A 288358-nucleotide genomic window follows, 5' to 3' on the forward strand; every position below is an offset into this window, starting at 1 on the left:
CAGCATTTGTACACCAGCTTCTCAGCATCCAATCTCCAGACCTCATGCACTTTGTTAATCATTGTCTGAAGAAGGATGAATGGACTAGGTATAAGTCTTATCAGGGTAAGGGCAGCAGTTTAGCTGCCCCTGATCATGTTGCTACCTGACTTTTACGCTCATATTTCCAATGATGGTCATTGGGCAATGGTGAGGAGTAGTGTTCCTGCCAAACATTTTGCTTTGCTGGTCAAGACCGAAGTCAATTGTGGTAATCTACTTCTGTCTGGTTTGAGGGAAAACCTTTATTAAGAAAAACTCATGAGTTAGACTTTAGATTTCATTGTAAATTGCTGTGTAGGTGTCATTGGTGTTTGTGAGCATTTATTATTTTAAATATTACTGAGACAAATGTACATCAGGCAAAATTTAGTTTACTAAAAACAAATGTATCACAAGTTGTTAAAATGGAGCAGCTTGCTCCTCCAGATGGTCCTTTACCCCTGGTCATAATAATTGCTTGTGGTGAGTCCAGAAATACTTAATCCATGATAAATTAAGTTGCTTATCTTCCATCTGTCTTTTGCTGGTTTTCTGATAATTATTTTCAATGATTATGGGGGTTACTTTATGTTATATTTCAAAGCTTGCAATGCTGATTAATTAAATGAAATGGAATTTTCTATTTTCCTCCATATAAGTATAGACTTAGAAAAAACACTGATGTAACAAAACATCCTTTCATGGTTCTTTTGTAGTCCAACAATGTTTCAAACATTCATCTGTAACACCATTTCCCAGCCAATCAGCAACAGAGGTGTACAGGTTAATTTAGGAGACTGATAATCCAGAAGTTTGAACCATTGATCTAGAGACATGAATTCAAATCCCACCAAATTAACAGGTCAATTAGCATGAAATTAAAAAACTAGTATCAAAAATGGTGATCATTGCTGCCCCACAAGGCTGCACCCTCAGCCCCCTACTCTACTCCCTATACACTCAGGACTGTGTGGCCAGATTCTGGTCTAACTCCATGTGCAAGTTTGCAGATGATACCACCGTACTGGGCTGAATCTCAAATAATGATGATTTGGAGTACAGGAAGGAAATAGAGAGCCTAGTTGCATGACAACAACTTTTCCCTCCATGTCAGAAAAACAAAAGAGCTGGTCATTGACTTCAGGAAGGGGGGAGGTGCACATATTCCTGTTTACATCAACAGTCCTGAGGTCAAGAGGGTTGAGAATTTCAAGTTCCTAGGAGTGAACATCACCAATAGCCTGTCCTGGTCCAAGCACGTAGACGCCACGGCCAAGAAAGCTCACCAGCACCTCTATTTGCTCAGGAAGCTAAAGAAATTTGGTATGCCCCTCTCACCCTGCCAATTTTTATTGATGCACCTTAACTATAATACTTAACACTGTATTAAACTGTAATACTTTATTCTGCATTCTGTTATTGTTTTTACCTTGAAGTACCTCAACGCACTGTTGTAATGAATTGATCTGTATGGATGGGACACAAGACAAATTTTTTCACTGTACCTTGGTACATGTGACAATAATAAACTAAATTACCAATTTACCAAAATTCCGTCTGATCAGTAATATCCTTTTAGGACCAAAATCTACTATCCCTACCTAGTCTGGTCTATACGTAACTCCAGTGTCATAGCAAGAGGATTTTAACTGCACTCTGAAAGCAGTTCAATGAAAGAGTAATTTCAAGAAGCACACACATTCCAGCAGGCTTCAGAGAGAAACCTTCTTGTCGTTCAATTGTTTGAAGCTTATATCTTCATTCACCACTTCTCACAGCAGTGAGTAGTTCATAACTGTAAGGAGACCGGTTGGATTGCTTGGATTTGGATGTCTGATCTGTCTAAGTGGCATACCCAAGAAATCTCCAGGTCTTATCCGGGAATTCTGGTCATATATTTTGGCAACATCAGAACAAACTCCACAGGCATAAAGGACATCTCCACTCCATGCAACATTGTAGTTGATGCAGATGCAGATCACAGAATCACAGAAAGGTTAAAGCACGGAGGATAAGACAAGACAAGACAAGACAAGACAAGACAAGATAAGATAAGATAAGATAAGATAAGATAAGATAAGATAAGATAAGATAAGATCTTTTATTAGTCACATGTACATTGAAACACACAGTGAAATGCATTTTTTGCATAGTGTTCTGGGGGGCAGCCTGCAAGTGTTGCCACGCTTCCGGCGCCAACATAGCATGCCCACAACTTCCCAACCTGTACGTCTTTGGAATGTGGGAGGAAACCGGAGCACCGGGAGGAAACCCACGCAGACACGGGGAGAACGTACAAACTCCTTACAGACAGCGGCGGGAATTGAACCCGGGTCACTGGCACTGTAAAGCGTTACGCTAATCGCTACACTACCGTGCCTGCCCACCTACACTACCGTGGAAGGCCATTTGGCTCTATCCTGCCCAATTTCCAAGCACTGCAAATTATTTCCTTTCAAGCTCTTATCCAATTCCTTTTTGAGCAACACCATTAAGTTCACTTCCACTACTCTCCTTTGGAGTGGATTCCAGACTCTAATCATTCATCGCACAAAATAGGTTTGTCTTATGTTACTTTTGCCACTCACTTTCTTGCTATGCTCTCTGGTTCTGGACCCTTGTGTTGATGAGAATGGTCTCTCCCTATCTGCTTTATCAACCTCCTCTGTCCCAAGAAGAACAACCCCGCCTTTTCCAGTCTATACAGATAACTTAATTCCTTCATCCCTGGAACCATTCTAACAAATCTCCCTGCACCTTTGATATGGCATTCACATCATGAAAGATCACCTAAAGAATGGGCAGACAGAAATCAGAATTGGACAAAATACTCCAGTTGTGGCTGAGCCAGTGTTTTATAAAGGTGCATTATGACTTCCTTGCTCTTGTGCTCTAAGCCCTGTTTATAGAACCCAGAATCCTTTATGCTGTCTTAACCACTTTCCCCGCATACCACTTTCAAATAATTGTGCAATATTATTGCATAAGTAATAATATGCAATAATTGTGTTGTGTCTTTATCAAGTTTTAACTCATTCAGTATCTCAAATATATCTTCCTTTGCCTTGACCCCAGGAGCATTTTCTTCCTTGGTAAAGGATGATGTAGAGTACTCCTTTAATATCTTGCCTTCATCAGTCAGGGCATTGAGCATAAAAGTTGAGAAATCATGTTGCAGTTGTGTGAAACTTTGGTTCGGCCACATTTGGACTATTGTGTCCTGTTCTGGTTGCCGCATTACAGCAAGGATGCGGAGGTTCTGAAAAGGGTGCAGAAGAGGTTCACCAGGATGTTGCCTGGATTAGAGAGTATTACCTATAAGGAAAGTTTGGACAAACTTGGACTGATTTCACTCCTCTGCCTCCATGACTAGATCTCCTTTCTGGTCCCTGATCAGCTCCACCTCTCCGGTCACTACTCAATTACTATCTACATGCCTACTGAAGATTTTTAGACTCTCTTTTATGTTTGCCTCCAGCCTTCTCTCACATTTGCTTTACTATTCCTCCTATTTCTATTTTACTTCCCCTCTGAACCTACTGTCATCAGCCTGGTTCTCACTTGCGTTATCCACGTGACACCTGTCACAAAATCGGAGAATTATGGGAGTCATAAAAAATTTACAGAAGGAGGCCATTCAGCCCATTGTGCCAGTGCTAGCTGAGAAAGAGCTATTCACCTAATCCCAGTATTAATCCCATAGCCATGCAGGTCATGGCTCTTCAAGTAATGCTTCATATGTGGTGTGGGCTTCTGCCTCTGCCATCTTTTCAAGTCATGAATTCCAGACAACCTGCAGAAGTTCTGGACCAGAAAGGAGATCTAGTCATGGAGACAGGGGAAACAATGAAATCAGTCCAAGTTTGTCCAAACTTTCCTTATAGGTAATACTCTCTAATCCACACAACATCCTGGTGAATCTCTTCTGCACCCTTTCCAGAGCCTCCACATTCTTGCTGTATTGCAGCAACCAGAACAGGACACAATACTCCAAATGCGGCCTAACCAAATTTTTACACAACTGTTCTTCATCTCCCCTGTCTCTCCATCTACCAATTACTTTAAATCAAAGCCCCTTCAGGTTGGTGCCTGAGGTCAGGAGAAATGCAAATGTTACACCCTTATTCATGAAAGGGCTCAGTAACTTGTCCAAGTTTAGAATCAATTTTCTCTTAGATCCCACGTGTTTTTGGATTTTGACCAGATTGCAATGTGGGACCTTGTAAAGTCCCTTGCTGAAATCCATGTGGACTACTTCAAATGCACTGCCTCATCAATACTCCACCCTATCCTCATACATCCTTCTTTTGCTGCTTTATTGCACGCTCTCACTCTTGCATTTGATCACTGGGGAGATCTGGCTTCAATTGTTTCAATTCTTTCTCCTTCATGGAAATGTACCTAGTTTGTACTTCAATTGTAAGCGAACCTTTTTCTTATCACATTGCATGTAATTCAATGATAATTTTAATTTTTAAATGTTTTAGCATCACAATCACTAAGTCACCTCTTGGCAAAGAATTGGCAGTCAGAAATCAGTAAGGCCCAGCTACTTTAAAAAAGAGATCTTTTAATCAAGTTGACATCATTGTAATTAATACTTGTGGTTAATTATAATTATTTTCACTTTAATTACTCAAAGTGCAGTTTTATAAGACAGCTCATGACTACTTGATGGTCTCTGAGATAATATCTATCTTACAGTCAAATTCTATCAGCAAATTAAATTTTAAGTTCAAATTAAATAACCCAATTCGCATTCACTGCTTTAAGCTCCTAATTTAGGGGAAAAATATGGAATCAGCCAATTACATTTATTGCTGTCTTGAAAGCAAATTTTTTGGGCAACTAACAGGATACTTAATGTTGATAGTATTTCTTGTTGCAGTTTGATGGACTCTGAGACACACAAATATCTAAACTGTACTGGACTGTTGGGAAATACTTTAAGTGAAACGCAAAAATAAAACTGCATATGCCAGAAATATGAAATAACAATGCTGGAATATTCATCAGGTCAGGCATTGTCTGCAGAGAGTGATATGTAGAATTGAATGCTGATGAACTTTCTTCAAAGCTTACATCAGAAAAACTCTGGATGTGCAAATAATTAGAACCTGATGTACTGAATTCTACTGCAAATAATTTCAAACTCATTCATAAAAGAAAGGACTTTCTCTGGCACCAGCATCATAAAAGCTGGCCCCAATGAACAGCCAATATTTCAATCTGTGAGGTTCCTTTTAAAGTAGTGGGAATACAAGTTTTAAGTTGTAAGCCATAAATGGAAGCTATTTCATCAGATAGCATGTATCCTATGAGTGAACATAATTAAATCCCAAAGGCTTTCATAATGTTTTTATTACAACATTTAGTAAATTAATTTGGTAAGGAGGTGATAGAGTTGGGTTTAATGATGTGCAAAATTCCCAGAGGGATGGTTGCAATGCAGCAGGAGGCACTGTGAGTGCTAATTATTCTGCAGTAGTATACTATGGGTTACACTGTTGTGCTGATTGCTTTGAATATTTTGTAACAACAATCTTCTACAAGGAAATGGTTCCAGTGAAAAGAATGTGACATGATGGTATCTCCATATTCAAACGATGCAATATCAAATATTTAATCTTCAAGCTCAACCTAATCATTGGAGATTGACGTCCATAATAAACTACAGTCACTGGCAACCAGTCAAACGTCATAAGTGAGGTAGATCAAAGAATCATAGATTAAATTCCTAACCTGTTGGATTAAACATCTTAGTCAGGTAGCTACTGTGTTGTTACTCTCGTCCCATGTTCTGCAAAGCCCAGGCAAAATCCCACTCCTGATTTAGTTCTCGATCAAAAGTACAACACAATATTGATGGGGTTAATTTATGGCTGTGATACCTTTCAAGATGATGTACCTGCTTATATAAATATATGTGAAGAGCAGTGATTGGGTATGATATTCAGGATGTCAGACACTAGAATAGTGACCCAACAGAAAATCGGTTTTCTCTCAAATGAAGGGAATACAACTAGAATAAAAAAGAAAGGTTAATTTATTTGCAAGAAAAATCTACTCAACTGTCATTGATTGATGATTGATTCACAAATTGCCATCTGTTCATAGTTCTATTGTATAAAGCCTCCTCATCTTTTTATGATGGCTCTTATGACAGTATTTTTCTTTCATGCAGAACTCGGTAAATAGGATACATTATAATGATTTGTACTAATCAGCTAATTATGTACTTTACATCAATTATGAGTAATATAAACAGTTTATGAAAAAGAGAAATGGCTCTGAAGTACACTGCAGGATAGTTTAAAAAAATTAAACACAAAGGGGGAGAAAGAAGCATGTTAACATACAGTATTTTGCTTGCTGAATATGGACTTGAATCTGGTTCATGCTGGTGGAATGAACACCTTGCCACCTGTTATGGTCCTCAGTGACAATGTTGCCAGCAAACCAATGTCCTCAGGGAAAATAGCCCAAAATTTAGTATTAGGTGGCATCACTGTTTTGGGTGGCATCACTAGAGAAACAAAGAACAGCACAGCACAGGAAGAGGCCCTTTGGCTCATGATGTCTGTGCCAACTATGATGCCAACTTTAACTAATCCCATCTGCCTGCACATGGTCTATATCTCTCTATCCCCTGCCTGTTCACATGCCTGTCTAAATGTCTCTTGAATGTTGCTATCATATCTGCATCCACCACCTCCCCTGGTAGCAGGTTCTGGGCACCTGCCAATCTGTGTATAAAAAAGTTTGCCTCACAAATCTCCTTTGAACTTTCCTCCTCTCCCCTGAAAGCTATACCCTCTGGTATTTGACATCTCCACCCTGGGAAAAAGATTCTGACTCTCTACCCTATCTATTCCTCTCATAATTTTATATACTTCTATCAGCCTTCGATGGTCCAGAGAATACAGTTTTGTCAAACCTTTCCTTCTTACTAATACTCTCTAATCTGGGCAACATTCCTTTGCACCCTCTCCAAAGCCTCCACATCCTTCCTGTAATGTGGCAAACAGAACTACACACAATGCTCCACTTGTGGCCTAACCAAAGTTTTATACAGTTACAACATGACCTGCCAACTTTTATATTCAGCCCCGACCAACAAATATGCCGCATGCCTTCTTTACCACCTTATCTACTTGTGATGCCACTTTCAGGGAGCTATGGACTTGGACCCCAAGATCCCTCTGTACATTAAAGTTTCTAAGGGTCCTGCCACTTACTGTACATCGCACCCCTGTCAGGATTTAATCTCCATCTGCCATTTCTCTGCCCATATTTACAACTGATCTATATCCTGCTGTATCCTTTGATAGCTTTCCTCACTATCCACATCTCCACCAATTCTTATGTCATCTTCAAACTTACTAATCAGCCTACCTTCATTCTTGTCCAACAATCTGCTGGAGAAATTCAGTGGATCGAGCAGCATCTGTGGGAGGAGAGAAATTGTTGATGTTTCGGGTTGAAACCCAGGATTAGGAATGATTTTTGTCCAAATCGTTTATGTATATCACAAACAACAGAGGTCCCAGCACTGATCCCCGTGGAACACCAATGGTCACAGACCTCCAGTCAGAAAAACACTACCCTTTGTCTTCTATGGCCAACCCAATTTTGAATCCAATCCAATCCAATTTACCAAGTCTCCATGGACCCTAGGTGCCTTAATCTTTTGGATCAGCCTGCCATGAGATTGTGTCAGTCCACAGTGGAAACCCTGAGCTTCCTGCTGTCTGCCACTTTAATTCTCCATCCCACTCCCACTCTGACCTATCAGTCTGTGCGCTTCTGCACTGTTACAATGATGCCCAACGTTGCAGCCTTCTGAACTTAATATTGAATTCTACAACTTCAGGTAACTTGATTTCCGTCTGTATCAGTTGTCCATCTGTGAAATTGGCTCAGCTTTTTTGGTAGAGAAACAAAGGACTGCAGATGCTGAAATCTAGATGAAAAATATGATGATGCTGGAGGAACTCAGCAGGCCAGGCAGCATCCGTGGAGAAAAGCAGGCAGTCAACATTTCGGGTCAGGACCCTTCTTCAGGACTGAAGATAGGAAAAGGGGAAGCACAATATATAGGAGGGAAAAACAGAGCAGTGATAGGTGGACAAAAGAGGGGAGGCAGCGTGGACACAAGGTGGTGATAGGTAGATGCAGGTAAGAGATAGTGATAGGCAGGTGCGGGGGAGGAGGGGAGAGCAGATTCACCAGGGGATGGGTCAAAGGTAAGGAGAGAATAGAGAGGATAGAAAGAAGAGTTAGGGGGTGGGTGGGGGGAGGAGAGGTGTGTGGATCACAAAGTGAGAGAATTCAATGTTCATGCCATTAGGCTGCAAGGATCCAAGATGGAAAATAAGGTGCTGTTCCTTCAGTTTGCTCTTGGAATTCTCCTGGCAGTGGATGAGGCCGAGAAGTGACATATCAGTGATAGTGTGGGAGGGGGAGTTGAAGTGACTGGCAACGGGGAGATGCAGATCGTGGTTACGGTCAGCGTGCAGGTGTTCTGTGAAACGGTCACCTAGTCTGCGTTTGGTCTCACCAACGTAGAGGAGGCCACACTTGGAGCACCGAATGCAGTAGATGATATTAAGGGAGGTGCAGGTGAATCTCTGTCTCACCTGAAAGGACTGTTTGGGTCCCTAGATGGAGGTGATAGGGGTGGTGTAGGGACAGGTGTTGCACTTATGATGGGGGTCGTGGAAAGTTCCCGGGGTGGGAGCCGGATGGGTGTGGTGGGAGGAGTGAACTAGAGAGTCATGGAGAGAGCAGTCCCTGTGAAAGGCAGAAAGGGGTGGGGAGGGGAAGATATGTTTGGTAGTGGGGTCCCATCAGAGATGGCAGAAGTGGGGGAGAATGATGTGTTGGATACGTAGGCTGGTGGGATGAAATGTGAGGACAAGGGGGACCCTATCCCCGTTGGGTCTGGGAGGGGTGGGGGTGAGAGCAGAGGTGCGGGAAGTGGCAGAGATATGGGTTTGAGCTCTCTCAACCACAGTAGGGGAGAAGCCATGGTTAGAAAAGAAGTTGGATATCTTGGATGTCCCAGAGTGGAGAGCCTCATCATGAGAGCAGATGCAGCGGAGGCGGAGAAATTGAGAAAAAGGGATCGCGTCCTGGCTGATCAGCCAAGCACATCTGGCTGCTCTGCATTTTACAGTCCCCACATTCTTTGTCTATGTTCCCACTCTCTAACTGCTCTTATTCACTCATAACCTTGTTTACAGCTTATCCCCATGGTCACCCTGGTTTTACCCAATTAGATTACCCTCCCTCCCCCACTCTCCCTGTAGCTAAACAAACTTCTTTTCTCTCCCTCTCAGTTCTGATGAAGGGCCTTTGACCTGAAATGTTTATTCTGTTTCTCTTCCCACAGATGTAGCCTGACCTGCTGACTATTTCCAGCATTTTCTGTTTTTATCTTAGGATGAAACATATGACGGTACACGATTTTGAAGAAGCACATATTCTTCAACTGAGCTATATATAATCTATCCACAGGCACTGTAGTAGAAAATGCTGGAAATATTCAGCTGATCAGGGAACACCCATTGAGAAAGAAACTGAGTTCATACTTCATGTTGATGACCTTCCAATTATTTTCATTGAAGAGCCCGAATAAAACTTAAATATCAATTGTTTCACTTGGCAACTTTCAGAATTTCTTCTCAGTGGAAACTTGTGTCTCTTTACCCCCACGTTCCCTATAAAAAACCTAAAGAGCAAATAATTTGCAGTCTTAAGTTTTTGCTTGATTCGCATTAACGTTGTTTAAAACTGAAGAGGTGAAAAATGTATCCACATAATTTTTAAAAAATCTTTGGAAACAAGCCATGTGCCATCAAGAAAATGATGAAACCTGTGATAACTGTGCAGTGACTTCCAAAACCAGCAGATGGTGTATTAGTGATTTGTTGCCAGATATTCACTCCATGATGCAGATGGAACACAACCAAGGAATGCATTAAATCTAAAAGCCCTGAAAATTGGTTGAGATTTTGAAATTCCCAAAATAATTGGATTGCCTCCATCATTACTCCTTCCTGATTGACTATTAACATTTAATACAAAAGCAAATTAAATTAATCCACATCAGTTCTTAAAATATCCCTTGGCTTTCATCTGTCATTGTTAAATCACCGATTCAGGATTCATTTGAAATATTAAATAATTGGAAAGAGTTATTATTCATATCTTTATATTTAATTAATATGTATTGTTTAGAGAGTTATGCTGATTTAAAAAAATCAAAGAAAAACATCTTGGGGAAGTTAATGAGCCTATTTTTGTGAGGCAGCTAACTAACCTTGTTATAGATTACATCAATATAGGGGCTTAATTTAAACTTCATGTGCTCCACACCCACACACTTGGGAAATCACTGCCCATATCCACATCTCTGATGATGTTAACGGCTGTCAAATTAAATTTAATATTTTTATTTGAATATCAAACGTCATTGTAGTATTTTTCTTCACAGCTTTCTCTTGCATTGCATTTGATGTTCCTTGATTTAATGCTATAAATGAGACACACACACACACACACACACACACACACACACACACACACGCACACGCACACCAACTGAAGTGGTAAGATAAAAACTTACACTGCCACTAGCACAACATGGAAAAAAGGTAACTTGCTGTCCATATCCTTGTGCACAGGTACTGAGTAAAAGAAGGTGGAAAGGAGAAACAAGGAAGGAGGGATAAGGAAGTGACAAAAGGAGGGGAGAGTGAGGATCAAAGGATGGATGCAAAAGGAGAAAGAAGGGCAAGGGGAGAAAGAGGAATGGGAAAAGAAAGTGGAGAGGAGGAAGGAGGGAAGGGGAGAGAAGAGGAAAGGAGGGGGAAAGGTGCAGAGAGGAAGAAGGTGTGGAAAAGTGAAAGGGGCAGAAGAGGGGAAGGAGAGAAGAGAGTGAGTGGCAATTAAATCGGGGTACAGTGGGAAGGAAGGAGAATGGGGTTAGACTTGGGGAGGAGGATAGAGGAAGAGGAGGGGTAGCATGGAAGGAGGAAGGGGATGGGAGAGGAGAGGGTGTGGGAGGAGTGAGGGTAGAAGGGGTGTTTGAAGGGAAAGGTGGAGGAGAGGGCAAGGGTGGGGAGGAGAAGGGGAGAGGAAGGGCAGGGGGAAGTCAGAAATGGGAGGAGTATGGGGAAATACAAGTGGGAAGGAGGAGGATGTTGGAGAAGTCAAAGGAAACACGGTAGGAGCTAGAGAGGGAGGAAGCAGGGAGGAGAGGGAGAAAGAGAGGATGGGGTGGAGGAGAGAAAGTGGCTGAGGGAAGGGGAGGTGATATGGAGGAGGGAAGGGCAGATGAGGAGAAGGATCTGGGAGGTTATGGGAGGGAGAAGGCTGAGGAGGTGAGGGGAAAGGGAGGAAGAGGGAAAAGGTCGGAGGGATGGATGGAAGAGAATAGAGGGGTGAGGGAAGGAAAAGAGGGCAAGGGAAAAGGAGAAGGGATAAATGGGAGAATGGATGAGGGAAGAGAAAGGGGAAGTGGATGGAGAGAGGAAAGGGAAGGAGAGAGAGAGGGGAGTGGGGAAAGAAAGAATGAAAAGGAAGACGGGGAAAGGGGAGAGGAGAGGGGGGAAGGGGAGAGGAGTAGGGAGTGGAAGCGGAGTAAGGAAAGAGGGGGGAGCGGGAGGGGAGAAGGGAAGGGAAAAGTGGGTAAGGGGAGAGGGGAAAAGGAAAGAAGGAAGGGGAGAGGGACTGAGGAAAGGGGAAAGGAAGGAGAGGAGAGCAGAAGGGAAAGGAAAGGGAGGAAGGCAGAGGTAGCAAGAGGGAGGAGAAAGAAGGGGGAAGGGGCGTAGGAATGTGTTTCAGTTATGAGGAGAGACTGAACAAGCTGGGTTTCTTAGAGCAGAGCTGGCTGTGGGGGAGGCCTGATACAGGTTACATCATTATGAGAGGCATAGATAAGGCAGATAATAAGAAACTTTAGCCCATGGCAGAGGTGTCAAAGACCAGTGGGCATGGAGTTAAGGTGAAGAGTGAAAAAGGTTTAGAGGAGATCTGAGGAAGAAGTTTTCACCCAGAGGATGGTTGCAATCTGGAACATACTGCCTGAGGTGGTGGTGGAAGCAGATAATCTCACATTTAAGAAGCGCGAATTGCCAACATGTAGTTAGCTATAGATCAAGTGCTGATAAATGGAATTAGTCTGGATAGGTTCTCGATGATCATCGTAAATGTGATGGGCCAAAGGACCTGCTTCTTTGCTGTAAGGGGCACGATGAACATGGATTGGAAAGGTTTAGAAGATTATGGGCCAAATGCTGGCAAATGGGACTAGCTCAGATGGGGCATCTTGGTCAGCATGAACCAGTTGGGCCGACAGGCCTGTTTCTGTGCTGTATGACTCGATGAAGATGGGGGGTAATGATGGAGGGAGGAAGGAGAAACAGAAGGAAAGTTGGTGCAAAACTATCTGGCCCACCACCATAAATCCTCTCCTTGCAGATGATGGCTACAATATGCACCATCCACTGGATGCACTGCATCAACTTGTCAAGCCTATTCAACAGCATATCCCAAAGTTGTGACCTCCACCAGCAAGAAAGTTTTGGGCAGCAGTTGAGTGGAAGTGCCACTATCTACAAGTTCTGTTTCAGGCCACACACCATCCTGTATTGCAAATATTCATCATCATCATCATCACTAAATCCAAATCATTGAATTGCTTCCTAACAGCATTGTGGTAACACTCTCAGGGCAAGAACTGCAGCTGTTGTGAAAGGGAGACGCAAGAGATTCTGCAGATGCTGGAATCTGAAGCAACACACACAAAATGTTGGAAGGACTCAGCAGGCCAGGCAGTATCTATGGAAGGAAATGAACAGTCAATGTAACGTGTCGAGACCCTTCATCAGGACTCCTGAAGGGTCCTGATCAAGGGTCTCGATGAAGGGTCTCGACCCGTAAAATTGACTGTTCACTTCCCTCCATAGATGCTGCCTGACCTGCTGAGTTCTTCCAGCATTTTGTGTGTGTTGTTGTTGTGAAAGGCAGCTCTCCCCTCCAAGGCAACTGAGGAATACAGGTTGACCTGCCAGCCACACCCTCACATGGTAAATATATTTAAAGAAAATAAAGTACTATGGGGTGATTCTTGAAGTTCGTAGAATCATTTCATGTGTAAAATCACTATTGTTCGTAAACTAAGTGAACAAACATCCCTCCTGATCATAAACCCCGCCCAACAGGTAAGGGAAAGTAGTTACCAATCATTGATTGGTCGAGACCACGTTCTTTGGCTGTCATTCGTCAACTGCTTCACCAATCACAATCATAGCTGGCTGGATTGGCAAAGCGGAATAAAAGCACCCGCTCGGGTTTCTGGGAAGTGTGGTTCCTCGTGTTAAAACCATCTATTGAAAGAAGGATTGTGGACTACAACCACCAGAACACTTTGCAAAACGCACTCTTAAAATAATATAAATATTATAGTGATTTTTTAAAAAAAAGTAATTCAATAAGTTTGTTATTTAAGATTGATTTCTCAATTGCAGATACCCTTTGTCTGAGGGTAGAACAAGCTCTGTCGAGGTGTGTTCCTTTCTTAAAAGCCCAACAGCTCGGCAATTGACACACGGAAATTTGATGTTTGATTGCTTCCTGCTTCTCGGTGCCCGAATGACATGAAATAACACTTGGCTGCCGAACGCTCAGACTGAACGGTTCGGTGTTACCGTTCCAACAACGGGCAGGCGGGTCAGACAGACACCAGCACCCCGAAAAGCGATTTTCATCTGAAACAAGTGCGAGTGAAGTGTAATCGACTCCACCGAAACCCACCTTAGCAGAATCGAAGGGACTTCAAACGCGTGTGAGGACATCCATACACCTGTAATGTTTACCCGTGGCGGACTGGCTTTGTTGAGCAGGGTCAAGGGCGAATAAAACCAGGAATCAAGATTTTGTATTCCTGCAACATTCAACGTTAACTTTTTTTTTCCAGCGGCTAAATTAAGCGGTGTTTCTTCTTTGTTCCTCGTAGTTTTTTGTTTTACTTTCAAGTGGCCTGTTATCTCTGACTGTCAGATCAGTTCCAGTGCTGCGCACCTTTCTGAGTTAGGGTGTCACGGTGCAAGGATGGTGCTTTTCAGTGGGTCTCTGAAGGTGAAAATCGGAGAGGCTGTGGATCTGAAACCGACCCGATGCGCTCTCAGACATTCAATATCCAGCAAAAATTACCAGTTGTTGGATCCGTATGTAATGGTGAAGGTTGATAATCGGAGGGTCGGACAGACGGTCACTAAACAGAAAACCAGCCGGCCCACATTTAACGAAGACTTCAGTACTCAGATCTGGAGAAGCAGCGAGATCGAGCTGACCGTTTTTCACGACACCCCCATCGGATACGATGACTTTGTGGCCAATTGCACCTTGCAGTTCGAGGAATTACTGAAAAATGGCACGAAAACCTTTGAGGGCTGGGTAAGCTGTTGTTATATGTGACATTCCCAAACTCACTTCTGACATTCACTTGAATATTGCTCTTGCGGTTCCGAAAGGCGTGCACGCAGGTTTTGTGATAGAAGTTACCGTGATTCTACAGCAATACACAAAAGTGCTGGAGGAACTCAGCAGATCAGGCAGCATCCATAGAGGGAAATAAACAGTCAACGTATGCAGATTCCAGCATATGTAGAATTTCTTGTTTCACCAGGATTCTATAGTGAGTTTTTTTTTAATGATGTTCAATCCATAACAGTGAGGTTTAAAATGCTGGAACCCATTACAGCTGTTTCAGGCCACAGTTTCGTGACCAAAGCACAGAAGCCAAAATTATCCATGACCTATCAATGATATGACTTTACCTCTTTAAGTAATATTACTGTTAAAAGGCAAGGGAGAACATCATGCCTTCTGTGTACAATTGCTGCCTATAAACATCTTTTCAAAATTAAATCTAGGCAAACAATATTGCAGCAAAAAAATGTGATAATGAAATTATTACCCAAGATGGATAGTTATGAGCATTATTACAAATTGCAGTAGTTTAATCAATAATGAATAATCTCACATCCAAGTTTCAGCAAACATTAATTTTGTGATATGGGTTGACTTGTTATAAAATTCAGAACCTACAAACCTCAGTGCCTTGCCACTGATGGTTGCTGAGGTGTATGAACCAGAAGGTTTCCACATCCTATTAATTTGCTATAGAAAAAAAAACAACCAATCTGTTTCCTATTGACCCAAATTTGGACAGCATTAATTTCTCCTCTCCTTCCTCGCTTGTGTCTGAGTGGACAGGTATCGATCACACACTAAACTTTTGAATGAAAGGAATGGCTATTTGATGAGGCTCTTGAATGATGGCCAATATTTTGGGATGCAGTGCCAGCAATGTTTGAGTTGTGCAGGTTAGATTATAGCCCTAGATTAATATGAGATTGTTTTTGCAGAAGGCTTTTGTTATTCCCTCTGGGGGTGTGCATATCACTGGCATGGTGAGCATATAATGCCACTCCTTAATAGGCCTTGAAGGCTGAGATGCTATAACTGTTGTAAGCCCTTGTGATGCCACTACTCTCGTGTTATTAGAAAGGAGTTCCAGGATTTTGGCCCAGCAGTGGTGATATATTTTGAAGTCAGGGTAGTGCTTGAATTGGAGGGAAGTTTACAAGTGGTGGTGTACCAAGTACCTTTTCTTTTACATTAATAGAAGTTACAGGTATGGGAGGTGCTGTTGAACAAAAGTAGATGAATTGCTGCAGTGCATTTTTTAGATGGTACACACTCCAACCATGGTACGCCGGTGGTGGAGGCAGTAAACATTTAGTGTGGTGAATGGGATGCTTATCAAGAGGGCTGTTTTATTCTGGATGTTCGGTGTTGTTGAAGCAGCACTCGTCCAGGCAAGTGGAAAATGTTAATCACACTCCTGACTTGTGTGTTATGGATGCCAAAGAGGTCAGTTGATGGCAGTCAACAGTGGATATTTCTGTCTACCTAGAAGCAAAGTTTTGATAGGTTGGTAATCTCAGGTGATCCTCACCTGCTGGAGAAAGATGCAATACACATGAGTCCTAATATGTGGGGATCACCAAATACAACCCAAATGCCAAGGTTTGTATGTATTTGTAAGGTCAATAGGAATATGCCAGTTCTCTTGCATCCACTCTAGTGCATTAGAGGAGTGCAATTTGTTGCCTTTCCATGATATGTTTTGGTTTTAGAATTTGAGCTAGCTATTTCACACTTGCGTCCAGAGTGGTGAGTATAAAGGATGTTCAAATGCTATTTATCTTTAGATGGAGTCCTAAATGAGTGAAATATCACAAGGGACTCTGCAGGAACATCACCAAACAAAATTTGACTCTGAATTGTCTAAAGAGCTTTCAGAGGAGGTGATCAAAAACTTGGTCAAAGAGGTAAGTTTCAGATTGACATCTCAGAGGAAGACAGAGCTAAAGAGGCAGGGACACATGTAACAAATTCCAGAGTTCAGGACTTTGTCAGCTGTAAGCAAGATGGAGCTGTTAAAATCAGGGGTATTTTAAAAAAATGGGCAAAACAGAAAGAATGTGAAAGAAACTACATAAATGCAAAGTTTCTCTCGCTGTGCTTGTCTCTTGTTTCTTTTGAACCGATGTCAATATATCAGCGGTTAATTCTTGTATCCAGAGTACAAGAACAGGATGCTGTGCAAGAGCTATACAACAATAGTTAGCCCATAGCTTATAGCATATTATTCACACTTCTTGTTACCTCATTTCAGGAAGGATATGCTTGCATGAGAGAGGTTCCAAAGGAGATTTTACAAGGATGTTACCATGGCTGGAAAATTTGTGAGAAGAGATTGCTTGAGATCGAAGACCCTTTGTAACATGAAGGGTCTTCAATCTGAAACATGAACTTTGTTTCCCTTTTCACAGTTGATGCCTGACCTGCTAAATGTTGCCAGCATTTCTATTTTTATTTCAGATTTCCAGCATTGGCTGTTTTTTTTTCTTTATTTCATGAGGTGAGATTTGTTAGGCTGGCATATTTTTTGGAAGGAGATTTGTTTGAGGCATATAACATTTTGAGGGGCCTAGTCAGGGTAAACAGGAAAAGTCTATTTCCCTTAGCAGAGAAGTCAATAACGAAGGGTGATAGATCTGTTAATTTGTACTAGTAGAAGGATTAAAGAGGTGCTAAGGAATTTCTTTTGTCTGAAGATCAACAGGGGTCAGGAACTCAGTGCCCGAAAGGGTGGTGGAGAGAGAAACACACATCAAATACAAAAGGTACCCAGCTAAACATATGATGAGTTGCATCCTAAACAGCTGTGGTTTGAGAGTTGGGAAGTTGAATTAACCCAGACATGTCCTTTCTCAGTTTGCATGGACTTCAGGAGCCAATTATTTGTGCTGCAAATTTCTGTTTCTTAATATGTTAATTTAGAAGTACTGGACCAAAATATTGGCTAAGGTCAGAATCAGCTGACTGTTGTATTTCTTACTCAGTATTGTTTTAAAAGTGACAGTTGGATCTGGGTTTCATTAGAGATCAGTAGTGTAAGTCTGAACATAAGGTGTGTGGAGAAACTCTTAATTAATTGAGGGCAGAAGTCTGTCAACCTTAAGAATTTCACTTGGAACCAGTCTGACAGCAGTTCTAAGGTTAGTAGTGATTCAGATGGACACTTCAGTGAGTTAGATGTTGGACTATTTGGGAAACACTGCTGTGGGGTGAGTACTAGGGGTGCCATACCAATGCAGCTGAGGTTCTGTCTCAGGAAGGAACAACCTTTGAGAATATTTTCCATGTAGTTAGCTTGTGCTACTTTGGATATCACTTTGGCTTAATGAATAGATAGAAACAAAGAATTTGATTTGTATAGCATCTTTCACAATTTTGGGATGTGCCAACACATCTGACAGATAGTTCAATTCCTTTTGAAGGGTAGAGATGATGTTATAAAAGGAAATACATGTGCCAATTTACTTAACAGGAAGATTCCACAAAGAGCAGTGAGATGAATGCCTCAGTGATCTGTCACAGTGATTGTCAGCTCTTGGATAAGTGTGGCCCAGGAGGACTGTTCTACTGCCCTTCAAATTCTGCCAAGGTACCTTCATATTTGTCATAGGGCAGACAGAACCTTGGTTTAACATCTCATCTGAAAGAATATGTGACTTCTTCATCACTTCACTGTACTGTTTATGATTCTGCCAACCTGAACTATATCACCAAGTAGTTACAGTGAAATTGAACCCATAATGATCTGGCACAAAAGTAAGAGCCACCACTGAACCAAGGCTAATGCCTTGACTAGTGGGACATATTTTATGATGGTGGCATACCTAGAGTACCAAGCATGGCAGGCACAGTAGCGTAGTGGTTAGAGTAACACTATTACAGTGCCAGCGACCCAGGTTCAATTCCGACCACTGTCTGTAAGGAGTTTGTACGTTCTCCCCATGTCTGCATGGGTTTCCTCCGGGTGCTCCGGTTTCCTCCCACATTCCAAAGAAATACGGGTTAGGAAGTTGTGGGCATACTATGTTGGCGCCGGAAGCATGGTGACGCTTGTGGGCTGCCCCCAGAACACTCTATGTAAAAAGATGTATTTCACTCTGTGTTTCAATGTACATGTGACTAATAAAGATATCTTATCTTATGGGCTTAAACTCTGAACTTGGCTAAGTTAGCTGATCTCAAGCAGAGCACCGCAGAGACCAACAACATGTCCTGAATGTATTTCGATTAAGAAGGATATAAGCAGCTAGAATGCCTGCAGGTGATTTCTGTCCATTAATTGCAAAGGGAAATTGTCCATTACTGCAATTCGATCAGCACAAGACAGGGTTCAACTGTGATGTTCCCTTTCCCCCCGAATTGCATTGGCCACACCCATTTGCTGTCCAAAGTGTGAGAACAACTGTTTTGACAAGGCGAGGGTAGTTGTTGAGGTGGGAAAAAAAATCGTTCAGTGTGAAAACATGACAGGAAAACCACGAGGTTGTGAGCGAGTGTGTGATATGGGCTAAAACCAAGGGCAACAACTATAAGAAAATTATTTTCAGCTGGAAAACACAAACATAATTTGCATGAACTTTTTTCAAAATAAAAGATCTATGGTACATATTTGAATCCTGTAGTTAATGTTTGTGATGTGGAATTGTCAATGGACTTTTTGATAAATCTTTGTGATTTTTATGAATTCTTGGCTTTTATCAGTTTTTGTTGTTAGAAGTAGTGATCTGTAATCAAACAGAGTTTCAAGCAGTTTCATACCATGGACTTTAAATTGGTTATTTAATGAAGTTTTGCAGCAGATGGCATGAGTCAATATAATCTAACATGGAAGTTCATTCCCTCCATGCATCTTTAATAAATTTACACAGCAAAAGTCATTTGCTATTCCAGTTTTTTATAAATGTCATTTTGCTCACCTTCTGAACCATAAGGTATGGGATTCTATCTTTGCCTTATTTAATACTTAGCCTGGATTTTTCAGTCAGGTTTTGATCCTGTGCAAAAATTTAAACACTTTGGCCCAGATTTTGTTGTTGGGATATTGAATGGCTCAAGCTGTTCATTATTCTTGCAGCTGGCCTATAGACTTTACGTGGGGTTTTCTGTAGCAGTATGCTGCCATTGGGTGTCCGGTACAGAGTAGTCGTCTTTACTGGTGATCCACAACTGATGGACAGTGGGCACATGACAATGTGACTCTTCTACCAATTGGACTGAAGCATTCTTTGTGTAGCAAGAAGAATCTAAACCAAGAAACCTTAGTCAGAATAGTCAATTCAATGTAAAATCATGATGAGAAAGTGAAATAATAAATGGAACTGAGAACATAAAAGCAGGCATAGATCATTTGGCTCTTTGTGCCCACTGTTCAATTCTATAAGTTTATGGCTGATCTTTTACCTCGGCACCACTATTCTGCACTAACCCCATATCCCTTAGTTCCATTAATATCTGAAAATATTATCAATCTCTTTTAGAGAATTCCAAAGATTCACTTCCCTTTGGGTGAAGGTCTTCTCATCTGTCCTGAAAGGCTCATCCCTTATTTTGAGACATTGACAATGCAAAAACCATCTTCCCTTATCCTGGTTGTAGATATTATCCCTCCATCTACCTTGTCAACCTCTAGAAACATATAGGAGACAGAAAGAAACTGTAAAGAATGTTTGAGGCCTCAAATAATTAAAATTGGAAGGACTAAGAGTTCACACTTAAGTAATTTTATTTAACACCAGAGAAGTTGTTTAATGGTAATTAAGACTTATTCCATTAAAAGTTCACTTACACTTGAATGGACAAGCCCTAATTTTTTCTCGACCATTAATTTGTTAGCAACCCCAGCCTTATACTCTCCATGCATTTGAGTACTGACACCCTCAGCGAGATACCACAAGAGCAAAGCTGGTGGAGGGGGGAAAAAGCTTCCACATTTAATTGTACATCCCAGAAGTTGTTGTTCAATTTATCCTTGATAATGGTGAGTGCTTACTGCCTCTTTGTTAGTCTTGCCATAAAATTTTGTAAGCTGATGCTTCACTGCAATATTAAGGGAGGTGACTTTTAATTGAGCTGTGCTTACTAGTTTGGGTTTTGAGGTTGTGCTTGAAAATACATGGTTTCTTTGCTAATATTTCTGTCATAAAACAGAAAATGACTTGTTAAATTTCTCACTCATTGCCGTTTAGCTGATCTTATTTTTCAGCTGCACACAGCAGTTCTCATTTAATTCCTTTATTTCCTTTTTTTAATGTCATAAAATAACCTAAGGTGTTTCACAATCAGTTTCAGATCCAAGGAGGTGTCCAAAAATGCAGTTCATAGAGTCATGGGATTATAGAATCCTACAGCACAGAATTAAGTTCTTTGGCCCACCATGTACGTGCTGATTGTCAAGTACCTATCTATACTAATCACATTTACTGGCACTTGGTCCATAGCCTTCTATGGCTTGGCAATTCAAGTACTACTTAAATGTGGTCAGAGTTCCTGTCTCAACCACTACTCAAGCGGTGTTCCAGATTCCAACTGCCTTCTGGGTGAAAAAATTCTTCCTCAGACCCTCTCTAAACTTCTTACTCCCTTCATTGCATGTATTTCTTTCCATCAGTAGGGAGACCACTCTTACAATATTCCACAAGCATACTCTTTAGGGGCCCCAGTAGAATTCAGCAATATAGATGCTCAGTTTGACGAATATGTGTCATTAGACAGAGCCCATGGAATCCAATAGGGATTTGGGGGTGATAGGTGAGCACTAGATTGCATTTAGCACAGTCTTAAATGAGTTGAAATTAATATAGGGTGGAGATAGAAACAAAGAGGTTCTTGGGGCAGTTGAAGATGGAGGTAATAATTTTCCATTATTGAGCGATCCAATACCAGAGGGCATGCATTTAAGGTGAGAGGGGGTAGGTTCAGGACAGATGTGAGGGGTACATTTTTTACTGAGAGAGTGATGGGTGCCTGGAATATGTTGCCTGATAGGGTGGTGGAGGCAAATTCTTTGGGGGCTTTTAAGAAGGGCTTGGATAGGCACATGAATGAGAGGAAAATTGAGGGATATGGGCATTCTGTAGGTAGGAGGGATTAGCTATGTCGGCACAACATTGTGGGCCAAAGGGCCTGTTCTGTGCTGTACTGTTCTATGTTCCATGTGACAAAAGTAAGGAGAAAGCTTTTCAGACATGCAATGAAGCAAGAGCTGGAAACTAACGGTGTCTGTGATTGAACTGGGCAGCCTCGTTGATAGACGATCTGGAGTTTGAAGCTCGGCCCAGGATTGAGGAGGACGCGATAGACTGGGGTTGCATGACATTCCAGGAAAGGAGATGCGGCTATGGCATGGAGTTTTTACTTTAGTGAAATCATGTTGCTTTGGTGCTCTAATCGAAAGAATGGAAAATTCAAGGGCTGAGTGGAGATGGGGAAATGCTGCTGTGTAATGTGATATGAATTGGGCTGAGAATGGTTGACAGAGAATAGGGCTAAGAAATGGCGGAGGCAATGAGAGAACATCTGGTTGCCTGTAACATGAAGTCACGTGGAAGAGCAAGTCCTGGGGATATAGCAAGAACCACACATAACTCCTTTTAAGAATCATACTTTGAAAAGCATTGATTATTTATTTGAAATATTGTGTTTGATTGCTTCATCATTGTCATAGGTTCACAGCAGAGAAGGAGGCCATTTGGGCCACTGTGCTCGTGTTGGCTCATAGCAGAGCAACTCCATCAGTCCCATTCTCCCTCTTATTTCTCTCTCACATGTCCACCAACTTCTACCTGATTCTCCTGCACCTACTACACTAGGGCTAATTTACAGGGCACAATTATCCTATCAGCACATCTTCAGGACAAGGGAAGAAACCGGAGCCCCTGGGGAAACCTATACTGTCAGAAGCCTAACATGCAAAATCCACACATTCAGCACCTGGGATAAGGATTAAAACCTGGAGTGTGATGCACTACAAGCTGCATCAGAACTATGATTTAAACACAATTAAGAACATTCTAGGCCTTCTTTTGACTTCCAAAATGGGTACAGATTCGAACAGAGCGAGTTTCACCAGCATGAACATTAGAAAGGCTTCGTGTGTATTAATATTCATGAAGTTTAGGTGTTTGGATCTGTCTTGAATGCAAATCCCTGGATCCACATATTGTTTTGTGGCACTAATTTGCTTGAGGCGTGTGGGTGGGTGGGTGTTGCGGGAGGATGATGCAGTCACAGTGTCTTTTTTCAGAAACTTAGCTGAGAACACTTAATCATTTGCTGCAAAAATAACATGCAAGCCCAGAACACAAACTTCTCTGTATCTTTACCAAAAATCAGTATTCCATTTGGCTGCAATGTGTACAGCGTGATAAAAGAACCTTGTTTTAACCAGTGTTCTGAATCCACTTACTTTTCAGCATATTCCTGAATTGTGATGGACCGTGATGTAATCAACAAATATTGTTCATACCTTGAAACAGTGCAATATAAATAGGCATCTATAACATCTATCTCCTTTTTAACAGATACCATGTGTCTGCTTTTGATGAGCTTACTGTGGCTGTGAGTGACCAAGCTGTGTAAACCAGGAAAACTGCAAGATCATTTCCCTGGTTAAATTTCTTGCCATCATTACTGAGGTGATTCGAGAACTTATGTTTATGTAGTTTCTTTCTCGTTTTTGACCATTACTTGCATTTCATCAGATATATTTGAGATAGCTCAATCATATGCAGCTCAGTTACAGCACAAATTTAACTCCCTAAAAATTAGTGCGTTTGGTTTGGGTGGGATATAACATTTTTAAAAATCTCCAACTTCTATTTAATGTACTTATTTTCAGTTTGAATGGAGGGTAGATAATTAAGGAGCTGACAATTTAGATATTTCAATAAGGTTGCTTGCCTCCCATTGCATCCCCATTTTTAGGTCTAACCCTGGCAGACTAGATTTCCTGTTCTGAGGAAGGCTAGTAGCTAAATAGAGATGAGAACTACCTAGTTCCTGCACATGGTTGTCATCTAACTCTCTCTTCAAAGAGGTGAAGTTAGACTGCTTCCTCCCAGCCACCAAGCGAGCTTGTTTCCTTCACCATGGTTAGAGACTGTTCTCTGCCCAACCAATCATTCCCTGGCCCTGTAAGCCATTCTTTACTCAACACCTCTCTCCCACCACCACCGCCTCCCCCCCCCCCCCCCCCCCCCCCCCCCCAATCTTGCAATCATTTTTAGAGCAACACAAACCTATCAACTTCTGAATGTGACCTGTGCTATGCAGTTCCCTGTCTAACAGAGTGACAAGCCTATTAATCTATTTCACAGTGAATCTGTTTAAACAGATACGAGCATAATGCAGAGTCAAACCCAAACTGTGTTCAAAGACCACACTAAAATATTTTTCTTCTCATCCCATCTCTAATCCTGAGATGGATTGGAAATCCCACGCCAATAAATATTGGGTCTCTGTTTATATTTCACTTGAATCCTTATGCCTAAAAATGGAATCTGTTTCGTGCATGAATTGAAATTTAATCAGAATTGTATCCTGCTTTTATTCATTTCTTGGTAAATTGAATCCATTAGGATACAGTCCTAATGCAGGCAAATGGGATTAGAGTAGATGGGCAATGTTGTGGGTTGAAGGGCCTGATCTGTGCTGTACGAGTCCATGACTCTTTTGGGGAAATTGGACTGGGCACCTGCATGCACAGTTCAACTTAATGTGCCTGTCATGTATTCTGGCATCAGAAGTGTACCTAATTGTATCATTAGTAAAGAAATAAAAGATGACCAGGTGTGGGTGGAAAAATGGACGTGATGAGTGTTGGGTCAACCATGATTTTATTACTTGGCGGAGCAGGCTCAAGGGCTGAATCACCCATTCCTATTCTTATTTCGTATGGTCTTACAGTTGTGCACCTCATGTTCTGTCCCTTGCTGGCAATAGTGGAAGTTCTCTTTTAATGACGTGATCTTTAAATATTTACCGTACAACTAAGACTGCGTGATGCTCCTTTGTTGAATTTGTATCTATTTAAAGGGACACCGTGTTGATTTTGGGAAGTTTGATGAGTCAGCTTTAGTACTGACTGCAGTCCATTCAAACTCCTTCCAAAGTCTGCGAGTGTTCTTGGCTGCTGAGGTACTCGTGGTGATTCCATGCTGCCAGCACTCCATAATTTAAGGTGCCAATATAGTGATGAGTAGCCACTGGAGATCTAATAAGTGTCAGCAGCAGATCTCTGCCATAGTTCACACTCTGCTCCTCACTGTAGTATCAGAGAGGTCACCCAGCATTGCATTCATGAAGAAGAGATTTTATCTTCTTCGATTTCAGTGAGGAACAGATGGCATCTGGGGCAGTGGGCTGTACCAGTATTGCTGGCTTTCCACTGAGACAAACAGCTGTTGACTACAATCTAATTATTAGCCAAACCTTTTCCTCAGGGGAAAGGGTTCTCTTGCTCCCAACGTTCACGTGGTAATGGATCATCAGAAGATTTTATGATGGTGTTTGCCATGTTTCCAGAAAGCACAGAAAATTCATCCTCAGGAAGATGGAATTGCTCGACATTTTCTGTGGCTATTCTTTCCTGGAGGAACAGATCCAGGGGGAAAGGGCTTCCTCCTACTTCCCTGGCTTCTGATACCCATTCACAGTCCTACCGCAGTAGCTGAGAGTCATTGTTCTTTGAAAGTGATTGGGGTGTCTGCATCTGTCTGTGGTGCCTGGACTGATGCAGACTGCAATATATGCCCAGCAGGTGTGGAGACCTCATCCTTGTGTGCTGCCTCCTGTAAAACTCAGCCATCTGAAAGCAGCAGCCGGTGCCAGAGGAAGAGCAGCTTGGAGACCCAGAACCTGAGGGACACGAGCACAGGGTGAAAGGCAGCAGGAGCCAAAGGACAAGGAAGTGAGAGAGCCCCTAGCAGAACACCACCAATCTCATCTTCCAGCAGAGCGGAGGAGAGAGGTGTTGACTGTCCAGAGTATGAGATTCCCTGATTAAGAGTCAATTTCATTGGAGCTTGCTAAATGTCCCGAATCCAAATTGACTCTCTTTACAGAGACACAAGAGACTGCAGATGCTGAAATCTGGAGCAACAAACAAACTTCTGGAGAAACTCAGCAGGTCGAGCAGCATCTGTGGGGGGAATTGTTGACATTTTGGGTCGAAATCTGAACTCTTGATGCAGGATTTTGACCTGAAAAGTCAACAGTTCCTTTCCCCAGAGATACTGCTCAACCCGCTGACTTCCTCCAACAGGTTGTTTGTGACTCTTTACACTTTGCCAGCAATCAGCTGACTGAGCCCAGATATAACACACTTAATCTTTACATGCACATTGACAGAACCACTGTTACTGATCGTAACATATGAATGAATAAATCCCTGTTCATTTACTGAAATGATTTGTTGTAAGTGCTTTCAGTTGTGAACAGCTCAACTTGATACCTGATGTATCAAATGAGGATGTGAAATTTATTGACTGGAGATTCTCACACTTGTGGGGAGAGATTGGGAGCTACCTCCTGCCAGGCTGCTAGGAATGGTAATCCTGGTCAGTCCCCTGGAGCCTAGGCTGCCATGCGCCGTGGCTTTAAGGATGGATATCTTTCTCAGCTTGGTGTTCAGCAAGTTGTCAGAATCTGTGCCCCATCGGGAACAGTGCAGGTCCTGTTTTAATGCATGATGTAAGCCACTCTAACACTGTAACATCTTTTATCTTATTTTGCGGGGAATCTAACTGGGCGTTAGCAGATGATTAGCACTCTAAAGAAAGAGTGAAATTCATATTCAAAGCATTAGTTATTCTTCATTTTGCCAGTTTACTCTAATCTTTGACTTGCAATGTTTAATAAACCCCATCTTTGCAAGTAACTGGGCTCTTGTTTATTTATATATCCTCTGGCTACATTTAGTTGCTGAATTATTGTGGCGTTCAAAATGCAGGGTTTCACTTTGTATTGCTACATCCACACAGAACAAACTAACAGTGTTATTTTTGACATGTGATTTTTCTGCCTTCTCTTTGTTGTTGATATTCTTCTGCATATGGCAATATGATTAACTGAGACAAGTTTTGTGTTTCCACTCCAACTGCTGTCATCAGTTGCTTGCTGCAAACATCAATGTGGTTACTTACTGATATGAGAAATGCGTGGGATAATATATTTAATATTAATCCGCTGCCTTTAACGATTTGGATGGATGGTGGAATATGTGTTTGATTTCCTATTGATGGCAAAGTTATTTTGCTAATCATTGAAAGCTATTTTCTCCACAACTATTGGCAGAGGAATTTAGTTCTCCCACCATCTACTTAGGGTTCAGGTGTACTGGTGCACTTCTGGATTTAATGGCAGTCTGTTTAGCTGCATGTTGAGTGGCCCCTTAGTGAAGGTGACTTGCTCATTGTCACAGACTAAAGAAGTGTTTCATTTTAAGATGATTTCAGCAGGGATTGGAACTTAGCGCCTCCACCACAGGTTTCCCAGTACTTGGGAAACTCGCCAGTGAAACGGAGGCAGGACTGATTGACACTTCATGGAGGCGTTTAAAGTTCTGACAGTCTGATTATGAATAAAGGCTCAATGCTTCCAGCTGCTTTCTGAGTTTCCTCTGGCAAATTTTTGCAGGCTCCTTGTGGTTGTAGATTGTTGTTCCAAGGGTAGGAAGATCTCAAACAGATGCAATAAAATTGGGTGATGGGGATCAGGTGGGGATATTTTCACATGGGACAGTTGCCATTCATGGAATGTGGGAGTTACAGGTGCATGACGCAGATGCACAGTGCAGATCTAAGGAAGAGGTCAGCAATTCCGAGGAAGCATAAGTTGTAAGCTCACATTGCATGAGTCTTTGCTGCTGCTTCTCCTGACAGAGAGTTTAAGCTTAAAGATGATGGTTTGAGGGTAACTAGTTGGTTATTTGGTTCAGAGATAAGAATAGAAGCGGAGGTGGGCCATTTGGTCCCTGTACCTGCTCAGCCTTTCAGTAATATCATTGATGATTTTTCTTTCACTTCAGTACCACTGCTGGTGGGGAAGTCTGGAACTAGGGGAGGAAGGGGAGAGGGAGGGGAAATAGTTTCAAGATGAGGCATGGGAATAAGCTGCCAGAGAAAGTAGTTGAGGCAGGTGCAATGACAACATTTAAAGGACACCCAAATGCGGGCAAATGAGACTAACTTAGATGGGCACCTTGGTTGGCATGGGCGTGTTGGGCTGAATGGCCTGTTTCCATGCTGGGAATGGTTGGAATGACTTCTACTGTCCCAAGCCCCAGACCTCTGCACATCAGAAGACAAAAGTAAGTGCTGGCTGTCAGATGTCAGTGGATGTCTACTTCAAACCTTTCTGTGAAGAACTTAACAAATGAGTTTTAGAAACCCACAACATGAGCTACAAGGCTACCAGGTCTGTCAGCAGGCAAGGCAGAGGCTGGTGCCTGCAGGTGTCCTCAGTACCTACCAGCAAGGGTGGCCAGATAATTGTGGTGGACTGCATCATGCAATATATTGCACAGTGGAGCAGGAAGATATTCTGGGGACTTGCCATGTACCTTGTGATAAGAGGAGGAGGAAGGTGAGTCTTGTGAATACTGGGCATCCAGCACCTGACCAACTGCCTGCATTGCTGTCCAGGTGCCAGAGGTGATTTAACAGCTTAAATGTTCAGCCAGGGACTTAGTGGATTAAATGGAACTCTCCATCTTCTTTGAGAGCCATGCTTGAAGGTCCAGCAGTGCAGGGCTATTAGCCAACATTGGGTGGTTACTTGCCACACCACTGTTGGATCTGGATTCCTCTATCCTCCCTGTGAGTGAGTGTATAAGGCAAGTCTGATAGTCACAAATGTTGTACCATACCTCGACCATTCTCTTCCTCAACCACGACCAGCTGAGCAGACCTTTTGTAGCTACAGTCGACCCTGCTGCTGGTGCCTGCATGTTCACCAGCTAATTCTCTAACTGGGAACACTGAAGTGCAAGTGCATAATGAATGTGTACCTTTCAATTCTATGCCGATGCAACCTCAGAAGAATGAGGTCTGAGGAATCCTGCATATCCACAGACTCATGCTATGCTGGAAGAGAAGGGAAAGGAATATCAACTGGTCCTGGTAAAGTTGTGACACTCAACATATTTGGGCTCCTCATAGTTCAGTTATTGGTAAAATAAATGGGTTTCAATTGTATTTTAATTCTGTCACCGAGGCAAGTTCTTAGTCTCTCCACTTTGGACAAAGACAGATGTATGACTTATTTCCATTGTCTCTTTTTAAGTGTCTCCAAGAGGTATGATTTTATTGATCCTGCTCCAGGACTCTCCCTCTCCCCTGCTATTTGCACTCTTCACAGTAACGTGAGGTGAATGAACAGACCTGTGAGAGAAAGGGAGAAAACATAATGTTTTTTTCCTGATGAGCGAGGGAATGTTGGACAGCATACAGAAAGACGTATGAGGCATTAGCAGAAGGATGCATGAGAAGATGAGGGAATTAGTTCTGAACTATGTATGTTAAGTGGGTGGCAGATAATTTTTTTTTAAATAAATCCTTCCCTGGGATGTGGGTGTTTTTGAGAAGGTGATGATGAACGACTGCCTTGAATTTTTGCAATGTGTGTAGTAAGGTGCTCCCACAGTGCTATTAGTTACAGAGTCTCAGGATATTGACCCAGTCGCAATGAAATAGTGGTAGAATATTGCCAAGTTAGGATGGTATGTGACTGGAAGGGGAACTTGAAGATGGCAGTGGTTAAATTCACCTGCTGCCTTTGCTTCTCCTAAGCTGTTTCAGATGCAGGTTTGGAAGGAATTATTGAAGAAACCTTGGCAACTTGCTGCAGGGCATCTCGTAGATGGAGAGGAGAGGTTAATTGGGAGGGAGGGGGGAGTGAATGTTTAAGATGGTGGATGGCTTGAATATCAAGTGCGTTTCTTTGTCCTAGATTAACACTGATCTTTGAGTGCATTTGGAGGTGCCTTCATCAACCCACCTCCTGAGAATCATTTTCTTTAATAATACTCTGTAGTTAGAAAGATGATTGTTTCACAGTGTCAGATATTGAGTGACCAATCAGTTACATTGTTCTGCCTACTTTCATGTGAGAAAATACAGGGATTAAAATTCTAAACCCTTGCTGATGTTCTGGATACTGAGAATTAGTGTGAGTACCTATCAGCGTGGATAAACACTGTGTCAAAAATGCGAGAATATCACTTCACTTTTTTCCACACTGCCTTTTTGTTTTGCTTTTGCAACAAAGGCAGGTCCCTGAACAGAACTTGCAGCTCGAGTGGAGTGGAATATAGGGTGACAGGTTAGCTCCAGTTACACAAGCTGCATAGTTTCACTTTCCATTGAAATCCATGGCATTGAGCAGCACGTACAACCAGTGGCTAAGTCTCTCCACATGTTAGGTTCACTGGTTCATTTCCCAAATCCCCATTGGAATCAGTGGAGTTGGGCAGGATGTGCAATCAATGGCTGAGCCATGCTGCTTATGTTACACCCACTGCATGTTCCAGTGTACAAGTCAAAATGGTTTTCAGGGTTGTCTGCTAATTGATCCCTGTAATTTGATAATTTCAGAGTTGTAGACACTTAAAAAGGAAAGCTTGCTGGGCCAGGGGCAAACCGAAAATGAGCGGGAGTGACACAGGTATTGGCAACTGAGTACATTTTTCCTTCCATGCTGTTGCCCATAAAGGCATGACTGGGACAAAACACAAGCGTAGAAACTTCAAACAGTATGAAAGATTACTTGATAGATTAGTGGGGCAGAAGGTCTTCCTTATCAGCTTCACATGATTTTTTTTAATGTCTACAGCCAGACCAGCAATTATTGACTTTCAGGAGGTCATGGTGAGCTGCTGCCTGAACTGCTACACTTTTCACTTTTCATGTTGCAGGACAGATTATTGGCCTTGAGTTGCAAAGTGACTATAAGCTTGAAGAAACAGATTTATCCTTTGGCATGTCCATTGTAATGCATTCCACAATGCTGTGAACTATGGGTTAATAATTAACTGAGGCCGCTATAAACTGATTCAGCTCTTAACTTCAGGCAAGCCAATGTTTGTAAATGGGATACAGGCAGAAAGATATTTTCTCCTTGATACACGACCTTCCACAGAAATTTACAGAGCTCCCCTTAATCTCCCGTTATTGTGTTGAATCTGTTTCTTGATTGACTTAAGAATTTTACTCTATTTAGCTGATTGCACCAGATATCAATCATTCTTCGTGTGAAGTGGTGCTTTCTGAACTATTCCTGCAGCCTTTCACTTAAAATAGTGCTCATGATTAACTTTAAGTTAGCATCCTGTAAGTGTCAGCTTGGATCAGTGGTATCCTTGCCATCTGAGTTGGAAGGTTCTGAGTTCAGGCCCGAGTTAGGACCTGTAAACAAGATGGACAAAGTGCTCAGAGCTGTCTTTAAGATGAGGTGTCAAATTATCAAGTAGGCCCCTTCAGATTCGTAGGTATAAAAGGTACCCTAGCTATGCTCACCAAAGAGGAGTTTGGTTCTTTCAATGCACCACCAATTTTTAACATTCTATAAACACCATCAAGAGCAGATTAGCTGTTCATTTACCTGATTAGCTGTCTATCTGACTGTGGCTGTGCATAAATTGGATAATGTTCACCAACATAGTAATGACCACACTTCGATAGTGATTCATTTTCTGAGATGGGAAAAGCAATGGGACATCCTGAGGACACAGAAGACTCAATATTAAATATACGTATATTCTTCCTCTGCTGCCTTTCAAGATACAAAGGTTCTTATAACTTTTCCTCATTACTGTGATACTGTAAGATAATCCCATGGCCCTTCTGTACACCATTTCAAGAGCTTGGGTTTTTCTCTTTTCTTTTCAGTTTGTTTACATGTGACACTACAAGGATCCCATTTAGTAATGTGGAAGAAAGGATAAGTTAGCCAACTCCTCAAGTCCATTTCACCATGCAACACCTCTTGCTAATCTGTAACCCAGTTCCATACTCACCATGCCTCCAAGCTGTTCTGCATACTTGGCCAGCAAAAAAAAACTATCAATCTAAAATTTAAGAGATATTGGTCCATCCCTCTTTGACTTGAATAGGTGAGACCAGGCCTTCACTTTGACCTATTTGAAGTTATGTGGCGATGGAACCCACTATATGTTGGGAATTCAGCTGACTCCGTGAAACTGAGGGAGCAGCAATAAATGTCCACATCATTTATTTAGTCATGGATGTGTGTGTTTGCCCTGCATTAATTCTGGAACTGCTTATAACATTTTGATACAATTCAGAGGGCAACTAAAAGTCAACTGGGACTGGAGTTGCATTAAAGCCAGGATTGCAGATTCCATTCTCCAGAGATATGATTGGTAAATTGGATTATTATTGTCACATGTACTGAGGTACAGTGAGAAACATTGCTTTTCATGTCATTCATATAGATAATTTCATTACAACAGAGCATTGAGCTAGTACAAGGGAAAACAATAACATAATGCAGAACAAAGTGTTGCAGTTACAGAGACAGTGCAGACAATAAGGCGCAAGGCCATAATGAGGTAGGTTGTGAGGTCAAGAGTCCTCTTATTGTACTAGGGGACCGTTCAATAGTCTTATAACAGCGGGACAGAAGCTGTCCTTGAGGCTGGTGCTACTTGCTTTCAGGCTTTTGTATCTTCTGCCCAATGGGAGGGGGGAGAAGAGAGAATGTCTGGGGTGGGTGAGGTCCTTGATAATGTTGCCTGCTTTACCGAGGCAGTGAGGAGTGTGGACAGAGTCCATGGAGGGGAGGCTGGTTTCCATGATGTGCTGAGCTGTGTCCACAACTCTCTGCAGTTTTTTGCAGTCATGAGCAGAGCAGTAGCCATACCAAGCCATGATACATCCAGATAGGATGCTTTTTATGGTGCATCAATAAAAGTTGGTGAGTGTCCAAGGGGACATGCCAAATTTCTTTAGCCTCCTGAGGAAGTAGAGGTGCTGGTGAGCTTTCTTGGCCATGGCGTCTACGTGGTTGGACTAGGACAGGCTATTGGTGATGTTCACTCCTATGAACTTGAAGCTCTCAGTCCTCTTGACTTCAGCACCATTGATGTAGACAGGTGCATGTACATCACCCCCTTTCCTGAAGTAAATGACCAGCTCTTTTGTTTTGCTGACATTGAGAAGGTTGTTGTCATGACACCATGTCACTAAGCTCTCTATCTCCTTCCTGTACTCCGACTCATCGTTATTTGAGATTCAGCCCACTATGGTGGTATCATCTGCAAACTTGGAGACTGAGTTAGAGCAGAATCTGGCCACGCAGTCATGAGTGTATAGGGAGTAGAGTAGGGGGCTGAGGACGCAGCCTTGTAGGGCACCAGTGTTGAGGATGATAATGGCGGAGGTGTTGCTGCCTATCCTTACTGTTTGTGGTTTGTTGGTCAGGAAGTTAAGGATCCAGTTGCAAAGGGAGGTGCTGAGTTCTAGGTCTCAGACTGAGTTTTCTTGGAATTATAGTGTTGAAGGCAGAGCCGTGGTTAATAAACAATAATCTAATATAGGTGTCTTTACTATCCAGATGCTCCAGAGACGAGTGTAGGGCCAGGGAGATGGTGTCTGTCATGGACTTTTTTCGGTGGAAGGAGCATTGCAGTAGGTCGAGGTTGTCTGAGAGGCTGGAGTTGATATGTGCCATGACCAGCCTTTTGAAGTACTTCATGATGGTGGATGTCATAGCCACCATTAAGGTAGTCATTAAGGCACATTACCTTATTTTTCTTAGGATAATAGTAGCCTTCTTAAAGCAGGTGGGCACCATCAAATTGAAGTAGGGAGAGGTTAAAAATGCCCTGCAAATACTCCACCAGCTGATCTGCGCAGGATCTAAGGCACAAACTGGGGTTCACTCTCCAAGTGAGTCGATTTGGTTTTTCCCAACAACCAGTAACCTCATGGTCGTATTTATAGATGGCAGATTTTTCTGTTTTTGATTTTTAAAATATTGAATTGAAAGTGTGAAAACTGCTAATAAACAAAAAGCTAAATATTGCATGCACTGGAAATTTGAAACAACTAGAAACTGCAAAAATACTGAGCAGATTAGGCAGAATCAGTGCCGAGAAAGATGAAGTCGACATTTCAGATCAACGACCTTTCATCAGTACTGGGTCATTGACCTGAAGCGTTAACACAGTTTCACTCTCTACTGATGCCAACTGATCCTGCTGAATAGCTTCATGGTGAGATTTGAATTACGTTTTTTAGATGATTAATCACACCCTCTGAATCTAGCTCAGTAAAAACCATGATACTATTGGACACAATTTCAAATCATATCAAAGTTATTTGACCTTTAGCCATAGATTAAATGAAATTAGGCGGAATGTTTTTAATGTCTTCACTGACAAGAAGACGCTTCCTGTTCCTCTCCTTTCTTCCATTTGGATATTGTAAAGTCTCTTATTTATCTCATACCATTTTACTAGATTGCCCTGAGTTGCTTTTATTGAAGCAACATTGTGAATGCTTGCTATATGCTGTGTTCTGTCAGAAGCATTCCATTTAGCCTTATTGAAATGAAATGAAAGTGAATTGTACCAGATCTTTTCCATTTTTAAAGTTATGTACCAAATATTGGTTTGTGCCAAAGGATCCCAGGTCTCATAAATGTGATCGTGGTATGGTCACTGTTGTTTCTGTATGCTGAGCAGACACAAAAAAACCCTCATGCATCCGTTTTTCCTGGTTAGGTCTGTTGGGGACTCAGTGCAGGTTTCTAGACCACTCGGGTGTTCTTGCTTCTACAAAGAGCTTTAAGCACAGGTTTTCCAAGAAGGGCTGAAGTTGTTGTTCAGCGAAGCTGAATTGCCTGCTATTTCTTGGAGTATCATTCAGATCTCTCAGTTGTGTGTCCAACACTCCCTTGAGTGTGTCTTTGTTAAGCAAAAGCAATCAAACTACCATTTTATAGTTTACATTGCAGAGTTGTAATTCATAGAAACTGTACATCTTTGAAATGATGAGAAATATTATTTAATATCAATATTAAAGATGCAAGTGCTAAATACAGAATTAATATCTGCAGTTGGAGTGAAATAAAATCAATACCAAGAAGAAATATTAAACAAGATGTATTGTATGGGATGCATTTCAAGACCTGTAAATTGTACAGATGTTCAGTGGAAATTCAGCCCATGCTCTCAATAAATGATCCTGGTGTAAGACTGGACCCCACATGTGGGTTTATTAAATAAGACGGTACAATAAGCTTCGATGTTCTGTTTTTCACTTGTGTGACTTGAGACAATAAAATCTGTTTGTGGTACAATTTTACTAACCAATAATTTTTGTGATATTTATTAGCATTTGGTCATTGAATCCTCTAGGGAAACATTTGCTCATTCTTGCACCTTTTAACAATTTTTTTCCACTTCTTGGTTTGTTTTCTGTTTCCATTCGCTAAATGTTAAACAATCTAAATGTGGTTTTATTCTGGATAATTGCCAATTGTCATTTACTATATGTGACAGCATCACGCTGGGCAGATTTGATGTTTCTTCAACTCCCTCATATATTGTTTTGTACACAAAGATTGATTTGACCAAATTTGCAATATAAAAGTATAAGCATCATTGACAGCATTCTGCAGTTTAGTCTGCCATGGAGATGTGTGGGTGGAAGAACGGTGTGGGTGCAAGTACGATTGACTTTTTTCCATTTTTAAATTTAGCGTGTACTTCTGTACAAAGCCTTCCTTTGTCTAATATGTGCTCTAATTCTGTTTGTTTTCTTAACTTTCTTTGTTTGACCTGCGTGGATTGAATGTTATGATTATTGGTGCCATTTTGAAAGTAAATAATTCCTCGACATTTTAAGTTGTGCCTGTAAACACTAAAATACAGACATGTGACAGTGAAGAGAAGCTTCACTTCTCTTGCCATACTTTTAGATGTTTGTGTTTTAGTATCTCACGCTCATGATGGTGGAACTACGTGACTAGATACAACTCACCCATGAAACCTGGGAGAGGTGAAATTAAGAACACTCAACATAGAAGCAGAAGGACATCATCTGGACCCTTGTGCTGCCGTACCATTCTGTAAGATCACAGTTTCCTCCACTAAACTCAAGACCATTGATCTCTCCCAGGCCAATAAGGAGAAAAAAATTAATTTGAGAACTGACTCTCTGTGAACCCCTCATGTGACTGAAACCTTACCAGGAAATTATGAGTACCATGTGCTCTTTGTTAATCTGCCTTCAATGCTATGTATTCTTTGTCCCAGTGAAGAAACAGTCCAGATCCTTCTAGGAGGCCTGAAGGGAGCCAGCTCCCATTATGTCAGTCAACAATTGATTTCTGTGGCTACTTACTCTCTTGGGAAAAGAATGACAATGATTTAATATCTTGTCTATTCTACTTAGACTTAATTTAAACCTGCACATACCTGGTCCTCTTCATGGAATAATGAATTAATTTCCAAATGGATGTCAGCTGTGGCTCAGTTAGTTGTAAATTCATCTCTGAATCAGAAGGCTGTGTTCATTTCCAGAGACTTGAGCACAAAAATATTGGCAGACACTCCATTGTAGTAATTGACCTGTAGAAAGTGCTGTGTTGTGGATGTATGGTATGTTGGCCTTCATTTAGTCAGGGTATTGAGTTCAAGAGCCGTCAGGTAATGTTGCAGCTCTATAAAACTCTGGTTAGACAACACTAGGAGTACTGTGTTCAGTTCTGGTTGCCTCGTTATACGAAGGATGTGGAAGCTTTAGAGAGGGTGCAGAGGAGATTTACCAGGATGCTGCCTGGATTGGAGAGCATGTCTTATGAGGATAGGTTGAGCGAGCTAGGGCTTCTCTCTTTGGAGCGAAGGAGGATGAGAGGTCTCTTGATAGAGGTGTACAAGATAAGAGGCATAGATCGAGTGAACAGTAAGAAACTTTTACCCAGGATGAAAATGGTTCACACGAGGGGGCATAATTTTAAGGTGATTGGAGGAAGGTATAGGGGGGATGCAAGAGGCAAGTTTTTTTTACACAGAGTGGTGGGTGCGTGAAACACACTGCTGACAGAAGTGGTGGAGGCAGACACACAGGGACATTTAAGAGACTCTTAGGTAGCCACATGAATGATAGAAAAATGGAGAGCTATGTGGGAGGGAAGGGTTAGACAGATCTTGGAGCAGGATAAAATGTCGGCACAACTTTGTGGGCCGAAGGGCCTGTACTGTGCTGTAATGTTCTATGAGACAGTAAACGGCTCTCTCAGGAGAAAGCAAACATTCCCATATTACTTTTCTGGGGAAAAAAAAGAGTGAGTTGTCTGTAACCTCTCCTTAATTATTAACCCTCAATCAGCACCAGTTTTTCAAAAATCAAATGTGTTACAGTTTATAGGCGTTTCTGTGTGAAATGGCTCCACATTTGTTACATTACAACAAAAATGTGATTTAGCACTTCATTGACTTTCACCTTCATAGCTTCCATAGTCAGAAATGTCCCTCAAGATGTCGCACGTATCTGTAATAGTAAGGAGTTAGTGAACATCGCAGTTCTAAACAAAGCTGCTGTCCTTTCCCCTTGGACAAACTTCTGAATTTTGACAAAGTGAATTCTGGATCAGAAGAAATCATTTGAACCAGAGTTTCACTGCTGTGGATTAACATTAGTTTTATTGCTTAGTTTTGATGAAGTAGAAGATGGACACATACAAGGTCAATCTCATAAAAGCTGCTAATTTCAGCATTAAGCAATTGAAGATCAATTTGGTTTCCCTATGAGTGAAGTGTAATAAAACCAATTCAGAATCTTGATCTTTTAGGTGTAAGTCACCCTTGCCCCCTGAGGCAACTTCCAAGTCATTCAAGAGATAAATGTTGTCTCGGAGTGGCCATCATTGGGAATTCCAGGACAACTTGGTTTTCCCAGCATAGTGCTGGACTAAGACCCTGAGTTACTCAGGCAATATTAATTGCCTCCTATTAATTCACGCAAGTCCAAAACTTATTGTTCAGGCTTCCCAGCACCCCTGCTCCTAGACCACTAGTCTGAGAGGGATTGCAAGAGTAGATATTTGAGATCCTGTTTCCTCTAAATGGGCAATCTAGAATACAGGAGCATAGATAGTCATTTAGTTTTAGGATAAGAAGAAAGTTCTTAACATATCAGACTTTGAAATTCACTACATTCAGTCGATGCTCAGTTGTTTAAGGCTAAGATCAAGGGTAGATTTTTGGACACCAAGGGAATGAGGGGGATGTGGTGATCAGGTGGGGAAGTGGACTTGTAGCACAGGATGAAACATGATTGCATTCAGTGGTGGAGCCAATGTGGATGATGGGTAGGGAGCATGCTCAACTCCTTTTTCTAAGCTCTAAGTAGATGGTTAGAACATTGGATTCTCAACACGGCGAAAGCTTGACTCCCTCGGTTGACTGTCATTTAGATACCAACAGTAGGGGTGATTTACCATTCTTACCCGAGCCACCTGCAGAGGAAATGGGAAGTGTGGTTGGGGGGCCTGTACCCACAATTCTTGGCTGAGGCTCCTTATGAGCTGATCAAAAGCATTGCTATCAAGATGGAGACAGTTATCAAAGGAAGTGGTTTATAAAAGAATGGAGGAATTTGAGACTGATCATCCCATACAGCCTAATAGAAATCTTATTATTCTTTGCATATTTTGTGTGCATGTGAACAAATACCCTTCCCAGTTACCCCCCCCCCCCCCCCTCCAAAGTTGAGGAAAGTACTGTTGCTGGATTTTTAGCTGTGATCAGGCAGGCAGTTTAAAGATTTATGAAGGTGCTGGTTATACTTGGTAAATGTGCACCTAGTGCTTTTTAAAAATAACTTTAAGCCAGTTCCTTTTGTGCATGGATGTGAATGTGGCTTCAGAACTTTTTATCATATGCAAACTGCTATCGGGTGAGCAATGGGAAAGGCACTGCTGAGAGGGTAGGGCTGGTGCTCGGGGAGAACAGAGAGCAGTGTGGTGTGTGAGAGGCGGCAGCATCAGGGTGTACAGAAAGTGAAGCAAGCAGCAGTGTCAGTCAGGAGACCCAGCATGGCTGGCAGCACCACGAAGGACTGTGCTCTCAGTGCCACTCCATCAAAGACAACTGCCAGGATCCAATCAGATGCAAGTATAATGCTTAATTCTCAAAAGCAACCAGCAGGCATGTCAAAAGCCTGAAAAAGGTGGAAATGAAATGCTGCAGAAACTATATAGCTGCTTGCAGAAATATATCATCACAATGCCCACATCTGTAAATTTCCCCTTTGCCCTTCAAACAACCAGGTAAAAACAAAATCCTAAAGCTTTCTCTCAACTTTGAGGAAGAATTAGGGGTTTACTAGCACCTGGGAATGCACAGAGAAAATTTTCATATCCAATGAAAGAAAATAACCCTGTTATTGATCTCCAGATGTCTCCAAGAGCAATTTGTCTCAAACCCCTCATAATTCTTGAGGCCTCTTGGCCTTCACTTTCACTGCTCTAATTTAGAGGCATCTGGTTTCTCTACTGGCTTGGGCCTCCTGTCTGGCGTTTCTGCTTGCTCCATGCTCTCCGTGGCCTCCTGCTGCTTCCCATATGACTGACAGCTGCAGCCACCTCCTGCTTCCCATTCTGCAGATGGTCACACCCTACCAGTATCAAGAAAGCAGAGAAATCTTGTGAACTCATGGCAACCCACCAGTTATCCTGATGTCCTCCAGGAAACAGAAAAATACAGTGTACATTTGTAAAATACGCATTTTCCAGACTTGAAATAATTAAATCCAAATCCTAATGTGTTATCTTGCACTTACATATTTGTTTATTTTATATGTATAATGCATTAAATTCTATGCACTTGTGGGTGTAGATTTTCAGGTGACAGCAAGAGTGGGAGGACAAGTTGCTAGAAGCTGCAAAGAAAAAGCGTACAGGAACTTAAATAAGAGTTGACGAAAATATTGTTTAAGCCACTGTTTCAAGATGTGGTCCAGTTTTGGAGTTCTTGCTTTAGACTGGATGTCCAAGACAAGGAATGGTTTAGTGAAATGTTATTGGGACTGATAGGCTTTAATTCTGGGAAAGAAGTAGATAAATCAGTGTCCTCTTTATTACAGCAGTGAAATGGAAAGGAAGGTCTGATTGAGACTCAGAATTGTGAAAGGTGTGAGGTTAAGGCCATCAAAAGAACAAGGGTTAGAACTATTTATTCTTTTGATGTTCAAAGTGTTGAATAGTAGTCCAAGTAGAATCCATATTCTCTTCTAAAGGGGATGTAAGAAGGGTATGAGGAAAGAACAGGGCTTGGGTCTAATTAGTTGGCAGAGACATGTTGGATCAAACATCCTATTTTGTTGCAAACTTCTATGGGACAGATCTTATGTTGCCCCAAAATCACTGGCTGCCTACCCCATCCCATGATGTTTCTGTCAGTGTTGGTCCCCAGCTCTCTTTCCTATTGGAAACCTGTCTCCCAGATCTTTGGAGTTGAGAGGTATAGCGTAGAGTCTGCCTTAGCACAAGCAGCATGCTGGGCTCACAGAATGCTTTGAAAGCAAGTGAGACTCCACCCTTCAGGCTGCCAGAGCCACCAGTGCATCAGAGACATTGAATGTTTTGTATCTTTTAACATTCACAAACATTCAGTAACATTGAGGATATGTAAAAGTTTAAAAATATTGTTTTAAAAAGATTTAAGCTTATTTTACACACAAAACTTTAAAAAAACACATTCACACACTAAAGCTCAACTCCAAATATTGAAGCAAACTTGGGTAATTGATAGAAGTAACTTGCTTTCTCCCAGCAGGCATTTTTCCACTTCCTTTAAAGGGGGCAGCTACATTTGCACCAGGTTAAAGCCAGCACAGCTTCATGGGCAAGCTTCTCATGCCAAGAGCTGGATATCTCATGGCAGATCACTGTAGGATCGATGGGGAATCCACTGGAATAGTCCAAGGGCAGCCTGAGCTAGTATTGTAGGGCAGATGCTGCTGCCTCTGGCTTGGAAGCTGAGACTTTGTGGGGACCACTTGATAAGTCCCAGTACAAGTCCTGGCATTGGGGTGGAAGAGTTGCCCCACTGTTTTCTGCGGTATATTGCACTATAGCATGCATCTCAATATGGTACAAATGTTTCTGAAGACTAACATGAATGTCGTTCCTGCGTATTTGTCATAGAAGTGAAACATCAGCCTCAAACATTTGTCCCTTGTTTTACATGAAACTTGTACGTGATAAGTTTTATTCGGGGAAATTTGTGGTAGTGATCACTTTTGGGTGAAGCCGTCCATTGGGAAATTGGCCTGGGCACAACCAGTTGTGGTCACTTTAGTGTGGATAATGTTTGCCCAGCATCAGTAATGCACCAAATGACATCATGGGTTGCGCAGCACACATTTCCATACTAGGTGGCAGAAATTGGAGTGTTTGGGATAAAGCTAAGCTGTTTATTGTTCACTCCAGAAATATGAAGGTTTGGGAGAGTAATGGCAATTAATCGGTCACATTGATGTCTTTCTAACAGCACCTGCCAACCTCAAATTTTATTAGAAATTATTATGTCATTGATTCTCCTATCACTGGTCACAACCATTCTGTTCACATCCTTCCTGGGCAACATGATGTGACCCTAGGATTAGCCCACACTTTGCAGTGGCAGGAAGTCATTTTCATCAGGGAGTTGGTGGAGCCAGGTGATTGTGTGGTGGCAGCCCACACATAAAGATGAGAGAAAATGTGGGGGAAGACGGATGTGGTGATGCAAGGGAAATGTGCAATATGCAACACAGGACGTCCTTCCCTCCTGAAATCAGTGGCAGACATTTTGCCTCAGTTCTCTGGATTAGTGAGGAGTGATGTGGGAAATGACAGGGTCGGCCCTTCTCTCAGTCCATACTAACTCGCGCTTGCAGGTGAAAATAACATGTTTAATTTGAATGATGTGAAAGTTAACTTGATGCTAAAATTGATATTAACAAGCATAACATCCTTTACATCTTTACAGTTTTAATGTTGTTCCTAAGCCCTGGCCTTCCTCAGTCTTGCTTTAAGCTAGACTAAACCTCCGCCTCCCACTCATCACCACCCCCGCCCACACACACACACACACACACACACACACACATCACCATTTATTCCAACTCTTCGTTCATGTGACAACCAGTTTTTTATCCATGCAAACACATTTCCTCCAGTAATTGGGCTCTTAATGTATACGCCAGCCTCTTATGTGGCACCTGGTCAAATTCCTTTTGGAAATCTAATAACACAACATCTACCGGCTCCCTTCTATCATCTCTCCCTGTTGTATCCTCAAAGAATTCAAGCAAATTTGTCAAACATGATTTATCTTTCATAAAACTCATGTTGACTGTGTTTGATTATATTCAGCTTTCCTCGATGATTTGTTACTTCCTCTTTGATTATTGACTCTAGCATTTTGCCAATAAAAGATGTTAAAATAACTGGCCTGTAGTTCCCTGCCTTCTGCCCTCTCTTTTTGAACAAGGGAGTCACATTGGCTGTTTTACAATCTCCTGGAACTTACCACGTTTTGAAAATTTCAGTCAATGCATCCACTATCTCTGCAACCACTTCCTTTAAAGCTCTTGGGTGCAGTCCATTCGGTCTTGGTGATTTGTCCACCTTTAGCCCTGTGAGTTTCTCTAACCCTTTATCCCTTGTGGTTGGAATTTTTTACAAGTTCCTCCCCGTTATTTAAAATTAGCCTGTCTGTTATCTTAGAGTATCCTCCATGGTGAAGACTGATGTAAAAAGATATCTGCCATTTCTTTGTTTCCCGTTATTAATTCTCCAGCCTTGTTTTTCTCAAGGTGACACACTTTCCTTTGCTGTCTTCTTCCTACTATATATCCAAAGAAACTGTTACTGATTGTTTTTGTGTACACTAAACTCATCAGGGCCTGTGGTGGTGCGCCAGACTGTCTGTCTTCCAGCCAAGCCACCAATCAGCCATCCTTCCAGTGACCAATGCCTTGGCCATCAGTTGCTCCAACGTTACCTGATCCTCTCTTCCAGCAGCCAGAGGCTAAGATTAGCAATATCAGGCTGGACTCATTGAACGACATGGACATTTGGGCTATACCTTGGAGATGGATCCTCTGTTACTTCTGATTGACACGGACCTGTCAAGGAGTTGATGATCCAGCAGATTCCATAACAGCATCTAAAAGGTCCTTGTCAATCAAGTGGAGCTGAAGGATCCAGTGGAACCACCAAGTCCTCTTGTTTTAAAAAAAGAGGGATACTTATCAAAGATTTATTTTAAAGTAAATGGGTGAAAGTAATAACACCTAAAGGTAGGTACCTACAGAGACACCAAAATTCACAGAGCTTGTAACCACATCTCCCAGAAGCAGCTGAAATCTGCTTTCTTCCAGAGTTTCATTCTACAAATGTTCACGTTCTATTAGGTGCCACCTCTGTTGGTGTGTATTGTGGGATCTGTGTAAAATTGTGGGACCTGACTGCGGGTAAAAGAAAGAGGAAAGGCAGTGGCAGCTTGTGTCCCTTGAGATGTTGAGAAACAACAGTGTGTGTGCTCCTGGACTGAATTCAGCTCAGTGAGTCAGGAAAGGCACAGCACCTCACTGCTTTTTGTTGCCGTCATTATATGAAAACACAGTTAAGTAATGTTGGTAGCTTCTACCAAAAATTGTTTGCATCATGTAAATGTGTATTGTAAAATATAAATTATTAAACAATCAAATACAATTTAAAGTTTTTATTTTCATAAGTTAGCACCGCCTAACCTGCAGTGAGGTGCTGTGCCTTTCCTGACTGCACTTCCCTTTAGGAGAGTCCTTTAAGTGCCGACTCACTTTCCAGCAGTTGCCTTGGCAGCTGGAGGCTCTGCTTGTAGCTCCCATCAGGAACCACACAGGTCCCATTTTAATATATGAATCTATGTGCAAACTGTCACAGTGCTGCTCTTAATGGATTTTGCCTATTCATTAATTTTATCAGGGCAGTGGGTATTAGTGATAAATACAGTACATGTTCAACACACCAAAACTGGAAGAAATTCAGTTACTAGGTAATTGTAATTTGATTGACAGGATAAAATTTTCCCCTGTTAATCCAATTGCTTTGGATCATTATCTCCTACTTTTTTTCTCCACACGTAGAGTGCATTATTATTTTCTCGGCTTTATATAGCCATTACTGGCAGCATCGGAAAAGAGTGGGAGTGGGGAGCAAGGCATCAATTAACTTTGAGTTACCCATGCACTTCTTTGCTATTGGTCAGGTAACAACACTGTCTCACCTCAAGGCCTTGTTGATTTTGCAGCTAATAAGCTTTCAATTAAATGCTTACTCACTGAGGAACAAAAATTGCCTCAGAAATGTAACTGTACACCCATTTCTCTGAATTTGTCCCCTTATTAACAACCTTTTGGCCTGATTATGCAGGCTCATTTTCAGTCTTTATTTTTTTTTTAGTGAAGTTTGTCAATAAAGAAAGCCATATGCTTCCCAATGAAAACTATTAATTTGGAATTTCCAGAAATTCAATGTTCCTTCTCTCGTGCAGCTACAACCTCAAGAGGTCAGGGGTAACAAATATATAGGCCCAGAAAATTGGACACATGCACTGCCCTTTTCTTTGATGCATATCTAAAATTAGAATTATTTTCCCCCCCAGAATGCAATGTGATTGTGACTATATCCAGGTGGAATCACGATACTACAGAAATTCATTCTGCTCAGGATTCACCCCTGCACACCTTTGCAGCATTATAAGTGCATCAAGTGCCAAAATGCCCCATGTATTACTATCTCTGCACTGTTGCTGGGGAAATGAATTAACGTCACTCTGTGCTGGGACTCCACTTGGTTGTCCCTTTACTAGCCTTCCTCCCCCATGTTCCAATAGCTCCCACCCTGTTCCCCAATGGGAGCCCTCATTCATTGGTCAGCCACCACTTCCACTCATTCCAAGAGCCCATATGGGCTTCTGTCATGACTCTCTCTCGGAATGTGACAGACCTGGCCCCAGTCCCAAATGCCACATTTGCTCTTGTGCCCAAGAATATAATGGCTCTTCAGTGGTGCCAGACATTCTGCCTGACGTAATGCAAGTTGCTCTGAGAGTGATCTCCCTCTCTACTGTTGGGATTTGGACATCACTGGCAGAGCCAGCATTTAATTGCCCATCCTTAGCTGATCTAGTGAGGGTGAATTTTCTTGGTCAGGAATGTATCTTAATGTTGTGGAAGTAAACTTCTTTCCGTTCACATGCTCCTCCAATGGCACACTGTGGCCAATTGCAACAGATGTAAATGTGAAGGCACTCTGCTTCTGAAAAGAAGTGCACCCATTATCTGCTGAAGTGTAGACTTTTTAATGTTGAACATGCTCTGACAAGATGTAACAGACAACCCCACCTCAGCAACGCAGCACGTTCAACAAGGCAAAAAAAAACCTCTTCTCTGAAGAAAAGCTTTTACACCTGTCAAGACATAAGCACACATGTTAAATGTTCTGATCTCCCACTCCAGGACTTGGAATGAAAACAGGTTAATAAGGAGTATTCATGAAGAATGGCCTGGTTAATGACAATATTTTGTGCATCCTCTGCAATCTCTATATTAGAGGAGGGGCCCCAATGCCAAGATGACTGCATGCTGGATATTTGTCTGGAAATTCAATAACGCAAAGTTGTTTTTGTTTCAAAATTGTGCAATTGCAAATTACTCTCTGCCAGAGTGAAATATGATAACCATTTCTGGGTTGTTTGGTGTCACTTCTGATGTTTGATTGGGTGTTTCCTGGATATACTCACTCTTATTCCCTGCCCTGATTTCCACGTCAGTCATGAACGGGTCATTGTGCTTCCCTGTGCAGTGCTTGTTTTGGAGCATTGCCAGGAGCTGAGAACACATTGACCAAGGAACAACCATCGTTGGTCGCTCCCAACAACACTGGATCAGGATCTCCTTAATGTAAGTTCTTAACTCATCCTTCTTGGCACCATCATCCACCCTGCATGCCTCTCCCCAACTTCACCACTCTAACTACCACTATCCCCTGATATTGCTTGCTTGAGACTCAAACCCTTCCAGTCCTCCACTGGCCACCATCCCTTCCCTGCCATTCCCAGGCCCTCTGATCTCTTGACCCCAGCTATTGTCACATGAGGCTCCTCTGATTTTGTTTACCTGGTCCTGTGATCCTTTGAGGTTAAGCCCCAAACTCGAGGCCCCAATCATTCTGGGGCAATAAGATTGCTCAGTATCAGAAACAAAATGTAACCAATTGTCAGATGGAGGACCATTTACAGAAGGATATGTTTTTGATATCTTGTCTGCTTCTTTGGCTTCTCTCCAGCTAGCAGAATATTTCTCAGGAAAACTTTTCTTAAATTGGCTGGTTACACACAGGCTCTCAATGAAAGCCAATGTGAACAAGTTCCAGAAATGTTTAGGAAATGTATTTCTTTAATAACATTTGCACCTCCCTAGAAGTGAGTTCACACAGCTTCTGTTTACCGAACTGCCTGTCTCCCTCCTTGCCTCAGGCCATCTGTTGCTGACATGCTCAGCCATGCCTTCTCTTCCCCTCCCTACTTCCATCATCCATAATCTTGAGCTCATCCCAAACCCTGTGGGCTGTTTTCTACTCCACACCACACCAGCCGTCACCTGGGCCTGACACCTGGTCCATCAATGCCTCTGTTTTAAACTCTCTTCCTAGTAATTGGAGATCCCTTCAGAGCCTCTATGAGCTCCTCCAATATCTAGCTCCATGGCCTCATGTGCACTCCTCCTCCATCTTGCTTTGCTCAGATATGTCTAGGTTGGAGCTCTGGGATTCTCTTGCTTAGCTGCCCTGCCTCTCAGTCTCCCTTTAAGCCCTCCCATTAACCAAGCTTTTAGATCTCTGCCTCCAGGGCCCGAAAATGACTTCACATATTGTCAGTTAAAATCTTGTTAAGCACCTGGCCGTGTTTAAAGGTACATTATAAACCCAGGGAAACAAAGGACTGCAGATGCTGGAATCTAGATGAAAAACACGATGATGCTGGAGGAACTCAGTAGGCCAGGCAGCATCCACGCAGCTGCTTCCCCTTTTCCTATCTTCAGTCCTGAGGAAGGGTCCGGACCTGAAACGTTGACTGCCTGCTTTTCTCCACGGATGCTGCCTGGCCTACTGAGTTCCTCCAGCATCACTGTGTTTTACATTATAAACACAAGCTTGTCATTTGCTGAATTGACCAGAGATCGCTGCAACTATTTTGCGGTTTTGACACAAAACCTGCAGTATAACTGGTGCACCTAATGAAAGTCATCTTAAAGGATGAGATCCATGTCTCACCATCATTCATTTCTCTGCCATCTGTTCACTGCTAGTTTATTCCACCTAGGATCCAGAGCTCACGCAGTTAGTTTAGAAAGACAAGTGTGGGCAGGTCTCAAAAACTAAAGAAAACATTATTGTGTGCTTTATTGTATGACTCAATGCTAACCTTCAGAGTAATACCAAAATATCGCAAGCGCTGAAAATCTGACATTTAAACAGAAAATGCTGCAAACACTCAGTAGTAGGTCAGGCAGCATCTGTGGAAAGAGAAACTGTGAACATAAGAAAGAGAAGCAAAGGTCAGCCAGTTTCTCCTCCAGCCTGATAAAGGGTCTCAACTTGAAATGTCGACATTTCCTCCACCCCCTCCCACAGATGTTTCTGGACCTGCTGAGTTCTTCCAACAGATTGTTGCTCCAGATTCCTGCCTTTGCAGTGTCTCCTCAAGACTGCTCTGCCACTCTGTGGGATGAAGCCTGATCCTGCACCTTGTGCACTTTTCTACTGTATCCCTTGTGTCCCTTAGTGTCTACAAATCCACTGATCTCAGTCTTGAATATACTCAGTAACTGACCGTCCTCCACACTCTGTTGTAGAGCATTCCAAACTTCCTTGAGTAGTGAAATTTCTCCTTGGCCCTCGATGGCCAACTTCATAAACTTAGACTATGCTTCCTTTTTTTTACCTCTTCCACCAGTCTCTCAGCATTTACCTTCTCAATTGTTCTCAGAATGCTTCAGTACAGTAAACAATTAAAAGAGCACTTCATATTTATGACTGACATTTTGTGGGAGCCAGAAAATGTGGGAGAAGAATAGCTTTTATGCAAATACAGAGTAGGGCGAAGAAGCAGATCAAGATAACGGTAGTAGGTGAGATTTATTTGAGGAGTGGTTTAAAGTGATCTGTTTCAATGCAAAAGGAGTTGAATGTCTTAAGACCTAGTAAATAGACATCAAAAGAGGCAGTGGTTTGTTTGCAAGGCAGAACACAAAACAATCTTGAGTCTTCAAGCTTCTGCTACAAATTATGTACTTCAGTTATTGTTACAAAGTTGTAAAACATGCACATCACCTAACCCCCACCACCAGCCCCCCCAACGTCCAAGATGAGCATAGTATGTCCATATTTAAAACAGAGAACATTTTGTGCATGCAACAAAAACACAAAATTCTGGAAATAGATTGGCCTGCATCTGTGGAGAGAGAAACTGTCCGTATTTTAGGTTAATGAACCTTCATCAGAACTCAATTACTTTGCCTATGCATATTGATACATATAAGGACAGCATAGGTGGATCCAGAGGAGGAGTAAATAGTTAAATGGTAATATACCAGAGAAGTAGGGGTGCATAAAAATGTTGAATAACATCATGGGAATGTCCATGCAAATAAATGTATGGAGTATGTGCACAACCCCCTGAATGTATATTTCTAGGTGTGTTCAGTATTCCAACCCTTGGTATACTTGTATTGTAGCTCGTTAGTGTGCAAAACAAAATATTCAGGACTAAATCAGACTTGAAAGCTTTACCTGATGTTGATTTGACTCCAGATTAAGGAGTTATTTGGACTCACTGTTATAGAGGTTTGATGGGTCTGAATTGAAGGCAATGGATACCACTTTGGGGCCCCTGCTGTGTTGGGCCTCTCCGTCCTTGGAGATTCTGATGATCATCTGAAATCAATGCGGATCACTTTAAATATGCAAAGGCACATCCATGTGTCTTTCAGGACACTTGAGAATAGTGCAGCTGGATGCACGATAGAGGCTCCTACCAGCCATTCCATTTCTACTGCAGTCTAATGAGTGGTCGTCAGGAGATCTTTTGGAGATTGATGAGGAAAGGCTTCTCCTCGCTGCCTGGTGCTAGTTCTTACTTGTCAGGACTTACTGGTGTGGTAGCAGGGCCACCTTTGATCCCTGATGTTGTTTGTATTGCCTCTATTGAAGTCACTGGTATTGGTGGTTCACCTACATTATTAAAATGAGGTTTGAAACCCAATTTCCAAAGAGCCTCAGGTCCCACTCACAGAGTCTGCATGGCCAAGATTGTGAAGCAACATCTCATATTAGGGTGTCAGGCTCAAGGTTGGTTGTTACCCTCGTAAGGAAGTTGAGAGAGAGGTGTTGAAGCCGACAGTTATAACAGGGCCCTGCTACCCTGCATCTCTCTCAACTCGGTCTTGGTTCACTCCTTTCTCAGCCTGCTGTGTCCAAGGCTATGCAGGAAATGCCGAGCCTCACAGCACACAATTAACCAACCCCCTCCTTGCTTCCCTCACCTACCTGAGTCCAATCTCCTGACCCTATCCCTCAGTCTTTGCTCCTCAACTCTGCCAAAATGCCACAGAGCTGGTGCAACCCTCATCAACAACTGCCATCCCATTGGCCTGTCCCACAAACTTCAGCCATCCTCTCCTTTATGAAAGGGCTGATTTTTGTTCCCCGCACCTTCCACTCCCGCTCACCACTTATCCTTCCTGTTAAGAGTCTCGCTCCATGTTTTTCAGCATGATCCCCACTCCTTTCCATCCCTAGCCACTGCACTGTGATCTCTAAGTGATTGTGACTGTCCTCTTCGTATAGAAGCTGATGTCAAGTCTTCAAATGATGGTGCCAAGCCTTCAAATGATGGTGCCAAGCGGCAGAATGGGGTTGAGAAATGAAAAGAGGTCGAGAATAAAACCTCTGGGTGGGGAATCTGGATGGCCAAGAGAGACACGGCGGAAGAGGAAGGGGAAGAAATGCTGAGGTTTAAGGAGGGGATTTCAGAACGTGGGTCCTAAAGATAAAGAAGTAAATAGTGTGGTGGGATGCACAAGAAGCCAATTCACAGGAACAAGGAGTATGGTGGGAGGGTTTATAGGACTGAAGCCATGGAGGGCTGAAGCCATGAACAGAAGCAAGTGGAGACAGACTGTTATGGAGGGGTAAGGCAGGCAGTGCTTGAGATTGGTTTGTCTTTTCTCTGTTTAATATCTCTGCTGTTCTTGCGTTTCCTGTGGGTGTGCTATTTTATGCATTCATTTTATTGGCTATGCAGAAATGGCATCAATAAATTCATTTTCATAAAGTTTAATTTCCCCAGAAATGTGCAGGGACAATTCACCTGAAAGACATTTTTCCAGTGCTCGGAGGATGATACTCAGTAATATTAAGGCTGTTGATTTTTGTATCTTTTTTTCAATAGAAGCCTACCAAGACATTGTATTTGAAGTCGAGGGTCCTTGATCTTAATTACCCAGTAATGTTCCATTTAAGATATTGCTCCTAATCTGACTTGCAAAGCATACTTCATTAGTAGCTGAGCTGTGACCTGTGACCAATGCTCTAATTCCAGCATGAGATCATTTAGTGGCTCCCTTGTGTATGCTTCCTCCAAATGGTGTCATTTTGGAACCTTTCTTTCCATGACAGATTTTGCACAATGCTGCACATTCTCACAACTGGTACATGGACATAAGCAGCCAAAAATCCCCTCTGCACAGCAGATTGCCTCAAATGTTTAGACTGATTGTTAATAGATTGTAGTAGAAGCTAACAAAGGGGGATACTGTTCAGGCTTTCAGAAAGAAATGGGTTTCCTGTCCTTGATGACAGAATAGATCAAAGCTCTGGGGCTAATGTGAGAAGATGAGTGAGAGCTGATCTTTTAATCTAAGACTGTTGTATTTGCAGGACTGGGTTAGTTGCAACACTTAAGCATTCTTTTCTCGGTATTTCTAGTGGTCCAATGTCAAGCCCTTTATCTTGGTTAATATCACTGTACATATTCAGGATTACAAGCAGTTCCAGCTGCACATCTGTGTGATAAAGAGGGAGTGCGAGAGTGTTGCAATGTACATCTCTTGTACTGCCGTGAAAAAGATCCCTGGTCTGCAAAAGATGTTAATCTGTAGTAATTTCTTTAAAATTGAAGGTGGCTTTATCACACTGGACAAACTAGAACAGTATGCAGTTTTTTAGACATCAAGTGCTGTTCAAAGTAATTTCTCCTGTCCAATTATCCATTTTACTGGATCCTCGCCAGAAAATCAACAATGGGAGCCAGTCATTGACACTTGGATCCTAAATGTTTTAATGATATTTGCATTCTGACATTGTAAATTCATTCCCCTTTTTGTCTTCAGTCAATGGCAGTACAACTATAGACAGCTAACTGCTGTCCAGACTGAGACCAACTAATGGCGCAAACTCCCCATCAAACCGGAGACCTCCCAGGTTCTGCAGTGCTCAGTTTCTCTTTGAAGACACAATGTGAACCACCATTGCCGAATTCAAAAATCTGGATGTGGAATCCAAGATTTGGGATCAGGCAGTCTTCTTCCTTCCCACACAATGTGAACTTTTCAGGCAGAGTCTGCAGGTGAACAACCTGTGTGAAGGTTGGGCGATGATTCAGCTATGAGGGTGCAAGTGTTAAATGCCTGCTATTGTCTTACTGTAATTATCCCTTCCCACAGCAGTAGGTTTGTGAATGGGATTTCAGCAGGGTAGGGCAGCTGTGCTTCGACAGCTGTGGTGCTCCATGCCAGCTGTGGTAGAGTCATCTGGCCTCAATCAATAGCTCTCTCAGCTCCTGAGTCTGAAGGTCAGAAGGTCCTGGGCTCCCTCTGCAGAGACTTGAGCACACAGATCTAGGCTGACCCTCCTCTGCGACACAGGATCTTTAGATGACTCTGCTTTCATTCGTCTCTCAGATTGATTTAGCACATGTTTGAAGCTGTGCTACCTCCAATGTGTTGGCTGAAATTTATCTTTCATGCCACAGTTTTTAAAACAAAAGGAGAAGACTTATCTGGTGACTATCCATTACTGTTTTATGGGAGCATGCTGTGTGCAAACTGGTTGCTATGTTACTAGTCACTGCACTTCACAAAAGGTACTTGGCTGTAAAGTGCATTGGGCCCTTCTGAGACATTTAAAAGGCATTATACGAAGGCCTTTCTGTTTCTATTAGCAGTAAGGGAGTGGGAAAGTAGACCAAAATTCTGAGTAATATCCACCCTGTGCTGCTACATGTACAAATTGATCATGCTCATAATCTTATTAATATTTTGAATATTTTCAGCTTTGGCTGCAATAAGGGACTACAAGTCTAAAAATGGTCCACATTAGAGTTATATATAGAGAATTGGTCAACATTCGGGTTACTCTGGCTCAGTAAAAAGAACTTATTTCGAGAACGTTCAGTGAGACCTGGGGTTGGAGATGGAGAACCATCTTCATTGATCCTGAGCCTGCCATTTACAATAATATTGAGCTAAAAATTGCAATGAAGGGCCCACAGTTTATCAAGCCAGCTGTTTAATTGGCTGGTGGAACTAGTTGCAGTAAGTTTTGCATTATGTTTGAAAAGTGTTTCAGCATGTGTCCCATATCTCAAAGTGCAACAACCTTCCAGTCACGACTGTTTAAAACCTTCAAGTTTCACTCACTTCACCACTAATTTATCTGCTATCATCTCTAGGGAGATGCTGTATACTGCCTGCACAAATTGATAGCAAGGAAAACATTTTTGCGCTGTCTCTGTTTTTGTAAAATCTGACAGTAAATTTCATTTTCAAAGGAGAAATCAGATTTAAATTGAGAAGCTAAAATTTTTCTCGGTTAGCAGATTTTCTCTAGTCATGGGGTGTTTTTAGACATAGTTGTAAACAAGATAAAGATAGAGAGCAATGAAAATTTAATTTTAAATTCAATGTTTTAAAGGGCTGAATCACTGTTGGACAGTGGGAGGTGTTCAAAAAGAATATAGTGTGATTCAGAGCCTGTTGGAGAAAAGAAAGACGTGGAGAACTAAAAAGATACTGGAAAGGGAAAAGCATGCACAAATTCAGACGACTAGCTCAGTTCCCAGGTGACTAGGAATGTTTCTTTCATACCATTCGGTCAACCACACACATTACTGGCATGCATTTTTATACTTGAATTCCTTGGAGTATATTTTATTAGTTTGCGCAAAGAGAGAAAGATTTCAAATCAACATTGATTCTACTTTGAAAAGCAAAAAAACTGAAAATGATGGAAATCTGAAATAAAAAGGAATGCTAGAAATATTCAGCAGGTCATTGCAGCATCTGCAGAGAGGTTTATGTTTCAGCTTGATGATCTTTCATTAAAAGGAGAAAAAGGTAAATGTCAAAGGTTTTAAATTGTAGAGAAAAAGGAGGGAAGGAGAGAACCAAGGGGTGTCTGGGATACGATGGGGACCAAGAAAGACTGAATGGTGCAAATGGCAGTGGTGTCATCAGAGGGAAGGTGGTGATGGCTGGTTACTTGCAGCCGATCTGTCTGGAGGAAGTATAAATAGAAGGGGATGAATGAAAATAAAAGGAAGGGGGAAATACTCTGGAAATGTGAGATATAAAACACTGCAATTACTTTAAGCCTGAAATGAGGGGAATTTTGGAAATACTCAGTGGGTCAGGCAAAACTGAGTTAATGTTACAAGTTGTTGATCTTTCATCAGAACTGTTAGAAAGATTGATTATCTGAAATTGTTGAATTCCGTGTTGAGTCCCAGAGCCTCAATGTGCGTTGTCAGAATATGAGAATCTGTTGCTCGAGCTTACATTGGGTTACAATGGAGGCCAAAGACAGAGGGGTCCGGATGAGAGTGGGGTGAGCTCAGCCTCACTCTTGCAGACTGAATGGAGCTGTTCAGCAAAGCTCTCACCCCTTCTGCATTTGGTTTCTTCAATGTAGAGAAAACTACTTTGTGAGCACCAAAAGCCGCCCACTAAATTGGAATCAGCCCTTCACCTGGAAAGAGTGTTTGGCTCTCTGAATGGTGCAAAATGGAGAGGTAAAAGGGCAGGAATTCGATTTCCGGGGTTGCATGAGAAGTTGTTGTGAGAGGAGGTGTGGCTGTTGGTGGTGATGGAAGAAACAACAGACCCTTTGGAATACCAGTAGGAGAGGAGAGGGGAAGATGTGTCTGGTGATGGCATCACATTCAAGTTACTGGAAACTATGGAGGGTGATCCATTCATTGTAGAAGAAACTGTCTGGGTGGAAGATGAGGACAAGGGGACCCCTGTCCTTGTTCTCAGTGGGAGGAGAGGGGGTGAGAGCAGGTGCAGGAAATGAAACAGACACAGTTGAGGGCCTTGATGAATATGGTGGAAGGAAGAAAATGGGTAATGATTAAGGAAGTTACTGCAGAAGGACTGTTGTGGATGGAGTCAACAATAGAGAAACTGGACAAATGGAATGGTGTCCTAAGAGTTCTACGCCATTGGTATTTGTTTGTGATCTCACACTTGGTTCCGTACACTGGATACCAAAAGTGGAAAAGAACAAGATTGTTCATGGAGGATAAGGGTTATACACCAGACTGCATTGTTACTTGGGAGGTGGGCTATCAATTGTGTCACATTTAGATAGCACAAACTGGCCCCAACAGATGGTGTGCAGTCCAGCAGAGAAGTTGTTTTGAAAAACAAAGCAGTGTGAAGATTTTTCCACATTATCTATAGCATTATCAATTGCATTCTGCACTGCATCTGATAAACTGAAACACAGGCTCTGACATTGAACAGTTTATGCTGAACCCAATCAGTGCCTGTAAGAAATGGGAGTTTTCATAACACGATAGAAATGGGCTGGGATGGACGACTGGAGCTCTCTCCATTAGTTCATGGGCTTTAACTTAGCTTAAGATGGCTGTATTTAAAAAAAAGTACATGGGAACACATTATATGGAGTGAGAAAATGGTACTAACAAGCCTATTTATTTTGAACTGGATTTATGCTTGTCTGTGAGCTTAGTGTTCCTATTTTTCAAAATTCAGAAATGAAACTTCTTGTTTACCACAATTACTTCTTCAAACCCAATACTTGTTTTGTGTGGTGGAGTTCAATCCACACTTGGGATTTCATGGATTACATCAGAAGTACTTCTTGGTTGTAAAATGTTTTGGGATATCTTGAGGTCATGTAGGTCACTCTTAAATACAGAATTAGCTCTTACCTTTCTCTTTAAGATGTGAAAAAAAAATCTGGTAACTAATAGCTGGGCATCTGTGAAGCTTCATGGGCTGTCAGCTGCAAGCCTAACCCTACCTAAGACACAGTCCAAATCAAACTGTCAGTTAGCAGTAGGGCTAATAATCTCAGGTGATGAAAAGAACAAACACAAAAGGGGCAATTGCCCTGCTGCTTGTGAAACAGTCAAAGAACTTGTAAATACAAAAAAAACAACTTATAACATTGTTTTAAAAAAACTGAAAATTGATTTAAAACATTAAAAGTATGGGAAATAATTCAGACACTTGCTTCCACAGGGTCAGTGACACCAGCCATCCCTGAGGGCTTAGATGCAAAAATCCCTGCAGTCTCTCTCAGTGGTGGGTCCAGGGTGATCAGTGAAACTAGGGACTGCTTATGAACCCTACAGCTTTTGGATTTACCTTAATTAAATTTTCCTGTGCCCATTCAACAGTGCACGCTATGGAACCCTGCAGCCAACTGATGTGGTCAAAGCACTGCGATTGTGAAAGGTATGGTTAGTTGTACAATTATCAGGCAGAAGTTCCCTGAACATCCCATCTATAACTTTGGGGGGCCCCAGCACAGAAGTGCAAAGGACAGGTCTGAAACATTCACAACTACCTTGAGCCATGAGTGATGAGTGGAAGAATTGGCTCCCTGCACCCTCCCCCTCCACCCTCTCCGGCTTCTCCCCCACATCCCTCCTTCCACTCACCCCAACACACCATTCATCCTGGGGGTCCCTTCATCAGGGAAGCCAATGTCCAACCAATTAAATTGCACACACTTGATATCAAGAAACTGTTAAGTACAATGAACATAGTAAAGGCCATGGGACAAGGAAACACCTTGGGCACGATGCTGAAGAACTGTGCTCCAGAACTAGTCATATATATTACACCCACCAGCTACAATTCTAGCATTTTCCCAACAGTGTGGAAAATTGCCCAGATATGTCTTGTTGTCTTTGCTATATCCAGCACTTGCATATGTTTCCTAATATCATGTGGAGTGAATTGAACTGACTGAAAAGAGTTTCAATGATTGTTGGGGAGCTTAGGAAGAAACTGTTATGGATCATCCATTTGGCATTTCTGACTGAAGACATTAGTATATGTTTCAATCTTGTCTTTGACATGCATGAGCTGGCTCAGCAGTGCAATGTTAAGAGAAGTATCTAAGTCTCGATTTAATAGCATTGGTGACAAATGGGTGCTGCAGGCTACTCTGATCCAACTACTCTGCATACTTCTAGCCAGCGATAGCCTTGCATGTGTTAACCTATTGACACAACTTGCACTACAAATGTATGTAATACATTGGTTACCATGTTGGAACCAGTTTGGCTCCATTACTTGCTAACAATGGCTGCTGCAGATCTGAATTTTGATCTTAAAGTTTAACCACCAGAAATAAACTTTGCCCATTACGCAGAGTACCCTGTTGAGAATTTCTGCTTGAGCCTGTGAGATCAAGAGAGGGGAATCGCCTACATTTTTTTATACCTGGGTTTTTCAAACCACAATTTTGATGTAAGGTTTTGATTGCACATTTTTAAAATGAAGCAATGTTACCATTGTTCATTGAGAAAAATGTGTTGTTTACTTTTAACTATTCACAATGATTGTCAAGTCAACTAATGAATGTCCATAATCTCACACAATGTGTTTTGCTAATGCTTTCCATTTCAAGATTTTTCTTTGGTCTTCATTCCTTTTCTAACTTATTTTACAAACCTTAGGGAGTACTTTCTAATATCTAATGAACCGTAAGAATGTGTGAGGATGTGCCTTCCCACTTTCCATGTGTCTATGCTTGTTGGTGAGTGGAGGTCAATATGATTCCTTTTCCATTCCTAACACATCAAGTCCAAAGAGAGCAGGAGACGGACATAGTTTCATGTTCATTTTTTATTTCAGTGACATGGCTTTTATTTACTTTTAGTTCCTTTAAATAGAATCATTAATATAGACATGGCTTAGTTGTTGCATGCATATCTCTAGAATAAACATATGATCTATACCCTATCCAATATCTTTCCTTCATAGGTATCACCCAGTGGAGGATCACTTGCTGGGTATGTTCAGGGACTGATAGATTATTAGGTGTTAAGGAAATCAAAGGATCAGGAGTTAGTGCAGGAAAGGTGCTGAGGCAAAAGATGAGTCCTGGTTCTACTGAATGGCAGAGCAGTCATGAAGGGATAACTGGCCTGTTCCCATTTCTATTTCTTACATACAGATTGCTTGAATATCATTGGTTTACTGCTGTGGTACTTGCCACCTACATTTTGAGTGCCAGGTTTTCTGTATTACAACTATGGTATTTTACAAATGTTATTTTACAACTTAGTAAAATACCATTTTTACAGGATGGGGGCATCACTAGCAAGGCAAACATTTATTGCTCATCCTTAGATGCCTTCAAGAAGATGATGGTTAGCTGCTATCTTGAGCCAGTTGGTGTGGTGTTGGGCAAGGAGTTCCAGGATTGAGAGCCAGCTATGGCGAGAGACCAGTGATGTATTTCCAAGTCAGGATGGTATGCGACGTGAAGGGAAACCTGCAGGTGGCGTTCCCATTTACCTGCTGCCCTTGTCCTTGGAGGCAGAGGCTGTGATTTGTGAGCTGCTGATGGAATAGCCTGGTGAGCTGCTGCAGTGCAGTTTGTAGATGGCACACACTGCACCTCTGGTGCAAAGAATGAATCTTGGGTAGTGGCTGGGGTGCCAATCAAGTAGGCTGCTTTATTCATGGTTACTTCATTTTATTCATATTGTTGAAGTTGAGTTATCCATGCAAGCAAAGGGAATTCTGCCGTACTCCTGATGTGCCTTGTAGATGATGGAACTGAGGAGACAGGAAGTGAGTCAATTGCCACACAGTATCCAGATTTGAACTATAAATAGCTGCAGTATTCATACAGATGCACCAGTTAAAGTTCTGGTATCTGGTAACTCCCTGAATGTTGTTGGTGTGGATCTCAGTCGTGGTAGTGTCATTTGATGTCAAGGGTAGGTGATTAGAATCTCTCTTGCTGGAGATAGCCACATGTGTGGCATGACTATTATTTCCCACTTACCACCCATGCCTGAATGTTGTCTAGGTCTTTCTGTATGCAGACACTGCTACAACTTCAGAATATGGAATTGAACATTTGCAATAATTGAATATCCCCACTCCTGACTTTGTGATGGATGGGATGTTGAGGCATTTGAAAATGGTCAACTACTTTGCAGGTTGTAAAGTCATTGGTTGCAAAGATTGTAGAAGGTGGTATATAAATGCAAGGCTTTCTTTTTTTATTAAGTGTGAGTTAATGTGCTTGTCTGTCACACACTGAAAAGAGAAAAGGCCCATGCCATATCACTTAATTTGTTAGGAGGGAGCTGTGCAACTTAGTTTTGCAGCCACATGCCAACACAATAGAATTCTAAGTTATTGAATCCTCATTAATTTGCCAGGATATTCCCATTTCGCAACTTATGGTCCTCCCAGTCTCCGTCACTGTCTGTCTCTGTCTGTCTCTTTCTGATTTTTTTTCTCTCCTGCCCCCCCCCCCCCCACTCCTTCCCTGCTCTTCATCTTTCTGCTCCTCTTTTTGCCTTTTTCCTTTTCTTCTCTCTCTCTTGCTCTCTGTCTCCATCCCCCCCCCCCACCACCCCCCCTCCCCCCCCCACCACCCCCCCTCCCCCCATCCTTACCATTTGACTTCAAGTCTGTCTAGTCTGTCTCTCTCCTATTCAAACTGGTTGGCTGCTGAGGTCAGGTGTGATCCATGCACCAACCAAGACATAGCCACAGAGGTGTTAGTACATAGTAAGGAATGTGGGGGATTAGTTGGGTGTTTCCAGTAATAATTTTAAATATCCTGGCAGGGTGGAAATTAACCAAAATTACAAAACACCTAAGGAAACATGATATCCAAAATATGTGTGATATTTAGTTTTGGATTTGGCCACAGGCTGAAGGCCCAGAAAAAAGGTCACAAGTGATCCGAGGTTTGGAGATGCCTATTCTTTTCTGAGAGTTGTTTCTATTCAGTCCAGGCCATCCCTGGGTTATGAAAGGGTTCTGCTTTTACAGTCTACTTTGTCCATAAGTCAGAAAATACACAAAACTACTCCATATGGTAACCATACCTCCACAATATTGAAATGAATGGTATTTGATGAGGACCAATTAACATGAACATTTTTTTTGTCTTCTCCTGCCTAGTTACAATAGCACAGAATCAGGATATTCCATACTCAATGGCTGATTCCAATGGGCTTGAAGTATCAATGGATGTTGCATTTTTTTAAGAGTATCATTGCACAAGTATCAACAGAAGCAATTGCTTGTCAATTTCTCTGTCAAAGTACAGAGAGTTGTCAAAGCAACTCTCTAAGTGACCTCCCAGTGAGAAATTGGCAACCTGTGTTCTTAAGAGAGAATGGTGTCTGATTACTGTGGGGAAGTTACATTTAAACAGGTTTCTTTCAATACTGGTTTTTGAATGAATTTAATAATATTTATGAGAGCTCGTTCGTATGGATAGGTGTTCCTAAGTTGGGCGTTCGTAAACCTGGGGAGTGCCTGTCCTAATTGATGGAATGAATGTTGTCTGGACTTGGGAAGCCAAATGCATGGTCTGATCATGAGCTCCTTTGGCTTGATTTGTAGCTTAAAGACAGATCTGGAGAGCATCAACGGGGTGGGACCTGTAAAGGAAGCCACATTCTAATATGGGTCTGCAGTCAGTAGGTGATCTGTTCAATGAAGAGCAACTAAAGAAAGGAGGGGGAGAAATAGGGTTGGAAGAATTTAGGTGTTAAATCACAAAACCAATAGTGTTGGAGGGCATGTGTCTGCAGGAAGATGTCAGGCGAGAACGAGGCCATTGAAACAACGATTGGAAATGGAGAAAAACAACTAGATAAAGATGATCTTGCCTTCAAACAGAAGAAGTAAGAGCAGGAAAAAAACTGCAAGAGATGGAATGAAAGCCGCAACCAAAAAGTCAGTCTGTGTTGGAGGCATTAAGAAATAACTAGTACTCTGAAACATCCAAATAAAACTCACCTGAAACTATAATATCTGACTGTCCACAGAGGGTGGAGGACTACATTTGCAAAGTGCTATTGTTTGGGCTTTCTACCTTCCCTGTAAATTATACATTTGATTAAAACTCAAATAAAAGTTATTTCCTGAAAATACAATCCACAATGCTAATCCTGTTGAACAGGCTCCAAATGCCACATTAGGATGCAACTAATCGCAAATAAAAGTTTAATATGTTTAGGGATTGGTCACTGGAATTTAAAAAAAAACAATTTACAAAATGTCTATGTTATCCAAAGAGATTAATTTATGTGGAAGATCATTTTGTATCACAGAACATAAATTGGACTCAGGATAGTTGTTAACTCATATTTTTGATACTGAGGAATCTATTTCCTGATTAAAATTTCTAATGTATTATTTTAATTGGTCAAGGGTGTGTAGCCCAAACAGACAGAGATATCTGTCAAGGATTACATCTGTGCTTCCTCAGACTAAGTCCCACCTGATATAAATAATGCATACACAGTGAAAGCATCTCATCAGCCTGTAGAAGTGTTGGGGAATGTTTCACAGAGAAACATTTTACCAGATAAAAACAATGTACACTTTCATGTATTTTATACCATGACGTATCTTTACACAATTAGATATCAGGGACTGCTAGATATCTAGACTGTCCAGAATTAGTCACCCCCAAAACAAAACTTCACATATATCAATGTTTGAGGAAACAAAAAATAATCTAATCTCAAGGGCAGTTAATACTGTTAACCAGGGGAAGAAGATCTAAAAATACTGTAATCAGCACCAAACTGCTACAGCAGGAAATGGTAGAAATGCTTTACAATAAAGGGAAGTTACCCCAAGCTGAAAACACAGTGCTCCACTGAAGGATATGCTGCAGGTATCTGTAGCTGCAAGCAAAAGCCACGAGAATGGGACTTTCGTTGAGCAGCTCACGTGCAACAGACGGTGCCAATGGTGCATGTTGCTTCCCATTCCTATGAGTTCCCAGCCTCAGCTGCATATTTTAAGATTGTAAATAGCCTTAACTAAACGGGGCCAAACTTGGAGACTGAATGACCATTGACTTGTAGTTGCTGGATGCTTCCAAGTGGCCAGTTACAGAGGAACATCCCTGTCCCTTTGCTGTGCAGGGCACTGGAATCTGTAGCAGTGTGCTGTGAAAGGATATAAAATGAAGGAAAGAACAGAAGACATGATTTCAGGTGATGAACTTCATCCCCAACATGAGCTTTGATCTATCTACTCTTAAATATCTGAGACAGAATCAGACTGCCTTCAAGCTTGGTCATATTTATTCTCAAGAGGAGCTTACGGTCACATACAGGCGCCATTCCTAAAACCTGCTATATTCACATTCACAGCATTGTCCCATTCCACTCCTTTATTGGCTGATCTGCTGCTGAAATATTCATCCATGTCTTTGTTATTCTAGACTTGACATTTTCAAAGCATTTCTGGCTGAACCTCCCATTTTCCACACTGCATTCACTTAAGCTCCACCAGATTTCAACTGATTATATTCCAACTCACACCAAGTCGACTGTGCCAGGTTAGCCCAAAGCATATTGGCTTTCAGTGACTTTGAACATTGATGCCACCCAATCATTATTTTAAAAAAATACTCCACTTTTCTGTTTTGTGCACCATAGTGAATACTTTCACATTTTTCCATATTATATTTTATCTACCATGTTATTGTCCACTCACTCAACTTCTCTATATCTCATCTTTAACATCCTTCCTCCTGCTCATGATCCCACCTAGCTTAGCAAACTTGGAAATATTAAAATCATTAGCAAACTTGGAAATTTGGCACTTGTCCCCCTCAGCCAAATCATCAATACAGATCGTGAATAGTTGAGCCTCCAGCACCAATGCCTGTGCTACCTCATTAATCACAGCCTGACAATCTAAGAAAGATCTTTTTATTCTCACTCTTTGCTTTCTGTCTGATAACCAATTTTTTATTCTGTGCCAGTATATTATTCCCAGTTCCATTGCTCTAACCTGGTTGACTAACCTCCAATGTGAGACCTTCTTGAAAGCTTCATGAAAATCCAAATACACCACATCTAGTGTTTCTCCTTATCTGTTCTGCTAGTCACATCCTCAAAGAACTCCATTAGCTTAGTCAAATATTATTTTCTATTTATAAGTCCATGCTGTGCTCAATCCTATTATTCTTTTTTCGGTATACATTTAAATTAAATTAAATTTTATTTACAGTGTGGTAACAGGCCCTTCCGGCCCAATGGGTCTGTGCCGCCCATTTTAAACCCAAGTTAACCTACCCGTACGTCTTTGCAATGTGGGAGGAAACCGGAGCACCCGGAGGAAACCCACACAGACACGGGAGAATGTACAAACTCCTTACAGACAGTGATGGGAATCGAACCCCGATCGCTGGCGCCGTAATAGCGTTGCGCTAACCGCTACGCTACCATGCCTTCCCTGTCACTGCCATTAGACTTCCCTCTTTCCTCTCTCCCTCCCTTCTTGAAAGGTGGGTCTCATTTGCTACCCTCCAATCCACAGGAACAATTCCAGGATGTTTACATCTTTAGAAAATGATAACCACTATTACTATTGTCATCTCTTTCAAAACTCTGAGCTGTAGTTCATTGAATCCTTGTCATTCATTAGTCTTTAGTCTCACTGACTTCATTACATTTTTTGATGAATATTTACTACTTTGAGTTCCTCATTCTTGCAAGACTTTTTGTTCTCTGGTATTTCTGGCAATTTTGTTGTGTCTGCTTCCACGAAGGAAGACACAAGGTAATTATTTGATTTCTCTGTCGTTTTCTTATTCCTCATTATATATTCGTCCATCCCTGCAAGAGATTCTTCCTCCTTTGCAGAGTTTTAAAATGCTCCCAATCCTCAGGCCTACTGCTATTTCTCACATCTTTATAAGCCTCTTCATTGTTTTATTCAGTGATCCTGAAGTAAAGCAACATATGTAAGGTTCTTCATTGTGTTTAACACCTAATAGCAGGTGAGACAGAACTGTTAATTCACATTCACAAGGGTTGGTTGGTTTTCCCAGTTGACTGGGCTCTCAGTTACAATACAGGTACAATGAAAAACTTGCTTGAGGCAGCATGACAGGCACGTAGATTCAGACAACAGACAGAACATGAATTGTACAAGACTGTGAAGAAAACAGACTTTTTTTTGCACTAATATCTTGTTTTGCACATAATCAGAGAAAAGTCCATGGTCCATAGTGTTCCATTGCTGAAGCAGGATAAGGGTTGTGCAGATCGATTCAAGAACCTGATGGTTGTAGGAAGGTGGCTGTTCCTGAACCTAGTGGTGTGGGACCTCGGGCTTCTCTACCTCCTGTCCGATGGTAGCAGCAAGAAGAAGGCATGATCTGGATGGTACGGACCCTTGATGATAGATGCTACCGCCTTGAGGCAGTGTCTCATGTAGATGCTTTCAAAAGTGGGGAGGGCTGTACCCGCGATGGACTGGGCTGTGTCCACTACTCTCTGCAGCTTGCGTTTCTGTGCATTTGAATTGCCGTATCAGGCTATGATGCAACCAGTCAGGATACTTTCAACAGTGCTTCTGTAGAAATTTGTTAGAGTATTTGGTGACGTGCCAAATCTCCTTAAGCTTCTAAGAAAGTAGGTTCTCAGCTGCATCACTGGGAAGAGACATGGTAGTGATCAAGTGGAAGCAGTACCGTTTCAGTGGGAGTTATAACTGAAGCAGTGAATCAGGACCTGAGATGTAACATGGACAACATTTATATTGCCTTTTTACTGCACAATTTTTTTCACTTCCAGTAAAATAAATGTGATTTCTTCTTTTAGGAATTAGGACCTTGGTTACACTTGATACGATTGCTTTCTGATCTGTTTTTAGTACCTGCTTAGCTCAGCAGCATTTATGGGGTGAATAAAAAGACAGTGAGGAACAAGCTTTAAAATGCATGGTGACTGAAGCTTTATTTTGAGTCGAAGCTGAAGTTTGCATGATTTCACGTCCAGCACAGTCTCTATGTGGATGGGAGAGAATGGCGAGTTGGGCTCTTAAAGAAATCGCTGGATACCTGCTTCACATCAAGCCCCTTTGGTGTAATCTGCTGATGCATACTGACAATGGTGCAGTATTGGTGCTTAATAGTTGAGAACAGGCAGGATGTGGACTAACCCAGCACAGCTTATGTAGGACCATTTTCAATGATGCTCTGCAGTACTAGTGCAAGAAGTAACCTTTTGTGTTTTAGTTATTTTTTCTGGAAGGTTGAAGAGAAAGTATTTCTCACACTGTTTCAGATATTTGGGGATATGCTTGAAATTGTTGTACAAAAACATTAATTAATGTGCAGGGTTGACCATAAGTCATAACCAAAACATTTAATTACGTGATGAAGGTTGGTGTGTATCAACTGTGAATCCTTCTTATTGAGTTCCTAACCTCTATTGTACCATTAAGAAAAAATGCTGGTAAAAGCCAGGGCGGTTCCCTGCAGAGAGTTCAATGCCATGTTGCCAAACATTAATGCAGACTGTTTGCAAGAAGGGATTAACATGTTAAGAGATTATGTGTATAGCAATTTATGGGGTAATTGTGTGTATCAGGAAGGTCCAATGAGGGAAAGCAAAGTTGCAAAAGAAAGGGACTGGTAGTTTTGTTTTAAATCTAAAAATCTTCCTTTCTTAAGGTATGTTAATTTTGATATCCATGTACATATTCAATCTGCATGCTTTGGGCTCCTTTTGTCAGTGTTGCTTTAAAGTTGGCCAGGTCCTTTAGCTGAGAGTTTGTTTTCTCTTTCTTGGCCTTCCTGTTGGAAAACTCTTGGCAGGCACAGCATAGTGAGCCATATTGCCTCCTAGTTTGTATTTTTCAATGAGTCTGCTTGAGATACCTAAAGTGTGATTGGGGCTGACAGTTTGATAGTTATGATATTGGTGGCCTGGGAGCCAGTGTGATATAGGTAATGTTCAGGCAGTTCTTACTCTGGAATAGGATTTAGGCAGTAGTGGCTTGGATGTATTGGTGTGTAGTAAGTGAGTTGAGTCTGTAGGTGAAAAAGGCATGAATAACTATTTCAGCAGCAGATGGGCTGAAGTCGGATGCTGATGAGGCGAAATTGGGTAATCTTTGTGATGGCAAGTGTAACGGTTCAGCAGTGCTGTTGAGGCTCTGAACAGACTAGTTTAGTCTAAACCAGTGGACAAGAAGGGGAGCATCTCAGTGGTGAAGGCACAGAGATTTGTGGTTGCATTCAAGGACAACTGCTCTAGTTGAAATGTTAATTTGGGGAAATTTGTGGTTCATCCAAGATTTCGAATGGAGAGTCTCAAATGACAATGTTAGGAATTAAAACACAAAGGCAGCCTGTTCATGTGGGACTTACTGAAGTTTAAAGAGCCAACCTGTGCAATACGTTAATGAGTTGGTAATATTAACCTTTGTAAGGAGAGCATTAGGTAAACGGAGCTTCACTCAAAGGCTGTAAAATGGCTCCACAGTTGCATTATGAATGAATAATTTGAAAGAGCTGGGAAATTTACTCCCAGTTGTTTTACTGTATCACTTTCCATTTCTTGGCATCCCCACTCAGGGTTTCTATCACCTTATTTCCTTTGTTGTCATACTTGGTTTTTGTACAGCTTCTAGCATCCATCTTAGATGCTGTGTTTGTCCATGTAGCTGTATTTTGTGTGACTGAAGGATTTGTGGCACCCTAGTTGGGTATGAATGTTAGGTATACAAAAGTAAATATTTAGGTGTTCCTGTGGTACTTTATGTCAAGCAGAGAAATGTAAATGCAGCAAAGATGAAACAGGTGAGATCGATCTCTATGCCCAAAAGTAAAAGTATTGCTTTCTGTTCATCCTGAGAATGGATCAAACATCCTGATCTTACTACATTAAAAGGTGTTACGTGAATGAGAATTGTTCTTTTTTTTAAGTATGTTCTCACAAATACGAAGATAGACTTTGGGCCATTATGGCATGATTGTTTCAAAAGTTTTCATGTTTGGCCATATTAAGAATTTATAGCAAATAAAGATTGGTGGCTGTCTTGTAAGTTTTCTCAATGACCATTTGTAAGAAAAAAAGAGTTGCAATTATAGAGCAACTTCAAAATACGAGGACAGTGCAAAACTAAAGAAGAACTTCTGAAATGTATTGACTGCTGTTGGAAATGGTTGGTCTTTCTGATGGAGTGAATATGGGGCAATGCAAACCATATGTGATAACATTTATAATGATTATCAGACACCCATCCCACCCTTTCACACAGATATGATGACAGGGTGTAGAATAACATTATTTATTTGAGGTTTAAAGTGTGACATGACTTGATATCCTTCACTATCAAAAAATACACATATCATTTTATTCCGTTTACAAAGAGCAGACATTTGGTTTGGCTTCCATGTAAGTGTAGAGTTTGTGGAGAAATGGAACGCTGGACACTGAGGTGACTCCAGTTATTTTTGCCTCCACTCTTTTCATACTTCCCCTCACTCCTTAAAGACATTGGTGCAGTTGGTGGGCACAGATTAGTCTCTGATACCTAGCCCGAATACATGCATCATGTTGTTAGTCCTTTAGACTGTGGAACTTAATGCTTAATGTGGTATTGCTAAGGAACATGAACCCCAATGTGTTTGCACTTCAGACATTCAGTGCACTCTGCTGCATGTACTGAGAGCAGCAAATTTAGCACCTATTGAGACTGAACTATGTTATTGATCACAGCCACATGTCCTTAGTACACGTCTCAGCTTTTGGGTCAGTTATTGAGTCCATTAGTGAGTCCAAATTTAATTTTTAAAATATAATGGCCAATAAAAATGCAGCTGAATGACGTTTTTCATATTATTATTATTAGTATATTATAAAAACAAGATTTGATTTTAAATTTAATAAATGCAGTGCTGAATCCAGGGACAATGATTATAGAAAATATATAATCAAAACCAGACATAAGTTTTCAGAAAAAACAAATCTTTAATTATTGCAGTTACAGTCACAAATATAATGAAGGATGAACCTTCCCTGCAATGTACATATATCCAGAGAGCCAGAGGCATAGAACATGTCAGTTTCCCACCCATTTATTAACTTGTGAGCAGTAGATATACAACTTCAATAGTTGTGTTAAAATGAATGAGAATTGTTGCTTCTGGTAAATTGGCAGTACTGGTCTTCCCTTTGTGAAATGGAACATCAGGGCTGGCATCTTCACCCCATTACAGTGATACACAGGTGGTGTTGCTGCCTCATAGTTCCAGTAACCCAAGTTCAATACTGACCCTCGGTGCTGCCTGTGTGAAGCTTGCACATTCTCCCTGTGACGTTGTGGATTTCCCCTAGGTGCTCTGGTTTTCCCTTTCATCACAAATACACGCGGGTTGATGGACTAATTTGCCACTGTAAATTACCCCGAGTGTATGTGGCTGGAAAGAAAATCAGGTTGGAGTCCATGGACATGTGTGAGAGAATGGGTTATAGGGCAATAAATGGGAGAATTGATGGATTTGATCTGAAAGCTGGCATAGACTTGATGACTTCCTTCATGTCATAAGGAAGTATGAATATGAAACCCATCAATTAATGTCAGTACATCATCTTAATGTACACGTAGAATAGATTTTCAGATCTATTCCATATACTACATTATGTTCATATTTTCTGTAAACTTGGTGAACTGGAGCATTCCTTTGAATGGTATGCATCTATCATATTTCAGTACTGCTTACTGAATATCAGCATTGTACATGAGTGAAATTACAGCTAAAACATTTTTAAAAATTATGACATAATTGGGTAAGATTGCTGAGTTAAAGAAGTGTGCTTGGGCCACTAAAAAAAACTCCACACCATAAATCAGGAATGAAGAACTGAAGAGAAACCTCAACAGTTAGTATGATAAGACTCCCTACAGAGAGTAGGGAGCCACTCCTTTCAGACTAATACTTGATAAAATCACACAATGTGCTCAGCTTCATCTGAGCCTTGTCCATTTCTCCTGAGGTTTCAAAAAGTAGATGATCTCACTGAATTTGTATTTTATTTCTAATTTTCGGTACAAGAGGTGAAAACTGTGAATAAAATCTAACAGTCATAATGAAAGAGAAGCAAGAAAAGGTTAATAAAAAGTTCAAAGAACATAATTGATGTACATTTTGAGAGTATATTAAATAACATCTGTAGTGGGCTTATTTTTAAAAAATCTTTAATTACTCTTTTATTGATCCCTAGTGTAATAAAGTGCAGAAATTGTTCTCCAATGACATCTGCCTCTGAATTGTCTCCACTTTCTGTCCCACGCCCAATAATAGTTAGTTACCAAATTAACAAGTGTACTTTGTTTCTTCCATGGGAAGCTGGACAATTTCACTGGATTAAAAATAAAAAGGAAATAAGTGGCCACACCATTTTATACGTGACAATTATATCAAATTGCTGATTTAAATTTATATCACATGCTATATTATTTTAGTAAATTGAAGAAAGGGAAAGTGCCACTAAATCACCTCATTCCTTATTAGTCAGGTTAATTTGTACCCTATTTGTACAGTTAGTAGCCAACATCAGAGAGAGATGGCATGAAACTGTTGTTATGTGAAGACTAATTATTAACAAGTTTATAAAGGGCAATTGGATGCATTCTTTTTTGCTGCTGTAGGCTGACAGTGAAGGAAATCATTGGTTTACTATCTTGTTTCATAAAAATTACAATATGAAAGGGGTTGCAGGGTACAGTCACTGCATGTAGTACAACAGTGATGTGGCATGATTCACATAGCAAATGTGGTCCAGTTTCTTTGGCTTTTGCATTTCCAACTGGAGCATATCAGCTCTTTGAGGACCAGCAGTTCAGTTCAGTCCTGTGGTCTGGATGTTGGAATCAGTTAACAGCAAAGATTGGTCTGATCAGCTGCTTTGAGTATAATATTTGACAACACTTATCATCCTGTTTGCCTGAAACAGGCAGAAAGGTCATCAGAACTCCTTTGGTCTTATCTGAACTAGCTGGGGGTTATAGCCTGAAGGATCTCTTGATCGTCTTGGTAGAGCACATTCCTCCTCCTGTTTACCTCTGGCACATGGACTTCGAGTGCAACGTTGGCATCACATGGGACCTGCTGTCTTCCATGTTATCCCATTCTTCAGTACCTTCTAGGTTAGAATAATTTCCAGAATGCTTTCCAGCACCTGTTCCAGCCACAGCAGCCGCCATCTCTTCAGCTGACGTTGTGTTGCTAACTGATCACGATATTGGCTCTGCAATTAACTCTGGTTACAGACACTGGTGAAATCATGCATTGTCATCCCCATGCCTGTGTTCAGGGCAGTACTAGCTACCACCCCACTCATTAAAGGGGGCATATAACAACATAGATGTTACAACTGAAAATCTTTTGTCCAGGATGTAAATCTTTTTTTAAAAAAAACTATCTGCATGTCATTGATACTAAAGAAGCATTTTACCATGATGTCTGATGAGTTAACTTCAATGTGTCATACTCTCGATTGTAAATGTGTATCCTGCAGTTTCAGTTCCTCAACCCCGCCTGTTCACAGTTTTTCTAAGTTTCTTTCTTTCTCTTATTCCTCGCGGGGCACTCATATTCATGCACACAGACATGGCCACAGCCTCATAGAGATACATGCATGGATGAACACACACACATGTATGCACATGCATGATGAATTTCCTCCCAAATAATGACTAACAAAGCCATAGAGTAATCCTTATAGTTGAATAGAATATGTTGGCTATAAATCCCGCTTCTGCCTTAACTGTAGCGTACATCCTTCAAAGAGCAGCCTATTTTTCTCACTCAGTTGTGCCAGTGCAAAGATACTACCCTTTGTGAATTGGACAAATGCAATGTTTACGTGAGTTAAAGTAATATTGATAGCTTACCCAAATAAATGACTTCAAATAGTGATTTGACTTGTTCCACTTTTGCACCTGAAAATAATCCATTTATTATGTCACTCAGAAAATGGACTGGAGAAGATAAAAATATCTTTGAAACATATTCAGTTTCTTATTGCTTCAGAGCAGTAGAGGAATTCCTTAGTTAATGTCATTCTCCGGTAGATGCATTTCCTTGAACACATATCAGATGGATGAGAACAGAGACTCCAAGGAGGGTGGTCCTGAGGAACATTGTGGTACCGTGGAGCTAAGGATAACTGATGAGGTAGAAGGCAGGAGACCACAAGAATAAGAAAATGATGGGAATGCAAGATTTTCCTGTTTACCCATAATAAGTTTGGCCAAAGTATTTGAGAAGCTGTAGAAGAATGACATTGAATGATACTGGCACTTTTTTTGTGTGGGTTATAGTGCCAAGGCAGACAACAAGAGAGCTGCTATGGAAACTTGCCCCTATTTCTCTTGGTTGTGGGAACATTGCATTGGTGATAGCAGAAATTAAATGAAGTTTCACACACATATATAAAATGATTTCTGCTATCACTACCTTTTATTTATATGTGTGTGTGTGTGTATATAATATGTGTGTATAATAGGATATATAACAAGTAAAATAAGGGGATGCTTTCTTTAATTCTGGGTTGTTCCTAGTGGCCTCTTTGCAGTAAACTTCTGCAGTTACATTGATTTTAGGGCTTCACCTGAGTTGAACTTTTAAAGTAAAAGCAGAAATACTCAGCAAATCACGCAGCATCTGTGGACACAAATGGAGTTAATGTTCCTGGTTGATGACATTCACCAGAACCCACTGCAAGGCCAGACTGCACTTCCTTCCATCCTACTTCCTGTATGGATTCCATTCCATTCGAATAGTTTTCTGTTTTTGTTACATCTGTTCTGATGTTGTCATCTTCCCTAACCCTACTTCCAAAATGTTTTCCTTTCTGAATGAAAAACACTATGATGCTGGAGGAACTCAGCAGGAGGGAAAAGCAAAGCTGTGATAGGTGGACAAAAGAGGGGAGGCAGGGTGGGCACAGGGTGGTGATAGGTAGATGCAGGTAAGAGATAGTGATAGGCAGGTATGGGGGAGGAGGGGAGAGCAGATCCACCAGGGGATGGATCAGAGGTAAGGAGAGAAAAAAAAGGGCCAAGGACTGACATGTCAGTGATAGTGTGGGAGGGGGAGTTGAAGTGACTGGCAACGGGGTGATGCAGATCACGGTTATGGACAGAGCGCAGGTGTTCTGTGAAAAGGTCACCTAGTCTGCGTTTGGTCTCGCCAATGTAGAGGAGGCCACACTTGGAGCACCAAATGCAGTAGATGATATTAAGGGAAGTGCAGGTGAATCTCTGTCTCACCTGAAAGGACTGTTTGGGTCCCTGGATGGAGGTGGTGTAGGGGCAGGTGTTGCACCTATGGCAGGGGCAGTGGAAGGTTCCTGGGGTGGGAGTGGAATGGGTGGAGGGGAGGGTGGGGGAGGACTGAGCATTCCCTGTGAAAGGCAGAAAGGGGTGGGGAGGGGAAGATATGCTTGGTAGTGGCCTCCTCTGCATTGGCCAGACCAAATGCAGACTTGGTGACCGTTTGATAGAACACCTGTAACTGCGACTGCATCTCCTCGTTGCCAGTCACTTCAACTCCCCCTCCCACACTATCACAGATATGTCAGTCCTCAGCCTCCTTCACTGCCAGGTGTTCTGTGAAATGGTCACCTAGTCTGCATTTGGTCTCGCCAATGCAAGGAGGCCACACTTAGAGCACCAAATGCAGTAGATGATATTAAGGGAGGTGCAGGTGAATCTCTCTCTCACCTAAAAGGACTGTTTGGGTCAGGCGGCATCTGTGGAGAAAAGCAGATGGTCAATGTTTCGGGTCAGGACCCTTCTTCAGGACTGAAGATAGGAACTCCCCTCCCACACTATCACTGATACGTCAGTCCTCAGCCTCCTCCACTGCCAGGAGAATTCCAAGTGCAAACTGGAGGAACAGCACCTCATTTTCTGTCTTGGATTCTTGCAGCCTAACAGCATGAACATTGAATTCTCCCACTTTAAGTAATCCTCACCCCCTTCCCCACAGCCCCTGCCTCCAACCATATTTCTTCTTACCTTTCCTAGCCTCTCTCTCTTTTTCCAGGCCCCCTTTTTTTCTCTCTTTACCTTTTGACCCATCCCTTGGTGGATCTGCTCTCCCCACCTCCCCTGCACCTGCCTATCACTATCTCTTACCTGTATCTACCTGTCACCACCCTGTGCCCACCCCACCTCCCTTCTTTTGCTCTGCTCTGCTTTTCCTTCCTATATATTGGGCTTCCCCCTTTCCTATCTTCAGTCCTGAATAAGGGTCCTGACCCGAAACATTGACCTTTTCTGCATGGATACTGCCTGGCTTGCTGAGTTCCTCCAGCATCATTGTGTTTTTCGTCTAGATTCCAGCATCTGCAGTTCTTTGTTTCTCAAGTTTTCCTTTCTCTTTAACCATGGTTTCTGCTCCACCATAGCTCAATGGTCTCTAACGTGGTTGTTTCATTTGCTTCCTGCTGCTTCTTCTCCCGCCTTGCACAAGGATAAGGTTCTCCTTGTCCTCTCCCTCCACCCTGCCGTGATCGTCCTTCATAATTTTCAATGAGAGACCTGATGAAACATTATAGACCTGAAACATTAACTCTGTTTCTTTCTTCACTGATGCTGCCTGACCTACAGATGCAGGGAATCTGAATTTAAAACAATAAGAAAATGCTGAGTATTTCCAGGATTTACTGTTATTATTTCAGATTCCCAGCAGCTTCAGTACTTTGCTATGTCCATTGTGTCTACTTGGCTATTGTGGAGGTGGGGTTCATGGTGTTTGATATAACTTGCGTTATTTTGCTTCATGCAAGCCCTCATATTTCATGTGTTCATTTTGGCAGGTTGATTTGGAGCCGGAGGGCAAGATTTATATCATGATAGACATGAAGGAAGTGACTTGCGAAGGTAAGACCCTGTCTCTTGCTCTACTATTCAGTAATAGAGGAAGCTCAGCACTACTTATTTTTCTTGTCAATTCACAAACCATTTGGCATGTTGTGCTATGTAAGTAGGATCATGCACTGCCATAGAAATTGTATTTTATTGGTTGACAACAGGAAAGTTGTTTAATTTACTGTCATTTAAAGGTAATGTATTTTGCAGATAATTTGAATGTCAGTAATTACCAGAAATGACATTGTACAGGGTTTGTTGGCCCATTAACCTCAGACAATCTCATGACTGTTTAAAAACATGAGATTTTCCCTGTTCAATTTTCAGACAGAATTAATTCAGAGCAGGCTCTAAATCCTTGTCTTTATTCTCTCCAAGACATTTTGGCTGAAGAAATGCTTTAAGGTGGTCATATATGTTAGGAAGAACTTGGTCAGTGTTGAACAAAATTCATAGAAGAATGTAAATTTGTATGTGTGCGTGTATACTTTAGTGGAAAGGGAAGATATTGAAGGAACTGGAATATAAGAACAAAAAGGTAATTGTAAAGTGTGGGGCTGAATTTTAGTTTGGCTACCTGGTGCAGTTTAAGGCTCCTCATTAATGAAAATGCATTTAAATGATAGTACACAAGATCAGCTTGTAAAGACGCTACGAAGGATGACAAACTTCATTTATGAGACTTGCGTTATTTTCATTGAAACAGTAAGGCTAGAAAAAGATACATTTTGGGAGACATATTGGGAAGGTCAGTTTCATTTTGTGATACTTGGTGAATGGGTTAGTGACAAGAACCATAAATTTAATTTGTTAAAGGGAGTGAAGGGAAAGGATTAAGGTTTGTTGGAGTGTGGAAAGCTTACCATAGGAAATAATTGAGGAAGAGATCATTGTATTGTTTAGTTACAAAAAGGGTAAGTATTGAAGCAAACTAAGACACAGAGAAGTATGAACAGCGACCAAGACTATGGAATTCATTTTAGATTATCTTAGCAAAGAGCATGTGAAGGCATTATCAATACAAGTAACCTCTTCCATTTGCTCTAAAATGTCATTGATCTAAAACAATGGTTTGAAGAAATTGGTTTAGAGGTAATGCAGCACTGAAATGTCTTTCTCATATTGATCTACGGAAAGTAGAAATGATCTCACAGACCTCTGTGTGATCTGAGCTCTTCATCAGCAGTGCTGATTGCATAGGATGCAGTAGAGATGCACATCAATGATTATATGTTCTCCCTAATTTTATCTGCCTTATACATTTACCAATAGAATTTTTAAGCAATGATGATAACCAGCACCACTGGTTAATAAAATCTTCATGAATCCCAAGTGGCGTAAAAGCTGCTGATGGCATTTTGAGTTCACTGCTTCTTATTTCACCAGATACAACCTCACTAATGCAACTGTAATGCTGCAGGTGCCGTGCAGATCGGAGTCAGTGAGCGCCACACAACTGTCTTTTAAACCAAGATCTTATTGACAGGCATGTCCTTAACCAGCTGAGTCAATAATGAAGTTTATTGTGCTTTGTCCTTTTTGATGCATGTTTATGTAACCAGCTGAGGCTATGATGAAGGTAATTGTGCCTTGTCAGTTATAGTTTAAGATAACTGCAGGTACTGTGATGTGGTTAATGGCGTCGACTCCTGAAAGAGAGTCAAGCAAAGAATAATCGCTGCCAAAAGTTTTGAGGATTGGATTTTCATCCCTTTTGTGGATCAGGATCTGCATCCAGGTCCCTTGGCTTTCAGTCCATGTAGTAAAGGTTTTAAGAAAACACAACATGCTTGGATCCCTGTAAATATAATGGATCTCATTGAAAAATGTAAGACCTTTCCAGTCGTTTTAGTTTACGCCAGCATTTCTTTTTAGGGAAATATTCAAAGGACTTCATTATTGGCTATTCTGTTGCTAGGTCCTCAGACTATTGCTATGTTCTGGTAAAACACAGCAGCAGTCATTAGTGAGCACACCAAGGCATAACTGATACATGGTTCTGGAAATGCAGTCACCTCAGACAATAATATTGACACCTCCTTTCCCATTTACAGCAGCCACCTGTACCACCTCCGAACTCACTGACACCAACACTTCCATGGTGTGCACCAGCAGATGTGAGCACTTGTTCTTCAGAGCAATGGTAGAGTATAGGTGCATATCTTACACACAGCAGTATCTGAAAAGGGGAGACAGATAACATTTCAGAGTTGCTTTTACTTCAGACTTCCAGAGGAAGCAATTTTTATTCCATTTTAATTGAGATTTATCACCACCACACAACAACATTTGCTATAGTTTATTGCTGTGGGTTTACATTTTCCTTTGCACAGCAAGAGCACACAGGTGTATTTTGGTAAAGATTGAGGAGCACTAAACTGAGCACATTAGTGAAGCTTGTTGCCACAACACATGGGACGTGGAACAGCACGCTAAACAGGAGTGGAACCGTTGTTGGGATCATGTGAACTGCTGGTCACAGGATAACAACAAGAGCTTGGTCATGGCTGATAGTTGCCCTGTGTGACCACCACAAGGTAACATGGCTTTGCTGTTCTTTGTTCTTTTGATGATGGTTATGATATTTTAATGATTTTTTTTCTATTAATTGGACTTAAAGCAGTTGCATTTGGATATATGGTGCACACCTATGATACCTTGTGCATAAAAATGTCCCTTCCTTTAAATGTGTCCATATGATTGATATTTATTGATTTCACTTGAAAATTCTTGACTAGGTAGCACTACCCACCCACTGTGCTGCTTTATGTTATGGTTTGAGCAGATTTGACTAACTTAAATGGTATTTGTAAAGCCAAAAAATTCAATGGCCATCTGGAGCCAGCTATTCTGAATACTTAAAAATACATTAAAAACATACCCATGGATACTCAGGACTTTGTTTTGACCAGTCCAATATAAAATACATAGTTTTAACCGCAGGTGGGCAAACTGCAAATTACTCCTTATGGACTAGGAATACTCATGAATTACAGTCAGATGAACTTGCTTAATTCTCTTCGCTCAGAGGAATGTTTTCTTCAGTTTATCAGCTTGTCCAGATGTTTAAGTAAAGTCTGCTGTATTTATGGTGAGGTATTAAATTAAAATTGCCTCATTTGGAAACCTGCCCCAGTGCTTCAGAGTGCATATATTCTTTTCTGCAGACCAGAGTGGAATTACAAATGGCATTAATTAAACATATATGATTGGCTCACATTTATTTAATGCCTTATCCAGTTACTCAGAGCTCCAACAATAACTTGCTTTAACACAATACCTTTCAAGCAAGAAAATGTCCCACGGCACTAAAGTTTGACGGCAAGACACACAAGTTGTTACTATTTTCTAACAATATACAGGAAGGCCATTTGGCCCACTGAGTCAATGAAAGCTCTTAAAGCAATTCCATCAATCCAATTCTACACGTCCCTGTAACCTATTCTCTCTCAGCCCCCTAATTTTCCTCATGTACACTGAGGGTAGTTTATAGTAACTTACTGACCAGCAATAATAAATGATCAAAAATTTGCTCGGAAAGGTAGACTTTAAAGAGTATCTTAAAGGAGGAGAATGAGAGAGGCAGCAGTAGAGAGAGCTTGAGAGTAAATTCTACTGTTTAAGATCAAGCAGCTGAAGGCAGGGCCACTTATGACACAGTGATAAGGATCACACAACAGGAATGCATCCAAGACCCCAGAATTGGAGGGGCGCAAAGATCTGGTGTAAGAGTTGGAGGCTGGAGAAGGGTATAGAGGCAGACTGAGTTGAGGCTGTGGGAGGACTTGAACAAGGACGAGGTGATTAAAATCGAGTCAATTCCAAATGGAAACCGATCTCAGTAAATTAACATGGGGTAATGTACAGTTCAGTCAAAGAAACGCAGTTGCCATTTTTTTGCTCAGTATCTCTATTAAGTATTAATGCGATGAACACAGTGTTTTATTCTTGTTTGAAGGAAGAACGTTGCTAGAACATCCGCAGTTATTACTGTTTGCCAACCATAGATTTAAAATCCTCTGGTCTAAATTTCAGAGTTTTAACAAGAAGTAGACCTACTGCTCATGAAATCATAGAATAATAGAAATCATAGCATCACAGCACAGAAGGAGGCCATTATGTCTGTGCTGGTTCTCTATTTACAGCCATTCTCTAATTCCAACCATTGTCTCATTCTCCACATTCTCTCTTCACCATAATTTCCTCTTGAAGGCCACAATTAACCTGACTCCACCGCGTCTGCAGGCAGTGCATTCCAGATTCCAATGACATACTGTGTAAGAAAGTTTTCCCTCATGTCACTCTTAATTCTTTTCTCTTTTATTTTACACCTGTGACCTCTGGTCCTCAATTTCTTCACCAATGGGAACAGCCTCCCACTTGTTATTTTATGTACCCAGACCCCTCATTATTTTACTTACTTCTGTCAGGTCTCCCGTTAAGAAAACAGTCCCAGTCTCTCCAAACTATCTTTGTAATTGTAGTCCCTCATCCCTGAATGATTCTTGTAAACCTGTTCCTGCACCCATTTTAGCATGGTGTCCTTTATTCTATATTGTCTGTCCACATTCTGCTTACCCAAATGCTTTACCACAGATTTCTCTGCATTAAACTTAATCTTCCATGTATCTTGCCCATTTCACCAACTTGTTTACCTTCCACTGCAATATGTCACTGCCTCCTTTGCAATTCACAAATCTGTCAAGTTTTATGTCGTCCATAAATTTAGAAATAGGACTTGTACCCCCCACACCTTGGTCATCAAAAAAGCAGTGGCTCCAACCCTGATCCCTGGGGAACACCACTATTCATCTTTCTCTGGTCTGGAAAACGATCATACACCATGACCCTCTGTGTTAGTTAGTTCACCATCTTCATATCCATGCTTTTAATGTCCCTTTTATGCCACGTGCTTGAGCTTTGTTTATAAGCCTGTTATGTGGCACCATTTCAAAAGCCATGAATGCCACATTAACTGCAATACCCTCATCATTTCCATCCGTTACCTCATCAAAAAAAGTCACACTAGCACAGAAGCCATTAACTTCAGCAAAGGGCAAGGTGAAAAAGCTTTCCATTTATTGGAATTGGAAATATCAGTGGTTGGTTAAGGTGTGACCAGCTAAGGTCATGACCCGTTTCTGATTGAGAAAATTTTCCACGTTGGCAGTAATGCATAGGATGAACCCTGTAATGATTTAAAATGTATTTCATGCACCAACCTTGATGTTTTGATTGTAATGCTTGTAGAAAAGTTGATGGTTCAATTTCCTGTCACAAAACCACTTCAAGAAAATAAATAGCATTTTTGCTGCATCCACTGACCACAGGCCTCAAAGGACAGCTGGAAACCAAGTGACTGCTGTAAACATTTACACATAATGGCACAAACCACTCTCTGACCCTGATAATTTAAGGCATAGCCTGCCACACTTATGCATCTGACTAATGTCCTTCTAAAATGCCATTTGAAATACAGCCTGTTCCAAATTAGTGGCCTTATTAACAATCTATTTGTTATGAAAAATTACAAAGGTTTATCATTTTAAAATTCTGGTGTGCAATAATAACACATATCAATGTTTCACACACTCAACATTTCTTTTAATCAGGCTACCATCACCTATAAAATACCAAAGGAAGGAATTCCATGAGGATGTTTTAAGTTCTCAGATACTGTTACTGCAGAAATGCATTTCTATGTCTGTAGTTTTTATAAATCCCTTGTTTGGGTAAACATTTTCTGAATGTTATTTGGGAGTGAAATTCTAAACACGAATAAAGCAAAAGGCTACAACCTCAGATAAAATGTGGTTTGTTTCAGTGGGTAGCCTGTTGCTTGTGAATCAAGAACGAGTGCAAAACTCCGGAGAATAAAGCCCACATTCTGGTTTGACACTTCAGGATTGTATTCTGGGACACTGCACCATCAGAACTGGCTCAGATGAGACATTATATTGAGGCAGTGTCCATTCTCTCAAGTGGATATAAAATTTTGCATGGCACTTTTTGAAAGAGAGTTGAGGAGTTTTCTCAATGTCAGACACATCTCTTAATCAAAACCTAAAATAAATATGACTAGATAGATGTTTGAAGCTTACTTGAAAAGTTGCAACATTTCCAACAACTTCTGAGAATCTCTGGCCTATGATGCCTCAAAGTGGAGAAGAGTGGTATTGATAACCTCGAGTCCATGCAACTGATGAACATGGAAGCCCTGTGTTAGCAGTAGAAGAAGCATCCCAACCCAAACCAACCCACCAACTAGGCTCAAGCACCTCCTGCCCCATTGTGGCAGAGTCTATGGGTTCTACATTAACATCATCTGCTGTCTCAGAACCCAAAACACCAGGGTGGCACGGTAGTGTAGTGGTTAGCATAATGCTATTACAGTGCCAGCGACCTGGGTTCAATTCCCGCCACTGCCTGTAAGGAGTTTGTATGTTCTCCCTGTGTCTGCATGGGTTTCCTCCAGGTGTTCCGGTTTCCTCCCACATTCCAAAGACGTACGGGTTAGGAAGTTGTGAGCGTGCTATGTTGGCGTCGGAAGCATGGCGACACTTGTGGGCTGCCCCCAGAACCCTCTACGCAAAAGGTGTATTTCACTGTGTGTTTCGATGTACATGTGACTAATAAAGATATCTTACCTTATCTGGAAACAAGTCATCCTTGATCCTGGGGAACTGCCTGAGAAGAAAAGAGGAAGAAAACAAATATTTATGGGACCTTGCTGCGTGCTACTTGGCTGCTATTTCCAACATCACATTAATAAGTACACATCAACTTAAGTAATCGGCTGTAAAGCACTTTGGGACAATCTGATGCAGCAGGAGCTGTATAAAAGCAATTTATTTCACCTCTTTGGTTACGTTAACATTAACAGAAAAAAAAACCTTTATACTTTACACCATTAATTAATTTCATGGCACAATGCATTCAATTGATTCTTTGCCTCATTTCCTTGGCTATAACCTGCCTTATGTTTTTGTTTTGAATTGTTCGCTTGATGTGAACATTGATGGATAGGAAGGCACTTTATCATCTATGCCAAATTTGCCTGAATCAAGTGGCTTGCTGGGCCATTTCAGAGAGCAGTTAAGAGTCAACCACATAGTTGTGCGCCTGGAGTCACCTACAGACCAGACCAACTAAGTGCACTTGTTTCCCTGAAGGATGTTCATGAACCAGTTGGATTTTTATATCAATTTGTTAGTTCCATAACTAATGTGAGGTTTCTCGTCCTGATTTATTTAATTATTCAAAGTTAAGTTTCCCAAATACCTTGTTGTGGTTCAAATTCATTTCTCCCCAAGTAAATAATCTGATCTTTTGTTTACATCTCACAGAACTTAACCACTACTCTCCCATTCCCTAAACATGGATATGAACTTGCTTGCAGTGGGCTTCCTAACCCCCAAACCATGAGTTGGCTGAGATTCTAATTCTTGCTGTATTCTTTTCATGCAGGGTTCTGCCTAAGTACTGGGGGAGTTTTAAATTAATTTCCTGTTTATCGTTTTCAGTCTCCTTTGAACACTAACACTGGGCTGTGATTCCACCAAGCTGACTGCTTTTTCATATCTTAGAGTCAGCGCAGAAACATCCATGCAGACCTCTTTCCTAACTACACTAGTCTCATTTGCCCACATTAGGTCCGTATCCTTCTATGCCTTGCCTATTTAAGTTCCTGGCTAAATGTCTCTTAAAGATAATGATTACACCACCTCATCTTGCAGTATGTTCCAGATATCAACCAGTCTCTCTGGTTTTAAAAATTTAAAAAATACTATCGCCTCAAATCCCCTTTAAAACTCCTTTCTCTCACCTTAAACCTATGCCCTCCTGTTTTTGATGCCCTCATATGAGAAAAAGATTTTGAATACTTACCCTAATTATGCCTTTTATAATTTTATACACTCTTTCAGGTCACCCCTCAGCTTCCTTTGCTCCAGGGAAAACAAGCCCAGCCTATCCAATCTTTCCCCATAACTAAAGTCCTCCGATCCGGAAAGCATACTGGTGAATCTCTATTGCACTCTCTCCAGCACAACCACATCCTTTTTTGTAGTGTGGTGACCAGAACTGCAAACAATATTCCAAGTTAGGTCTAACCAGTGTTTTGTAAAGTTGCAACTTTTATATTCTCTGCCCTAGCCTATAAAGGCAAGCATGCCATATGCTTTTGTCACCACCCTATTGATCCATGTTGCCACTTTTGGGGAACTATGGACTGGAACCCAGGGTCCTTCTGTTCATCGACATTCCTTAGGGCCTTACCATTTACTCTATATGTCCTACCCCTACCTTGTCCAAGTCCAAGCATCTCATGAACTCTGAGCTAAAGATGGTGGAATGTTTTGTTCTGAGGCTTGATCCTGACCTAAGTCCAGAGTTGCTGTATAACTGTGTGCACATGTGCAAAGACTGGCGTAAAGCAAGATCACAGACTATCAATCATGTCTGGGAGCTCAGGATGATACTTTCCTTCCTGATTTCAGAGATGATAAAGGCAGAGCCTCTAATCACTATCTTAGACTATCAAGAAATGAGATCAAATATCTCCCCTCCTCCCCCGCACCTGCCTATCACTATCTCTTACCTGCATCTACCTATCACCACCTTGTGCCCACCCCACCTCCCCTCTTTTAGAACATAGAACACCTACAGCACAATTCAGGCCCTTCGGCCCACAAAGCTGTGCCAAACATGTCCCTACCTTAGAAATTACTAGGTTTACCATAGCCCTCTATTTTTCTCAGCTCCATGTACCTATCCAAAAGTCTCTTAAAAGACCCTATCGTATCCGCCTCCACCATCGTTGCCGGTAGCCCATTCCATGCACTCACCACTCTCTGAGTAAAAAACTTACCCCTGACATCTCCTCTATATCTACTCCCCAGCACCTTAAACCTATGTCCTCTTGTGGCAACCATTTCGGCCCTGGGAAAAAGCCCCTGACTATCTACCCGATCAATGCCTCTCATCATCTTATATACCTCTATCAGGTCCCCCCTCATCCTCCATTGCTCCAAAGAGAAAAGGCCGAGTTCCCTCAACCTGCTTTCATAAGGCATGCTCCGCAATCCAGGCAGCATCCTTGTAAGTCTCCTCTGCACCCTTTCTATGGCTTCCACATCCTTCCTGTAGTGAGGCAACCAGAACTGAGCACAGTACTCCAAATGGGGTCTGACCAGGGTCCTATATAGCTGCAACAGTACCTCTCAGCTCCTAAATTCAATTCCACGATTGATGAAGGACAATACACCATATGCCTTCTTAACCACAGAGTCAACCTGTGCAGCCGCTTTGAGCGTCCTATGGACTCGGACCCCAAGATCACTCTGATCCTCCACACTGCCAAGAGTCCTACCATTAATACTATACTCTGCCATAATATTTGACCTACCAAAATGAACCGCTTCACACTTATCTGGGTTGAACTCCATATTTTGCCCACCTATCACTGCTCTGCTTTTCCCTCATATATATTGGACTTCCCCTTTCCCTATCTTGAGTCCTGAAGAAGGGTCCTGACCCAAACATTGCCTGCTTTTCTCCATGGATGCTGCCTGGCCTCCAGCATCATAGTGTTTTTCATCAGGAAACCCTAGTAAAACTGAAGTCAAAGGGCATTGAGGAGAAAACTCTTTGCTGTCTAAGCCATAACCTGCCTCAGTGAAAATAGTTGTAGTTGTTGGAGACTAGTCATCTCCATTGCAGGAGTTCTGCAGGGCATCAGGAAAACAAAATGGCTAAAAGTACATGTAGTGTGTAATGGAAAGATGGCTAAAGTATTTGTTGGGAAATTTACTGCACGCAGTTCCCTCTGAAAATATCTGATAGTTTTGGACTCCCATATGAAGACAGAGGTCCCAGATTTGCGAGTTTTTCTTTGCTGGCGTTTTGCTCACTGTTGGCTTCAGAGCCCAGTGGAGTACAGCCTTGCTGCAATTCTCCTGCACTTACGATGGGCAATCTGACTGCTGAACCTGTGCCAAGCTGGAGCAATACACACAAAAAGTGCTGGAGGAACTCAGCAGGTCAGGCAGCATCTATGGAGGGAAATAAAAAGTTGACGTTTCAGGTCAAGACCCTTCATCAGAACTGGAAAGGAAGAGGGCAGAAGCCAGAAAGCTTGTGTGTCTTGCTCCAGATTTTAGCATCTGCAGAATCTCTTGTGTCTCCATCTGTGCCAAGCTGGTCCTGGCACTTAAGCAGTGAGTTTATTCAAAGGAGAAAACCAACTGCAAAGGACAGGGGTAAATATTGTATTTATAATTCCAATTAATCAAATATAATTAATGGTATTTACTTAAATGTTCGTTATCTGCCTCTCCACCATCAAAGCATTCTAAAAAAAAATCAAAGCATTCTGAACTCAAAAGTTTCCAGTTTTTGTATCTCCATGTTCCCAGGTGGCTCCAAGTATCAGGTCAGTTTGAATCAAATAAACAAGCAGCAGGAGCGAGTGCCCCCATTTCCTGGAACATAAGTTTGGCCAGTTGTATTGTTTTAACTGAGCGGTGGAGCCCACTCTGCACTTTGGTTGTAATCAGGCACTGGTTTGCACTGTTGCAAAAGTCACACATCATATTTTATGTAGGTCCTGATGCCAAAACAGCTGGGTAACACTTCTCAAGAAACTTTATGATGTGCGCCACTGAGCTGCGAAGTCGGCTTTGCTGGATACTTCCTTTATCAGAGATAATATTTTTATTTTAATTGCATTCATTTCTACGAAATAGCAATAGAATATTTGATCCTGGTTTACTACAATTCTCTCATTTACCAACATTAACATTTTTTCATATCAATTAATATGAGAGTATTTTTTTAATGAGTTAAATAGTTACTGAAGAGTTGAATAAGTTGAAAATGCTTTTCTAAAAAAATCTAAATCTGTATGTTTGCCTTGAAATACCAGTGCGCAGGAATGGAGATGATATTGTGGAACAGCATTAGCCTTGTTTATCTACAACATCGATACCATGAAATCTGGCTGCCTATATCTCCACCTTTATCCTGAGGCAAACATTGTTGCTGCCATTCAAATCCCACCCGGTCCAAACTGGAATCCAGTGCCACTGAGATCAATTGATATTTATACAAACTATTTCTATACTTGTAGGAACTTGCACCAATCAGTAAGTGCACCTAAGTTCACTGCTGTCTTCTTAAGTAATGATTTTTTTTTGCCACTCTGCTTTATTCCCATCACAATTTATTTGACATTTATCACTGCAAATGTTACATCTGGGTTGCCGCTGACTGGACAGATATTGCCATGTTCTACTGGTGTTATGTGGGCCCCAGTCTCACAATTTTAAAAACTTCTCTTAAATTTTCATATTGCCTTTTCTGCCTCTAGTAAAGGGTAGTTCCAAGTCTTCCCTCAAGTACACAACAGGATGATGTGCACAAGGATGGTGAGGTAACACTGGAGTATGGTGAATTGTTCACATACTGGAAGCAATAAGGTGTAGATGTGAAGAGGAACTCAGATAGAAAGAAAGGCCAAATTAGTTGTATATGGTGAAGCAAAGGCCGACTAGTTTAAAAATTCTTCTGTGACTTTTCAGACACATTAACCACACAATGCATTGAGGGCTAATGCTGGTCTTGTGCATGAATACCAATATTCCAATATTCAAATAGGTACAAGGACCGAGACAACAGTGTAATAGGACAGACGTTGAAAGCCAAACACACAAAGGGTTTGGGGCCCAGGGAGTTTGGGTCAAATCGGGAAATTGGTAATGCAGTGGAGGATAGAGGAGACCATTGGGCGCAGGAGGGGGGTGATAGTTGTCATCAGCTTTGGGATAGGGGCTGCTGTCACGAGTAGTGGTTGTTTTGGGGATCGGAAATGCTCTTGGATTGGTCAGGGTTGGGGGGGTAGGCTTAAGGTTAGTTGTGAGAGAGGTTAATACTTTATAGGGGGACTTGCTTATGTGAATGTAGTGTTCATAGTGTCATTTGTGTTGCTGTTCACAAAAGCATGCAGGATAGAGCTACCGGCAAAACATTCTTCTCTGAAGATAGTCAACACTTAACTAACAGCAGTGGCTGGTACTGTAATGTATCAAAAGTCACACCATAAGATACACACAGTTTTTAAAGTTACAGTTAGTCACATTGCTTCCCTTTAAAAAAAAGTCATGCAAATCTCAATATGCGTTAAATTGTACCTGTAGTTAACTACTTATATCTGTGTACTTATAGTCACAATTTGGAAACTTAAACTTAGCATTCTATGGGTATTCAGCCGGGTCATAAATCAACAATTGTCTAGAGATTTGGAAATAACCTGCTCATTTTCAATGAAAATCCCCAAAAAAAACATAAATGCTGGAAATCTGAAATTAAAACAGAAACATTGGAAACACCCAACAGGTCAGGCAGCATCTATGGAAAGAGAATCGAAGTTAGCATTTCAGGGCAAAGACATTTCAGCAGAACTGGAAAAACAGGTCAGATTTTAAAAGCTAGAAGCCTGAGATCTGGAGGACAGGTTTCCAGCCTTGAGTTCCAGCCATAATGATTTGGCTAATTTAGACACTAATGTTTGAGACACCTGGGCTTCCTGTTCCTGAATCCCATCAAAAAATAATGTGGGCTTAGGGACATCTGGTGCTGTCAGTAGTGGCTTGCCGAGCTTCCAATACAGAATATCAAGGCAGTCATGTCAAGTATATTCAATTGCTGGCTAGGTTAGTATATGTGCAAATGCCATCTGGACGTGGTACTGCAGTTTTCTGACAGTTCAGTTTGTGCACTATAATTTAGCTTGGCAAGAAGTAAGCAGAGGCCCTTTTCATCTTGATTGCTTAGGCATTAAAATGGCAGGGCGGATTGCATGGCCGATACACAAACCACCAAATTATAACCACTGATGGTTAAAAGAAAATTAGCTGGTTTCTGTAATGTGAGCAAAACGCTAATTGTTTGCAGTGCTAGTGTTGCACCAAAAATAACCCCAAATGACTTCAGGAGACAGAAAGTTTGCGGGGGGAGGGGTTGTAGAATGGAAAGGGGTCATAAAAAGGAAACTGTGCAACATCATTGCACTTTGTGGAGGAAAGAGCAAGATTACTCTGTACAGAAGCAATGCTGTTATCACACTAAGATGTGCTCTTATTCACAGATGGAGTGATGGAATCTGAAAATACTCCTCTATTATTAATTTGTAAGATTGTCAAAGCCAAACAGTAAAAGAGCTTAGTCATCTTGATAAAATTTTATTGAAAGATAAAAAGGCCCGCGGTATTCTCATGCTTCTCCAGCAGGAGACTTTCATTGTCTTTTAGGTATAGTATTAACCACTCTTTTTGAACAACTGCAGCAACCTTTCCCATGTCTTTAAGAAAGCAAATTCTAAAGAACTAGTGGCATACCAAATGATTGGTTTATTTGATAGCATTAAATTAGCTCTATAGTGCTTACATATTGTAAGCAATTAATTATTTGGAAACTTTGTTTTGATTGTAAACAGCAATCAACTTGAGGAAACTTTACTGGGCCATGCATATGGTGAGGTTCCTCACAGTGGGTCAGGACACACATAAAAACAACTCTACCTCACTCCTATATATATTGGTTCCAAAGCATAGTGGGACTCCATCTTCATACAGAGAGTCTTTTGATGAGAAGGCAGCTCAGTGAGTACTGAGATGACCAGTGACCTTGACGTGCCTGATTCATTGGACTCTTAATTTCCAGCTACTGATTTTAATAAGCTGAAAGTCATGAGTTTTGTACATCAGAATACTGACCTCAGTGCTAATTTTTTTATGCATTATAGGGAGTCACATAACTTTGGGAGAGTCATACATTTCAAAAGACCAAAGATATTTAAGGCAGGACATGTAGCATGGACTTTTGATTTATTTGCCTCAGGTACGTCACAAGTGACAGTATGTGAGGGTGTGGATTCCCAGCTGATATTTTGCTGGACAGAGCGCCAGCTATAATCAGCACCAAATCCTCATAAATTCAATGGGGAATTCAGATGAAACTCCTTTATTCAGAATAGTTAAGCTCTGGAAATGACTGCCACATTGATGTGTTGAGGGTGTAGCACAGATGTGCTTAAGGAAAAATACAGGAGGAAGAGAAGTACAAAGAATTTGCTGATTGTGTTGGATTGCAGGAAGAGGCTCAGGTGGAGCATAATTAGATTGTCATTGATCAGATGGGCCATGTGGTCTGTTTCCGTGCAGTCATTTCGTCTGTGCTGAAAGATGCTTAAAACAAACTGCAGCTCATGTAAGAATACATTGGTAAAACATAGAGACACACAAGAGAGACTGCAGATGCTGGAAATCAGGAGTAAAGCTCATTGTAATAAATATATTTTACCAATAGAAAATGCTGGAGGAACTCAGTGGGTCAGGCAGCACCTACGGAGGGAAATGAACAGTCGACATTTCTGTTCAGTATGCTGCCTGGCCTGCTGAGTTCCTCCAGCATCATGGTGTTTTTCAACTGGATTCCAGCATCTGCAGTCCTCTATTTCTCTAATATCAAGGCTCCTTAATGTTGCTCTTGGTCAAATGGAGTCCTGATGTCAAGGGCAGTTTTGTCATATCATCTCAGAAATTCAGGTCTGTTTGAACATGGCTGTGATGGGGTCTGGAGCAGAGTGGTCCTGGCAAAATCCAACCTGAGCATCAGTGAGCAGGTTCTTTGCTGATGATTGTAAGTGGGCTGATGGGGTGGTGTTTGGCCGGATTGGATTAATCCTGCTTTTTGTGTATAGATTATACCTGGACAACTTTCACATTGTCAGCAAGATAATGATGGTGTAGTGATAGTGCAACAGCCTGATGGGAGATATAGCAAGTTACGGAGCACAACTCTACAGCATTTACAGCTGGGGTATTGTCTGATCCCAGAGTCTTTGCTCTATCTTGCTCACTGAGCCATTAAGCCATTATTTGATATCTTATTTTTTAATTTCAAAAATAAACCTTATTCATAATAAAATATATATAAAAAGGAAAAAACAGTGCAAAAAAAAAACTTTTACATTCATGGTCGTTACATTCAGTAGTGTAAACTTTTTTTTAAAAAAAGCCATCTCGCTGGGCTGGAAGACCAATAAGTTTTGGGCAGACCAAAGAGCATCTTTCACCAAGTTGATGACCTTCCAGCAGCACTAGATGTCTGTCCCAGTGTGTCTCCCTGGGAACAGTTAGTAGATCAAAGAGTCATCTGTTATGCAGCTGTTGTGGTTGAACCGGGATACGGACCCTTGCATCCGTCTCCACACCATCTTTGCGAATCCACAGTCTATAAAGAGATGGGCGATCGTCTCTTCCCAACTGCAGCTGTTCTGAGGGCAGCATATGTTGGAGATGATGTGTCATCTGTACAGGAAGGATCTGACTGTGAGGGCCCCTTTCACTACCAGACAAGTGAGGTCTTGGTGCTTCTCGGTGAGATCTGGCGATGAGGCATTCTGCCAGATGGTTTGGACAGTCTGCTCAGGGAACCACCCCAGCATATCCATAGTGTCCCTGTCCCGCAGTATCTGCAGGACATTCCGCACTGATCATTGCCTGGTGGACTTGTGGTCGAAGGTGTTTACTTGGAAATACTCTTCCACAAAGGACATGTAGTGTGGCAATTTGATGTCTTATGGAGTGAATCAAGTTGGCCAAAAACTGGCTGCTTTGTTAGTTATCCCACAGAAGAAGACTGAGGTGGATCATACACTTGGCACTTCTGGGAGAGGATAGGTGGAATTACTTCATCCTTGTCTCTAGATATCAGTGGTTGATTAGAGACACGCGCACCAGAAATAGGAATGAACTGGTAGCAGCATTGACTAGCAGTAAGAGGGGTATAGAAACCATCCAACAGTGGTCTAGAAATGTAGAAAGGACAACATCAGTGCAATGTTGAGGTTATGGATGCGTAGTACAGATTTGAATACTGGTAGCCCGCACACTCTCATCTTGTTCCCCTTTTCAGCATACTTCCTCCTACATTTACCCCTGGATAAACTATTTTCCCTCCAACCCCAGTCCTCCTCACTTGCCCTACCCTCCCCCACACCTCCTATCACAACTAGCTTAACATCATGCAGATTCCCAAGTTTAGCTGTCCAAAGCTCGTTGATGGTGGTAGTCTAATGGTTAATTAGTTAATAAAGAGTTTTTGATCAGAGTTGCTCTTTGCTTAGCTGATGAGACAGATGAAAAGTTATTGTTCCTATTTTGAGGTAGAATCTATGTTCTGATAGTGCTACATTTAACACTTCCTAAAAGTAGGCCAATCTTTACTTAATCCCATAAATACAAAACAACACAAACTGAAGGAACTTTCACTGGGCCAATAAGAAAGAACTATCTTTTTCTTGAAAATTAATTGCCTTGGAAAAAAAATGACTTTATTTTGAAAAGAACTACAGCTGACCAAGCAATCTGACCAAACCAATTTCCTTCAGGGTCTATGGTATATGAATAGGTCCAGCCATAATCATATTACAGTACATGGGCAGCTAGCAAATGTCCTGTGGCATTGCACATAACAACAAGAGTTAAAATAGTGATAAATTGGTATGGTGCTGGCACAGCAGTTCAATTATTAGACTAGTAATCAAGAGGTGTGAGCTTATATGGCAACTGAGGAATTTAAATTAATAATCTAGCCTTAGTAATAATAACCACAGAAACTACCGGATTGTTGTAAAAACCCATCAGATTCACAGAGAGGGTTTGAATAAGGGGCTTAGATAGCTGAAGATTCAGTTGCTTCATGTGGAATAAAGAAAGGACATTGCATGAGAGGCCAGAAGGAAAGGACTGTTGGCTGGAGCAAGTTTCAGTGAGATCAAGGCCACAAAGGGACCAAACATGAAGATTATCATTTTAATTTTGAAGTTGTTGGGAGACCAGGTGCCATTATAGATTAGCAAGGCCAAGAGTGATTACTTATTGAAATGGTGAAGAATAAGATTCTGATATCAAAGCTTTGGGTAAGCTGAATGTTACAGTGGGTGAAAGGTGAAAGGCCAAGAAAACATTGTAATTCTTGAGTCTGTAGGTGGCAGAGGCATAGATGAGAGTTTTGCTGGTAGATGGGATGAGGCAGGGGCTGGTGGTTGAGATTCATTCACCCTGAGATAATGGACAGGAAGGAGTGGAGCCATGACAAGGTGTAGATTAGTAGCAAGAGCTGGCATTCTTGGCTGTGGTCTTCCTTGTTTTTAACTGTGGGCATTTGTAGCTCATTCAAGAGCATACAGAGATATTGAAGGAGTTGAGAGGTAAAATTATGTTTTCCATGTCCTTGAATAACTTTGCCAAGCATAGATACTTTGAGAACTCTAGATGTAACAGTGGAAGAGAAACCTTTGCGGATGCTGTAAGTAAGATTGATGGATAACAAGGGAGGTGCGAGAGCAGTCCTATTGAAATAGACAACTGAGCAGAATGGCTGACCATTTCAAAAACATGATTTTGTCTTGCTGGTTGGTCCACTTAGAACTAAATTTTTAAGAAATTAGGAATTCCAAGATGAAAAGATACAGAGGTTGATCTATTTATTCCAGTCATTCTGCTAGTCATTATAATGATAATGCAGGTGGTGGTAGGTAGTGCAACCAGTAGAGCTACTGCCTCACAGTGCCAGAGACCCAGGTTTAATCCTGATCTCAGGCCTCTCTGAGTGGAGTTTACACGTTCACCCTGTGACTATGTGGGTTTCTCCCAGGTGCACTGGTTTCCTCCCATCTCCCAAAAACTTGCAGGTTGGTAGGTTAATTGGCTACGGAAAATTGGCCCTAGTATTGTCAATGAGTAGTAGAATCTGGGAGTGGAGGGAGTTGATGAGAATATGGGGTGAATAAAAGATGGGATTAATGTAGAGTTGGTGTAAATGGATAATTGATGATCAACATGGACTCATTGGGCCAAAGGGCCTGTTATTTTGCAGGAGAAACAAAGGACTGCAGATGCTGGAATCTAGATGAAAAACACGGTGATGCTGGAGCAACTCAGCAGGCCAAGCAGCATCCGTGGAGAAAAGCAGGCGGTCAACGTTTCGGGTCAGGACCCTTCCTCAGGACTGAAGATAGGAAAAGGGGAAGCCCAATATAGAGGAGGGAAAAGCAGAGCAGTGATAGGTGGACAAAAGAGGGGAGGTGGGGTGGGCACAAGGTGATGATAAGTAGATGTGGGTAAGAGATAGTGATCAGCAGGTGCGGGGGAGGAGGGGAGAGCAGATCCACCCGGGGATGGGTCAAAGGTAAGAAGAGAGAGAAAGAAAAACAAAAAGGAAGCTAGGAAAAGGGAAATTAGAAGTAGGTGGGGGAAGAAGCAGATTAGAAGTAGATGGAGTATATTTTGCTGTATGACCTTATGACTAACTAATACAATCAGCCTCTATCAATTAGTCCATGATAAAGCCAGACATGAAGTGAGAAATCCCAGTTGTGGAGAGCTTTGAGAACTAAAGGTCCAAAATTATCACCTTCCTCCCTGCCCCGCTGCACTCATCACACATATGTCTCAAATTACTCATCCACTATGTCTTAGAATGTGTCTGCCTGAATGAAATCTTATCTAGCTGGAGGCGGAACTTGCTAAACAGTGAAATTTAGTGAGAAGATCAAGTCCAAGTCTGCAGTGATATACTGTGTATTTCATTGAGTATTTGATCCCACATTAGTTACAGACACACCTTTTCTGATTTATTTTGTGCCATCAAAACATCATTATGTTGTGGCCATTATTTCTTTAACTGTCTTGAGCCTGTTTTGGATGTAAATGATGGAGCAAAATTTGTGGTAAATCTCAGTTTTTCATACAGTGAAAGTTGATCTGCATTGTCATGGTAAGCTGACATGAGTTAGTGTTCTGAATTATTATCCCATTTTATATATCACTTATCAGGTTCAGTTTATTCCTGATGCAAAGCTCAGCTATTGTTGTTCTTGTTTTTGGTGTGGCTATTACTTCTTTAACTGTCCTGGGCACATTTTGCATGTAAATGGTAGCGTGAATGTTGCAGTAAATTTGTTTATGGAAGGGAATTCTCATTTGCAGGCTTCATTGGTGAATTATCCCATGTTATGAATGAGCATTCTTTATATCTACCTTTTATAATTGCATAATTGACTTCATTAATTAAGATGCATAGAATGGAATAGAATTCATTGAAAAGATTCAAATTAGGATATCTTTTATGTGCCAGGCAGATGAATTGAGTTTAATTAAATACATATGTTCTTCCATAAATTATTTCCAGTCTTTATCCCACTGATTGTGCACAAAATTAAGCAGCAATGGAGGTACCAGACTCCAGATTCCACCATCCATTGACTCCAGCTGTGTGGCAGCCTTATTCTGTGGCATGTGAAGCCATGTACACTTAACTGCAAGAACCGAAAGCCTAGCAGTTTCAGGCTACAGAAGATTAATCAGGTTGTTCCCATTTTAAGATGCTAAGAATCTGACAGTGACCGTGAATGTCAAACCCATGACACGTTGAATGAAGACAACAAAAGGGGTGCTTCTTGCCCTACCAATGTGTACTAAAGCACAATAACAATTTTTTGCTTTGGTCAAAGGAAAAGAGTAAGTTGGCAGATGTCACTTGAGCTACTGAATATCTGTGAAGCTAACTTAACAGGTGAGTGAGCCCCAGGAAAATTAATTGTTCTTTAGGCTGGTGCTGACACCAACAAGATTTTGCCTCCAACTCGTTATAACTTGTCACCTGCTGGCTGTCAGACGACAGGAAGGAACCCTTTCTCCGGATTCTGGGCCATTAATTTGAATTTTTACCAGTGGGTTGCAGAATGTGTTTGTAAAGGGTATAATTTGAGGATTGGAGCATATTCTCATTTCTGTAGACACTGATTATCAATTTGGAGTCAAACTGTTAAACAAGAAAATAAGATAAGATGATAAGAGGCATAGATTGAGTGGACAGTCAGAGATTTTTTCCCAGGGCAACAATGGCTAACATGAGGGGATATAACTCTAAGGTGACTGGAGGAAGGTAAAACGGGGATGTCAGGGGTAAGTTTTTTACACAGAGAGCTGTGGGTGCGTGGAACGTACTGCCTGCAGAGGTTGTGGGGCCAGATACATTAGGGACATTTAAGAGACTCTTAGATAGACACATGAATGATAGAAACACGGAGGGCTATGTGGGAGGGAAGGGTTAGATAGATCCTAGAGCAGGATAAAATGTTGGCACAACATTGTGGGCCGAAGAGCCTGTACTGTGCTGTAGTGTTCTATGTTCTATTAAGAAAACACACGTTAGCTTTTCATGCAGCTGCAGCAACATTGTTCCACTGGCTACTGAAAGCGCTTTTGAGTCCTCCACATAATTCTTACTTTCCCAACTTTATATCCCAACAAAGGGTAATACTACCCATGCACTCATTTCCATGATCTGCAGCACAATGCAGCAATGGGTTTGAATCCAATACAGTAAATAGCCACCTTTTAATAAGGCAGTGTTTGTTTAATTATTGCTTGAGTTCCACTCTAATTAATGGCTCTTAAATTTAATCCATTTGACATTCATCCTAGTGTTGTAATGTGAGCATGTCATTTTTATATCCTTTTCTAATTTAAATGTTGGAATTTTCCACTTACTTTGCTACTCTGTAAGCATTAAAGTAATGTGAGTCTTTGCATCTCCTTGCACATACCTGGACAAAAAAAGGAATCCGTTAATGTTCGAAACCCATTATCGTATTGTGTGAAGAATCCCTATAGGCCTTCTCCAGGTACAAGCCTTCAAAATATCACCAAGGAAAAATTCCACGGCAGTTTTCACTTAAAAACGAGCTGTATGCCATCTTCAAAACATGAGATTAACAGTTCCAGATCTTATGTGCTAAAGGTTTATTTAATTCCGTCACTGTTATCCTGTTGCTCTGAAAACTGAATATTGAAGAGAAAGAGGGAGAATTAACATGCCAATAAAAGTATAGGCCATCTGATGGCCAAGTGTGAACTGACTTCCCCTGTGTGTTCCTTCTGTGTTGCTCTTTCTGACCTGATCAGTGGTACAAAATGTTAACTGCCTTAATGAGGAAACGATCCAAGCAAGAGTGCTTTATTTTTCACATCATTGTAAACAATAGACAAAGTGTGTAAGTTTCATGTGATAGAAACATAGAAAACCTACAGCACAATACAGGCCCTTCGGCCCACAAAGTTGTGCAGAACATGTCCCTACCTTAGAAATTATTAGGCTTACCCAAACCCCTCTATTTTTCTAAGCTCCATGTATCGTGATACATGAAATCCTTTTTATACATTAACTAGAACAGAAGTTTCAGAATTGATCCAAATGGTTGCTAAGAGCTTGCAAAGAACTGGTAGATTTAGGATACAAGGGCACCAACCTCAGGTCTCACTTAATTAATTGCTCGGCAATTCCCTGCCGAATCAGTGCTCGTTAGCATTGTGTTTAAAACAGAGACTGAAGTGTGAATGATGACATTATCTGGATGAAAGTTCTAAATACAGGATTTGCAGCATGCGAAGATTCACACTGGTACTGTGTAGGCTTTTTATTTTGACATAATTCTGTAGTTCTAGTGGTTCCAATATTAATAAGGCACTCCAGCTTCACACCAGGCAGTTTTCTTGTTGTTGCTGGTGTCCAAATATTGTAATGGATTGGCAGACCAACCGCACTTTAATGCTGTAGATCGCTTATGAAGCTTTTAAGAAACTTCCACTGGCCCTTATGGATTTGGCCTCCATTAAATCCAAGAGCAAGAGAAGGATTATCATTGTAAGCAGTGTTGTATCCTTCCAATCTGCCCAGATGTAGATGACTGGTCTCACAGACTTTTCTCAAACATAACTGTTGTTGCACCAGATTTTTACACCTAATTTCACTACTTTGTGATCCAGTGATGCCGTGGATGGGAAATATGGGATGGGGAATCTGTGAAGGAACTACAACATTATTGACCACCTCTCTCAACGAATTGGCCTTTCCCCATTCATTGAAGGAAAGACATTTCTCCCCAATGTTAGAAACTGTATCTGGTGGCCTGAAGTGATCAGTCACCACTTCTCTTAATTTTCAACTTTGAGATGGGTGGCAGAACTGGCCATGTACCGGCTATGCTAATCCTCCTCAGAAAAGAGTTTTTTGGTATTTTGACTAAATGAGGTTGATCCGCATTAGGATTGAATTACTGGATGCACCAAAAGGTAAATAAAAATGAGCAGGGTCTTTTATCCCATCTTATCCCATCTGCCCAGAACAAACCTACCATCCCAACACAGCATCCAGCTGTTCGTATATAATTCCTGGACTTTTGCCTCCATATTTTGCCCAAAAGAACTTCCATTAATCTTTGTCTAGATTAAATTTGCCTTTAAATAATTCAATGATCACAGTTTAAAGTACTCTACTTTTCAAGATTTACCTTTTCTGTACAGTTTGCTCTCCGACGTATCACTTTGAGGTTCCCTCTTGGTCACCTGTAAAGTTAATTTCTCTTCAGTTTCCCATAATTAGAGACTCACTGAAATTGGGCTTCGTCATGTGTTTTTGGTTTGAATTAGGATCTCAAGTCCTAAAAGTCCATTGCCTAGGTCACACAGGAGAGCCAAGCTGGCTGCAGATATTTGCCCTGGTTACAGTGATTGAAACTCAACAAAATACTCAAGCAAAGTCATCTCTAATTGGCGCTGCTGACTATATGAAAATAGTCTTCTATTTGTTGACAGGTAGTCAGTCATGGTTGGATGTTTTGGAGGTTAGATCTATGAACACTTCAACCTTAGCCTTGGAGAATGAATTTGTCCCATAGGTGACACTTGTGCATAGCATTTAATGTCTCTTGCCACTGTTCCGCTCATCTATACCGGGCTATAGATGTGGCAGTAAAAATGAGATGGGAAATCCTCTCATGTGTTTTGAATCAGAGGATCTGAAAATACTCCGTCTGCTCCCTGGGACACATGGGAGAGCCAAAGTTGAGCTAATAGTTGAAGCTTTCCCAGCATTTTTGCAGATCTAACAATAATGAGGAAAAAAATGATTGTTTATAAATTGTTTTACTCTCATGTTTGCTGATCAACAAAATTCTTTCCATTTTCGCCCTTGTGATCAAGAATGTCTCAACAAAATGTGCAGATTATACTTAGAAAAGTTAAGCAAATGTTTGTAAAAGCTCTATAAAACAGAGAATTCATCCCTTTAATTTTTCATGCATTAGGTTTTCTTTGGGCTTTGTGAATTGTACATTGTGTTGCACAGGAGCAAGCTCAAGCCCAGGCCCAGTCCCAGTGTAGCTGAGAGATAACTTTCGGCACTGAGGAGAGGGAATTAGTACAATTGGCCAATTTTGTTTCATGATTTCTTCTTCTGCTGAGTACATACTGCAGTTGCACATCCAGCCTGCTGGAAATGGTGCTTAAAATCAGGCTGATTATTCCGGTGGTCTGTGGGCAGTCAGATAATTCTCCAAGAATAACATCAATCCATTTATAACCTTCTTCTCTCACATGAAGGTAAACAGGGAGACAGATAGTCAGATAGTCAGGGAAACAGATAGGAGGTTCCGTGGCAGTGAGCATGAATCCCAGATGGTTTGTTGCCTCCCAGCTGCCAGGGTCCGCGATGTCGTTGATCGGGTCCACAGGATTCTAGAGTGGGAGGGAGAACAGCCAGAAGTCGTGGTTCATGTTGGTACCAACGATATAGGTGGGAAGAGGGATGAGGTCCTGAAAAGGGAGTTTAGTGAGCTAGGCAGAAGGCTGAAGGACAGGACCTCGAGGGTAGCAATCTTGGGATTGCTGCCAGTGCCACGCGATAGTGAAGGTAGGAATAGGAGGAGATGGCAGATAAATGCGTGGCTGAGAAGTTGGTGCAGGAGGGAGGGTTTTAGATTTTTGGATCATTGGGATCTCTTCTGGGGAAGGTGGGACCTGTACAGAGAGGACGGGTTACACCCGAACCTGAGGGGGGCCAATATCCTTGCAGCCAGGTTTGCTAGGGTGGTTCAGGAGGGCTTAAACTAGATTGCGAGGGGGAAGGGAACCGGAGGAGTAGGTCAGAGGAAGAAGGGGATGGGGAAAAGTCAGATCTGATGGGTAGAGAGGCTTTGAGGAAGGAGAAGCAGAGTACAGGCTATAAAAGTAGTAAGGTGGATGGGCTAAAGTGCATTTATTTGAATGCAAGAAGCATCAGGAATAAGGGAGATGAACTGAGAGCTTGGATAAGTACACGGGACTATGATATTGTGGCTATTACAGAGACATGGCTAACATCAGGGCAGGAATGGATATTGAATATTCCTGGTTTCAGTGTTTTAAAGGGGATGGTGGGGGGGGAGGAGAGGTGGTTATACTGGTCAGGGACATGGTTACAGCTGCAGAAAGGGTAGATAATGTAGAAGGATCCTCTCTAGAGTCAATATGGTTGGAAGTTAGGAATAAGAAAGGGGCAGTTACCCACCTGGGAGTATTCTATAGGCCCCCTGGTAGCAGTAGGGATACTGAGGAGCAGATTGGGAGGCAGTTTTTGGAGAGATGCGAAAATAACAGGGTTATTATAATGGGATACTTCAACTATCCAAATATTGATTGACACCTATTTAGTGCCAAAGATTTAGACGGGGGCAGTTTGTTAAGTGTGTCCAGGACGGATTCCTGACACAGTATGTTGACAGGCCAACCAGAGGGAATGCCATATTAGATCTAGTTTTAGGTAATAAACCGGGTCAGGTGACAGATCTATCGGTGGGTGAGCATTTGGGGGACCGTGACCATTGCTCCATAACCTTTAGAATTGTCATGGACAGGGATAGGAGCAAAGAGGATGGGAAGATATTTAATTGGGGAAAGGCGAATTATGAGGCTAAAGGCAAGAACTTGTGAGTGTAAATTGGGGTGACATTTTTGAAGGGAAATGTACTATGGAGATGTGGTCGATGTTCAGGGATCTCTTGCAGGATGTTAGGGATAAATTTGTCCCGGTAAGGCAGAGAAGGAATGGCAGGGTGAAGGAACCGTGGGTGACGAGAGAGGTGGAACAACTAGTTAGGAAGAAGAAGGCAGCATACATAAGGTGTAAGCAGCAAGGATCGGACAGGGCTCGTGAGGAATATAGAGTAGCAAGGAAGGAACAAGAAAGGGCTGAGGAGAGCAAGAAGGGGGCATGAAAAGGCTTTGGCGAGTAGGGTTAAGGAGAATCCCAAGGCTTTTTTCTCGTATGTAAAGAGTAGAAGGATGGCTAGGGTAAAGGTAGGTCCAATTAAAGACAAAGGTGGGAGGATGTGCCTGGAAGCTGTGGAAGTGGGTGAGGTTCTCGATGAATACTTCTCTTCAGTATTCACCAAGGAGAGGGGTCTTGATGATGCTGAGAACAGAGTAGGTGAGGGTAATGTTCTAGAGTTTGTAGATATTAAGAGAGAGGATGTGTTGGAGTTGTTAGGAAATATTAGGACCGGTAAGTCCCTGGGGCCTGACAGAATATTCCCCAGGCTGCTTCGAGAGGTGAGGGAGGAGATTGCTGAACCATTGGCTAGGATCTTTGTCCACGGGGATGGTACCGGAGGATTGGAGGGTGGAGTAGGGATAGTCCAGGGAATTACAGACTGGTGAGCCTTACGTCTGTGGTGGGTAAGCTGTTGGAAAGGATTCTAAGAGATAGGATCTATGAGCATTTGGAGAAACATGGACTGATTAGGGACAGCCAGCATGGCTTTGTGAAGGGAGGATCTTGCCTCACAAGCCTGATAGGGTCCTTTGAGGAGGTGACCAGGAAGATTGATGAGGGTGGTGCAGTGGATGTGGTCTACGTGGATTTTAGTAAGGCGTTTGACAAGGTTCCACATGGTAGGCTTCTTCAGAAGGTTGGAGGCCAAGGGATCCAGGGAAGCTTGGCCGTGTGGATTCAAAATTGGCTTGCCTGTAGAAAGCAGAGGGTTGTGGTGGAGGGAGTGCATTTGGATTGGAGGGCTGTGACTAGTGGTGTCCTGCAGGGATCGGTTCTGGGACCTCTACTTTTTGTGATATTTATTAATGACTTAGATGAGGGGGTGGAAGGCTGGGTTTGCAAGTTTGCAGATGTCACAAAGATTGGTGGTGTTGTGGATAGTGTGGAGGGCTGTCGAAGCTTGCAGAGGGATACTGATAGGATGCAGAGCTGGGCTGACAAGTGGCAGATGGAGTTCAATCCAGAGAAGTGTGAGGTGGTACACTTTGGAAGGACAAACTCCAAGGCGGAGTACAAGGTAAATGGCAGGATTCTGGGCAGTGTAGAGGAGCAGAGGGATCTGGGGGTTCATATCCACAGATCACTGAAAGTCGCCTCACAGGTGGATAGGGTAGTTAAGAAAGCTTATGGGATGTTAGCTGTCATAAGTCGGGGGATCGTGTTTAAGAGCTGCAAAGTGATGATGCAGCTTTACAAAACTCTGGTTAGGCCACGCTTAGAGTACTGTGTCCAGTTCTGGTCACCTCATTGTAGGAAGGATGTGGAGCCATTGGAAAGGGTGCAGAGGAGATTTACCAGGATGCTGCCTGGATTAGAGAGTATGGATTATGAGGAGAGACTAAAGGAGCTAGGGCTGTTCTCATTGGAGAGAAGATGGATGAGGGGAGACATGATAGAGGTATACAGGATATTGAGAGGAATAGATATAGAGTGGACAGCCAGCGCCTCTTTCCCAGGGCGCCAATGCTCAAAACAAGAGGACATGGCTTTAAGGTATTGGCTGGGAAGTTCAAGGGTGATGTCAGAGGGAGGTTTTTCACCCAGAGAGTGGTTGGTGCATGGAATGCGTTGCCTGGGGTGGTGGTGGAGGCTGATACATTGGACAAGTTCAAGAGATTGTTAGATAAGCATATGGAGGAACTTAAATTAGAGGGATATGTGGGAGGAAGGGGTTAGATAATCTTAGGAGTGGTTTGAAGGGTGGCACAACATGGTGGGCCAAAGGGCCTGTATTGTGCCGTATTGTGGTATGGTTCTTCTGTGGTTCTATGGTAATAAGTATATGCATTCATGTGCTATATCATTTTAAGAATCGAAAAAATGTTGTGTCTCTTGAAAGGCAAAGTGTAATTTGGACTTTCTTTTTGTGCATGTATTAAGATTAACCAGGCTCTTAATTTTTGCTATTTTTTTCTGTGGTGGAGAGTGAATGTACTGGGTGGTTGATGGTATGCCAGTCAAGTGGGCTGCTTTGTTCTGGATGGTGTTGGACTTCTTAGGGGTTGTTGGCGCTGGAATACAATGGAATACATGTGCTGATAAGTGGAGAGTTTTCCATCATGCTTCAGTCCTGTGTAGAGAATGGAAATGGGGTGTTAGGAAATGAGTGTCTTGCAACGTGATACCCAGTATCTTTGACCTTCTCTTGAGCCATAGTATTTGGGTGGCTGATCCAATTCAGTTTCTGGTCAGTGGTGCCCACAAAGATATTGAGGATGAGATATTGAGGATGTTGAATGTCAGGGGTAGAGGGATAGACTGTCACTTGTTGGAGATGGTAATTGCCCGGCACTTTTGTGATACAAAAGTTACTCCCCCACCTATCAGTACATGCCTGAATGTTGTCTAGGTCTTGTTACATGCAAGTATGGGCTGCTTCATTTGCCGAGAAGTTGCAAATGGAATTAACGTTGTGCAATTACAAGCAATCATCCCCACTTCTGCCCTTATAATGGAAGGAAGGTCACTAATGAAGCAGTTGAAGATGTTGGATCTCCACACCGCCCTAATGAACTCTTGCAATGATGCCCGGCCGTTGGGATCATTGACTTCTGGCAACCACAGCCATCTTTCTTTGCATGAGCTATTTTCCCTTCAATGCCCATTGAATTCAATTTTACCTGGACACCTTGATGTAACACTTAGTCAAATGCTGCTTTGATGTCAAAGTCACCCTTATCCCACCTCTGGAGTTCAGCTCCATTCAGTTCCACATTTGGACCAGGCTGTGATGAAGCCTGGAGCCGAGTGGTCCTGGCGGAACCCAGACTGAGTATCAGTGAGTAGGTAATTGGTGAGTAAGTAGTGCTTGATAGCTTCGTTGACAACAGTTTCCATCGATTTGCTCTTGTTTGGAGGTCGACTGATTGGGCAGCAATTAACTGGATTGGATTTGTCCAGACTTTTGTGATTAGGACTTATCGAGGCAAGTTTCCACATTGTTGGCCAGTGTTATAACTGTACCAGAACAGCTTGGCTGGAGGTGCAGCCAGCTCTCGGGTGCAGATCTTCAATGCAACAGCTGGGATAATGCCTGCTCTTGTAACCTTTGCTCTGTCTAGTGCCGTCAACCATTTCTTGATATCGCGTGGGATGAATTGAATTAACTGGCAACTGGCTCCTATCGTGCTGGGGATCTCAGGAAGAAGCTGTGAGATGGATCATCTGTTTGGCACTTCTGTCTGAACATGGTTGCGAATGCTTCAGTTTTTTTCTTTACCACTTACATGCTGGGTCTGCCATTGTTGAGGGTGAGAATGTTCTTGAAGCCTCCTTCTCTTGTTACCTGTTCAATTGTCCATTTGATAGGTCTACAGAGCATTAATCTGACCTAAATCTAAATATAATGTCCCTTGAGTCAAAGGGTACTTGGCAGAACTACCTCAAATTTCCCCGTGGAATGCAACTTTAGTCAGGGCAGATTGTTTGAAAAATGAAGCTCTCATAGTGGGAAAGAGATTCACTTGATGGAACCATTATTAAATTGTTGAGGAAAACTCATTTTGAAACCCAAAATTATAGCAGATGGCAAAGAGTAATCTCCTAGATAATCAGGAGAATACAGTGGGTATTGCAGTGAGGCTGTAACATTTAAATATCAAAACAAATGCAGTGTTGTCTTTGTAAATTCTTTGTGGTTTTTGCTTGTAAGAGCAATGCATCTGTAAATGACTGTTGCAGTGCAAATGTGGTATGACTATATCAGTATTAGCAGCTATACAATACTGACTGCACAGAATGCCTCTGTTTTTGTAAATTCAGTTAAATTATAAATGGGATACAACAGCAGTGTGCTGGGGTGACCAAGAGAAGTTGGCTAGCAGGCACGGTAGTGTAGCAGTTGACGTAACGCCTTACAGCACCAGCGACCCGTGTTCAAATCCGGCCACTATCTGTAAGGAGCTTGTACGTTCTCCCTGTGCCTGCGTGGGTTTCCTCCGGGTGCTCTGGTTTCCTCCCACATTCCAAAGACGCACAGGTTAGGAAGTTATGGGCATGCTATGTTGGTACCGGCAGTGTAGCGACACTTGTGGGCTGCCCCCAGAGCACTACGCAAAAAGATGCATTTCACTGTGTGTTTCGATGTACATGTGACTAATAAAGATATCTTATCCATGAAAATGCTCATCCTCAAACGTTGTTCGTCCCATCTTTGAACGTAAGAAACAAGATTCAATTGTTTCTACACAAAATGCTGGAGGAGCTCAGCAGGTCAGGCAGCATCTATAGAAGGAAATAAACAGTTGACGTTTCGGGTCGACATCCTTCATCAGGACTAGAAAGGAAGAGGGCAGAAGCCAGAATAAGAAGGTGGGGTGGGGGGGGGGGTGGCTGAAGGAGCACAAGCTGGCAGGTGATAGGTGAGTCCAAGTGAGGAGGGAACGTAGGTGGATGGGGGAGGGAGGGGAGTGGGAATGACGTGAGGAGCTGGGAGGTGATAGGTGGAAGAGGCAAAGGGCTGAAGAAAGTGGAATCTGATAGGAGAGGACAGTGGATCATGGAATAAAGGGAAGGAGGTGGGGAACCAGAGGGAGACGATGGGCAGGTCGTGAGGGTGGGGGAGGGGAAAGCGAAGGGGTGAGGCGGCCATAGGAATGAGGGAAGACAAAAGGGGAGGTGAAAAAAAGGGAAAACAGAGGGGAGTGGATACCAGAACTTAGAGAAATCAATGTTAATGCCGTCAGGTTGGAGACTACCAAGAAGAAATATGAGGTGTTGTTCCTCCACCCTGTGTCTGGCCTCAACATGGCAGTAGAGGAGGCCGTGGATAGACATGTCAGTATGGGAATGGGAAGTGAAATTGAAGTGGGTGGCCAGCAGGAGATCCTGGCTGTTGTGGCGGACGGAGCGAAGGTGCTCGACATAGCAGTCACCCAATCTGCGTCAGGTCTCACCGATGCAGATGAAGCCACACCGGGAGCAGCAGATGCAATAAATGACACCCTCAGATTTGCAGCTGAAGTGCTGCCTCACCTGGAAGGACTGTCTAGAGCCCTGAATGCGGGTGAGGGAGGTGGTGTAGGGGCAGGTGTAACACCTGCATGGTTGCAGGATAAAGTGCCGGGAGGGTCATCGGTGGGGAGGGATGAGTGCACAAGGGGGTCATGGAGAAAGCAATCCCTGAGGAAAGCAGAGTGGGGGGAGGCGGAGATGTGCCTGGCAGTGGGATCCTGTTGGAGATAGTGGAAGTTGTGGAGAATGATGTGTTGGATGCGGAGGCTCATGGGGTGGTAGGTGAGGACAAGGGGAACTCTGACCCTGTTATGTTGGTAGGGGGAGGGGGTGAGGGGAGACATGTGGGAAATGGAGGAGATGTGGGTGAGGGCTGCATTGATGATGGTGGAAGGGAAACCCCATTTACGTGAGAACAGATGAGGTGGAGGAACTGAGAGAAGGGAGTACCATCCTTTCAAGTGACAGGGTGGGAAGAGGTGTAGTCAAGGTAACTGTGGGAGTCAGTGAGTTTGTAAAAGATGTCAGCGAATAATCTGTCTCCAGAGATCAGGAAAGGGGAGAGAGGTGTCGGAGATGGACCAAGAAAATTTGAGGGCAGGGTGGAAGTTGGAGGCAAAGTTGATGCAATTGATGAGCTCAGCACAGGTGCAGGAAGCAGCCCCAATGCAGTCGACATGTAGCAGAGAAAGAGTTGGGGAGCATTACTGGTGTAGGCTTGGAACATGGACTGTTCCACATAGCAGATGAAAAGTTAAGCATAGCTGGGGCCCATGTGAGTGCCCATGGCTACACCTTTGGTTTGGAGAAAGTGGGAGGAGCCGAAAGAGAAGTTGTTGAGGGTGACTACCAGTTCTGCCAGATGGAGGAAGGTGGCACGGAGGGGAACTGATTGGGTCTGTTGTCAAGAAAGAAGCTGAGAGCTTTAAGGCCTTCCTGATGGGGGATGGAGGTGTACAGGGACTCGACGTCCATGATGAAAATGAGGTGGTCAGCGCCGGGGAACTGAACGTTGTTGAAGTGATGTAGAGCATGTGAATTGCCACACGTGTAGGTGGGAAGGGACTGGACCAAGGGGGACAAAATGGAGTTGAGATATGAGGACACGAGTTCAGTGGGGCAGGAGCAGGCAGAAATAATGGGCCTACCAGGGCAGTTAGGTTTGCGGATCTTCGGTAGGAAGTAGAAACAGGCAGTGCGGGGTAGGGGAACTATGAGATTGGAGGCTGTGGATGGGAGATCCCCAGAGGTCCACCATCACCGACCTCATCACCTCTTTCAGTTCCCCGAATCTGACCGCCTCATTTTCACTATGGACATCAAGTCCCTGTACACCTCCATCCCCTGTCAGAAAGGCCTTAAGGCTCTCCGCTTCTTTCTCGACAACAGACCCAACCAGTTCCCCTCCACTTCCACCCTCCTCCGTCTGGCAGAACTGGCACTTACCCTCAACAACTTCTCTTTCGGCTCCTTCCACTTTCTCCAAACCAAAGGTGTAGCCATGGGCACTCACATGGGCCCCAGCTATGCTTGACTTTTCGTCAGCTACATGGAACAGTAGGACCCTGAGGGCACCTACCACCAGACTTAAGGACAGCTTCTACCCCACTGTGATAAGACTATTGAACAGTTCCCTTATACAATGAGATGGACTATGACTTCATGATCTACCTTGTTGTGACCTCGCACCTTATTGCACTGCACTGTAGCTGTGACACTTTCTTTTATACTGTTATTGTTTTTACCTGTACTACGTCAATGCACTCTGTACTAACTCAATGTAACTGCACTGTGTAATGAATTGACCTGTACGATCGGTATGCAAGACAAGTTTTTCACTGTACCTCGGTACAAGTGACAATAATATACCAATACCAATACACCAGTAAAGCTCCCCAACTCTTTCTCTGCTACATTGACGGCTGCATTGGGGCTGCTTCCTGCACCCGTGCTGAGCTCGACAATTTCATCAACTTTGCCTCCAAGTTCCACCCTGCCCTCAGATTCACTTGGTCCATCTCCTACACCTCTCTCCCCTTTCTGGATCTCTCTGTCTCCATCTCCAGAGACAGATTATCCACTGACATCTTTTACAAACCCACTGACTCCCACAGTTACCTTGACTACACCTCTTCCCACCCTGTCACTTGTAAGGATGCTATTCCCTTCCCTCAGTTCCTCTGCCTCTGTTGCATCTGTTCCCAAGATGAGGTTTTCCACTCCAGGACATCAGGGTTTCCCTTCCACCACCATCAATGCAGCCCTCACCCGTATTTCCTCCATTTCCCACATGTCTGCCCTTACCCCATCCCCCCCCACTGACATAATAGGGACAGGGCTCCCCTTGTCCTCACCTACCACCCCACGAGCCTCCGCATCCAACACATCATTCTTCGCAATTTCCGCCATCTCCAATGGGATCCCGCCACCAGGCACATCTTCCTTCCCCCCACTCCCTCCACTTTCCTCAGGGATCACTCTCTCCGCGACTCCCTTGTCCACTCGTCCCTCCCCACCGATCACCCTCCTGGCACTTATCCCTGCAACTGTGTGAGTGTTACACCTGCCCCTACACCTCCTCCCTCACCACCATTCAGGGCCCTAGATATTCCTTCCAGGTGAGGCAGTGCTTCACCTGTGAATCTGTGGGTGTCATTTATTGCATCCGGTGCTCCCGGTGCGGCCTCCTCTACATCGGTGAGACCCGACACATATTGGGTGACTGCTACGTTGAGCAGCTTCGCTCCATCTGCTGCGACAGCCAGGATCTCCACATCCCACTCCCACACTGACATGTCTATCCATGGCTTCCTCTACAGCCACGTTGAGGTCAGATGCAGGTTGGAGGAGCAACTCCTCATATTCCGTCTTGGTAGTCTCCAACCTAACGGCCTCAACATTGATTCCTCTAAGTTCTGGTAACCGCTCCCCTCTGTTTTCCCTTTTTTAACCCCCCCCCCCTTGGTATTCCCTCATTCCTATGGCTCCTCACCTCTTTCCCCTCCCCCTCCCTCATGACCTGCCCATCACCTCATTCTGGTTCCCCACATCCTTCCCTTTATTCCATGGTGTACTGCCCTCTCCTGTCAGATTCCTTCTTCATTAGCCCTTTGCCTCTTCCACCTATCACCTCCCAGCTTCCCACACCATTCCCTTTCATCCCCCCTCCCTCACCCATTACCTTCCCCCTCTCACCTGGACTCACATATCACCTGCCAGCTTGTGCTCCTCCCCCTCCCCTAACTTTTTATTCTGGCCTCTGCCTTCTTTCTTTCCAGTCCTGATGAAGGGTCTCAACCCAAAACTTTGACTGTTTATTTCCCTCCATAGATGCTGCCTGACCCGGTGAGTTCCTCCAGCAGTTTTTGTGCGTTGCTCCAGATTCCAGCATCTGCAGAATTTCTTGTGCCTCAATTGTTTCTAAATGTCTTCAATTGAAAGAGAATAAGAGCAGAAGATCAAGCAGAAGACTTGATCTGCTTGGTCTTCTGCTAAGGACCCCACTTTCAGAGAAGCCAGTATGCAGCTTATCTGGTCCACTCCATGTGAAATGGACCTTCACAACAATTTTGTCATGTATACTTAAGTCCTGTACATTAGAACTCACTGTGCCACCTAGCCAAGCAGTGTACTGCAGCATTGACGCAGACATTTATTCAACAAGGTAAAAGCTGGTTCAGATAAATAGGTAACTGTAACCTGGCCATTTACCACTCTTTAGTTTTCATTTAATGTTCAGTAAACTGGGTGATTAATGGAGCCATTAAATGATGCCACTTTACCAAAGGCGTGTTTGCTAATCCTTAGTTTCCACCAGAATCTTGCAGCTCCAGACCATGTCACAGCCTCGACGCAGATGTGGTACAAGAACTGAAAGCAAGAGCAGAGTTAAGGGAAGCTGCTTTTGACATCATAAGAGCTTCTGACCCAATGTGGTGCAAGCAACCCCTGAAGAAGCTGAGGTCAATAGAAGTCAAATACAAGGTGGTTATTGGGAGACCAGTCATCCCAGCTCCAAGCCACTTCTGGTCATGCCTTCAGCCCAGACACTTTCAATTGCTTCACTGTTGAGCTTTTTTCACAAACGGGACAGTTTACTGAGTGTGATCAGCAGCATTCACGACATGAAGCAGCTGCATCAGCTTACAATAGGGTCTGTACAACATGATGGTTTGGTCTGGCAGGTAGCAGCATCTCATACTCTGCCTAAATGCTGAGCAGTATCCATTTTGAACAAAGAAAGAACCTTTCAATTCCTATGACCTTCAGTTGCTGATGTTGTCAAGTCCCCTGGAATCAGCATCTTGGCAGTCAGTGTTGACCAGAGATTTACTGGAAAGAAAGAGTTGTTATTCTCTGGGTTACCCATAATGGCCACAAGACAAGGGCAGAAGCTTGGAACTCCACAAAAGCTCTTCGCCCAATTACAGTGCTCCAGACAGGGTTGTAATGGGATGCACTCACCTGGATAGGCCCAGCTGAATCCATGCCCAAGAAGTCCAACATCATTCTGGTCTCTTGACCCTTGGAATAGTGCCCTTGCCTTAGCACATTGTGGCTGTAGCGTTTACAACCTACAGGATATTCTGCAGTAATTTACGCCTCTCTTTGTTAACACTGACAGAAGCCCCTTCATATACAGTATATGAAGGAAAGTATACTGTACGCCTTCTTTACCACCCTGTCTACTTGCATTGCCATTTTCAGGGAGCTATGGACTTGCATCCCAAGATCACTCTGTACCTCAGTGCTTCGAAGGGTCCTGCCACTTAAGATAAGAGAAGATACCTTTATTAGTTACATGTACATTGAAACACACAGTGAAATGCATCTTTTGCGTAGAGTGTTGTGGGGGCAGCCCGCAAGTGTCGCCACGCTTCCGGCACCAACGTAGCACGCCCACAGCTTCCTCAACCATACGTCTTTTGGAATGTGGGAGGAAACCGGGGCACCTGGAGGAAACCCGCTCAGACACAGGGAGAATATACAAACTCCTTACAGACAACGGCTGGAATTGAACCCTGTAATAGCGTTACGCTAACCGCTACAGTACTGTGCCTGCATTACTGTATACTTTCCTCTTATATTTGACCTCCCAAACTGCAACATCTGATGCTTGTCCAGATTAAACTTAACCTGCCACTTCTCTGCCCATTACCTCCAACTAATCTAATCCTGCCGTATCGTTTGACAACCTTCTTCACTCTCCACAACTCCACCAATTTTTATGTCATCTGCAAACTTACTAATCAGCCCATTTACATTTTCATCCAAATCATATCACAAGCAAGGAAATACTGGTGAGTTGCAGCAGTGCAGTTTGCAAGTGGCACTCACTGCATCCATTGTGTGCCAGTGGTAAAGAAGGTGAATACTTAGGATTGGTTTATGGAGCAAAACTCAGTCTGCAGGTGTGACCTGAACTTTCTGTTGCCTGCCGTTTTAATTCACCATCCTATTCCCACCTCACCCATCAGTTTGTGGATTCCTGCATTTTGACCTGAAACATTCACCCTGTTTTTCTTTCCACAGATGCTCCTTGCCCTGTGAATGTTTTGAGCGTTCTCTGCTTTTATTTCAGATTTCCAGCATCTGCAGGTTTTTTTTTAACTTTCATTATATGCTGACATGGGCGGCAATACCCACGCATTCCGAGAACGAATGAGTGAATAATTAAATTTCAGGCCCAAAAAAATGAGCTTGATGAATTTCATAATTGCCCTAAAGTGTCTCCTCAGACTATATTCTGATACCTGGGAGTGAAACTTAAACCTACAGTCACCTGATGCAGAGGTCAGAGCGTTGTCTTCAAATCAGTTAGATCTACAATATTTTTCTACAGTGTCCAAGGATTGAACTATGAGGAGAGACTGGAAAAACTAGAATGCTTAGTTGCCAGAGGGAGACATTGAGTGAAATCTTGAAGGTGTAGAAGAACGAACGATAGAGAACAGATAGATCTTGAGCACTGATTCAAAGCTGAAAATGGTTGAAAGCAAATTGCAAAGTTGTGATCAGTCCTTTAAATGGTTTCCCAATAGATGGGCATATTCAGCACCCAAATGGATGAGATGATGGGGGTCTAGATACTGGATAGAGCATCTGAGATAAGAAAGCAGCTATCTCACCTGTATTAATCTTATGACAGTCCTCCTCCCTATCACAACCTGCTTTAAAAAAATCCTCTCCTGCCCTGTTATACAGAATAAGAGCAGGAGTTGCTTATTTTATCCGCCCAATGGCTTATTACGACATTGAGGTTTGCAGGCACAGTCACACACACCTATTGTAATACTTCCCAAAAACTGAAGGTAATTTGAAACTAGGTGTGGCAATTTTTTATTACTGAAACCACTGCTGTTCTATCCACAAACTGCTGCCTTTCTCTTTAATTGCTGTGCTTTGTATTTTAACATTGATATTTAGATAGTTTAGCAGTAGCCAAATTGTGCCTTGAGTGAGTGCTGATCGTTTCAGTCCTCAGTGCTGTGCATGTGGTTTGCACTGCAAACTGTGCAAGTTGCTCAAACTGAGGGAATAAAGCGCTCACCACTCACTCAGAAAACTTAGTTGGCAATCATGATGTTTGTAAACCATCAAGTATCAGTGAGCAAATACAAAAGAATGAGAGCAAAAGAGAAAGATGGAAATAGACTCATACAATAAATATTGGTGTGCAGTGCCTTAGTTTCAGAATACACGGACACGCTCAGTGCCCCATATGTTAGGGTTTCTCTATACGGGATAATTCCCTAGAACTTATCAGTGTGCGCTGCTGCCCCATGGTGGGTCCCAGACACATTTGCAGAAGTAATTTTCTTCCTTGTATCCTAAAAATTAATTTCAAATTTTGTGAAGCCCAATAACCATATCGCTTTGTCACTTATCTCCTTAACTAAGGGCTCAAGCAAAACTACCTTGGGGAAATGGCTTCCCTCCAGTTTTGCTTTGTTTTACATTTGCTGAGCATCAAGAATAAATTCAGAGAATGTTTAAAAAACCCAGCAAGTCAGTCAGTACCTTTAAGGGGAAAAGGCAACATTTGGAGTAATTTTTTTTTTATCAGAATGTATCTCACCAAAAATGCTGACTTTACTTTTAGCAGATGCTGATTGATCTGCTTTGTGTTTCACACATTTTGTGTTCCTCATTTATGACTGTGAACATTTAAAGATTTTATAATTAAAAACAAATTGATAGTCAATGGATGAACTTTTGTGGCCCAAATGGCCTCTGTGAGGTGATGACACACTTTAGGGTGTTGTTGTCACCAAGTATTTAGACAAAGTATTTCTAACAACTTCTGCCCCAGCTCAAAACTCTTTGCCATTTTAAACTGTCCCATAATATTTTGCAAGCACAATGTTTCGAAAGGTGAGCAGAAGAGAGAATATACAAAGCATTATGGGGCAAATTGGTTGATCCTTAACCCCCGAGGTCACTGTTAGCAGAACAGTGGCTGGCTACCATCAGACTAAAGTGCAACAGAAAATATCTTGTGCTGTCAGCCACAATCAGGTATTTGGCAGATGTTACAATAGCTGACTTTGATGGGATATTAACCAGTCACCACACAGTTCAAAAGCAAACTCCCACAGTTGTTGGAACTCTGAAATAAAAACAGAAAATGCTGGAAAGACCTGAAATGTTAATTCTGTTTCTTTCTCCACAGATGCTGTCTGAATTTCTGGGCATTTTCGGCATTTTCAGCATTTTCTGTTTTTAATGGCCACACATTTTCAGTAGGGAGGCAATTGAGGAGTAAGTGAACCTGTGCTTGAGCAGACCATGATTTTCTAGAGTAGTGTGCCTTATCTAAGTATTTTTGCTTTACTGGTCCTGGGTTTCGCATTTGCTTTCCCTAGGAAATAGCATAGTTGTTGTTATGCAGATAATTTTCTCATGTATTCTGACGTGCAAGATTAGCATTTCATTAGTTGATTTTGTAGTATTGCTTCTCTAAACAATAGTTTATTCTTAAAGGGAATATCCCAGTTTGTGAGCATTTATCACCATTTATAGTCTGGTGTCCCATGTTTGAATTTGTTCAAAAAGTTATGCTGCATGTTGGAAATTGTACGTTTGACATACAGTTACATTTTATGATATACAGGAAACCTTGCTTCTATTACCACATCTTTTATTAATTAACTTTATAGAAATGGTTATTTATAGGAAACTTGGTGTGGCGTCTATAAACTTTGCAACATTTACTGTGAGTTTTGATCTCAGTCGATAATGTGTCAGTTCACCTTTATTTTTAAAGTTGTGTTACCAGCTCACTGATGTAGAACAGCAAAAGCAGACGGGGAAAAGAATTAGAGAGAAAACTAAAATATGAAAAAGGGAAACTTCCCAAAGGGTTCATAGTTCTGTATTCTGAGAAGGCAGATCTTTTTTGTAGGGAGAGTGCACTATAAGGTCTGCATCTTAATAAAGTCTTTATGACTTTCTGTACTTCATTTATGGCTACAGCTTTAAGTCATGACCCGTTCTTATCCTAATTCATTTCTTTTTGTGGGTCACATGTGAGATTTTTTGTTGTCAGAGAAATTAACTCGAGTTGTGGAAAGTGATGTTCAAATATCAATTCAAACTCCCTGATTCTCTTGTAAAAGGAGATTTAATTTATTCAGTTGCTGCGACTTCTTCACGTGCCATTAATCAGAGCTGTTTCTCAGTTTTTTTTTAGAGATTTCAGGTTTTGTCATAGGCCAGGTTTATACCACTCATCAGCTTTTTGGAGCTTTGTGGTTGGCATGTATGATGGCAATGCCACCCAGTGATGTTGAAAGTCTTAATTTTAATGGATTAGTTTAACAGCCAGTTTTAATGCTGGGATAACCCCATCACCATGACAATTGCTTCCTTTTAAATGCAATCCAGTGAAAGACATGCTGACATGTACCGGCATGCTCAAAGGGCCAAATGGCCTACTCCCTCTCTTGCTCCTATTTCATGTTCAAAACAATGGTGAGGCTGCTGCCTCAGTCAAGAGGGTTGGGGGATTGTATAAACTGTATTGGTAAATCTCCTTTAAACCAGCAAAACTGAAGGAAATTTTGTAAACAAAAGCTTCTTTACATATCATTTTTCTGACTAGTCAGGGTGGGAAACTGGGAGAACTGTGCACATGTTATTCTGGCTTCTCAAACTAATTTTTTGGTGAAATGTTTTTCCATGAAAACTGAGCACCTCCCAAGCATTTGAAAGTCCCTTTGGGATATTTGGAGCCTTCTACATCTCCACTTGAAATACTGCTCATTGAATATTAATTAAGATTACCTGAGCCATGCTTTAAAAGGTTATATTAATTGCCCTTGAGCAGTGGTGTTGAACCGCCTTCTTGAATTTCTTCAGTCCCTCCGATAGAACTCCTACAGTGTTTTAGGGAGCAATTTCCAGGATTTACACCCAGCAGAGACAAAGGAAAAGCAATCTATTTCCAAGGCAGGAAGGTCTGAGACTTGGAGGGGAAGTTGCCCTTGTCCTTGTTGGAAGGGATGGCAGGTTTGAGAGTATTTAAGCCAAATAATTCCAAGGTGTGTAGGATGACCTTTGTATTCAGTAGCAGTGATGGTGCAGCAGGTCTGATTAAAAGCTCTTTCTTTGTCTGACACAAGTAAGCGTGGAATTGCTGACCAAAATGTTGCTCTTGATTTGGGGGAGGGTTCAGTGACCTTTATTTTGTAACTTCTATTCCTTAGACCCTGAAGAACAAGTGAAAAACAATGCATCTCAAAGGGCGTTCAAGGAACGCATGGTTTCCAGGAAACGGCAAGGTGCGATGCGGCGAAAGATTCACCAGGTCAACAACCATAAGTTCATGGCCACTTACCTGCGACAGCCCACATACTGCTCCCACTGCAGGGAATTCATCTGGTAGGAAGTTCCTGTGTTAAGCTATTGGCGTTAAAGGTGTCACATGTCTTTTGTTTAGATGTTAAAAATGGCACATCTGCCAGGAACTGCCCACATCTGGAACCTTTTTCACAATAAAATGAAAAATCGCTTTTATATTTTTAGGAAACCTGGTGTGGCTTTTATATTTTTATACAACTGTGCACCCACTTACTACTTCATGCTCATGTTCATATAAAGATGTTACAAGCAGAGCCCTGCTGTTGAAGCACATTTGTTGCTGAATTTCTTTGGTTACACTTGTGCAAACATTTTAAACAATAGAGCACTTAAGAATGAGGCTTACTTAAAATAAAATGGATCTCCTCCACTTATTCTGACAGCTAAAAGCTGCAATGTCAGCTGGGGAGAGCCCTGCAGAGAGGAGATCACCAGATTACCATATTGCCAAGGTAATGTGGCAGGCAAGAGATAGCAGACATCAGGAGTTATTTCTTTATATGGCGTACGATCAATGTGTGAGCAGACTGGTGGACAAGGTGATTGACAGGAGGTAGCCGGATGCCGATAAAGCTCTGACTGTGTGAGGGTAGTGGAGAAATGAGGGGAAATGGACTGACAAATGGTCTTCATCCCAATCTAGCTCGTGATTTCTATTTCTGTTTAATTCACAGGGGAATCTTTGGCAAGCAAGGATACCAGTGTCAAGGTAATCAATCATTTTTAATCTAATGAGACAGCCGTGCTAAATTTCAATGGGTCAGGCAACAGAAGTTCTCAGAAGCGCAACCCTCTAACCTCAAAACACAGCCCCACAACCATAGTACATGACTCCCCCAAACTCAACATATACAATATATAGCCCTCCAACCGCACTACGCAGCTAACCCAACCACAGTACACAGCCCACCCAATCACAATACCCACCCCAGCCTTGATACGTTGCCCCATAAATTGGTACATTGCACAGCTCGCCCTTCTGCAATACATGACCCCCAACTGTTGTGCACAGCCAACCCAGCCTCAATGTGAGGCGCCATAACATTGATGCACTGCTCCCTAACCATGATACACATCCACCTAACTGTGGTATTGTGGCGCTGAAATCATTGTACGTGGCCCCCCAACTGTTGCACCAGCCAGCCAGCCGGCCACAATACGTGGGCCCATTATCTCAATACACAGCCTTCCCAACCATGCTACACAGTCCACCAGCCTCAATGCATGTCCCCCTCCAAAACTGCAGCACACAGCCCGTTAACTGTGGTTCCCAGTCACCCAGCCACTATACACAGCTCCCTCTTCCCACAGCAATATACTGCCCCACTCCTTACAACCACAATATACATCCATCCATCTGCAATACATAGACTCTCCACCCAACCACAGCACACAGCTTTTAACCACTATACACTGCTGTACAAAGTCATTACACGGCCACGCAACTGCAGAACATGGCTTCTCAAGTACAATACCTGCCTCCCCTGAGTTACCTAAAACCCTGCGCAAAAACGCATGGTTTACCGAACACACGAGATCCCCACCTTCCCATAGACCTCTGAGACATGGACTAACTTGGTCTGCAACAGAAAGGGTTTATGAAGTGGACAGAAGAAACAACACAAGGATTTCCTCAAAGCTTCCTTGAGAAAGTGTAACATTCCCACTGACTGTCAGAAGCCCGAGCCTGTGACCACTCAAAACGGTGAGGGAACATTCAGGATGGCACTGAGAAAGCCAACATAAACAGCAGAAAGAGCATCTCTTGTCTCAACTGTGGTGGAGTTTGTAATCCCCACTGTGGTCTCAGATACTTCAGACCCTGCTTGGAAGCAAGTCATCCTCAATCCCAAGGGACTGCTTAAGAAGCGATGGAACATAGAGCACAGGAACAGGCTCTTTGGCCCACCATGTCTGTGGTGACCACAGTGTTAATTTAAACTGCACATCTGCCTGCACGTGGTCTCAAGTCCTCAATTCCATGCTTGTTTATTTGCCTGTCTAAATGCCTCTCAAACATTGCTCTTGTATCCACCACTTCCCCTGGCAGGGTGTTCCAGGCACCTACCACTCTGTGTGCAAAAAACCTGCCCCATAAATCTCCTTTAAACTTTCTCCCTCTCAGCCTCAAGCTATACCTTCTAGTATTTGATATTTCCACCCTGGGAAAAAGATTCTGACTATTTACCCTGTCTATGCCACTCATAATTTTGTATACCTCTATCAGGTTGCCTCTCAGCCTTTGACACACTAGAGAAAGCAATCCAAGTTTGTTCAACCTCTCCTTATCGCTAATACTCTCTAATCCGGGCAACATCCATGTGAACCTCTTCTGCACCCTCTCCAAAGCCTCCACATCCTTCCTGCAATGCTGCAACCAGCACCACATGCAATTCTCCAAATGTGGCCTAACCAAAGTTTTATACAGCTCCAACATGACTCCCGACTTTTACACTCAGCACGCTGACCGATAAAGGCAAACTTGCCGGAAGCCTTCTTTACCACCTTATCTACTTGCGTTGCCACTTTCAGGGAGCTATGGACTTGCACCCCAAATGCAACGTTTCTAAGGGTCCTGCCACTTAGTGTATACGTTACTCTTATATTTGACCTCCCAAAGTGCAACACCTCACCCTTGTCCAGGAGAATTCACTAGTGAGGACAGATGTGCCTGACAGAGGAGACTGACGAGAGTTGCAGTTAATGGGAAAGAAATAGACCCCATCTTACTGTGAACAGGCACAGCTGGGAACATAGGGCCACGCAGTGGGAAAAGCATGGGTGTAAACTTGTATCCATGCCGATTTTCCAGTCAACTTTATTGCCAAATCTGAGAACCAGCTAATCCTGTTTTAATCCCAATTGGACTGTGCCAGATTAATGTGGATTTGGAATCTGGATTCATGTCCAATTTTACCAGCTGGATCCCTTCCTACTGAGCTCCAGCAGCAGGTCTAAAGAACATTCTTTAACTGGATATGCCACTTAATGAACTCTGCTGAGTGGGACAAATCCTTGTGAAGAATAGCTCAAGAGTTACGAAACATCTGCATTGCATTTGGACAAAAGTCAATTGATTGAATTAATTCCCTCCTTCATCTAAAACTGCTTACTTGTTAAATTCCTAAACTGCAGTTTTTGCTGACAGTATTTCCTCAGGTGTTTAAGGGTAGACTTGTAATTGGCCACAAAGACTGAATCCAGAGGAACAAATAAACTTAGGTCATACTCATTCCTTCACTGCTGAGCTGAGATATGATTCTCAGCTTCATGGAGTATTTAGTGAGATCATTGTTTTGTTTAGTAAAACCCACAAAAGTAAAAGGTATAGTGTGTTCTTGCAGTTTGTTAAAAGATCTGAATTTTACTGCATGGACCTGTGGTTTGAGTGGACAGTTTGCTTCATTAACCTTGGCTCCTGTTTGTTTCACAGTGTGTACATGTGTGGTTCACAAACGCTGCCACCAGCTAATTGTCACAGCATGCCCCAGAATAAAGAAGGACAAGAAAGCAGAGGTATGAGCAGGACTGAGTTTCTGTGTTTGGTGAAATTTGGCCAGGCGTGGGTGAGTGTCTGTATACACGTGTGTATTGCTCACGTTGGTAGTGTTAAATTTAGTGGCGCACCGTACAAAAGCCAAAACTATTGATGCTGAGACACTGAATCCCTCCACACCAATGGAAAAGTTAAATTCAAGTAAGTAAATAAATTCAGAATATAAAAAGTTGTTAAGGTAAGATAAGATAAGATAAGGTAAGATTTCTTTATTAGTCACATGTACATCGAAACACACAGTGAAATACATCTTTTGTGTAGAGTGTTCTGGGGGCAGCCCGCAAGTGTCGCCACACTTCCGGCGCCAACATGGCATGCCCACAGCCTCCTAACCCGTATGTCTTTGGAATGTGGGAGGAAACTGGAGCACCCAGAGGAAACCCACACAGACACTGGGAGAACGTACAAGCTCCTTACAGACAGCGGCCGGAATTGAACCCGGGTCACTGGTGCCGTAATAGCGTTACACTGACCACTATGCTACTGTGGTAAAGGTAAATAAGGAAAACTTTAAAATCGCATCTCGTTTACTAATATCCTACAGGAGAAGAAATATGGAGACACAAGAGACTGCAGATGCTGGAATATGGAACAAGAAACAAACTGCTGGAGGAACTTGGCGGGTCAAACAGCATCTGTGGAGGTAAAGAGATGGTTGACATTTTGGATTGAGACCCTACAACAGGACTGAGAGTGTCTCACCACATGCAGGGTCTCAACCCAAATTGTCGACCATCCCTTTTCCTCCACAGATGCTGCTCGACCTACTGAGTTCTTCCGGGGGAAGAAATCTATTGTTTTTACACAATCTGGCTACATGTGACTCCAGACCGTGAAATATGTTGAATCTTAACTATTGTTCACTTCAGGGGGGTGGCCTTGCCAGCGATGTCCACTTCTTCATTGAAGCAGGCAATGTTCTGAGGGGGTTTGCTAGGATAGATGTTAGGGTGGCTAGAACCAGGGTGACTGTCTTAAAATAAGGGCATTCAGAACAGAGATGAGAAGTTTCTTCACCTAGAGTGTAGTGAATCTGTGGAATTCTCTGCTGAATGGGAACAGTAGCCAATGAGCCCAGACTTGCTGTGCCGTTCCAAATGATCACAACTAATCCTTTTACTGAAGTCCATTTCCCTGTAATTCACCACAATGGAAACATTGCACTGTTTGAGTCTAAATTAACTCAGATGGGGCAGACACAGTAGTGTAGTGGTTAGTGTAACGCCATTACAGTGCCAGCGACCCAGGTTCGATTCCAGCCACTGTCAGTAAGGAGTTTGTACGTTCTCCCCGTGTCTGCGTGGGTTTCCTCCGGGTGCTCCAGTTTCCTCCCACATTCCAAAGACGTACGGGTTAGGAAGTTGTGGGCATGTTATGCTGGCGCCGGAAGCGTAGCAACACTTGCGGGCTGCCTCCAGAACACTCTACACAAAAGATGCATTTCACCGTGTGTTTTGATGTACACGTAACTAATTAAAAAAAGATATCTTATCAAAATGAAAGAATTTCACCTCCAATGGGCAATTTCTTTTGAATAGTGGGAAATAAAACTAATTAAATTTACTATGCTGTAGCAATGGGGAACATGTGACTGTATAATGTCAAGGGTCTTCAGTAATTATGACTGTGGCTCTGTTGACCGCACCCTTGCCTGTTGGACTTGGGAGGTTCCGGTCAGACTCTAGGGGTTACAGCACTAAGCACCCAGTGGTGTACTTGGGGAATGCCATCTTTAGAACCATGGATCCCTTTGCAATGCCTTGAAGTAAAATGGGGAATTTATGCTCAGCATCCTAGACAATATTTATTATTCTCTCAGCATCACTAATTGCCTACTATAGTATCATATTTCTTACAATATTTCTTTACAACATAACCACAAAGTGACCATCATATTCCCTACATCACATTATTGGCTATGTTTCAAAGACCCTTCTTTGGAATATCCTGAGATAATGGAAGGTGCCACAGAAAAGGAAATTTCTTTGGGGTGTGAAGGTATGTGGAGTGATGGGCTCTGCAGACAGGCCTTTCTCCCTGATGTGTCCAGCAGTCAGCTTCTCCTGTGTTCCTGTGTTAATTTAGTCTGTCACAACTTCTGAAGACCAGCGCAGACAGCTTTGAACCTATGAAATGATTGAGTGGAGAAGGCAGACACAGATTTCAATCTAACATATCAATGTGCATTGGGCCTCGTGCAGCAGTGGCCATACCTCTGTAACTGACAGCACGTTTAATTCATGCCCTGTAATATTTGAAAGCTAAAAATACACTGTCTGTCAAGCTACACAATGTAGTTGTTCCAGATGTGCTGTACCAGATAGGAACCCACGCCAGACTAATTTTCTCCCCATCAAAAATTATACTTGACAAAACTGGATTCTTTCCAGGAGTCACAACTTTATTTTTGGTTGAGGAGTTGACAGTTTTCAGATCCTCAATCATTGCTCTGCTTACTCCACTGTTTGGCTTCCAGTTTTCTTGCCATTGGAACAGTCAGATAAGTAAAACAAAAGTGCCCCCTAGTGTTAGAAAATATAAACGTCCTCATCTAAACAGTTCCATTTACTTGAGCTCCCCGAGCTCAGTTTACAGACTTCTAGCATATACTGAGCCTGTACTTGGCGCAGTGGGACCCTAGTCACTCAGGAACAAAACTCATGTCTGACCTTCCTTCTCAATTAAGTTGTGGTGTTTAAGATGATTGAAGGAATCAATAAGGGATGAACAACCTGGTTCTATGCCATAATTTGTAAGATAGAGAAGACCAAGAGAAGCTATGTCTTTGTCTGGAGCACACTGTTATGTTGTGTAAAATGGTAGCCAGCCTGACGTTGCCTGCTTCATGTCTGTGGTGGAGACTTCCAGTCACAAACGAGTGATTCTAATAGTTAGAAGGTTAGATCCTTTGTAGGTTAGGAAAGTGAGAGGGATCAGGAGTTACAACTGGCACCAAAAGGGAATAACTGTGTCTCTGCCTATGCCTATCTTAACTAATTGATGATTCTACTCAGCAGGTATGTGAACAAAGATTCAGCATCAATGTGCGTCACCAGTTCCATGTCCACAACTACAAGAAGCCAACTTTCTGTGACCATTGTGGCTCTCTGCTCTATGGGCTAATGGGGCAAGGAAAACAGTGTAAAGGTAATTATCTCCTTTCCTTTAGTTCCTGAGGTAAAGGAAACTCAGTTGAGTTTGCACAGGGAGTGAGCAGGAGGCCCTCATGTTCCACATCTCCGTGTGCTTTGGATGAGTAGAGCACTGAATGTCAATAACAGCCGGTGACTGGCTCACACGTGGAATGCCGAGGGGGAGGGGGTATTGAGGTTGGAGATGGGAGAAATGCAGGGTGGGATATTGTACAATTAGGTGAGACAAATAACTGGATGACAATAATATGAAAACAGCTCAAGAACATCCACAACAATCACACCTAATTGTTTCTTCACTGCACCTTTTTAGATAGTGTTTCAATAATGCTCAAGTGCACATGCAATTGACTAATAGATTAACTTGATACTCCTCTCTTAATCAGAAAACTAAAGGGGGAAAAGTCAATTTTGTTTTCTGGTGGTCAGTGCATGTGGAAATATTAGGTCTTTGGTTCCCTTGACTTCCATGGGCCTGTGAAGGTGTGGTCAGCAGCAGACATTTTCTGTCATTGCAAGCACACGTCCCTGTCAGAGCACATAAACTGTGCAGTACTGAACAATCACTACGCAGTTATTGGTTCAATACACCATTGATCTGAGGGCTTGCCTCTGTGTTCAACTGGACATGAGAAGGGAAGCAGGTTCTGCCAACCCAAACTTCACTCTGTTGCAGTTAGTCAGGTGGTGCTGGTCAAAGGAGTCTTTCATTATGCAGCAATGCTTGTGATAATCTGACTTTCTTAGTTTTTTTCACTTAAGTTACAACCCACAAATCCAACAGAAATGCAACTCCTTTGGTCAGCCAGCTCTCATCGTCATGGTGACTGAATGACTGCAAGAGTTGAGTCTCGGAATCCACTATTATACAACTCAAAACCTGAGTCCTTCGTTAGAAGGCAACAAAGAAAAATATTTCCGTAAATACCAAAAAGCTTGTCATGTGTCTCCCCAACACCTCCCCCACCCCAACCTACCCTCCTCCCCCAAGAAAAGATGTTGAGTACAGTGTGGTCTTTTAAATTAGTTTAATGGATGCTCTGTCAGTGTAAGAATCCTAGAGTTACACAGGCTGCTTTGTCAAGGCAGCTGATACTTTTTTGCAGGGAGTCAGAGGGACTGGGATAGGGCGTGTTATTTTCTGCATACCTACCAACAGGAGGTCGAAGTGAATGTGTTGCACGATATGCCAGACGTGTAGAATTCCGCAGGGAAGTTTTATTTACAATTGGCAGCCTCAAGTTGTTGACAGCACTGATTAGGATTTGTGCACCATTGGATGCTGATGCAGAATCATTTTCTCTCCTTTTGACAGTTTGCAAAATGAACATTCACATTCGCTGTGAGAACAATGTGGCCCCAAGCTGTGGAGTGAACTCTGTGGAGCTCGCCAGGAAGCTGGCAGAGATGGGACTCAGTGCAGGGAGCATAGCTACTCTGAAGAGGAGGCAGACGGTAAGGAAGTGTCTTGAAACTAGTAGAACTGTGGTTTGCAACAGCCTCAGTGATGGCAAACACTGGCAGTGCTGTGGGCTTGTCTTGGCTCGAGTGTTTCCCACATGACAACAGTAACTGTGCGTCAGAAAGTTTCTCCTCAGCTGTGGAGTGGGTGTGGGACATCCTGAGGGTGGATTCGTACAATCATAGGAATATATAACACAGGAGAAGACTTTGTCTCATTGTGTCCATGGCGACCAAAAAATAACTAATTTGCTAAATCCTACTTGCCGACTTTCCTTTAATAGCCCATTTGGTTTCAGTACTTCTGGTGCCTTTCCAAGTGCCAATCCTTCTACCAATTATTGTCAATGCCCCCTTGATTGTTGACCTCTCTGCTAAGGGAAATCAGTTTTTCCTGTTTATTCCCTCCAGGGTCCTCATGCCATTATACACCTCAGTTAATTATCCCCCTCACCTTCATCTATCCTACAGCAAATGATTTCTGCTCAACAATCTTTCCTCATTGCCAAAATTCTTCAGTCCAGGAAATTCCCTTGTAAATTTCTGTGTAACCTCTCCACTGTAATCTTATCTCTCTTGCAGTGTGGTGGCCAGCACATCTACATGGTACTCTAGATGTAGATTAATTAGTGTCCTCAATAGTTTTGGCATAACTATTCTATGGTTTTATGAGTTCATTTTATAATCTTGTGCTCTTATACTTTGTGTCATGTTCAATAAAGGGTATTATCCTATATAGAACACAGAACATTACAGCAAGTACAGGCCCTTCGGCCCACGATGTTGTGCCGACATTTTATCCTGCTCTAAGATCTATCTAACCCTTCCCTCCCACATAGCCCTCCATTTCTCTATCATTCATGTGGCTGTCTAAGAGTCTCTTAAATGTCCCTAATGTATCTGCTCCCACAACCTCTGCCAGCAGTGCGTTCCATGCACCCACCACTCTCTGTGTAAAAAAAACTTACCTCTGACATCCCCCATATACCTTTCTCCAATCACCATAAAATTATGCCCCCTGGTGTTAGCCATTTTTGCCCTGGGAAAAAGTCTCTGACTGTCCACTCGATCTATGCCTCTTATCATCTTGTACACCTCAATAGTTTCCTTACTTCTCTCTAACTTCAGGGATCTGTGGACATGCACCAAGATCCCTCTCTTCCTCTGTACTTCTGTTTCCTCCCATTTATCATGTATTCTCTTGCATTGTTTACCTTTCCCAAATGTATTCCCTTGCACTTCTTTTGACTGAATTCCATTTGTCATTTATCTTCCCCATGCGATTAGTCCATTAGCTGTGAAATCTGCTGTAGAAATGCAAATTGTTTTATAACTCACTTAACATTTCCATTGGGAATCTTCAGCCTGTTGATAATGTGCATTGGAAATACACATCTATATTTCTTAAATCATTTTAATTCTAATTTCCTAAAAAAATTTAATTTGTGTTTCTGGCAAACATTGCTCCTCTAGTATTTAAATTCTCCTAGGTCAGTAAACAGGATAGCTATTCTATGTACATTTTTTACATAAGCAGCAGGAGCAGGCCAATTGGTGCCTCAAGTCTGGTCCGCCATTTAATAAGGTCATGGCAGATCCAGTCTTGACTTCAACACCACTTTTCTGCTCTCTCCAAATCGCTTGACTCCCTTGTAGTTTAAATGTTTGTTAGTCTCTGCCTTGGATATATTCAGTGATTCCACCTCCATAGGTCTCTGAGTTGGAGGATTTCAAAAATCATAACACACTTGGAGAAGAACTCCTTTCTGTCCTAAATGTGCCTGTCTATCCCGTGTTACACTCACCAAGAAGATCCCACAGCAGTTTCTGATCAGACAACAAATAGAGCACCATTCAAGCCAAGTTGAACCCTGTTTTTCTGGCTGATCCCTACTTTCAACAGTTTATCCAGATTCAATCCTTGTTGAGTTAATTTATTTCCCCAACAGTACTAATCAGGCAGCTAGGGCAAAACCCTGATGAGTTAGACAATCCCATCTGCTCTGGGAATCAGATCTTCACTGTTGGTGGTGGGTATTCCAAGGACCGCACTTGCCACCAAACTGCCAAACTTTCCCCTGCATTGCACAAAGTAGATCTTTTCCTCATATCCCCAATAAAAAAAATCATGTAACACCATGGTTCCATGGTTCTGTCATTCTCTGACTCCATTCTATAACATTTTGTGCCATGGCCAATAAAGGGTATTATCCTATATAGTTTCTTAATTGCTTTCTCCTCCTTAGTGGATCTATGGACTTGCACCAAGATCTCTCTGTTCCCCCTTGTGCATGGATTGAGTACCCAGGCTGAATTTGTGGAAATGGTCTATGTGTACATGAGCGACCTTGTTGTATTTAACAATTGGTTGTTTGGTAAAATTTGTTAGTGTGGTATATAAAACCCTTGCATCACACAGAGGATTTCAAGGCCATTGTTTTACTCTTTCAGCTATACAACTACACGGTTAGTTATCAGCTGGTGTTAATTGTTAAGTTCCCTGTGTTCTGCATTAATTGTTTCCATATTGTTTTACTTGAAAAAGAGGCAAAGTCATAAAAACCATAAAGAAGACCAGGCCCTGGGTGAGACGCCTGACAGCAATGACAAGGACAGCCAGCGAGTGCAACGCAAACTAAGCATCGACGATTTCACCTTCATCAGTGTTCTAGGGAAAGGCAGCTTTGGGAAGGTAAGTTACACTGTACGTCGAAGAACCAGAACGATGCTTAAGGTGCGGTATGTTTTATCGCCGCATTGTGTAGTGCATCACATTGCAACACAGCAAACGACCGTCAGCTTTGTTTAGTATATAATGACAGACTGACTGCAATCCTAGTTGGTGATTCTCTATTATTTATAGGCAGATCTATTATGCATAAAGGAATTTAGATTTATTTCCTGCAATAATGTGAGAGCAGCATGTAGATCCCCAGTGAATCTGACCTTTTTCTCCTTAAACAAAATAACATATTTTAAAGCTGTGATTAATAAAGGCCAAACACTCTCTTCTGTTACAAATCATTCAGGAATGAAGTGTAAAATTCCTAAAATAAAAATCAATTTTGGCAGTGGGAAGAGGAAATATTTGCATATTTAAGGATTAGAAGACTTGGAAATTTATTTTAACAGTGGCAAGTTGTATAATGTCTTTCTGTGGAGTTAGTTTTCATCTGTCTCTTTGCTGTCATCCTTCCCCCAGCTGGGTACCTGCACTCCTTTTGGGAATAAAAGTCTGGAGTTGATGGAGCCTGGTGTTGGTTGTTGTATTTTGTTGTTTGTGAGTATATTTGTTGACTTGGGTTGTACTGAAAAGAAACCAGTAGTGTAACCCTCCCTAATCTGCACTGAGCTGTGTTTAAGGTGGCATGGTAGTGCAGCAGTTCTTGCTGATCTTGAGTACTGTCAATGTGGAGAGTACATGTTCTTCCTGTGATCCTGTGAATTTTCAGCGGGTGCTCCAGTTCCCTCCCACATCCCAATGACATGTTGATAGGTTAATTGGTTAATGTCAGTGACCCTGTAGTGTCGGATAGTAGCAAAAGAATCATAGGGGTTCACAAAGGTGGGTATGTGAGAGTCCAGTGATTTCAGCCGATGTGGCAGTTGATTTGCTGGATTTGGTCTGTAAGGGAAAATAATAATGAGCATTACAATTACTGATCTTGGAAGAAGAACATTTATGTAGAATTGCTTAACTACAAGCCCAGGCTAAGCTTGATTACTTTTTGATTCAGGCTGTCTTTCTATGTAACTAAATGGCCCATTCATCAAAGTTAGAAGGTTTGTTTATATCAAAAGTACTGATCTTTCAAGCCCACATTTTTAAAATGGCGGTGCTAAATCAGAGTAGAAACATCTCATCTGATTTAGAACTTAAAGGGAAATTATGCACTTGCTTCCTTGTTCTGGATTATAGGATGTTAGCTTCTATAAATTGAGGGATTGAGTTTAAGAGCCGTGAAGTAATGATGCAGCCCTATAAAACTCTGGTTAGACCACACTTAGAGTACTGTGTTGAGGTCTGGTTGCCTCATTATAGGAAGGATGTGGAAGCGTTGGAAAGGGTGCAGAGGAGATTTACCAGGATGCTGCCTGGTTTAGAGAGTGTGCAGTATGAGGAGAGACTAAGGGAACTCGGGCTTTACTCTTTGGAGAGAAGGAAGATGACAGGAGACATGATGTGTATAAAATATTAAGAGAAATAGATATAGTGGACAGCCAGCGCCTCTTTCCCAGAGCACCAATGCTCAATACAAGAGGGCATGGCTTTAAAGTAATGGGCGGGAAGTTCAAGGGAAATATCAGGGGAAGGTTTTTTTACCCAGAGGGTGGTTGGTGCATGGAATGCGCTGCCTGGGGCGGTGGTGGAGGCAGGTACATTGGTCAAATTCAAGATATTACTAGATAAGCATATGGAGGGATTTAAAATAGAGGGATATGTGGGAGGAAGGGGTTAGATAGTCTTAGGCGAGGTTTAAAGGTTGGCACAACATTGTGGGCCAAAGGGCCTGTATTGTGCTGTACTGTTCTATGTTCTATGTTATTCCATAACCTGCTCTCTGACCCCCAGGTAATGCTGGCAGAGTTCAAAGGCACAGAAGATGTGTATGCTGTGAAAATACTGAAGAAAGACATGATTCTGCAGGATGATGACGTGGAGTGCACAATGACAGAGAAAAGGATCCTGTCACTGGCCAAAAACCACCCGTACCTCACACAGATCTTTTGCTGCTTCCAAACTCCGGTAAGCAAAATCTTTGTTAATTAAATCAAGACACAAAGCAGTATTGCAAATGGTGGACCACCAGAATTTGTATTTTAGAATGTCATTCTATGCAACTGGAATCTTTTTGTATTTATCCCAATGCCACGAGTCTCCCTTAAAAATCTCCAGATAATAAGGGATGTGCAACTTTGGGTCCTGCATGCAAGATGGTGAAGTGCATGTAGGAAAGAAGTGAAGGTGAGTATTTTACAGATAATCAGAGGGCTATTACGTAAGTTACTCTCTGGCAAAGAATTTGGTGGATTTGCATTGGTTTGAGTTTTTTAGGGTAATGTCCACACAAGTGCAGCAGTCCTGAAGATGCAGCCACTGTGGCAGAGTGCCATGTAATTTGGGAAGCCAGAGTGATGCAAGTGAGTAAACTTTGGGTTCACTTACTTTGCATTGGATCTGCTATTGCAAACTTGCTAAAGATGTCAAACTACCATGAACGTTTATGTACATTTCTCAGAAACATTCCAAAACAACTAAAACTTGTCAATTTTTTAAAAACTCAAAAAATAATTAAAATTGCAAGTGAAAACCAGAGGCATTTTTTCCATAATCATTTAATTAAAAAGTTAAAGGGAGCTGAGAATGATCTAGGAGCGGGAGCAGCCAAATAATTGCCTGAGCTTGCTATGCCATTCAATGAGTTCATGGTTAAACTGATCCTGCCCTCTGAACTTTGCCTTCCTACCTATGTCCATAACTTTGGATCCTTCACACTCCAAAAAGCTCTTTTTTCCCTTGAACATACTCAGTGACTGAGCCTCTGCAGTTCTCAGGTGCCAAGAATTCTGAAGATTCATGTTCCACTGGTACAAGAATTTCCTTCCCACCTCTGTCTGAAGTGAGTGTCCCCTCATTCTGGGACAATGCCCCCTAGTTCTATATTCCCACACAAGGGGAAACATTCTCTCAGCCTTTAACCGGTCCAACCACTGCAGAATCTTGTCCATTTCTTATATAGAGAACCACGAGAACCTGGTGACTTGATCATGGCCTCCCACTCCTGCTCTCTCTGGACTTTGAGGAGAGAGGGGAGATAGGTTGATTTAGTTGTATTACTGAGGAAATTCCCTTCATCGTCATTCATGAGGATCTTAGAAACAATTATGAGCCATTCAGCCCCTCAGGACTGTTCTGCCATTCAGTGACATCATCGCTGATCTGTGACTGAAGTCCATACATCGGCCTAACCTTCATAGCCTAAAATACCTTTGATTATGAAAAATCTGTAAATCTGAGATTTACAGTTGTCAAATTTGCAGGAAAGAATTCCAGTCTCCGCCTTTATGCTTAGAAGTGTTTTTGAACCTTAGTAAGAGTCCTGGCTCTTTAATTTTAGCCTGCACCCTAACTTAGATTCCTCTTCCAGTGGAAATATTTCTCTCCAACTACTCTATCAAGCTATTCATTAACCTGTTATATTCCAGAATTTACTACCCCGCTTCTACAGTCTCCCCTCAGAATTTAAACGTTAGAACTATACTGCACTTCATCCAAGGCCAATATATCCTTGCTAAGGAGTAGTCACCACACAGTGCTTGAGATTTGGTTTAAGAGGGATTTGTATAACTGCAGCATTGTCTGATGCCTTGCATTCTAGTTCTTATAGGTATTCCAATGCCTTTACTTTTTTGCTCATTTTTTTTATACCTAACGATGATAAAGATCTATATACGCTGAGTCTCTTTGGAACTCCACGCTATCTAGTCTTTTACCATTCTTTTTGATTTGTTTGCCATAGTTCATTTGTTTAGTCTATTAATCAAATCCTTCCATACATTTTGCTTATAATGCTGCTTAAAGATTTGGCAATTGTCAAACATGGATATCTGACTTTCATCTGAGTTTTTCATTAATAGTCAAGAGCCTAACACAGATGCTTGTAGAATACCGCTGGCCACATCCTGCCAATTTGATGACCATTATCCCAATGTCACTTAGCCAGTTTCAACAGGGCAAAATTTGCCTTTAATTCTGCTGAAACTTTAGCTCATAGTCTTGAAGACAGTTTTATCAAATGCCCTCTGGAAGTTTCTATAAAAAATGTTCAGAGACTTTAACCTTTCCCTTATCTTACTCCCGTCTTCAAAGACATGAGGCTTGGCCCATCTATTACAAATCCACTCCAGGTCTCTCATCACTGGAAAATTACCACCCATTCTCTCAATTGCAGACACTAGTAATTTCACATTAACATATTTAAGACTAACTGGTTGGCATTTACACTGCTTGCCTTTCTTAGTTAGCTGAATGTTGTGCACAATTTTCTCATCTGAAGAGATGATTGTCATAACTAAGGAATTTTGGAAGAATCAGGGGAAAACATCTAAGGTGGACTCACCTGCTTCCTTTAAAAGCTTGGAATGGAAACTACCAGCTCCTGGGGTTTTGTAACAATCTGGCCTTTCTGACAGACAGCAGGTTTATTCTCTATGTTGGATATGGTCATTTCCTATCAGTCCTCGTTTCTATCTCATTTTGGCTTGCTTTCTCCGTGTGTTATGGATCAGACCACTGCATTTCCAATCCTGCATGCCTGAAACTACTAATGTTACTGCTCTGGAGTGAACTATTCGGATATGCCTACCACCTTCCTAATGTACAGTCACAAGTCCTGGAGGCAAAAAAAGCCTTCCCCTTCTTTGCCTTCCCATATCTACAGTATTTTGTCTTTTGTTTTCTCATTGGCCTCGTTTGACCTACAGTAGTTGCTGAGATTTTGCTCATGCAATAGCAAGAATCCAACAGCAGATGGCGCCCAGCATTGCAACTTGGCTAACTCACTGGATTGAGTGAGGAGGAAATTCTGGAGAAAGAGTGGCAGGCTGTGAAATTGACACTCTAATGCTGTGCCAAGATTCAGCTCCTTATTACAAAGTTGCCCCACAATTATCCTGGCCTATGCGGAATCTGACCCCCGAATGGTTGGTGTGTATCTTGACCCAGATAGAGACAAATGCCATTCAGGGGATCAGGGGCTACAGCTCTCCCTGGGTTTAAATTAAAACACAATCCAAGCGCACAGCTGACCTGAGCCTAGCTCAGACCTTGCAATTTTTCGAGACTTCATCTAATCTAATCATTGCCATAAATATAACATCTCAAACATGCTATGCATGCGCATTAATATTAAGCAAATCATCCTGAGGTAGATAATGCAATGAGCTGAGAGACAGAGAAATAAATACCTAACAGAAAAAGCAAGGAAAAAGTTTACAGCTTTTTTTAAACTTCCAACTATAATCAGACTCCACGCTTGTAAAGGTAAAGATTTAGTGCCAAAAAATGTTGTTAGTAATTAGTTAAGGCTTCTCTCACATTTAAAAATCTGTCACATCAGAATGGACCAGGCCTGACATTTCCTGTTGGGTTTAATGGATCCCCAATGGGGGAGTGCAGCAATCTCATGCTCTTCATGACCATCTCATCTGTCAGTTTGATCCACTAGAGTGAAGCCCCCAGAGCAGCAAGCAACTCATTCACCAGCCTCCTAATTTCCACCCTTAACTGTAGTTATTGCCAATTGCTGTCCAGTTTACTCATAAAATAACGGAAAGACGGCTATTATATTTTTTACTTTGTGGTACTGTCTCCAGCCACAACACTCTCAGTTCCTGTTTCTGTGGAATAAGTGACAAAGAGTTACTTAGTGCTCAGTGTTTACCGAGGAAAGTTCCTGCCCAAATGACCTTCAAGCAATTGACTACGTCCATCCCTTGCAGCAAACCTAAATCTTGTCCACATTCACCTCTTACCCAGAAATGACAATTTGTCAATGCTTTATTTTCCTAAGGGTGAAAGTAACTTAAATTTCTTATTACTACAATTGTATTGACATAGCTACAATTGTATTGACATTGATTTAACCCATTTGTATTGAGTGCCACTTCTTACCGGTATGTCATACCAACCTGTAACAGTCTGTAAACAGGAAAAATAGGGAAATGTAAACGTATTCTCTGATTGTTGATACTCACGTCCAATGAGTACATCTCTCTCTCTCTCTCTCCCTGTTTCTTCCTCTCTCTGTGTCTCACTCTATCTCTGTCGCGCTGTCTGTCCCTCCTTCTTGCACATTCAATTTACAAGTGCACTTATTATTGTCCAGCACAGGGTCAGAAGGAATAAAGAATGAAAAGTTTGACCATGGCCAATCCATGTATGAACAGCATCAACTGACCTTGGTTTACTAACCTTTCATAAACAAGAACATATCATTCCCCGTTTTGAAATTTTCAATTTATCTGAACATCTGACCAACAGCATGAAAGTAATACACATTGTTCATTTCACCGAATCACAGATGGAAATGATTGGAAGTGTTGCTTCATGGTAGTAGTTGCTATTATATCAGTTCTATCAACATTCCAGACCACTAGTGTCAAAGTAGAAAAATAACATTTGGTGAGATTCAGTAGTAAAAACTGTGACTATAATTATCCTGTATTGGTTTATTATTGTCACTTGTACCAAGGTACAGTGAAAAACTTGTCTTGCATACCGTTCATACAGATCAATTCATTAAACAGTGCATTGTGGTAGAACAGAGAGCATTGAGGTAGTACAGGGTAAAAACAATAACAGAATACAGAGTAAAGTGTCACAGCTACAGAGGAAATGCAGTGCAGGTAGACAATAAGGTGCAAGGTCATAACAAGGTAGATTGTGAGGTCAAGAGTCCATCTCATCCTATAAGGAAACCATTCAATAGTCTTTTCACCGTGGGTAGAAGCTGTCCTTGAGCCTGGTGGTATATGCCCTCAGGTTCCTGTATCTTCTGCCTGATGGGAGAGGAGAGAAGAGAGAATGACCTGGGTGGATGGGGTCTTTGATTATGTTGGCTGCTTCACCAAGGCAGCGAGAGGTATAGACAGAGTCCAGGGAGGGAGGCTGGTTTCTGTGATGTGCTGGGCTGTGTCCACAACTCTCTGCAGTTTCTTGTGGTCCTGGGCAGAGCAGTTGCCATACCAAGCTATGATGCGTCCAGATAGGATGCTTTCTATGGTGCATCAATAAAAGTTGGTGAGTGTCAAAGGGGACATGCCAAATTTCTTTAGCCTCCTGAGGAAGTAGAGGCACTGGTGAGCTTTCTTGGCCGTGGCATCTACGTGGTTGGACTAGGACAGGCTATTGGTGATGTTCACTCCTACGAACTTGAAGCTTTCAACCCTCTCAACCTCAGCACCATTGATGTAGACAGGTGCCTGTACACCATCCCCTTTCCTGAAGTCAATGACCAGCTCTTTTGTTTTGCTGACATTGAGGGAAAGGTTGTTGTCATGACACCATGTCACTAAGCTCTCTATCTCCTTCCTGTACTCCGACTCATTGTTATTTGCAATACGACCCACTACGGTGGTATCATCTGCAAACTTGTAGATGGAGTTAGAGCAGAATCAGGCCACGCAGTCAGAAGTATATAGGGAGTAGAGTAGAGGGCTGAGGACGCAGCCTTGTGGGGCACCAGTGTTGAGAATATTTGTGCTGGAGGTGTTGCTGCCTATCCTCACTGATTGAGGTCTGTTGGTCAATGTCAAGGATCCAGTTGCAGAGGGAGGTGTTGAGTCCTAGGTCTCAGAGTTTGGTGATGAGTTTTCTTGGAATTATAGTATTGAAGGCGGAGCTGTAATCAATAAACAATAGTCTAATGTAGGTGTCTTTACTGTCCAGATGCTCTAGTGATGAATGTAGGGCCAAGGAGATGGCATCCACCTGTTTCAGCGGTAGGCGAATTGCAGTGGGTCGCAGTTTACTGGGAGGCTGGAGTTAATGTGTGTCATGACCAGACTCTCGAAGCACTTCATGATGGTGATGTCAGAGCCACCGGTTGGTAGTTATTAAGGCACATTACATTGTTTTTCTTAGGTACAGGGATGATAGTGGTCTTCTTAAAACAGGTGGGAACCTCAGATAGAAGCAGAGAGAGGGTAAATATGTCTGCAGATACCCCCACCAGCTGATCAGCACAATATCTGAGGACATGGCCAGGGACACCATCCGGATCAGATGCTTTCTGCGGAAGACTGATCTTGCGTCCTCAATGGTGATCACGGGTTCAGTTACATTGGAGGCTGTCTGGGTGGGTGGTGACAAACCAATCCCCTTCTGTTCAAAATGTGGATGGAATGCGTTAAGCTCATCAGGAAGGGATGTACTGCCCAACTTCATTTTATGGCCCGTTATAGCATGTAAGCCCTGCCACAACTGATGGCTGGTCTGGGACTCTATTTTGAACTGGTATTGTCTCTTGGACAAACTAGTATTGTCCCTTGGACAATCTCTTGTATCTGTAGTAGAGTTTTCACAATGTTCAGTGAAGCTCCTTCCAGATCATTCACCAATCTCACCACTGCTGCAGCAGGAAAGGTATCCAGAGGCCATCTCTCTCAGGAGACATAAAACCTTTACACTTTTATCTGATTGAGGACGCTTAAGACCCATGACCAAAGTAGAGAAGTGTGACCTGATCTGAGGAAGAAAAGAGACATTTCTATTGTGTTTTATCATTTGGATGGGAATTTGTAAATGTTGACTGGGAGAGGCTGTTAGCAGGTAAAAGGACTTCTGGCAAGTGGGAGACTTAAAGTGAGATAGGGAGAGTTCAGGGTCAACATTTTCCTGTTAGAGTGAAGGGCAAGGCTGGCAAGTTTAGGGAACCCTGGTTGACGAGGGATATTGAGGCTCTGGTCAGGAAAAAGGAGGAATATGTCAGGTATGGGCAGCTGGGTTCAATTGAGTCCCTTGAGAAGTATAAGGAATGTGGGAGTACACATAAGAAGGAAATCAGGAAGCCAAAAAGGGGACACGAGATATCCTTAGTAGAAAAGATAAAGGACAATCCTAAAAGATTCTCTAAGTATATTATGAGCAAAGGGGTAACTAGGGAGAGAAACAGCTCCTCTTAAAGATCAGTGTGTTTGTCTATGCGTGGAGCCACAGGAGATGGGCAAGGTCTTAAGTGAATACTTCTCACCTGTACTTACCACGGAGAAGGACATGTAGCATGGAAGCCAGGGAATTCAGAGGAGAAAACAAGGTGCCCCGAAACCCATATCGACTTTACAGGGGAGGAGATGCTAGTGGTCTTGAAGAGCACAAAAGGTGGATAAATCCCCTGGACCTGACCAAGTATTCCTAGGACATTGTGGGAAGCAAGGGAGGAAATTGATGGAGCCTTGGCAGAGACCTTTGTTTCTTCCTTAGCCACGAGTGATGTACTGGAAGACTGGAGGGTGGCTAATGTTGTGCCTTTAATTAAGAAGGGTTTCAAGGACAAGCCAGAGACCTACAAGCCAGAGAGCTAACGTCAATGGTGGGTAAGTTACTGGAGGGAGTTCTGAGACACAAGGTCTATCTGCATTTGGAAAGGCAGGGACTGATTAGGGATGGTTAGCGTGGCTTTGTGCATGGGAAGTTGTGTCTCACAAACTTAAATGAATTTCTTGAAGAGGTGACGAAAAGGATTGACAAGAGCAGGGCAGTAGATATTGCCTACATGGACTTTAGCAAGGCTTTTGACAAGGTCATTGGTAGGCTGGTCTGGAAGGTGAGATCACATGGGATCCACGGTGAGCTAGCCAATTAGATACAAAATTGACTTGGTGGAAGGGGTCAGAGGGTGGTAGTGGCAGGTTGTGGAGGGAAGTAGTGGAGCGTTTCAGATTGGAGGCCTGTGACCAGTGGTGTGCCGCAGGGATCAATGATGGGTCCCCTGCTGTTTGTCATCTATATCAATGACTTGGATGAGATTGTAGGTGGCAGTGAAGAAGGTTGTCTAAGGATCTAGATGGGAAATTGAACGGCAAATGGAATTTAACTCAGACGTGTGAAGTGATACATTTTGGGAAGGTAAACCACGGCAGGACTTGCACAGTAAATGACAGGGCCCCGGGTGGTGGTGTAGAACTGAGAGCCCTCAGGGTACAAGTACATAGTTCCCTGAAAGTGGTGACACAGGTAGACAAGGTGGTGTTTGCCTTCATCAGATGGTGCATTGAATACAAGAGTTAGGACGTCATGTTACTGTTGTGTAGGACGTTGGTGAGAATGCAGCTGGAATATTGTGTGCAGTTCAGGTCACCATACTATAGGAAGGATGTGATTAAGCTGGAAAGGGTGCAGAAAAGATTCACAAGGATGTTGACAGGACTGGAGGGCTTGAGTTATAAGGAGAGACTGGGTAGGCTAGGACTGTTTTCCCCGAAGCAAAGGAGGCTGAGAGGTGACCTTTTATGGGTTTTAAAATCATGAGAGGCATAGAAAAGGTGAATGGTCACAGGCTGCTTCCCAGGATAGGGGAGTCTAAAACTAGAGGGCATAGGTTTAAAGTGAGAGGAGAGAGATTTAAAGGGCACCTGTGGGGCAAGTTTTTCCACACAGAGGGTGGTGGGTGTATGGAACGAGCTGCCAGAGGAAGTGGTAGAGGTGGGTACAATCACAATGTTTAAAAGATATTTGGACAGGTTCATGGATAGGAGAGGTTTAGAGGGACATGGGCCAAATGCAGGCAAATGGGACTACATTAGGAAGGCACCTTGGTTGGCATGGGCGAGTTGGGCCGAAGGGCCTGTTTCCTTGCTGTATAACCTATGATTCTTATATTTTACCAGTCCTAGATTCGATAGTGGTTCTACCCCCTCCCTGCACACATGCACTGGTCCTTGTTGGTTCAGTTGCCAGATCAATCCTCTTCATGCAGTGTGTTTACACTGCTAAATCACAATCAACGTTAGAGAAAGACGAGCACTAATTAGTAAAATGTGTATTGTTAATCTGAAATAAAATTATATTAACGTGTATAGTTACTCAATATTTTACTGCTGATTGCTTTTACAATAACTGTTGAAGTTATTCATTCATAAAGTTTTGCAAATTGGAAAGAAATCTGAACAAGCAATAAGGGAAAACTCTCATTGAAAGTGACGGCCAAATCCCAGAATATCCTCAATGTGGATGTGAAGCAGACTGGAAAGTCCACTCAACGTGTCTACACAGCCAGATATATACTTGTACATGAAAATGTGATTTTGTGTCTAATTACTTGATCAAAGCTAGAATGTGTATCCTGCAGCTCGCTCAGAATGCGTGTGTCTGTGTGTGTGTGAGTGTCTGTGTGTATACGCATGTGTGTTATGTGCATAAATAAAACCTCAGGGAATCTGAATGCTATACTACATTCTATTTTTAATTCTTGCCTTGCTCCCAAGGGGATTTTCAGAATGACAGTCAAAGAGCTGCTGAAATCAGTCAAAGATATTAAAGGCAGCTCACAAATTTTAATCAGGTTACTTAAATTAAAAATGATGTGCTTGAAAAGAAAATAACAGATCTTTTGTCTTTCTCGAAACATGCTGAGAGAGATGGAGAGAGAGGAAGAGGGCTGAGTAGAGATGGAGAGGGCTGCATTTTGAAGTCATTGCCAGCAGATGTGAAGATTGGGATGCAGTGTTAAAATAATTATTTTTAGTAGTTAATGGATGTTCAAGTTCCAAATAATCATTGAGTAGTCAAAACATTTAGTTTTCCTTTGAGTGTTATGTAAAAATGCCTGCTCTGAGTGTCTTTTAATGCAGTTTGCTGTTTCTGTGATTAATCACTTTGAACATGTACAGGCCCTCCCCAGATTCTCAATGCCAGATTCATGGACACCCCGTACACATGAACAGGCTTTTGGGAGACCGGTGGGAATGATGGGGATGGATTTGCTGGTTGCTGGGGGGCTGAAGGCACCTTCTGCTGGGTGGGAACAGGGTATTTCCACGTGCCTTTTCTCCCCAACACATCCCCCCTCTCAACGAGCCACAGCAATTGGGGGCTGGGATAAGCCAAGCAAAGCTGGGAACTCTGAGCAGACTCACACGTGCACTCACTGAGTCAGCGAGGCCGGCTGGCAGCCGCTCTTCCCGCGCCTGCTCGCTCTCCCATCGCAGCTGTTCCTGTGACCCTCTCCCACACACTTTTTGTTCATTTCCGATTTAAGAACAGTTCAGGTTACGAACAGTTCTTAGGAACGGAACCCTGTCCTGAGGGGGGCATAACTTTAAGGTGATTGGAGGAAGATATAAGCGGGATGTCGGAGGTAAGTTTTTTTTACACAGAGAGTGGTGGGTGCGTGGAACGCACTGCCGGCAGAGGTTGTGGGGGCAGATACATCAGGGACATTTAAGAGACTCTTAGATAGACACATGAATGATAGAAAAATGGAGGGCTATGTGGGAGGGAAGGGCTAGGTAGATCTTAGCGTAGGATAAAATGTCGGCGTAACATCATGTGCCGAAGAGCCTGTACTGTGCTGTAATGTTCTATGTTCTGTCATAACCCGGGAACTGTCTGTACAATCAATCCATGCCCACTGACTGAAATGCAAGGGGGACGCCAACTTTGTGTTGTCTGCTTATTCCACGAACTCATTGTCCACCCAGCACTGACTGGATGCATCAGCAGGGGACAGTATCATGAGTGACTACCTTGAACCTGTTAAAGGAAGAGTATAATGTGCCTGGACGAAATGTGAGCGGTGTGCAGTAAGTGTATCTGATCAATGAGACACAGAAGTATGGAGAAACCCAAGAGAGAGTGGTTCAAGGGTTTTTGGATTCTCTCTGTCTCCTAATAATTCAAGCTGCTGGTTGCTAAATCATACTTCCCTTCCTCTTCTTTCTCCCCACATGAGACAGTATTCTGCTCCAAAGCACCTTGGTTAGATTACCTTGGTCCATCACACAGACAGCAGGTTCATTATATGTTTGGTCACTGGAAGGCTGGGAGAAGTTGCAAAGTCAGAGAGATATCCTGTGTCACAAGGGACCAGCAAGCCTTCTGTTCACATGCTGATCAGGCAGTGAGAGATGCCCAGATGTCAAACCCTGAGGACCTCAATGCAGTGCAGTAGCTCAATGACATCAGATGCGGCAAGGTCAATGAATAAATCTTCAAATGTCAGATCCTGGCCGCTGCTCTACAAATCCTGCTCACTACTCAATGCACCACACACTACAGCTCATCCCTGTCGATCCCTATCACAACTCGTCCCTTATGTTAATACACCCTCCCACACTTAGCCCTTAGCCTCAAAGCTAAATCTCACAACCTGCATCTTGCCAGCTATTTAACCGTGACACCCTTCATCCAAACACTTTGCACATTCAGTCACACATTTGCCTCTCTATTGTAAGACAAGATGATGCACAACCAGAGACAGCAAGAGGTGACGAAGGGAGGACAGGTAGGCTTCCATATTCCAACTTTCGCAGAGGAGATCGTGCTAGCCGGTCATTGCTGAGGCTGGTGGACCTGAAAATAATGGCATTCACATATCTAAACTTCCTTCACCCATCCTAAATCTCCCTCAGTCCACATTCCCTTCTAAATTATAAGATGCAGTGGCAGAAGAATCGATCTCGTGCTTTTTCCACTTAGACCCCTGAGCAACCCCACCCAACTATCCTCACCTTCCAAAATTTTAACCTTTCAGATTCCTAACCATCAATCTAGCCAGACTGTGCAGTAAAATCATCTTTTACAAGATGATAAGAAGCATAGATCGAGTGGACAGTCAGAGACTTTTTCCCAGTGCAACAATGGCTAACATGAGGGGACATAATTTTAAGGTGATTGGAGGAAGGTATAAGGGGGATGTCAGGGGTAAGTTTTTTACACAAAGTGGTGGGTGTGTGGAACGCAGTGCCGGCAGAGGTTGTGGGGGCAGATGCATTAGGGACATTTAAGACACTCTTAGATAGACACATGAATGACAGAAAAATAGGGGGCTATGTGGGAGGGAAGGGTTAGATAAATCTTAGAGCAGGATAAAATGTCGGCACAACATTGTGGGCCAAAGGGTCTGTACTGTGCTATAGTGTTCTATGTTCTATAACAGAATAACAGTGACAATGAACATGATCTACCGGTGGGTTTCACACTCGCAGCTAACAGCACTGACTCTGACATTGGGTGTTATTGAGAGGCCAGGATAGCAGCAAGATCTGGACTTGTGCAGCTACGTGATTCAGAACCAGGATAGGTGGTAAGGATAAAAACAGTGCCAGCTTTCCAGAAGGCAAGGTCGGCCAGCAGCTCTGCTGCATGGGACTCTTATCAGGGTATTGACGGTGCAGCCTGCAGGAAATGAGTAAAAGCGCACACAGTGAAATATCTGCTGCAAAGGGGAGAAGAGTGAATGCAGAAGTGGTATGGGTGGGGGAGCGGGGGTTTTAGCAAGGAAGTGTATCTGCAATGCCAGTGAGCATTAACGTGACACGGAGCTGTGCAGAATTTGGCAATGGTGGGCAGTTTTACCACTTGCTAACCCAACTATGATGCTGCGTCCGAAGGTCTTTGCAGCAGTTCCAGTGCAACACAATCAGCAGCTATCCAGTGACTGGGTGCTGCCACGTAAGCCCGTACTGCTAGCACAGTGGCTGCGGACTCGATTGTCTTAGAGTAATACAGCATAGAAACAGGCCCTTCGGTCCAACTGGTCCCTGCCGACCAAGGTTCCTGTCCAAACTAGTCCCATTTGCCCGGATTTGGCCCATCTCCCTCCAAACCTTTCGTATCCATGTATCTGCCAAGTACCTTTTAAATGTTGTTAATGTACCTGCCTCAACCACTTCCTCTGGCAGCTCATTCATATACTGACCACCCTCTGGGTGGAAAAGGTGCCCCTCAGGTTCCTATTAAATCTCTCCTGTCTCATTTTAAACCTATCCCCTCTAGTTCTTGATTCCCTAACCCTGGGAATGAGACTGTGTGCATTGACCCTATCTATGTCTCTCATGATTTTATATATCTCTGTAAGTTCACCCCTTATTCTCCTGCACCCCAACAAATAAAGTCCCAACCTGCTCTCAACTTCTCTCCAAAACTCAGTCCCTCGAGTCCCAGCAACATTCTCGTAAATCTCCTCTGCACTCTTTCCAGCTTAATGGTATCTTTCCTATCGCAGGGTGACCAAAACTGAACACAGTATTCCAAATACAGCCTCACTAACGACTTGTACAACCGCAGCATAACATCCCAGCTTCTATACTCAGTGCGCCAACTGATGAAGGCCAGAGTGCCAAAAGCCTTCTTCACCACCCTGTCTACCTGCAGCGCCAATTTCAGGGGACACCTTATGTAACGCTGGTGCAGCAAACTGCCCTCCGGCCTATTCCTGGGACAGGTGGGGAGGAACATTTCTTTCCCAGGAAGACAGCATTCATTCCTCCACCCCTGTCACCCTGCCAAGGTCCTGGCTGTTGCCTCTCAAACCAGCTGGTTTGGACTGCTGCCACTCGTGCTGAAGTGATGCAGTCTAGGTCAGGCTTTCTAGGCCCTGAGCTGCTTAAGGTCATTCTCCAAGGCAGTCTGCAATCTCTCCACCTGGCAGCCTTTAATCTGGCAGCCTGGAGCATACTGATGTAAGGAACAGCAACAGGTAAAAGGACATGTAGTCAGGCATTGAGTGTATGCATGGATGACTGGTTAAACTGATACAATTTTACCTCATTTAAACTTAAGAAGTAAATTTTAACTAGTTTGAGTAGCAGTGAAATACAGTTGATTCCTTACATTACTGCCAACATCATTGAAACTGGTTATTTTATTATTAACTTGTTGTTATTTGTGAGCTGTTGCTGTGCATAAATTGACTGCTGCCTTTGCATTACAAAGGTAACCACACTTCGATAGTAGTTAATGACTGTAAGGCATGTGGGGAGATACTGAGATCAAGGAGATGCAACATTGAGAGATAAAGCAGTGTGTTGGAATGAAACAAGCACTTTCCATTATAATGGGACATTGAGATTTTCAGTGGAAACTGCATACAGTTATAAAATTTTAGATAAGTCACACAATCAAAAAGTGACTTTGAAGAAAATAGGTTTCAATAACTAAAGCATAACAAAGTGTTCAATTGCTAAAACTAAATAATAAAAATCTAGAAATGAGTTATGAATAGTGATTACAAACTGTCATAAGGTCACTAGGCATTGATTTTTATTTTAGCTATCTCTGCCTTCTGACCTTCAGATTCTATTTTGTCTGTGACGGCTGATTCTGGCTTCTTGTGCATTCCTCTGCCCGACCTCCTCAGCTGCTTCTAACTCCCTCTGTAGAAAGCTGTCCCTGAACCTGTGAGCTTCACTCCCTGCCCTTAATAATCTTTTCCAACCCATGTCTTCCAACAGGCCTCCCATCGGCCTGCAAATGCAGAACATCATTTCTTCTCCTTTGTCAAAGCAGTTCAAAATGTTGTCCTACATTAAAGATGCTATGTAAAGACAAGATTTTATGATTATCAGAAAAATAGTCATCGTTATTTAAATAATTATCAACTAAAGCTATATAAACTTTTATATAATGAGTTAGAGAATGGAGTTCTATTCCTATGTGTCTCTCACGATTGTGTTGCTCACTCCCTGTTCACCCTCTTCATTTTCTCCTCTTTGCTTCTCAATTTTGGGGAAAAAAAAGCTTTTCTCTCCTCTCACCAGCTGATGACTTTGTTGTTCTATATTTGTTTTCTGTTTGAGTGGGTTTGAAAGAATGCTGTTGCAAAGGAAGGGATGCAATTACTGCAAAAATGAAGCAACAATTTGCAAACTGCAATAACCCACAAACAGCAAAGAGATAATGATAAAGTTTAGCAGCTCAAATTAATTTGATGATGCTCGGTAGGAAGTATCCAGACATAAAGAAATGGATCCCTATGATACAGTTAGCTAAATGGTACTGGTGTATCCCAGGGAATAACATAAAGTGCATATGCTCAGATAAAATATACTAAATTCAGCAGAGTCACAAAGTGAAAAATCTCAAATCGAAACTGCTGAGCCTGTAAATATAAAGTTTAATGAAAGCATTACCAGCCACAAAGAAATTTCAGAGGACCAACTTCTTAATCTACTGAGAAATATGTGGCATACCTTTTTTTTATTGTAGATACATTGATCTTTGATATTTAAAAATTTCATTTACTAACTGAAGAGCAGGTGACTTTATTTCAGAAAGATTTTGAGCTATATCAATGTAATCCAGAGGACAGATTATTGCAGCCAATGGGTAATAAACCATAGAACAACTATTATAATACAGGATCACCAACAGGCCAATACAACCAGTATTGCTGCCACTTATTCAATGCCCCATGTACCAAATTTGATACAGAAGAGATGGGTGCTAATCCACATGACAGCATTGGAAATACTTTCTCATCAAATCTGATGGGAAGAAACTCACCTCAGCTGATGTATAATAGTGTGTGAAACCGTACAGTTTTCTGTTTAAACTGAGTGATGGAAAGCACTTTTAAAAAGTCTTTCTGCTAAGCCGGAACAAGGGAAAAATTAATTCCTTCTTACTTGAAGCATACAATAGAGTGTAATGATCCAGAATTTAATTAATACTATACTATAATCTTCCATGGGGACAAGTACTTATAATGTTATCAGTATGTTCAGGCTTGTAATAATCATGGCTTTTTAAAGAAATAAGGATTATTTTCTATCAAATAGACATAAGTTTATTCAGTGTTATGGTTTTCCTTCTATTTGAAATATAACACATACTTCCACAGACCTCAACTTTGTACTGTTGGTCCACAAGGACGAGGGTGAGTGAAAGTGATCTTGTTACCCTCCACTCAAATATAAATGGCTGCTTCAAAATGCCACCAGACTGCTGACTGAAACAAAGATAACACTCCATGAGGCGCCTACACTTTAACTGCAGCCCAGATCTTCTAGGTCATTGCAGGCTGTGCAGTGGGTGAATAGTAACATTTTTGGTGCACCTTTACAGAAAATTAAAAGGTAAAAGCACGTTAATCTTCAGCCATTTGTTTTCCAGTGACTGATTTGTTCGGAGTAACTAGGCAGAAATATATTCTTGAAGATAGATTTTGAAGTGGCATTAATCTGTTTCAGAGATTCAGGCTCAATGTATTTTTACAGATTTTGCAGCCAATGGTAAATTAAAATCCGTGGCAAAATATGCTTTATATGAGCATTCCTGTTTTTATATCATTGTATTCAGAAAGATGTCATCCACCTAAAATATAAGGTTTTATTGCTTCTGAATATAATGGCCTAGAAGTTGGATTTAGTTTTTCTTACTTTTCCAGGTAAAAATGAACAACTAAGAGGTGAATATCGTGTGTGTGTGTGTGTGTGTGTGTGTGTGTGTGTGTGTGTGTGTGTGTGTGTGTGGTGTTCCACATGGGAAATGTGTCTCTTACCATATTGGGAAAGGTTTCTCTGTCATTGTCCAGGGTGCACAGTGAAACACCAGACAGGCAATTTGCCAATGTAACTAAGGGTTCTAATGCCAGTTTGAAGCCCCTTTGCAAAATGTAGGGACAATGCTGGCAGCAGTTGGTTTCTCCACGGATTTGATGGCCAATCTTGTTCCATGGAAGCTTTTAACCCACATTACAATTCTTTAATAAACTTACTTGGCCATCAAGCCCTTTGCAGTGTCGTAAGGTTGTGAAGGAAGCATTGTAAATACAGTAAAACTCTCCTTTATTTGTACAAATAATGCTGCTGAGAAACTCTGGTGCACCTCAGTGGCTCAGCTGGATGGGCACACTTTTATGATCGAAAAACAAACTGCTGGAGGAACTCAGTGGGTCAAGCAGCATCTGTGGGGGGAAAGGAATTGTCAACATCTTGGGTTGAGACCACTCAAGGTCTCGACCTGAAATGTCAACAATTCCTTTCCCCCCAAAGATGCTGCTAGATCCGCTGAGTTCCTCCAGCAGTTTGTTTGTTACTCCATATTCCAGCATCTGCAGTCTCTTGTGACCTCCTTATCATCACTGAGAAAATGCTGCTCCATACTCCTTTTGGAGGGCTGAATTCAGTATGGCTGGCAGCCACAGGGGCATTTAGCCTATGCAGGAGCTGTATGGGGGCAGGGAAGAACATTGGAGCCTGGAGCCTGGTATTCTGGATGGTGACGACAAAGCCCAGCTACCTGTAGTTTGGTTGCCAGGTAGGGGGATTGGTTGGTTATGGGGGAAATGCAGGTAGTGGTGTCGGTAGTTACAGCCTGGAACATTGAGGGGTATCAAATGGAAAGATCAGAGCCTGTCACTGGGGCATTATGTGTTTGGTGGGGGGCACTTGATCAAGGAGTCAGGGCAGGGGTGGTCCTTTAGTCAGGAGCAAACTGGGGATTGGGGGAGTTAGGGTTAATGCAGAGCAGGGTGCTCCCTGGACATTGTGGTTCTGGATCCCATGCGGTGCCCCAGAAAGAGCATTGCACAAGGAATGCTCTTCTATGTGCTTCTGCATGTCCGGGACACATGCTGACTTACACCCTGAAGTGCCTTGTCGAATTTCCAGAATAATGCAATGTTTTACAGAAATGGTCATTATCGTATTTCACACTGGGAGAAATAGATCCATTTTCAGCTAACAACACTACAAAGAACCAGCATATTGCAATTGAATTTCAAAGTATGCTTTTCTTTGCCACAATTATCGAGCTGACTTCGGGAAGAGGAAGTATTAGTGAAGCCGTGATTATTAGGAGGGAAAGTAAGGTTCACGTAGTCAGAAATTTGATCAATAAGTTTTGATGAAACATGTCTCAAATTGCTTGAATGCACGTAACATATCTTCCCATGCACTCCAATTTGGCTGTCGTGCTTGCCTCATTAGTATATCGCCGCAGACATATAGAGCATTGTAATGGATTACATTAACAAAGAGGCCAAGTGAGACGCTAGTGCAGTGGAGCAGACTAAAACTGATTTGAAACCACTGTCTGATTCAATTAAAGTCAAAGGTACTAGTCACATTGAAGCACCTTGGTTTGCCTTTCAAACTAAAGTTCGATTTTAATCATATCAAATGATTTCCGTTTCATTTTAAATCTAGTTAGTGCTCATATTGCAATAGCTGGATGAGGTGTACTAGATAAACAATTTTTCTTGTTAATGACTCAGCTTCTTTCATTGACCTGAATGACAAATAGCCGTCCAGTGACAGTTACATTTATATCATTCCCATTGCAGGGTTATGGGAAACTGCATCTTTTCAAAAGGGGAAGGACACACAATTAAGGGTGTAAACAGATTACACAGGCTCTATTCTTTCCTTTTGGTTGCTTATACTATTGGAACTGGCTGCGCCTCTCAGTATAATTTTTCAATCCACAGCTCATTCTGTATCAGTTAGTCCTCCTGTGTAAATAAGGAAGAACTATGCCCTTTTGTTTTACTCCCCAGACTGTTGAGCTGTTTGCCAGCAGTAAGACACTGACATTATTTCTTGATTACTGAGATCAAGTTCCCCTGGCTGCTCGCCAGGGGCAGTACCGGGTTGTGTACTTTGCATTATTTAATGCATCAGTGGAGAGGTTGGTCGGGTCATTAGTCTGTAGAGAATGTGAAATCCTCAGCATTAAACAAGGCCTTGGCATAACAGCAGTAATCCTCTGTCATGGCCCTTTCTGTTACAACATTTGCAACAATGGCTGACCTTCATTTCTGATCAACTGGCCTTGTGTTTCGGTGCCACGATGATGTACGTCACATTGCTTAGACTGCTGGTAAAAGTTATCCTGAGCAGAATAACCAAAGGGTTTTGGACAACCCAAAGTGTCTGAGGGTCTGAAGCAGCCCTGCATCTTCAATAAATTTGTCTGTTTTCGGTGCTTGATTGACACATCACCTCCCTTCATCACCAGCCTCTACTTCTTCAGGAGGCTAAAGAAATTTGGCATGCCCCCTTGACACTCACCAACTTTTATCGATGCACCATAGAAAGCATCCTATCTGGATGCATCACGGCTTGGTATGGCAACTGCTCTGCCCAGGACCGCAAGAAACTGCAGAGAGTTGTAGACACAGCTCAGCACATCACAGAAACCAGCCTCCCCTCCATGGACTGTACCTCTCGCTGCCTTAGTGAAACAGCCAGCATAATCAAAGACCCCCACCCACCTGGATTATTCTCTCTCCTCTCCTCTCCCATCAGGCAGAAAATACAGGAACCTGAGGGCACGTACCACCAGGTTCAAGGACCGCTTCTATCCCACTGTGATAAGACTATTGAACGGTTCCCTTATATGATGAGGTGGACTCTTGACCTCACGATCTACCTTGTTATGACCTTGCACCTTATTGTCCACCTGCAATCCACTTCCCTGTAGCTGTGACACTTCACTCTGTATTCTATTGTTGTTTTTATTCTGTACTATCTCAATGCACTGAGTAACGAATTGACCAGTACGAACGGTATGCAAGACAAGTTTTTCACTGTACCTCGGTACAAGTGGCAATAATAAACCAATACCAAAACCTGATGGAGGTATGTACCATGACACGGTCTACTGCAGAAACTTGCCAGCATCACTCAACACCACTTGGTTGCATCAGGACATGGAATCTCACCACTTCCCGGTGTTCCTGTAGGCTATTCACCATCCTCACTTGGAAGTATATTGTCCTCTTTTCATTGTCACTGGGATAAAATCCTGGAACTCTTAACCTTGTAGCTGTGTGGAATTATCTTCACTGCACAGACCACACTCATTTTCCTCTCTCACCTTTCTTAAATCATGGAATGTTGTAACCAATATCCAACCTAAACGAATGTTTCTTGAGTCAAGAAAAGTTTGGAAAATTTTGAGAAGGACATCAGCAGTGTCCTCACTTAATTCATTAAACACTCTGGAATGGAAACGGGTAACGTGCTGAGCCTGACAGTGCTGCCACTCTGTTATCAGTGACAAAATCCTGTCAGTCACTCTAATTGCTTTATCTAAAAGTGACTATTATTTTTGGTTATGGTTCCCCACAGTCTACATTTCTGTAATACTTCTACATTGACTTGCAGTCTGGGCAGTTTATCCAGTGGTGCTGTAGCTTCCCAAAAATACTTGTCTCTATCCTGACCAAGAATCCTGCAAGCCTGCGATTGAATGTAAAGGTCTACAGTTTAGATGGAGACAGAAGGGGTTCTGCAGGTGCTGGAAATCTAGAGCAACACACACAAAAAGTGCTGGAGGAACTCAGTGGGTCAGGCAGCATCTGTGGAGGGAAATGGACAGTCGACGTTTCGGGCTGAGACCCTTCATCAGGACTGGAAAGAAAGGGGGCAGAAGCCAGAATAAAAGGGCGGGGGGAGGGGGAGGAGCACGAGCTGGTGGGTGCTAGGTGAATACAGGTGGGGGGGGGGGAGGTAGGTGGGTGGGGGAGGGGGGGAAGTGGGAATGATGTGAGAAGCTGGGAGGTGATTGGTAGAAGAGGCAAAGGGCTGAAGAGATGGAATCTGATAGGAGAGGACAGTGGACCATGGAATAAGAGGAAGGAGGTGGGGAACCACAGGGAGGAAGGTGTGGGTGATGGGCAAGTCGTGAGGGTTGGGGAGGAGAAAGAGAAGTGGTAGGAGAAAGAGGGATAACAGGGAGGTGCAAAGGTGAGTGGTTACCAGAAGTCAGAGAAATTGATGTTGATACTATAAGTTTGGAGACTACCAAGATGGGATATTGCCCTCCATTGCGGGAAAATGAAGGATTAACTATGTATGTGTTGCCAGTGCTCAATAGGTCCAGCAAATAATACACAGAGTGTTTAACCTTAACAGCATTCACACTGATCCTTTTGACGAGCCTCCATTATTCCTGCCAGTGTTAATCTGTGTATGGGTTTTAGAACCTTTATGTGATCAAACCCCAATAATGTATAAAATAAAAGTGGCTTCTTACATAGCGCAGTACTTATTTTAATGGCTGAATTATGACTGTAGCTTTTACTCAATGTTTGACTACATTGAATAGCGTGTTTGGATATTTGGATAAAGACTAACCAGGATATTTTCAGGAGTAAGTGTTGCTTGACTTTCATGAGATTTCGGGCCTCTTTCTCTGGATGTGGTGAAGTACTGTAGTTCAATGAGACTATGTTGGATTTAATTGACCCAATTTTTGTGCTTGCATCAGCGTGCCATGGTATAATCGTATTGATGTGACCGCAATTAGTACTTTAGACCCTTTCAGTAGTTCAATTGAGTAATGAATACGTAGAAAAGCTGGAACTTTTTCTTGCTGCAAATGATATTACTGAGTCCATTTTGCTTACATCTGTAGTTGCTGAGACATACAAGTCTGTAAAACTTTGCTGGCTACAGGCAGTTCGGGAGGCAATGTTTTTGAAGAGTTGGTTAAATGTTTTGAACAGCACAATGTCCAATGGATTGCTGGTACAAGTTTGAAGAAGATGTTGCAGAATAGCAAATTTTATGGAATCAAAGATGTGTGTTTTGTGAGAAGATCCAGAATTTCAAGGATACATTTGATATTGCCCAGTCAGTGGAGACAGCCATTAATTAAGCACAGGGTTTGCAATAGCCCCTAATGAATGGCCAGAGTGTGGACAAGTTGGAGCCCAATTCTACAGCATCTTCAGGGGAAAGGGAGAACTACCCGAAGGGAAGATGTTATCGTTGTGGCAGCACGTAACGTCAAGCTACTTAGTCCAGACATGGAATCTATTTGCCCTATGAGGAGACACATGTCAACAACTGGAAAGCAAAGCAAGAATGGGGCATACTTGGGCAACCCATTGACATGAGCCTATTAGAAAGTCTGGCAAAGAAAGAAATATGCATGTGCTGGGTGAAGGAGGTGTTCATACGGGAATGTATAAATTGTTTACAGTAATTTAAAAGACAATTGAAACTGCATCAGTATATGTATGAAGGAAAAAAGAGGTCAGTGGAACTTGACACTGGTGCAGCAGTATCAGTGTGAGTAAGAATTGGAGTGATATTGGTCAAATGGTACAGTGAAGCACAAAGAGTCAACTATTTTCTGGTCAACTACTGTGAAGGGATCAAGGTGATAGGGATATGTGAGATTGGAGTGAGAAGTGGTGAACGTGAAGTAAAACTCTCTCTTCTAATGCTCATGGTCAAAGGTCCAACTTGATAGAACTGGTTATCAAAGATAAAGGGTAGATAGAGGAGAAATGTAGAGCACAAATATATTTTCTGTATTGGTGTTTCATGATGAATTTGGAAGAATGCAAGGTATGGAATAAGCTGAAGAAGGATACTACACCTCAATACATCAAAGTGCGACCCTTACCTCACAGTCTAAAGGAACGGTTAAGGAAGAGCTGAAGAGACTATCAGGTAGCAGGAAGGAAGTGGTTGAGTTTTCTGCAGGTTCCCTTCCAAGTGGGATTAGCGTATCTTGGTCGGCATGGACGATTTGGGCCAAAGGGCCTTGTTTCCACGCTGTATAATTCTATGAACCTATCTATGATGTAGTGAGGAAGATAGTTATCATCAACCGGTGATGCACCAGCACAAACTGAGGTGAGCAATGACCGAGAAAACAAATGTATAGATTGGATTTGTAAATATTAGTATTGAACTTTTGTTGTCAATGTTGGACCTTTTGACGGTATTTGATGTACATTCAGGGAAGATGCACTGTCCTTTGATAGAATGCATTCCTGGGGTATTTAATCTGTTTAACCAATTCCACACGTAAGGGAGAAGGAGTGTGATAACATAAGGGTTGGCTTTGGAACCCTTTGGGAACCTGATGTTGTGATCAAATTGCCAGCAATGCTCTCATAGAGTCATAAAGACCGATAGCATGGAAACAGGCCCTTTGGCCCATCGAGTCCATGCTGATGAACACCCATTTACACTAATCCTACATTAATCCCTTTTTTTATATTCTCCCCACATTCTCATCAACTCCCCCCAAATTCTACCACTCACCTACACACCAGGGGCAATTTACAGTGGTCAATAACTACCAACCTACAGGTCCTTGGGATGTGGAAGGAAACCAAGGTGGTCGTGGGGGAACATGCAAACTCCACGTAGGCAACAGGCGAGGTCATGGCTGAACCTTGGGTCACTGATGCTGTAAGGCTGCGGCTCTACTAGTGGTTGCCACTGTGCTGCCCTCTGTTAGATGCGTGCACAAAATAAAACGTCGCTTCTTAACTGTTCTACTCGCTGAAGATGAGATGAGATATCTTTATTAGTCACATGCACATCGAAACACACAGTGAAATGCAACTTTTACGTAGTGTTCTGGGGGCAGCCTGCAAGTGTCGCCACGCTTCCAGCACCAACATAGCATGCCCACAACTGAATACTGAGCATTGTTTTTGCTCGCTGTTTGAGTATATTGAGTGGTACCTTTATGGTCATGACCAGTCTGATTTCAAACAAATAAATGCAAGGAATCTTACAGTTGGCTCAGTTAACCTGGCTTGAAGCTGAATGAAAAGAGGAGATTCACAGGTAGTACAAAAAAAGATTGTTATTTTAAAAGGGAACTTTAAGGCAAATGTGTTCCACTCTTGACATTGTTTCCTCAACCACTCCCTGGGGTTGCTAAGTTGCTAAGCCATCTTTAAACCATCCCTTAAACCCAGTTGAGAACAACAGCAAACTTGAAGTTCCAGTTTATTGTTGACATAGGCATAGGGTATAAATGCCATTTTTGCAGCAGCACCACAGTGCATTACAAACTTCACAATCATGTTAACACATTTAAATTAACATAAATTACACAGCAAAATAGACATAACATTAGTGCAAATTGAGAGAGGGGAAAAAAGAAATACAGTCTGAGGTAGTGTTAGAGCTTTTCAGATCGGTTCAAGAACCTGATGGCAGTGGGGAAGAAGCTGTTGTTGAACATTGTGGTGTGGGTCTTCAGGCTCCTGTACCTCCTGCTTGATGGAAGCATCGAGAAGAGGGCATAGCCCGGAGGTGGGGGTCTTTAATGATGCATGTTGTGTTCCTGAAATATCGCCTCTTGTAGATGTCCTTGCTGGTGGGAGCTATTCAATCCATACCTTGCTCTGAGTCCATTTTTGACCCTTTTCCTCATGATTCTTCACATCTTTGCAAAATTGTAAAATCATGCTAAGTGTGCACTATCCATTCCAGGATACATTAGTGGGGACACATGAACAATTTGAAAACTTGACAGTTGTATTAGTAAAAAGAAAGAAGAGACTTCTGTAGGCTCAATCGTGTCTCGTTGCTTCCTGTGCAACTGGTTTTACTGGAGATGAAGAGAAACATTGTTGAAGAATTAAGAATCACTACTGAGGACACTTTGATGTTGGGGGAAACCATGTAATTATACAATCAGTGAAATGTTTAACACAAAGGGAGGCCCTTGGGCATATTATGTTCATGCCAGACCAGGATGAACTACAAATATCACCCCTGAACAACAATTTCATCCCCTGATTTATTGATTTCTAAATCAGCAATTCACCTCTTAACTACTGATCCAATCCCTCACCCCATGATCACTGGCAGCCAACATTTCCCCCTTCGGTTGCCTGACCTTCTCCCCACACTTCCAGCTCCCCGGACCTCTTTTCCCAGCATGTCCCTGGATCCAGCCTTGGTCCCAACCCCGGACTTCTCTTGTCGTTAACCCTTCCCTCTGTGTAAAAGCCTGTGAACGAAAAGTCAGGTTCATCCAAAGCCTAATCAGTACCGAGCAATGTTTTGGGCCTCATGTGCTACTGAATTTCCCAATAGCAGGCAAAATGTTTGTTGGCCCACTGCCAACTCCCTGCTTAGTGCACCTATGTACCTTTTGGAGAGCCGCAAGTCTTGGAAGTGATGTTGGATTATGTGTGAGGCCCTGTGTAAATTTGCAGGATCCACTTCAAAAAATGGCAGCTGAACTGCAGACAAAACAGGCAAAAGTGGGGAAAATTATTGGCATTTTATTAACATTGGTGATTTCTAATTATCAGTGGACACATCTGTTTCGGAGGGAAAAGCAGCTCTTTTAAATAAACACTTCTCATACTTCCTGAGGAAGGACAATAGTTGGTTCCAACATTGTCTTTTGACTCCTATTGGAACCAGCTTCCTCAGCCATCAGCATTGTTCTTTAGTGAGCAGGGTGGGAACTCAGCTGGTCCAGAGGGTGGAACTACTTCTGACCCCTCACATCGAGGTTGGGGGAGGCACGACCCCAACACTTGGCCTGATCCAGCTCAGGGGGCAGGTGCCACTGGCCTGACACCTGCCCCTCGCTGGTGGGCAGGCTGACTTACAGCAACCTTTGCAAGACAATCTTATTGAAAGAAAAGATCCTGAGGGGGTGTGACAGCATAGAGGTGTTGAGATGTTTCAACCAGTGGGTGAATCTTGAACGAGGTGACATAGTTACAAGATTAGGGAGATGGTCATTTCAAACAATTGTGTGGGAACTTCTTCTCAAAGAGGGTGGTGAATCTGTGGAGTTCTCTACCCCGGAGGATAGGGTTTTGGAGGCTAGGTCACTGGGGGGGTATTAAAGGGGAAGTAGAAAAAATTTTGGAAGGTCAAGGAATTGGGGGCTGGAACTGGAACAGGAGAGGAGATGAGGCATGGGGCAGATCAGCCACAGTCATATTGAATGATGGAGCAGGATTGAAGGGCCGAGTGGCCTACTCCTCCTCCTATTGTCTCTTGTTTTAAGATGTTCACTAGGCCCTCTGTTTTTCCAGCTCTGACTGTCACAGGCACCTGACCGGACCCCGAAACTCCAATCCCTCTGCACCCTTCCCCTAACATTGTTTCTCCCTCTCTCTCTCTTACTCTCTCTCGCTCTCTCTCTCTCTCTCACACACACACATTCTCTCACTCTCAATCTTTCTCTCTCTCTCTCACACACACACATTCTCTCACTCTCAATCTTTCTCTCTCTCTCTCTCACACACACACACATTCTCTCACTCTCAATCTTTTTCTCTCTCTCACACACACACACCCCACACACACGCACACACATGCACGCGCACACACACACACGCACACACACACACACACTCTCTCTCTCTCTCTCTCCCCCTCTCTCTCCCTCTCTCTCTCTCTCTCTTCCAGACCCATGCATCCAGAACAACTATACCTAGTGGGTCCGAGAGAGAGAGAGAGAGAGAGAGAGAATGAGGCAGTGTGTGAGAGAGTGAGCAGAGCTGTGTGGCCGGTGTCAGAGGAGTTGTGCAATTTCCACAGAATGGCAATTTCGTCGGGATGTTAATTACATGGAAATACACATCATTGCCTTTCGCTCCTGGCTGCAGCCCAAGCTTTCAGGCTGACCCTGGAGAATATTAAAGTGAAACTCACAAAGTCACTCCATCCTCTCCTGAGCACCATCTGCATAACATGTGAAGAATTTTGTTGGCAGCAACAGTTTTATCCAACAGTTGAACTCTGCAACTGTGCTATCCAGAGTGAGAGCAGTTTTGGAGTAAAATGAGTTTCAGAAGAGTGAATGCAGAATGGATTCAACAGCATTAAACTAAACCAAATGTAGTATGTAGAACCTATTGGTAGCCCTCATGCTTCAAATCTGGTGAAATTTAAACTGCACACACTTTTCTATATATTGCTTCATTAAATACCATGAGATTGTTTGACTGCCATAAGAAACTAATCCATCTGTAATTATTCCTTTTTGAGTTGACTGGACATTAACAAGGAGTAACATACAAAGCGCTGGAGGAATTCAGTGGGTCAGGCAATATCTATGGAGGGAAATGATAGTTGGCATTTCAGGTTGAGATCCTTCATCTGGACAAGGGAATGTTGAGCTTACACAACCAATCCAGGTGGTTTATAACTGCTATTTCAATCATTACCTTTAGTTTTACTTGCATTTAAGTCTTAAGCAATCAACTCTTATTCCCAATTGTTTAAACAGATTAAATATCCCTGAATCTGCACTCACTCCTCAGACAGTGTATCTTTTCTTTGTGTGTCAAAAAAATAGTATTTGAGATTCTGTGCCTCTGATAAGGCTCTATACAAGCAAAGCATAATTTCTTCTGAGATACCTACTCCATTTACCTTTTTTTAATCACTTGCTGTGCCTGTGTATTCATGGTTAGTTATTTATGTGGCTATCTTACAGTGCTTATTTATGTGCTTTTACAGTTATCTTATGTGCTATTTTACAGTTTTTCTTTTAATATCAACACCCATTTCTGTCCTCCTAACTTCTCTCCTGTCATCTACAAACTTGCACATGCAAACTCAATTTGTTCGTCCAGGTCAACTATAAGTATATGAAAAAAAAAGTGATCCTTGTATGCAAGACACACATGAAAATATTTTCATGATATTATCCCATTGGAGTCAAAATGTGCAGGCCCGTGTTATCAATGTTAACTATTCTATTTATGAAAGAAAACACATCATACATAGTTTGGAAAATGTGTGGAAGTTCAATTTTTTCTCTACCTTCATATTTCTAATTTCAATATTGATGTTGTTTCACCAGTGCTCTAAGTATTGATTCATTAGAAGGAATGTCTGAAAGTCTCTTATCCAAGATGACCTTGGAGTGTTAAACATTTTCCAATATGGTTTTTGCTATTATTGTCTACTTCTCCCTTAGTATGAAATAGAAGCAACTCTGAATCTGATATGGGTGCAAAAAATAAGGATTAGTTCTTGAATGTTGCATCATTGATTCTGAAGTTTGATACTGTTTTGCTTGTTAGTGGATTAATAATTAGGTTGAACTCTCTAGTCCGGCACCCTTGGGATCTGGCTGGTGCTGGAATATAGAAAAATACTCGACCACAGAAATTTCCCCCTGAACATCTTCCTCTGAACAAGAGAACTGTTCTTTTTAATTATACACACTCCCTTAGTTATGTAAGGGTTCCAAGAACTGTGTGAAACCCTAAGTTTCTGTAAATCTGAAATATTGTCTGCTGGGATTGCTATCGGCTGAGAGTTGCACTGGTAGGTTAATTAGCTACAAATTAGTACGGATCTTTGTTAATTTTAGATCATAGTTAGATCTTAGTTAGAATGAGTTAAGTAGTACAGATGGGTACTACAGATTCAAAACATGCTGGACCACGGGAGTTGCTGGACCAGAGGATGTCAACCTCTGTTGTGAAAATAAAGTAAATCCTTTGTTTAGAATGAAGGGATTGGAAGAGGAAGAGAAAGAGGTCACAGAATGGTTATGACACAGAGGAAGCCCACAAAATACAACCCAGGAGGAGGCCTTGCAGTCCATCACGTCTGTGCAAGCTTTCGTAGTGCATTCCAGACAGTCCTATGGAAATAGGCTGCTCATTCCCCACAGCCTTGCAAGTTTTTTCTACCTTTAAATATTGAAAGCCACAATTGAAACAGCATCCACTGTACTTTTAGGCATTGTATTCCAGATTATTCCTTGCCTTTATTTTGCTATCCAGACATTTCCTTGCCTTTATTTTGCTCATTCTTTATAAACTTTGATTATTTGGCACGCTTGGTTGTTAGGTTCTTTGGGAGGTTGATAGCTTTAGGTATATATAAATGATATTTGTATGGTGTCTTCTACAGCCTCAGGAAGTCCCAAAGCAATTCATATTTAATGAAGAAAAGTTTGAAAAGTAGTTATTCTTGCAATGTAGAACACAGTGAACTTTCACAAACATCAGTCAAATAGTAACTAAATAATCACTTATACTGATATTTGCTAAAGGATAAATATTAATCAGAACATAGAGGGTAACTCCCCTGTTTGCCTTCAAAGTAAGAGTCATGGAGTTGTACGGTGTGGAAGTAGGCCCTTCAGCCCACGATGCTTGTGCCAACCATGATGCCAGTTTTAAGTAATCCCATCTGCCTACACATGGTGTATATCCCTCCTTTCCCTGTCTGTTCATGTTTCTGTCTAAATGCCTCTTAAACGTTACTATTGTATCAAGCACACATTTACACTAATCCTACACTAGTCATTCTTCCCAGTCTCTCATCAACTCTCCCTGAATTCTACCACTCACCTACACACTAGGCACAACTTACAGTGACCAATTAACCTACCAACACACACATCTTTGGGACATCAGAGGAAACCAGGGGCACTTGGAGGAAACCCATGCGATCACTGGGAGAACGTGAAAAATCCACACAAACAACACTGGAGGTCAAGATTGAGCCTGGGTCATTGGAGCTGTGAGGCAGCAGCTCTATTAGCTACACCACTATGCCACCCAAAAAATAGTGGCAAAATATTTTTTAACCCTTCCCCCCTCCCATCCCTCACCTAAGAGCCCAGTAGCACTTCAGTTCAGCATCTCATCCAAAAGATGGCTCCTTTGACTGTGGAGCACTTCCTCAATTCCATAAGAGCATAAGAAATAGGAGCAGAATTAGGCCATTCGGCCCATCAAGTCTGCTCCGCCATTTGATCATGACTGATTTTTTTTTATTCAATCCCATTCTCCTGCCTTCTCACTATAACCCTTAACCCTCTTACCAATCAAGAACCTATCAATCTCTGCCTTAAATACACCCAATGACTTGGCCTCCACAGCCCTCGGTGGCAATGAATTCCACAGATTCACCACCCGCTGGCTGAAGAAATTCCTTCTCATCTCAGTTTTAAAGGGGCATCCCTTTATTCTGAGGCTGTACCCTCAGATCCTAGACTCTCCTACTAATGGAAACATCCTCTCCATGTCCACTCTACCCAAGCCCTTCAGTATCTGGTAGGTTTGAATGAAGTCCCCCCTCAATGGATTGACCACCTAGATTTATGTATCATAAGTTTCGGGACTGAGGCTTGACATTTCTGTGTCCAATACTGAGCCACTATTGACATGTTTTTGTGTTACCTCTTGCAGGACCGGCTTTTTTTTGTGATGGAGTATGTAAACGGGGGAGATTTAATGTTCCAGATTCAACAAGTGCGGAAATTCGATGAAATCCGTGCCCAGTTCTACGCTGCCGAAATTACCTCAGCACTCATTTTTCTGCACAATAAGAAAGTTATATACAGGTAAGGCTGAAACTTGTGTAACCGTCATTAGAAGATGAATGAGATGACTTGCATGATTTTATTGTCAGCAGTGAATCACTTGGAAGCATAAAGGCTTCCATTGGTGTTAGAGGCCATCTCTATTATATCAGTTGTTTTCTAATAGAATACAAACTAATCTTGTCTCCTGCTTTCTCTCAGAAGAAGGTCTGGTAAGCCTTTATCACCCCTTTAAAAACATATAGTGCAGTGTTCTGGAAGGTTGCAAAGTGTAAAAGAGGTTGGTTACTGAAAAACAGACTTAAATTTCCTTTATTCACTGAACTTTAATTTCTTCCATTGCAAAAATGGTGAATGAATTTTCATGATTCTAAGTAACAAGTTACTCTTCCATTCTGCTCTACATTGCCTGCCCACAATCTCGTTTTAAGCAGTACCACTGAGTAGACTAAAGTCAAATGCCAATTAACTAGAGGTCAGCGTGACGCTATTGCAGTGCCAGCGACCCCGGTTCAATTCCCACTGCTGTCTGTAAGGAGTTTGTACATTCTCCCTGTGACTACGTGGGTTTCCTCTGGATGCTCCGGTTTCCTCCCACATTCCAAAGACATACAGGTTAGGAAGTTGTGGGCATATTATATTAGCGCTGGAAGCGTGGTGACACTTGCAGGCTGCCCCCAGCACATTCTTAGTAAAGCAAAAAAAGACGCATTTCACTGTGTGTTTTGATATACATGACTAACAAATAAATATCTTAATATCTATATCTATTAGATGAGCCTGACAGGAATTAGCTTGAAGCGTCTTTCAGTGAGAGACATGCCGGATTAAATTCTGGTGAATGGGAGAGGAGAAGCTGTGCACTGCAAAGCCTGGATAGGCCGAATGGCTGTTCCCTGCACTGTAATAATTCTGATTGTAAACTGATGAGAAATTGCAGAGGCAGGTTAAAGTCATGAGGTTAGTTGCAAGATGTTTGTGCTTTAGTTTATCAGTTCCCTATCCATGATTTACCGAAACAGGAAGATCTTTTGAGCCAGCTGGAGTTTATCCTAAAAATGACAACATTGAGAAAATACCACATGCACTACAGTTACCTGGTTGCCAGCTTGTAAACACTAGTACACTTTGGTATGACTGCTAATGTCTAAATATTTGCATTGGAAATTATAAATGGGTTTAGTAGATAGATCTGTGTGATGCTCAAAATGCACAACAATACCTTGAATGCATTATTCATACTGGCACTACAAATCTAAACAAAGTCAAACCCAAATGCAAGGAATTCTCTTTGGTGATTTGAAATGCTAGTTAAAGCATTTGAATATAGTGAATGAGCACCTTTGTGAATGTAGCTCAATAGCTAAAGGATTGCCTGTTCTGATGGAAAGATTTAATGTTACTAATCTCTCCTTGCTACGTTCTGTATAGTGGATTTCCTGTTTCATGCCCAGTGGGAATTATCTGTAAATATGTTAAATATACAGTGTACTATTTTCAGTGTAGCAACAAATTAACTGACTTTCAGCACAGTACACAAAGAGATGCATTCTCTAAACATAATGGTCACTGACAGCACCCGGAAGCTTCCTGTAAATTTGTCAGTCATTGAAACCACTGGGAACATATTGCACCAGAATCTGTCAATAAATGTACTGGATACTGAGGAGGTCCTGTAAATGTGCTCTAGACAAAGAAGCCAAAAACCTGAGAATGTGTTGGATGCAGAGAATACTGGCTAGTTCCAAACAACAAAGACCCGACTGGTTGAAGAGCATCTTATAAACAGAGGCATTTGCTATCTTCTGCTGCTGGTTGTGACTCCAATAAAACTATCAGCAATGATTTGAACTAAAAGTGTGTTAACACAAGAAAATCAGGTAATTTTGCTTTGTAACACCATTTGTAACATCCATAAGGAAAAAATCAATCTTTCCTCATGTACTTTCATAGGGCTTGGCCTTTGATAGAGTCATAGAGCAATACAACATGGAAACAGACCCTTCGGCCCAACCAGTCCATGCTGACCACGGTGTCCACCTAGCTAGTCCCAATTTCCTGCATTCAGCCCATATCTCTCTAAGCCCCTCCCCTCTATGTACCTATCCAAGTGCTTCTTAAGTGACACTAGTGTACCTGCCTCAACCACTTCCTATTGGCAGCTCGTTCCATATACTCACCACCTTCTGCGTGAAAAAGTTGCCCCTCGGGTCACGTTTAAATCTTTCCCCTCTCACCTTAAATCTATGCTCCCAAGTTTTGGACTCCCCTACCCTGGGGAAAAGATTGTTACCATCCACCTTATCTATGCCTCTCATAATTTTAAACATTTCTATAAGGTCGCCCCTCATTCTCTTACATTCCAAGGAATAAAGACTTAGCCTGGCCAACCTCTCCCTATAACTCAGGTCCTCTAGTCCTGGCACCATTCTTGTAAATCTTTTCTGCACTCTTTCCAGTTTAATCACATCTTTCCTATAACAGGGTGGCCAAAATTGTACACGTTACTCCGAGTGCAGCCTCACCAACATCTTATTTGGTATTGGTTTATTATTGTCACTTGTACCGAGGTGCAGTGAAAAGCTTGTCTTACAAACCGATCATACAGGTCAATTCATTACACAGTGCAGTTACATTGAGTTAGTACAGAGTGCATTGATGTCGTACAGGTAAAAAATAATAACAGTACAGAGTAAAGTGTCACAGCTACAGGGAAAGTGCAGTGCAATAAGGTGCAAGGTCACAACAAGGCAGATTGTGAGGTCATAGTCCATCTCATTGTATAAGGGAACTGTTCAATAGTCTTATCACAGTGGGCTAGAAGCTGTCTTTAAGTCTGGTGGTACGTTCCCTCAGGCTCCTTTATCTTCTACCTGATGGAAGAGGAGAGAAGAGAGAATGTCCTGGGTGGGTGGGGTCTTTGACTATGCTGGCTGCTACACGAAGACAACGAGAGGTAAAGACAGAGTCCAAGAAGGGGAGGCTGGTGTCCGTGATGCACTGGGCCGTGATCACAACTCTCTGCAGCTTCTTGCAGCCTTGGGCAGAGCAGTTGCTGTACCAAGCCGTGACACATCCAGATAGGATGCTTTCTATGGTGCATCAGTCAAAGTTGGTGAGAGTCAAAGGGGACAAACCAAATTTCTTTAGCCTCCTGAGAAAGTAGAGGCGCTGGTGAGCTTTCTTGGCCGTGGCATCTACGTGATTTGACCAGGACAGGTTGTTGGTGATGTTCGCTCCCAGGAACTTGAAGGTGACAACCCTCTTGACCTCAGATGTAGACAGGTGCATGTACACCGCCCCCTTTCCTGAAGTCAATGACCAGCTCTTTAGTTTTGTTGACATTGAGGGAAAGGTTGTTGTCATGACACCATTCCACTAAGCTCTCTATCTCCTTCCTGTACTCCGACTCATCACTGTTTGAGATATGGCCTACAACAGTGGTATCATCTGCAGACTTGTAGATGGAGTTAGAGCAGAATCTGGCCACACAGTCATGAATGTATAGGGAGTAGAGTAGAGGGCTGAGGACGCAGCCTTGTGGGGCACCAGTGTAGAGAATAATCGTGCCGGAGGTATTGCTGCCTATCCTCACTGATTGCGGTCTGTTTGTTAGAAAGTCAAGGATCCAGTTACAGAGGGAGGTGTTGAATCCTAGGTCTCGGAGTTTGATGACAAGCTTGCTTGGAATTATTGTATTGAAGGCAGAGCTGTAGTCAATAAACAATAGTCTAATGTATGTGTCTTTACTGTCCAGATGCTCCAGAGCTGAGTGTAGGGTGAGGGAGATGGCATCCGCTGTAGACCTGTCTCGGCGATAGGCGAATTGCAATGGGTCCAGGTTGTCTGGTAGGCTGGAGTTGATGCCTGCCATGACCAACCTCTCAAAGCACTTCATGATGGTGGATGTCAGAGCCACTGGTCAGTAGTCATTGAGGCATGTTACCTTGCTTTTCTTTGGTACCGGGATGATAGTGGTCTTCTTAAAACAGAATGGAACCCGAGATTGAAGCAGGGAGAAGTTGAATATGTCTGCAAATACTTCTGCCAGCTGATCAGCACAAGATCCGAGCACGTGGCCCGGGACACCATTTGGGCCAGGTGCTTTCCTCGTGTTCACTCTCTGGAAGACTGATCTTACGTCCTCCACTGTGATCACAGGTTCAGCTGCATTGGTGGCTGTCAGGGTGGATGGTGACAATCCACTTCCCATTTGTTCAAAACGCACATAGAATGCGTTCAGTTCATCAGGAAGGGACGCGCTGTTGTTAGCTATGCAGCCCGACTTCGTCTTGTAGCCTGTTATGGCATGTAAGCCCTGCCATAACTGGCGGCAGGTCAGGGACACTATTTTGAGTCAGTGTTGCCTCTTGGCATCCCTGATAGCTTTTCAAAGGTCATACCTCGATTTCTTGTACAGATCAGGATCACCAGATTTGTGTGCAACAGTCCTCTCCTTCAGTAGGGAGTGGATCTCCCAGTTCATCCATGGTTTCCTGTTTGGGAACACCCGTATTGTCTTCTTTTGTACACAGTCCTTCACACACTTGCTGATAAAGTCTGTGATGGTGGTGGCATACTCATCAAGGCTGGCAGCTGAGTCTTTGAACATGGACTAGTCCACTGTCTTAAAGCAGTCACGTAGGATCTCATTTGCTTCCTCAGACCAGCACTGCACGACTCTCCATACTGGATCCTCCCATTTCAGTTTCTGTTTGTATTCAGGGAGAAGGAGCACAGCCTGGTGGTCTGATTTCCCAAAGTGAGGACGAGGGGTGGCTCGGAAGGCATCTTTGACGGTTGTATAGCAGTGGTCAAGGGTGTTGGCGCCCCTGGTGGAGCAGGAGATGTGCTGATAATATTTTGGTAACACAGTCTTGTGGTTGGCCTGATTGAAGTCCCCTGCGATGATGAAGAAGGCCTCAGGGTATCCTGTCTCAAGGTTGTTGACCACGGAGCATAGCTCATTGAGTGCAGGCTTCATGTCCGTCTGGGGTGGGATGTAGACTGCCATCAGGATAGCTGAAGTGAACTCCCTTGGCAGATAGAATGGTCGGCACTTCACCGTTAGATACTCCAGGCTGGGTGAGCAGGAGCTCGCCAGGACCGTCACAACCGAGCACCACAAGTGGTGCAACTGCAACATAATGTCTCAACTACTATACTCAGTGCCCTGACTGCTGAAGACCAGAGTGCTAAGCACCTTTTTCACCACCCTGTCTACCTGTGATGCCACTTTCAAAGAACTGTGTACTTGTACTCCTAGGTTCCACTGGTCCATTACGCTTGCTGGTGCCCTACCATTCATTGTATAAATCTTACGCTGGTTTGACTTTCCAAAATGTATCATTTCACACTTATCTGTATTGAAATCCACTTGCCACTCAGCCTACTTCCCTAACTGATTGAGATCTCCCTGTACTCCACGATAACCTTCTTCATTATCAACAACATCTGCTAATTTTATTCACAAACTTGTGTAGTGTTCTGTAGGTTGGTATTGGTATGAGTTGTCATGATTGAATAAAATCTGCCTGATCTATGCAAGGTTATCTGATATCAACCTGCAGTATCATCATTGGTTTGTTTGCACTTGATTGGGGTAGGGAGGGCACTGGGCTGATAGGCCATAGGCCCAACAAGAGACAAGAAAAATAGATGTTACGCACATAAAATCAAAGAAACAAACAGCACTCTCAAGCAAAATTTAAAGTGCTGTGACCAGTAATTTATATTTTGTGCTATTAAAGGTAAAGTTCAGCATACATAGATGGCAGTAGACAAAACTAAATGCTTGAGGCAAAAAGCTGCAAATACTGGAAATCTGACACAAGGACTTGCAGCAGATCAGACAGTAGCTGTGGAGAAAGAAACAAGAGTTAATGTTTCAAGTCAGTGATCTTCATCAGAAATGGAAAAATGAGAATTCAAGTGCCAGAATGGATCAGTTCTGACACAAACAGAAAAAGCTGGTTATGTAAAACTGTTGAATTCAATATTGAGTCGGAATATAATATCGGTCAGTTCTGAGACAATTTCATTTACCCAATAACATCATCTCAGTTTTTCTCTCTCCACAGCTGTATCTTACAGTTCCAACTTGATCTTTTATATTTCTTTCTCTCTCTCTAAGCGCCGATACTCAGTCAACCTTGGTTATGGGCACCCTCTGTTTTTCACACCCCTCCTGTGCATCTTAAAATTCTTTTGTTTTCTCATTTTTTTCAAATCTGATGAAGGGTCATTGACCTGATGCGATCAGTCTGTTATTCTCTCCATAGCTCCTGCCTGAGCAGTTGATTGTTTTCAGAGATAAATATAACACAGCCAGCCTCATCTCCTGTATGACCTACTGTAAGTTAACACAAAAGAAACAGATACTTGCATGCATTTAAATCCCTTTTCTGGGGAATCAAAGAGCACCATTTTTTCTTAATGTGCGAGATTAATGTACGTGACTGCTTCCTTTCTTTTTCACTGATCTGCAGCAGTATCAGAGTCACTGTTGTCAGTGTTGATTGTTTGCAATAATTATAAGTTTGTACCTCACCAACATTTTTAACCTCCAGCCACCAATGAAGGACACTCCTTTCCGATGATCCCTCCCAATAGTGCACGTTTTGCAAATACAGAATGGGCAGTGTGCTCTTCAGTCAGTAACCTCAAGGATGACACATGGTGAATTGTCACGTGGATGATAGTCCAGTTCTGGAGGGAACGGTGGGTGGAGGGGAAAGGTTGCAAATGAAATAATAATTCAGATTTTTTTTCGCAGCTGTAATGATGCAATAAAATGTTGCCTTCCAGTCCAAGAAACAATCTTTCCAACTAGATGTACAGGAATAGCCAAAACAGAAATATTTCCTGGCTCCCTCATACTTTCTGGAAATGTGGCTGTTTTCTATGTCAGCTGTAACTTTTGACGTGTTCTGAAATGTGACTAAAACTTGAGGTATCTGACAAAGGTTTTATGCAGAACATCAATTTGCCCCATGAGAACAATGATTTTTTTTTCAAATGCACTTTGTGGTGAAATTTTTAATCACCCAAATGGTCATCATCTCATTTGCTGAGTTTGGACTTTTGAGCTAGCAGTCTCTATTCATGTGTTCAAAGGGAGGAAGATCTTAAAACTACAAACTTTTTACTGTCGTGAGAATTAGTTCATTAGTTTGTGTAACAGCTTTATCAAGTGAATGCTTTCTGTCACAGGCTCCCTGACTGAAGTTATGTACTGTTAAAAGCTAATAAAACTTTTAGTCTTTATTGTTTCTGGCTTTCTGAATGCTTCAAACAGAGCACATACTTTGGAATAATTCCAATCTCCATGCAGAAAATACTGTTTCCTCTCGGAGGGATTTCCAGATGCAGTGTACAAAAATGGTGAAGACAGTAAATTGTTTCCCTGCTGTGATTTATTCCACTTGTAAAGTTCTGTGGCAGTCAGGTTAGGAATTTTCCTTTGATTCTATATCTCGTGCCTTTCTTACTCCTTAAACAAGATACCAATGTAACTGAGTGAAATATAGCCAAGTGCTCTCGCTTTACTTTTACTCTTATTTGACAGAGAAATAATTTATATCATAAAAACAAAATATGCTGGAAATACTCAGGAATAAATCCCCAGCAACTGATGACTTGCATCCTAGGAGTTTAAAGGAGTTGCCTATGGCAACAGTGGATGCACTGGTTGTCATCTTCCAGAATTTCATAGATACTAGAATAGTTCTCCCAAATTAGAAAGTGGCCAATATATAATCCCGCTGTTTGTGGATGCAAATACAATAGAGGTGTTTAAGAGGCTCTTAGGTGGGCACATGAATGTGCAGAGAATGGAGGGATATAGACACTGTGTAGGCAGAAGGGATTAGTTGGTTAGGTGTTTAATTACAAGTTTAATTAGTTCGGCAAAACATCATGGGTCGAAGGTCCTGTTCCTGTGCTTGTACTATTCTATGTTCCATGAAAGCAGGGAGAGATAAATATGGAACTATAGGCCAGTTAATTAGACATCAGGAGTGAGGAAAATGTTAAAGTTAATATCAAGGAAGTGACAACAGGGTGCTTGGAAAATAATAATAAGATTGGGCAGAATCAGCAAGGATTTATGAAATGGAAATCAGGTGTGACATGTCTGTTAGAGTTCTCTGAGGTTGTAACTAATAGAATAGATAAGGTCAAGCCAGTTTATGAGGTGTATTTGGATCTTCAAAAGGCCTTTAACAATGTGCCACACAAGATCATTAATCAACATTTTGAGAAAATATAATGCCATGAATTGAGAGTAAGTTAACTGATAGAAAAACAAATGGGTAACTTTTGGGTTTGGAGACTGTGCTTTTTGGGTGCCAAAGGGATTGATGTTCGGGCCCCAGCTGTTCAGATTGGATAGGGGTATCAAGTATAATATATCCAAATTTGCAGATGGTTGTGAGGAGAATGCTAAGAGGCTTTGGGGAATTTAGGCAAGTTACGTGAATGGTTAAGCAGATGGCAAATGGAATCTAATGTGGAAAATGTGAGGTAATCTACTCTGGTACAAAAAAAAATAGAAATGTAAAGTACTTCTTAGATGTTGACAGACTGAATGATGTTGGTGCACGAAGGGGAGTAGGTGCCTTTGTACACAGATCACTGAAAGTTAACATGCGAGCATAAGAAGTGATTAGGGAAGCTGTTGTATGTTGTCCTTTATTGCAAGATGACCTGACTAAAAAAAAATAAACATGTCTTGCCCCAGGAAGATTGCATCTCGAATATTGTGTACAGGTCTGGTCTCCCTAACGAAGGATAGATGTATTTGAAACAGAAAGAGTTGAAGCAAGTGTTCACCAGATTGTTTTGTAGGATGGTGAGTTTGTCACAGGAGGAGAGATTAAGCAGATTGGGCCTGTAATTTTCAGAATTTAGAAGATGAGAGCTAACTCCATTGAAACATGACATATTCTTACAAGGCTTAAACAGGGTAGATGCGGAGCTGATGTTTCTCCTGGTTGGGGTGTCTGGAACCAAGGGTCACAATCTCAGAATAAGGGATTAACTATTCAGGACTGAGATGAGAAAAAAATTCTTCACTCAAAAGTAGCTTTAGAACTCTCTACCTAAGAGGGATCTGGTGGCTTAGACACTGAGTATATTCTAGACAAATAGATTTTTAGATGTTAAGTGAATCAAGGGATGAGGGTCAGTGCAGGAAAGGAGCAGAATAGTTACTCCCCATGTTTCTCATATCCTTATGTTCTCATTTAGTCAGCAATTCTCCTTTTCTCTTTAGTTAGTGATTCACTCTGTTGTCTAGCTCACCGATTCTGACAAAGCCCTATGAGACTTTCCCAGCTCCTGCCCACATCCCTGAACTTCCTGATGCAGGGGTGCAAAGGAGAAACTATCAGATTTTCCTCCTATCGTGTTAAGATTCACCTGAGATCAATTTTATGGCACAATACAATACTGGATGAATTCACCCCAGGTGTACCCATGCATTCAAAGCACTAGCTGAGGTTTAACTGCATGCTATGACAAGGGTATAATGATTGGGATGGTATAGATTATCCCTCTTATTTTCCACTGCTTTTCTTCAGATTATAAAATATCTCTGACCCTGGAAGTGAAATGGCAAACCTTCCCCCCAAATCCTCTTGGCGTAAAGGCCAATACACTGTTCCCCACTCCCACCACCCACCCTCCACCTTTATTCTTCACCTCTGGCTCATCCCTTTATCACAGCACCACACAAACTATTTTGTTTAATCGAACATTTGATGAGCCACTGATGCCAGTTAATCCCTGCCTAGACTACATGACAAAGTGCCACACCATAGAGTTATGCAGCACACAAGGATACCATTTGCCAAACATGCCTGTACCGTCCCTTTGAAAGAATTACCAATTAGTCTCCCTTGCCTGGTCATCCCTATGGCCCTGCACGTGTTTCCTTTTCAAACTATGATTGAAGTTTTAGGACAGAGCATTCCAGATTGTAACAGCTTGCTTATCAAAAAAAAAATCCTCATTTCCCTTTGGCTTTTTTAGACAGTTATTTTTAATCTGTGACATGAGAACAAGAGTAAGCTCATTAACAATTGAAACTTTTTCACCATTCAGTGAGATCAAGGATCTTCTGTGACCTTCCTGCCAGTGGAAATAGTTTTTCCAATCTCTATCAAGTTCCTCACACATTTACTCACAAGGTCAACATTAGGATCATTTCCACTCTTATCACTTGCTTACTCCAGACTAGTCCTGATTATGAATACTCAAATGAGTGTTTTTAAGTAACAGCTCTTGAGTGTGGGATAATTATGCATATAACCTACTGAATTAATGCTGTTGCTTCCCATTCCTGCAATTGGTGCCAACTTTAAACATGCTTTCCTTGAACTATGCACAAAGATACTGCTGAGAAAGAATTGCTCTGGGTTTAAGTGTTTTATTTTGTCAAGGAGTGGATGGCACTTTTCTCCTTTTAGCTTTGTTCATTCTCATACAGGACTTCTTTATCATCACAAGTTTTTCAAGCTACTGTTTAAGCATTCCTACAAACTATTTTACAAGATTCTTTATGTCTCTCTTCCTATTAAATTGACAAGTCAGTATTTTCCATTATATTCACCTACCTCTGATTGTCCACTTCATTTGAATGCGGGCTGGGAGGAAGGTTGGAGGGGTAGGTTAGTTAGAAATTACGGACTCCCAAATGCACAGTGGAAATCTTTTGCCCCTAACCATATCTATCTGTGTATCCTGAGGGGTGTTAACCAGCTGGTTCTGGAAAAGATGTTTCTTGCAGAAGAGTCTAGAAGTGGAGATTACTGTTCATAAATAAAGTGTCGCCCATTTAAGACAAAGATGGGATAAGGTTTTCTTCCCCTCAGAGAGTTGCACATCCTTGAAACTCTTTTCCTCAAAGGCTGGTGGAAGCAGAGTTTTTGAACAATTTTAAGGCAGTGATAATAGAATCTTGATAAGCAGATGAACGATTACCAGAGTTAGCAGGAATGTGAATTGAGGCTACGGTCGGGTCAGCTATGATCTTATTAAATGGAAGAGCAGCGATAGAGGCCTTCCGCTCTTCGGTCATATGTTTGCATGTTTCATCATAAGTTTGCATGTTTCATCATAAGTTTCCATTACTGACTCATCCCTTTCTCTTTGTTTTCTTTTTCCTTCACCTTTTGGTGATATGTGTTAGCTCGCTCAGTTTGATACCTGGAATGCATAGAATATTGGAAAGGTCAATCCTATTTTTGTCCCTGTTTGTTGATGGTGAATTAGGATGTAGAATGGAATTTGGTCAATCTTGTCACAATCTAAATTAGATTATATTCCTTGAAGCATTTGGTCAGGACCTGTCTGGTTATTGGTTCAAATCCAATTTTACATAATAGGTTGCTGTTCTGTTGCCAAACTCTTGATAGTCTTGGGAATCATTTTACTAATTTGTTCAGATGTTGCCTTTTATGTCAATGGTAGCAGCTTTGACTGCTGTGTGTAGCAAAGACATGGGCTGTATTAATGCGCATGATGTGACAGCTATCAGAGGACTTGGCCCTCTTACAAGAGTGGTAGGGCAGCAGTTCGCGCTGCTTCTGCACAGCTCCAATGATTAGACTCAATGCTGACACAAGAGACTGCAAATGCTGGAATCTGGAGCAAAAAATAAACTGTTGGAGCAACTCAGTGGGTCAGGCGGCATCTGTGGAGGCATCGGGATTGTCGATGTTTTGGGTCGAGACCCTGAACCAGGACTGAGAGTGTAGAGGGAGATAGCCAGTTGAAAGAGGTGAGAGGGAGGGGTGGGCAGGAGCTGACAGGTGATAGGTGGAACCAGGTGAGGAGGAGGGATAATGAGCAGATGGAGTCAGGTAGGGGGAGGGGAAGGTGGAGGTGGAGACAGAGGCTGGGAGATGATAATTGGAGACAATAAAGGGCTGTAGGTTCTGGAAGCTGATAAGTAAGGAAGGTACTAAGTAGCAAAGAGCAGGAGAGCATTAGAAAGCACAGGGGGGGAGAGAGAGACTCGCAGAACTCCCACCGAAGAAAGGAGGAAAATGGGCATACCTTGAAGAGACTTCACAGTGGAGCAGTAAAATGGAGATACAAGAGACTGCAAATGCTGACTCTGGATGCTATCTGTATGGAGTTTGCATGTTCTCCCTGTGGTCTCGTGGGTTTTCCCAGGTGTCCCTGTTTGCTCCCACATCCCAAAGGTGTGCTGGTCCGTAGCTTAAATTACCCTGAGTGTCAGTGGGTGACAGTGGAGTCGATGTCCATATGAAAATATGATACCGGGAAATAAATGTGAGAATGCAATTGATGGGAATGTTCTGAGAGCCAGCATAGATTCAATGGGCTGAATGGCCCCCTTCTGTGTTGTAAGAAAATATAAGATAATAAATCCCATTTATATTGCTTTCTTTGGAATAGCTGATTATATCTTATTAAAATAAATGAAATGTGCATCTCCAATTTAGTATTTTTATTTTTTTATACACATGTGTGTGTATGTATATATATATATATATATATATATATATATATATATATATATATATATATAAATTCTAAGGTCACAAGCTTAAGTTTACCCTTGGTGAAGTTGGACAGCTCTTGTATAGCAGTAATCTTCTTTGCAGTGTAAAGGTTAAAATTGTAATAATGTGATTTGTAAGTTACAGAATGCACATTTAAGCCCGTTTGATCCGAGCCTGAGCAGGCTAGAGTACCAAGAGCAGCTTGGTGAATCTGGATGACAAACCGGAGGGGGAATTAGGTCACTCTATCATGTGTCAGGCCTTGCAGCTATCATCAAAAACAAATGCTCTGATGTGACAGTTAAGGGTGAAGATCATTAAATCACCAACAAAGGACAGTCAGTGGCCTTAATTGATAAAGCTACACACATCACAGTGAAAAGAGGGACTCAACTGAAGGAGTAAAATGATAGGCTCCCTTTTAAAATGAATATAGGACATAATATTGAGAATTACTGACTGCTCCTAATGAAGGAAATAACATGTTTCCCTTTAATCTGAATGTTGGGCCAGTCAATACCAGCTATAAAGATAAATGAAATGAAATAATAATGAAATACAATGCTGTATATAATAATCAAGTACTTTTGATTAGTGACTGCACGTTTTGGATGGGATATAAAGCCAAGCCCAGTCTCATGGACTCAAACAAAGCCATTGTACCATGGGGTCCTGGCCAACAATTATCACCCAATAAACATCGTTAAAACTGTGACCTTGCTAAAGGCACGTTGGCAGCTGTGCTTCCCTTCAAAAACAGAATGACAGTTCTGAACCAGTTCAATGCCTTTGGATATGGTGTGGTTAGGAATTCGCATAAGTTCTTTACTATTTCCTACACACCTTCATCATCTATATCCATCCCATCCAATATCTCCCTCACATCGCAAGGTTGTGTCTCCCTGAATTCCTCACAATGAGGCCATAATGGAAGCCTAGATTGAGGAAAGGTCCACCAAGGTTACAGGCATGCTGGTTTTACCCCATTCATTTAGTCTGCTGAGAAAAAGGTTATCCAAAATGTCTCTTATCCCCAAAGGTTAGTAGTGCATTAGCCCTGAATCTAGGTTGTCTCAGCCTAATCATGGTATTCATTCTACCACAAGCATGAATGTCCAAAGTAATGCTGGAACCATCATATTCCACACAATATTTGGCTGCCTCATCCATGGTTGGCATTCAGTTCTATTCAAAGTTATCGCAAAGATTTCAGTGAAGCGTTAAAGTTGAATTTTTTATAAGGACTTTTCAAACTTTGCACAATTTATTGTTCTTGATCATCCAAACATGGCATTTTGTGGAGTGAGCATTTTCAACCATGGCAATGATGATGGGAGTGGAGCCCCAGGATAACAGCTTACTAAGTAATAATCTCAAACTAAAGCACATGGAATGTTTTGAAAGGTTGACGACCTAGAAATTCAATCACATAAGGCATGTTTTTTTAAAACATTATATAAATTGATTTTGAGTACAATATTGACTTTGAAGTGATCCATACCTTATGGCACTCAAAGCACATAATGTGATCATCGATCAGCTGCTTCCATGCACATGGCATACCTCTTCACTCAGAATGTACATGAGTAGGTCAGTCACCTACTATGTCTACATGGCACACATACCCAAAAAAGAGTGTACAAATTGTGTCAATCCAGATGCAATGTCCAATTGGTAGCCCCTATAAAGCTAAATCGCAGATATGTAGTTAATATGCATTCTAAGAAAGCAGGTCCAAGCAGCCGAGCCATCCACTACATCTGTACTTTAAAGGGGCCATCAAGTTTTTCCAGGCTTCAGAGCAATGGTCATTTAACTTCCGGGGGAAGAAGTCTGCTGCTGGAAGTCATGTGTCAGATCTGGTGATTCAAGTCCTGCTTTCCACTGAGCCTCCACTCAAAGGAATGGTGCTTTCTGCAATGCAATATCATCTCCTATCACAAGTAGAGTCATAGAACTATACAGCACGGAAACAGGCCCTTTGGCCCAACTCGTCCATGCCAACCAGAACGCGCCATCTATGCTAGTCCCATTTGTTAGCGTTTGGCCCATAACCTTCTAAACTTTTCCTATTCATGTACCTGTCCAACTGTCTTTTACAAGTTGTTATTATACCTGCCTCAACCACTTCTCCTGGCAGCACATTCCACATACGTACCACCCTTTGTGTAAAAAAAAAGTTGCCCCTCAAGTTTCTATTAAATCATTCCCTTCTCACCTTAAAGCTATACCCTCTAGTTCTTGATTCCACAACCCTGGGAAGAAGACTGAATGCATTCACCCTATCTATGCCTCTCATGATTTTATACACCTCTATAAGATCAAGAGGAACTTGACAGAAGAACTTCAAGGAAGAGGTGAGGAAGAGTTCTGGCTATTTCCCAAGTGTTCTAGAAGCCAACTTGCTACCTCCAATTGTCTGAGGTGTAATGCACCCAGACACCCCTCTGCAGCCTGCATTCTGCCCTTGCACCTATGCCTGCACTGTGATGAAAGTCACTATACCACTGAAACTATTAGCTGAATTATTCCAAGCAGCAGCTGATGTATACAACATGTTGCAGTTGGCAGCCTACTGCTGCATATATGGGACTTCAAAGATTACTCAAGGTGAGGTGAGTTCATGAGCTTGAGGAGGCGCCATCTCTACCCAATTCAGCACAAAGTATCCCACTGCCCTGGCAAACCCATGAGGCACACCATGTCTTCACTGTGGTCCAACATTGACACAACGCCTGCAGCATGAGCCATTTCACAACTGGATAGCATCAACTTATGAAAGCTTCCGACCTGTTACAAGGAGATACATTGACCACTGCCACCTAGAAAGGCAGTGGACTGTCGCCTGCAGACTTTGACACATGCAGGTTGGCAGGCAGGCCATACAACCATCACTTGGAAAACACCAGCCCTTCCTGTGTGTTCTCTCTTGCACTGTGTTGAAGCTGTCCATGTGATAGCAGTGACTTCGTCCGCCACAAGTAATGCAGGCATGGGGGGCAGCTCCTCAAATCTCCGAACGAGAGTTTCAGCATCTGCAGTTTTTTTAAATGTTCATTTTCTGTTAGATGTTCAAGTGTCTAAGTTGAGGTGAGGGTGAGTGCTGTAGCAGGTATATTATTGAATAGGATCTGTTGCTCTTTCCACTGACCTTGACAGCACATTGAGGTTATTAAACATCTTTCAGCACTGGAACTGGGGTTTCGGTGTGGGAATTTATCTCTGCAGTCAATTTCTCCCACTGGCAATTTATTTCTCTCCTTGGGGATTTCCTTGGCCCCTGGCCTTCAGAACCTCTCTGTAGATATCCCCCCCTTGCACCAGGGTTTGTGTGGGTGAATCAGAGTGTTCTAAGCACTCCCCAAACTGCACAATGACTTCAGGTTGTAGTAGAATTCAACAGTAACCTCCCCTTCTAGAGGGGTCAGGCAGTGCTGGTCAGTTCAGCAGTCAGGCAAGTCTCCCAAACTTACTGTGCTTAATGCTGGTTAATGGGAATTGGTGCCACCAGAACACAAAGGCACCTGCGTTAGAAGCAGATAGGAAAATCACTGGATGCAATAGGACAAACTGGCATGGCTCTCCTGTACATTGTCATATTGGTGCATATTTTGAATGTGTTTATAAATTTCTAACTCTTCATTTCAGCTATATGAAACAATAATTCAGAAAGTTAGTTTAAGATTCAGTCTGAGCTTCCATCTGCATTTAGTAAATGAATTCAGTTGAGGGAAATTGTGTCTGTATTCATTCTTAGAGTGAGCTCTCCTGACATACTGCTGGAGAAATAATTCACTGTCCAAGCAGCTATACAACAATGCTTTAGCAACAGAAATTGTTTTTTAAAAAAATGCACTCACTCTCCCTCCAGAAGGCAGAAGTTTGTCTTTTCCTGCTACTGGACTTTGACAGATAAATGAGAAAATGGAAATAGTTTATTAACTTGCAAAATACTAGGTTTTAAATAATTCTGTCCTGAATGCTGCATTTAGCATTCTACTGTGTTGAAGATTAGATAAATTAATAAAGAGAATTAGCTGAATCCCAAGTTGCTAATTCTTTACAGAAACCAATGTTCTCTATACATTGAGTAAGGTTTAACTCTGTCAAAATATTGTTTCAAGTAGAACCCAGATGTGCTTGTTTAAGCTTGCTTACAATATGGAGTACACCTGCAATTTAGAATTCCATTGAGATAGCAACAAGTTGGGAACCTTGCCAGGAATCACAAACCTTTTAACTATCTGATCCAAGCCACTCCTGTAACACTTTGATAGGAAATTTAGCACTGCAGATTGGCAGAACACCACCAGGTCAGGAGTGGCATGATTCCTCCTCACTGTACCCATCCTCCCCAGTCACAACACATTTACAGCAGAATCCTCTATTAGGGTGAACCTGCCATTTTAAAACCACAATATCTAGGTTTGCTTCAGATGCTTGAAAGTTGAACTTTAATACCCCTGGAAGGCACCTTGAAGGAGCTTAAGTAAAATAATGACTGCTGATTTGTTTATCACAAGGGTAAATGAGCAACAATTGAATTTCAATACTTTTGAGCAAATTTGGCCATAATCTTCCTCATCTCTGAAATGTCTCTATCAGGAATCTCCTTCCTTGCTATTATTTATCATTCTTTTTAATGGCACAGCACAGAGGGAGGCCATTTGGTTCATCAGATATTTTAAGAGCATTCTGTTGATCCCAGTCCCTTGCTCCTTTCCCATAACCTTCTTATGGGAAATTGTTATTTTTCTTAAAGCATTTATCAAATTTCCTTTCAAAGGCTACTGTTGAATGTGCCCACCCTTCTGTTAGGCAGTGCATTCCAAATCCTGAAGCCTTAATGAATGCGAACAGTTTTCCTCATATTGCTCAGCTTCTTTTACTGATCTCCTGAAGTCTGTTCACGCTGGTTATTGACCCTTCAGCTATGGAAACAGTTTCCCTTTGTGGATTGAGATAAGGGGGTGCTTGGGACTGGGGGCCCCCAAGGGGGAGCTGCTGCGATAGGCAAGTATTTTACTCAAAGGAGAACTAGCTGAAGCTAGTTCCCAGTGCCAGACTGCACAGCTAGCCTCTTAAGTATTGTGAAGAGCTGCTCACATTAGAAGAGTCCGCTGCTCAAGGGACACATGCACATCATATGAAGAGGAACTGGAAGGAAAATCAGAGACTTCTTGAATTAAGTTCTTGAAAGCACTGAAATTATGTCGTGTAGTGCACATAAATTTTTTCGCCATAATTTCTAGGCCTATAATCTTTCAGTTAATTTGTTGTCTGGAAACTGTCACATTTATCTACATCACAATAATAACTATATCTGTTGGCTGTAGCATGTTTTTGGACATCTTGAAGATGAGAAAATCACAATATAAACACATCTTGTTTTCTTTCAAAAATAAATACTACCTGGTGCATGAATGGCCCTTTAAATGGATCCACTCAGAAATAAAGTCAGACTTGTAGTCCTTACTGGAAAGCTGCTGTCATTTCAATCTTTGTTTTACTTCCAGCCAAGACAGGCAGAAACACTGGCTTGTTGGTTTCCATGAGCTAGCAGTCATGAATTTTGACTGTAAATGTGTGTTCTGCAGCCAAATTTCCAACATACTGGTAATGCAAAGAAAGTATTCATAAAAATTCCAAGTCCGAGTGCTGTAGGGGAAAGCCAAGGAATACAGCAGCCATGTGTAGCGTGAAGCTAATCACGGCAAACATGTGCAGTGCCTGCTACTAAATTTTAACTCCTAAGTATCCCCTCTCACATAGACACAGATATTCCTCCAACAGGAGTAAATTCTATTCTCAACAGATCTCACTCAAACCTGCATAATAACTGTTGGGAGACTATTGGGCTTTTCACTTTGATACGCTCTTTGATGGAGGCTGATAATGCACAAGACTAGAATAATTGGTATTGGTATTGGTTTATTATTGTCACTTGTACCGAGGTACAGTGAAAAACTTGTCTTGCATACCAATCGTACAGGTCAATTCCTTACACAGTGCAGTTACATTGGGTTAGTACAGAGTGCATTGATGTAGTACAGGTACAAACAATAACAGTACAGAGTAAAGTGTCACAGCTACAGCGAAAGTGCAGTGCAATAAGGTGCAAGGTCACAATAAGGTAGATCGTGAGGTCATAGTCCATCTCATTGTATAAAGGAACCGTTCAATAGTCTTATCACAGTGGGGTAGAAGCTGTCCTTAAGTCTAGTGGTACGTGCCCTCAGGCTCCTGTATTTTCTACCCAATTGAAGAGGAGAGAAGAGAGAATGTCTGGGGTGGGTGGGGTCTTTGATTATGCTGGCTGCTTCACCAAGACAACAAGAGGTAAAGACAGAGTCCAGGAAGAGGAGGCTGGTGTCCGTGATGCGCTGGGCTGTGTCCACAACTGTCTGCAGTTTCTTGCTGTCCTGGGCAGAGCAGTTGCCGTACCGAGCCGTGATACATCCAGATAGGATGCTGTCTATGGTGCATCGGTAAAAGTTGGTGAGAGTCAAAGGGGATAAACCAAATTTCTTTAGCTTTCTGAGGAAGTAGAGGCACTGGTGAGCTTTTTTGGCCGTGGCATCTATGTGATTTGACCAGGACAGGCTGTTGGTGATGTTCACTCCCAGGATCTTGAAGCTCTCAACCCTCTTGACCTCAGCACCATTGATGTAGATGGATGCATGTACACTGCCCCCTTTCCTAAAGTCAATGACCAGCTCTTTTGTTTTGTTGACATTGAGGGAAAGGTTGTTGTCATGACACCATTCCACGAAGCTCTCTATCTCCTTCCTGTACTTCGACTCATTGCTGTTTGAGATACGGCCTACAACGGTCATATCATCTGCAAACTTGTAGTCAGCTGAAGATGCCAGCACTGTGGTAGGCAGTCCTTCATGACTGAGGGTGACTTGCTTCCTCTCTGGTGTTGTGGGTAGTATTGAGGAAAATGTGGCACCTGCAAACCCAACCACAGATAGGACAGGAGGTGCCCAATGGGATAGGCAGGTGTGTACTCACACCAGCCTTCTGTATGTTCCCAACACATGGGCTTCGTGGTTCTCAGTGCCATGTGAATGTTCCTTCTCCACTTTGAATGGTGGGTACGGATCCCAAGAGTCAGTGGGAATATTGCATCTTTTCAAGGGGGTTTCGAAAACATCCTTGAATCTTTTCTCCTGCCCACCTGGTAACCTCTTGCTGTGGCAGAGTTTGGAGAAGACTGTTTCAGGAGTCTGGTGCTAGGCAAACGAAGAATGTGACCAGTGGAGCCACAGCAAGTGATTCAAATGAATTCACCCACTTGGTTATCTGTGTTACACTCACTAGTCAGGAGATGAAAACCTGACTCATCACCCCTTTATTTCACTATTTGAAGTTGTGAATACTGAAATTACCATATGTTACGAACCAGCAACAAAAGAAACACACCGAGTCATGTATAAGTGTTTAAAACTACTTTATTAGTAACTACTTATGATAATAAGAAAAATAAAATTAAAAATGTTAGAATGTTAGAAGTAAAAATGTTAAATCTTAAGCATTAACCCCAAAAACTAAACTCGAAGTGTGTGTGTGGCAAACTCCCAAACTCCAAGTCCAGGAACAGTTCTCAAAGTTCAGTTCAGCAAGCCATAAGGTGAAACGTGAGCAGAGGCTTCTTCAACAACCCCTGTTGACTGAAGAGGAAATGTAGAGAGAGAAGATAGAGAGTAATTACGAAATCCAAATGTTCCACGGTGGAACTCATACGACACCTTTATCACTGATGCTCCATTCCTTTGTTGTGAAGTATCTGCCACCCTGAAAGGCACTCAAATCGTGGCTGTCCACACAAATACCTGTTTCCTTCTACAGGTTAACGACAAAGTGGACTCCACTGGATTACTCCAAAAATCCATACGTGGATTGTAGTGACAGACACAGTTATTGTTTCTCATCCATTGGTAGAGAAACTAGCAGGCTGGTGTCTCTCTCTCTCCTTCTCCCTCTCTCCCCCCTCCCTCTCTCCCACCCTCTCTCTCTCCCTCTCCCTCTGTTCTCCCCCTTCTCTCCCTCTCCCTCTCCCTCTCTCTCTCCCCTCCCTCTTTCTCTCTCTCCCCCCTCTCTCCCTTCCCCTCTCCCCCTCCCCCTCCCTCTCCCCCTCTCTCTTTCTCTCTCCCCTCTCTCTCCCCGTCTCCCCCCTCCCCCTCTCTCTCCCCTCCCCCTCTCTCCCCCTCCCTCTCTCCCCCTCTCTCTCCCTCCCCTTCTCTGTCTCTCCCTCTCCCTCTCTCTCCCCCCTCACTGACTCTGACTGTCTGCTTCAAAAACGTCATTATGTCCTTTATCGTCTGTTATCGTAACCACGTCATACACACACACACACACACACACACCACTATGCTCTATCTGAAAGGGTCATTCACCAATAGTAACCTAGTCAGTAACACATAGAACTGATTACTGAGTCCTTTGGTGCTTTTCATTTGCACAATGGTTCGGCTTTATCTTTTTTTTACTTGCCATCCAGTGTGCAATGTAAGTGGTCATTCAGGGAATCAATTTAACTGTGATGATGGATTTAAAAATTACAAAACCAAAATGCTTAATATTTTTCTGTTCCAGAGATCTGAAACTAGATAACGTCCTGTTAGATTCTGAGGGGCACTGCAAGCTGGCTGATTTTGGAATGTGCAAAGAGGGCATCTACAGTAATTACACAACGGGGACCTTCTGCGGCACACCTGACTACATTGCTCCAGAGGTGGGTAAAAGGCAAACCAGAGTCTTTCCTAGTGGATAGCTTTGTTAGTGGGATAAGAATGAGCTCTCCACTGAGGCTGCATTCATCAACTCATGCGTCTTCATCACATTAAAGTGAATCCTTTGCACTGACTTTTGTTGCTCACTCTGAAGCTTTGTGCAAGATTCTATCTGCAGTTTTATGGTGATCCCAGCATTGTGACTTATTTTGGAAGAAGACATCATGCAGGATCCTTAGCATAGTTTAACTGAGAAGTAAATCAATGGCATGCATTTCCAATCATAATGGCCTCACAGGTCAGTTTTACCAACTCTACTACTGTCCTGGCTGAAGCCTGGCCTGTTTTGATCTGGACTGTTCAGCTACACACTGATTTCCAGAACCACTGACTAATGAGTTTCACATTTCAACTATGTCCTTGGTAACTATGGAAAGTGTGAAAACTAGTCAGTCAATCATGGCCCAGAAATAAATGGATCTTTAAAAGTATCTTTGATGGCTTGAACAATTTGTTCCAAGTGTGGCACATTTCCATGGTACACCATGATAATGGCTGAGATTCTGCAGAACTCTTGACATTTACTCACAGAATTGCCAGGAAGTTCAGATCTCCACCCAAAAGCAAAAGTCCCAATCTTGCTGGCTGAGATCCGCCAGTGATTTTCCAGCTGTACTCAGCCACTGGACTGTAGAGCTACAACAAAGAAAAGCATAAGCTATTACATTTTTTAAACTTGGTTGTGTTTGCTTTAATGTTCGAAATTATTTAAAACATGCTTATGTGTTTTAGGTGATTTCTTAAACAGAATACGTACTTTAAAGTTTTTACTTCATTTTGAATATTTTTCAGATGTTTCTAAATGTCAGGGACATTCAGAAGCATTGAAAAAAATGAGAGCTTTGATGAGAAGGCTTTGCCATTGTTCACAGGTTTCTCAGAAGTCTAGGGTAAGGTTTGATCTGATCTGCCCCCATCCCCTGATTTTATCACTTGCAGTCCTGCTTCCGCTAAGGGCCTTGATGCCCATCGCTAGGACGATATTGGCCAGTAAGATCAGCTGCACAGATACAGAGCATGGAATCTCTGGGGCAGTGGAATTGGGAGCAATATGAGCAGGTGGCTGACCCCTCTGTAGAAACTCCAAGCCAGTATTTCCAAACAACTTCAAGAAATAATTGTGCACTGTTAATGATATAGCTCTCTTGCAACATTGATCCTAAACTTATCTGCTCAAGCTGGTAAATATAGGACAGCTGATTCACTTATCTGATTAACTGTAAAGTGCAGATGCAGAAAGATTTTGTAAGCTCTACAAATTCATAGAGTAACACAAAAATGCTTCATATCAATTAAGGCATGATAAAAAAATTCCGTGTTCTGGTAATATTTGAAATTAGATGAGAATTATCAGTTTTGTGTAATGGAATACTTTATACACTTTCTTATTCAGTGTCATCATCAGATTATGATCAAGTCATGCATATTTATTTACTTTCCCCCCAAAAAATATACCTTTACCCCTGCACCAGAAGAGCTTTCCCCTTAGAACCAGCATTCAGCTTTCTATGTTCTATAAATAATCATTTTCTGGACATTTTCCTCTCAGGAACTATATTGAACTGACTCAAAACATGTTTTACAGATTGGATCTTATTAAGTTTTTGAGAAGAGAATTTCATTCCTGCATATTGGACTGAATATGTGTCCAGGTTCCCAAGATGAAGGGACATAATCTGTTGCCTGTTCCTGTGGCTCACTGCCACAGCATTTGGACCAGAACCATGACTAAACTTGGCTCCTCGAAACTTAAATTCCTCCAAAAACCCTCAGTGGCTCAGCTACACACTCCAGTCCATAGCCACTGATTCCATCCTTTTCCCTGACACCTGTCTGAAACTGAACCAGTACAATGGAAGTTAAAAAAAAATGCAGATCGGGCAATATCTGTGGAGAGAGAAACAGTTGATGTTTTATGTTTGGGACCCTTCCTGAACCTGAAGTATTGTTTCCCCTTCCACAGGTACTGCCTGACCTGCTGAGTGTTTCCAGTATTTTCAAGTTTTATTAAAAATTGAAGCACACTGTTCACAAACTGCTGTCACATTCAATCCCAGAAATGGGCTTCTCCTACCCACCTGCACCATCACTAAGGCAGCCCAGTTTCAGCTTTGCAACACTACATGACTCTCCTACTGTCTCTGCTTATCTCACCTGCTGTTGGAATGTTTAACCAAAGCTTTATTATCTCTAGACTTGACCAATCAGCAGACCCCCAACTGGAGTCCCACCCTCCATAAACAAACTGAAGCAGAGCTCTGCTGATGGTATCTCAGCTTGCATCATCCTGTGCACTGACATATTTGCTGACTGGCTGTTGTTGGCTCCACTTTGAGCAATGCCTCAGCTTCAGACTTTCCACCTTTGTTTTCGAATCCCACTGTAGATGCCTTCCACCCCATTCTCTATCTCCATAACATTTTAACATCCTCCATAATATCAGCACTGTGCCAATTCTGGACTTTGTGTGGATTTTCAAGTGTTAATCGCTCCATCACTTGTGGTAGTGACTTTAGGTGTGGAGGACCTAAACCCTGATTCCATCCCTAAACCTTTCTCCTTCTCTTTGCTTCTCATTCCACATTTAAGATGCTTCTTGAAACTGACTTCTTTGACCAATTCTTTGCTTATTTACCTAGGCAAATATCTTCTTGAGTAGCAAGGTATCAAATTTTCTTTTTAGTGCTCCTTTGGGACTCCTCTGGAATTACAAGTTGTTGTGTTATTGTTGCATTGACATATTGAGCCCCCATCTATCTTATCTTCCCTCACCATCTTTTCTCTGGGATCTGCTGTGCAGAGCAGTGAAGCTAAGAAGCTGACAAAACTAACAACCAAAGCAATTGGGTTGGTAAACTAGCTACCGTTTCAGACAATTGAGTAGACAATGAGGTTATTCAGCCCCTTGTCCTCATGTCAGATCTTTGAAAGGGATATCCAATAAGTCCCATTCCCAACTCTTTGCCCGTGGCCCTGCAGTTCTCCTCTTGTTTGTATTTATCCATCAGGATGGGCAAGTTCTGTTAATAAGAACAAACTTTCTACTTGAATGGTCTTTTGATTTATTTATTTGTAAAGGTCTTTTCCTTCAGTTTCTCCAATCAACTTGTTTACAGTGTCAATCTGTCTGGCACCTTCGGAACAGCTGAAATCAGGATCAGGTTTATTATCACTGACATATGTCATGAAATTTGCTGTTTTGCAGCACCAGTACAGTGCAGACATAAAGACATAAGAATTAATTCAAGTTACAAAAATAAATAAATTGTGCAGAAGAGGAATAACGAGTTCATGGATCATTCAGAAATCTGATGGCAGAGGGGAAGAAGCTGTTCCTGAAACACTGAGTGTAGATCTTCAGGCTCCTGTACCTCCTTCCCGATGGTAGCAGTGTAAAGAGGGCATGTCCTGGGTGGTGAGAGTCCTTGAGGTGCACCTGTGTTGATTGTCAGTGAGGAGAAGATGTTATTACTGATCTGCACCGACTGTGGTCTCCCAATAAGGAAGTCGAGGATCCAGTTGCAAAGGGAGGTACAGAGGCCCAGGTTTTGAAGCTTGTTGATAGTACTGAGTGGATGATGGTGTTGAATGCTGAGCTGTAGTCGATAAACCACAGCCTGACATATGTTTTGCAGTTGTTTAGGTGCTCCAAGGCCAAGTGGACAGCCAGTGAGATTGCACCTACTGTAGATCTGTTGTGGTGGTAGGCAAGTTGCGGCAGGTCCAGGTCCTTGCTGAGGCAGGAGTTAATTCTAGCCATGACCAACCTCTCAAAGCACATCATCTGGTTTCACACAATCATCTGGTTTAAAATAATATGTTCTGAAACTGCTCAGAGACACATTGGTAATTCCTCTTCAGCAGGCAAATAATTTACTACTGTGATTCCAGCACCAAGAATCCATTAAATCAAGGAGTAAAGTTGTTTTATGTTTCATTTGCCATTGAACCTACAACCTGTAACCCAGGAGATCAGACCATAGTTAGTGGTTTCAAATTGGTGTGTCCATTTTCCTCCGTGCAGCTGACCCAGAGGCAGGGTGAGCCACGTGGAATTGTGTAGAACACCTAACCAAAGTATTGGTTTTCAGAATCCTCATCAATAGTTTCTGTTTTGCAGACTTATAATTCCTTGTCAATTGACAGTAATGCTTCAACTATATTTAAGTTTCCGGTTACTTTGTGAGGTGGATTGACAGGAAATGTGTCTCTGTGCAGATTTTGCAGGAGTTGCAGTATGGTTCTTCGGTGGACTGGTGGGCACTCGGTGTCCTGCTGTACGAGATGTTGTGCGGACAGCCCCCATTTGAAGCTGAAAATGAAGACGATCTATTTGAATCTATCCTGAATGATGAGGTCCTTTACCCTGTCTGGCTGAGTGAGTGGGCAATGGCCATCCTGAAAGCAGTAAGTTGAAATCCATACCCAAACTCTTGGTGTTTACCTTTGGTTCTTTTGCAGTTCCAAGTCACTCTTTTGGGTTTGTTGGAGGAAAGTAGTCCCTACGGGGTAAAAAATAATATATGAGATCTTGAAATAGCCTCAGAATCTTAAATGAAACACTATTCTCTCTCTGGTGGCTCCATTAGTTAATGTCCATAATCTTTGGCATTGAACCTTGTTATGAGGAATGGATGTCTCCCAATGTGGCCTTCTTCTGCTGAAGCCATTAATTTTACCTCTATCTTAGATGATTGAGGGAGTATCTCAGATTATTAGGTGCTGTTAATCATTATTCCACCTCTCACCTGAGAGAGAAAGGGGGAGGCAGAGGAGGCAACAGAGTGAGATAAAGAGAGATGCACATCACAGCTTTGCTCCATTTTAGATCCAAACTTGTTAGGTTGTGATCAACTAATTAGCCAGAGGTCGGTTAATAATACTCTCACTGCAGAACCTTGTGAGTCCAAGCTCCAGTTCAGAGATTTATGCATAAAAATCTAAATCAAAAAACTGCTAATGCAGGAAAAGTGAAATAAAAAAGCATTAAATGCTGGAAACACTCAGCAGTTCAGGCAGCACTAGTGGAAAGAGAAACAGAGGTAACATTTCAGGTTGAAGACATAAAAACCTAGCCTGACATACCTGTGCAGTGTAGATGGAGTGCTGCACCGGCAGAGGTACAATTTCTGCCATCTGTGCAGAATTTGGATATTACATTTTCAACAGCACAATAGTGTTTACACCTCAAAAGTACTTCATATTTTATAATGTGTTTCGGAACATCCTGGGGTCATGATTGACACAATTGAAATGCTAGTCTTTTTTTTATTTTTCCATCCTGAAATGCATACCCATGCTTTTTAACTTATAGGCTTAATGCCACGATATCCATTGATAGATATTTTGGTAACAATTACACTGCAGCTTTTTTTTTATTATTCACACATAGGATGTGGGTGCAGCTAGCAAGGCTTTTGTTTAATGCCCATCCTTAATTGCCACTAAGCTGCTGAGTAGACCATTACAAATCATTAATATTGCTGGAATGGGGACATGCACTTGAATCTCCAAGGCATAGAAGGCTATGGACCAAAGGCAGGAAAATTCTATCAGTATTGATAAGTACGGTGGTTGGTGTGGGTGACTCTATGGGTGTCTGGAGTCACAGAGTAGGAATGGATGGTGTACTTCCCTCCCCTAAAGCAAACAAGTTCACTAGAAAGGTTGTTACAGCAATACATTTGTGTCAGTTTATTTCCACTTTATTTAATCAACTTTATTTAAATTCCCAAGCTGGATTCGAACTTGTCTCTTGGTCATTAGTCCAGTAGCTAAGTGACTTTATTATGTAAAGAACATGTCCAAGACTGATTTCTCTAAGGGTCTGTTTGTCATGCCTTGGAACGGGGGACTGTAATGTTCTACTAAATTGTACTGATTTAAGTGTTTCAGTAGGATGTCATACCGTGTGTCGTCTATATGATGAGATCCCAATAAGAAAAAAAGAATAAAGAAACCCTTGAGACAGTAGCTGGCATCCAATGAGGAGCAGTGTAAGACTCTGAATGGTTAGGAAAAGAATGATCAAGCCTTGAGACGATGAGAAGGATACAAGGAAATAGAAGTTATACAGCAGCTTTACAAAGCTCTGGAAAGACCACACTTATGCCATTCCCGTCAGCAACTGGGTAAAAATAAAACAAAGCTTAAGCCTTATTGACATCCAATGTGGAATGTTAGACTAAAACCAAAATGAATGACAGTCTGTTTTAACATCATATTATGAAGTGGTATGTCATCCCCTTTATTTATTTGTAAGATCAAAATGATAGGAATGAGGCAGTAAAACTCTTTTACCAGTCCTGCCATTCAATAGGATCTGCGATCTAATTCCATAAACTCATCACTTCACCATATTCCTTAATGACTAGTTAACAAAAAATCTCAATTGAAAAATAACCACTGGCCCAGCATCAATTGACATTATAGGTCTGCAGGTGGATCTGGGCACCATACCTCAGGAAGGATTTACCAGAACAAAACCTGGATTACACAAACTAGGTTTATTTTCCGCAGGTGTAGAAAGTTAGGGGCTGATCAGATTGAAGTTTTCATGATTTTAAGATCTGCTGATAGGGCAGAGAAAGAAGCCTCTTCCATTGAGTGGGGGGTCCAGTTAATCTAAAAATTTGAGGTAGCCCTTGCAAGAGTGAAGTTAGAAAAGACTTTCAAATGCATTGAGAGGTACAAGTGTGGATCTCACTTCAGCAGACGGTGAATTGTTAATTTTAAAATTGAGATTGATATTTTTTGTTAAGCAGTTCTTAAGGAATATGATGAGAGATGTATTTATGAAATGAGGTCACTGATCAGCTATAACGTTATGAATGACAGATCCGCCCAAAGGTTTACTCCTGTCCCTCTGTTTTTAATAAATGCATAAAAGCCCTCTGTGCCATGGAATAATAACATGGTGTTGCAACAAGTTGTCTTCAGTTCTTAAGTCACATTGTCCAGTGATGTCAATGAGATTTAAGTTATGTTTTATTTTTACCCAACTGCTAATGAAAATTCACTGAAATTCTAATGTCACCACGTCATAAGTGAAAAATAAATGGACAGGTAAACTCCATTATAAGTACTAGACCCTTTGCTTCAGGTTTGCATCTTCACCCACATGGCTCAGTGGGACCCCATAACCTGTGGTTGTATTGGACTGATTCCCATGATTCCTTGTGGTAAGTGCTAGCACTTTACAAATCAAGCTGATTGTGCTCAACTTTACACTAGTTACTTTATATCGTACAGATTCCAGCCCTAATTTACCATTACTGTTTGTTCAGTTAAGTTCAGCAAAATATGTGCTGAATTATTTACAACTGTAACGTATTAAGTCAAGGAAAGAAAGGTCAAGGTGACATCTCCACTGAAATTTTGTTGTGTAAGTTCATATGATTATGCCACAGATAAAGTACTAGTGCAATAGTCAGATCCTGTGTATGTCTGTGACATTACCACTCATATCCTTTTGCTCAATGAGAAAACAATGCTGTCTTTACAGAGTCTGGGAAATTCAGCCTTCCTCCATGATTCATCTATTGGCTCCCTTTTAGAGATCAAATGTGTCTGTGAATAACCGTGTTTCAACATATTCCCTTCAGAATCCCATGATATCAACAAACGACAGTGCAAAACCTGCCCCCACATGTCAGGACTATAAACTTGTTTATGTAATTGGGCAAATGTTACAAAGCGAAAATTCCTCAACAAGAGAAGGCTAGTGTATTTCATTTAACGTCAAATCATCAGTGTGGTCTTGTTTTGGAGTTGGAGAGAGAAGCAAATGTTCTTTTAATTATATTTGACGGTGTTTGTGTTTGTCCTCAATAATATGGAGACCTGGATCTTGTCACTGCTCAGTTTTTATTTCTTGATTGAAACTAATTGTCTAAATTTCTTTGTTGAGAGGGGAGCTCACAAATTATCCTTGGTACACCTTCTGTAGCCATCTCATCTGTCAATATTCTTTTGTAGCTAAAGCTATGGTTGGAGTTATCGAACAGTACAGCACAGGAACAGTGCTTCAACCCATGATGTCTGTGCTGACCATAATGCCAATCCAACTAATCTCATCCAATAGGTGAATCATGGAGGAAGGCTGAATATTCCTGCACATGGTCTATATCCCCCCGTTCCCTGCCTGTTCATGTGCCTGTCTAAATGCCTCTTCGGTATTGTTATCGTATCTGCTTCCACCACTTCTCCTTGCAGTGCATTCCGGTGATCTGCTGATCTCTACGTAAAAGCTTTGTCACATAAATCACTTTTGAACTTTCCCCCTCCCACATTAAAGCTACACCTGCTAGTATTTGACATTTCCAACCTGGGAAAAAGACTCTATCTACCCCATTGATGCCTCTCACAATTTAATGTACTTCTATCAGGTAGTCCCTCAGCCTCCGACACGCCAGAGAAATCAAGTTTGTCTAACCTCTTCCTACATCTAATACTCTCTAATCCAGGCAACGTCCTGGTGAAACTCTTCTGCACCCTCTCCAAAGCCTTCACATCCTTCCTGTATTGTGGCAACCAGAACTGCACAGGATACTCCAAAAGTGGCCTAACCAAAGGATTGTACAACTGCAACATAACCTCCTGACTTTTATACTCAGTACCCCAACCAATGAAAGCAAGTATGCTGTGCACCTTCTTTATCACCCTATCTGCCTTCTTTACCACCCTGTCACTTTCAGGGAGCTATGGACTTGCATCCCAAGATCCCTCTGTACCTCAGTTCTCCAAAGGGTTCTGCCATTCACTGTGTACTTTCCTCTTGCATTTGACCTCTGAAAATGCAACACCTCACACTTGTCTGGATTAAACTCGTATCTGTCATTTCTCTGCCCACCTTTCCAACTGGTCTATATCCTTGCTGTATCCTTTGACAATCTTCCTCACTATCCACTATCTGCCAATTTTTGTGTTGTCTGCAAACTTACTAATCAGCCACCTACATTTTCATCCAAATCAACTATATCACAAACAACAGAGGCCCCAGCACTGATCCTTGCAGGACACCATTTATCACAGACCTCTAGTCCAAATAACGCCCCTCCACCACTTCTCTCTGTCTTCTATGGCCAAGCCAATTTTGAATCCATGTAGATCCCATATGCCTTAATCTTCAGCCTACCATGAGGGACCTTGTCGAAAACTTTACTAAATTCCATGTATACAACACTCACTCCCCTTCCCTCACCAATCATCTTGATCACCTCCTCAAAAAACTCAATCAAGTTTGTCAGACATGATCCCACCCACACAAAACCATGATGGACTATTCCTAATAAGTCTATGCTTTTACAGATGCCAGTAGATCCTATCCCTAAGAATCGTCTTGATTAATTTCCCTACCACTGATGTAAGGCTCACCAGCCTATAATTTCGTGGTTTGTCTCTATTGCCCTTCTTAAATAGAGGAACAACATTTGTTATTCTCCAGTTCTCTGCACCTTGCCGGTAGATAAGAAGGATACAGGGATGTCTGCCAAGGCCCCTGCAATCTACTCCCTTGTCTCTCTCAATAATCTGGGATAGATCCCATTAGCTCTGGGGACTTATCCACCTTAATGTTTTTGAGAACCCTAACACCTCCTCCTTGAAATCAACATGCCTCAGAATATCAGCATATCCGTCCCTGGTCTCACTATCCTCCATGTCCTTCTCCTTGGTGAATACCGATGCAAAATACTCATTTAGTACCTCATCTACTTCCTCTTGCTCTAGGCATAAATTCTCTCCTTTGTCCTTGAGTGGTCCTACCCTCTCCCTAGCTACCCTCTTGTTTTTAATGTATGTACGCTTTGGGATTCTCTTTAATCCTACGTGCCAAAGACATTTCATGGTCCCTTTTAGCCCTCCTGATTCCCTGTTGAAGTTCTCTTCTGCTTCCTTTATAGTCCTCAGAGGTCCAGTCCGATTTCAGCTTCATGGTGAAGGTGGCCTTCTGATACCTCATAGAGATCCTCATTCTTCATGGGAGGACTGAGCTTAATTCATCCTTGGAGAATCTTGCTGATGGGCTCAAGCCTGTTCCAGCCAAAGTCTTCTATTCCATAGAGCTTACTCAATAATAGACGGGAGTAGAAACAGTTACATCTTCTGTTCCATAAACCAGTTGTAGCACCACAGTAGTTGCCATAACAAAGTTCAGGTAACTAAGTGGAAACCAGGAATTGAACCCAGGACTCTCTGTACCTGCTAATGCCTTTGCCTACTAATCATCATGGAGTTTTTAATTATCTTTAAGAGCTTCATGTGTAGAACTTGATTAAATGACACCTGGAAATTTGGGATAATTTTGAGCAAACCGACAGACGGCCATCAGCAGAATCTTATAGCCTCAAGAATACAGATTGAAGAGTTGTGTATATACCAATGTGTATCATTAGCTACTTTTTCCCTTATTATTTTTTGTATCATCCTTATTTAAAGAGCTGCAAGAAAAGTTGTAGAACTTTTCAACAATTTCTTGCTTGCTCATCAACCATTCTGGTCATTGAAGGGGTATGTCAAAAATGTCATGACAAAAAGCCCTTGAGTGTTTAGTCAACAATAACAACTTCCATTTATATTGCGCTGGTACTGAAGCAAAGAAATTTCAATGCATTTTGCTGGAAGAATACCAAGTATCTTTAGTCTCGTGTGTCAACAAAGAATTGGTGCTTAGTCTTAGTATTGGTATTACATCAGACATCAAGAAGCTTGTTTAAAGAGGTATGTTTTAATGAGCAGATATTGGGCTAGACAGGCAGAGATCGAGGGAGTGAACTCCAGAGTCACGTTGTGGCATCACAGCTTAAGCTTCAAGCTTCCTCTGTGCTGATACAAAGATCTGATTCTTTCACTTTATGAAGTCTGGCCACAATCCTTGTGCGCACAGGAACACTGTGATCTGACCTTCTGACATCCATCTATTTGCAGTGAGGTGTGAAACTTTGGTTATTGTGCCACAACACCTTTATCAGATGTTATTTCCCGTTCAGTTTACAGGAAGCTAGTGTCAACAGCCCTCTCTTACCACAGCATGATATTGAAACCACCCCAGTGTCAGGAGAGGTATTCACTTCTCATCGCTTGAACTTGAGTGCCATGTTGATATTTGCCAAGTCTTTTGCAAAAATGTTTTTGAAGCATTCATTTAGCTGCATTCTGTTTGCTCATTGAGGATAAATGCCCCAGGCTGAGTAATTTGTCACAACCAAAGAAATAAAATAAAAAATAGTGGGAGCGGTGGTGCACTATCTACAGGAAATGATTCCTAGAATGTCGCGTAATTCTTCATTTTGAGGATCCGTGCAGGAAGCCTTCCTTTAATTAATGCGACAGCACCAACTTGGCTGGTGTTTGATTTCCTGTTGTTTTTCCTTCCCCCATGTGCATTTCCTGAGCTATTTTGCAGCCACGGAGTAATATTCCCTAACCAGCGGTTGCAGGAGAGAGGAACAACACAAATTAAACTGGATTAGAGCAATAATTAAAATCAATTAAAACAGGCTTGTGCCATAAACTACTGAGAATAATACCCAACCTAACAAATTAGGGAGAGCTATACAATAGCACAGCATAAAATAAGGACATTTTCTTCTTCCTCCAGTCTCTTCCTTTCCTTCCTAAAGGCATTGGGAGTTGTTAGGGTACCGTTCTGTTGTTGATGGCATCATTAAAATTTACCCTAAGTGGTTCCTTCTCTTCAACAAATCTGAACAGACTATCTTACCTCAGGTAGCATCATGATCAACTGGCTCTGTCACCCCATCAGTAGTCACCATAGAAACTATGGCCACTGGTTCCCCTCCCCCACTTCTCTAGAATTTACTGATTTTACTTTTTTCCCCTCATACAAGGTGATGCCACATCCACACAGATTTCTTTCGGTATCAGTGGTTCTTTGGAATATGATGGTACATTAGAACTAAACTACTGCCCCAAAGCCTGAATGAATGATCTGGAGAGAAGAGTTCATATCCCATCTCAACAAATGGGAAATTTAAGTTTCATTACATAGATTTGTAATTAAACAAAAAACTAATAAGTTAGAAATATAGACATGTGATAGTGTGTATGGAAAATCATTTTCATCTTCTAGGCCAGGAGCAGTAATGGTAACAAAACTACTGTATCACCATAAGAAAAATCACCTGGTTCACTTTTGGGAAGGAAATCTAGTACCTTTACCTGATCTGTCCTATGCTAGTCTTCAGACCCATAGTAAAATAGTTGACTCCTACTTGCCATGTGAAATAGACTGTCATTCCGATTCAAGGTCTGTTAAGAATGGGCAATATATGCTTCCCTTGCCAATGATAGCCTCATCTTGTTCATAATTATAGAAAAGCGATTCATACAAACACCTGGTCAAACTGAAAACTGAGTCAGCATAACTTTTGTGTGTGCACGAGTGCATGTGTGCAAGTGTGTGTGCATACACGTGTGCTTGCATGCATGTGTGCACCCGCAAATGTGTGTGTGTGTGTGCGCGTGCACTTGCTTGTCTAACCACCGACTTTACAATGAGTGTTAAATATAAAGACGTTGGAGTAAAACATCTTCCGCAGCACAATGGAGACACAAGAGACCGCAGATGCTGGAATCTGGAGCAACAAACAATATGCTGGAAGAACTCAGCAGGTCAAACCCTGGGATTTTGACCTGAAATGTCAACAGTTCCTTTCCTCTCACAGATGCTGCTTGACCCGCTGAGTTCCTCCAGCACATTGTTTGTTACTCAGAACTTCCGCAGCATAGTGTGCAATGCAGTAATTGGTCTAGTGAACTCTGCTCTGATATTGGGCTCTGTTGAATTCAATTACAGGATTTCATCAGAAAGTTTAACACACGCATTTTACTACTTTGATTGTTTAGTGCTAACAATAGAGGATAAGCATCTACACATTTTGAATCATCACGTGTCCTATTTCACCTTTTAATAATTCCTGTAACCTCAACATTTTGGATGTACCCACTAGCTCTTTCTCTTCAGTATTTAGTTGCACCCATCAAAAATACTTTAAGCAATGTTAGAATGCTTAGCCATTTATGACTAAGGAAATTGCCACATATACCATTAATTTGTGAATTAGTTAAGGACTGCTGGCATAGATTTATAGTAAAGGAATGGTGTTTTGTGCAATGCAATATCATCACCCGTCACAAGTAGAGTCATAGAACTATACAGCATGGAAAACAGGCCCTTCGGCTCAACTCATCCATGCCAACCAAGTTGACTAACTGAGCTAGTCCCATTTGCCTGTAATAAAGCTTCAGAATTCCAGGGGGAGCTATATTTTCGTTGCTCCTGAACTCTTATTGATTTGTAATGGGGCTGTTCTGTTTGTTGCAATCTGTGTCATTGCTTCTAGTTGTCTAACTCATTAGCTGTAACATTTCAGTTTATTTTAGCAAAACTGTAATATAAACTTCCCTGATTATTCATACTTGTTTTTAAAAAGAGCCTCTTATCAGTTGCTGACCAATCTTCATGCATTTGCATGATAGAACTGCCACTTTGTAAAGGAACACCAGACGTTTCCTTTTAGGGTGAGAGGGGGGTAGGTTCAGAAGAGATGTGATGGGTACATTTTCTTTACTCAGAGAGCAGTGGATGCCTGGAATGCATTGCCTGATAGGGTGGTGGAGGCAAACTCACTGGGGTCTTTTAAGAGGGGCTTGGATGGGCACATGAATTTGAGAAAAATGGAGGGATATGGGCATTCTGTAGGTAGGAGGGATTAGCTCTGTCAGCACAACATTGTGGGCCGAAGGGCCTGTTCTGTGTTGCACTGTTCTATGTTCTATAACATAGTAATTAGCTTTGTTGGCAAACTTCAAGGATATTAAACTGCCATTGGACAAACAGGTTAGAGCTGGTTTAGTGAGTATGATATTGCGTGCAGAAAGAAATAACTTGTTTTATGAGTAAAACAAGTGCAAATGCTCAAGTTACTCTTTATGGTGTGTCAATAAACTGGAACACAGGTCGTATACCCATGAGTTCAAGATCAGGCTACATTTCACAATCCTTTTATTCTATTACTGACACTCTTACTGGAGCAAATGAATTAACAGCTTGTAGACCTGCAGGACATAGTGATGTCTACTGTGATCACTATATTTCTGTTTCAGCTGGCAACTAATCTCTGGGTTGCTTAATTTTTACTTTTACACAATACTTTAACAACAATGGCAGTGTCTTCCTTCAATAGACTTGTACAACTCACTCTATGGGACTACTGCTTGAAATTAAAATTGGGTTATGTTCTTTGTGGGTCTGAATGAGGTCAAATCTCAAACATAAGAAGGTATGCCAGAATAGTGTGTCGGATCATTAAATCCTGTTTGACAGTCAGCTGCTATGTGGCTGGGAATCTGCCCCATTTACAGTGTGAGGCAGCAGTAAGAGCACCCAGAAGCTGACATGCAGCTGATTTCAACTGCCAGGAAGAGCTTTATAATTCCTGCAGAATATCCAATATTAGTGAAGCTCTTTTCATTCCCACCCTGAGGAAATGGTGACCTCCATCATCCTCCTGCTGCTTCTGACTGGCTTTGGTTACTCTGTATTATACTGCAGTACACTGAGAGCAGCCCCAGTTTGAGTTCTCCTAGCCCTCAGTCCAAGACTGCTGAAGCCATTTTCAGTGCAGACATATCCAATTGCTCACCTCACAGAGGAGGCATGACATGGGGGCCTTCTAATCCATGGTGAGCACTGCATCATAGGATGCGGATCCTTTCCAAGTTACCTAGGACCTTTCTGTGTTTTAAATCAGGGAGTGGATTGAATAAAAGTCAGCCTGTGCCAACTCATCAGCTGGTTGAGACGCTGGGGAGCAATTAACATTCAACAGGTAATGCCCACTGTAAATTGCTGCCTTCAGTAAAAGAGGGGAGAGTGTCTTGACAAGGAATCGGGAAAGTTGGGCTGAGCTCTAATTTAGCCATTTTATAAAATCAAAGTGTAACAGTTTTGTTCTTTTTCCACCAGTTTATGATAAAAAATCCTAACAAGCGGCTGGGATGTGTCACAGGACAAGGTGGGGAGCAGGCCATTTTGGACCACCCCTTCTTTCAAGGAATCGATTGGGAATTGCTTGAACAGCGAAAAATCAAGCCGCCATTTAAACCAAGGATTGTAAGTTTTCTTACTGAAATGAGAAAGTTTGTCCCTTATAATGACTATCAAATTGCTGAAAGTTTGGTTATGGGTAAACAAGCGCATTAACACAACATAATACATCTCTGCCTGTTTCTTCTGTGTTCCTGTATCCTGCTTCAGACAGGGTACATTTTACACTGAAGTGATCATAGATGTATTTATTATGTTTTGGCAGAAGGCTTTGAAAGATTTACTGTATATACTTCGTCTGTCGAGGCAATGTTATAAAACGTACTGGAGCATATTTTAAATGACAGTCTTATCCTACTTCATTTTATCTCTTTTGTGTCTGCACAATAATATTTCAAGATTTCTTAAAATGCCAAAGCCTTTATTGTCAGTAAAACTGCTGCTTTTAGAATATTGACTGGCCAAGATGTAGGGGAAGATGCAAATATAATGATTTCCAATAAATGGGAGTCTAAGCCTCTGCATTATACTTTAGACTCTCATTATTTTTTTACTGAACCACTTCAGATAGAACCAGTTTGTTTGATTTGGCTGCTGGTGCAATGGAATCTGTCTAGTTTATATTGCGGTGCACAGAGATTTCAAAGTTTCAGACCTGGGAAAATCTATACAGCCTGTAACCACGGTTACTAAGGCTACCAGCCATGAAAGACTGAGCTTGTGCGCCTGGCTGTCTCGGACATTAACAATAGGAGCCACTAATGTTGCTCCTCCACCTCTGCCACTGGGACAAGGAATGAGCACTACCTATAGGTGATTTTTTTTCTTGCTGTTAACCTCTGTCAACAGAGCCATCCCATTTAACTCACCCTGAAGCAAAACTTCCACCATTGTAGCACTGTAAGTTAAATAAAGCATCTACAGTGCTCATTTAGTGTCAAACGTAGACAAGCTTGTGTGGATAGAGCTCATTATTGATCATTTCTATGGAGATCCCCTGAAGGTTTTAATCGATTTAGAGAAAATTAGTTAAATGAGTTAATGTCATGCTATAATAACATACATCAAAAAACCTTTTATTTATATTATTCATCAGTGGGACGTGCAGTGCTGGCAAGGCACCTTTGAATGGCCATCCCTAATTATTTTTGAGAAAATATTAGTGAGTCAGTGCCTTGAACTGGTGCAGTCCTTGTGGTAAAGGCTTTTCCACAATCCCATATAGTAAGACATTTCAGGATTTTGACCCAGTGACAATGAAAGAATGTCAATGTACTATATTTGCCAGGTTTGTGACTTGGAGGTATCTTTCAAGTGGTGGCTTTCCTATATACCTCTTGCCCTCGTCCTTCTAGATGTAGAGATCACAGATTTGGAAGGTTTCTTTCACAAGTTTCTGCAGTGCACTTTGTAGATGGTAGGTGCTATAACCATGCTGCATGGTGGTGAAGGTGGTCACTGTTTAGATAGAAGGTGGATACTAATCATGCAGGCCGCCTTTGTCCTGGATGATGTCAGCATCCTGAGTTGCTGTTGGAACCACACTCATTCAGCCAAGTAGAAAGTATTTCATCACACGCCTGATAAGTGCCTCATAGATAATGGGTTGGGATGACGTGACTCACTCAGTGCAGTTTACTCAAGCTCTAACCTTTTAAAGGCACAAAATTTATATGGCTGACCAAGTTAAGTTTCTGAACAACAGAGACCCAAAAGCAAATTTGGAGATGGCAATATCATAATGAAAGTGTTTAGGCTTTTATATTAGATGATCACTTCCTCACACACATGTGGTGCAAATGTTACTCACCACTTTTCAGTAAAACTCATCTGTTATCTGAGTGCAACACAGACCATAAGTAGAGATGGCTGGACCTAGGACGCTGCCCTGTGTATTTGCTAACACCTTTAACGAAGTGAACAGTTTGTGTACCACAGAACTAACTTGAAGTCATAGGTCTGGAACTGAAGGGAGAGGCTCGACACAAAGGGGCGGTAGTGTAGCGGTTAGCGTAACGCTATTATAGTGCCAGCGACCCGGGTTCAATTCCCGCCGCTGCCTGTAAGGAGTTTGTATGTTCTCCCTGTGTCTGTGTGGGCTTCCTCTGGGTGCTCCAGTTTCCTCCCACATTCCAAAGACGTATGGGTGAGGAGCTGTGGGCATGCTATGTTGGCGCTGGAAGAGTGGCAGCACTTGCGGGCTGCCCCCAGCACATTCTCAGTAACCCAAAAAGACACATTTCACTGTGTGCTTCGATGTACATGTGACTAATAAATAAATAAATAACTTATAAAAAACCAGACGAGGGTGATATTTAAAGTTGAATGTCCAGCTTAAGAGAGAGTTATGCATGACACACAGGATCAATCACCTTATAACATATCACATTTTTCTTTCCTGTCAGAAAACAAACAGGGACGTAAATAACTTTGATCGAGACTTCACTGCAGAGAAGCCTGTACTGACACCGATTGATGAGGCGCTTGTCCGCATGATCAATCAAGATGAATTCAAAGGATTTTCTTTCGTTGCTGAAGATGCGTGTGCATGAAATACAAAGTCATCAGTGAGGGGACAGTTTCAGAAAGCTAAGACAGTACAGCATCGCAAAGCCCACCTCAAGCAAATGGATGGTGGGGCAGAAAGTTTATACAGACAATATCCATTAGCGCTACTGAAATAAGAACTTGGCATGCAGTTTATATTGATTTTTTGTTTGTGCAACTTGTGAAACTGAGTGGGTTTGACTCATTGTCCATTATCTTTCTACCAACCAGTCTTTTGAATATCAGAACTTATGGTCATCATGAAGCAATCATTTACAAATAAGTATTGTTACAATGGATCATTAAATTATGCATCCTTCATTTGCACTTAGCTGTTTTGGTATTTAATTAGCTGTGTATCTATCAACAGAAACTGAAATTTGCTAATAGTAAGCAGTTCTACACTTCCGTAAATATATTTGACTCTTTTCAGTAGAAATCTCAAATTTCCTTCTATAGAAAGATGTCTTCAGGGATTGTCATGTTCATTCATTGGGGTCAGGAGTGGGTGGGGAGGCATATCCTGCAAACTGTTTTACATTGTATTCTGCTGACAGCTTGAAGTAGACATCAGAAGATTTTGATGCACTGTGGAAGAATTTAGCTGTGGAATGAAGAGTATGAACTGTTTTGTGTATATAAGTTATAGCTGTTGGCAAATAAATATAAAAGAATACATATTTTGTATTTAAAAGGTTTAAGATGCACCAGTTCTTGGAGTTCTACCATTTGGGAGACAGGGCACAAAGAGGCCTTTCAGCCAACCTAGTCCACATCAGCCATCAACTACCCATTTTCACTAATCTTACATTAATCCCTTTTTTTTAAAATTCTCCTCATATTATCATCAATTCCCCGCAGATTCTACGACTCACCTACGTACTTGGGGGCAATTTAGAGTGACCAGTTAACCCATCAACTCGCACATCTTTGTGATGGAGCACCTGGAGGAAACCCACACAGTCATAGGAAGAACATGCAAACTCCACACAGACAGCACCTGAGGTCACGATTGAACCCAGGTATTTGGCACTGTGAGGCAATGGTCCTACCAGCTGTGCCATTGCGCCATCCTAAACATATAATAAGATATTGAAATTCTGAAATATCATAGTATTGTATCTCATTATCATGGAGTCATAGAGTTGTACAGTACAGGAATGGGCCTTTCATCCCATCATGTCCATCCCGATCTTTTTGCCCACCTACACTAATCCTATTTGCCTGCATTAGGTCAGTATCGTTCTCTGCCTGCCTAAAAGTCTCCGGAACATAGTGACTGTATCTGATTCCACCACCTCCTCAGGCAGCATATTCTAGCTATCAACCACTCTCTGTGGGGAGAAAACTTTCTCCTCAAATCCCCTTTAAAACTCCTTCTTCTCACCTTAAACCTATGCCCTCTTGTTTTTGATACCCCATCTACTGGAATAAGATGCTGACTACCCTGTCTATGCCTCTTATAATTTTATACACTTCTTTCAGGTCACCCCTCAGCCTCCTTCACTCCAGGGCAAACAAACCCTGCCTAGCCAATCTTCTCCCCATATCTAGTTCACCAATCCAGGCAACATCCTTGGGGATTTCCTCTGCACTCTCTCCAATGCAACCACATCCTTCTTCTAGTGTGATGACCAGAACTGCGCACAATACTCCAAGTGCAGTCCAACCAGTCACAACATGATGTCCCAACTCTTGTATTCTATGCTCTGACCTTTGAAGGCCAGCATGCCATATGCCTTCTTCCCCCATCTACCTTGTGTTGATATGGACATGAGCCCCAAGGTTCCTCTGTCCATCACCATCCCTTACCATCCTACCATTTTCTGTATATGTCCTATCCTGATTTGACTTTCCAAAATACATCATTGTGACGTGAGCTTGCATGGAAAGAGGTATGAAGAATGGTCCCTGCCTGTGCTTTTTACTCAGCACTGCTAATGTCTATACTGCTGACGTTCAGATCAATTGTACATAGTTTATGTCTCATTAAAGTTGATCAATATTTTATAAATACAAACCTGTGCTTACAAATGGACAGATTACAAATTAAGTAGAAGTAAATTAGCGAGCTTCTCCTCGGCACATTGTTGATTCTCCTCACTTACAATAGGACTTTTATTTCTACTGATTCCAAAACGTGACCTCTACCATCTATAATGACGAGGGCAGCATCGCATGGGAGCACTGCCTGCAGTTTCCACTCCAAGTCAGGCACCACTCTCACTCGGTAAAGATATTTCTTATTTTTCACTGGTTCAAAATCCTGCAACTCTACATCTAACAAAGACTGCAGCAGTTCAAGAGAGTCCACAGCCAACTCCACGAGGATAGTTAGGGATGGATATTAAATGCTGGTTCTGCCTTTGTCCTGTGTAAGAATTGTTCTAAAAAATCTGTGATTATTTTGTTGCACTGACTGCTGATGAGCAACTCATTATATTCCTTTTACACCATGAGATAAAGTTGGGATAGTAAGCAGCAATTAGGCTTGTAGCTGAACTTCATTCTCTACAAAGCTGTTGCTATTTCACTGTATAAATTCAACCAAGAAGAAATATTGAGGATGAAATGTTTTTCCTTATCCACAAAATGTATTAATGTTTAGTCCACTTTAGGTACAATAAAAGTACAGACAATTTTGAAAAATGAAGTTATATTTACAGAAAGGACTGATTCATTGGAGATGATTCATCATTTCCACCGTTAGAGGATTCTGATGTGGTTACAAAGCAGAATAGCACACCTTGGGGTGTCAAAAAATTTTGGCGTGGTAGCAAGGCAGAATCAATTCAAAAACAGCCAAGAGTAAGAAGCACTCAAATTTTCATAAAACATTAAAAAGGATACCATTAACTGTAGCTTTTGAATTTTCAACTTCGCAATTATTAAATTAGATTTGCAAGATAAATAATGACCAAGTTACCATCAGGTTGTCTACCACCTTTACAATGGGTAGAATGCTAATAGTTTTCACTAACTCTGGGAATCAATTTCTCATTGATTAAACTGCAACACACCCAGACAGAAGATGAAGGAAATCCTACTGAAGGGAAAGGTGGTTTCAAAGCAAAGTTGCCTGTAACTTCCCAATCACGCTAAAGCTGCCATGTGTAACTTCTCACATCGCTCAAATGTTAGTTGTATTTTCCGGAAGAAGTCTAAAATGCACATGTATCGTCAAAGTTCAAACTCCTTGTCTTCCCTGTCTGATACTGATATGAAGACTCAGCTTTTGCAAACAGAAGCAGATGAATGCAGTGTTTATCTGTTTACTATTTGAGCATCAATGTTAATACTATTAAAAAAACAGGTTAATTCCTACATTAAAATGGTGAATAGAGAGACATGATACACATGTATTCATCCAACCAATACATCAAGTTGATGTCCACCGTTTGAGAATTTTTGAGGTGTTATGAAACTTATAAAACAAGTACAATTAGTCAGTACAGAGCAAATGAAGGAAATAATTGGTAAAATGAAGTTTCTGTTTCCAAGCTTCCAGGATAACAACTTTGTTATTTATGGCAGTAACAAGTGCTCAGATGGAAAACAAATCTTTTAAATCCTGTTAATCCTAATGCAATACCAAAGTATTAACCTATATTTATAAACTTGAGTAAATAACCATCTGTATTCTTGTTGATGTCACTCCAGTAAGGTGACAACAAACTTCATTTTAGTCAGAGTTCCCAGTTACTTTTACCCAACAGTGTAATGAATGAAAAGTTGATTCCTTTTTCCTTATTAAATGTCTACCCACCATTTAGGGCATTGAATTAATGGAAGTCAAGTAACCTACGACACTCAGACCAAGTGGCCGATATTGATTTGTGTGATTTTGCGTGTTAAATAAACCTCAGTTGAGCATGAATCTTTGTACAAGTGCAAGCATTGGGAGATGCAGAAACTTTGGTTAATATTCTCTGCAGAGCTCAATGGTTTCGAGTTCCCTTACCATGACCTTTGGAGAATCTTCAAAGCAAATTGGTTCTTTATTTACACAAGTAAGATGGTTGGGAGGCCAAGCATTAACTTTATTAGTTAATTCTGAATTCAAGTGCTGTGAAGATTTTGGCTTCAAATTGCCAACCATTCAGCTGATGAGTTTCAATGGTTCAGTGTCAGGATTTTCTGCCTGTTTATTTATTGATCTCCTTATTAGTTTTAATAGGCAGAGGAGAAAACTTGAGCTATTGAATGCTGTGTGGGAAACATCAGCCATGAGCATCAGTCAAGAGAATGGCATTTCAGAAAGTTGTATGATGTTGAGCAGATTCATTTTGAAAAATTGGGTGAAACAAAAGATTGCTATCTCAAGGTTTCTGCTATAACTTCTTACAGAAAAATCTTATTTTCAAACATCTCATCAAAGTTGGTTGTTACCACTCTCCAAAAGTGAGCCCAATTCATTATTTGTTCCAGTTATCAAGAGGACAAACAAAAGTTAAAAATAATTTTCAAATAAGTGATTACTTTCAACAGAAAGGGAGTGACTCAGCATGAGTGCACTTGTCTCACACTTTGGCTTGCTTACCAAATAGGGAAGTTTACTGCAGTTAGGATTTTGTACTGAGAGGAAGAAACTGACAGTCAAACATATGTTTGAAGTAGTGTTCTTAGAGGATTATTGGACAATTGAGGGTATCAGACAGTCTTCCCAAGATCACTACATAATAACAAATATGATGAGCTATTTGACCTAATTTAATTCATCTATCTGGACTGATCTAATATCTCCCCATCCCTTCCTTCCCATTAGTAGCATCCTACTATTTCCTAGCTGATCCAGGATTTTTGCTTCCATGTTTGTGTAGGAGGTATAATGCATACATTGACCATACTTTAGAAACAATTTTCTCTTGGTAAAATTTGTGGTAACAGTGTGACGAGAAATGGGATCCTAGACAGGCCCCTTTAAAATTCAAACTGGAGTCGTATCGTACAGGGAGGGCATTGATTGCCATCTTAGGAGAGGGCTGATCAGAGTACACATGATATTTGTGAAGTACTTATTGTGTTGGAGGAAGTGGTTATTCAAAATATTTACTGTCTGATGCTTATCTAGAGTTATGAGCATGTTGACAGCTTTTTTCTGAACCGCTTTTCTGTCTATCTAAATCTTGTGGTATAAAAGTCTTATTCAAGTTATGCTTTACCCCAGAAACTCATTTTTTCCAGCTCCCCTTCTCCACATGTCATTGACCTTTTAAAATATCCTTTCATTTTCATAGAATCCTTCAAGTAACAATCTCTGCCTCGATTTACCTGCACCTCCCCTAATATCATCTACTGCATTCGGTGCTCCAAGTGTGGCCTCCTCTACAATGGTGAGAGCAAATGCAGACTAGGTGACCATTTCGTAGAACACCTGCGCTCTGTCCATAACCACGATCTGCGTCTCCCTGTTTCCAGTCACTTCAACTTCCCTCCACGCTCCATCACTGATGTGTCAGTCCTGGGTCTCCACTGCCGGGAGATAGCCAGACGCAAACTGGAGGAACAACACCTCATTTTCCGTCTTGGGACTTTACAGCCTAATGGGATGAATATTGAATTCTCCCACTTTAAGTAAACCAAACCCCCCCCTCCCCACTTCGCCTCTTTTTTTCCCTTTCCTAGCCTATCTCTCATTTTTCTCCTCGCCATTTTATCTCTCTCCTTTTCCCCTCCTCCCCTCCCCCTCTTGCCACCTGCCTTCATACTTCTGACCCATCAACGGTGCATCTGCTCTTCCCACCTCCCCCACACCTGCCTATCACTATCTCTTACCTGCATCTACCTATCACCACCCTGTGCCCAACCCGCCTCCCCTCTTTTGTCCACCTATCACTGCTCTGCTTTTCCCTCCTATATATTGGACTTCCCCTTTTCCTATCTTCAGTCCTGAAGAAGGGTCCTGACCCGAAACATTGACTGCCTTCTTCTCTCCACAGATGCTGCCTGGCCTGCTGAGTTCCTCCAGCATCTTGTTTTTTTTCAGCTAGATTCCAGCATCTGCAGTCCTTTGTTTCTCTTGGTTTACAAGGACGTTGCATGGGATGGAGCATTTCAGTTATAAAGAGAGACTGGTTAGGCTGGGTTTGTTTTTCTTGGAGCAGAGGAGGCTGAGGGGAATGTGATACAACTTTACGAGAGAGATAGATAGGATGGATATGGGGAAACTTTTCCCAAAGCAGAGGGCGCAGGTTGAAGGCAAGGTGTAAAAAGGTGAAAGGGGATTTAAGGAAAAAGATCACTCAGAGGGTGGTTGCAATCTGGAACACTCTCCCTGAGAAGGTGGTGCAGAGGGGTACTCTCATAACATTTACAAAGTACCTGGATGAGCACATGAATCACCAAGGTATAGAAGGCTATGGACCAAGCACTGGTAAATGGATTCATACAAATGGGTACTTGATGGTGAGCATGGACATGGTGGACTAAAGGACCTGTTTCGGTGCTGGATGACTCTGTGATCTCACAAGATATGTGAAATGAACTGCAGAGCACTTAAAGTACTGTTCTCTTATACAGACACAATTACTAGGTGCATACCCACACAAACTTAACCAACCAAATTGTTACTTATGCACAGGCCCCTCACCCACAGATAGCAACCTCTCCCACACCCCTCCGCCCTCACCTGACCAATGACAATCTACCTCCTCAACTCGTGCACAATACAGAGGTCAAGCCTCCAAAAAATAGGATGATGAAAAGTTTACCCAATGTCCTTAATCTACACGATTTGGACAAAGACAGCGATGGATAGCCACCCCCATGGGAGAGGCCCTCAGAGGTGCAGCACCTCATCGAACCACAGGAGGGCATCCTCCTCTGCACGGGCTAAGCCACCTCTATCCCACCTCATGAGTTGAGGATATAAGAGATCTCCGGATGCATACTAATAATATTTAATTGTGATTGCTACATCCGTTTGGTTTGATGATCGAGCAGCATACATTCCCACTACCATCTGCTCTGTTGCTGAAACACCACTGAGGTGTTTTGGCCACAGCTTCCAATAGAACTCTCTTCTGTTTTGTATTTGCAGAACATGGGGAGAGAACCCTGTTTCCCTTACCCCAAAACATGAAGAAACTCAGCAGAGAAGCAAGAGAATACACTGGGCAGAGGAGAAGAGGGGAATGATGGAGATGATGCCCACAGTTTGTTCTTACACCTGACACCTCACAGCCCTATTTCACAGACTGGCAATGCGAGGGATGAATGTAGGAGACAACATGGAGTGTGGAGGATCCATCTCCAAGCCCTTACAAGAGGCTGTGGACAACTACGAGACCATGATGTCCTCTCTGGAGCCACGCCCACTTCTTTGCAAGTGCAATCCATTCACATCTTACTGGTTCAGGCAACAGCTGCAGTGGATGCACAGGGGTGGAAGCCACGTGAAGCCTTGCAACTTCCACACAGTCTCATAGTGATCCAGCAAAAAGTTTGGTTTCTTCCACACAGAAGCAGCTTGAAGCTCTCAAAGAACAGCAACATGCCACGTGGAACAGCTGACATCCTCATACAGCTGAGAGATGCTCTACGAGGATGTCAAGTCACACATGAGCAGATCACTGTCCTCATTAAGCAACAAGAAGCCATCTGTGAATAGAGTATTGCTCTGAATGGACACAGGAAAAGATGCTGCTGAACAGCTGCAGACTGCTCTCCTGCGTGAGCGGTGAGAAGCCACATGTGAGCAGATCGCTCCCCTAAAGAGGCAAAGATGTGGTATGGGAGGCTTGTCTTTTTACTGCAGGACAATTCATGTGCCCCCACTCTCCACTCACACACCTCCATGACCAGAGCCCTGCTCAGATTCCATGATGCTCTCAAAGGTAGAATCATACTGGTGCAATGTTGAATTAAAGTTTTGTCAGCCACTTCATGTGTACATAAAAATATCACAGTGCTGTTCAAAGAAGACTAATGAATTCTCCTGGTGCCCTGGCCAACACATATCCCTCACTGAACTCTGCTGTAAACATATAAATGACTTAGAACCATAGAACCATAGAACAATACAGCACAATACAGGCCCTTCAGCCCACAATGTTGTGCTGACCTTCAAATCACACCTAAGACTATCTAACCCCTTCCTCCCACATATCCCTCTATCTTAAATTCCTCCATATGCTTATCTAACAATCTCTTGAACCTGACCAACGTATCAGCCTCCACCACCACCCCAGGCAGCGTAGTCCATGCACCAACCACTCTCTGGGTGAAAAACCTTCCTCTGACGTCTCCCTTGAACTTCCCCCCCATTACCTTAAAGCCATGCCCTCTTGTATTGAGCATTGGTGCCCTGGGAAAGAGGCGCTGGCTGTCCACTTTATCTAATCCTCTTAATATTTTGTATACCTCTATCATGTCTCCCCTCATCCTCCTTCTCTCCAATGAGAAAAGCCCTAGCTCCTCAGTCTCTCCTCATAATCCATACTCTCTAATCCAGGCGGCATCCTGGTAAATCTCCTCTGCACCCTCTCCAATGCCTCCACATCCTTCCTATAATGAGGTGACCAGAACTGGACACAGTACTCTAAGTGTGGTCTAACCAGAGTTTTGTAAATCTGCATCATTACTTCACGGCTCTTAAACTCGATCCCACGACTTATGAAAGCTAACATCCCATAAGCTTTCTTAACTACCCTATCCACCTGTGTGGCAACTTTCAGTGATATGTTGATATGAACCCCCAGATCCCTCTGCTCCTCTACACTGCCCAGAATCCTGCCATTTACCTTGTACTCCGCCTTGGAGTTTGTCCTTCCAAAGTGTACCACTTCACACTTCTCTGGATTGAACTCCATCTGCCACTTGTCAGCCCAGCTCTGTATCCTATCAATATCCCTCTGCAAGCTTCGACAGCCCTCCACACTATCCACAACACCACCAATCTTTGTGTCATCTGCAAACTTGCAAACCCAGCCTTCCACCCCCTCAGCTAAGTCATTAATAAATATCACAAAAAGTAGAGGTCCCAGAACCGATCCCTGCAGGACACCACTAGTCACAGCCCTCCAATCCAAATGCACTCCCTCCACCACAACCCTCTGCTTTCTACAGGCAAGCCAATTTTGAATCCACATGGCCAAGCTTCCCCGGATCCCTTGGCCTCTGACCTTCTGAAGAAGCCTACCATGCGGAACCTTGTCAAACACCTTACTAAAATCCATGTTGACCACATCTGCTGCACTACCCTCGTCAATCTTCCTGGTCACCTCCTCAAAGAACCCTATCAGGCTAGTGAGGCAAGATCTTCCCTTCACAAATCCATGCTGGCTGTCCCTAATCAGTCCATAATTCTCTAAATGATCATAGATCCTATCTCTTAGAATCCTTTCTAGCAGCTTACCCACCACAGACGTAAGACTCACTGGTCTGTAATTCCCTGGACTATCCCTACTACCTTTTTGAATAAGGGGACAACATTCGCCACCCTCCAATCCTCCGGTACCATCCCTGTGGACAACGAGGACTCAAAGATCCTAGCCAACGTTTCAGCAGTCTCCTCCTTCACCTCATGAAGCAGCCTGGGGAATATTCCATCAGGCCCTGGGGACTTATCTGTCCTAATATTTTCTAACAGCTCCAACACATCCTCTCTCTTGATATCTACATACTCTAGAACATTACCCTTACCAACACTGTCCTCAGCGTCATCAAGACGCCTCTCCTTGGTGAATACTGAAGAGAAGTATTCATTGAGAACCTCACCCACTTCCACAGCATCCAGGCACAGCTTCCCACCTTTGTCTTTAATTGGACCTACCTTTACCCTAGCCATCCTTCTGCTCTTCACATACGAGTTAAAAGCCTTGGGATTCTCCTTAACCCTACTTGCCAAAGCCTTTTCATGTCCCCTTCTCACTCTCCTCAGCCCCTTCTTAAGTTCCCTCCTTGCTACTCTATATTCCTCACGAGCCCTGTCTGATCCTTGCTGCTTACACCTTATGTATGCTGCCTTCTTCCTCCTAACTAGTTTTTCCACCTCTCTTGTCACCCATGGTTCCTTCACCCTGCCATTCCTTCTCTGCCTCACCGGGACAAATTTATCCCTAACATCCTGCAAGAGATCCCTGAACATCAACCACATTTCTATAGTACATTTCCCCTCAAAAATGTCATCCCAATTTACACTCTCAAGTTCTCGCCTTATAGCCTCATAATTCGCCTTTCCCCAATTAAATATCTTCCCGTCCTCTTTGCTCCTATCCTTGTCCATGACAATGCTAAAGGTTATGGAGCAATGGTCACTGTCCCCCAAATGCTCACCCACCGATAGATCTGTTACCCGATCCGGTTCATTACCTAAAACTAGATCTAATATGGCATTCCCTCTAGTCGGCCTGTCAACATACTGTGACAGGAATCCGTCCTGGACACGCTTAACAAACTCTGCCCCGTCTAAACCTTTGGCACTAAGTAGGTGCCAATCAATATTTGGGAAGTTGAAGTCTCCCACTATAATAACCCTGTCATTTTTGCATCTTGCCAAGATCTGCCTCCCAATCTGCTCCATAGTATCCCAACTGCTACCGGGGGGCCTATAGAATACTCCCAGTAGAGTAACTGCTCCTTTCTTGTTCCTAACTTTCACCCATACTGACTCTAGAGAGGATCCTTCTACGTTATCCACCCTTTCTGCAGCTGTAATAGTGTCCCTGACCAGTATCACCACCTCTTCTCCCCCTCTCCCTATCCCTTTTAAAACACTGAAAACCAGGAATATTCAATATCCATTCCTGCCCTGATGTCAGCCATGTCTCTGTAATAGCCACAATATCATAGTCCCGTGTACTTATCCAAGCTCTCAGTTCATCTCCCTTATTCCTGATGCTTCTTGCATTCAAGTAAATGCACTTCAGTCCATCTGCCTTACTACTTTTGTAGCCTGTACTCTGCTTCTCCTTCCTCAAAGCCTCTCTACCTGTCAGATCTGACTTTTCCCCATTCCCTTCTTCCTCTGACCTACTCCTCCGGTTCCCATCCCCCTCACAAACTGGTTTAAACCCTCCCGAACCACCCTAGCAAACCTGGCCGCAAGGATATTGGCCCCCCTCAGGTTCGGGTGTAACCCCTACTCTCTGTACAGGTCCCACCTTCCCCAGAAGAGATCCCAATGATCCAAAAATCTAAAACCTTTCCTCCTGCACCAACTTCTCAGCCACGCATTTATTTGCCATCTCCTCCTATTCCAACCTTCAGTATTGTGTGGCACTGGCAGCAATCCTGAGATTGCTACCCTTGAGGTCCTGTTCTTCAGCCTTCTGCCTAGCTCGCTATACTCACTTTTCAGGACCTCATCCCTCTTCCTACCTATGTTGTTGGTGGTACCAACATGAACCACGACTTCTGGCTGTTCTCCCTCCCTCTCAAGAATCCTGTGGACCTGACTTCTTACTTTACTAATGATTATAAGGCTTTGGTGTGAATAAATTGATTGCTATTTTGACTATAAAACCAGACTGGCTATAATTCATTGTCTACAACCCATTTTAAGATAACCTGAAGATGTAAACAGTGCTATTCAAGGTCAATACTTTGTCTCTTTAATCAGTACAATTCATTTTGCAGCTCTCTGCCTTATATAGGTGACACTGACATTTCAAGTTACACCATTTTATTTTTGTCCACTATCTCAAATCATGCATCAGACTATAAAATATCAGTGTCATGGCTGAAGAACCACTTGAAGACCCCAGAGCTATAGATGTAACGAGTCTTCTGTGGGCTGATCTCAAATCTCGTAAAACTTCCAGTGCACTCGCCAAAGCAACTAAATGTCTTGTTTCATCCTCTGAGGTGGTTAACATGTCATCTACCAACTGTAGGATTGTATCATGGTGCAGTGCCAATCTAGCTTTTCCAAAACCTAATTTTTTTCTTACAATGTAAAAGGAGGATATTCGGCCCATTGAGGCTATGCCAGCTGTCAGAGCATTCCCTGCAACCTATTCTCTCTCCTATGCCCACCCACTCCCTCTGATTCTCTTGCCAGCCACCTACAGTGGCCAATTAACCCATGACCAACATAACTTTGGGATAGGGGAGGAAACCAGATTACCAGGGGGAAACCCACGCTGTCATAGGGAGAACGGGCAAACCCACACACAATCAGACTCAGGCTGCGGGAGCTACGCATTAACCTCTGCACCACTGTGCCGTTCTGTGCCATGGATTTATGAGAAATGGATGGGTAGTTTAGGAAACTCTGAAGAAGTCTGTTCTGCCTGTATTATTATCTGTCAAGAGTGAAGATCTTTAGCTTCAAAGCCCACACACATACAATGGAAGTGTTCAAGGCTGTAAAGATCCAGTTACAGGCAGTAAAAGTAATGAGGCTTCCCCCTCCCGCCAGCTCCCACTATGGTTGATGGAACCCTCACCCACATCTCTTCCATTTCCAGCACTTCTGCCCTCACCCCACTTCCCCCAGACGGAACAGGGATAGAGTTCTCTTAGTCCTTACCTTTCACCCCCACCAGCCTACACGTCCAGCACATCATTCTTCAACATTTCCGCCAGCTACTGAGTGATCCCAGCACCAGTCACATCTTCCCCTCCCCACCCCATTTTGCCTTCTGCAGGGACCACTCTCTCCATGGTTCGCTCATCCCTCCTCCCCCATCACTCCCCCCCGCAGGCACCTTCCCCTGCTACTGTAGGAGGTATCACACCTGTCCCTAGACCTCCTCCCTCACCACCAGCTCTCCCAAGTGAGGCAGAGATTCACATGCACCTCTTCCAGCCTTGTCTGTTGCATTTGGTGCTCTCAATGTGGCATCCTCCACATCGGTGAGACCAACCACAGACTGGGCGACTGCTTTGCCAAGCACCTGCGCTCCATCCACCATGGCTATCTGGAGCTCCTGGTTGCAAGCCACTTTAATCCCCTTCCTTATTCCCAGACCAACATGTCTGTCCTCAGCCTCCTCTGCTGCCAGGGTGAGGTCAAACCTAAACTAGAGGGAAAGCACCTCATATTCAGCCTGGGTAGTTTACAATCAGATGGCATGAACACTGAATTCTCCAAAGATCTGAGCACACAAATTGACAGCACAAAAACAAAAGATCGTCACTGTATCTCAGTACTTGACGATAATATACCAATTCAATTCAATGTCGAATACCTCAGCTCCTGCTCTATTGTCCCTAGCTGCTGGTCATATGATTCAGAGCCCCAAGTGCACTCTCTATTGTAAGTACTCTATTGGGCCATGACTCAAAGTCTAGGACCTGCTTTCTTCTGCAAACATGCAAACATGCTTTTTATTTTTCAGGCAAACACGCTGCTGTGAACATCTCTTGAATGACCATACGCACTCCCCTCCCTGGCATCCCAAACCGTGACTCCCCCATGCTAACAAGTATCTTGGCAACCACACACAGTACCACAGAGATAGAACATAGAACATAGAACACTACAGTACAGTGCAGGCCCTTCAGCCCACAATGTTGTGCCGACATTTTATCCTGCTCTAAGATCTATCTAACCCTTCTCTCCCACATAACCCCCCATTTTTCTATCATTCATGTATCTATCTAAGAGTCTATTAAATGTCCCTAATGTATCTGCCCCCACAACCTCTGTCGGCAGTGCATTCCACGCACCCACCACTCTCTGTGTAAAAAACTTACCCCTGACATTCTCCTTATACTTTCCTCCAATCACTCTAAAATTATGTCCCCTCGTGTTAGCCATTGTCGCCCTGGGAAAAAGTCTCTGTACCCACAAGTGGCAGTGCCCACCCTGGACTATACACTGGTGCCCCAAGGAGTAAATAATCATGTACCACCACCAGTCACATCACACTACGTGTCGTTGGCTGGTAGCTTGCCATAGAGGGTAATGTATTTATCCATTATGTCTGCCTCTCCATTTCTTCACTCTTTTCTTATTCATTTGTTTCAATACATTCCAAAATTGAATCATTGCATTACTCTGAGCTCTGGCATTCCGTTCTAATCTTCTTTGCCTCTCTACCACTTTTTCTTCATTTAAACCGTTCCTTCACATCTACATTTTTGGTTCGGTGTCCAGGTTTATTGGATAATGATCCCACAAAATCCTTTGGGGTTTTTTTGCCTCATTAAAGCTTGTTTACAAGTTTCTTAAGACAGAACAAGTTGGAAATGTTCCAAAAATCAGGCAGTGTCTGCGGAGAGAGAAACACTGAAAAATCTTTAATCTGAAATTTTATCTGATCCTTTTCCACAGGTAACGCCTCATCATTATTTATATAGTATCTACTTTTGTTTCTCATTTCCTGTGCCTACATTATTTTGTCTTTGCAAGTTACTGTTTAGATAATAAACATCAGTGCTATGAGATCTTGAGAGCTGAGCTGAGAGTTTAGTCTTGATTACGACAGAATGAGAACAGTCACAGGACTATGTGTAATATACATACAGATAGGGAGGGGTGCTGATTGCATCATAGACTTATTCCTTTGGAGCCTGGATTTCAACATTAGGTGTAGATGAATCAAGGTAAACAAAGTAATGTGAGCTGGTCTTGAGCCTTGAAATTTGATCTGACAAGTGTGGCAATGTCAGGCAAATACAGTTTATTTAATTATTCATCTCACGCCTTCAGAGAACAGCTCAGCTCCAACCCCTCATGTGGAAAAATCATTTGTCTGGATTGACTGCAAAAGGCAAAGACAAATGTGGTGGATGTCCTAACGTAGTTCACAGATGGAACATTGTTCCCTCACCAAAAGCATTCTTCAGTTTACATACTTGGAAACATTTGGATTTGGCTGAATCCAAGACCTCTTAAAAAATTTTTTTAAATCCTCAGTTAAAAATCCTCCTCAGTATTCCATAGCATTTCTCTTGTTTAAAACAGACAGATAGGACTGCCAAGTGATAACAATATTTACATTTTGCTGCTAGGCTGCAATGGAAGGTGGATTGTGGTTGTCCCTGCTTCAGTTTTGTCCTGTCATTGGGTCCTGCTGAAGAAAGTGTGTGCAGGGGAAGTGTGACCTTGAAGCACATACCCATTGCCCCTTGCTCATTGTGACAATCATTATGAATTCAGGAGATCTAAACATGAGACCCAGATTTTGCTGGTCAATCAACTCTTGCCTGATTTCCATAATCTCATCAACAATTCAAAGGCCTAGGCACATGGGGTTGGGGGAATTGTGTGAGTGCACTCAAAGTAAGAATGGGCTTGATTTTGTAGTCAGCAACAAGGTGATGGTGATTACTACCCACATCTAGGAAAACTGACGACAAAAATCGCACGATTTTTGTGCAATGCATCTCATCATTTCCAATACCAGTTGCTCTCACTTCTATGGGATTGCTGGCCAATAACATGCAGGAATTCTCACAGCTATCAAACCAGGGTAGAAAATATTTTAGATTGTAAATATTTTACAGACCACAAAATAGAAATTTGTAAGTCACATGTAAGATTAAGGGAGAAGCCAAAATATAATAAACATTTAATTAAAAAAATTAACAGCAAACCTTTATTATTTTAGAATCTGAGGGAATCACAACTGGCAAACATAAAAGTCCTTACCAATTTATAATTACCAATTTATAATACTAAATTAAAAGTTCACTCCTCATGCAACAAAGGATAATATTTTTGAAGTATTTTACAGCAAGAATAATATGCATATACCTGAAGATCTTGCCAATTCCCCAATTTTTGACAATTATGCTGTAGAAGGCCACAAAATACAGCCCTCTGTGGAGAAGCAGGAAATCTTGGAGTCATAAAACACAAAAGGGGGCCATTTGGCCCTTCATTCACTAACCAGACCCACTCTGCCTTCTACAACCTGCTTAGTGTTCATATGCCAGTAGAAGAATTTTGGGGTCTATTTTATGTTAACTGCCACTGTATTCACATAGTCCCATAGTCTCTCATTCCTGTTCATATTTTCCTCACCTCACGGCACGGTAGTATAGTGGTTAGCGTAACGCTATTACAGTGCCAGCGGCCCGGGTTCAATTCTGGCCGCTGTCTTTAAGGAGTTTGTACATTCTCCCCATGTCTGTGTGGGTTTCCTCCGGGTGCTCTGGTTTCCTCCCACATTCCAAAGACATACAAGTTAGGAGCTGTGGGCGTGCTATGTTGGCGCCGGAAGAGTGACTACACTTGCGGGCTGCCCCCAGCACATTCTTAGCAATGCAAAAAGACATATTTCACTATGTGTTTCGATGTACATGTGACTAATAAATAAATATCTTACCTTATATCTTATCTGACATTTAACCCAGTCCTCCTTTGAAGAATTCCTTCGATTCCATTGAAGTTAGCCTTCTTCCAGTCTAGAATGTCTACCTCATATTGTTCTTTATTCTTCTCCACTGCTAATCTAAGTTTATGATACAATGACCACTCTCACTCAGGAGTTCTCCCTCAGACATTTAATCCAGCCAGCCCACCTCATATGCCATCATCAGATCCAGCGATCTCAGAGATGGGAATGTTAGGAGAACTGCTCCCAGTCTCAAAGGGCCTGGGGTAGCAAATTAACAAGATCAGGCCATCCTGACTGTGATCCAATAACTCCTGTAGGTAACAGACTTCTGCTGGGAGTCTCTGCTGATTTTAAATGACACATACCAGCAAGTATTGACATTCTTGACTCACACCTCAAGGTGCTCTTCTGGTGGTTATTGGAGCTGAGATGTTGGAGGCTCTTGTTGGAGTGTACCACAAACTGAGATGAGTGACAAATAGTTTGAAAAACGAGATTAAATCAGCTTCCTGAAAAATTCACAATGAATTAGATATTTACTACATACATAAACTCTCCAGGGATATTAACTCTCCACGGGTATTAATACACAAATAATTCTCAGAATAGGATGGGTTGTGTCTCTATGCAAGCAGTGCTTTTAATTTTTGAAGTTTGCTTCCAATTTGGTCTCTCACTTCAGTCATAAAGGTTTGGACTTGCTAAGATACAATTCTTCTTTGCAACCCTCATGGGTACAATAAAAGATTAATAAATTTGTCGATCAAAATTTGATGAAATTGGCCGCTGTCCCAGTTCTAGTGAATAAAAGTCAAGGGCTTAGCCATTAAATTATGAATGCATTACGCCAGGTAGAGTCATGGAGTCAAGGAGTAATACGTCCCAGAAGAAAGCTCTATGCCCCACCATGTCCACCAAGTACCTATCAGTACCAAGTGGATGTTCGCCACTTTCATTGTCGCCGGTAATTTTTTGGGGAATAGTAAGGACTGTGCATTGGGTGTGTACAGCAATAAGCCCCACCCCACCCCTCCAATAGGCTTCAGGCACTGTTTAAAGAAAGGCCACAAAAGCAAGATAATAAAGAGCTACTTGTGTCCTGTTTTGCTCATGCCCAACAGGGGAGCAGAAAGATAGAGGGCTGTGTACATGTCTTTTGAGGTTTCATCAAAAAAAGTAGAAAGTTCAAGTCAGCTGACCTTATCACAGTAAGATATTGTACTTTAACGTTCACATGTTGAACAATCACAGGGAATCACTCAAATTATTCTTTCCTCACGAGAAACACACAGAAAATGCTGGCAGAACTCAGCAGAATCAGAATCAGATTTAGCTTTATTATCATATGTTGTGAAATTTGTTGTTTTGCAGCAGCAATACAGTGCAAGACATAAAGACATAAAAATTGCTAGTAATAAATAGTAAATGTTTCGGGCCGAGACCTGAAATGTTGACTGTTTATTTCCCTCCATGGATGCTGTCTGACCTACTGAGTTCCTCCAGCATTTTTTGTGTATTGTATCTTCCTGGTGTTTGCTTTGATGGAGGACCTTGTTACCTTGAAGAGCCAGTATGAAGTGTGAGCACTGATGAATAATACTACATGTGAGGCTTTGTAGTTGACTTTAATCATGCCCTTCCTTATCATCAACATGCATGCACCTTTAACACAATGCACCTTTAATAGACATCACTCCATGAGAATTAGGAGAGTGCCACTTAATTATCTTTAAATCCCCAGCATGAACAGTTGTAATCAATTCAATTCTGATCAGGGAGCAAAACCACCTCACTAATTTGCACAACATTGTAATATGTAGTTTTTCTCCCTGTCTCTGTTTGTGGAACACAAGAGATAAGTCACATTTTATTTATTGGATTGCAGTAATAAATATGGTAGTATTTTATGATTAGTGAACAGTTTCTGGTTAAATTGGAGTGTTAACCAGTGAATGAAAGGAGCTAGATCACCTTGGTCAGACCTCTCCAGACATGTCCAGGAGGTTAAAAAAAAGGTTAATTCATTGAAAATCCTGTGGCTGCCTTTATCTGAGGTAATAATCCTATTGAGAACTGATAAACTAAAGACAGTTTTACCCTTTGGATTATAATGTCCTGAAATGCTTAAATCTTTATTTAATCTTTGATATTTGTCAAAGTAAAAATTCTCTGCATCCATCTTTTGAAATAATTTTATGATTGTAATTCTCTGTGAAATTGGTATCTTTCCACAGTAAATCAGCTGGGTAAAACAGTGAGGGGCTGAGCTTTACACTTGTATCTAAGGTTTTATCAGTTTAGTCCTGGTCTGGGCTAGGTTAGCCAAATAGACTGAGAAATAACATTTGCTCCAAGTATCTTTTGGGTTAATGAGGAGATAATGGGTTGTTTTATTTCCTTGCATTCCTGTGCAACTCAAAAGGGATCTCGGCGGGAGGGTGGGAAACTACTGATAAAAGAGCAAGAAATTAAAGCAAAAGTGCTTAAATAGAACATGCAACAGCACAGCAACAGGCCCTTTGGCCCAAGATGTTTGTGCCAATCATAATGCCAAACTAAACTGATCCCATCTTTCTGCACGTGGTCTATGTCCCTCCATTCTCTGCCTGTTCATGTGCCTGTCCAGGTTTAGCAAGTGGTTGTGAAGATGGCAACAGCACATTCACAGGAGGCAGTCCTGCTCCAGTAATGAGATGTGAAGTCTGGGGAGAAGTATGGGGGAGAGTGGGAGACAGAAAGGGCAGATCGGTGGTCATGTGGTGGGGAGGATTTAAGCACATGTCAGTGTCATTGGGTGAGGGTAGGGGAAAGCAAAGGACATAGTTGTGGCTGTGGTGGGAGGAAGAGGGAACTACAGGTTATAAGATCGTGGAGTAGGATGGGATGAGTGGGAGGGAAGGAGCAGGCTGGAGATGGAAGAGTGCTGGTCAGTGGTGATGGGGGGGTGGGGGGGAGAGAAGAGCGCAGAGTCTGGTGGATTTCCTAGTCGCAGCCTTGAGTTCAAGCTGCAAGCCTGTTTGGTTGGCCTTCGGGTTGGAAGGCTGCATTAAATGCCACACAAGCGGAGACTGCGGAGCAGGTGAGGGGCAGTTGAGGTTTGGTGGCTCATCTTTCAGCAATCAGTGGCTCGGGTTGGGCCTAGGAGGGAGATCACAGGGAAGGCTGTGGAGGAGATCCTGGCGAGTTTCAGAGGTGAGCACAGAGAGGGCCATTTATGAGATCCCTGGGGATGGGAATTGTCACAGAGGAAATCATGGAACTACTCATCTGGTCACACAGCATCTTTGGAGAAGGAAACAGTTAATCTTTCTGGTTGAGGAGCTTTCATCAGAAAGGTCTGATAGAGAGTTACTACCTGGAAACATTTTGGTTTCCCACCAGATGCAACGCCAACACTTGCTGTGGGTGTTGTAAACACCCTTAGTCCTAATTCTTTTTGGGTGACCATGGATTCAAGTTGAGGGCAAGATGCAAATTGGCCTGCTATAATTCACTGTTTAGACCTGTATGTGAATAATGGGTAATTGGGCAAGAGGCAATTGGATCCATAATCCCAGCAAAGGATGCAATGCTTTCAGAACCTGATCTAACACAGAGTGGTAAAACTACTGATTGATATTTAAATAATTACAAATCCACTTTTAGAAACTGTCCTTGTTTGGTGTTGGCTCCGTAGTTCATTATGTCTGTACTGGAAGATAAATCTTCTACCTCAAGCAAATGGAAAAAACTAGTATTTTAAAGCACTCTCCCACATAACTTTAACAAGACCTGCCATGACACCCTATCAGTAAGCACCAACAACCCTAGATTCTGGCCTCTGAATTCCTTCCTTGAACCTCTACCTTACATCCTTATGCATTCCTAAAACCTACTAGTCTCATCCTAATATCTCCTTGTGAGATTTGGAATTAAATCTTGTTTCCTATGCAATTTTTTATGACATTAAAGAGTCAAGGTGTTGTTTTGGATCAGTGTGCCATATCTGCATTGCTGCTGTCATTGCCTGTGTGGCTACAGCTCAGGGTTAACTGATATACGTGAAGGACCGAGATGTTTCTGAGAAATGTGTATCTTTGACATTTCAAACAGTGGGAATTATTGCCTACCAGATTCCAGGCACTGAAAATAGTACATGGTCTGGCTCCAAAGATCAGGAAGTGGACCCCGTCTGGAATAAATATAGAATGACAAACCAGTTGTGCTGAAGAGTGTGGTAATCCAGATTTTATAAACCACATAACCAGCCAGTCTGCAATCCTGAATTAAACAGGATATAATATAAAAGGATTCACATGTACATTCAAGAAATGGTCAAAGATCCTATTTGAGATAGCACAAAGTTGAAAGCGCAAAAAATGCCTGGGCATTGTATTATGATACATTTGTCCACACATCCTTCAATTAACTTGGGAATCTGTGATTTTTGTTTCCTCTTTCCTTTGGTTGAATGTGACATTAGCTGCTTGACCATGGATTCACACTTGCACTCGCACAATATTCCTGTTTTAGTGCAATGAAATGATGACTGGTATGGGGAAAAGAAACTACAGGCATTGGAAATAGAAAATAAGAACAGAAAATGCTGGATAAACATGATGTGTCGGGCAGCATCTGTGGAAAGAGAAACAGTTGCTGTTTCAGGTTGAAGATCCTTTGTCAGAATTGGGAAGGAGGGAAGATGAGAATGTTTTAGGTTGCAGAGAAGGTGGGGGAGGGATGGATAGTATAAAGGGTGAGGGAAGGGTTGCCGTGGGCACCAGCTGGCTGATGGGTTAACGAGGTTATTTAGAGAAAGGGGGGAAAAAATGGAACAAAGTCTGTGAGACAAGGACAATTATAGAGTGAGAACAGAGGAAAAGGAATATGAAACAGTGTGAAATGCTGGGCTGCAGGACGTGCTCTGCGGATTGGGCCGTGCTAATGGAGAGAGGAAAAACTGAGCCAATGTCACAGGTGGCTGACTTACAGCAGAAGTGGCACAGTTTGGTGCAGACAGAGAACGTGAGTGACCTGAAGCTGTAGGATTTGATTTTGACTCCGGAAGACTGCAAGAAGATGATGAGATTTTGTTCTTAAACTTGTATTGAGCATCATTTACAACAGTGAAATAGGCTATGGGCGGACATTTGAGAATGGGAGGGACAATGAAAGTGACAAGCCACAGAAGGCTCCGAGTCACCCCTGCAGACTGAACACTGGTGCTTGGCAAAGCTGTTACCCATTGTCAGGCAAACTGACAACTCTTCCCTTCTGATTCAATATTCATGGTGTTTGTGGAGCCAAGGTAGTTCAACACGAGGATGAAGTGAGAAAATCAAACCATGAAATCCTTGCTTTTCTCAAGGCTTCAGTGTGAGTTTGAGTTGATAAACATTTTAATAACAAATATTCTTTCTTTTGATTCCTGTTGCCATAATAAAAGTTGGAATGGCTTAATTCTAAAAAAAAATGCAAAGCAATGATGAGAAGTGGAAATTGAATTGGGGGACATATATAAGAACAAAACATTTCCGAATATTATAGATCAGACAGCTGTTTTAGCTGTGATTGATTGACATGTCTGAAGTGTAGGAGGGAAGAATGAAAGTTGTGGACAATAATTAAATATTGAAGAATGGATAGTTGACACTGATTTATAAGACTGAAGGAGAATAGACGATGATGATATAAACCATGGGAACAAACCACAAGTAATTTGATGTCATAAGATTCATCGAGCCTAATTGCAGCCTTATGACAGGATTCCTGGCCATTATTCATTTTAATAAAATGGAATTCATCAAAGAAAATAATGTCAGTGGAAAACAGTGGTTGAAATTACCTTATGAGTGCCAATGTGTTATCATCGAAGAAGAACTTATGATTCCTCACAGCTTATAAGAGAGGTAATTTTTGTTTTATTATTGCAAGGGAATTAGAAACGTATCTGACTTGGATCGCTGAAGGTGAGATTGCTGCAGCCATTTTTGGGGCCAAAGACTGAAATTTCTTTCTTTCTTTTTTAATCTTTTTATTAGTTTTCAAATTAATGCAGATTGATATATAGCATCACTATTTATACATGTAATACAAAGAGATCAGGAGAACAATAACATAGATAATCATAAAGAACAATTAAAATATAAAAAAATCTGTAGATCCAACGATCTCTTAGTAAATGAATATAATATAAAAGAAAGGAAAGAAAAAGATTTCTTATATAAATTAAAAAAAAACCCAAATCAATAAGAAAAATTGTAAGCAATATAAACAAAAAAAAATTCAAAAAAAACAAACAACAAAAAAAAGAAAAAAAACTGGACTAAAATTTCTCAGTAGAAACAGAGCAATATTATGTCGTCAACTCCGTTCCTCCAAGTTGGAAAGTTATTGAAAGGGGATCTACATCATGTGAAAATATTGAATAAATGGACTCCAAATATCTTCAAATCGAAGGATCGACAGTACCACTCCTAATTTTTTCCAAGTCTAAACATGATATAGTTTGAGAGAACCATTGAAAAGTAATAGGGGGTATTGGATCCTTCCATTTAAGCAAAATGGATCGTTTGGCCATTAATGTAACAAAAGCAATCATACGGTTAGCGGAAGCAGATAGATGGCCAGACTCTATCCTTGGTAATCCAAAAATTGCAGTGATAGGGTAAGGTTGTAAATCAAACTTCAATACGTTTGAAATAATGTTAAAAATGTCTTTCCAATATTTTTCCAGAAGAGGACAGGACCAAAACATATGTGTCAAAGAAGCCACATTCGATTTACATCTATCACATATAGGATTTATATGGTTATAAAAACGAGCTAATTTGTCTTTGGACATATGGGTCCTGTGGACTACCTTAAACTGTATCAACAAGTGTCTGGCACATATTAAAGATGTATTAACTAAATGAAGAATTTTCTTCCAAGTCTCTATAGGTAAGGATGCCTGGAGTTCACTTTCCCATTCATTCTTAATTTTGTCCAGTGATTCTAGACATATTTTCATAATTAAATCATAGATTATTGGTATCAAGCCCTTCTGATAAGGATTAAGACCTAAGATTTTTTCCGTAGTTTCAATTTTGTAAGGTGTCGGAAAAGAGGGTATAGTAGTTTTTAAAAAATTTCTCATCTGCAAATATCGAAAAAAGTGTGATCTAGGCAAATTATATTTATTAGACAATTGTTCAAAAGATGAAAAACAGTTTTCAATGAATAGATCATGAAAACATACTATTCCCTTCCTCTTCCGTATGGAAAAAGCTGAGTCAGCTCTGGATGGATGAAAGAAAAAATTATATTGAATGGGACTTGACAAATTAAATTTATTCAATCCACAAAATTTACAAAATTGAAACCATATTCGTATTGTATGTTTAACAATTGGGTTAGTCACATGTTTACTTAATTTGGTAAGTGCAAAAGGGAGTGAAGCACCTAAAATAGAAACTAATGAAAATTCAAGAACTGATTGGTGCTCAAGGCATACCCGTTTGGGGCATTGAATTACATCAGAATCTTGTATCCAAAAAATTAAATATCTGATATTAATTGCCCAATAATATAATCTAAAGTTAGGCAAGGCCAAATCACCATCCTTTTTTAGTTTTTGTAAGTATTTCTTACTTAACCTTGGGTTTTTATTCTGCCAAATATATGAAAGAATTTTAGAATCAATAGTGTCAAAAAAAGATTTCAGGACAAAAGTTGGAATCGCTTGAAATAAATATAAAAATTTTGGTAAAATATTCATCTTAATCGCAATAATTCGGCCTACCTGAAATTTCTTAATAGAAGTTGGCTCTTCTCTAGAGTTTGAACGTCCCACGCCCTATCTGTGATGTATCCACAAGTCACTTCAATGTAATATGCCTGCTTATATCAAGCTTGTACTTGGGGCCAGCTGACATTCATCAGCCCTTGTCCAGCATCAATCAGCCACTTCCCATGGGCAGGCAGCTGACTGGGTTCATAAAGAGGTCTGGAGAAAGAGTACCCTAGCCCCAAGGGGCAGAGAAGGATTGTGTAGGCCTTGCAGCCTGTCATCCCCACCCTATCTGTCTAAGGTAAAACCAGTTCTTATTTCACACACTCTATAGTGTAGCAGTTAGCGTAACACTATTATAGCGCCAGCAATCGGGGTTCAATTCCCGACGCTGTCTGTAAGGAGTTTGTACGTTCTCCCCGTGTCTACATGGGTTTCCTCCGGGTGTTCTGGTTTCCTCCCACATTCCAAAGATACATGGGTTAGGAAGTTGTGGGCATGCTATGATGGCACCGAAAGCGTGGTGACACTTGAGGGCTTCCCCCAGAACACTCTACGCAAAAGATGTATTTCACTGTGTGTTTCGATGTGCGTGTGACTAATAAAGAAACTTAAAAAAATATCTTATCTTAAATACTGACAGGCTCCTGAAAGATGAGAGTATCTTGGGTTCTGAAATCTGTATCTGGATAGTGAATTGTCTCGATTTTTCTATTGTTTTTTGACTATTGGAATAAAAGTCACTGTTTTGTTTTGCTGTTCTTCAATCTATAATTGCTCTCCCATTCCATTTGCCTCTCCTGGGAGATTTTGTGGCTTTTGGGGAAGCTGTATGACCTTTTCTCATCCTTTTCCAGTGTCAGGGGTAATGCTTGTGGTGATGTTATACAGAGGAGTTTTGTCGGTCAAAGGGCCAAGAGAAGCCACTCCTGTGCAAAGCTCAAACTGATTTTGTTCTTCAAATATTGACTCAGTTTGGTTTCCCAGCAGAATCAAATTACAGGAGAATCAAGCTGCAATATTCCTCAGACAACATAATTACTACCTTCAATTGCTGTTCAATATAATTTTCTTTTACGGCATTTCTTGATGCCCACAAACTAGGAATGAAAGAAAATGATTCTCTCCAGTCCCCTTGCCACGTCAAAGAGTGATTCACTCCACAGAGCTGAGTGCATCAGGAACTGGAGCCTTAAGAACATAAGAAATACGAACAGGAATAGGCCAGGCAGTCCCCGGAATCTACACTACCATTCAATAAGATTATGGCTCATCTGACTTTTGGCCACTTTCCTGCCCAAACCCCAAAATCCTTGATACCACAGTAATCCAAGATTTTATCCCAGCCTTGAATGTACTTAATCAGTCACATCAATAGCTTTCTGTGAGAAGAAATTGAATTTTCATCTGTCTTCAGTGGCTGGCCCCTTATCCTGAGACTATGCCCCAGATCTGAACCTTCTCCATTCAAGGAAAGTTCCTCACCCTGTCAAGCCCCCTCAGAATCTAAAGCTTCAAAGAGGTCACATCTCCTTTCTCTAAACTCCTGAGACTTGGGCCCACTCTCCTCAATCTTTCCTCATATAACAACCCTCTGAGAGAAAAGAAAATTCTGTCTCTGTAAGTTTTTGTATTTAATACATCACTTTGTTAGCTTAACTTGTCAGCTGCTCCCCAATATATTAGAGAAAGATACTGAGACATGTGACGGTTAATGAAACTCTGTACCTAAAAATTAAGATAACATGTGGATGTGTGTTGACAGACAGCAAGCTGTGTGATTCAAGTCTATTAATATTAGTGGTAGGGAAATTATTGGAAAAGTTTTTGGGACAGGATTAATCCCTATTGCTCCAATTGAAGATTAATCAAGGGCTATGTAAGGGGAGATCCTGTCTGACTAATGTTTCAAAGAGGTGATTGAGTGTGTCGATGAGAGCAGTTTGATTGATGTCGTTGACATGGAGTTCAGCCAGACCTTTGACAAGATCCCACATGGAAGGTGGGTCCAAACATAAGAGCTTGTGGAATGCAGAGCAATTTGACAAATTGGATCTGAAATGGACTTGGTGATTGGAGGCAGAGAATTATGGTTGTTTCTGCCTGTGATCAGGAATGCACTGCAGTGATCAGCGCTGGGGCCCTTGCTGTTTGTTATATACATTACTGATCTGGATATGTTTCACAGATGGTCTGAAAGTTACTGTTTCTTTTTATAGCAAGAAGGATAGTGCTTGGCTACAGAATAATATTGATGATTTGGTAAAGTGGGCAGATTAATCCTGTAAAATGTGAGGTGAGGAATTTTGGAAGAACTAACGAGTAGGATATACACAAGATCCGAGGAAGTACTGAAGAACAGGGGGACGTTGATGTACATGTCTTTGGATCCCTGAAGGTACCAGAACAGGTAGATAAGGCATACAAGATAATTGCCTTCATTAACCAGGGCATAGAATATAAGAGCAGGGAAGTTATGGTACAGCTATGTAAAACATAGGTTTAGTCACACCTTGAGCACTGTATAATGTCCTGGTGACCAAACATAGGAAGGATGTGATTGTACTGGAGAATCACTTGGATATTGCATGGGGTGGAAGGTATTAATTTGAGGAGAGACTGGATAGGCTGGATTTGTTTTCCTTGGAGAAGAGAAGGTTGAGAGGGAAGCCTTACTGAGTTATATCAAAGTTGAGTTTATTGTCATATGCACAAGTACATATATGAACAAGTGCAATGAAAAACTTACTTGCAGCATCATCACTGGCACCTAGCATTAGAGATGCAATCTTGCTGTACTGAGGTAATGATTAGGGTTGTGTAGGTTGGTTCAAGAACCGAATGTTTCCTCTTCAATCGGGTAGAAGATACAGGAGCCTGAGGGCACGTACCACCAGAATTAAGGACAGCTTCTACCCCACTGTGACAAGACTATTGAATGGTTCCCTTATACGATGATATGGGCTATGACCTCACGATCTACCTTGATGTGACCTTGCACCTTTTTGCACTGCACTTTCTCTGTAGCTGTGACACTTTACTCTGTACTGTTATTGTTTTTACCTGTACTACATCAATGCACTCTGTACTAACCTGATGTAACTGCACTGTGTAATGAATTGACCTGTATGATCGGTATGCAAGACAAGTTTTTCACTGTACCTCGGTACAGGTAACAATAATATACCAATACCAAGTAGCTGTTCTTGAATCTTGTGGTGTCAGACTTCAGGCTTCTGTATCTCTTGCTCGGTGGTAGCTACAAGAAGATGGCATTGCCCGGAAAGTGGGGACCTTTGATGATGGATGTTGCCTTCTTGACACAATGCGTCATGTAGATACTTTCAATAGTGGGGAGGGATGTCCCCATGCTGTATTGGGCTGAGTCCACTACTCTCTGCAGCTGGAATACACAATTATGAGGGGCATGGATGAGATAGGTGGTGAAGAGTTTTTCCTTTTAGCAGTGGTGCCCATAACCAAACAGCATATATTATAGAAGATTTAGAGGGGACTTGGGGAAGAAGTTTTTTCACCCAGAAGATAGTTGAAAACTGGAATGCACTGCCTGAAACGGGTACTCTTGTAACACTTAAGCATTTAGGTGAGCACTTGAAACGCTGTGACATTGAAGACTCTGGGCCGAGTGCTGGAAAATGGATTAATATTGACAGGTACTTGAAGGCCAACATGGATAATGTGGGTGGAAGTACCATATGATGAAGTGAGAAACCATACCATGAAACAGATACAGACATCCTAACAGGGCAAATACCATATGTAAAGAATGGAGACAGAAGAGAAAACTTCACACTATATGAAGAAATGGTTTTACAAGATTAACCAGAACCAATGAAAGTAAAGATGCTACTATGTACAGTATTGTTTGGTCACAAGGACTTTCAAATGAAACCCAGGGGCTTGCATTAGATGCATTGCAAGCAAATTAGAACCCAGCTGGTAATGAAATGGTTAACTGCTAGCCATTTGTAATCGGGTGTGGAGAGAATGCTTTCTTAACAGAGCTAAGACTGTTTGCAGATAATTGCAATTTTGCCGATTTGAGGCACACTGATAACAAAGGTTAGATTGTTTGTGCAATCTGAGAATGCAGCCTGAGGTAACAGCTAATAAATGGTTAAATTAATGCTATTAAAGTGCATGCATGCATGCAAAGCCTGCCTAGAAATGTAGTTTGGCCAACAGAAGGAAACACATACAGTGATACACAAGATAAAAGGCAGAATGGGGAAAGTAGAGCCAAGCTGTTACAAGTATTGTGGACATCAACTTGAGTGGCTGAGAAAGAAAAGCCCTGTGTATAGGATGATGTTTATGCAAGGGTAGCCTGTGACATTTCATCTCAACTCTGGAGCAACATGAAATGACATCTCACAGCAAGCTATCAATCTCAAAGTAAAAGAAATGAAACCAATGTGTCAAATGCTTTTGATGTTCAACATGACTACTCTGCAGCTGGTTGGGAGAAGCACTCTTGAGGTGGCAAACACAAAGAGCCAGGATGTGGATTTCACTCCAACACACCAGGAAGACGTTGCACTCATTTTTGGAAGCAGGGAGGTACAGCAGCTGGGACTGATGGAGGTTCAGCATGACTGGATCATGGGGGTGGTTTCAGCCACAGAGCTGGCAGGTGAATAAGGAATCCTGTTTCACAGAACTGGGAAACTAAACGGCAAACACCATCCAGTCATAATTGAGGGAAAGCAGCTGGCAATACACCCACTGAGATGTGTTTTGGTGGCCCTCAAGGAGGACCTTAAAACTGGAGAAACAAAGAACTGCAGATGCTGGAATCTAGATGACCTTAAAACTGAATTGGAGGGACTCCCTGTGACATGTAGTAGCCCAGTGGACATGCCTACCCTGTGGGTGTCCAGCTTGGAATGTGTTGTGAAATCAATCATACAGCAAGCTGAGCATCTGCCTAGACCCAAGTGATCTTCATGGAGCTTTGAAGAGGATCCAATACTCTGAACATGTTGGGTCTACTTGGATTTTCACAGTGTGCTGGATGCAAAGAATGGTTTCTGGCACACAAGGTATGAAGAGGAGAGCTCATTTTACCCTATTTCAAAATGCCATTGGATAGATACTGTTGGAATCAACACAGGTCCAGATGAATTTCATTGAAGGCCTAAAGGATGCCCTTGAAGATATGAGTGGGGTAAAGTCTTAAGTTAATGACCTATTAGCCTTTGGAGAAGGGGAACTGGGGGAAAAGGCAGAGCTAGACCAGGATTGGGAGCTGAGTCCTGCTGAGCAGATGCATGGAAAAGTAATTGAAGCTGAACAAGCCAAGGTGAAAATAAAGGAAGTCTCCTTCATGGGTCAGTTGATTTCCATAGATGATCTGAAGCCAGGTCGAGCTAAAGTCAATGCAATAAAGGAGAGGGAAAGCCTGAAGGATACTTCAGAACCACAACTCTTTCTGGAGTTTGTTAACTATCTGAGCAAGACCCTGCTTGTCTGAGTGAGATGTGACATAGAGGGCTGACAAAGAACTGATGTCGACGGTTGATTAGATGCTTTTGAGCAAGTTGTAAAACAAAGCCAAAAAATAGTTATAGCAGAGCCTGTGCTGAAACACTTCAAGCCATGGAAAGGGGCCTTGAATCTTGCGGGAAGTTTGCCCAAATAATATGCACAAGTCTATCTCAGGTGGACATGGAAATGCATTACATAAAATTTTGAGAACACTGGAGAACTGTAAAAGTACAAAATAATCAGAAAGTACTTGAGATAACTGCTATTTTCCTTCTCCATAGTGCACCAAATAGGTTACAGAGATGCAGACACTACAATGGAAAGGTTCAGCATTGCCTGGGCAAAGACATCTATATAACCAGCACATGTAGCCAAGCCTCTCTCAAGAAAACAAGATGCCAAGGATACTGAACTTGAGGCAATTAGTGTGCCATGATGTACTTTAGCCTCTCAACTACTGATGCAGAAAATTGAGGAGCAGATAAGATTATATGAAATGAGCATTTGCCTGAAATGTCAGCTCTTTTCTCTCTCGCTACAGATATTGCCTTGATCTGCTGAGTATCCCCAGCATTGTTTTTACTTCAGATTTACAGATGATAAACTGAAGATATGTTGCTGTGCCTAAAGTGATGATTCCGATGGGGATGGAAAGAGACAGCATGAAGATGAACCTGTCTTCAGACCATCTCTCCACATGAGAGATGACCTAGGTACACAGGGTGACCAAATCTTCAGAGATGGAAGGGTAATTGTTCCCAAGTTAAAAGGAATGATGTGATAAAATTCATTCACTCCTCACATCTGGGAGTGAAAGATTGCCTCCACAGAGTATCAGAAAGCATCTACAGGCCAAGGTCAAATCAGGAGGTCAGGGACCAGGTTCAGGTATGCAGGAGGTGCAGATCTCTATAAAACAATGAAACAAGGGGAAGGCTTCACTCTCAAGTCCCAGAGACTCTCAGGAGAAAAGTTTGAATTTGATCTATTTCATCTTGATTTTAAAACATTTCTGGTGTCAGTTCATTTTTTTTTTCAAATTTTCTGGGAGATAGATTTAGCCACAGAAAAGACCCATTCATCAATGTTCACTTGCAAATTTAAAGAGTGATGTGCCAGAGAGTGTGTTGCTCTGGTGCTGATGATAGGTAATGGATCACAGTTCACCACTGACAACGTTGAGGCTCAAAGCACAGTACCACCTCACTTTTAACAATAATGGAAAGGCAGGCACTATGAAGGTGAGCGAAGAACTAAGAAGGAGGCTAAGCCATCGCATTCAAATTTTTATTTGAGTATCTTAATTTGCCACAATGCCCCAGCCCAAGAACAGATGAGCAGTTCTCTTGTAAACAGATGAACTAGAACACTCCCAACATCAGAGAAGCTCCTAATAGCAGAAAGGCAAACAAACCTTGTCCTCTTTTTGTTAAAAAAAAGACAACTGGCAGCTGATAAAACGAAGCAGGCACCAGGCACACAGTTGCAATAGAGGAATCAGACCTACCACCACTGAGAGTTGGAGATACATGGAGAATAAGCCCACTTCAGAATAACACCGGATATGGTGACTTGACAAACCACAGCCCAGACCCTACATCATTGAGAGTGCTATCTCAATGACGAGACTTACTTACTGAAACTGAATTGGAGATATTGGAGGGTGAACTGGCAATCATGCAGATCCAGAACGCCACAGCTTAACTACAGGCCTTAGGCGAGCTGCGACCAATTAGGACCATCCTTTAGATTCTTGGCTCAAAGTCAAATACATGGAATCTAGGCAGCTGACTTTAATAATTTTTTTTTCCATTTCCATATATCTTTTGTTAAAGAAGGGACATGGCCCGTGTCATTTGCAATAGTGGGCCACGGACAGTAATTGCTTCTTTTAATGCTGTTATCCCTTTTAAGGATTGTTTCATGTAACGAACTGCTTATAGTACAGTAACACAGGAGGATCCACAATGCAGAGTTGAGAAGAAATCAACTGTAAGGATGCTTCAGTGCTGACTATTTTCAGCATCTTTTGACAACGAATGAAGGAAAAGCTGAGACGATCCCCTTCTGAGAACCACATCCCCCTCTTCCTCCTCCCTCTTCTGGCATCACAAGCTGCCCCGTGTGGCCACTTCTCATTTGCTCAGTCCCAAAGGGAAAGTGAAGGAGTGTACCTTGGAGGCAACAAGTACTACATCACCTGCTACACCACTGCTTGTGCCGTTTTGAAACATCAAATAACTAAGAGATACCAAAAAGTGAGTAGACTTGTGGCACTGACTGGAAGGAATCATCTAGTATTTAACCTTCCAGTAGTTGGTCACTTTAAATAGTGCGGTGAAGAGCCCTTCCTGCTGCTTGAGGTATCCTTGGGTATGGTAGGTCATTAAGCTCAACTGGCCTCACAACCATCAGAATATTACAGACTGCTTACTATAATGATCTATTTCTTCTACATGCTTTCAGCAGATGTTTTAAATGCATCAACTGAGATCTTTTACCAAAGTAGCATTTGTCACACTTGGCAGACCCTTAAAACGTAATATTCAATCTCACCTTCATTGATAATGCAGTCCGAACCCTGCTCTGAGGCTACAGTGACTGATACATCTCACCGAACTATGAGCCCTGGGATTCGGCAAAATGAACTTCAGTACCTGTTGCACCATATCTGTGAATACTGGAAACAACTGTGATAACTGTGCATCTGACCAAATTGGGGGATGCCATTTCAGAGCTCTTCCAGCACCCAGAAAAGTAGGTGCTACTCAGCGCAATTCCTACCGCTGCTTGGTTGTTTCCACATGCAATGACGTGGCAGACAGGAAGCCGGAGTCTGCAGAACAATATTTAAAAGAGGCCTTGCTGTTTTGATCAAGTTCTGCATGTCCGTGATACTGCCATGGCTTTCCCCACACCAGCCTGCTGGGCCACAACCTCGCCATCTCTCCATTAATATTAAAGTTAAAATTTCTCCATGCACAAGTGAGAAAACTCTTAAATTTTTAGCTGTAACAAAATCCCCACCCAAAGCATAAAACAAAAAATCAATATCATAAATTTGGGAGTGAAGTGCATGACTAAATGAAGTAGAAAGTACAAAAAGTTCAGTACAAAAAATAGTTTTACATGTGACAATACAACTCAGATGGAACCATATGTGGTAAAGAAGATGCAGCAGTGTATCAGCTTTGGCTATGGTTGAAATTGGCTCCAGGAGCCAAACAGCTTGTTGAATCAGCCAAAAGTCAATCACTGTGCCAAGTTCCTCTTCAATTTGTAGAGTACTCCCCACTACTCTTCACTGTTTTCTGTGAGTCAAGCGAGTTGTTGACTGGAGCGCGTTGACTGGTAAAACAAATTGTTCTGTGTAGTGGGCAAAATATTTTACTGTAGAAGGGCAAACTTCCCATCAGACTAACTATGACTGTCAGTTTGGAAGCTGCACTGGTACATGCTTGGCTTGAGACCTTGCTCCACTGCCCACAATAGCAAATTCTCTCATTTGTCCTGTTGCTTTCAGTGTGCTGCTGCACTGACTGCTGTATAGTGAAGCGTTTGTTCAGAACTGCGGTTTGCCTCTGGCTGCTCTGGTCTGTGCCCGCCTGCTGTTGGGACTGACCTATTTTCAGGACACCTTCTTTCAGAACTAACAGTAAGGTGTGAAATTGTAACCAAACCCATGATTATAAGGCAGCACAGTGGCACAGCCAGTAGACCACCAGAGACCCTGGTTCAATCTTGACTTGGGATGTGGGGGATTAATGGAGAATTAATGCAAATGGGGGGTTGATGGCTAGTGATGAATCGGTGGGCCAAAGGGCCTGTTTCCATGCAGTATGACTCTATTTCACTGTGAAGTCACCCACCTAAACCCATCGTGGATTTTATATGATCCGGGCATTTAGACAGACTAGTACTCTGTGTTATATTACAAACTTTGCATCTTAAGCATTTCTCAATGGTTGACTTCTCAGTAACTGATTTCTCCCATGTTTTCCCTTCACTGTATTTTTTACTTGGATGTAGGGAAGTCAAGAAATTGGGTCTGGCATCTTCATTTTGTTAGGTTCTATGAGCACATTAGGCTTCTAAAGTGCATCAGTGGTGCACATTTTGGTTTAAAGGTGCAGCTAAACATAGGCATAGTCACAGAAATGGACCTTCTGGGTTTGACAAATCCATTACTATCTCACTGGCAGAACAGACCCACCAAAGGTGACAGTGCAGTACAGTTGGAAGGAAATGGCTCTAGAAGACCCAAATGTTAATTCCAGATTCCATGAAGCCTTTTGGCATTAGGTGAAACACCGACAGAGATACTTCTTGCTAATGACGACCTCTAGCCTTTGTTCAACTGATTAATTCATACTCTTTTAGGTTAAACGCCATTTGGAAGAAGTGTTATGGGTATCCACAGCACAGAATGTCCTCCGTTCAGCAGACTCAATGCCTTTGTCTATGAACTAAACAGGATAGGTTTGGGACTGAGCTACCAGCTCTGAGGTGGGCATCCAAGACTATCAGCAGCAGCAATCTGTAAAGTCATGGTCCATCAAGCTCCTCATTCTACCTTTACCCTCTTTATCAGCCTGATGGTTGAAGGCAAGACCCTGGAACTGTGCTGGTGCACATTGCCTTCATTATGTTCGATCCATTTGTTGTGCTGCAGTGACTTGCCAAAGCTTCTTCACCAGCACCATCCAAACCCATCTTTCCAGCAGGCAGGCACATGGGAACAAAACCATCTACAAGTTCCCCTCCAAGTTACTTCCTATCCTGATCTGGAAACGTGCTACTGTTCTTTCATCATCCCCAGGTCAAAATCCAAAAACATTTTACCTTCCAGCATTGAGGAGATCCTCCAGCACAAAGACTGCTCCAGTCCAAGCCAGGTCCCCATTACCTTCTACAGGTTACATAGACATAGTTATTAAATGCATATCTTGCTGACCGCAGTCACATCCTCAAAATAAATGAATAGATAGAGAGGTAGACTTCCCACCAAATGTAGTGTGGTTTGGAGCTATCCAAGATACTCAGTACTACTGATTTTATCAGCCACAGAGAGCTGAGATGACCATAGAAGATAAAACAGTGCAGCACAGGAACAGGATCTTTGGCACACTACATCTGTGCTGACTATCATACCAATTTAAACTAATCCCGTCTGTCCATGATCCATATCCTTTCATTCCCTGCCTGTTCATGTGCCTGTCTAAATGCCTCTTAAACATTGCTATAGTATCTGCTTCTACCACTTTCCCTGGCAGAAGGTTCAAAACACCTGCCACTCTCTGTTGGAGAAAAAAAACACTTGCCTCAAAACTCTTTTAAACTTTCCACCTCTAACCTTAAAGCTGTACCCTTTAGTATTTAACAGTTCCACCCTGGCAAAATCACTCTATCTATCCTCTCTATGCCTCTCATAATTTTATATACTTCTATAACGTTGCCCTGCAGCCCTGACACTCCATATAAAGCAATCCAAGTTTGTCCAACCTCTCCTTATAGCTAAAACTCTCTAAATCCAGGCAACATCCTGGTGAACTTCTGCACCCTCTCCAAAGTCTCCACATCCTTTCTGTAACACAGCATTTCATGTCAATATGGGGTCAGCGTGGCTGAACGATGTTAGTGCAGGTGCTGGGAGGATTGAATGATCTTGTCTGCAATCTTATTGAAGTAACCCATTGCAACAACTGTGTTTAATCACCTTAAATATAATTCAACACTATGACCATGGAACTTTAAAAATGGTATCACGCAGTTGTCATTCAGGAAAGGGGAAGAGAGCTACCATTGTTTGCTCAAGCAGATGACTAATAAAGATCTTATCTTACTCCAGAGACCTAGACCAGTGTGAAGAGGATATGTGATGCACCTTTGAAATAGTGACCCGGGGCTAGAGTGGAGTTTAACTCTGAAAGGTTCCCTTCCCAACAGTCTGCTTAATTTGGCACAACACTGTGTGCTGAAGGGCCTGTTCCTGTGCTGTACTGCTCTACGTTCAAGGCAGCAGTCCGCACAGCTAGGCAGATCCAAGTCACAACTCTCAGAATGGGGAAATCTGAATCTAGGGACAGTTACTGATTCAGGAGCCTTTGTGTAGTAGAATGGAGGCTGAGTGGTGAATTGAGATTGCAGGGAGTTTTGAAGTCTGGGGAAGTATGCCTGATCTTTCTGGAGCACAGGGAGCACTGTGATGCCATTGACCTTCTATGTGAAGATGTCCCTGGCTCTCTTTTGTTGTTGGGATTTTGAGGCCTGAGAAACCCAGCCACTGACCATAAAACCTACCAAGTTAGAAGGTGCCAACCTCATTAAATATAATTTGACATCCCACCTTCTGGGAGCAGGTTGCCTACCCGACTCTTAGCACAATTTCTTAGGACATGAATGTGGGAGATTTGGGGTCAGGATTTTTAACATTCCAGCAAGAAATCCAAACACAATTTTAGCATTTCATGAAATTCAACATGGATCCTTTGTGGTGAATTTAAATAGAACTTTTTTCTTGGAATTGATTTTTGTCTAATCCTTGTGCTTGTAATTGTGCTACCAACATTTTTCACCACCAAATGCTGTAAATTTCATTTGATGGTGGTTATTTGCTTGAACAGACTTTTTACAAAGAACTGAGTTAAAAATGAGTTAAATTAGTGCTTGGCAACTATCTACATTCCACAGGCTATTTTCATTTCCTTCCACAGTTTGGAATAAAAGTGACGCATGACTTACAGGCATCCTATTTGGAATTGCCCAAGACCAGTTCAGTAAACTGTTAGGAAGCTGTTGATGACTTTTTGACACAATGATATGAATGTTCGAATAAAACAGCACCAACATCCTTGGCTGGGTTACTGCTGAGTCTGAAGATACTTGGATCTATCACCTAATGTACAAGAAAGTGGATTATTTACACATCTGAAAGAATTAGGCTTGCGTATGTGAAACAGTTAGCTTCTGTCTCAGATATAACTCTCAATAGATGTGTGTTCTTTATTTTAAGTTAACTATATCATTAACGTAATAAAAAATAAAGCATTCTAGTAAATATTGATTAGGGTGAAGTTAACTGGAGGGAGGTAATTCAGCAGAAGGCAGGTACGGTTGTGTTACCAGGAGGGTCTGAGGCCATCCTCACTTTGAAGAGGATTAGGCTCCTGAACAACCTGGACGGTCTAGGGAAGTTTAGAATATTTATAACAGCTGAAGGGTAGTTCTGGAAAAACCTCAATGAAGAGTCTTGACTCCATAGTGTTGATAAAGAGAACAATTTGAGCTTTTGTTTTCCCCCTGTGGGTTCAGATTTAAAAAAGAGATCTGTGCTATCCATTATTCAAAATGTATAATTTTATGTGTAGTCTGTATGAGATGGTTTGTTGTAGAATTACACTTTCCTACAAGGTTAAATACTAGTGGATATTCATTATCATGTGTTTCTGTCTGCTGAAAAATATGGCAGACGTAGTGTTGATGGTTTTCCCCTATTGCACTCATTTTCAAGTTTCCAGCCATCTGGTTTTTCCCCTCAGTGTTAGATTGTCAGAATGACTTTGCAATCTATTATTTGTTTACAGTTGAGTGACTAAGAACTGGAACAGAGCTCTCCAACTACATTATGATCTGCTAGTCTGCAATGCTAAAGTCACAGCTCACTTTCATAATAATTCATAGCTGCTTCTACGTCACGGCCTTGTACAAGGACCCAACTGAATAAGAATACACAAAATAGGCTGCACTATATTAGTTTCCTTCCTTTCAATTATTCATATCTACAGTAAATAGCCTCAGCGCTGATCCCTGCAGCAGCCCAGCCTGGTTACAGTTGGCAACGTGAAAATGACCCCTTTAACCTTACTCACTGCTTCCTGCTAGTTAGCCAACTCACTATCCATGCTAATATATTACCATTCACCCTCGTCTTGTGAAGCAACCTTTTGTATCGCATCTTGTTGAACACTTCTTGAAAATTAAAATATATTACAGGTATCACTTCCCCTCTGTTTACTCTTGCCAATACTTCCTCAAAGAATTTGAATAAAGTTGTCAGATATGATTTCCCCTTCTTGAAGCCTTGCTGATTCTACTTGATCAGATTATAATTTTCCAAATGTTCTGCTATTACCTCCATAATAATTGATTCTAACATTTTTCCAATAATAGACGTCAGACTAACTCATCTATGGTTACTTTCTTTTTGCCTCCCACCCTTTATGAATATTGGTATCACAAGGTTTTCCAATCCTTCAGTACCTCTCCAAGATCTAAGGACTTCTGGAACATTACAACTAGTTCATCCACTGTCTCAAGCACTTCTAGTGATGATAATGATGATAGTTAACCCCCTTACAATTTTTTAGTATTATTGAGGTTCTCCTAGAATCTTCTATCAGAAAGACTGATCTGTTTAACTCCACTGTCTTTCCCTTGTTCCCCATAGCTATTTCCCCAGCCCCATTCTCTAAGGGGCCTATGTTTATTTTAACCTCTCTCTTCCTTTTTATGTATTTAAAAAGAAGATATTATTGTCAGTTTTTATATTTCTTGTCCAGTTCTGGTCGCCTCATTATAGGAAGGATGTGGAGGCATTGGAGAGGGTGCAGAGGAGATTTACCAGGATGCTGCCTGGATTAGAGAGTATGGATTATGTGGAGAGACTAAAGGAGCTTGGACTTTACTCATTGGAGAGAAGGAGGATGAGGGGAGACATGATAGAGGTATACAAAATATTAAGAGGAATAGATAGAGTGGACAGTCAGTGCCTCTTTCCCAGGGCACCAATGGTCAATACAAGAGGGCGTGGCTTTAAGGTAATGGGGGGAAAGTTCAAGGGAGATGTCAGAGGGAGGTTTTTCACCTACAGAGTGGTTGGTGCATGGAATGCGCTGCCTGGGGTGGTGGTGGAGGCTGATACGTTGGTCAGGTTCAAGAGATTGTTAGATAAGCATATGGAGGAATTTAAGATAGAGGGATATGTGGGAGGAAGGGGTTAGATAGCCTTAGGAGTGGTTTGAAGGTCGGCACAACATGGTGGGCCGAAGGGTCTGTATTGTGCTGTATTGTTCTATGGTTCTATGGTTGTTAGCTTTCCCTCAAGAGTTTATTTTACCTTTCTTGATTTATTTTTTAGTTGTCCTTTGCTGGATCCTGAATTTATCCCAAACTTCAAGGCCTACCGCTAACTTTTGCCACATGTTTTCTCTTTCATTTTAATAGCCTCCTTAACTTCCTTGGTTCATCATGGTTGGCTCATTCTCGCCTTGGAATCTTCCCTCTTCATTGTTTTTTTTGCTAGTAGTCATGAATTGTCCCCGTAACTGTCTGCCACTGCTTGTCTCTTGTGTTAACTGCTAATCAGTTTGCCCAGTCCACTTTATCCAACTCTCTCATTCCTTTGTAATTCTTCTTATTTAAGTTTAATATAGTTGTTTTGGACCCAAATTTCTCGGTGTCAAGCTGAATGCTAATTTTATCATTCTGTAGTCACTACTTCCCAGGAGATCTTTTATTCTAAGAAAAGTTAGCAAACCTAACTCATTGCACATTACCAGATCCAAAAGAGCTGGTTTCCTGGGTGATTTCATAATATCTGCTAGAGAAAACTATCTCAAATGCAGTTGGTGGATTCTTTCTTGTGCATACCATTTTGAATTTGATTAAAATGAAAATTAAAAAAGAAATGCAAGTACTACAAATCTGAAGTTAGAACAGAAAATGCAAGAAATACTTAGCAGGCCAGACAGAATCTGTGGAAAGAGAAACAGAGTTAACATTTCAGGTCAAAGGCTTTTCTTTAGAACTGCAGCTTGAAACTTTAATTCTTTTTCTTTATCTACAGATGCTGGCTGAACTACTGAGTGTTTCCAGAATTTACTAAAGTACTTAAACAAAGCAAGTTGGCAAAGATCAACTCTTGGCCTGCAATGAATCACTAGAGCTGCCAATTGATACCATGTTTTAACCAACCTAAATTAAAAACAGTAAATTCTGGTAACGCTCGATAGGTCAGGTGGCATCTGTGGGAAGAGAAACAGAATTAAATTTCCAAGTCAAAGACCCTTCATTAGAACCAGGTCAACCTAACCCTGTGTTAAATCACACTGCTAGCTGCTTCTGAAGTATAGCTTCCACAAATTTCTTTTGGAAAAATTTCACTGTTAGATAAAGGAAGCATATGTAAGTTTTAGGAAACTGAAGTCAAGCAGGGCCCTTAAAGAATATATAAAAAAAAGCAGAAAGGAGTCAGGAGGGCCAAAAGGATCCATAAAATGTCCTTAGCATGTATGATTAAGGAAAATCCCAAGGGACTTCATACATACATTAAAAACAAGAGGGTAACTAGGGAGAGGGTAGGACCACTCAAGGACAAAGGGAATTTATGCCTGGAGCCAGGGGATCTGGATGTGGTACTAAATGAGTACTTCACTTTGGTATTCATCAAAGAGAAGAACACGGAGGATAATGTAATAAGGGTGGGGTATGCTAATATTCCAGTGCATGTTGATATCAAGAAGGATGAGGTGTTTGGTCTTTTGAAGAATATTAAGATGGCTAAGTCCACAGGACTTGATGGGATCTATCCCGGCTATTCGGAGAAGCAAGAGAGGAAATTGCTGGGGCCTTGATGGAAATCTTTGTATCCTCTCTAGCTACAGGTGCAGTCTCGGAGGACTGGACAGTTGCCAATGTTGCTTCTCTGTTTGAGAAGAGCAATGGGGATAATGCAGCAAATTATAGGTGGTAGGGAAGATAATGGAGAGGATTCTTAGGGATAGGATTTTAATGTCCATTCCAGGTTCATTTTAATGTCCCAAATATCAGACTCTGGTGAATCAGTCACCCAGGCCATTGCATCCCATTCCAATATAATCAGCTCTCAACTTCTTCAGGGTCTCATATTTTGGAAGGTTGGTCTCACCAGATATAAATAGTATAATTTATCTTGTGTTGCTATGAAATTGAGTTTTTTTTTAAATAAGCAATTTTACATGTCTATGTTTCATCCAAGTGGTATTAGGACTCTCTTACCATAACCTCACAAATGAAGAACCCTAATTCTGAAATAGCATTTTAATAGAAAGATGAAATATTAAAAGGTATCAACCATTGGTTAGTTCAATGTTGTGGAGAGTTTTATTAAAGTCAAAATTTTGCAAAATTGATATTTTCCTCTGATGTGATATTCCTACCATTCAACCCCTTATCACTGGGCTTGGGTCTGGAACTCAAGAGTAGCAGGGCTAATTATGTCCCTAAATGAGCCACAAGTTCACGTGGTTATAGAGTTACTGAAAATATGCTTAAAATGTGCTTTTTTAGGCAGTATAAGATAAATATCATAATCTTCACTTAAGGTAACAACAATGTCCTAACTTTCATTCTCTTGTTTTCAAAGCTTATCAGCTAGGATTTTGCTTTGTACCTGTGGATTGCAATCTATGATAAACATGCATCTCTAATCAGTAATCAGTTCAAAATATTCAACAGGATTCACATCAATAAATCAACAAAATTGTAAACTAAAAGGTGGGCTGTGTGGAGCAGATAGTATTTCACACTATGTTAAATAAGTTAGCAATTGGATAGCAGTCAACATGCATTTTCCTATAAACCAATTTGTTAACAACAATGTGGTGCATGTATAAAATTCACCACAATGCTAAGAAGCTGACCAAATGCTATGCCGTCATTAATCTCATCTCAGCTGCTCCCACTCTCAGAAAATTGCTCATTTCCTCTTTCGAAGGTTGCCCAAATACTTCATCTTTCTCGCCCTCATTATCCTTCTCTGTCATTTAAAAGAAAAGCTCCCTTTTTTCACTTGCTAACATTATGACTTCAGTTTCTGTTTTACCAATAGTTTAAAAGAAATACCCTACCTAAGACACAGTTTAATCCCAAATACAACTGCTGTCACTAATAAATTAGAACAGTAAATTTCTAACTACTAAGTCTCAGTTACAGTGGTACAGAATTCTTCTACCAATGTGTTTCCTACAATTTGGAGTTCACAAACGCTACATAATACTTAAAAGAAACAAAGGACTGCAGATGCTGGAATCTTGATGAAAAACACTATGATCTGTGGAGAAAAGCAGGTGGTCTGCTTTTCTCCACCGATGCTGCCTGGCCTGCTGAGTTCCTCCAGCATGATAATGGTTTTCATCTGCATAATACTTAGTTACATTATAGCAAACAAAACAAAACCATCATCTATAATATTACTGTAACATACAAATGAGTAAAAACATGCTTTGCTATCCCAGATAAAGATCAGAATGGTCACATTAGTTTCATTTTCTTTTGGTCAAGGGGAAAACCTTAGCTCTCAATTCAGGCCATGGGTTGTTTCTTACTGACTGTATGTGAACAGGTCTCTTAACATGTGACACACATCATAGAACTTCTAGCATGTACAGAAGGCGTGCAGTCACTTGTGCTTGTGATGACTAATTGTACGCCTTCCCACATTCCTGTTCTTTATCTTTAATCCAGTAAATTCCTTGTCCTCAAGAAACTAACCATCTGTCTTCTAAAATTATTAATGGAATTTGTCTTTTCAAGTTTATCAATCCAGATCCAAATACCTTTCTGAATTTATAGCATATCTACTCTTTCCCCTCTAGATGCTCTACTAATGATTTTGAATCTATAATTTGTGATTGTTAATCCACTCACAAGGCAGACTCCGGGATTTTCTCTGGCAAAGCCTTACACATGTTTAAAATCTCTGTTTCTAGTAAACACGGTAGTGTAGTGGTTAGCGTAATGCTATTACAGCGCCGGTGACCTGGGTTCAATTCCAGCCGCTGTCTGTAAGGAGTTTTTACGTTCTCCCTGTGACTGCGGGGGTTTCCTCTGGGTGCTCCGGTTTCCTTCACATTCTAAAGATGCACGGGTTAGGAAGTTGTGGGCATGCTATGTTGGCGCCAGAGCATGCAACGCTTGCGGGCTGCCCCCAGAACACTCTACGCAAAAGATGCATTTCACCGTGTGTTTCGATGTACATGTCACTAATAAAGAATCTTAACTTTTCCAACTACTCCCTATGTTGAGTTAGCATACAGGAATGAGATAGAACATCTGGTTGAGTGGTGCCTCAATAACGACCTTGCACTCAACATCAACAAAGCTAAGGAGCTTTCAGGAAGGGGAAGTCGGGAGACCACATTGCCAGTTCTCTTTGGTGGGTCAGAGGCAGAGAAAGTAAGCAGCTTAATTCCTGGGTGATAACATCTCGGATGACCTGTCCTGGGCCCAGCACATAGATGCAATCATGGAGAAGGTGTGCCAGGGGACACAAGCACAGCCCTCCCCGCCATTGACAGCATCTACAGGGTGCGCTGCCTCAAGAAGGCAGCATTTATCATCAAGAATCCCCACCATGCATGTCATGCTCTCTTCTCACTGTTACTGTCGGGCAAGAGATACAGAAGCCTGAGGTCCCACACCATCAAGTACAGGAACAGCTACTTTCCTTCAACCATCAGGTTCTTGAACCGATCTGTACAACCCTAACCCTACCTCAGTAACAGAACACTACAGACCACCTCTTGCACTACCATGGACTTGTCTCTGATTGCGTTTCTACTTTGCACTAATATCTTGTTTTGCTGTCTTTTATTTTTGTTCACTGTCTTGTATAATTTATGTATAATTTTTATTCTGTGTGTTGTCTGAGCCCACGGGTCTGTGTTGCTGCTGCAAGCAAGTTTTTTAGTGTAATTGTACTTACCACATTGGTGCACATGACAATAAACTTGACTTGACTTGACTGAAGTCCATTAACAACTTGGCGAATCTCCTTCATTCCCCTTCTAGAGCACTAGCATCTTAACTGCAGTGTAGCACCCACACCCAAGCTCCACCTGAAACCTCACAAGGGGTCTATAAGTTACTTCAATGAATATTTTGCATTCATATTTTCTTCCTCTATTTGTATAACTAATCCCTGTGCTTTTGTAACTACCTTAGCAACTTGTTTCTAAACACTGAAAATAACCACTGAAATGTGGCACCTGGAGACCATTACCTTAGACCTCGCCTCCATCTGAGAATCTTCCATCCCTCATTTCCATTTGTTTTTTTTCACTAAGTTGGTCTTCTGTTCATCCTGTCACTTTCCCCTTTGAACAGAGAAATTTTTCATGCTGCATCATCAAAGTGTATCTGACACTGAGCTAAGTTAAGAAGATATTGGAGCAGTGAGTGAGGAGATAATTAAAGAATTGCTCAAGAGGTTGGGTTTTGGTGCAAGCCTTAAAGAAGTAAAGAGAACTGAAGGGGTGGGCGGTTTTAGGGAAGATGAATTGCTCTAATTTCTAAGTGAGAATGTTTTGAATGGATGTCCTGGTGGAAATGGGGCAGTGCTAATGAAAACTCTGCAATTATGGTGTGACAAAGAACGGAAAATGATTTAAACAGTCCAACTCATGGTTTGCTCCAAGACAGGTTGATGGTAATGCTAGCTGCAGACCTGACTTAAGGAGCTAACACCAAATCCCATCCCTGTGAACAGACACTGACAGTTGGTATCTGCTTGTCCCTGTGCTTCTGATCTCAGGCACAATTGAATGCCAGGCCTTGTTTTTTGTGTGTGGTTCAGGTTAAGCAATGTTTTGATGCCATTAAAATACAAGCAGGCACATAAGACATTTATGGGGTCCCTTACACAATATCCTGGGGCTCCTTACCTGTATAGTTTGTGCACATGCAGGGAACATCATATTTCATATTTATTTACACCATAGAAGGAGGCCATTTGACCCATTGAGTCTATGCCAGTTTTAAGAACAATCCCATCAACCCCATCCCACCCCCTCACTCATTTACTTCTAACTTGTCCTCTCTCACATTCCCATCAACATTCTCCTCCCACCTACCTACACCAGGAGTAATTTACAGTGGATAATTTACCTGCCAAGCAGCAGGTTTGGGAATTAGGATGAATCCAGATCACCTGTGGGAAACTTTTGCCGTTACAGGGAGAATGTGCAAATTCCACATAAACAGCATCAGAGTTCAGGATCAAACCAGGTCGCTGGAGTTACGAGGAAGCAGCACTACCTGTTGCTCCAATGTGCTGTCCACTAAGATGCCAATCAAATGGGGAATAACAAAGAGTCACAAATGCTAGAGCATGGGAAACTTGTTTATTCCAATTTATCCAATAGCTCCAAAGATGTGCACTTTTGTCATACATATACATCATATATTTACAAACACTTGCAATGTCTGAGTCCTTTAATCAATTGTTCAAGTTTCAGCTCTTATACAAAACAAAGAAAACTAACAATTGGTTCAAAGTGGATATCATTGACCATCTCCTCTGTTGAAGTAGAGAAAAGGAATGAATTGTTCTAGGATCAAAACATAAACAGGAGGCGGCACCACTAATACTAGTCGGCTATGACATTAAGATAGCAATTGAGTGTCGCATCAAGGACCTCCAGTAAAAACTAAAGTCAAAACATTAAGGGGAAAATCCTTAAATGGTCCATATCTCTTGAACTGAAACAAAGTTTGTTGTGATGCCCGCCAGGTGCTACCTTTTAGTTGTTATTCACTTCAGTGTTTAGTAACAAGTTACTAAGATGGCTACAAAATGTGGTGATTTCCTTTGACTGGTTTACATGGTACCAACCGATTCAATATGAATGTAAAGAAATGGTGAGAAGCTCTCCAGTGATCACTTGGTCACTGAGTGTTTTTCCGAAAAGTACCCTAAATTCACTGTGTGTTATAAAATCCAAGATAATCCAATGTAAGGTGGCAGCCCCTGATTCTACAGTGTATGTTATGTACATTTAGGAGAAATTATTTTCTTTTTAAATATAGCAATTTGATATATATCAGTTTCAATTACATATTTTTAAATAAACATTGCATTTTCAAATTTAAGAAGTAATGCACATTTTATTTCCACACAAGATGTTCAGTTATCTCTTAGTTTTGATAATTTAGCACTCAAGAAAAAAGGGGTTAATTAGAGTGAGCAAATTGCCCTTGTGATCTAAGGTCAAATAAATAACTTGTAGTTTTATTATAGTTAACATGCTAGCCAGCAGGTGTAAACTTGTATTCAGTCATAAAACATGTACAAGGATGTCAGCCACTGATTATGCATGCCCTCTGGACTTTCAGTTCCACTGAAGTCTATCAAAGTCAATCCAGAGGTGAGGACACCTGCAGTGACACTATTTAATGCAGTTAACACAAGATACCAAAGATAAATTTCTCTGTGCTTTTTATTTATGGCTTAATGGTCTGGACAAGAACCAAATGGTTGCACTTAGAGCTTGAAAGGCACGGTAGTGTAGCGGCTAGCATAACACTTTACAGCGCCAGCGACCTGGGTTCAATTCCAGCCACTGTCTGTAAGGAGTTTGTAATTATCCACATGTCTGCGTGGGTTTCCTCCAGGTGCTCTGGTTTCCTCCCACATTCCAAAAACGTACGGGTTAGGAAGTTGTGGGCATGCTATGTTGGCGCCGGAAGCATGGCGACACTTGCGGGCTGCCCCTTGAACACTCTACACAAAAGATGCATTTCACTGTGTGTTTCGATATACATGTGACTAATAAAGATCTTATCTTATCTTATCTTATCTTCTCTTAGGCTTCACCACTGAAAAGGTTATCAGTATAGAGTGTAGCAGTTAATGAAGAGTGACAGGTTAGGTGCAGACGACTTCAGGAGCAAAAGAAGAGTTTCTTTTTCAAATTCTGCTCCCAAGTCAATAAGTGACTTGAGTTAATTCTCACACTGCTATGGCTGTGTGTTTCTGTAACTTTTGTTAGAAATTTGCACTGCAGCACATTTAGTCAAATACTGAAGGCTTCTAATCACTTTTTGGAAAGTGGATGTCACTAGCAATGCCACAATGACCTACCGTACTACAAAATATGGAGAGGGTAAGGGTTTTTCCCTTGATGCCCATTGAGTTTAACTTTACTAGAACCTCTTGATGCCACAGTCAAATGCTGTGTTAATATTCAAGGGCAGTCACTTTCATCTCATCTCCTGGAATCCAGCTTTTTGGTCCATGTTTGGACTAAGACTGTGGTGGGATTTGGAGCCAAGTAGTTCGAGCAAAATTGGACATCAATAAGTAGGCTATTGGAGAGTAAGTGCTGCTTGATAGCACTGCTGATAGCTGTGTTGGGTTGTCAAAACTATGGGAGGTCAGAGAAGAAAAGACATGGTTAAACTTCAGTAACACAGTCTGCTCTGCCCACGTCCACACCACCCCTATTCAGTCCTCACAGTTTGTACATTGACAGAGTTCTTTGGTTCTCTCACGTCATACTGCAATGTTACAACATTGATCAATATCTGGATTTGTGTGCAACAAGCTATCCCTACTAGATAGCTGCTCAGTCCCATCAATGTAGGTGCAGTTGGCCACTCTTCCTGCAGATATAGCTACATTATAAGCACCAGAATATAACTATGTAAGCCTTGTAACATATGGGACAATGTGAATAATGAGGAATTGGAAGTGGGCATTTCAATCTTATCAATCTGCATTGACGGTCTTCCTCATTTTGGTCAACTTCTTGAGTTGCTGAGAGAAGTATTAAGTCAAAGCTTACGTGGAATCCACGTCAATGCCTTCTATATCTCCTTTTTCTCTTTCGTTTTCTTCTTTCTCCTTCCTTCCTTTTTTCGCTTGGTCTTTTTCCTTTCAGTCTTTCTCTTAACTCTTTCTCTTTTTTCTCATTTTCTTCTTTCATTCTTTTAATTTTTCTTTTCTCCCCACATTCTTTTTGTTCTCTTTTCCCTCGTTTTCTTTCTCCCTTTTCTTTCTCTCGCTCTTCTGCTTTTCTTTCACCTCTTTCTTTGCTCTCTTTTTCTTTTCTCCTTTCTTTCTTCTCTTTTCTCTGAATCTCTCTTTTCATTCTTCCTTTTTCTCTTACTCTTTCTCTCTAATCTGCTACATACTCTGCTTTTATAGCAGATTGTAAGGGCAGGGAAGACCCTGAAATCAATCACAGATTGGACAATTTTCTCAACTCAACCTTCCAGTTGTAAGAAGACAGGTGACAAGCAGGACTTCTCTTAGCTGGGAGCCTGCCCAAGGACACATAACTTCTTGTTTGGATAGCTAGTTAATTTATGAAAGCTGATTAGTCAGCTAAGTAGGACCATGCCCATTGATTTATCCCTGCTACTCTGCTACACCAAGGCCTGTTTACTGACCTACACCGCTGCTTTGTTAATAGCTCTGTAAAGAATTTCAAATTCTTACTTCCAAAAGCTCCTAATGTCTTTGCAAGCTTCATTGATTATAAATTCATTAGCTCTTATTTGCTGCTATACTATTTCTTACAGCTGGCCTGATTTGTTTACTATCCTGAAGTGTGGTTGCCTGTGATAATCCTCTCAACACAGCTCGGAGAAATAAGACTGCTCAGTAGTGCATCCAGACAGAAGCGCCAGAGAGTGTGGTTTGAAAGATGCCAAGAGGTTGCTGTCATTCAGCAGAGGCTGACCCAAATCATTAGCTGCTCGGTACGATCTGTGTTTGAGGGCCACGTTATTGCAATTCCAGCATAGCACTGACTATCTATCCTACCTATTTCTCTCATAATTTTATATCCTACTCTCAGGTCACCCCTTGGCCTCCAACACACCAGAGAAAGCAATTCAATTTTGTCCAACCTCTCTTTATAGTTAGTACACTCCAATCCATGCACGATGGCGTCTAATGATAATAGCCACTTTTTGGACCTGGGTGCTCCTCTCTAACTCAGCAGACATCTAATTTGCATTGCAATAAATCACATAATGCAGTGTGTGTTTCAAAACTGTAAAGACCTCAGCAATAGCACCTCTATAAAACCTCTTGGACCAAGTGTCTATGATGAGGTAACATCTTACAGAAGACAAAGATAAATCTCTTTGGTCTAAATAACAGCAAGGTGAGAAAGTCATTCCTTCACTCTGATGTAACCTCATGTGAAAGAAAACCAAAAGGGTTAATTTTATGAGACTGTGGATCTCGCTCATGTGCTGGTGGAGCACACTGAAACTTTGACAGACAATGGCACTTATTTGTATAAACATTATAAACTATGGTCAAATGACTTTCCAAATTTCTCACATTCCAAAGACGTACGGGTTAGGAAGTTGTGGGCATGCTATGTCGGCGCCGGAAGCGTGATGACACTTGCGGGCTGCCCCCAGAACACTCTACGCAAAAGATGCATTTCACTGTGTGTTTCAATGTACATGTAACTAATAAAGATATCTTCTCTTGTAAAAGACTCATGTAATTTAATTTTAATTTAATATTTATTAGTCACATGTACATCGAAACACAGTGAAATGTGTCGTTTTGCATAGAATGTGCTGTAACAAATGCTGTGCATACAAGAATAAGAGTTTTCAATTATATCATTAGAAACTTAAATGAAAAACTTCTTCTACCAGATTATACAAATTTAAAGGTAAAGCAGCTTTAAAAGTATTGTTAATCTATTATTGTTTAGCAATATGATTTAACCCACAGTTAATTTCCAATCAATTATTTCTATGGCTATTTAATTTTAAATTGCGGGCACCTACAGGAAGGATGTGGAGCCTCTGGAAAGGGTACAGAAGAGGTTTAAACCATAGAACCATAGAACCATACAGCATTAGAGGGTATAAGCTATAAGGAGAGTTTGGACAAACTTGAGCTGTTTTCTCTGGAGCATTGAAGGCTGAGGGGAGACCTGATAGAAGTTTCTAAAAGTATGAGAGGCATAAATAGAGTAGACAGTCAGAATCTTATCAGTCTACCTAGAACCTACCCAGTCTTCCCCCCATAACTAAAGTCCTCCAATCCAGGTAGCATCCTGGTGAGTCTCCTCTGCACCCTCTCCAGCGCAATCACATCCTTCCTATAGTGTGGTGACCAGAATTGCACAAAATACTCCAAGTGTGGCCAAACCAACGTTTTGTAAAGTTGCAGCAGAAGACCCCAAAGGATATATTCTATGCCTTCTTCACCACCCTCTCAATCTGCGTTACCACTTTCAGGGAACTTTGGACTTTTACGTCCTACTCCTATTTGATTTCCCAAAGGTTGACTTACATAACAAAATATAATCACAACCCTAACTTTTGATATTACAAAAATAGCTGGAAACTTTAAACCTTCTTCTTTGCACTCCACTATTTATATCATTTTTGTCTTGAGTTTTGAACATACAACTCATCTGTGTAATTTAAGGACTATTAAAAGGCTGCCTCACAGGTCCATCGACCCAGGTTCAAACCTGACCTCTGGTGCTGTGTGTGTGTGGAGTTAACACATTCTCTCTGTGACTATTTGGTTTTCCTGGGTACTCCAGTTTCCTCCCACATCCCAAAGACATGCGGGTTGCCATGTTAATTGGCCACTGCAAATTGCCCCTAGAAAGTGATGTAATCTAGGAGGAGTTTATGAGAATATGAAAAATGGGATTAGTGTAGGATTAATGTAAAAAGGACATGTAAAAAAAGTTAATGTAAAATGTCAGCATAAACTCGGGATAAAGGTCCTGTTTCTGTGCTGAATGACTTCTAGGACTCCTGACCACTTCCATCCTGCCAATCAGCCCCCAATGCTAACCCTGTCCCCTTACTTCACAATTGCCCAGACCTCTGATTCCAAAAGGCACCCACCGGCTAATTGATTTCATCCAAACTCTGCCCCCAGCACAACACCCAATTGCCTGCCCATTTCTGCTCCCCATCTCCCTGGTCTGACTCCTGACATGAACCCTGATTAAGCCCTCAATCTGAGCCCCAATCAATGAAGGAACCTCTAACCATTGGCTCTACTTCCCTGTGATCACCACCTTCAGGCCTAAATCCATCTGATACTTCCCTTCACATATTCCACAGTGGCATGCCTCATCAAGTTAGCTGCCTAAGATTCATTCACTAGCAGCTGTTGTTATGGGCCTTGGGCACTGATGAACATTGCTGCAGCAGGTCTACTATCAAATGCCACAGCGCACACAACCCTTCAGTGCACCTCTTTGTTGCCAGGTAACTCTTAGCCTTTTTACTCCTGTATGCATGACCCCAAACATTGTCATTCACTTCTAGTGCAAAACTAATTGATCACCCTGTGCTCATGCATTACAGACACTTGTGTGTAGTCTCCCTTGGCACAGCCAGACTTTGGAAGAGCAAGATATTATTTATAGCAACCTGCAGGTCTCTGCATTTACACTGCATATGTGACACACCCACAACAGGAAGAACATGTAACCTGACATGTCCTGCAGGTTTATCAGGGGTTGGGCAAAAAGAGCAGCAATTATTTTTTCTCTAGATCAATGTCAGTCAGCTGTGCTGTTGGACAATTCCACAAAAAACCTGAGCACCTTTAGTCTCATATCCACACCTTACAGAACCTTACATCTCTACCACAGTCTTCAATGTAGTCTCACATGATGTCTCTAGTGTCCACCTGTGAAAACAGATAGTTTAAATCTTATCTGAAAGATGGCATTTCTGGCAGTGCAGCATTCTGTCAGTACTACCTTGAAGTGGCAGCTTAGAATTTTACACTCAAATCTCTGGAGCAGGACTTGTGCTCATCAGCTTCATATCAGGGTAAGAGAGCGACCCACTGCATTGTGAATGTTGCTGGTAGGACTTGCTGACCATTTCGTCACCATTTTTCAACTGCACTCCTACTCAATCTTGGCATGATCATGGACCAAATTCCACTGCGGGGGTTAGAACAATCAACGTTAAATAAGATGCAGCAAGCCATACTGCCAATGGATTCAACAGTACCAGACGTACAGGTATTGCATGAAAATGCGCTCTTGTGGAGTAAAATATCTGAGTCTATAATTAAGGAAGTTAGGCCCCTGAAGCCACTTAAGCATTACAATGTGTAAACTAACGGGCAGATTTTCTTGTTCTGATGCCTGATTTTCCTGCTCCTGTGCCTGTAATAATGGAAGATCAGGTGTACAATGGTCTGCCAGAATGCCAGAATCTTTTACGAATTGTCTACCGGTAAACCAATTTGACAGGAAATGTTTACAGGAGTGAGGTTTTTCCCAGCATATTAGCCAGGTGATCCATTCTCCCTTTCTTCAGGAACAGAAGAACTTCTGCTGGGTGTTTAAACAGCAAGAACTCGCACTCAGTTGCTATAAACTCACACAATAATGATATTTAGAACCCATATTTAGCTGCATTCCTAATATAGGCAACGCCTCGAACTTGAAGGCATGTTCACCTCAAGTCATATGTGTTAAAATTTTGAAGTTGATTTCGACTCAGTGTCATGATTTGATTCCTGTAAAACCCACAGGTTGGAGAAAAGTGAGTCATAAATTAATAACACTCCTTCTGTTAGCTTCTGTTAGCTGGCAATGAAATGGTGCTGATGTAATATCAGTCGGCTGGACTCGCAGCCGAGCTACCAGGAAAGCCATGTAAATCCAAGCCATTTTCTGCATTTACCTAATCCTCACTGTAGACAAAATTGGGTTGTGCCAGATATGGGTGCCAATGAGTGTGGTTTGATGTTTGATGGCAGAATGGAAATGAAAAATGCAAATATTTATTTTGCCTTTTGAGCTCACAGATTTTTTTTTAGTAATTCAGTCTTGCTTGAATTTTCTGAGACCATTTGTTCATCTTGAAACACATGTTATTCAGTTTTTGGCATCACTGTTCCACAGCTAGGGAAGCACATTAGGACTCTGACCCAATGTAAACCCTTGCAAGTCATCTGTGATTACTTACTTTCAAGTTTGCAAGCAACTTTGGAATGTCACTCTTGCATGGTTATGCCACTGAAATAGGTCTCCTATCCACTTTCATATAGCAAGAAGCCAAACCTTTCTGTAAATGAGTTTAATTCTTTATTCCATTTCCTGCATTCACTTTAAAAATCTGTGCTGCATAATGGTGAATATTGTATCAACATTGATATAACTGTGTATTCACAGTAATGCGTATAAGCTGAAAATACATAGCAGGGTCAGAATAGAGAAACAGAATTAATGTTTCAAGCATGTAGTAATAGGGATACTTGGTCAGTTGACTGTCAGAAGTAGGTTTTAAAATGTGCCTTAAAAGGAAGGCAGAGAGTTAGAGAAGTTTATGTGGGAGTGATGGAGTTCCAGAGTTTAAGATGTAGTTTAGTTTCAATACAAACTGCCTGGTAAATGCGTTAGTGACATCATGTCACCCAGCTGCTTAGTATAAAAATAATAACTTAATGTATAACTAGAAACTGAGACTGAATAATGTCAGTCTACCTTGTGGCCCAGTTTTAATCCTGGCTGTGAATAGTTTGTGGATATTGAATGGTCGATGATGGTCGATGTTGCACTGCATTAACATCATTCCATGGCATCATTTAAAATTCACTGGAATTTCTAGGCATCTGTTTCTGAAAATGGCAGGTGGCACATCCTCCCACCTTACTGAGAAAATTCTAAGGCATGTGGCTTGCAATCAACAGATACTGGAATTTTTCTAGGTATTACTAACAATAGGCAGAAACATATCCAGGGAATTGGAGGTTGGCACTTTCCAGGTAATTCCAGTGGAGGATGACATTTCTGAGAATCCATCTGAGCTTGATACTCCAGTTTCTCAGATGAACACAAAAATGTTCTGCAGAAAGTATAGTTGAGTGCAGTTCAAAGATTGAAATTGTAGAAGTTAAGGTTTATTATTAACAGGAAAATGCTGTAGCTTTTGTATACCAGAAATTATATGATACCATGCAGATGCATTAATTATTGGTTGCTGTGCATGGCATCCACTACCAGTTCGGTTGTGAGCCTATTGTGTTGTAGTGCAATAGTTCTAAAGTCCAATTCTTCAGGAAAATTTGAGGAGGCATTTCCTTCACACTGCACAAGTTCAGAAAGTAAGTTCAAAGTCCATGGCCTAGTTTAGGGCATGAGTTTGGCGGAATATAGAGGCTTGAGGGAGGATCCATCAATGGCAATCAGCAGCAGATATGGCAGTAATCCCCATTCCCCATTCATATAGGAGCCTGGGACATTCATGGGGGTAGGGCGATGGGAGGTCAAATGATCAGTGATAGATGCTTTGATTGGATGATCTTTTGGATAGGGGCCAAGTGAGAGTCAAGAGTTTGGGTGAATTAGTGGTCATTGTGGTCAGTATTATTGGGTGTTGGGTAGAGGGCTCAAAGGAGAGTTGGTAGTTGATACCAAGTTGATGCAGCTTTACAAAACTCTAGTTAGGCCACACTTAGAGTACTGTGTTCAGTTCTAGTCGCCTCATTATAGGAAGGATGTGGAGGCGTTGGAGAGGGTGCAGAGGAGATTTACCAGGATACTGCCTGGATTAGAGAGTATTGAATATGAGGAGAGGCTTAAGGTGCTAGGGCTTTATTCACTGGAAAGGAGGAGGATGAGAGGAGACATGATAGAGGTATATAAAATATTGAGAGGAATAGATAGAGTAGACAGTCAGCGCCTCCTTCCCAGGGCACCGATGCTCAAGGCGAGAGGGCATGGCTTTAAGGTTATGGGTGGGAGGTTCAGGGGAGATGTCAGGGGGAGGTTTTTCACCCAGAGAGTGGTTGGTGCATGGAATGCACTGCCTGGGGTGGTGGTAGAGGCAGATACATGGGACAGGTTCAAGAGCTTGTTGGATAGGCATATGGAGGAGTGTGGGATGGGGGGATATGCAGGAGGAAGGGGTTAGGTAGTGTGAGGGTGGTTTGATGGATGGCACAACATGGTGGGCCGAAGGGCCTGTTTTGTGCTGTATGGTTCTATGGTTCTATGGTATGTATCTAGCTGAGTCAGCTTCCCTATGCCAGCCTTGGGTGGCAGGAGAGGTCCCCTTTAAATCATGCAAATGTAGGCTTCCATAGTTACTGCAAAGTGAAGCCATAATTCTGGACAAGTGGTCTGCAGGCAGGGTGGGTCACAAATAAAGTGAGTGACAATCCCAGACATTGGGTCTAGACGTGTTATGCAGAGCTGGAAACCAACACGTGGGATTATATGGCTGATCCTCAGAGGAACACAGAGCAAAAATTGTGGACTTCACACAGCGATTATTTTTAATAGAAAATGAATCACAGGATACACAAAAACATAATGCTATGTACAGTGAAACTCTGATACTCTGCTATCCAGTTAATCAAAAATCCCAATGGTTCAGCATTTGGTTCAGAGGTGCTGTTCACTGCTCTCATCAAAACCTTGGTTCCTGCACTCCCTTTTCACCTAATTGGACCCTGGTTCTTGCGCTTCCTTTCCACTCACCAGGCACATGGTTCTTGCACTTTTTTCCTCACTTACTTGAAACCCATGTTCCTGCCCTCCCTTCCGACTTACTGGGGCCCTCGTTCTTGCCCTCATTTTAAACTTAACTAGTTCACTGGGAAATGTATTAAAATTCTGTGTAACTTCTTTTAAAAAAATGTATTTATAGTGTGCTGGGATATTACTATATGAATAACATCCAATAGTCCAGAAAATCTGCTTGTCCAGCATCAGTAGAGTAACAAGTGTGCCAGATTATTGGAGTTTTACTGTACTGTAATTTCCAGGCATGTCTCTTCCCCCCACTGACCACTTACCAAGAAAGATTGAAGGAATCACCCTCCTCTGAGCTAGCCTTGTTAGAAACTTGAATTTGGTTATGTAGAAGCAATAGCAGACTGCAAATCATCTAAAGTACTTTCAGAAATTTAAGCTAAGTTGTTATACTCAAAGGGCTCTTTCTTAATAAGTGTCAGTGTCTGAAACCAAAACTTTTGAAATTGTTCAACGTTTGAATTAAATGGACAGAGCAGCACCGTCTTGCTTATTTATTCGTTTCTCACAGACAAGTCAAAATCAGTTGCAGAAAGAATGACAGCTCCTGGAAGGCACTCTTCAAGTTCAGTGGAAGGTTCTGAAAGCAAGTCCCAAACCAAATTACACTTAGCCTAAGCAGAATCTGGAACAAGACATTATATGAACAACAAATCTAAATTTACTTGTGAGTAATGGGCACCACGAGAGATGTAGGAGTAGAGATTTGTCATCAATAATGCTCTAAATGTGAGAAAGATGTTAAACCTTGCTTAAACAGATCTTTGGTGAGCTTTATTTATGCATAGCTTGGAGTATGTGAAAGGGGTAGGAGTGTAATGCAGGTGCACAAGCACCACTCCTCTCAAGTAATTACTTAATTAAAACATGGATCTCACAATTTGTAAAGGAAGGATGCATATTATTTTCATGGATTTTTGATCCTTATTGTAAAAGTTTGCAAACTGCCTATTTGTAAGATTGAAAAAGATTTCATTTGTAATTTATTCATACATATTATTGTAAAGGATGCCTCTGAATAATAAGGCACTAGAAAACAAATCAGTTTTTAAAGTTATGTTTAGACACGTCAGCTTGCTACAGTAAACCTGTGACTCACAATGAGCAATACTGTAGGAAATTTGCCCACACATTAAAATTTTTATTAGAACTCTTGTCATCAAGCAATCACAAAACTTAGTTGCAGATCTGAAATATTCTTTTTTCAAAAAAATTGAATTTCCTTGACCTTTTTGTTTCTGACTGGGATCCTGAAATTTGCTGACAGTTGACCCTGAGCTCTGAATTATCTCAAGGAATTTTGCAAGCTGTTATCTCACTTCTCAAATGGACACATGGACAGGGGCCTTAAGACACATATCACATTTGTTGTATGCTTATGATAATTGTATAACAAATCTCAGTCTACCCTTAAGTAGTGGGAAACACAAGAATGTGAAGGACAGAAACTCGTCATCAGTAACATGTACTAAACATACAATACAGTAGTATGAGTACATCATACTCTGCATTTCACATTAATGATTCACACACACCTTATTGTATTGCTCACTTTGCGCGCATGCGCGCACACACACACACACACACACACACACACTTTATTGTACACACACCTTATTGAGTTGCTCACTGTGCAAATGCAACATAGTACACATTTCTACATTAATGCTCTTAACTTTATAATGAAAGACTCTACTGTATACTTTACCTCCAACTCTGTTTGGGTGTTGAGATCTGTAACACTGGCTGAGACCTTTGGATGAAAGGGAATATAAATGTTAAAAGATACTCTGTAAATCCTCTCTCTTAATCTGCTGATGTCACTTAATTTAGAAACTTGCCCCAGAAATAGGTTGATTTAATGAACAGGATGAATGCTGAGCTGATCAAGCCATCTGTCCTTTACCCCATCTGCAATATATAGTTACCTATCCTACCACAGGCAGCTCGTCACCCCCCCACCGTCCCACCCCACACCCTCCATTACATTTCAAACAGAGACATTCAAGCTATGTACAGGAATTTAAATATAAAGCTGTCAGATTTTGGTGGACACATATGTGGGACTTTAATGTTATAGGGTTAGTGTATGTACGGGTTCATTTTAGATGATTATTTTGGGTGAGGGCTGTGTTCCTCCTTTGCACCTCCCTTGTACATACCCCTGGCTGTATGCTGTATGACCTGTTGAGCGTTCCCAGCATTTTCTGTTTTTATTTCCAGCATTAGCAGTTTCTGCATTTAAAGATTCTGATTGAGGCTTAACATCATTTCAGAAAATTATTTACATGTACTGTCTTGTTCCATGCTATGCTGTTATGAAATATTCATATTCTTCCCGCAAACAATAAATGCTGTGGAATTTTCTACCAGACCAATGCTTTAGCCAGTGGCAATGATTTCCAGACAAACCTTTGACTGTCCCACAAGATTGGCTACAGTGCAGTCAATATTATAATTATCATGTATAACAAACATCAGAGTTTCTTTCCCTCAGATACAGTATAGGAGGTACAAATATTGGTTGTTTCTTCTGATTTAATTCTCTGAAAGAAGTAACAAGCTTGATTTAATTTAGTGTGTGGTGAGGTGTTGGGGGGGGGGGGTGGGGCAATGCTGATAACCCCACTGAGGTTTTTATTCTTCATGCCATTGAGGTTCCTCCTTGAGTGCAGGCAGGCTACACGTCAATGGGCAGAGGCAGAAGCTCAAGGTAAAGTCCAGTTACCAGGAGCAGTTAACCCATTGATTTTCACTACTTGGTGCCTACCTCTAATTTTACTTCTGTTCTGAGCTATGAAGCAGATAAAACTCAGGTGAGTAGATCTGAATGTAAAGGCATATTACACACACAAAGAGAAGCAGCTTGTTGAAATATGCATATGATGCAAAATAATAGTAACATGTATTTGCTCTGTGATGGTTTGTCCTCGATCCTTAGTCAGATTAGTTCGAAAATGAGAGTAGAGGCAAAGGAAGTGATCATTTCGAAATTACTTTATCCATTGCATATGAAGCGATATTTTTAGACGAAATGAAGTACTGGAAATTCGTTGTAACTTCCTGTTCATTTATATAGTGTTGGCTCCAAAGATAATCTATGTAGCATGAAGTCTGCTAAAATGTATTCTTTTTCAAAAAAAAATCCTTTTTATTTATCATGTGAAAAGGTTTATTTTCATCATGTCTAGTTACAGATGATTTTGTTTTGAGATAAGGAATTAGTTGTTCATTTGAATTCATTAACTGGCTTCATTGAACTGTAAAGGTCTGGAAATTAAAGACAGAATGTGTTGACAGAATTTAATTAAAGAAAAGCACTGACATCTCCATAATTAGGGCTTTCTTATCAGGTACAGAATCATAGAAGCATAAGAAAAGTAGATGCAAGTCCAGGCCATTCAGCCCTTCAATCCTGCTCCGGCATCCAATAGCTGATCCTCTATCTCGATACCAAGCCTCCCTTAATCCCTGATGCCTTTCGTGTCTGGAAATCAATCCATCTCCTTCTTAAATATATTCACCAACTTTGCCTCCACATTCTTCTGTGATAGAGAATAGTACAGGTTCACCACCCACTGCATGAAGAAATTTCTTCCTATCTCATTCTTAACTGACTTTCCCCATATCCTGAGACTCATGTGTGATGCGGACGGTTGGCATGTTTGCAGGTGGCTTGCAGTAGTGTTTGGTAACTTGCAAATCAGAGTTTCACTTCCGTCAGATGTTAATGGTGGAGAGTTCCCTTTTGTTACCACAAACTGAGGCAGAAGGCCTCTACAATTCTTAAAGTGGGAAAATTCCAAGAAGATGCTCCCACTCCTGCCAAGTATTTCCAGCATTCTCTGTTTTATTTCAAATTTCCAGGATCTACAGTGCTTTATGTTCCACAGTTCCAGCATTGTTTTTCCCTGTCCCTCCACTGTTCATTCATCCCCTTGTATTTGCATCCCCTCCAGACTGATCAGCTGCGACTAACAAACCTTCACTAACCCCTTGCTGTTGGCACCCCCACCATTTGTGTCATTTGCTCTCTTTGTCTCCACCTTATCATAGACATAACCATTATACTCTCCCTCCATCCCCCTTCTTTGAAACTTAAAGCTTGTTTGACTTCCAACCTTTCCTAGTACAGATGAAAGGTCATCAAGCTGAAATGTTAACTCTATTTCCTGCTTCACTGCTATTTTAGTTTATTTCCCTGATGTTGTCACTTCCTTCAAAATTCAAATTTATTGGTTTATTGATTGCATAGGCCCAATGTAATGGTTTTCTGCACTCTTTATCTTCTATTTTGCAGGATGGATTTAACTCATTCATTGTAAACCTTAAACATTCTTAAAACAGCAATCAGAAGAATGTTGTTTGCATGCTAAAGGATTAATCTGCTATGATTCACAACAATATTATAGAGCATTGAAAATCTTTAAAAACATCGCAAGTTTATTGCCATTCAAAGGAGTTGGAAGCAGACTGATAAAGGGTCTCGACCCGAAATATCGGCTGTTTATTTCCCTCCATAGATGCTGCCTGACCTGCTGAGTTCCTCCAGCATTTTGTATGTGTTGCTCCAGATTCCAGCATCTGCAGAATCTCTTGTGAAAGTAGATTGATGGTTGGGATGTCCATTCATCAGGACTCTTTTGACTATCTGAAATAAGCATCTTTTATTGCTAAGTAGCATCAGGTAGGAAAAGGGAGAGACAAAAATCACAAACAAAATATAAGTGACGGTCAAATCAGTATGTTGTTAATTTACATAACCTTGCACTGGTCTCCCGTGATATGGAGTCAGGAACAGAGGCAGATGTATCATTGGGTTAGATTTGGACAGTGCACTGCTGCTTGGGATACCCTAATGTGTTTGTTGTAATAACTTCAGTACACTAATTATCATGTAACTAAGAGTCAACTAGACTGAAACCTACAAATTGCATTGTAGTCTGCAGAAATTGATTAATTTTCATATCTAAAGTGCTGTTTCTTACTTTTGGCTCACAGCCAGAGTTGTGGTTGACTCTGGCCTCCCTTGAATAATGAAATCCAGGTCTCCGACATTTGCCTGAAGTAACTTCTAAGATTATCACTGCCATAAAGTGCATTCTTGGAGACACCACTGGTGACGTTTTTCTTTTGCCTTCAGTTGCCTGCTGTAGGTGGTTGAGGTAGTCACCTACTTCCTGCCCCCACCTGCAGAACAGTCTGATTTCTCACATTGGCCTCATTAGCCATCTTAGAACACACAGAACCGGAATGGCAGTCAGTCAGCCTCACTCCCAAGGGACTGGCTAAGAAGAGAAAGAAGAAGAAAGAATTAATGGGTGCTGTAAACACACTTTCCAGTCATGCTGACATTAGTTTGGCAATTTGCCATGATCCACCAATTCATCTGAATTCTCCTTTTCAAATACTGAAGTTGTGATCTGCCCAGTCAGAAACTGTGTATTGTTGTCAAACTGGTGAAAAGCAAGCTCCTTCTGATATTTTCATGGAGCCATTAATTTGGAAAAGTGATTCATGCTTGGGAATGGAGGTTCTGTATGTAATATTTTCCCCTGAAGATTCATAGAATGTTTGAAGGAAAAACATAAAATCACCTTTTCATTACTGTTATTAATGTGGACAGGAATTCAAAAGAGGTTATACTCTCACTACCAGTGGCCAAAAAATGAAATGGTTTCTGCTTATGGTTCTGACAGCAATAATACTTGCAACAACACAAATCCAGAGAAGCTCAGCAATCCAATTGGCCATGTGTTTCATTTTAGCTTGAAGCATTGAGAGTATTCCAATTCTTGCTGGCAAAGTGTAACTTCCTGCCATCACTATCCAAGGGCAGAACTTTCAACTGTGGCAGAGTGTTAAATCTGACCAAGTGGATAAAGAGATTGTTTTACATCTTGTCCTTTTTCCTGTGCATAGAATTCAAGGCCAAATGGTATCTCAAGCCAGTGGCTGGCCATAAACTGAAAGGAGTAGCTTCCAATTGCTCAAGGAGCAGGGGAACTGTAACTGTTTTTATTCTGGGGGTCCTGAAAGCCTTCTAACAAAACTCTAAACCCGTAATCAAAGCTAGAATCTATCATAAAAGAGGCAATGACAGAAAACTTGGTAAGTATTGATAGAACTGGATAATGTCAGCATGGGGTTATGAAAGGGAAAATGTGATTTACAAATCTATGAGAGTTTTTTTTTGAGGATGCAATGAGTAGAAAAGAGAAACAGTGGATGTGGTGTATTTGGCCTTTCCAAAGGCACTTGATAAGGTTTCATATAAGAGGTTAGTACACTTTGGATTTGGGGTTAAGAATGGCATGAATTGAGAATTAGTGAACAGATAGGAAACAGAGACTAGGACTAAACAAGTCTGTTTCTAGTTGGCAGACAATGACTAGTTGAGCATCATAAGGATCAGTGCTTGGGCCCCAGCTATTCATAATATATTATCAATGACATGGACGAGGAAACTAACACTTCTATCTTTGCAATCAACACAAATCAGGAGGTTGGTGAGGGACTACAGTGGGGGTGGTGGTGTGAACTCTGAGGGGGATATAACGAGACTCCAATGTGATTTAGGCAAGTTAGGCGAGTGGGCAAATGCATGGCAGATGCAATTCAATGTGGATAAATGTGAAGTTATATCTTTTGGCCCTAAAAACAGAAAGACAGGTTACTATCTGCATGGAGATAGATTGGGGATAAAGGAAGATGCAATGAGACCTGGGTGTCCATATGCACAAGTAAGGATTCAGGTGGAGCAAGCAGTTAGGAAGGTAAATGGTACATTGGCCTTCATTGCAAGAGGATTTGAGTACAAGAGCAAGGATATCTTGCTGCAACTGTACAAAGCCATAGCAAGATCCCATCTGGAGTTTTATGTGCAGTTTTTCTCTGTAGCTGTGGAAGGACATTCTTGCTGTGGAGAGAGTTCACCAAAGGCTTATTAGACTAATTGCTAGAACTGCAGGATTGTATGAAGATAGGTTGGGTAGGTTGTGCTTATACTTACTGGAGTATAGAAGAATGAGAGTGGATCACAGATAAACCCCATAAAGTACTAATGGGACTAGACAGGCTAGATATAGGGAGGATATTCAAAGTCAAAGTCGAGTTTATTGTCATATGCACAATGGATGGAGAGTCCCCAACCTCAGGATATAAGGTATGACTTCAAGAGCTGAAGAAATTTCTTCACCCACAAGAACACAAGAAAATAGGAGCAGGAGTAGGCCATCGGGCCCTTCAAGCCAGTCCCACCATTTAAGATGATCGTGGCTAATCTATGCTGGCCTCAACTTCTCTTCTATGCCACTTCTTCATACCCCTCTATAAAATATAAGATAAGATATTTATTTATTAGTCACATGTATATCGAAACACACAGTGAAATGCATCTTTTTATGTTACTGAGAATGTGCTGGGGGCAGCCTGCAAGTCTCACCACTCTTCCGGCGCCAACATAGCATTCCCACAGCTCCTAACCTGTACGTCTTTGGAATGTGGGAGGAAACCGGAGGACCCAGAGGAAACCCACGCAGACACAGGGTGAATATACAAACTCCTTACAGACAGCGGTGGAATTGAACCCAGGTTGCTAACCTGCTACACTACCACACCACCTCTATAAATGTAAACCCGCTGAGGGCAAGGTTTGAACCTGTGTGGGGAAACCCCATTGGATTTTGAATCCAACGTCTTAACCACTCAGCCATTGCAGCCTGCCCGTCCCTATTCTTCGATCTATCAAATATTTTTCCACCTTCACTTTAAGTACTTCTAATGATCCTGCTGCCACCATTCATCGAGGCAGAGAATGCGAGAAATTCACTATCCTCTGAGAGAAGAAATCTCCACATACTTCAGTTTTAAATGACTGGCCCTTTATCTTGTAGTTATGTCCCCTTGTTCAAGACTCTCCCACTAGTGAGAACATCTCAACATCTATCCTGTCAAGCCCCCTAGGATCTTGTATGTTTGAATAAGGTCACCCCTCATTCTTCTAAACTCCAAGGAATACAGGCCAACCTATTTAGTCTCTCTTGGTAGGACGATCCTCTCATTCCAGGAATGGTGAATCTCCTTTGCATTGTTTCCAATGTTATTATATCTTTTTCTTTAGGTAAGAGGAACAAAACTTTAGGTAAGGACCAAAACACAGTATTCCGGGTGAGGCCTTGCCAACACCCTCTACAATTGCAACAAAACTTCCCTATTTTTAAACTCCAACTACTTTGCAATGATCAAAATGCCCTTTGTCTTCTTAACTGCTTGTTGGCCCTGCCTACAGGTTTTTTTATGATTCATGCACCAGAATATCTAGATCCCTCTGTACTTCACTCATTTGCAGTCTCTCTCCATTAGATAACAATCTGCTTTTTGATTTCTCTTACCGAAGTACATAACCTTAAACCTTAAACATAACCTTCCCCACATTAAACTCCATTTGCCAGTCTTTTGCCCACTCACTCAATCTATCTACATCCCACTGCAGGATCATAGTATCCTTATTACAACGTGCCCTTCTATCCATTTTCATATCATCGGCAAATTTGGAAGCCTTGCACATACTGTACCTTCTTCCAGGTCATTATTATAAATAGTGAACAATTGTGGGCCAAGAATTGATCCCTGCAATACTCCACTGGTTACCTCCTTCCAGTCTGAAAAGAACCCACTTATTACAAGTCTGTGTTTTTTTTTAATGAGACACTGAGTTTTCAGTTCATTCTAACACACTTCTTCCAATACCATGGGCTTTTAATTTATGCACCAGGTTCTTGTGTGCAACTTTGTCAAATGCCTTTTGGAAATCTAAATACGTGGCATCTACAGGTTCCCCTCAATCAACCCTCCCTTGGCTGTTGATAGATCATTCATAGGCTGTTGATGAAAAGGAACAGACTTTCTATTTTGTGCCCACAAGAGAGTTGGTTTGAAGCTACAATTCCTGGGTTTTTGTTTTTAGGGATTTTTCTGAGTTTAAAATAAGAGATCCAAACAACGAACTGGAAGGTTGGAAGCTTGGCCTGATAACACACCAAAGCTTTATCTTGGCTGCTAGGCACTTCAGTCATCAGGCTATTCGGGCAGCTCACAAATTCTAAAGTCAACACCAGTAAGCTGCTGTTCTCTTAAGTGGAAACCATTTGTCATAATTCACTGCTGGCTATTTTGTAATTGGAATATAACTTGACAGGTGTGGATATAAACAGTTCATTCTGGGCTATGCAATGAAATACAAGGTTTAAATGACCTGAAATTTAAAAGAAAGGAGTTTGGTGGAAATACCCAACAGGGCCATCAATATCTGTGGAGATATATTATATATCAAAGCATAGGGAACAGGAAACTAGAATTCTTCTAAAAATTTAATATTGATAAATAATAATGAAATGGTTTATCAAAGGTAGGTAAAACTAGAGGACATATATTTAGAGGAAGAGATTTAGAGGGAATGAGGGGTATTTTCTTCACCCAGAGAGTGGTAAGTACTTGGAATGAGAACTTAACTGAGAGAGTGGTTGAAGCTGGATCACTGACAGCATTTTAAAAAAGTGTCTGGATGAGTACAGAATCACTTGGGTATAGAATGCTATGGACCAAGTCCTAGGAGATGGGATTACTATGGAAGGGTGCCCACTAGTCAGCATGATCAACTTGGGCTCTGTGACTCAATGGCATAAAGCTTGTTGGAGGGCAAAGGAAGGAAGAAGGTCTGGAAGGGCGTCAGTGTTAAGCAGAAATAATTTCACAGCATTATCCAGTAGGAATCTAAATAGAAATGTGGTGGCAACAAAAATCAGCTAAAAATAAGGATTTGTAGCGGCTAGCTACACACTACCAAATCAAGACACAGAGTCGCTGGTTTCGAAACCGAAGGTGTAAAACCAACCGGGGCGCGGTGCACCTTTAATAGCTGAGCAATTCCCGCACTACAGTTCCCGCGCTGACGTCATGCGCATGTCACCTGACCTTCCCGCGCGCGGGCTTTCCCAACCCAATGCTGGGGAAGAAGGAGGGCCCCGCGCCATCTTGGATCGGGGCCTCCGACGACGTCGCGATGTCAGGAGCTGGTTCGATGCTGGTGCGGTGAGTCACTACATAACCCCCCCCCACCCCAGAACCGGCAATACCGTCGCAAAAACCAGAATTAAAGAAACTATGACTTGGATGGTGGGCCGTGACAGTGCATCCGCGACCACATTCTCTTTCCCCGACAGATGGCGGACGTCAGTGGTGAACTCCGAGATGTACGACAAGTGCCGCTGTTGCCACGCTGACCAGGGGTAGGAGACCTTGTGGAAGGCGAAGGTCAATGGCTTGTGGTCAGTGAAAGCTGTAAATGGCTTGCCCTCCAAGAAGTAACGGAAGTGTCTGATGGCCAGGTACAACGCCAACAGCTCACGGTTGAAGGCACTATATTTGAGCTCTGGTGGTCGAAGGTGCCTGCTGAAGAATGCCAGCGGTTGCCAACGCCCTTCGATAAGCTGTTCTAGCACGCCTCTGACTGCTGTGCTGGAGGAGTCGACCATGAGGGCAGTCGGGACGTCCGTGCGCGGATGCACCAACACTACCATGTCCGCCAAGGCCTGCTTGGTTTCGACAAACGCGGTGTGAGCCTCTTCCGACCAAACAATGTCCTTGCTTCCGCCCGACAGGAGAGCAAACAACGGGCGTATGATGCGGGCCGCGGATGGTATGAACCGGTGATAAAAGTTTACCATACCGAGGAATTCCTGCAGGCCCTTGATGGAGGTGGGTCTGGCGAAATGGCAGATGGCGTCAACCTTCGCAGGCAGGGGTGAGGCGCCGTGTTTGTCAATCCGATGACTGAGGAAATCGATTGTCTCCAGCCCGAATTGGCATTTGGCTGGGTTGACGGTCAGGCCGAAATCCCTCAGGCGAGAAAAGAGTTGGCGGAGGTGCGTGAAATGTTCCTGGAGGCTGTTGCTGGCGATCAAGATGTCGTCGAGGTATATGAAGGCGAAGTCAAGGTCGTGCCCGACTGCGTCCATGAGCCGTTGGAAGGACTGAGCAGCGTTCTTGAGACCAAAGGGCATCCGGACGAATTCAAAGAGGCTGAAAGGTGTGATCAGCGCCATCTTCAGAATGTCAGCGGAATGCACAGGGATCTGGTGATACCCACGGACGAGATCGACCTTGGAAAAAATGGACCGCCCATGTAGGTTGGCAGCAAAGTCCTGAATGTGCGGCACGGGGTACCGGTCCGGGGTAGTGATGTCATTGAGGCGTCAGTAATCGCCACAGGGCCGCCAGCCTCCGGCTGCCTTGGGGACCATGTGTAGAGGAGAGGCCCACGGGCTGTCCAATCTGCGGATGATCCCCAGCTCCTCCATTTTTCTGAATTCCTCCTTCGCGAGGCGGAGCTTGTCTGGGGGTAGCCGCCAGGTGCGGGCGTGGAGGGAAGGGCCCTGGGTGGGGATGTGGTGCTGGACGCCATGCTTGGGCAAGGTGGTGGAGAACTGGGAGCGTTAATATGGATGGGAACTCTGCCAGGACCCTGGCAAACTCGTTGGTCGATGTGGTGACGGAGTCGAGGTGTGGGGCTGGCAGCTTGGCCTCACCCAACGAGAACGTTTGGAAGGTCCTGGCATGTACCAAATGCTTACCCCGCAGGTCAACCAGCAGACTGTTGACGCGAAGGAAGTCAGCCCCAAGGAGTGGTTGCGCGATGGCGGCCAGGATGAACCTCCAAGTAAAGTCACAGGTGCCGAACCGGAGGTGTACCAACCGGGTGTCAAGGGTCCGAATGGCGCTGCCATTGGCGGCTCTGAGGGTGGGTCCTGGCGTACAGTTGCGAGTCTCACGGCTGTTGGGAGGCACGACGCTGACTTCAGCTCCGGTGTCCACTAGGAACCGACGTCTGGAACACCTGTCCCACACATGCAAGAGGCTATCCGGGTGGCCAGCCGCCGTAACCATCAGCGGCGGCTGGCCCTGGCATTTCCCGGAAACTGGCATGGTGGCCGGCATCTGCGGGCGTCAGCACCCCATCGCCGGTGGTAGAAACACCATTGGTCGGTCGGCGCCTCAGACCTGGTGGCGGGTGGGGGGACATTCGATTGCCGGGTCTGGCTTGCTGGACTGCTGGGTAGGTGGCGTGGTGACGTGCTCGACGGATGCCCCGCTCTCCATCTTCGCCTGCCAAAGGACATCCGCTCGGGCGGCCACCTTCCGGGGTTCACTGAAATCGGCATCCGCCAGGAGCAGGTGGATGTCGGCGGGTAACTGCTCCAGGAAGATCTGCTCAAACAGCAGGCAGGGCTTATGCCCGTCTGCCAGGGCCAACATCTCATTCATGAGTGCGGAGGGGGGCCTGTCGCCCAACCCATCGAGGTGGAGGAGGCGGGAGGCTCGCTCACGTCGGGAAAGGCCGACGGTCTCGAGGAGGAGAGTCTTGAACTTATGGTATTTCTCCTCCTCCAGGGGCGCCTGGATGAAATCCTCGACCTGGGCGGCAGTGTCTTAGTCGAGGGTGCCCACCACGTAATAGTACTTGGTGTCGTCCCTGGTGATCTGGCGAACCTGGAACTGGGCCTTGGCCTGGTCAAACCAGACACTGGGCCGGAGGGTCCAGAAGGTGGGCAGCTTAAGGGCTACTGCCTGTACCTCTTGCTGTGCAGACATCGTGGGTCCAAAAACGTTTGGGCCTGTCAGGGTCACCAATGTAGCGGCTACCTACACACTACCAAATCAAGACACAGAGTCGCTGGTTTCGAAATCGAAGGTCTAAAACCGACCGGGGCGCGGTGCGCCTTTAATAGCTGAGCAATTCCCATGCTACAGTTCCCGCGCTGACATCACGCGCATGTCACCTGACCTTCCTGCGCGCGGGCTTTCCCAACCCAATGCTGGGGAAGAAGGAGGGCCCCGCGCCATCTTGGATCGGGGCCTCCGAAGACGTCGTGATGTCGGGAGCCGGTTCGATGCCAGTGCGGTGAGTCGCTACAGATTAATCATTTAACTAGAAGCGTAGGGACCACAGCAGGAGGATTGATGCCACCCGTCTGAGAGTCCTTCTGACTAGGAGTCCTAACACCACATAAATCAACACCATTGTGTTCACCAGTAGAAGGATCTTCAACTTTGTTGGATGGTTATGAGAAGAAGATTGGAAATGTGTTACAAAAGACCAAACAAATGGTGATATTGAAATTTGTAGAGAAATTAGTGAGATGCATATTGACAATACAGGAAATCTTCATTATTCTAAAAAAATAATGAAGGTTATTCTAATCAGCACCATGGCATTCGCAATGAATTGCACAACTCAGTATATTATACCAATCTCCCTCAGATGAAACTTTTCTTAAAGTGAGTATCCAATTTATAGCTACTCATCAACACAGAACATAACAGGTACTAACTCTGGGATGAAGTCGTGTTCAGTCCCAGGATAATTTCAGAGAAGTATTCTGTCTACTCATAGAAGTTGCTCACTAACAAAACAGATGGATTTTCCAGTTTAAACGTTAACATGATCTAGTCCACACAAAATCTGGTCTATGGTATACTGGGAAATTTCTGGTGCTGTTGAAACTCCATAGGCTAGTTGATGATATCTGCATTGCCCTTTATGAGTGTTAATGGTGAAATGGTCGTTCATCTATGGATCCATCTCCAGCTGCTGGTATACAAAGGATAAGTACTGAAGAACCTTCCATCTGCCAAGGTAGCAAATAACTCTTCTGCATTGATTAATAGATAAGTTTCAACTTTCATGCAATGATTTATCATGACCTTGCAATTGCCATATAGACTCACTATCTTGCTTTGCTTTGGTACAAATGCATAAGGAAACAAGTCTCTTCTCTCGTTGTGTGTCGCATGTCTCTCCAGATGACTCAGATCATTCTCAACCACTTGGTACTGGTATTGGTTTATTATTGTCACTTGTACTGAGGTACAATGAAAAACTTGTCTTGCGTACCGTTTGGACAGATCAATTCATTACACAGTGCATTGAGGTAGTACAGGGTAAAAACAATAACAGAATACAGAGTAAAGTGTCACAGCTACAGGCAAGTGCATTGCAGGTAGACAATAAGGTGCAAAATCATGACAAGGTAGATTGTAAGGTCAAGAGTCCATCTCATTGTATAAGAGAACCGTTCAATAGTCTTATCACAGTGGGATAGAAGCTGTCCTTGAGCCTGGTGGTATGTGCCCTCAGGCTCCTGTATCTTCTGCCTGATGGGAGAGGGGAGAAGAGAGAATGACCCAGGTGGGTGGGGTCTTTGATTATGTTGGCTGCTTCACCAAGGAAGCGAGAGGTATAGACAGTCCATGGAGGGGAGGCTGGTATCTGTGATGTGCTGGGCTGTGTCCACAACTCTCTGCAGTTTCTTGTGATCCTGGGCATAGCAGTTGCCATACCAAGCTGTGATGCATCTCGATAGGATGCTTTCTATGGTGCATCAATAAAGGTTGGTGAGTGTCAAAGGGGACATGCCAAATTTCCTTAGCCTGCTGAGGAAGTAGAGGTGCTGGTGAGCTTTCTTGGCCATGGCATCTACGTGGATGGACCAGGACAAGCTATTGGTGATTTCACTCCTAGGAACTTGAAGCTCTCAACCCTCTTGACCAAAGCATCATTGATGTAGACAGGTGCATGTACACTGCCCCCTTTCTTGAAGTCCAAGACCAGCTCTTTTGTTTTGCTGATATTGAGGGAAAGGTTATTTTCATGACACCATGCCACTAAGCTCTCTAATTCCTTCCTGTACTCTGACTCATCGTTATTTGAGATACGGCCTACTATGGTGGTATCATCTGCAAACTTGTAGATGGAGTTGGGGCAGAATCAGGCCATGTAGTCATGAGTGTATAGGGAGTAGCGTAGAGGGCTGAGGATGCAGCCTTGTGGGGCACCAGTGTTGAGAGTAATCGTGCTGGAGGTATTGCTGCCTATCCTCACTGATTGCAGTCTGTTGATCAGAAAGTCAAGAATCCAGTTGCAGAGGGAGGTGGTGAGTACCAGGTCTCAGAGTTCAGTGATGAGTTTGCTTTGAATTATAGTATTGAAGGCGGAGTTGTAATCAATAAACAATAGTCTAACGTAGGTGTCTTTACTGTCCAGATGCTCCAGAGATGAGTGCAGGACCAGGGAGATGGCATCCACTGTAGACCTGTTTCGGCAATAGGTGAATTGCAGTGGGTCAAGATTGTCTGGGACGCTGGAGTTGATGCGTGCCATGACCAGCCTCTTGAAGCACTTCATGATTGTGGACGTCAGAGCCACTGGTCAGCAGTCATTAAGGCATGTTACCTCGTTTTTCTTAGGTACAGGGATGATAGTGGTCTTCTTAAAAGAGGTGGGAACCTCCAATTGAAGCAGGGAGAGGTTAAATATGTCTGCAAATACCCCCACCAGCTGATCAACACAATATCTAAGGACACGGCCAGGGACACCATCTGGGCTGGATGCTTTCCTCGTGTTCACTCTCCAGAAGACTGATCTTGCATCCTCGATGGTGACCATGGGTTCAGTTGCGTTGGAGGCTGTCAGGGTGGGTGGTGACAATCTACTCCCCTTCTGTTCAAAACCTACATAGAATGCGTTAGGCTCATTGGGAAGGGATGCGCTGTTGTTGACTATGATGCCAACCTTGTTTTGTAGCCCGTTATAGCATGTAAGCCCTGCCACAACTGACGGCTGGTCTGGGACTCTATCTTGAACTGGTATCGTCTCTTAGCGTTCCTGATAACTTTTCGGAGGTTGTACCTTGATTTCTTGTAAAGGTCAGGGTCACCTGATTGGAATGCAGCAGTCCTCGACTTCAGTAAGGAGCAGATCTTCCGGTTGATCCATGGTTTCCGGATTGGGAACACCCGTATTGTTCTCTTTGGTACACAGTCCTCAACACATCTGCTGATAAAGTCTGTGATGGTGGTGACATACTCATCAAGGCTGGCAGCTGAGTCTTTGAACATGGACCAGTCCACTGACCCAAAGCAGTTGCATAGAAGCTCATCTATTTCCTCAGACCAGCACTGCACGACTTTCTGTACTGGATCCTCCTGTTTCAGTTTCTGTTTGTATACTGGGAGGAGGAGCACAGCCTGGTGGTCTGATTTACCAAAATGAGGGCAGAGGGTGGCTTGGAAGGCATCTTTGATGATTGTATAGCAATGGTCAAGGGTGTTTGGGCCCCTGGTGGGACAGGAGACCTGCTGGTAGTAATTTTCTAACACACTCTTGAGGTTGGCCTGGTTGAAGTCACGTGCAATAATGAAGAGGGCCTCGGTATCCTGTCTCAAGGTTGTTGACCACAGAGTATAGTTCATTGAGTGTAGGCTTCATGTCCGTCTGGGGTGGGATGTAGACTGCCATCAGGATAGCTGAAGTGATCTCCCATGGCAGGTAGTATGGTCGACACTTCACTGTTAGATATTCCAGGCTGGGTGAGCAGGAGCTCGCCAGGACTGACACGTCGGAGCACCACGAGTTATTGATTAAGAAGCAGACTCCCCCACCTCTAACTTTGCCCAAGGACGCTGTGCGGTCCATTTGGTGGATTGAGAAGCCCTCAGGTTGAAAGGCACAGTCAGGTGAAGCAGGTGTAAGCCACGTTTCGGTGAGACATAGCACACAGCAGTCCCTCAATTCTCTTTCAAGGCATAGGTCAAAGTTTATGGAAGATAGGATTGGTTTCAACTTTCGCATGGGTCTTTGCTTTGAAATCCTTTATCTTCCCATTGCACTCTTTAAAAATAGAAGTGTATCTATCCAACACTTCCTCCAGAGCAGGTTGTGAAAAATGTTCCTTCCCTAAGTTGAAAAAGTCTTTTCCCAATTCAATTTGATCTTTTCTAGCCAATTTCACCCCAAAACTTTGCCCCAGATATCCAGGGCTACCTCCCTTTATTACCACAGGGGGGTTGGATCCAACCGATGCCTCTGTATGTTACAGAAATTGAATCTCTCCCACAACAGGAATTCTGCCTCTTGAAATGAGAAGAGGTGTATATGTGATGAATGCAAGAGGCACATCATAAGCTCCTCTTTGTATATGTGTTCTGGCACAAGTGACACAAATGTCTAGCTGCATGCTTACTGAATTATCTGCCATCGGGGGATAAATTCTGTCTCCACTCAAAGTCAAATCCTCTTGTGACAACAGCTGTCTGTAATAAGCTTGCCCTTGGAGACCACAGACTGCAGCAGCTTCTCCTTCATCTGGGCGCCGATACTGAGATTCTGAAATGTTCTGCAAATGAATTGGCTGAGGCTTGAAATGCTTCATTGCTTCAGTCAGTCCTGTGTAGAAAAAATCCACCCAATTTCTTTGGTGCGTTTCGATTTTGAAAAATCCACAATCTTTAGAGCCCAAAATAGCAAAGAATATACTTGCCTTTTTGTCATCTGCAATATCATTTGGAACTAACCACTGTACAAAATTTTGCATTTGAGAATCAAGCTCTTATTTTGATTCCTCAAATTGTGGCACACACCCAATCATTTTCATTGTATTGTTCTGCAGTTTCTTTTTCAGCTGCAGTGGTTCAATTGTAAAAAAGAAAACATTGTTGTATAGAGGATGTTTGTGGTATCTGGTTTTGGTCAATTTTACTTTGTTACCACTATAACCTTTGTTATAATAATACAGGGAGGAAGACAGAAACATGTGCTGTTCATCTGTGTGCAGCCACCTCTATTTTTCTTCTTCTGACTCTCCTGGCTGGTTAACTGCTGGCAACTAGCACTACAGCAGTCCACAGCAGACAAATACAATCAATTGTACAACTCTATACTCCACCACCTGATGCCAACATCCTTTGCTTCACTTAGCAATCCACACTTGGGTATGTTATATATTGTCTTTTTACCTCCACCATTAAAATAAACAGGACAAAAGGAAAATACTGCAGATGCTAGAAATCTGAAATTAAACAGAAAATGCTGGCAATACTCAGCAGGTCAGTCTGCAAGTGTGGAGAGAGAAAGATAGTTAATGTTTTGGATCATGAAGACTTTTCATCAATGCATATAAATTGAATAGTTCATTATTCAGGTGTTAAACCTTACGGCATTCCATCAGAAGCAGCTGCCAACCTGAAAAGGATCCTATTCTTTGTTTTCTGTCCTTTAACTAATTGTCTATCAATGTTAATATGTTACCTCCCTGTAATCCCTTCTTATTAATGTTACAACTTTATGTGAGGTATTTTATTAAATGCCTTTTGTTGAGTGTTCAGAAGTATTCTCAACAAAATATCTAACTAAACAAGGAAGGAAGCATGAATTGATTTGACCTGGAGTAAAGTCTAGCGTAATTTGGAGGAAATAATAACCACAATATAACTACGAACAGAGAAACTGTGGCAAAGTATATTTTACAGGGGAAAAATAACAAGATATAGCTAGAAAATGCAGGGTATTTCCCCAGATTAATTTGAAGGAAAACTCGCAACCAGAATTATGGAAACCTTTAAACAGTAAATGGAATGGGTACAAATCAAATATATTCTAGTGAGAAATAAGGAAATATATTTAAGTCTGGGATAGCCTGGATAAAAACCAAGACAATGCCAAATTTTAAACTAATCAATAGGCCATTTAGCAATTACGGAATATATCCAAAGCCAAAATAAACAAAAAAAATCTAGAACTGATGCAAACAAGAATACCGAAAAGGTAAAAGAGTGCTCACATTGACATGGTGCCTTTCATATCGAATTATTTTTTGGCAAGATGTGAGCACTGGAAGAAGGCAGCTAACTGGTACATACCAAAGTTTCACAAACAGGAAAGAAACACTTGACCATATTTTCTACCTTACATACGAGTTAAATGATTCATGTTTGCAAGGACACCATAATAATTCTCCTGAGAGGGACCTATTTTCAACACTGGCTGCAAATATACATCAGTCAAAAATACATTAAAGGTAGCATTCGGGTTCCCTGGTGGGTATCTGCATAGATTTATCCCATGATTAGATAGAAGGTCAAGAAGGATTTATTTGGATATTTATGTGCTGAACTTAACAGATTGTAGCTGAGTACTGGTAATGAAAAAACATCTTGTCACATTATCCCAAAGAATTTCAAATAATTTTTAATAATGTGGTAGTTTGTTCTACTGAAACAAATGAGGCAACCTGTTGAGGACAGTCAGATCCTGTGTACTGTCACCACCCCTTTCCCCTTTTCTGTGCATCTTAGGTTTTTTCCCAAATTTTCCCAATTTCCATTTGAAAGCTCATTGATCCAAAACATTAGCTCTGCTTCTGTCTTCACAGATGCTGCCTGAACAATCAAGTATTTACAGCAGTTTCTGCTTTATGTCATATTTCCAACATCTGTGATATTTTGTTTTTGAGGCTCACACCATGGTACATTTAGCCAATGATATTTTCTTTCAACAGAAATTAATATCTCTCTAATTCATACTATTGAATAAAACAGAGAAGGGTTCAAATTATTGACATTAATTCAAATGCTATTTGCAATTTCTTTACCTGTCTGTGATTATGTAGAATGCCATCAGTAAAGGGGTCATTGAGGGGTCAGCAGTGGAAAGGGTGAGCAGCTTTAAGTTCCTGGGTGTCCACAGCTCGGTGGATCTGTCCTGGGCCCAACACATTGATGCAATCACAAAGAAGGCACACCAGTGCCTCTACCTCGTTAGGAGTTTGAGGAAATTTGGTATGTCACCAAAAACTCTCTCAAATTTCTATAAAGGTACAGTGGAGAGCATTCTGACTGGTTGCATCACAGCATGGTATGGATGCTCCAATGCACAGGATCGTATGAGGCTGCAGAGGGTTATAGAGTCAGCCAGCTGAATCACGGGCACAACCCTCCCCACCATCGAGAATATCTTCAAGAGGCGGTGTCTCAAGAAAGTGGCATCCATGACTAAGGACCCTCACCATCCGGGACATGGTCTCTTCTCGTTATCATTGTGAAGAGGTACAGGAACCTGAAGACCCACACTCAATGATTCAGAAACAGCTTCTTCCCCTCTGCCATTAGATTTCTGAATGATCCATGAACCTAGAAACACTACCTCACTGTTCCTTTTTTTTGCACTATTTATTTAATTTGTAATTTATAGTAATTTTATGTCTATACTGTACTGCTGTCGCAAAACAACAACTTTCACGTCATAAGACAGTGATAATGAATCTGATTCTGATTCAGTTCAAATGACATGGAAGGAATGTGTGAAAAGGAACTGATTTTTTTTTCTCCTCCTCTATAATCCTTTCCATTTGATATATTTTACTGATAATTGCATAGGCAGACTGGTTAAGTAGCCATTTGAACTTGTGTTAATAAGGCAGAGGAGAGAGGATACAGGAAAAGCCAGAAGTTTAGCTTACATTGGATAACACCATCAATGTAGGAACACATCTTAAGATACTTGACAGGAATGACTCTCAAAGTTTGCTCTCCTTTTTGGATCTCTTTTCTCTTGAGAAAAGAAGGCTCAGGGGTGACCAGATGGAAATGATTAAAATTAAGAAGGGATTTCATAGCATGGATACAGAGAGAACAAGAGCCCATTGTTATATGATAGTCAAGGAAATCCATTAGGAAATTCAGAAGAGTGGACTGTTTGGAATGGTTGAAGCAAATAGTGTAGATGCATTTGATGAGATTGGAATGATAAGGGAAGAGAGGCTTATACTGATACATTTGAATGAGGAAAGACGTGAGTAGAGCATAATGCTGGGATAGACAGATTGGGCTGAATTGCCAGTTTCTGTACTGTACATCCTATGCAATCCAATGTAAACTATGTCGCAAAAATAGATTAAGCAGGAAACCAAACACATGAGCAAAATGCTGCAGATGCTGGAAATATGAAAAAAAAGCAGAGAATGCTGGAAATACTCAGCAAGTTAGGCAGCGTCAGTAGGGAGGAAACTGAATTAATATTTCAGGTCAATGAAAGGTCATCCATCAGAAAGGTTAACTCTTTCTCTATCTAAAGATGCTGATTGATCTGCTGATTATTTGCAGTATTTTCCGTTTTTGTTTCATGGTCAGAGCATCTGGTTTTATGGATTTCTTAAACAATATTAGAGAGGTGGAGGGATATAAGGAAGGAATTCTAGATCTCGATAATTGGCTGTCAACAATGGAGTGATCAAATTCAGGGGTAATTGAGACAATTTGCTCTGAACATGCAAATCCAAATCTTTAAATACAAAATGAAAAGCAGTTAAGATATCTTTATTAGTCACATGTACAACGAAACACACAGTGAAATGCAGCTTTTGCGTAAGGTGTTCTGGGGGCAGCCTGCAATTGTCGCCATGCTTCCGGCGCCAACATCGTATGCCCACAACTTCCTGACCCGTACATCTTTGGAATGTGGGAGGAAACCGGAGCACCCGGAGGAAACCCACGCAGACACGGGGAGAATGTACAAACTCCTTACAGACAGTGGCCAGAATTGAACCTGGGTCACTGGCGCTGTAATACGTTATGCTAACCACTGCACTACCATGCCTGCCCTAAACGAGAGATGGTCCTTCAGGACCTCAGGACCTAGCTCTGTGGAATACACAGTACAGTTCTCTCTAGCCCAACGAACAACCATTCACTGCTTTACTTCTGTCTTTATCGAGAAGTAAATGCTGCTGGAATTTCAGCAAAGGAAGATTTTGTTTGAATACTGGATAATTGATAAAGAGGACCTATTAGAAAGGGTAGCAGTACTTAATGTGCCACTTGTTTGCAACGCAGACAATTCTCTCTCCATGCTCTACTGTCTCCTTTATTTCATAGGCTTCAATCTCACTGACAAGCCAATTATGTGGCATTATTATATGTCTTTTATGTCCATTTATATATGTCTTTTATGTCTCTTTAATGAGGGAAACACCATCTGTGTTTCCCTCATTAATCCACTTTGTTATCTCATCAAACAACTAACAAGTTATTTAAACACAATTTGTCTTTAACAAATCCATGCTGGCTTCCCTAAAATCATCCACATTTACTCCAGTGACTGCTAACTGGGTCAGTGATTACCATTTCTAAAAGTTTCCCCTTCACTGAGGTTAAACTGACAGGCCAGCAATGGTTGTACTTATCCTTGTGCCCTTCTACAAAACAAGGTTATGACATTTGCGAATCTCCATTCCTCAGGTACCACCTCCAAATCTGCAGATTTTTGGAGAATTATGTCCAATACTTCCACTTTCAGCACATTTCCCTCAGCAGACAAAGACACAGCCTGCCTGGATTGAGTGATTTTTTTCACTGTAAATACAGCCAACCTTTATAGAACATAGAACACTACAACATAGTACAGGCCCTTTGGCCCACAATGTTGTGCTCACATTTTATCCTGCTCTAAGAGCTATCTAACCCTTTCCTCCCACATAGCTCTCCATTTTACTATCATTCATGTGTTTATCTAAAAGTCTCTTAAATGCCCTTAATGTATCTGCCCCCACAATCTCTGCAGGCAGTGCATTCCACGGTCCCACCACTCCCTGTGTAAAAAAAACTTACCCCTGACATCCCCCTTAGACCTTCTTCCAATCACCTTAAAATTATGTCCCCTCGTGTTAATCATTGTCAAGTCTTTGACTGTCCACTCGATCTATGCCTCTTATCATCTTGTACACCTCTATCAAGTCACCTCTCATCCTCCTTCTCTCCAAAGAGAAAAGCCCTAGCTCACTCAACCTATCCTCATAGGACATGCTCTCCAATCCAGGCAACATCCTGGTAAATCTCCTCTGCACCCTCTCTAAACCTTCCACGTCCTTCCTATAATGAGGCGACCAGAACTGAACACAATATTCCAAGTGTGGTCTAACCAGAGTTCTATAGAGCTGCAACATTACCTCGAGGCTCTTGAACTCACTACCCCAACTAATGAAGGCCAACACACCATACACCTTCTTAACAACCCTATCGACCTGTGCGGCAACCTTGAGAGATCTATGGACACGGACCCCAAGATCCTTCTGTTCCTCCACACTACTAAGAGTCCTGCCATTGACCTTGCATTCTGCCTTCAAATTCAATCTCCTGAAGTGTATCACTTCACACTTATCCGGTTGAACTCCATCTGCCACTTCTCAGCCCGGCTCTGCATCCTATCAATGTCCTGTTGTAACCTACTGCAACCTTATCCACTATTCACAACACTACCAACCTTCGTGTCATCTGCAAACTTACTAACCCACCCTTCCACGTCCTCATCCAAGTCATTTATAAAAGCCACAAAGAGCAGGGGTCCCAGAACAGATCCCTGCAGAACACCACTGGTCACTGACCTCCAGGCAGAATACGCTCCATCTACCACCACCCTTTGTCTTCTATGGTTGAGCCAATTCTGAATTCACGCAGCCAAGTTTCCCTGGATCCCATGCCTCCTGACTTCCTGAATGAGCCTCCCATGAGGAACCTTATCAAACGCCTTACTAAAATCCATGCACACCACATCCACTGCTCTACCTTCATCAATGTGCTTTGTCACATCCTCAAAGAATTCAATCATCGAAGATCCTCGAAGACCCATCGATCATAGAAGATCTTCCTTACCAATTTTTAACTCACCTGGTATCTCAACTACAGCTTCTTCTTCCTTTGTAAAAGCTGATTAAATTCCTTATTTGTTGCATTGGCCATGCCTTCTGCCTCCATGTGTAGGTTTTTTTTGGTCCTTGATCAGTCCCACCTCTCTTACTTGCCATTTACTAGTTACATTCCTAGGGAAGATATTTTGATTCCTGTTTTATGTTTTCTAACAATCTTTCCTCGTGCTCTGTCTTTGCACCTCAGATTTCCTTCTTTTACTTCCCTGTTGAAGTTTCTGCTATTAACCTGGTTCTCAGTTATTTATTCAATACATTTTCAGGATGAAGATGGGACATTGGGAAGGGCAGCATTAATTGTCCAATCCTAGTTACCTGTGAGAAGTCAGTGGTGAGACACATTCTTGAACTGTTGGATTTGAACGGGTGTTCCAGGATTTAGACCCAGTGAAAACAAAGGAGTGGCGATATATTTCTAAGTCAGGGTGGTGTGCTACTTGGAAGGGAGTCTGCAGCTGCTTGTGTTCCTATGTGTCTGCTGCCCTTGTACTTGATGGTGTAGAGGTCACAGATTTGTCAGGTGTTATTGACTTGATGTCTGTTATACACCTTTTTTCCTGGTTTATTCTACTTGCTACCTTTTGGGTCATTGAGGGAGCAAAGGCTTTAATTGCCTCACATTTCTCATCTGTGGCAATGCACCTAGACTTTACCTGAAATGCCTCTTATTGTCCAATTTCCTTAAATGCCTCCCATTTGGCAATTAAACAATTGTGTGCCAATTTTTGATTCCAACTTACCCAGCTCAATTGTGTTTCACAAGAGGAAAGTCATACAAATTAGGCAGTCATTCCTTCTCACTTTTCTCTCACCCACTCATAGATTCCAGACCCAAATGAATATGGTGGATTTGTAACTTCTAGGTGGCCCACTAGATGGTGCACCTTTTGCAACTGGGGCAAAAACTGATATGCAACTTATGATGGTCATCACACTGTGGTTCAGGGTGTACGTAAGTTTTGGGTTGGTAAAACTAAAGAAGACGGCAGATTTGGTTGTGCACTGACGTCCACTGAAACATGAAGCTCTAACAAAATGGGAGGAAGCAAGTGCATTACCTTTTCATCACAAACAGCAGCAGAGACTTGGATTTATTTAGCCCATTTGAAATAGCAAAATGTCCCAAGGTGGCTCAGAAGAAAGTGAATAAACAAGAGATTTAGGGAAGCAATTCCAGAGCTTAGGCAGCTGAAGGGAAGGCTACTAATGGGTACAATTAAACTTGAGAATGCAAGGGAACTAGAAAATGTGTGTATATGGTTTGTAGCGAGAAGGTAGATGAGACAATGGAAAGGATCTGAAAACAAGGATGGGGATTTTAAAATTGAAGAGTTTATTAACCAGGAGCCAAAGTACTTGACAAGCAGATAGATGATGGGTGAACATGACTTGGTGTAAATTAGAAGCTCAGCAAGAAGTCTAGGGTGACTTCAAGTTTATGGAAGGTAGAGTGAGGGAGATATAGTCTCACAGAGTTTTTTGTCCCAACTCGTCCATGCCGACCAAGGTGACTTCCTTAGCTAGTCCCATTTGGCCCATATCTCTATAAACCTTTCCTATCCATGAACCTGTCCAAATGTCTGTTAAACCTTGTAATTGTTCCCACCTCTACCACTTTCACTGGCATCTCATTCCACATACCCACCACCCTCTGTGTGAAAAACTTGCCCTTCTCATCCCCTTAAATCTTTCCCCTCTCATCATAAACTATGCCCTCTAGTTTTTGACTCCCCTACACAGGGGATAAGACTGTCACCATTCACCTTATTTATGCCCCTCATAATTTTATAAATCTCTATAAGATTACCACTCAGCCTCCTTCATTTCCAGGGAATACAGTCCCAGTTTATCCAGCCTTTCCTTTCAGCTCAAGCCCTCCAGTCCTGGCAACATCCTTGTGAATCTTTTCTGCACCCTTTCTAGCTTAACCATATCCTTCCTATAGTAAGGTGACCAGAACTGCACACAATATTCCAGGTGTGGTCTTATCAATGTCCTACACATCTGTAACATGACGTCCCAACTCTTGTACTCAGTGCCCCATCTGATGAAGGCAAACGTGCCATATGCCTTCTTCATCACTTTGTCTACCTGTGTCCCCACATTCAGGGAACTATGTACTTGTACCCTCGGTTGTACCTGTACACACCTCAAGGTCTTGTCATTTACTGTGTAAGCCCTGCCCTGGTTTAACTTCCAAAATGCATCACTTTATACTTGTCTTAGTTGAATTCAATCTGCCACTTTCCCAAGACAATCAAACGATGCTTTGAAATAGTGACATTAAAGCTAAAAATGCATGATAGATTGTTTTCATAGCAGACAAGCTATGCGAGGGACAGAAGGAACAAAATTACTGAAATGGAACTAAAGTCTAAAAGGTGGTGCAGGTATGAGGTCTGAAGCTTATCTTGGGATCAAATATGACATTAAGGTTGCAAAGAGTTTGTTTTAGTTCCTGATAGTTGCAGGGGAGCTGGCTAGAGAATGGCATTTTATGATGATGTTGGTATTGAAAGAAGTTAATGCTCATCCAGTATTATATGTTGGATATGCAGACAGACAGGTGATGGTGTAGGGTTGCTGATGATGAAATCACAGTGCTGGGGCAATAATTACTATCCTAAACACAAAACAAAGTTGGTGCCAGTGCCATTGGAAGTGAATTTTTAACAGCATGATGTGAAACAACCTTTCTGGCCCTAAACAAAATGTTACAAATGTGGAGTCTTATTTGAAAATCTTTTGTCAGTTTTTATTACTCTTTATCCTTCATAAACCTATCTACATATTATAATGTCAATTTTTCTTTCTGTGAATTATTTAAATCCAGTTTATATTTCCTACCTTGTATTCTTTGATTTAGGCTCTATGTGACTGTGATGGGATTTTAATCTGATTGATTGAAGAGGTTTAATATTTACTGGCCTGCTCACACACCAATAGAAGGTCTGTGAAAGATGCCACCCATAATCTGAAACTGGATGAGAACAACACTCAGGTTAAAAACCCACAAAATCTTAGTGGGTATTTGTTAGCAGGGTAAGCTGCAAGTGTTTTTGACCACAAAGCCTTGTTCAATATATGCTAAAGACAACAGCTGCATTTGTGAATTGTAATTTGTTTTCCCTCATTTACAAATTCGTTAGCTTTCTAAACTAAACACCACTGATGCCAGGAATTAGCCAAATTTTCTGTATTTTAAACTAACAGCATTGAATTACAAACCATCCTTTTTAAGAATTTCTATGCACAAAGCTTAGGCAACTTTAAATTTATTTTCCCTCAGAACTGCTCCACATTACGTAAATATTGTTCGATTCTATTTTTCCAATGCTGGTTGAGGTCAACCAGTTCAGAACAGCTCAGAGAGGAGCAAGATTTTCCAGTTCATGCCTACCAGTGCAAGGCACCAGGCCACAGGAAGCCACACTCCAATGTAGGCCAGTGGAAGATACAGCAAAATAAAAGAAAGAAAAATTTGCATTAAAGTATCATCAGACAATTTTGAACTGCAGTCACTCTTGTGTCATAGGAAGTATGGCAGCCAATTTGTGTGCAAGAAGCCAGCACAAATGTCAATGTGATAATGATTAGATAATCTGTATTTTTTTGGTGGTTGTGAGATAAATAATAGCCAGAATATCTGAATTAACTCTCCTGCTCTTCTTCAAAATGGAGCTGTGGAATACAGCTGTGGGGGCAGCCTCAGTTTGATGGGCTGCATTGAGCTGACTAATGACCATTGTTGGTTGGGCAGTGATTGTGACTCAGACACCTGTGCATTCACAGTGAAAGCCTGAAGTCTGAAACACATTGGAGATTGGATTCTAAGAGTGGGGTGGCATCTGACCCATCTGCTTTGCTGTTTGAGGCACCAATGATCACACCAGGGCAGCAATGACATGCCATAGAGAGAGGGTGGATGCACTTGGCATCAGCCCCTCAGGGAGGGTGGGTAAGAAATAATGACTCCGTTCATTTGAAAGGAAAGGCCAATCCCATGGAGAAGGGCAAGTGCTGGTAAGCTCTTGAGTTATTTTACTTTTATTGATTTTATTTTAATGTTTTTGATTATTATTTAATGTATTTTAGACTTTATTAATTTTTAAACATTTTCCTTTGCTTTTCTTTTTTTTCTAGTTATTTAAATCTATTTGAATAGCCTTTAAAGAATCAGAATCAGGTTTATTGTCACTGGCATGTCGTGAAATTTGTTGTTTAGTGGCAGCAATAAAGTGCAGGACATAAAGACATAAAAAATTATTATAAGTAACAAAAATAAATTGTGCAAAAGAGGAATAACAAGGTAAGGTTCATGGACCGTTCAGAAATCTGATGGCAGAGGGGAAGAAACTGTTTCTAAAACGTTGACTGTGAGTCTTCAGGCTCCTGTACCTCCTCCCTGGTGGTAATAACATGAAGAGGGCATGTCCCGGATAGTGAGGGTCCTTAATGATGGATGCCGCCTTCTTGTGTCACTGCCTCTTGAAGATGTCCTCGATGGTGGGGAGGGTTGTGCCCATGATGGAGCTGGCTGAGTCTACAACCCTCAGCAGCCTCTTTCGATCCTGCACATTAGAGCCTCCATAGCAGGCAGTGATGCAACCAGTCAGAATGCTCTCTGCCATACATCCATAGAAATTTGCAAGAGTCTTTGGTGACATACCAAATCTCCTCAAAGTAGAGTCCTGACATGCCTTCTTTGTGATTGCATCAATGTGTTGGGCCCAGGATAGATCCTCTGAGATGTTGAGGCTCAGGAACTTGAAGCTGCTCACACTTTCCACCACTGACCCCTCATTGAAGACTGAGGGGTCAGCGGTGGAAAGGGTGTTCTCCAGACTTCCCCTGCCTGAAGTCCAAAATCAATTCCTTGGTCTTGCTGACGTTGAGTGTGAGGTTGTTTTCATGACACCACTCAAACAGCTGACCTATCTCATCCTGTACACCACTCCATCGCCATTTGAGATTCTGCAAACAACAGTGGTGCCATCGGCAAATTTATAGATGGTGTTTGAGCTGTGCCTAGCCACACAGTCGTGAGTGTAGAGAGAGTAGAGCAGTGGGCTAAACATGCATCCTTGAGTTGCGCCTGTGTTGATTGTCAGCGAGGAGGAGATGTTATTACTGATCCGCACTGACTGTGGTCTCCCAATAAGGAAGTCGAGGATCCAGTTGCAGAGGGAGGTACAGAGGCACAGGTTTTGAAGCTTGTTGATTAATACTGAGGGGATGATGGTGTTGAACACTGAGCTGTAATCAATTAACAGCAGCCTGACGTATGTTTTCCTGTTGTCTAGGTGCTCCAAAGCCAAGTGGAGATCCAGTGAGATTGTGCCCACTCTAGACCTGTTGTGGCAGTAGGCAAATTGCAGCGGCTCCAGGTCCTTGCTCAGGCAGGAGTTAATTCTAGCTATAACCAACCTCTCAAAGCACTTCATCACAGTAGATGTGAGTGTTTCCAGGTGATAGTCGTTGAGGCAGCTCACCCTGCTCTTCTTGGGCACCGGTATGATTGATGCCGTTGAAGCAGGTGGGAACCTCCAACTGCAGCAGTAAGAGGTTGGAGATGTCCTTGAACACTCCAGCCTGTTGGTCGGCACAGATTTTCAATACCCTGCCAGGTACACCATCAGGGCCTAACGCCTTGCGAGGATTCACCCTCTTGAAGGATGTTCTGATGTCAGCCTCCGAGACAGAGATCACAGGGTCATCAGATGCTGTGGATCATTAACTATCAGAGACTTTTAAATACAGCTGGCCAGCTGACAAAGAGTGTCAAGCCATTGAAGGGTCGGACCCTCAAGGAATGCCAGCTGATGCTTACTCACCACTCGGAGCGTGCTGCATCCCCCCTTGACTCCTCCTGACTATGGGAGGTCAGCTTGCCCAGCCTGCCACATCCAGAGAAAGTAATTCCTGGTATGCAGGCACTGCAGCAAGCGAGCCCATGAGACAGGCTGGGTCCAGCACAATCCAACCCAAAGTCTCATAAACAATCTAGTAGATGTGACAAGCCAGTACTCCTTCCGCATTGTGTTAAACCTTCTGGCAAGATTTTGTGCTCAAGAAGTAGTTGAGATATAACACAAAACTTGATGTTTATTTTATTACCAAGCTGGTGAGAAAATATGCTTGTAATGCTGAAGGCTTCTTCAAAGACACTTCAGACATCCAGGGTTTGTAATCATGAATTAGTTAAGCTCATTGTCACAAATTCTGTGAGGCATTTGAGAAAGGTTTAAATACAAATGTGTAATATTTCAATGGACAGTAATTGAGCAAATCTTTTGGCTTGACCGTATAGGACAAATAAAAGGAATCTGTATTTTACAACTTCCCTTTTCACTTCACTGACTTCTAGCAACTTTCTTCATTGTAACTTCCCTGAAAATGTTCTTGCATCACACACATTTTTACTGAGTGTAGTGATGCAAGCTTTTGTACGAGCGCCAGCAGAACAAATTAACATAATGATATGTTCAGACATGAAATAATCCACTAAATATCTTTCAACATCCTGCAGCTTGAATACGCTGCAGTTCTACTATCACCTATTTCTACCTCTGTAAGACTGCCTGATCCTGCTCTCTCACTTAGCCAGACTATCACTGAAACCCCCTCCCATGCCTTCATTAGCTCTAGACTTGATAACCCTAACACAGTTCTTGCTGGTCTTCTCCATTTTTGTCTCCCTAAACTTGAGGTCACCCAACATTCTGCCGCCTAAGGCAGAAAGTTCATTCATCCATTGTTCCTGAACTTGTTAACATATACTGGCTCCTGGTTAGCTATTGCTTAATTTTAAAATGTCCATTCTTGTGTTCAAATGAATCTATGATCTTGTCCCACACTGGATCCACAATTTAACCATTTGAAATTGAGATCCATGCCTTCAGCTGCTGAGGTCTTGAGCTCTGGAATTCCCTCTTAAACTTCTCCACCTCCCTACTTGTATTCATTCCAAGATTTACTTTAAAAACTATCTAAGCCTTTGATTATCCACCCTAATATCTCCACATTCAGTTAAGCATCTGTTTTTTGTTTGATAACATGCAGGTAATCCCTAGGTTATGCCAGGGTTCCATTCCTGTGTACTGTTTGTAACCCGAACTGTTTGGAAGTCAGAAATGAACAGAAGCAGCTGTGATGGGAGAATGCGCAGGCACAGGATGAATGACTGTCAGCTGGCCTCATTGACTCAGTGAGTGAGTGAGTCTGCTCAGCGCTCCCAGCTCTGCTCAACCCAGTCCCCAATTCTTGCGGCTTGCCGGCTTTGTGGGAGTTGGGGTGGTGGGTGGGAAGAGAAGGCACGTGAAATGCCCCATTCCGACCTGGCAAAAAAGATGCCTGTAGCCCCTCAGCAATCAGTAAATCCATACCCATTCATCCTGCCAGTCTCACAAATATTCGTTCGAACGTATGTGCTGTCCATTAGTTGGATGTTCATAACCTGGGGTGGACCTGTAAGATACCTTAAATGCATTTTCTACATTAAAGCTTCTGTATGAATTGAAATTATTTCATTGTTGAAATTTGCCAACAAGGTGCTTGCAAAGTGGTCCGCTATATACAAGGATCTATTAACATTGTGGGAAAATTACGTTCAAAGTTTACCTGCTTGAGGAGGGCTATGTTTAATACCTTGCCATTGTCCAACTGTGAATTGAACCAGTAAGTCTTGGGCAAGCTCTACTTGCCATTTGTCCAATGTACACACAATTGTAATTATAGACAATAAATCAGGATATCAATTACTTAAGGAAATTTTTTTTATTACAAGTTTTCCCAACCCAGTCAAATCTAGTTCAAGGATACTGAGGGCAATTGTATTGTCCCTGGCACACTACTGACCAAGGTTAAACATGGCACTTCCTAATCAGTATTCAGTTACCTTCTATCTTAGAACATTGGGAGGAGTGACCTAATTGATATCTTCCTTATATGCTGCAATGTTTTTAAGTAACATAAGATGAAGCAATATTTACTTGGGTACCTTTCCAATTTGCATTTCAATTCTAGCAAAAAGCTACGTATTTTTAAATAGTTCATAATACCACTGATAGTTCAAAACCCAATGCAAATGAATTTCCAGCTGGTCATGAGTCATAGCTAATTCAGATAAAATGGTGTAATTATGCAAACATGTCAGGTAATCATTACATTGGCAAAGTCTTCATAAGCTGTTTGACTTTAGTCCTTAAAGCAGGGTAACATGCCAAGCTCCCTCCATGGATTACCTAATATCATTGTCTAAAAGTTGGGTTTCACCTTCTTTAAGCGTGCTAAACATTACAGTGATTACACCAAACTGCTGGAAAAAGTTGTGAAATTCAGCAGAAATCCATTAAAAGCACACTGGATCATTGCACACGAATTCATGCACTAAAACATGATATGTTTGGATCCATCGGATACTAGAGGCTGCCACACGAACCACTGGAAAGTGAGTCAGCACTTAAAGAACACAAAGGAGGCCATGGTACAGAGGTAGATATACCTTGAAGGTGAAGGAAAACCTGAGGAAGAGGTGACCTGTTGATGTCCTTCATGTCAGAGCTTCAAGCAGGCTATCATCTAGCCTGATTGACTCCCAGCCATTGTGAAGTGCAGGATGATCAAAGTGAATGGCACATGGAAGTGCCTGGGCCAATTTTCCCAACCAGAAGTGATTGCTACCATAATGTACCGTGCCTAAAACCACTTTTATGCACAATTTTCACACAGAAAATGTGCATAAATGGATTCATTCTTGACTTCTGAACTTCCACTCATAGTCAATAACACGAGGTGGCGTAGAGTGGCTTGAGATGATATTTCCTTTATTCTATTTGGTCTATGCATGGGGAGATGTTTAGACCTTACTCAGCCCTTCATTATATCAGAACATTTGATTCAGAAACCCATTACATTAACATTAATGGAAATCCATATCTTAACACTGTGGAGTGATCTGTTCACTGTGATGCATAACATATGTTGACTGTGTGATATTGAAAGATAAGTACATGGCTTCCGATGGCTCTGTGTTTACATTCAGTCAGTACTTTGTTTTCCCCAGAGATCTATGTGGAGAGTTTAAAGAACTTGCATGGTTCTTTATAGTATGGTAAAAGGCAGATGTAATAGGCAAAATGTTGACTGGCTGTTTTTATCTCCATGGATGCTGCCTGGCCTGTTGAGTTCCTCCACAATCTTAGATTCCATCATCTGCAGTCCTTTGTTTCTCTAGATGTAATAGAGGTGTTCACAATTGAGAAGTTTCAATGGTGTAAAGATTGAAACTAGTTCTCCTGAGAGGAGGAGGAGTGAGCAAAAAGCAAAGATTTAAGAAAAATGACAGAAGTCTGAGGGAGAACATAGAACAGTACAGCACAGTACAGGCCCTTCAGCCCACAATGTTGTGCCAATCTATATAAACCTACTCCATGATGAATCGAACCCTTCCCTCCTACACAGCCATAACCCTGCATTTTTTCTTACATCCATGTGCCTATCTAACAGTCTCTTAAATGTTCATATTGTATCAACCTCTACCACCACACCTAGCAGTGGGTTCCAGGCACCCAACACTCTCTGCGTAAAAAAAACCTATCTTGAACATCTCCCCTAAATTTTCCTCCACTCACCTTAAATGGATATCCTCTGGTATTGGCCATTGCCACCCTGGGAAAAAGGTGCTGGCTGTCCACTCTATCTATGCCTCTCATAATCTTATACACCTCTACCAAGTCACCTCTCATCCTGCATCACTCCAAAGAGAAAAGCCCTAGCTCACTGGCAGCATTCTGGTAAATCTCCTCTGCACCCTCTCTAAACCTTCCACGTCCTTCCTATAATGAGATGACAAGAACTGAACACAGTCTAAGTGTGGTCTAACCAGAGTTTTAAAGAGTTGCAACGTTACCTCATGGCTCTTGAACACAATCATCCGGCTAATTAAGGCCAGAACACCATATGCCTTCTTAACCACCCTATCAACTTGTGTGGCAACTTTGAGGGATCTATGGACGTGCACCCCAAGATCCCTCTGTTCCTCCACACTGCTAAGAATCCTGCCATTAACCTTGTACCCCATCTTCAAGTTTAATCTCCCGAAGTGTATCACTTCACACTTTCCGGATTGAACTCCACCTACAACTTCTCCACCCAACTCTGCATTCTGTCTATATCCCGTTGTAACTTACAACAACCTTCAACACTATCCACAACACCTCCAACCTTTGTGTCATCTGCAAACTCTTCCACTTCCTCATCCAAGTCATTTATAAAAATCACAAAGAGCAGGGGTCCCAGAGCAGATCCCTGTGGAACACTACTAGTCGCCGTCCTCCAGGCAGAATACTCTCCATCTACTACCACCCTATGCCTTCTGTGGACAAGCCAATTCCGGAACCTTGCAGCCAAGTCTCCATGGATCCCATGTCTCATGACTTTCTGGATTAGCCTACCATGGAGAACCTTATCAAATGCCTTACTAAAACCCATATACACCACATCCACTGCTCTACCTTCATCAATTTGTTTTGTCACCTGCTCGAAAAACTCAATTAGGCTCATGAAGCACGAATTGCCCCTCACAAAGCCATGCTGACTATCCCTAATAAGACTATGCTTCTCCAAATGCTCGTAAATCCTGTCCCTAAGAATCCTCTCCAATAGGATTCTTATTCTCACTTAAAATAAAATGATAGAGAAAGTACTTGTGAAACTTTATCCTTAACATAAATCACCACCCTCAGGGGAAAATGGGCAGTGGGAAAAGATAACTTTTAAAATAAATTTTGTAGAATTACTGTAAGTGCCCGAAGTTACTTAACAGAACCAAATACTTGAAAGGAGTAAAATTGTGTTGCTTTTACTGAAATATTTTGCCTCAACGGCATACTGAAATGTTTAAATTTACCTAAGGCTTTGTAATAAACTTTGTATACCATCTGGACTAAGAGCAGTAAATTCTTTCTCTCTAGTGTTAGCTTAGAATGAGGTTTTATCGCAAGTGTCCTGCACATAAATCTTGTTAATATGGCAATACTTGCTAAGTGAGAAATGGAAGTGCACAATTTGAACTATTTGCACATTCAAGAGCAAGCTTTATATTCCTCAACATGCCTATGTTTCTCCACTCATCCCAACCTCTTTTTCTTTCAGAGTTTAACTCCTTGCTTGGTATAATTTCACGGGTTTTAATTCCCTTCTGATACTTCATTCAATATGTTTTTATACAATAATTTTTCACAGAGGATATTGGCAGACTTTACAACCACTTCAGGCCACTGGAGCCATTTTCCTATTTTCAATCCTATTTTCAACTAATGTTCACACACACATGTAATCAGCAAACATTGCTGGACAGTGAATGAGAAAGGGAGCTTGGGTTGTTTTCCATCATTCTAGGTATGGAAATCAATTTGATCTATGGTTTTCATTGAACCTGCCTCAAGGATATGAACCAGTGAAGCAAAAACCAAGGATGATGATTGGGATTGAAAATGCTTAGATATTGAATTGACCTACTGAATCTCAGGATAGCTTAATATTAATATACCCACCTATCTAACCATGTAGTCACACACAAAAATTCTGGATCATACCTCCAATGAACTGGCTGAAACTCAAACAACAGCTGGCCAGACCTCAAGAGCAATGGCAAGGGGCATCAGATAGGTTTAAATGGAAATCTAAACCTAATTTTAAAGTTCTTAAGCTAGTATCACATCATGTTAAAAAAAAACAGGTCAGGCAGCATGTGTGAGAAAAGAAACAGAGTTACTGGTTCGGATTGAAGATACTGAGTGTTTCCAGCATTTTTTTCATTTTTATTTCAGATTTCTGGCATCTGAAATTTTAAGATTTTCATTCACCATATCATGTTATTTATGTTGTGTGGGCTACAATTTGCTTTCAGCTGGTCACAAGTAATTAGGAAAAAGAGTTTGACAATGCAGTTTGACAAGTCATTTATCTTCATTTGAATCCTACATTAATCTCCAATTTAAGGGGGTTGGAATAGAAGTCTTGCTGAGGTCATGCTGAGATTGTACAGGGCTTAGATGAGCACATTGTACTGTATGCAATTTTAGTCTCTGAACTTGAGGCGTGATATGTACTTGAGGAATGATATGTAGCTTTACTGCTAGTGCAGCAAGATTGGATTGCTATGATGGGCCGAAGGCATGTCATATTAGAAAAGATTGAGGAAGTTTGATGTATACTGGCTGAAGTTTAAGAGGGTTCCTCCCGCAGATTGTTTGTTACTTCAGATTCCGGCATCTGCAGTTTCTTGTGTCTTCAAAGGGGAATTGATGGGCATGTGAGAGAGAATAAGTTGTAGAGTCACAGGCGAATCAGAAGACAAAAGGGACTGATTGGATACCTCTGATGGATCCTTCTGTGTTACAATAACTAAGTAAATAATGAATATTGCTTGAGGGGATGGAGGTCTCAAGGCATTGGATCAACCATAATTGGCAGTGAAGGCTCAAAAGGCTGTTGGACCAGACTCCCTTCTACTCCTAACACTTCTATTATATAGTTCTGTTTAAACAATGGTTAATAACAACTAACTTATTTTTGAAGCTTAACTTATTGGGTTGTACGATGCATCTTTATAGGAGATAGCATCAGCGCCTACTGGATAAGTACAAAATGATAGTGTACTAGCACCAGAGGTTTTCTTGTAAAGTGGGACAAGGGCCACCACTTAGGAATGTTTAGAATGTTAGCATGGGGCGCATAACAACTGCTTCTTCAGTTAAAATAATTAATTTTTAAAAGTATTTTCCTCCCACATTTTATTTATGTGCACATTGAGTTAAACAGGACTCACAGATTATGGCCTGTGCCAGAGTTTACTTAACTTCAAAAGTTATATCCCTATTAAGTTGTTATCATCTTACTCCATGATTCAAATTTTTCAGGTCAGTTTGCCACTGGCCTGGCTTCTACTACTTCCCAGCATGCAGAGTTTGAAGACCAGGAAGCTTGCCATGGCTTGTCCAGATTGGCAAACTCCAAAGACGTTTTTAACTTCTGGTCTTCAAACATCACGAACGAGCATTTGGCACCTCATTCATCAACCAAATCCAAATGAAAGCATAGGAAATGATAGTGATTGGAATTCATAAATTAAAGAAGTGCCATGTTCAACTTTTATTTGCACTAATTGAAAGGTGTTTCTATATCTTTTACTGAGTCATTCCCCAAGTTCTTAAAAAGATTCAGATTACCTCTTTAAGTCCTTTAAGCAGAGCTAACAATGCCACTCTTGGAATCACAGAATCCTATAAACATGGCACAGGAAGAAACATGGTCCATTGCTTTCATTCTTGCCAAGACTAGACTCCAGATTAGTTCTACTGCTTGATCAAATCTGTGGCTCTACAGTTTGAGGATTTTTTTAATGTGGCAAGGATTTCTGCTTCCACTGCTCTATAACTCAAGTACCACTATTCATTGAGAGAAGTATTGTTTTTCTCAGCTCCCCTTTAATTTTTCTGCCAATTAAATTACATCTACGTCCCTTATTTACTGATATTTCTGCTGGGGAATGCACTACCTCACATTTCTCAGGACTGAACTCTACTTAACACTTTTGTCCCCATCTGACCATCTTCATCTAGCCTAGAATTTTCTTTCTTATTATCAACCACAATGTCAGTTTTGATAAAGTCAGCAAATTCTTTAGTTCTACCCTTTATATACAATTTGAAGTCATTTATAAATACCACAAAATAACATTACCACAGTAACATTCTTCCATTCCTCCAGACCAATGCCTTCAACCAAAGGGCATTGCAAAATGATGGTCAGAGGTGTGCTTTTTACTCACATGTTTCTTTTAAGGATCTGGGATACATTTTGCCATGCCTCCTCTCTCCTTATTTATTATTTCCAATACTTCACAGTCTTCCTCCTTAATTCCCATGCCTATGTCAGTCCTATCTTCTCTGAAGACAAATACAAAGTTTGCATTAAGAACTTCACACAAACCTTCCATTTCCACATTCAAGCTGCTGTTTTGTTCTGTAAAAGGACCTACCCTTTTTTTCTAATTCTTTTACACAGGTACATAGATAGAAAAGGCCTCGAGGGATATGGGCCAAATGCAGGCAAATGGGACTGGCTCAGATAGACATCTCGGTCAGCATGAACGAGTTGGGTCAAAAGGCCTGTTTGATTCTATAACTCTATGAATTCATGTACTTATAGGACATCGTGGGGGTTCCTGATTTTACCTGCTAATTTTTTTTATGTAGCCACTTTGCCTTGCTGATTTCCCTTTAAAGTTCACTGGTGCACCTTCTATATCTTCCAAATCTCTAGTACATCATAATCTTCCTATTTGTGTTTTGTGCATATTATTAATCAATAACTTAGTTAACTTTAAACCTGCAAACTATTTTCCCGTAAACATCCACAACAGAAAATTTAGATCCAATATTGTCACATAAGATGAATTTGGTGGTTTTAGATATTCTACTCAATGCTGTTTTGAGATGTCTCTTTCCATCATATTAATAAACATTCCTTGATTAACGTAAGCAAAGGAACCTGTTTGACATTCAGATTCTTTAGTCTGTAACGCTACAAACACAACACTAGTAGTAAGTTTATTTAACTCCTTGGAGTGGATTTTAACCAGTCAATAGATGATGGGTGGCATGTACTGTCCATCCATCCATGTCAGTAGTAAAGAGATTGGAATTTCCCTGAGATGTCCTGGAGCAATGATAAAGCTTAGGCTTAACTGCAGTTGATCTGTAGATTGCCAGATACAGTAAGCTCAATACAGATGACAAGGTATTGGTATTGATTTATTATTGTCACTTGTACTGAGGTACAGTGAAAAACTTGTTTTGCATACTAATCATACAGGTCAATTCATTACACAGTGCAGTTATCTTACATTGAGTTAGTACAGAGTACATTGAGGTCATACAGGTAAAAACAATAAAAGTACAGAGTAAAGTGTCACAGCTACAGGGAAAGTGCAGTGCGATAAGGTGCAAGGGATCGTGAGGTCAGAGTCCATCTCATCATATAAGGGAACCGTTCAATAGTCTTATCACAGTGGGATAGAAACTGTCCTTAAGCCTGGTGGTACGTGCCCTCAGGCTCCTGTATCTTCTACTTGATGGAAGAGGAGAGAAGAGAGAATGACCCGGGTGGGTGGGGTCTTTGATTATGCTGGCTGCTTCGCCAGAGATTACATAACCACCAGCAGTGGAAGTCACTAGAAAGGCGGGAGAGCTTGATCATAGACGTAGAACAGTACAGCACTGGACTGCACACAGAACTCCAAGTGTGGTCTGACTAAAGTTTTATCTAGCTGCAGTATGACTTCCTTACTCTTATACAATCCATATTGTTCAGGTGGGTCTGGAAGAACCCAAAGGAGCTGTTTATTTTTGACTTAAAAACAAACTGCTGGAGGAATTCAGCAGGTCAGACAGCATCCGTGGAAGCAAAG

The 288358-nt window shown here is 42.0% G+C and overlaps 1 protein-coding gene across 3 annotated transcripts; it reads left to right on the forward strand.

Annotated features, from left to right (window-relative positions):
* The first annotated feature begins 13634 nt into the window (after positions 1-13634).
* prkcha (protein kinase C, eta, a) lies at positions 13635-196951 on the forward strand. 3 transcript variants are annotated; one of them, XM_052015892.1, is made up of 14 exons: positions 13635-14484; positions 72749-72812; positions 112676-112850; positions 113504-113538; positions 116263-116345; positions 119400-119532; positions 120853-120992; positions 123544-123690; positions 125572-125745; positions 155396-155550; positions 176664-176802; positions 181079-181267; positions 191850-191996; positions 194336-196951. In XM_052015892.1, exons 1-14 carry the CDS (start codon positions 14140-14142, stop codon positions 194480-194482), a joined length of 2073 nt encoding a protein of 690 aa, XP_051871852.1. In that variant the 5' UTR covers positions 13635-14139; the 3' UTR covers positions 194483-196951. The 3 variants fall into 3 exon arrangements, with proteins under 3 accessions (XP_051871852.1, XP_051871860.1, XP_051871870.1); XM_052015900.1 differs by having other exon boundaries at positions 119403-119532; XM_052015910.1 differs by lacking the exon at positions 13635-14484 and adding an exon at positions 45414-45479.
* The last annotated feature ends 91407 nt before the right edge of the window (positions 196952-288358 follow it).

Source organism: Pristis pectinata, chromosome 1 (genome assembly GCF_009764475.1).
Source record: "Pristis pectinata isolate sPriPec2 chromosome 1, sPriPec2.1.pri, whole genome shotgun sequence".
Lineage (NCBI taxonomy): Eukaryota > Metazoa > Chordata > Chondrichthyes > Rhinopristiformes > Pristidae > Pristis > Pristis pectinata.

Bases quoted from the DNA above. Each gene is read 5' to 3' on its own strand.
- prkcha (XM_052015892.1), top strand. From the start codon at position 14,140: ATGGTGCTTTTCAGTGGGTCTCTGAAGGTGAAAATCGGAGAGGCTGTG. The intron at 72,813-112,675 runs GTAAGACCCTGT...TCTATTCCTTAG, and splicing joins GAAGGAAGTGACTTGCGAAG to ACCCTGAAGAACAAGTGAAA. The intron at 119,533-120,852 runs GTAATTATCTCC...TCCTTTTGACAG, and splicing joins GCAAGGAAAACAGTGTAAAG to TTTGCAAAATGAACATTCAC.